Below are 288,358 nucleotides of genomic sequence, written 5' to 3'. Positions count from 1 at the left end.
CCATGGTATCTACCCACTCAGCCATAATGTTCCAGGTCATCTGCCCCACTCAGCCATAATGTTTCATGGTATCTACCTCACCCATAATGTTCCATGGCATGTCCCACTCAGCCATAATGTTCCAGGCCATCTGTCCCACTCAGCCATAATGTTACAGGGCATCTGCCCCACTCAGCCATAATGTTCCAGGTCATCTGCCCACAGCCATAATGTTCCAGGTAATCTGCCCCACTAGCCATAATGTTTCATGGTATCTACCTCACTCAGCCATAATGTTCCATGGCATCTGTCCCACTCAGCCATAATGTTCCAGGGCATCTGTCCCACTCAGCCATAATGTTCCAGGGCATCTGCCCCACTCAGCCATAATGTTCCAGGTCATCTGCCCCACTCAGCCATAATGTTCCATGGCATCTGCCCCACTCAGCCATAATGTTCCATGGTATCTACCTCCACTCAGCCATAATGTTCCAGGTCATCTGCCCCACTCAGCCATAATGTTCCATGGTATCTGCCCCACTCAGCCATAATGTTCCATGGCATCTGCCCCACTCAGCCATAATGTTCCAGGGCATCTGTCCCACTCAGCCATAATGTTCCAGGTCATCTGCCCACTCAGCCATAATGTTCCAGGTCATCTGCCCCACTCAGCCATAATGTTCCAGGTCATCTGCCCCACTCAGCCATAATGTTCCATGGTATCTGCCCCACTCAGCCATAATGTTCCAGGTCATCTGCCCCACTCAGCCATAATGTTCCATGGTATCTGCCCCACTCAGCCATAATGTTCCATGGCATCTGGCCCACTCAGCCATAATGTTCCAGGGCATCTGTCCCACTCAGCCATAATGTTCCAGGTATCTGCCCCACTCAGCCATAATGTTTCATGGTATCTACCTCACTCAGCCATAATGTTCAGGCCATAATGTTCCAGGTCATCTGCCCCACTCAGCCATAATGTTCCATGGTATCTACCTCACTCAGCCATAATGTTCCATGGCATCTGTCCCACTCAGCCATAATGTTCCAGGCCATCTGTCCCATCTGTTCCAGGGCATCTGCCCCACTCAGCCATAATGTTCATGGTATCTACCTCACTCAGCCATAATGTTCCATGGCATCTGTCCCACTCAGCCATAATGTTCCATGGCATCTGTCCCACTCAGCCATAATGTTCCAGGGCATCTGCCCCACTCAGCCATAATGTTCCAGGTCATCTGCCCCACTCAGCCATAATGTTCCAGGGCATCTGTCCCACTCAGCCATAATGTTCCAGGTCATCTGCCCCACTCAGCCATAATGTTCCAGGTCATCTGCCCCACTCAGCCATAATGTTCCATGGTATCTACCTCACTCAGCCATAATGTTCCAGGTCATCTGCCCCACTCAGCCATAATGTTTCATGGTATCTACCTCACTCAGCCATAATGTTCCATGGCATCTGTCCCACTCAGCCATAATGTTCCAGGCCATCTGTCCCACTCAGCCATAATGTTCCAGGGCATCTGCCCCACTCAGCCATAATGTTCCAGGTCATCTGCCCACTTCAGCCATAATGTTCCAGGTATCTGCCCCACTCAGCCATAATGTTCCATGGTATCTACCTCACTCAGCCATAATGTTCCATGGCATCTGTCCCACTCAGCCATAATGTTCCAGGTATCTGCCCCACTCAGCCATAATGTTCCATGGCATCTGCCCCACTCAGCCATAATGTTCCAGGTCATCTGCCCCACTCAGCCATAATGTTTCTGGTATCTACCTCACTCAGCCATAATGTTCCATGGCATCTGTCCCACTCAGCCATAATGTTCCAGGCATCTGTCCCACTCAGCCATAATGTTCCAGGTCATCTGCCCCACTCAGCCATAATGTTTCATGGTATCTACCTCACTCAGCCATAATGTTCCAGGTCATCTGCCCCACTCAGCCATAATGTTTCATGGTATCTACCTCACTCAGCCATAATGTTCCATGGCATCTGTCCCACTCAGCCATAATGTTCCAGGCCATTTGTCCCAATCAGCCACAATGTTCCAGGGCATCTGCCCCACTCAGCCATAATGTTTCATGGTATCTACCTCACTCAGCCATAATGTTCCATGGCATCTGTCCCACTCAGCCATAATGTTCCATGGCATCTGTCCCACTCAGCCATAATGTTCCAGGGCATCTGCCCCACTCAGCCATAATGTTCCAGGTCATCTGCCCCACTCAGCCATAATGTTCCAGGTCATCTGCCCCACTCAGCCATAATGTTCCAGGTCATCTGCCCCACTCAGCCATAATGTTCCAGGTATCTGCCCCACTCAGCCATAATGTTCCATGGTATCTACCTCACTCAGCCATAATGTTCCAGGTCATCTGCCCCACTCAGCCATAATGTTTCATGGTATCTACCTCACTCAGCCATTATGTTCCATGGCATCTGTCCCACTCAGCCATAATGTTCCAGGCCATCTGTCCCACTCAGCCATAATGTTACAGGGCATCTGCCCCACTCAGCCATAATGTTCCAGGTCATCTGCCTCACTTAGCCATAATGTTCCAGCTAATCTGCCCCACTCAGCCATAATGTCTCATGGTATCTACCTCACTCAGCCATAATGTTCCATGGCATCTGTCCCACTCAGCCATAATGTTCCAGGTAATCTGCCCCACTCAGCCATAATGTTCCATGGCATCTGCCCCACTCAGCCATAATGTTCCAGGTCATCTGCCCCACTCAGCCATAATGTTCCAGGTAATCAGCCCCACTCAGCCATAATGTTTCATGGTATCTACCTCACTCAGCCATAATGTTCCATGGCATCTGTCCCACTCAGCCATAATGTTCCAGGTCATCTGCCCCACTCAGCCATAATGTTCCATGGCATCTGCCCCACTCAGCCATAATGTTCCAGGTCATCTGCCCCACTCAGCCATAATGTTCCAGGTAATCTGCCCCACTCAGCCATAATGTTCCAGGTCATCTGCCCACTCAGCCATAATGTTCCAGGTCATCTGTCCCACTCAGCCATAATGTTCCAGGTCATCTGCCCCACTCAGCCATAATGTTCCAGGTCATCTGCCCCACTCAGCCATAATGTTCCAGGTCATCTGCCCCACTCAGCCATAATGTTCCAGGTCATCTGCCCCACTCAGCCATAATGTTTCATGGTATCTACCTCACTCAGCCATAATGTTCCATGGCATCTGTCCCACTCAGCCATAATGTTCCAGGGCATCTGCCCCACTCAGCCATAATGTTCCAGGGCATCTGCCCCACTCAGCCATAATGTTCCAGGTCATCTGCCCCACTCAGCCATAATGTTTCAGTATCTACCTCACTCAGCCATAATGTTCCAGGTCATCTGCCCCACTCAGCCAAAATGTTTCAATGCCATAATGTTTCATGGTATCTACCTCACTCAGCCATAATGTTCCAGGTCATCTGCCCCACTCAGCCATAATGTTTCATGGTATCTACCTCACTCAGCCATAATGTTCCATGGCATCTGTCCCACTCAGCCATAATGTTCCAGGTCATCTGCCACAACTCAGCCATACTGTTCCATGGCAACTGCCCCACTCAGCCATAATGTTCCAGGCCATCTGTCCCACTCAGCCATAATGTTACAGGGCATCTGCCCCACTCAGCCATAATGTTCCAGGTCATCTGCCTCACTTAGCCATAATGTTCCAGGTAATCTGCCCCACTCAGCCATAATGTTTCATGGTATCTACCTCACTCAGCCATAATGTTCCATGGCATCTGTCCCACTCAGCCATAATGTTCCAGGGCATCTGTCCCACTCAGCCATAATGTTCCATGGCATCTGCCCACTCAGCCATAATGTTCCAGGTCATCTGCCCCACTCAGCCATAATGTTCCAGGTCATCTGCCCCACTCAGCCATAATGTTCCATGGTATCTATCAGCCATAATGTTCCAGGTCATCTGCCCCACTCAGCCATAATGTTCCATGGTATCTGCCCCACTCAGCCATAATGTTCCATGGCATCTGTCCCACTCAGCCATAATGTTCCAGGGCATCTGTCCCCACTCAGCCATAATGTTCCAGGTCATCTGCCCCACTCAGCCATAATGTTTCATGGTATCTACCCACTCAGCCATAATGTTCCAGGTCATCTGCCCACTCAGCCATAATGTTCCAGGTCATCTGCCCCACTCAGCCATAATGTTCCAGGTCATCTGCCCCACTCAGCCATAATGTTCCAGGTCATCTGCCCACTCAGCCATAATGTTCCAGGTCATCTGCCCCACTCAGCCATAATGTTTCATGGTATCTACCTCACTCAGCCATAATGTTCCATGGCATCTACCTCACTCAGCCATAATGTTCCAGGTCATCTGCCCCACTCAGCCATAATGTTTCATGGTATCTGCCTCCACTCAGCCATAATGTTCCAGGTCATCTGTCCCACTCAGCCATAATGTTCCAGGGCATCTGTCCCACTCTAGCCATAATGTTCCAGGTCATCTGCCCCACTCAGCCATAATGTTCCATGGTATCTGCCCCACTCAGCCATAATGTTCCAGGTCATCTGCCCCACTCAGCCATAATGTTTCATGGTATCTACCTCACTCAGCCATAATGTTTCATGGTATCTCCTCAGCCATAATGTTCCAGGTCATCTGCCCCACTCAGCCATAATGTTTCATGGTATCTACCTCACTCAGCCATAATGTTCCAGGCATCTGTCCCACTCAGCCATAATGTTCCAGGTCATCTGCCCACTCAGCCATAATGTTCCAGGCAATCTGCCCCACTCAGCCATAATGTTCCAGGCATCTGCCCCACTCAGCCATAATGTTCCAGGTCATCTGCCCCACTCAGCCATAATGTTCCAGGTAATCTGCCCCACTCAGCCATAATGTTTCATGGTATCTACCCACTCAGCCATAATGTTCCATGGCATCTGTCCCACTCAGCCATAATGTTCCAGGGCATCTGTCCCACTCAGCCATAATGTTCCAGGTCATCTGTCCCACTCAGCCATAATGTTCCAGGTCATCTGGTCATCCCCACTCAGCCATAATGTTCCAGGTCATCTGCCCCACTCAGCCATAATGTTTCATGGTATCTACCTCACTCGGCCATAATGTTCCATGGCATCTGTCCCACTCAGCCATAATGTTCCAGGGCATCTGTCCCACTCAGCCATAATGTTCCAGGTCATCTGCCCCACTCAGCCATAATGTTTCATGGTATCTACCTCACTCAGCCATAATGTTCCAGGTCATCTGTCCCACTCAGCCATAATGTTCCAGGGCATCTGTCCCACTCAGCCATAATGTTCCAGGTCATCTGCCCCACTCAGCCATAATGTTCCAGGTCATCTGCCCCACTCAGCCATAATGTTCCATGGCATCTGCCCCACTCAGCCATAATGTTCCAGGTATCTACCCACTCAGCCATAATGTTCCAGGTCATCTGCCCCACTCAGCCATAATGTTTCATGGTATCTACCTCACTCAGCCATAATGTTTCATGGTATCTACCTCACTCAGCCATAATGTTCCAGGTCATCTGCCCCACTCAGCCATAATGTTTCATGGTATCTACCTCACTCAGCCATAATGTTCCATGGCATCTGTCCCACTCAGCCATAATGTTCCAGGTCATCTGCCACAACTCAGCCATACTGTTCCATGGCAACTGCCCCACTCAGCCATAATGTTCCAGGCCATCTGCCCCACTCAGCCATAATGTTTCATGGTATCTACCTCACTCAGCCATAATGTTCCATGGCATCTGTCCCACTCAGCCATAATGTTCCAGGGCATCTGCCCCACTCAGCCATAATGTTCCAGGTCATCTGCCCCACTCAGCCATAATGTTTCATGGTATCTACCTCACTCAGCCATAATGTTCCAGGCATCTGCCCCACTCAGCCATAATGTTCCAGGTCATCTGTCCCACTCAGCCATAATGTTCCAGGTCATCTGCCCCACTCAGCCATAATGTTTCAGGTATCTACCCCATAGCCATAATGTTCCAGGTCATCTGTCCCACTCAGCCATAATGTTCCAGGGCATCTGCCATAATGTTCCAGGTCATCTGTTCACTCAGCCATAATGTTCCAGGTCATCTGCCCCACTCAGCCATAATGTTCCAGGTCATCTGCCCCCTCAGCCATAATGTTCCATGGTATCTACCTCACTCAGCCATAATGTTCCAGGTCATCTGCCCCACTCAGCCAAAATGTTTCATGGTATCTACCTCACTCAGCCATAATGTTTCATGGTATCTACCTCACTCAGCCATAATGTTCCAGGTCATCTGCCCCACTCAGCCATAATGTTTCATGGTATCTACCTCACTCAGCCATAATGTTCCATGGCATCTGTCCCACTCAGCCATAATGTTCCAGGTCATCTGCCACACCTCAGCCATAATGTTCCAGGGGCATCTGCCCCACTCAGCCATAATGTTCCAGGTCATCTGCCCCACTCAGCCATAATGTTCCAGGTAATCTGCCCCACTCAGCCATAATGTTTCATGGTATCTACCTCACTCAGCCATAATGTTCCATGGCATCTGTCCCACTCAGCCATAATGTTCCAGGGCATCTGTCCATATAATGTTCCAGGCATCTGTCCCACTCAGCCATAATGTTCCAGGTCATCTGCCCCACTCATATAATGTTCCAGGTCATCTGCCCCACTCAGCCATAATGTTCCATGGTATCTACCTCACTCAGCCATAATGTTCCAGGTCATCTGCCCCACTCAGCCATAATGTTTCATGGTATCTACCTCACTCAGCCATAATGTTCCATGGTCTGTCCCACTCAGCCATAATGTTCCAGGGCATCTGTCCCACTCAGCCATAATGTTCCAGGTCATCTGCCCCACTCAGCCATAATGTTCCAGGTATCTACATCAGCCATAATGTTCCAGGTCATCTGCCCCACTCAGCCATAATGTTCCAGGGCATCTGTCCCACTCAGCCATAATGTTCCAGGTCATCTGCCCCACTCAGCCATAATGTTCCAGGTCATCTGCCCCACTCAGCCATAATGTTCCAGGGTCATCTGCCCCACTCAGCCATAATGTTCCAGGTCATCTGCCCCACTCAGCCATAATGTTCCATGGTATCTGCCCACTCAGCCATAATGTTTCATGGTATCTACCTCACTCAGCCATAATGTTCCAGGTCATCTGCCCCACTCAGCCATAATGTTTCATGGTATCTACCTCACTCAGCCATAATGTTCCATGGCATCTGTCCCACTCAGCCATAATGTTCCAGGTCATCTGCCATCTACTGTTCCATGGCACTCCCCAGCCATAATGTTCCAGGCCATCTGTCCCACTCAGCCATAATGTTCCAGGGCATCTGCCCCACTCAGCCATAATGTTCCAGGTCATCTGCCCACTCAGCCATAATGTTCCAGGTAATCTGCCCCACTCAGCCATAATGTTCCATGGTATCTACCTCACTCAGCCATAATGTTCCATGGCATCTGTCCCACTCAGCCATAATGTTCCAGGGCATCTGTCCCACTCAGCCATAATGTTCCAGGTATCTTCCATGGTCCCACTCAGCCATAATGTTCCAGGTCATCTGCCCCACTCAGCCATAATGTTTCATGGTATCTACCTCACTCAGCCATAATGTTCCATGGCATCTGTCCCACTCAGCCATAATGTTCCAGGGCATCTGCCCCACTCAGCCATAATGTTCCAGGTCATCTGCCACAACTCAGCCATACTGTTCCATGGCATCTGCCCCACTCAGCCATAATGTTCCAGGTCATCTGCCCCACCCAGCCATAATGTTCCAGGTCATCTGTCCCACTCAGCCATAATGTTCCAGGTCATCAGCCATAATGTTCCAGGTCATCTGTCCCACTCAGCCATAATGTTCCAGGTCATCTGGCCATAATGTTCCAGGTCATCTTTCCCACTCAGCCATAATGTTCCAGGTCATCTGCCACAACTCAGCCATACTGTTCCATGGCATCTGCCCCACTCAGCCATAATGTTCCGGGTCATCTGTCCCACTCAGCCATAATGTTACAGGGCATCTGTCCCACTCAGCCATACTGTTCCATGGCATCTGCCCCACTCAGCCATAATGTTTCATGGTATCTACCTCACTCAGCCATAATGTTCCATGGCATCTGTCCCACTCAGCCATAATGTTCCAGGCAATCTGTCCCACTCAGCCATAATGTTCCAGGTCATCTTTCCCACTCAGCCATAATGTTCCAGGTCATCTGCCCCACTCAGCCATAATGTTCCAGGCATCTGCCCCACTCAGCCATAATGTTCCATGGTATCTACCTCACTCAGCCATAATGTTCCAGGTCATCTGCCCCACTCAGCCATAATGTTCCAGGTCATCTGCCCCACTCAGCCATAATGTTCCAGGTCATCTGTCCCACTCAGCCATAATGTTCCAGGTCATCTGCCCCACTCAGCCATAATGTTCCAGGTCATCTGCCCCACTCAGCCATAATGTTCCGGGTCATCTGTCCCACTCAGCCATAATGTTACAGGGCATCTGCCCACTCAGCCATAATGTTCCATGGCATCTGCCCCACTCAGCCATAATGTTCCAGGGCATCTGCCCCACTCAGCCATAATGTTCCATGGTATCTACCTCACTCAGCCATAATGTTCCAGGTCATCTGCCCCACTCAGCCATAATGTTTCATGGTATCTACCTCACTCAGCCATAATGTTCCATGGCATCTGTCCCACTCAGCCATAATGTTCCAGGGCATCTGCCCCACTCAGCCATAATGTTCCAGGTCATCTGCCCCACTCAGCCATAATGTTCCAGGTCATCTGCCCCACTCAGCCATAATGTTCCATGGCATCTGCCCCACTCAGCCATAATGTTCCATGGTATCTACCTCACTCAGCCATAATGTTCCAGGTCATCTGCCCCACTCAGCCATAATGTTTCATGGTATCTACCTCACTCAGCCATAATGTTCCATGGCATCTGTCCCACTCAGCCATAATGTTCCAGGGCATCTGCCCCACTCAGCCATAATGTTCCAGGTCATCTGCCCCACTCAGCCATAATGTTCCAGGGCATCTGCCCCACTCAGCCATAATGTTCCAGGTCATCTGCCCCACTCAGCCATAATGTTCCAGGTCATCTGCCCCACTCAGCCATAATGTTCCATGGTATCTACCTCACTCAGCCATAATGTTCCAGGTCATCTGCCCCACTCAGCCATAATGTTTCATGGTATCTACCTCACTCAGCCATAATGTTCCATGGCATCTGTCCCACTCAGCCATAATGTTCCAGGCAATCTGTCCCACTCAGCCATAATGTTCCAGGTCATCTGCCTCACTTAGCCATAATGTTCCAGGTAATCTGCCCCACTCAGCCAAAATGTTTCATGGTATCTACCTCACTCAGCCATAATGTTTCATGGTATCTACCTCACTCAGCCATAATGTTCCAGGTCATCTGCCCCACTCAGCCATAATGTTCCATGGCATCTGCCCCACTCAGCCATAATGTTCCATGGTATCTACCTCACTCAGCCATAATGTTCCAGGTCATCTGCCCCACTCAGCCAAAATGTTTCATGGTATCTACCTCACTCAGCCATAATGTTTCATGGTATCTACCTCACTCAGCCATAATGTTCCAGGTCATCTGCCCCACTCAGCCATAATGTTTCATGGTATCTACCTCACTCAGCCATAATGTTCCATGGCATCTGTCCCACTCAGCCATAATGTTCCAGGGCATCTGTCCCACTCAGCCATAATGTTCCAGGTCATCTGCCCCACTCAGCCATAATGTTCCAGGTCATCTGCCCCACTCAGCCATAATGTTCCAGGTCATCTGCCCCACTCAGCCATAATGTTCCAGGTCATCTGCCCCACTCAGCCATAATGTTCCATGGTATCTACCTCACTCAGCCATAATGTTCCAGGTCATCTGCCCCACTCAGCCATAATGTTTCATGGCCATCTGTTCCACATCTCCTCACTCAGCCATAATGTTCCATGGTCATCTGTCCCACTCAGCCATAATGTTCCATGGCATCTGTCCCACTCAGCCATAATGTTCCAGGGCATCTGCCCCACTCAGCCATAATGTTCCAGGTCATCTGCCCCACTCAGCCATAATGTTCCAGGGTATCTACCTCACTCAGCCATAATGTTTCATGGTATCTACCTCACTCAGCCATAATGTTCCAGGTCATCTGCCCCACTCAGCCATAATGTTTCATGGTATCTACCTCACTCAGCCATAATGTTCCAGGGCATCTGCCCCACTCAGCCATAATGTTCCAGGTCATCTGCCCACTCAGCCATAATGTTCCAGTTCCAGGCATCTGCCCCACTCAGCCATAATGTTCCAGGTCATCTGCCTCACTCAGCCATAATGTTCCAGGTCATCTGCCCCACTCAGCCATAATGTTTCATGGTATCTGCCCACTCAGCCATAATGTTCCATGGCATCTGTCCCACTCAGCCATAATGTTCCAGGGCATCTGTCCCACTCAGCCATAATGTTCCAGGCATCTGTCCCACTCAGCCATAATGTTCCAGGTCATCTGCCCCACTCAGCCATAATGTTCCAGGTCATCTGCCCCACTCAGCCATAATGTTCCATGGTATCTACCTCACTCAGCCATAATGTTCCAGGTCATCTGCCCCACTCAGCCATAATGTTTCATGGTATCTACCTCACTCAGCCATAATGTTCCATGGCATCTGCCCACTCAGCCATAATGTTCCAGGGCATCTGCCCACTCAGCCATAATGTTCCAGGTCATCTGCCCCACTCAGCCATAATGTTTCATGGTATCTACCTCACTCAGCCATAATGTTCCAGGTCATCTGTCCCACTCAGCCATAATGTTCCAGGGCATCTGTCCCACTCAGCCATAATGTTCCAGGTCATCTGCCCCACTCAGCCATAATGTTCCAGGTCATCTGCCCCATAGCCATAATGTTCCAGGCATCTGCCCCACTCAGCCATAATGTTCCATGGTATCTACCTCACTCAGCCATAATGTTCCAGGTCATCTGCCCCACTCAGCCATAATGTTTCATGGTATCTACCTCACTCAGCCATAATGTTTCATGGTATCTACCTCACTCAGCCATAATGTTCCAGGTCATCTGCCCCACTCAGCCATAATGTTTCATGGTATCTACCTCACTCAGCCATAATGTTCCAGGGCATCTGCCCACTCAGCCATAATGTTCCAGGTCATCTGTTAATGTTCCAGGCATCTGCCCCACTCAGCCATAATGTTCCAGGTCATCTGCCCCACTCAGCCATAATGTTCATGGTATCTGCCCCACTCAGCCATAATGTTCCATGGCATCTGTCCCACTCAGCCATAATGTTCCAGGGCATCTGCCCCACTCAGCCATAATGTTCCAGGTCATCTGCCCCACTCAGCCATAATGTTTCATGGTATCTACCTCACTCAGCCATAATGTTCCAGGTCATCTGTCCCACTCAGCCATAATGTTCCAGGTCATCTGTCCCACTCAGCCATAATGTTCCAGGTCATCTGCCCCACTCAGCCATAATGTTCCAGGTCATCTGGCCATAATGTTTCTGGTATCTACCTCACTCAGCCATAATGTTCCAGGTCATCTGTCCCACTCAGCCATAATGTTCCAGGGCATCTGTCCCACTCAGCCATAATGTTCCAGGTCATCTGCCCCACTCAGCCATAATGTTCCAGGTCATCTGCCCCACTCAGCCATAATGTTCCATGGTCATCTAATGTTCCCTACACTCAGCCATAATGTTCCAGGTCATCTGCCCCACTCAGCCATAATGTTTCATGGTATCTACCTCACTCAGCCATAATGTTCCATGGTATCTACCTCACTCAGCCATAATGTTCCAGGTCATCTGCCCCACTCAGCCATAATGTTTCCAGGCCATAATGTTCCATGGCATCTGTCCCACTCAGCCATAATGTTCCAGGTCATCTGCCCATCAGCCATAATGTTCCATGGCATCTGCCCCAGCCATAATGTTCCAGGGCATCTGCCCCACTCAGCCATAATGTTCCAGGTCATCTGCCTCACTCAGCCATAATGTTCCAGGTATCTGCCCCACTCAGCCATAATGTTTCATGGTATCTACCTCACTCAGCCATAATGTTCCATGGCATCTGTCCCACTCAGCCATAATGTTCCAGGGCATCTGTCCCACTCAGCCATAATGTTCCATGGCATCTGTCCCACTCAGCCATAATGTTCCAGGTCATCTGCCCCACTCTGCCATAATGTTCCAGGTCATCTGCCCCACTCAGCCATAATGTTCCATGGTATCTACCTCACTCAGCCATAATGTTCCAGGTCATCTGCCCCACTCAGCCATAATGTTTCATGGTATCTACCTCACTCGGCCATAATGTTCCATGGCATCTGTCCCACTCAGCCATAATGTTCCAGGGCATCTGTCCCACTCAGCCATAATGTTCCAGGTCATCTGCCCCACTCAGCCATAATGTTCCATGGTCATCTGCCCCACTCAGCCATAATGTTCCAGGTCATCTGTCCCACTCAGCCATAATGTTCCAGGGCATCTGTCCCACTCAGCCATAATGTTCCAGGTCATCTGCCCCACTCAGCCATAATGTTCCAGGTCATCTGCCCCACTCAGCCATAATGTTCCAGGTCATCTGCCCCACTCAGCCATAATGTTCCATGGTATCTACCTCACTCAGCCATAATGTTCCAGGTCATCTGCCCCACTCAGCCATAATGTTTCATGGTATCTACCTCACTCAGCCATAATGTTTCATGGTATCTACCTCACTCAGCCATAATGTTCCAGGTCATCTGCCCCACTCAGCCATAATGTTTCATGGTATCTACCTCACTCAGCCATAATGTTCCATGGCATCTGTCCCACTCAGCCATAATGTTCCAGGTCATCTGCCACTCAGCCATAATGTTCCAGGCATCTGCCCCACTCAGCCATAATGTTCCAGGCCATCTGTCCCACTCAGCCATAATGTTCCAGGGCATCTGCCCCACTCAGCCATAATGTTCCAGGTCATCTGCCCCACTCAGCCATAATGTTCCAGGTAATCTGCCCCACTCAGCCATAATGTTTCATGGTATCTACCTCACTCAGCCATAATGTTCCATGGCATCTGTCCCACTCAGCCATAATGTTCCAGGGCATCTGTCCCACTCAGCCATAATGTTCCAGGTATCTATCTGCCATAATGTTCCAGGTCATCTGCCCCACTCAGCCATAATGTTCCAGGTATCTACCTCACTCAGCCATAATGTTCCATGGCATCTGTCCCACTCAGCCATAATGTTCCAGGGCATCATCCAGGTCATCTGCCCCACTCAGCCATAATGTTCCATGGCATCTGCCCCACTCAGCCATAATGTTCCAGGTCATCTGCCCCACTCAGCCATAATGTTCCAGGTCATCTGCCCCACTCAGCCATAATGTTCCAGGCCATCTGTCCCATCAGCCATAATGTTCCAGGTCATCTGTCCCAGCCATAATGTTCCAGGTCATCTGTCCCACTCAGCCATAATGTTCCAGGTCATCTGTCCCACTCAGCCATAATGTTCCAGGTCATCTGCCCCACTCAGCCATAATGTTCCATGGCATCTGCCCCACTCAGCCATAATGTTCATCTGTCCCACTCAGCCATAATGTTCCAGGGCATCTGTCCCACTCAGCCATAATGTTCCAGGTCATCTGCCCCACTCAGTTCCATAATGTTGTTCCATGGTATCTGCCCCACTCAGCCATAATGTTCCAGGTCATCTGCCCCACTCAGCCATAATGTTTCATGGTATCTGTCCCACTCAGCCATAATGTTCCAGGCATCTGTCCCACTCAGCCATAATGTTCCAGGGCATCTGTCCACTCAGCCATAATGTTCCAGGTCATCTGCCCCACTCAGCCATAATGTTCCAGGTCATCTGCCCCACTCAGCCATAATGTTCCATATCTGCCCCACTCAGCCATGTTCCAGGTCATCTGCCCCACTCCTGCCCCAGCCATAATGTTCCATGGTATCTACCTCACTCAGCCATAATGTTCCAGGTCATCTGCCCCACTCAGCCATAATGTTTCATGGTATCTACCTCACTCAGCCATAATGTTCCAGGCATCTGTCCCACTCAGCCATAATGTTCCAGGGCATCTGGCCATAATGTTCCAGGTCATCTGCCCCACTCAGCCATAATGTTCCAGGGCATCTGCCCACTCAGCCATAATGTTCCAGGTCATCTGCCCCACTCAGCCATAATGTTCCAGGTCATCTGCCCCACTCAGCCATAATGTTCCATGGTATCTACCTCACTCAGCCATAATGTTCCAGGTCATCTGCCCCACTCAGCCATAATGTTTCATGGTATCTACCTCACTCAGCCATAATGTTCCATGGCATCTGTCCCACTCAGCCATAATGTTCCAGGCAATCTGTCCCACTCAGCCATAATGTTACAGGGCATCTGCCCCACTCAGCCATAATGTTCCAGGTCATCTGCCTCACTTAGCCATAATGTTCCAGGTAATCTGCCCCACTCAGCCAAAATGTTTCATGGTATCTACCTCACTCAGCCATAATGTTTCATGGTATCTACCTCACTCAGCCATAATGTTCCAGGTCATCTGCCCCACTCAGCCATAATGTTCCATGGCATCTGCCCCACTCAGCCATAATGTTCCATGGTATCTACCCCACTCATATAATGTTCCAGGTCATCTGCCCCACTCAGCCATAATGTTTCATGGTATCTACCTCACTCAGCCATAATGTTTCCATGGTATCTACCTCACTCAGCCATAATGTTCCAGGTCATCTGCCCCACTCAGCCATAATGTTTCATGGTATCTACCTCACTCAGCCATAATGTTCCATGGCATCTGTCCCACTCAGCCATAATGTTCCAGGGCATCTGCCCACTCAGCCATAATGTTCCAGGTCATCTGCCCCACTCAGCCATAATGTTTCATGGTATCTGCCCCACTCAGCCATAATGTTCCAGGTCATCTGCCCCACTCAGCCATAATGTTCCATGGCATCTGCCCCACTCAGCCATAATGTTCCATGGTATCTACCTCACTCAGCCACAATGTTCCAGGTCATCTGCCCCACTCAGCCATAATGTTTCATGGTATCTACCTCACTCAGCCATAATGTTCCATGTCATCTGTCCCACTCAGCCATAATGTTCCATGGCATCTGTCCCACTCAGCCATAATGTTCCAGGGCATCTGCCCCACTCAGCCATAATGTTCCAGGTCATCTGCACCACTCAGCCATAATGTTCCAGGGTATCTACCTCACTCAGCCATAATGTTTCATGGTATCTACCTCACTCGGCCATAATGTTCCAGTGCATCTGTCCCACTCAGCCATAATGTTCCAGGTCATCTGCCCCACTCAGCCATAATGTTCCAGGTCATCTGCCCCACTCAGCCATAATGTTCCATGGCATCTGCCCCACTCAGCCATAATGTTCCATGGTATCTACCTCACTCAGCCATAATGTTCCAGGTCATCTGCCCCACTCAGCCAAAATGTTTCATGGTATCTACCTCACTCAGCCATAATGTTTCATGGTATCTACCTCACTCAGCCATAATGTTCCAGGTCATCTGCCCCACTCAGCCATAATGTTTCATGGTATCTACCTCACTCAGCCATAATGTTTCATGGTATCTACCTCACTCAGCCATAATGTTCCATGGCATCTGCCCCACTCAGCCATAATGTTCCAGTGCATCTGTCCCACTCAGCCATAATGTTCCAGGTCATCTGCCCCACTCAGCCATAATGTTCCAGGTCATCTGCCCCACTCAGCCATAATGTTCCATGGTATCTACCTCACTCAGCCATAATGTTCCATGGCATCTGCCCCACTCAGCCATAATGTTCCAGGGCATCTGCCCCACTCAGCCATAATGTTCCAGGTCATCTGCCCCACTCAGCCATAATGTTTCATGGTATCTACCTCACTCGGCCATAATGTTCCATGGCATCTGTCCCACTCAGCCATAATGTTCCAGGGCATCTGTCCCACTCAGCCATAATGTTCCAGGTCATCTGCCCCACTCAGCCATAATGTTTCATGGTATCTGCCCCACTCAGCCATAATGTTCCAGGTCATCTGCCCCACTCAGCCATAATGTTCCATGGCATCTGCCCCACTCAGCCATAATGTTCCATGGTATCTACCTCACTCAGCCACAATGTTCCAGGTCATCTGCCCCACTCAGCCATAATGTTTCATGGTATCTACCTCACTCAGCCATAATGTTCCATGGCATCTGTCCCACTCAGCCATAATGTTCCATGGCATCTGTCCCACTCAGCCATAATGTTCCAGGGCATCTGCCCCACTCAGCCATAATGTTCCAGGTCATCTGCCCCACTCAGCCATAATGTTCCAGGTCATCTGTCCCACTCAGCCATAATGTTCCAGGTCATCTGCCCCACCATAATGTTCCAGGTCCATAATGTTCCAGGTCATCTGCCCCACTCAGCCATAATGTTCCAGGTCATCTGCCCCACTCAGCCATAATGTTCCATGGTATCTACCTCACTCAGCCATAATGTTCCATGGCATCTGCCCCACTCAGCCATAATGTTCCATGGCATCTGCCCCACTCAGCCATAATGTTCCAGGGCATCTGCCCCACTCAGCCATAATGTTCCAGGTCATCTGTCCCACTCAGCCATAATGTTCCAGGTCATCTGTCCCACTCAGCCATAATGTTCCAGGTCATCTGTCCCACTCAGCCATAATGTTCCAGGTCATCTGCCCACTCAGCCATAATGTTCCAGGTCATCTGCCTCACTCAGCCATAATGTTCCAGGTCATCTGTCCCACTCAGCCATAATGTTCCAGGTCATCTGTCCCACTCAGCCATAATGTTCCAGGTCATCTGTCCCACTCAGCCATAATGTTCCAGGTCATCTGTCCCACTCAGCCATAATGTTCCAGGACATCTGTCCCACTCAGCCATAATGTTCCAGGTCATCTGTCCCACTCAGCCATAATGTTCCAGGGCATCTGTCCCACTCAGCCATAATGTTCCAGGTCATCTGTCCCACTCAGCCATAATGTTCCAGGTCATCTGTCCCACTCAGCCATAATGTTCCAGGTCATCTGTCCCACTCAGCCATAATGTTCCAGGTCATCTGTCCCACTCAGCCATAATGTTCCAGGTCATCTGCCTCACTCAGCCGTAATGTTCCAGGTCATCTGCCTCACTCAGCCGTAATGTTCCAGGTCATCTGTCCCACTCAGCCGTAATGTTACAGGGCATCTGTCCCACTCAGCCGTAATGTTACAGGTCATCTGCCTCACTCAGCCATAATGTTCCAGGTCATCTGCCTCACTCAGCCATAATGTTCCAGGTCATCTGTCCCACTCAGCCATAATGTTCCGGGTCATCTGTCCCACTCAGCCATAATGTTCCAGGTCATCTGTCCCACTCAGCCATAATGTTCCAGGTCATCTGTCCCACTCAGCCATAATGTTCCAGGTCATCTGCCTCACTCAGCCGTAATGTTCCAGGTCATCTGCCTCACTCAGCCGTAATGTTCCAGGGCATCTGTCCCACTCAGCCGTAATGTTACAGGGCATCTGTCCCACTCAGCCGTAATGTTACAGGGCATCTGTCCCACTCAGCCATAATGTTACAGGTCATCTGCCTCACTCAGCCATAATGTTACAGGTCATCCCACTCAGCCATAATGTTACAGGGCATCTGCCCCACTCAGCCATAATGTTCCAGGTCATCTGCCTCACTCAGCCATAATTTTCCAGGTCATCTGCCTCACTCAGCCATAATGTTCCAGGTCATCTGCCTCACTCAGCCATAATGTTCCAGGTCATCTGCCTCACTCAGCCATAATGTTCCAGGGTAGTTCATGTGGTTTTGAAGCAGGATGAAGAAGAGGGTGCTTATTGTGACAATATGATAATAGTTATGTGTGTGCCTCATGATGTCATATGCACTTATATGGTTTCATCTGGCATGGCTTCAGTCACATGACTGAATAAGCTCGTAGTGAGAAGACGTCTCTGAGTCGTGTGAGTCTTGTGAGTCTTGTGAGTCGTGTGAGTCTTGTGAGTTGTGTGAGTCTTGTGAGTCGTGTGAGTCTTGTGAGTTGTGTGAGTCTTGTGAGTCGTGTGAGTCTTGTGAGTTGTGTGTGTCGTGTGAGTCATGTGGCATGTGAGTCTTGTGAGTCATGTGTCGCTTGAGTCGTGTGAATCTTGTGTGAGTTTATCTGTGAAAGTTCAGTCCCATTCAAAATCCTATTTTCCCTAACCCCTAACCCCAACTCATACCCTAACCTTAACCCTAATTTTAACCCAAAAACCTAACCTTAAACCTAACCCTGAAACTAACCCTAGCTCCTTACCCTAACACTAAACCTAATTCTAACCCTAACACTAATTCTAACCTTAAACATAAACCCCCTAGAAATAGCATGTAACCTTGTGGGGACTAACAAAATGTCCTCAGTTGGTCAAATGTTTGTTGGTGTTCTACTCTTGTGTATACTCTCAAGTATAGTTAAACAGTCCACACACACACACACACACACACACACACACACACACACACACACACACACACACACACATATGCTTATTTCCCAAGCCCCTGCTCCTCGTGTATTTCATTATAAAGTCCAGGAAGACATCCTTCTCCCATAAACAACGGCCGACATTAACTCTTTAACTCTGGATACAGTTGACAGTTGAACTAGGAATAGATTGTCCACCATTCAGACAGAAAAGAGAAATAGGCAAAATGACATTTAGATTTAGAGCAATAAAGAAATGGAATCATTTATCTGAGTAAACCAGAAACCTTTCAATATAGAAATTAAAATAACACTTTAAAACCATTTAAATACAATACATAGGAAAGTTGTGCTGGACTCTGGTAGATGAAGAACCAATCTATCTTTTTAGACTGTTTTATCTGGTCAATATGTCAGTGTATTATGTCTGTTTGTAACAGTGTGTTATATGTAAAAATGTGATCGTATTATAAATTGTATTTTAATGTTTATGGACTCTTGGAAGATTAGTCCAAATGAGGACTAAAAGATATCCTAATAAAATAAAATAACTACACTGGGAAGGACATTATGCTCTCTCAGTTGGCACACTGGAAACTTAGATGTTAGAACAGGACTGAAATCTACTCTCTGTTCCACTATGAAGAGAGAGAGAGAGAGAGAGAGAGAGAGAGAGAGAGAGAGAGAGAGTTTCTGCCACATCCCTGTTATAGTGTAGTGTGTGGTGCCCTCTAGTGGTCATAATTATAACTTATGTATACTCTCTCTCTCTCTCTCTCTCTCTCACTTTCTCTCTCTCTCTCTTTCTCTCTCCCTCTCCACCTATGTTGTCAGTGATGATTTTGATGAGGAGGGATTCTGCCAACCGTACAGGGGAGTGGCCTGTTCTCGCTTCATAGGAAACCGCAGCATCTTCGTTGACTCTCTGCAGATGCAGGGTGAGATTGAGACCCAGATCACAGGTATGCTGCCTGCCAGTGTGTGTGTGTGTGTGTGTGTGTTTTGTGCTTCCCTTCAATCCCTGAGTTTTGATTTTAATCAGACATGGAGTACGGGGATAAGGGTCATGCTCCAGATTTGGTAGTCTGTGTAAATCTAACCAGACACTTTCAATCCAGACTTGTGTGTGTGCGCTAGGTCCCATCGACCCTGGTTGAGTCTGTAGCTTGTCATTACTGTCAGTGAGGATGATGAGAGGATATCTGGTAGAGGGATGAGAGGATATCTGGTAGAGGGATGAGAGGATATCTGGTAGAGGGATGAGAGGATATCTGGTAGAGGGATGAGAGGATATCTGGTAGAGGGATGAGAGGATATCTGGTAGAGGGATGAGAGGATATCTGGTAGAGTGGTGAGCGGGATTTCAGGATGATAAAGTCACAGTATGGAACACACAGTATGGAACACACAGTATGGAACACACAGTATGGAACACACAGTATGGAACACACATGACCAACACAGTATGGAACACACATGAACTACACAGTATGGAACACACATGATCTACACAGAATGGAACACACAGTATGGAACACACATGACCTACACAGTATGGAACACACAGTATGGAACACACAGTATGGAACACACATGATCTACACAGTATGGAACACACATGACCTACACAGTATGGAACACACATGATCTACACAGTATGGAACACACATGACCTACACAGTATGGAACACACATGACCTACACAGTATGGAACACACATGACTTACACAGTATGGAACACACATGACCTACACAGTATGGAACACATATGACCTACACAGTATGGAACACACATGACCTACACAGTATGGAACACACATGATCTACACAGTATGGAACACGCATGATCTACACAGTATGGAACACGCATGACCTACACAGTATGGAACACGCATGACCTACACAGTATGGAACACACACATGATCTACACAGTATGGAACACACATGATCTACACAGTATGGAACACACATGATCTGATACACATATATTCACATTCCCACTTTCCCCACCCAGCCGCCTTCACCATGATCGGAACATCCAACCACCTGTCGGACCGCTGCTCCCTGTTCGCCATCCCGTCTCTGTGCCACTTTGCCTTCCCTACATGTGACCGCAGCTCTGGGACAGACAAGCCCAGGGACCTGTGTAAGGTATGATGACATGCTTCACAACTACTACTATAACTACACCTACTAGTCTTGTAGCATTAAACACTGACTGTGGCTGAAATGGGACCCTATTCCTTATTGTTCCTGGTCAAAGTAGTGCACTATTTAGCGAATAGGGAGCCATTTCATACACAGCCCCTGACTGGTGACAGTTAAAGCTAGATCTGTTCAGGCTTGCTCATCAATCGATTTGGTGTGAAATGGCCCTAGCTAGTTTAATAGTAGTAGTCTCCTTCTGGGGTAGGCTAACGTGTTTTTTAGTTTTAGTTAAGTTTATTCATTCGACCATTTTTAAAAACAGCACACATAAAACTTGAAAAAGACACATGCACATGAGTAAAATCATGGAGGAGAACACACAATACAGTCTGGGACTTATTTCCATTGTTAAATCATGGAGGATAACACACAATACAGTCTGGGACTTATTTCCATTGTTAAATCATGGAGGATAACACACAATACAGTCTGGGACTTATTTCCATTGTTAAATCATGGAGGATAACACACAATACAGTCTGGGACTTATTTCCATTGTTAAATCATGGAGGAGAACACACAATACAGTCTGGGACTTATTTCCATTGTTAAATCATGGAGGATAACACACAATACAGTCTGGGACTTATTTCCATTGTTAAATCATGGAGAACAACACACAATAAAGTCTGGGAATGATTTCCATTGTTAATTCATGGAGGATAACACACAATTAAGTCTGGGAATGATTTCCATTGTTAAATCATGGTGTAGCACACAATAGAGTCTGGGACTTATTAGAATCATGGAGGATAACACACAATACAGTCTGGGACTTATTAGAATCATGGAGGATAACACACAATACAGTCTGGGACTTATTAGAATCGTGGAGGATAACACACAATACAGTCTGGGACTTATTAGAATCGTGGAGGATAACACACAATACAGTCTGGGACTTATTAGAATCATGGAGGATAACACACAATACAGTCTGGGATTTATTTCCATTGTTAAATCATGGAGGATGACACACAATACAGTCTGGGACTTATTTCCATTGTTAAATCATGGAGGATGACACACAATACAGTCTGGGACTTATTTCCATTGTTAAATCATGGAGGATGACACACAATACAGTCTGGGACTTATTTCCATTGTTAAATCATGGAGGATGACACACAATACAGTCTGGGACTTATTTCCATTGTTAAATCATGGAGGAGAACACACAATACAGTCTGGGACTTATTTCCATTGTTAAATCATGGAGGATAACACACAATACAGTCTGGGACTTATTTCCATTGTTAAATCATGGAGGATAACACACAATACAGTCTGGGACTTATTTCCATTGTTAAATCATGGAGGAGAACACACAATACAGTCTGGGACTTATTTCCATTGTTAAATCATGGAGGATAACACACAATACAGTCTGGGACTTATTTCCATTGTTAAATCATGGAGAACAACACACAATAAAGTCTGGGAATGATTTCCATTGTTAATTCATGGAGGATAACACACAATTAAGTCTGGGAATGATTTCCATTGTTAAATCATGGTGTAGCACACAATAGAGTCTGGGACTTATTAGAATCATGGAGGATAACACACAATACAGTCTGGGACTTATTAGAATCATGGAGGATAACACACAATACAGTCTGGGACTTATTAGAATCGTGGAGGATAACACACAATACAGTCTGGGACTTATTAGAATCGTGGAGGATAACACACAATACAGTCTGGGACTTATTAGAATCGTGGAGGATAACACAATACAGTCTGGGACTTATTAGAATCATGGAGGATAACACACAATACAGTCTGGGATTTATTTCCATTGTTAAATCATGGAGGATGACACACAATACAGTCTGGGACTTATTTCCATTGTTAAATCATGGAGGATGACACACAATACAGTCTGGGACTTATTTCCATTGTTAAATCATGGAGGATGACACACAATACAGTCTGGGACTTATTTCCATTGTTAAATCATGGAGGATGACACACAATACAGTCTGGGACTTATTTCCATTGTTAAATCATGGAGGATAACACACAATACAGTCTGGGACTTATTTCCATTGTTAAATCATGGAGAACAACACACAATAAAGTCTGGGACTTATTTCCATTGTTAAATCATGGAGAACAACACACAATAAAGTCTGGGAATGATTTCCATTGCTGTCCTCTTATTAAAATGTTATGTTGCTTTTATTATTTGTTTGACCCTCAAGTCTATCCTCTCCTCCTGTCCTCTCTGTGTAAGGACGAGTGTGAGATCCTAGAGAATGACCTGTGTAAGACCGAGTACATCATCGCCCGTTCCAACCCCATCATCCTGAAGAGACTGAAACTACCTAACTGTGAGGACCTGGCGGGACACACCAGCCCAGAGGCTGCCAACTGCATGAGGATAGGGATCCCCATGGTCGAGCCCTTCAACAAGAGTAAGAATTATATTTGAGTTTTATTAATTTATTTTGGTAGATCAGCTTTAATATTGCAGATAGACTTTGGGTTGGGCGGCAGGTGGTTAGAGCGTTGGGCCAGGAACCGAAAGGTTGCTGGATCGAATTTTGCTCCCAGCCGCTGAAGACGTGGATATGGATTAAGAAAACCCCCCCTGTACTTCTCTGATTCAGAGGGGTTGGGTTAAATGTGGAAGACACATTTCAGTTGAATACATTCAGTTTCTATCAAATTAATAGTTTGCATTATTCAGATGGATATGGAATGATATACTATATACACAGAAAGACTATTACACATCTTCATAGCACACACCATCAACTAGAGGAAGATACTTTTGACTTATTTGGACTGTCTACCTCAACGTTTTCTATTGGAGAGGTTCTGTCAGAACCCATAGGGTCCATTAACAAAAGCAGACCTGTATACTTTCATGTTAACATGGATCTGCATATCACAGTGAAGCCCATCAACAATAAAGTAAAAACGCTCTCATTTATACATTCCAATTGTCTAACAATGTTCTCATGTTCTTCTCCCTTTGACCAGACCACAGGTGTTTCAACAGCAGTGGTTCAGACTTCCGCGGTACGGTCAGTAAGACCAAGTCAGGTCGTCAGTGCCAGCCCTGGAACTCCCAGTACCCTCACAGTCACACCTACCTGGCGGTACAATACCCCGAGCTCAGCGGAGGACACTCCTACTGCCGTAACCCCGGCAACAAGCAGGAGGGACCATGGTGTTTCACGCTGGACGAGGGGGTCCGCTTGGAACTATGTGACATCCCTGTTTGTGGTGAGATATAGAGGGGGTTTAACTTGTTGCGTCGAGCCATCCCGGATCCGGGATCATGAATACAGCCTCAAGCTCATTACCATAACGCAACGTTAACTATTCATGAAAATCGCAAATGAAATGAAATTAATATGCTAGCTTTCAAGCTTAGCCTTTTGTTAACAACACTGTCATCTCAGATTTTCAAAATATGCATCTCAACCATAGCAAAACAAGCATTTGTGTAACAGCTAGCGCAGCTAGCGTAGCATTTAGCATTAGCATTAGCAGGCAACATTTTCACAAAAACCAGAAAATCATTCAAATAAAATCATTACCTTTTGAAGAACTTCAGATGTTTTCAATGAGGAGACTCTCAGTTAGATAGCAAATGCTCAGTTTTTCCTGAAAGATTATTTGTTTAGGAGAAATCGCTCCGTTTGGTGCGTCACGTTTAGCTACGAAAAAAACCTGTATCCAGGAGTGTAATTATCCCCGCAGCTCATTAGCATAACACAACGTTAACTATTCATGAAAATCGCAAATTAAATTAAATTAATATGCTAGCTCTCAAGCTTAGCCTTTTGTTAACAACACTGTCATCTCAGATTTTCAAAATATGCTTCTCAACCATTGCAAAATAAGCATTTGTGTAACAGCTAGCGCGGCTAGCGTAGCATTTAGCGTTAGCATCAGCAGACAACATTTTCACAAAAACCAGAAAATCATTCAAATAAAATCATTACCTTTGAAGAACTTCAGATGTTTTCAATGAGGAGACTCAGTTAGATAACAAATGCTCAGTTTTTCCTGAAAGATTATTTGTTTAGGAGAAATTGCTCCATTTGGTGCGTCCTGTTTGGCTACCAAAAAAAAACGAAAATTCAGTCTTCAAAACGCCAAACTTTTTTCCAAATTAACTCCATAATATCGACTGAAACATGGTAAACGTTGTTTAGAATCAATCCTCAAGGTGTTTTTCACATATCTCTTCATGATATATCGTTAGTTGAAAGCCTCCTCTCTCCTCTCAATCACTGGATGACTGCGTGCAGCTTGTAGATTACGCACCAATTTAGACAAAGGACACCGGGCGGACACCTGGTAAATAGTCTCTTATGGCCAATCTTCCAATGATATGCCTACAAATACGTCACAATGCTGCAGACACCTTGGAGAAACGATAGAAAGGGCAGGCTCATTCCCGGCGCATTCACAGCCATATAAGGAGACAATGGGAAACAGAGCTTCAAAAATTCTGCCCATTTCCTGGTTGAAGTTTCATCTTGGTTTCGCCTGTAGCATGAGTTCTGTGGTACTCACAGATAATATCTTTGCAGTTTTGGAAACCTTAGAGTGTTTTCTTTCCAAAGCTGCCAATTATATGCATAGTCGAGCATCTTTTCGTGACAAAATATTGCGCTTAAAACGGGCACGTTTTTTTATACATAAATTAAAAGAGCGCCCCCTATATCCAAGAAGTTAAGAGTTTATATAGCACTAATAGCACCCTATCTGTGGTGATATATAGAGGGGGTTTAAGAGTTTATATAGCACTAATAGCACCCTATCTGTGGTGATATAGAGGGGGTTTAAGAGTTTATATAGCACTAATAGCACCCTATCTGTGGTGAGATATAGAGGGGGTTTAATAGTTTATATAGCACTAATAACACCCTATCTGTGGTGAGATATAGAGGGGGTTTAATAGTTTATATAGCACTAATAACACCCTATCTGTGGTGAGATATAGAGGGGGTTTAAGAGTTTATATAGCACTAATGACACCCTATCTGTGGTGAGATATAGAGGGGGTTTAAGAGTTTATATAGCACTAATAACACCCTATATGTGGTGAGATATAGAGGGAGTTTAATGGTTTATATAGCACTAATGACACCCTATCTGTGGTGAGATATAGAGGGGGTTTAAGAGTTTATATAGAATTAATAACACCCTATCTGTGGTGAGATATATAGGGAGTTTAAGGGTTTATAAGCACTAATAACACCCTATCTGTGGTGAGATATAGAGGGGGTTTAAGAGTTTATATAGCACTAATGACACCCTATCTGTGGTGAGATATAGAGGGGGTTTAAGGGTTTATATAGCACTAATGACCCCACTTTCTATAGTGAGAGAGGGTGTTAGCAGTGTGCCAGGCTGGGTTATAAAGCTTCATAAACACTAAGTTATTATTGGGAGTCAGTGCTGCGACCTATCAAATAGACACAGTAGTTGTTATGCATTATGTTATGGTCTGTTTAACAATAAGTGACAGTACTACCTGAGTTCATTATGTTGGTAATTGACAGTGTATTTACAGTGTTTGGATTGCCTGTGTCCCATCCAGATTATAAGGAGAAGCGTGGGGGCAGTAACATGGAGATTCTGTACATCCTGGTCCCGAGCATAGCCATCCCTCTGTCCATCGCCCTCCTTTTCTTCTTCATCTGTTTGTGTCGTAACAACCAGAAGGCTTCTCGCCCCCCAGCCCCCAGACAGCCCAAACCTGTCAGGGGACAGAACGTTGAGATGTCCATGCTCACCAACTACAAACCCAAGGTATAAGCCCCCCCTCTGTAGCTAAGTCCCCTCTCTTTCACTCTCTCTCTTTTGTTCTATCTCTCTCTCTTTTGTTCTCTCTCTCTTTTGTTCTCTCTCTCTTTCTCTCACTCTCTCTCTCCCACTCTCTCTCTCTGTTTCTCTCTGTCTCCCTCTCTCTCTCTCTCTCTTTCTGTCTGTCTGTCTGTCTCTCTCTCTCACACACTTTCTCTCTCTTCCTTCTCTGTCTCATTGGAGCTCTTTGTAATGTGTGACAACAGTATGAGTATTTTGCCTATAAGTTCATTCATATTCTCCTGCAGATCGTATTACAGTCAACACTGCATTCTTATAATGTTATCTCTGATATATCTCTATCCACCCTGTTTAGAAGGTTATCCAGGCTGTTATGATGTGAGACAAAGGTCTACTCCCTGATGTTATAGCCAATCAAAGCTACAGCTGTAGGGGACTGGCTCTGTCAGACAGGCCAGTGTTGTGGTCCCCGGCAAAGTCCCTGCCATCTCTGATTTAGATTGACCTGTGGGAATCTAGAAGAGTGTATCCTTCTGTAAAAAAACTAAAACCACTAACAACAGTGTCTACTGTCTGAGTCTTTATGTCATCCCTAAATACATCTGCCCCACTACTCCTGTCCTCCTCAATGTCACCACTATCCACCGGGCCTTGCTCCAGGTCACCTAGGGTTTGTTGTTCATGACAGCATTGGCCCCGCCCAGCACAGCCTGGCCTGGTGTGCTGCGAGGCGAGGATGAGCCTGGTCTGACCCCGGGGAGGGAGAAACCCAAACCAAAAACATCTGTTGCCCTTTGATAACAGTCACATCCCCCACCACCATTCCATTGCTAACCACTCCCCCAAACAGTCCTCCCCTCCCATCCCCTAACCCCCCCCTTAACTGGCCTCTGTCAGGAATTTCATTTTTCATCTGGGAGTTCCTGAAATCTTTCATACCCCCTTGTTGGTTTGGTCGGTGTCAATCATTTTTGGTTTATTGTCCCAGCTCTATGAAGTCCTCTTTACTGTAGTGCATTTCACTAATGATTGAAAATGATAATTCCATTTAATGTCAAGTCAATTCAGCAAGTACACTGAAATTCCAATTCTCTTCAATGCTTTTCAGCCAGGAAAATTTGGAATTGGAATTTGGTTTACTTTCTGAATGAACTGGAATTGAAATGTAATTGACCACAACCCCGATTCCCAATGTGCGATGGCAGGCTTGCTCTACATGTACAAGGTGAGTCGTTTTGGAGTTCGCTCCATACTTTTTTGTTTGAGGGAGGTGGAATTGACAGTTTCCTGAATTCTAAGACAAACTGAAATTAAAGCCAGACTAAGTCAGTGGCAAAGAAGATACATATCTTTAAAATGCTAAGATTCGGTTGTGCTGACAACCAAACACAATTCAATATCCCAAAATATCATTCCATTTGAAATGAACCTCAGCTTGAAACCCAAGGCCTGTTGTATTGTCTATTATTTGTTGTGTTTCTGTGTTGAATTGAACAATAGCTGTTGATGACATTGAAAATGCTATATAGGCCTAAATAGTCTCATTGATGATACATGAGTGATAAAGTATGGTCACATTTCATCTGCTCTCTTAAACCTTCTCTTTGGAATGACTTCGATAGCAACAGTGAATCTATTTTGTCTTTAAGTGGCACTATCTCAACAATCATTCTCACTATAGCACATTGGTAATAGTCATTGATAAACATCATAGTTAAGCAGGCTGGGCTTTGTTAAAACCCTGGATGGGAGACTGAAGGGTAGCTGTAGCTAGATCAACTCTCTAGTAGGAGGTGCTGTAGCTAGATCAACTCTAGTAGGAGGTGCTGTAGCTAGATCAACTCTCTAGCAGGAGGTGCTGTAGCTAGATCAACTCTCTAGTAGGAGGTGATATAGCTAGATCAACTCTCTAGTAGGAGGTTCTGTAGCTAGATCAACTCTCTAGTAGGAGGTGCTGTAGCTAGATCAACTCTCTAGTAGGAGGTGCTATAGACAGATAAACTCTCTAGTAGGAGGTGCTGTAGCTAGATCAACTCTCTAATAGGAGGTGCTGTAGCAAGATCAACTCTCTAGTAGGAGGTGATATAGCTAGATCAACTCTCTAGTAGGAGGTGATATAGCTAGATCAACTCTCTAGTAGGAGGTGCTGTAGCTAGATCAACTCTCTAGTAGGAGGTGCTGTAGCTAGATCAACTCTAGTAGGAGGTGATATAGCTAGATCAACTCTCTAGTAGGAGGTGCTGTAGCTAGATCAACTCTCTAGTAGGAGGTGCTGTAGCTAGATCAACTCTCTAGTAGGAGGTGCTGTAGCTAGATCAACTCTCTAGTAGGAGGTGCTGTAGCTAGATCAACTCTCTAGTAGGAGGTGCTGTAGCTAGATCAACTCTCTAGCAGGAGGTGCTGTAGACAGATAAACTCTCTAGTAGGAGGTGCTGTAGCTAGATCAACTCTCTAGTAGGAAGTGATGTAGCTAGATCAACTCTCTAGTAGGAGGTGCTGTACCTAGATCAACTCTCCAGTAGGAGGTGATGTAGCTAGATCAACTCTCCAGTAGGAGGTGCTGTAGCTAGATCAACTCTCCAGGAGGTGCTGTAGCTAGATCAACTCTTCAGGAGGTGCTGTAGCTAGATCAACTCTCCAGTAGGAGGTGATGTAGCTAGATCAACTCTCCAGTAGGAGGTGCTGTAAACAGATCAACTCTCCAGTAGGACGTGCTGTAGACAGATCAACTCTCCAGTAGGAGGTGCTGTAGCTAGATCAACTCTCCAGTAGGAGGTGCTGTAGACAGATCAACTCTCCAGTAGGAGGTGCTGTAGACAGATCAACTCTCCAGTGGGAGGTGCTGTAGCTAGATCAACTCTCTAGTAGGACGTGCTGTAGACAGATCAACTCTCCAGTAGGAGGTTATGTAGCTAGATCAACTCTCTAGTAGGAGGTTATGTGGCTAGATCAACGCTCTAGTAGGAGGTTATGTAGCTAGATCAACTCTCCAGTAGGAGGTGATGTAGCTAGATCAACTCTCCAGTAGGAGGTGATGTAGCTAGATCAACTCTCCAGTAGGAGGTGCTGTAGACAGATCAACTCTCCAGTGGGAGGTGCTGTAGCTAGATCAACTCTCCAGTAGGAGGTGCTGTAGACAGATCAACTCTCCAGTAGGAGGTGATGTAGCTAGATCAACTCTCCAGTAGGAGGTGATGTAGCTAGATCAACTCTTCAGTAGGAGGTGCTGTAGACAGATCAACTCTCCAGTAGGAGGTGCTGTAGACAGATCAACTCTCCAGTAGGAGGTGCTGTAGACAGATCAACTCTCCAGTAGGAGGTGCTGTAGACAGATCAACTCTCCAGTAGGAGGTGATGTAGACAGATCAACTCTCCAGTAGGAGGTGCTGTGGACAGGTCAACTCTCCAGTAGGAGGTGCTTTAGACAGATCAACTCTCCAGTAGGAGGTGCTGTAGCTAGATCAACTCTCCAGTAGGAGGTGCTGTAGACAGATCAACTCTCCAGTAGGAGGTGCTGTAGACAGATCAACTCTCCAGTAGGAGGTGCTGTAGACAGATCAACTCTCCAGTAGGAGGTGCTGTAGACAGATCAACTCTCCAGTAGGAGGTGCTGTAGACAGATCAACTCTCCAGTAGGAGGTGCTGTAGCTAGATCAACTCTTCAGGAGGTTATGTAGCTAGATCAACTCTCCAGTAGGAGGTGATGTAGCTAGATCAACTCTCCAGTAGGAGGTGCTGTAAACAGATCAACTCTCCAGTAGGAGGTGCTGTAGACAGATCAACTCTCCAGTAGGAGGTGCTGTAGACAGATCAACTCTCCAGTAGGAGGTGCTGTAAACAGATCAACTCTCCAGTAGGAGGTGCTGTAGACAGATCAACTCTCCAGTAGGAGGTGCTGTAGACAGATCAACTCTCCAGTGGGAGGTGCTGTAGATAGATCAACTCTCTAGTAGGAGGTGCTGTAGCTAGATCAACTCACTAGTAGGAGGTGCTGTAGCTAGATCAACTCTCTAGTAGGAGGTGCTGTAGACAGATCAACTCTCCAGTAGGAGGTTATGTAGCTAGATCAACTCTCTAGTAGGAGGTTATGTGGCTAGATCAACGCTCTAGTAGGAGGTTATGTAGCTAGATCAACTCTCCAGTAGGAGGTGATGTAGCTAGATCAACTCTCCAGTAGGAGGTGATGTAGCTAGATCAACTCTCCAGTATGAGGTGCTGTAGACAGATCAACTCTCCAGTAGGAGGTGATGTAGCTAGATCAACTCTCCAGTAGGAGGTGATGTAGCTAGATCAACTCTCCAGTAGGAGGTGCTGTAGACAGATCAACTCTCCAGTGGGAGGTGCTGTAGCTAGATCAACTCTCCAGTAGGAGGTGCTGTAGACAGATCAACTCTCCAGTAGGAGGTGATGTGTAGCTAGATCAACTCTCCAGTAGGAGGTGATGTAGCTAGATCAACTCTTCAGTAGGAGGTGCTGTAGACAGATCAACTCTCCAGTAGGAGGTGCTGTAGCTAGATCAACTCTCCAGTGGGAGGTGCTGTAGCTAGATCAACTCTCTAGTAGGAGGTGCTGTAGCTAGATCAACTCACTAGTAGGAGGTACTGTAGCTAGATCAACTCTCTAGTAGGAGGTGCTGTAGCTAGATCAACTCTCTAGTAGGAGGTGATGTAGCTAGATCAACTCTCTAGGAGGAGGTGCTGTAGCTAGATCAACTCTACAGTAGGAGGTTATGTAGCTAGATCAACTCTCTAGTAGGAGGTTATGTAGCTAGATCAACTCTCTAGTAGGAGGTTATGTAGCTAGATCAACTCTCCAGTAGGAGGTGCTGTAGCTAGATCAACTCTTCAGGAGGTTATGTAGCTAGATCAACTCTCCAGTAGGAGGTGATGTAGCTAGATCAACTCTCCAGTAGGAGGTGCTGTAAACAGATCAACTCTCCAGTAGGAGGTGCTGTAGACAGATCAACTCTCCAGTAGGAGGTGCTGTAGACAGATCAACTCTCCAGTAGGAGGTGCTGTAAACAGATCAACTCTCCAGTAGGACATGCTGTAGACAGATCAACTCTCCAGTAGGAGGTGCTGTAGCTAGATCAACTCTCCAGTAGGAGGTGCTGTAGACAGATCAACTCTCCAGTAGGAGGTGCTGTAGACAGATCAACTCTCCAGTGGGAGGTGCTGTAGATAGATCAACTCTCTAGTAGGAGGTGATGTAGCTAGATCAACTCTCTAGGAGGAGGTGCTGTAGCTAGATCAACTCTACAGTAGGAGGTTATGTAGCTAGATCAACTCTCTAGTAGGAGGTTATGTAGCTAGATCAACTCTCCAGTAGGAGGTGCTGTAGCTAGATCAACTCTCCAGGAGGTGATGTAGCTAGATCAACTCTCCAGTAGGAGGTGCTGTAGCTAGATCAACTCTCCAGTAGGAGGTGATGTAGCTAGATCAACTCTCCAGTAGGAGGTGCTGTAGACAGATCAACTCTCCAGTAGGAGGTGCTGTAGACAGATCAACTCTCCAGTAGGAGGTGCTGTAGACAGATCAACTCTCCAGTAGGAGGTGCTGTAGACAGATCAACTCTCCAGTAGGAGGTGCTGTAGACAGATCAACTCTCCAGTGGGAGGTGCTGTAGCTAGATCAACTCTCCAGTAGGAGGTGCTGTAGACAGATCAACTCTCCAGTAGGAGGTGATGTAGCTAGATCAACTCTCCAGTAGGAGGTGATGTAGCTAGATCAACTCTTCAGTAGGAGGTGCTGTAGACAGATCAACTCTCCAGTAGGAGGTGCTGTAGCTAGATCAACTCTCCAGTGAGGAGGTGCTGTAGCTAGATCAACTCTCCAGTAGGAGGTGCTGTAGACAGGTCAACTCTCCAGTAGGAGGTGCTGTAGACAGATCAACTCTCCAGTAGGAGGTGCTGTAGACAGATCAACTCTCCAGTAGGAGGTGCTGTAGACAGATCAACTCTCCAGTAGGAGGTGCTGTAGCTAGATCAACTCTCCAGTAGGAGGTTATGTAGCTAGATCAACTCTCCAGTAGGAGGTGATGTAGCTAGATCAACTCTCCAGTAGGAGGTGCTGTAGACAGATCAACTCTCCAGTAGGAGGTGCTGTAGCTAGATCAACTCTAGTAGGAGGTTATGTAGCTAGATCAACTCTCCAGTGGGAGTTTATGTAAATAGATCAACTCTCCAGTAGGAGGTGCTGTAGACAGATCAACTCTCCAGTAGGAGGTGCTGTAGCTAGATCAACTCTCTAGTAGGAGGTGCTGTAGCTAGATCAACTCACTAGTAGGAGGTACTGTAGCTAGATCAACTCTCTAGTAGGAGGTGCTGTAGCTAGATCAACTCTCTAGTAGGAGGTGATGTAGCTAGATCAACTCTCTAGGAGGAGGTGCTGTAGCTAGATCAACTCTACAGTAGGAGGTTATGTAGCTAGATCAACTCTCTAGTAGGAGGTTATGTAGCTAGATCAACTCTCTAGTAGGAGGTTATGTAGCTAGATCAACTCTCCAGTAGGAGGTGCTGTAGCTAGATCAACTCTCCAGGAGGTGATGTAGCTAGATCAACTCTCCAGTAGGAGGTGCTGTAGCTAGATCAACTCTCCAGTAGGAGGTGATGTAGCTAGATCAACTCTCCAGTAGGAGGTGCTGTAGACAGATCAACTCTCCAGTAGGAGGTGCTGTAGACAGATCAACTCTCCAGTAGGAGGTGCTGTAGACAGATCAACTCTCCAGTAGCAGGTGCTGTAGACAGATCAACTCTCCAGTAGGAGGTGCTGTAGACAGATCAACTCTCCAGTAGGAGGTGCTGTAGACAGATCAACTCTCCAGTAGGAGGTGCTGTAGACAGATCAACTCTCCAGTAGGAGGTGCTGTAGACAGATCAACTCTCCAGTAGGAGGTGCTGTAGACAGATCAACTCTCCAGTAGGAGGTGCTGTAGACAGATCAACTCTCCAGTAGGAGGTGCTGTAGACAGATCAACTCTCCAGTAGGAGGTGCTGTAGCTAGATCAACTCTAGTAGGAGGTTATGTAGCTAGATCAACTCTCCAGTAGGAGGTGATGTAGCTAGATCAACGCTCCAGTAGTAGGTGCTGTAAACAGATCAACTCTCCAGTAGGAGGTGCTGTAAACAGATCAACTCTCCAGTAGGAGGTGCTGTAGACAGATCAACTCTCCAGTAGGAGGTGCTGTAGACAGATCAACTCTCCAGTGGGAGGTGCTGTAGCTAGATCAACTCTAGTAGGAGGTTATGTAGCTAGATCAACTCTCTAGTAGGAGTTTATGTAAATAGATCAACTCTCCAGTAGGAGGTGCTGTAGACTAGATCAACTCTCCAGTAGGAGGTGCTGTAGCAGATCAACTCTCCAGTAGGAGGTGCTGTAGCTAGATCAACTCTCCAGTAGGAGGTGCTGTCAACTCTCTGGTAGGAGGTGCTGTAGCAGATCAACTCTCCAGTAGGAGGTGCTGTAGACAGATCAACTCTCCAGTAGGAGGTGCTGTAGCTAGATCAACTCTCCAGTAGGAGGTGCTGTAGACAGATCAACTCTCCAGTAGGAGGTGCTGTAGACAGATCAACTCTCCAGTAGGAGGTGATGTAGCTAGATCAACTCTCCAGTAGGAGGTGATGTAGCTAGATCAACTCTCCAGTAGGAGGTGCTGTAGACAGATCAACTCTCCAGTGGGAGGTGCTGTAGCTAGATCAACTCTCCAGTAGGAGGTGCTGTAGACAGATCAACTCTCCAGTAGGAGGTGATGTAGCTAGATCAACTCTCCAGTAGGAGGTGATGTAGCTAGATCAACTCTTCAGTAGGAGGTGCTGTAGACAGATCAACTCTCCAGTAGGAGGTGCTGTAGCTAGATCAACTCTCCAGTGGGAGGTGCTGTAGCTAGATCAACTCTCTAGTAGGAGGTGCTGTAGCTAGATCAACTCACTAGTAGGAGGTACTGTAGCTAGATCAACTCTCTAGTAGGAGGTGCTGTAGCTAGATCAACTCTCTAGTAGGAGGTGATGTAGCTAGATCAACTCTCTAGGAGGAGGTGCTGTAGCTAGATCAACTCTACAGTAGGAGGTTATGTAGCTAGATCAACTCTCTAGTAGGAGGTTATGTAGTAGGAGGTTATGTAGCTAGATCAACTCTCCAGTAGGAGGTGCTGTAGCTAGATCAACTCTCCAGGAGGTGATGTAGCTAGATCAACTCTCCAGTAGGAGGTGCTGTAGCTAGATCAACTCTCTCCAGTAGGAGGTGCTGTAGCTAGATCAACTCTCCAGTAGGAGGTGCTGTAGACAGATCAACTCTCCAGTAGGAGGTGCTGTAGACAGATCAACTCTCCAGTAGCAGGTGCTGTAGACAGATCAACTCTCCAGTAGGAGGTGCTGTAGACAGATCAACTCTCCAGTGGGAGGTGCTGTAGCTAGATCAACTCTCCAGTAGGAGGTGCTGTAGACAGATCAACTCTCCAGTAGGAGGTGATGTAGCTAGATCAACTCTCCAGTAGGAGGTGATGTAGCTAGATCAACTCTTCAGTAGGAGGTGCTGTAGACAGATCAACTCTCCAGTAGGAGGTGCTGTAGCTAGATCAACTCTCCAGTGGGAGGTGCTGTAGCTAGATCAACTCTCCAGTAGGAGGTGCTGTAGACAGGTCAACTCTCCAGTAGGAGGTGCTGTAGACAGATCAACTCTCCAGTAGGAGGTGCTGTAGACAGATCAACTCTCCAGTAGGAGGTGCTGTAGACAGATCAACTCTCCAGTAGGAGGTGCTGTAGCTAGATCAACTCTAGTAGGAGGTTATGTAGCTAGATCAACTCTCCAGTAGGAGGTGATGTAGCTAGATCAACTCTCCAGTAGGAGGTGCTGTAGACAGATCAACTCTCCAGTAGGAGGTGCTGTAGCTAGATCAACTCTAGTAGGAGGTTATGTAGCTAGATCAACTCTCCAGTGGGAGGTAGCTAGTTTATGTAAATAGATCAACTCTCCAGTAGGAGGTGCTGTAGACAGATCAACTCTCCAGTAGGAGGTGCTGTAGCTAGATCAACTCTCTAGTAGGAGGTGCTGTAGCTAGATCAACTCACTAGTAGGAGGTACTGTAGCTAGATCAACTCTCTAGTAGGAGGTGCTGTAGCTAGATCAACTCTCTAGTAGGAGGTGATGTAGCTAGATCAACTCTCTAGGAGGAGGTGCTGTAGCTAGATCAACTCTACAGTAGGAGGTTATGTAGCTAGATCAACTCTCTAGTAGGAGGTTATGTAGCTAGATCAACTCTCTAGTAGGAGGTTATGTAGCTAGATCAACTCTCCAGTAGGAGGTGCTGTAGCTAGATCAACTCTCCAGGAGGTGATGTAGCTAGATCAACTCTCCAGTAGGAGGTGCTGTAGCTAGATCAACTCTCCAGTAGGAGGTGATGTAGCTAGATCAACTCTCCAGTAGGAGGTGCTGTAGACAGATCAACTCTCCAGTAGGAGGTGCTGTAGACAGATCAACTCTCCAGTAGGAGGTGCTGTAGACAGATCAACTCTCCAGTAGCAGGTGCTGTAGACAGATCAACTCTCCAGTAGGAGGTGCTGTAGACAGATCAACTCTCCAGTAGGAGGTGCTGTAGACAGATCAACTCTCCAGTAGGAGGTGCTGTAGACAGGTCAACTCTCCAGTAGGAGGTGCTGTAGACAGGTCAACTCTCCAGTAGGAGGTGCTGTAGACAGATCAACTCTCCAGTAGGAGGTGCTGTAGACAGATCAACTCTCCAGTAGGAGGTGCTGTAGACAGATCAACTCTCCAGTAGGAGGTGCTGTAGCTAGATCAACTCTAGTAGGAGGTTATGTAGCTAGATCAACTCTCCAGTAGGAGGTGATGTAGCTAGATCAACTCTCCAGTAGGAGGTGCTGTAAACAGATCAACTCTCCAGTAGGACGTGCTGTAGACAGATCAACTCTCCAGTAGGAGGTGCTGTAGACAGATCAACTCTCCAGTAGGAGGTGCTGTAGACAGATCAACTCTCCAGTGGGAGGTGCTGTAGCTAGATCAACTCTAGTAGGAGGTTATGTAGCTAGATCAACTCTCTAGTAGGAGTTTATGTAAATAGATCAACTCTCCAGTAGGAGGTGCTGTAGACAGATCAACTCTCCAGTAGGAGGTGCTGTAGCTAGATCAACTCTCCAGTAGGAGGTGCTGTAGACAGATCAACTCTCCAGTAGGAGGTGCTGTAGACAGATCAACTCTCCAGTAGGAGGTGCTGTAGCTAGATCAACTCTCCAGTAGGAGGTGCTGTAGACAGATCAACTCTCCAGTAGGAGGTGCTGTAGACAGATCAACTCTCCAGTAGGAGGTGCTGTAGCTAGATCAACTCTCCAGTAGGAGGTGCTGTAGCTAGATCAACTCTTCTGTAGGATGTGCTGTAGACAGATCAACTCTCCAGTAGGAGGTGCTGTAGCTAGATCAACTCTCCAGTAGGAGGTGCTGTAGACAGATCAACTCTCCAGTAGGAGGTGCTGTAGACAGATCAACTCTCCAGTAGGAGGTGCTGTAGACAGATCAACTCTCCAGTGGGAGGTGCTGTAGCTAGATCAACTCTCTAGTAGGAGGTGCTGTAGCTAGATCAACTCTAGTAGGAGGTTATGTAGCTAGATCAACTCTCTAGTAGAAGTTTATGTAGCTAGATCAACTCTCCAGTAGGAGGTGCTGTAGACAGATCAACTCTCCAGTAGGAGGTGCTGTAGACAGATCAACTCTCCAGTAGGAGGTGCTGTAGCTAGATCAACTCTCCAGTAGGAGGTGCTGTAGCTAGATCAACTCTCCAGTGGGAGGTGCTGTAGCTAGATCAACTCTCCAGTGGGAGGTGCTGTAAACAGATCAACTCTTCAGTAGGACGTGCTGTAGACAGATCAACTCTCCAGTAGGAGGTGCTGTAGACAGATCAACTCTCCAGTAGGAGGTGCTGTAGACAGATCAACTCTCCAGTAGGAGGTGCTGTAGACAGATCAACTCTCCAGTAGGAGGTGCTGTAGCTAGATCAACTCTCCAGTGGGAGGTGCTGTAGCTAGATCAACTCTCTAGTAGGAGGTGCTGTAGCTAGATCAACTCTAGTAGGAGGTTATGTAGCTAGATCAACTCTCTAGTAGAGGTTTATGTAGCTAGATCAACTCTCCAGTAGGAGGTGATGTAGCTAGATCAACTCTCCAGTAGGAGGTGCTGTAAACAGATCAACTCTCCAGTAGGACGTGCTGTAGACAGATCAACTCTCCAGTAGGAGGTGCTGTAGCTAGATCAACTCTCCAGTAGGAGGTGCTGTAGACAGATCAACTCTCCAGTAGGAGGTGCTGTAGACAGATCAACTCTCCAGTAGGAGGTGCTGTAGCTAGAACAACTCTCCAGTGGGAGGTGCTGTAGCTAGATCAACTCTCTAGTAGGAGGTGCTGTAGCTAGATCAACTCACTAGTAGGAGCTGCTGTAGCTAGATCAACTCTCTAGTAGGAGGTGCTGTAGACAGATCAACCCTCCAGTAGGAGGTTATGTAGCTAGATCAACTCTCCAGTAGGAGGTGCTGTAGACATATCAACTCTCCAGTAGGAGGTGATGTAGCTAGATCAACTCTCCAGTAGGATGTGATGTAGCTAGATCAACTCTCCAGTAGGAGGTGCTGTAGACAGATCAACTCTCCAGTGGGAGGTGCTGTAGCTATATCAACTCTCCAGGAGATGATATAGCTAGATCAACTCTCCAGTAGGACGTGCTGTAGACAGATCAACTCTCCAGTAGGAGGTGCTGTAGCTAGATCAACTCTCCAGTAGGAGGTGCTGTAGACAGATCAACTCTCCAGTAGGAGGTGATGTAGACAGATCAACTCTCCAGTAGGAGGTGCTGTAGACAGATCAACTCTCCAGTAGGAGGTGCTGTATACAGATCAACTTTCCAGTAGGTGGTGCTGTAGACAGATCAACTCTCCAGTAGGAGGTGCTGTAGACAGATCAACTCTCCAGTAGGAGGTGCTGTAGACAGGTCAACTCTCCAGTAGGAGGTGCTGTAGACAGGTCAACTCTCCAGTAGGAGGTGCTGTAGACAGATCAACTCACCAGTAGGAGGTGCTGTAGACAGATCAACTCTCCAGTAGGAGGTGCTGTAGACAGATCAACTTTCCAGTGGGAGGTGCTGTAGCTGGATCAACTCTCCAGGAGATGATGTAGCTAGATCAACTCTCTAGTAGGAGGTGATGTAGCTAGATCAACTCTCCAGTAGGAGGTGCTGTAGCTAGATCAACTCTCCAGTAGGAGGTGCTGTAGACAGATCAACTCTACAGTAGGAGGTGCTGTAGACAGATCAACTCTCCAGTAGGAGGTGCTGTAGACAGATCAACTCTCCAGTAGGAGGTGCTGTATACAGATCAACTCTCCAGTAGGAGGTGCTGTAGACAGATCAACTCTCCAGTAGGAGGTGCTGTAGCTAGATCAACTCTCCAGTGGGAGGTGCTGTAGCTAGATCAACTCTCCAGGAGATGATGTAGCTAGATCAACTCTCCAGTAGGAGGTGCTGTAGCTATATCAACTCTCCAGTGGGAGGTGCTGTATCTAGATCAACTCTCCAGGAGATGATGTAGCTAGATCAACTCTCCAGTAGGAGGTGCTGTAGCTATATCAACTCTCCAGTAGGAGGTGCTGTAGCTAGAACAACTCTTCAGTAGGAGGTGCTGTAGACAGATCAACTCTCCAGTAGGAGGTGCTGCCCAGACTATTGTATTTTTTCTGATAGTGGAAATTAGTTGAAGATCTGACATCGTTTTAAAGGTACAAATTCATCCAGTGGAGGCTGCTGAGGGAAGGATGGCTCATAATAATGGCTGGAACAGAGAAAATGGAATGGCATCAAACACATGGAAACCACTCATTCCGGCCCAGTCATTACCACAAGCCCGTTCTCCCAATTAAGGTGCCACCAACCTCCTGTGAATTAAACATCTTTTATGCTGAAATTTGTTTCCATGATGATATAATCCTGTGGTTGAAATTTCACCCTCAAAACAACTATCAAAACAACAGTTTACATTGATTCAAGTCCAATGCATTTTACACGTGGATTCCACGTCACAATACGTTGATAAATTACATTGAAACAATGTTGAGTTAACCAGTTTGTGCCCAATGGGTCTTGGCTCCACTCAAATCAAATCAAATCAAATGTATTCATATAGCCCTTCGTACATCAGCTGATATCTCAAAGTGCTGTACAGAAACCCAGCCTAAAACCCCAAACAGCAAGCAATGCAGGTGTAGAAGCACGGTGGCTAGGAAAAACTCCCTAGAAAGGCCAAAACCTAGGAAGAAACCTAAAGAGGAACCAGGCTATGTGGGGTGGCCAGTCCTCTTCTGGCTGTGCCGGGTGGAGATTATAACAGAACATGGCCAAGATGTTCAAATGTTCATAAGGCAGAACAGTTGAAACTGGAGCAGCAGCACGGTCAGATGGACTGGGGACAGCAAGGAGTCATCATGTCAGGTAGTCCTGGGGCATGGTCCTAGGGCTCAGGTCCTCCGAGAGAAAGAAAAAAGAGAGAATTAGAGAGAGCATATGTGGGGTGGCCAGTCCTCTTCTGGCTGTGCCAGGTGGAGATTATAACAGAACATGGCCAAGATGTTCAAATGTTCATAAATGATCAGCATGTTCGAATAATAATAAGGCAGAACAGTTGAAACTGGAGCAGCAGCACGGCCAGGTGGACTGGGGACAGCAAGGAGTCATCATGTCAGGTAATCCTGGGGCATGGTCCTAGGGCTCAGGTCCTCCGAGAGAGAGAAGGAGAGAATTAAAGAACGCACACTTAGATTCACACAGGACACCGAATAGGACAGGAGAAGTACTCTAGATATAACAAACTGACCCTAGCCCCCCGACACATAAACTACTGCAGCATAAATACTGGAGGCTGAGACAGGAGGGGTCAGGAGACACTGTGGACCCATCCGAGGACACCCCGGACAGGGCCAAACAGGAAGGATATAACCCCACCCACTTTGCCAAAGCACAGCCCCCACACCACTAGAGGGATATCTTCAACCACCAACTTACCATCCTGAGACAGGGCCGAGTATAGCCCACAAAGATCTCCGCCATGGCACAACCCAAGGGGGTGCCAACCCAGACAGGATGACCACATCAGTGAATCAACCCACTCAGGTGACGCACCCCTTCCAGGGACGGCATGAGAGAGCCCCAGTAAGCCAGTGACTCAGCCCCTGTAATAGGGTTAGAGGCAGAGAATCCCAGTGGAAAGAGGGGAACCGGCCAGGCAGAGACAGCAAGGGCGGTTCGTTGCTCCAGAGCCTTTCCGTTCACCTTCCCACTCCTGGGCCAGACTACACTCAATCATATGACCCACTGAAGAGATGAGTCTTCAGTAAAGACTTAAAGGTTGAGACCGAGTTTGCGTCTCTGACATGGGTAGGCAGACCGTTCCATAAAAATGGAGCTCTATAGGAGAAAGCCCTGCCTCCAGCTGTTTGCTTAGAAATTCTAGGGACAATTAGGAGGCCTGCGTCTTGTGACCGTAGCGTACGTGTAGGTATGTACGGCAGGACCAAATCAGAGAGATAGGTAGGAGCAAGCCCATGTAATGCTTTGTAGGTTAGCAGTAAAACCTTGAAATCAGCCCTTGCTTTGACAGGAAGCCAGTGTAGAGAGGCTAGCACTGGAGTAATATGATCAAATTTTTGGGTTCTAGTCAGGATTCTAGCAGCCGTATTTAGCACCAACTGAAGTTTATTTAGTGCTTTATCCGGGTAGCCGGAAAGTAGAGCATTGCAGTAGTCTAACCTAAAAGTGACAAAAGCATGGATTAATTTTTCTGCATCATTTTTGGACAGAAAGTTTCTGATTTTTGCAATGTAGTTTTGCACTCTAGTTCTCATGGTTCAGTCCCCGGCTGGGTTGATAATTACAGTCATCTGTCATCCCTCAAACCAAAGTTCACCTTCAGTTATTAATGGCTCTCATTTATACCACATTAATAATTACAGAGAAAATTGATTACCTGCAATTTCTGAACTATGCACTAACTTTTCAGTTTATTGTTGTTTGTGTTGGGGGCACATTGCCAGATTGTGTTGGGAGTGTGTTGCCAGAGTCTGGGCTGGCGTTGGTATATTTATGCATTTTCTGTCTGGAGCTGAAGTGATTTATTGAAGAGTTGAGCTGAGGAAAGGAGATAATGGATACAGTATGAGACTAATAGATAATTATGACATATCCAGGCAATATTGCTCACACGCACACACACACTGGTGTATTAGGCACTTTTCCTGCCTAAAATTATAACGAGCACCAATTGGTAGCTGTTAAATTTTAATGTCTGTCTACACACCAAGATAGTTATGAGTGTTGAATATGAATATAAAGCTGACTGGAAATTTCGGCATGTAACACCTTCTCCCCCTCTCTTTCTCTCTCCACCTCTATCTGCTTCTCCCCCTCTTTCTCTCTCTCCCCCTCTTTCTCTCCCCCTCTCTCTGCTTCTCCCCCTCTCTTTCTCTCTCCACCTCTATCTGCTTCTCCCCCTCTCTTTCTCTCTCCCCCTCTATCTGCTTCTCCCCCTCTCTTTCTCTCTCCCCTCTATCTGCTTCTCCCCCTCTCTTTCTCTCCCCCTCTATCTGCTTCTCCCCCTCTCTTTCTCTCTCCACCTCTATCTGCTTATCCCCCTCTCTTTCTCTCCCCCTCTCTTTCTCTCTCCCCCTCTATCTGCTTCTCCCCCTCTTTCTCTCTCCCCCTCTTTCCCCCTCTCTGCTTCTCCCCCTCTGTTTCTCTCTCCACCTCTATCTGCTTCTCCCCCTCTCTTTCTCTCCCCCCCTCTATCTGCTTCTCCCCCTCTCTTTCTCTCTCCCCCTCTATCTGCTTCTCCCCCTCTTTCTCCCCCCTCTCTCTGCTTCTCCCCCTCTCTTTCTCTCTCCACCTCTCTCTGCTTCTCCCCTCTCTTTCTCTCTCCCCCTCTATCTGCTTCTCCCCCTCTCTTTCTCTCTCCCCCTCTATCTGCTTCTCCCCCTCTCTTTCTCTCTCCCCTCTATCTGCTTCTCCCCCTCTTTCTCTCTCTCTCCCCCTCTTTCTCTCTCCCCCTCTATCTGATTCTTCCCCCTCTTTCTCTCCCCCTCTTTCTCTCTCCCCCTCTATCTGCTTCTCCTCCCCTCTTTCTCTCTCCCCCTCTATCTGCTCCCCCTCTCTTTCTCTCTCCCCCTCTATCTGCTTCTCCCCCTCTCTTTCTCTCTCCCCCTCTATCTGCTTCTCCCCCTCTCTTTCTCTCTCCCCCTCTATCTGCTTCTCCCCCTCTTTCTCCCCCCTCTCTCTGCTTCTCCCCCTCTCTTTCTCTCCCCCCTCTATCTGCTTCTCCCCCCTCTCTTTCTCTCTCCCCCTCTATCTGCTTCTCCCCCTCTCTTTCTCTCTCCCCTCTATCTGCTTCTCCCCCTCTTTCTCTCTCCCCCCCTCTTTCTCTCTCCCCCTCTATCTGATTCTTCCCCCTCTTTCTCTCCCCCTCTTTCTCTCTCCCCCTCTATCTGCTTCTCCTCCCCTCTTTCTCTCTCCCCCTCTATCTGCTCCCCCTCTCTTTCTCTCTCCCCCTCTATCTGCTTCTCCCCCTCTCTTTCTCTCCCCCCTCTATCTGCTTCTCCCCCTCTCTTTCTCTCTCCCCCTCTATCTGCTTCTCCCCTCTCTTTCTCTCTCCCCTCTATCTGCTTCTCACCCTCTCTTTCTCTCTCCCCCTCTCTTTCTCTCTCCCCCTCTATCTGCCTCTCCCCCTCTCTTTCTCTCCACCTCTATCTGCTTCTCCCCCTCTTTCTCTCTCCCCCTCTATCTGCTTCTCCCCCTCTTTCTCTCTCCCCCCTCTTTCTCTCTCCCCCTCTATCTGATTCTTCCCCCTCTTTCTCTCCCCCCTCTTTCTCTCTCCCCCTCTATCTGCTTCTCCTCCCCTCTTTCTCTCTCCCCCTCTATCTGCTCCCCCTCTCTTTCTCTCTCCCCCTCTATCTGCTTCTCCCCCTCTCTTTCTCTCTCCCCCTCTATCTGCTTCTCCCCCTCTCTTTCTCTCTCCCCCTCTATCTGCTTCTCCCCCTCTCTTTCTCTCTCCACCTCTATCTGCTTCTCCCCCTCTCTTTCTCTCTCCACCTCTATCTGCTTCTCTCCCTCTCTTTCTCTCTTTCTCTCTCCCCCTCTATCTGCTTCTCTCCCTCTCTTTCTCTCTCCACCTCTATCTGCTTCTCCCCCTCTCTTTCTCTCTCCCCCTCTATCTGCTTCTCCCCCTCTCTTTCTCTCTCCACCTCTCTCTGCTTCTCCCCCTCTCTTTCTCTCTTTCTCTCTCCCCCCTCTATCTGCTTCTCTCCCTCTCTTTCTCTCTCCACCTCTATCTGCTTCTCCCCCTCTCTTTCTCTCTCCCCCTCTATCTGCTTCTCCCCCTCTCTTTCTCTCTCCCCCCTCTATCTGCTTCTCCCCCTCTCTTTCTCTCTCCCCCTCTATCTGCTTCTCCCCCTCTCTTTCTCTCTCCCCCTCTCTCTGCTTCTCCCCCTCTCCTTCTCTCTCCTCTCTCTGCTTCTCTCCTTCTTTCTCTCTCCCCTCTCTCTGCTTCTTCCTCTCTCTTTCTCTCTCCCCTCTCTCTGCTTCTCCCCCTCTCTCTCCCCCCTCTCTCTGCTTCTCCCCCTCTCTTTCTCTCTCCCCCTCTCTCTGCTTCTCCCCCTCTCTTTCTCTCTCCCCCTCTCTCTGCTTCTTCTTCTCTCTTTCTCTCTCCCCTCTCTCTGCTTCTCCCCCTCTCTCTCTCCCCCTCTCTCTGCTTCTCCCCCTCTCTTTCTCTCTCCCCTCTCTCTGCTTCCCCACCTCTCCTTCTCTCTCCTCTCTCTGCTTCTCTCCTTCTTTCTCTCTACCCTCACTCTGCTTCTCTCCATCTTTCTCTCTCCCCCTCTCTCTGCTTCTCCCCTCTCCTTCTCTCTCCTCTCTCTGCTTCTCTCCATCTTTCTCTCTACCCTCGCTCTGCTTTTCCCCCTATATTTCTCTCTCCCCCTCTCGCTGCTTCTCTCCATCTTTCTCTCTCCCCTCTCTCTCTTCTTCTCTCTATCTTTCTCTATCCCTCTTCTTCTCTCCAGAGTAAGGCCAAGGAGCTCCCCCTATCCGCAGTGCGTTTCATGGAGGAGCTAGGTGAATGTACATTTGGTAAGATCTACAAGGGCCACCTGTACATGCCTGGTATGGAGCATGCCCAGCTGGTGGCCATCAAGACCCTGAAGGACTACTCCAGCCCTGGCCAGTGGGGGGACTTCCAACAGGCATGTTATTATTCATGTTACTGTGTTGTGATAGTAATTTATGCTGTCTATAATTGTTTCTTTTGATGCTCTCTGATGTTAGCTACTGTTATTGTGTTATGAAATTCATTGATGCTGTCTTTAATTGGTGCTTCTGATGCTATCTGATGTTCTCTGATGCTTTCTTATGCTTTCTTATGCTCTCTGATGCTCTCTGATGGTCTCTGATGCTCTCTGATGGTCTCTGATGCTCTCTGATGATCTCCGATGCTATCCGATGTTTTCTGATGCTTTCCTATGCTCTCTGATGCTTTCTGATGTTCTCTGATTTTCTCTGATGCTTTCTGATGCTATCTGATGGTCTCTGATGCTCTCTGATGCTATCTGATGGTCTCTGATGCTCTCTGATGGTCTCTGATGCTCTCTGATGGTCTCTGATGCTCTCTGATGGTCTCTGATGTTCTCTGATGCTTTCTGATGCTCTCTGATGCGTTCTGATGGTCTCTGATGCTATCTGATGCTCTCTGATTCTTTCTGATGCTATATTTTGGTGATCTTTAATGGTATTTATTGTTTTTGGTATTCTGTTTTTCATCTGATGTTACGTTTGACATTTGACATGACATTTCCCCTCAGATATTTTTAAAGTACCTATCTACTTATCTATCTATATCTAGGAGGCATCAGTCATGGCTGAGCTGCACCATCACAATGTGGTGTGTATTTTGGGGGTAGTGACCCAGGAACAGCCTGTCTGCATGCTGTTTGAGTTCCTGAACCAGGGGGACCTCCATGAGTTCCTCATCATGCGTTCTCCTCACTCTGACGTGGGCTGTAGTAGTGATGAGGACGGGACCATCAAGTCCATCCTGGACCACGGAGACTTCCTGCACCTGGCCATCCAGGTAGCTACCATAACTACTGTATGGGTTCAGATAGAAATAGAACATTAATGGACATTAAAGTATCTATTGTACTTTACTCTATTCCAGGTGGCTGCTGGTATGGAATACCTGGCCAGTCACAACTTCGTCCATAAGGACCTGGCAGCCCGTAACATCCTAGTGGGGGAACGGCTCCACGTCAAGATATCTGACCTGGGTCTGTCCCGAGAGATCTATGCCTCCGACTACTACAGGTACTGTACATGGCTCACTGTCTCTTTAGACCTGACCCTAACCCTAGACCTGACCCTAACCCTAGACCTGACCCTAACCCTAGACCTGACCCTAACCCTAGTTAGTGCATATTTCCATATTTAGTTGACTTGTTAGTTTGTCATTGCTGTAATGTTTAGTGTGATTTGATGTTAATGCTGATTTGTATTAATCTTGCTGATTTTAGTATATAAAGTACATTTGGGTGTTTTGAAAAATATGATTCCAGGGTCCAGCCCAAGGCTTTACTCCCGATCCGATGGATGCCTCCTGAGTCCATGGCCTATGGGAAGTTCACATCGGAGTCAGATATCTGGGCGTTTGGCGTGGTGCTGTGGGAGATCTTCAGCTACGGCCTGCAGCCCTACTACGGCTTCAGCAACCAGGAGGTCATGGAGATGGTGAGGAAACGCCAGCTGCTGCCCTGCCCAGAGGACTGCCCCCCCAGGGTTTTCAGCCTCATGACAGAGTGCTGGCAGGAGGGCCCAGCGAGGCGTCCGCGGTTTAAGGATATCCACTGTCGTCTCCGGGCCTGGGAGGGGCTGTCATCCCACGCCAGTTCTAGTACCCCATCAGGAGGCGGGGGCAACGCCACGACCCAGACCACCTCGTTGAGTGCTAGTCCTGTCAGTAACCTCAGCAACCCACGCTACGCCGCTGCAGGCTACCTCTACCCAGCCCAGGGGATACCCGCGCCAGGTCATCCGGGCCACCAGATGGCAGGCTGGACCCCAATGACCCATGGAGCACCCATGGCCCAGAACCAGCACCAACACCAATGCTTCATCCCTGTCAACGGCTACCCCATCCCCCCAGGCTATGCTGCCTTTCCTGCAGCCCACTTCCAGGCCCAGGGCCCCCCCAGGGGGGTGCAACACCTCCCCCCGCCCAAGAGCAGATCTCCCAGCAGTGCTAGCGGCTCCACCAGCACCGGTCATGTGGCCAGCTTGCCGTCCACGGGGTCTAATCACGATGCGAACACGCCACTGCTGTCACACTGCGTGGCGATATCTGCCCTGCCAGGGGGCGGGACCATGCAGGTGTACGGACACATGTCCCAGAAGGCTTTGCAACAGATGGACCCCTCACAGACGTCCGCACTGCTGGCCGACGCCAACAGACTTATGTACAGCGATTCAATCATCACCGCTGATGTGTAAATACACTACAGACCTGGACTTTATAAATCTCATCTGGTTGATTTCATGCTTTGTTTCCTTTTACCTGTTTTCTTTGTTTTTCGAATAAAATTATTATAATTATTGTTTCAACTTTTTACTCTACTTGTAAATACATGTACGTAAATCCCGAATGAATGAAATGCAAAGATTTATATTCAATTAACTTGTTTTAATAAGAGAGCTAGAAGTTGTGGCCTGCCTCCTATTCTGAAACTCAAACTGCCTGAAAAGACTCTTAATGAATCTACTCTACCTGCCTGGATAGACTCTTAATGAATCTACTCTACCTGCCTGGATAGACTCTTAATGAATCTACTCTACCTGCCTGGATAGACTCTTAATGAATCTACTCTACCTGCCTGGATAGACTCTTAATGAATCTACTCTACCTGCCTGGATAGACTCTTAATGAATCTACTCTACCTGCCTGGATAGACTCTTAATGAATCTACTCTACCTGCCTGGATAGACTCTTAATGAATCTACTCTACCTGCCTGGAATAGACTCTTAATGAATCTACTCTACCTGCCTGGATAGACTCTTAATGAATCTACTCTACCTGCCTGGATAGACTCTTAATGAATCTACTCTACCTGCCTGGATAGACTCTTAATGAATCTACTCTACCTGCCTGGATAGACTCTTAATGACTGGATAGACTCTTAATGAATCTACTCTACCTGCCTGGATAGACTCTTAATGAATCTACTCTACCTGCCTGGATAGACTCTTAATGAATCTACTCTACCTGCCTGGATAGACTCTTAATGAATCTACTCTACCTGCCTGGATAGACTCTTAATGAATCTACTCTACCTGCCTGGATAGACTCTTAATGAATCTACTCTACCTGCCTGGATAGACTCTTAATGAATCTACTCTACCTGCCTGGATAGACTCTTAATGAATCTACTCTACCTGCCTGGATAGACTCTTAATGAATCTACTCTACCTGCCTGGATAGACTCTTAATGAATCTACTCTACCTGCCTGGATAGACTCTTAATGAAGACTCTACTCTACCTGCCTGGATATAATCTTAATGAATCTACTCTACCTGCCTGGATAGAATCTTAATGAATCTACTGCCTGGATAGACTCTTAATGAATCTACTCTACCTGCCTGGATAGACTCTTAATGAATCTACTCTACCTGCCTGGAATGAATCTACTCTAGACTCTTAATGAATCTACTCTACCTGCCTGGATAGAATCTACTCTACCTGCCTGGATAGACTGAATCTACTCTACCTGCCTGGACAGACTCTTAATGAATCTACTCTGGACCTGCCTGGATAGACTCTTAATGAATCTACTCTACCTGCCTGGATAGACTCTTAATGAATCTACTCTACCTGCCTGGATAGACTCTTAATGAATCTACTCTACCTGCCTGGATAGACTCTTAATGAATCTACTCTACCTGCCTGGACAGACTCTTAGTAAACTCTGAATCAGACACTTCTTGATTTTCTGGAGCACTTTAGGGCTGTTCTGCAGTAGGGTGTGGTGTTGTTGGACTGGAGGGGCCATGTTCTGCACAGCGCTATGCAATAACATAGCACTTATACCCTCTGCATCACTCTCCATAGTTATGTGCCTCCACAGTTATGTGCCTCCACAGTCTCCACAGTTATGTGCCTCCACAGTTATGTGCCTCCACGGTCTCCACAGTTATGTGCCTCCACAGTTATGTGCCTCCACGGTCTCCACAGTTATGTGTGTCCACTAGCCTCTCTTCTCAATACAGGGTTCTCTTCATATTTCACTGATGTAGAGGTACGAGGACTGAATCAGACGATTGTTTAACCAGCCATACTTCTCTCTCCAATCTGTGAGCATGTCTCTTTTACCCTCTGTCACCCTCTTACAATAGATCAGTTATGCAATATGGCTCTTACATTGGCTCTGCAGTCTTTGATCTATCCATTTATTGTTGTTTTTATGATATGAAGAAATAGTACTGATACATGTATGTTCATCATAACTTCTTTCTCAAAGCAATCAATATAACAATAATGTCTGACAGTAGGGTGAAGGAATGATCAAATATAGGTATGAATCTGAAATCCAACCACATTTTACCAGACAGCTCACAAAATCAGCTACAATACAGTATATTTCACCTCACTTTAAAGTGTTTGTTGCTATGCAACTACTTAGTACAAATACTCATTGTTTGCCTGTACAGAAAGAGAACAAGCACTTGCCTTCCATACTTACTCTGGTATAATACACATCTCTTCCATACTTACTTTAGTATAATACACATCTCTTCCATACTTAATTTAGTATAATACACATCTCTTCCATACTTACTTTAGTATAATACACATCTCTTCCATGCTTACTCTGGTATAATACACATCTCTTCCATACTTACTTTAGTATAATACACATCTCTTCCATACTTACTTTAGTATAATACACATCTCTTCCATACTTACTTTAGTATAATACACATCTCTTCCATACTTACTTTAGTATAATACACATCTCTTCCATACTTACTTTAGTATAATACACATCTCTTCCATACTTACTTTAGTATAATACACATCTCTTCCATACTTACTTTGGTATAATACACATCTCTTCCATGCTTACTCTGGTATAATACACATCTCTTCCATGCTTACTTTAGTATAATACACATCTCTTCCATACTTACTTTAGTATAATACACATATATTCCATGCTTACTTTAGTATAATACACATCTCTTCCATGCTTACTTTAGTATAATACACATCTCTTCCATACTTACTTTGGTATAATACACATCTCTTCCATGCTTACTTTAGTATAATACACATCTCTTCCATACTTACTTTGGTATAATACACATCTCTTCCATGCTTACTTTAGTATAATACACATCTCTTCCATACTTACTTTAGTATAATACACATCTCTTCCATACTTACTTTAGTATAATACACATATCTTCCATACTTACTTTAGTATAATACACATCTCTTCCATACTTACTCTGGTATAATACACATCTCTTCCATACTTACTCTGGTATAATACACATCTCTGTCATGTTAAGCACATCGTTATTTTTGATCAGGGTAGAAAGTCAGTGAAGTATGATGACTGTGTTAATTTGGGTTCTACTATCCTGGACATTTCTAGGATGTGTCAGTTAGTGTCCAGAGGTACTGTCCCTTTAGGTTAAGTTCTTTTTTATATTCCACATATCTTTCTTTCTCTAAAGCAGTCTACCTACCTAGGTATCTGGAGTTTTATACAGGTATCCTCTGATGTTATATGAATTTAAGTGTGTGTATATATCAGTTCAAAACCACTTAAACACAAGACTGTGAACCTTGGGACTGGCTATTTTGTCTTGGGCAAAATATCATTCTTGTGCTGTTTTTATTTTGTTAGAAAGTTTTATGTTAGATCAGTTTCTTTTTCTTGGACAGTCTTTTTCAAACAGCATTTTTAGATTACAGTGTATTCATCAGAAAGGTTTACATGCATAATATTCGATTTACCAAGAGGCCTTGTCTTTGTATTTTCTGAAGATGTTTGCACAAATGTTTTGTATGGCAAAATCATTATTAAATAATTACATTGTTTGGTCATATTGGGGTTGTATCATTATTTCTGAGAAACCCATATATTAGTATCTAAGAATTGTGACATTTGTAGGGCCTGGATTGTATTTTGTGGGGTTGATAGATATTGTCTGATTGGACAATGTTGTGTTGACTATAAAGGTCCACAAGGGGGCACTTAATCTGTATCTCCAGCATTGGTAGCCATAATTCCCAAACTATATCTGCCTCAAAATCAGCTTTGACCACACAATGGTGCAATTCAGCTATTAGTCATAATATAATTTGTCCAGTACTGCTTTGTAAGTCTCAGCTCAAGACACTTGAAAGGCATTTGAGAAACAAGTTAAGTTTGATCATATCATATTTAGAATGCAATCTTCATATCATTCAACAAACTTTGATGTTGAGTTAAAAACAGTAAGAAAACGTATGAGGAAACCCTGTATTACACCTGCACCTTGTGGACCTGACAGGTGCTTTACAGGGTTTCCTCATACGGTTTCTTACTGTTTTTAACTCAACATCACAGTTTGATGAATGATATAAAGACCAAAACCCTCAGTATTGTCTAAACAAATGAACATTTGAACCTTTGTAGAAGCTGGAAGATGTTTTTCATGTCTCATAGACGAGACGTTACATAGTAAATGTAAATCTGGGACACTCAAATTACAGTTGTTGTTTTTATTGCTTTGCTACTGTTTTCACAAGTATGTGGTATAATCTCAGAACTCCTAATACTAAACTCAAAACAGATCACCAAGAAGGCTGTTTTTTAAAACTTTAAGCACATTTTCAATTGACTAAAATCACACTTTTTCACCAAACCTAATCCGTGTTTCATCTAGAAGTACTTTACCTTTTATATAAAGTAAGACTTTTTATATGATTCTCTTCTCATTTGTTTAAATCCATTTGACCATCACTTAACCCAACTGCGCTTAATGGTTAATCACTTAACGTTTGGTAAACCTATAGCTCTTAAACTGGTTTGTCTACCCTATATGGATTTTGAGAACTACAGAAATAAAATGTGTATTTGTATAGTATAAACATGTAGATGACATGTATGATACATTACAACCAGACATAATACATAATGACTACTGGTTATTGCTAATTGATTCACAGGGTGGTAACGACAATTGGTCACCATATAAAAGGGTGTGTGTGTGAACACTTGCAATTTATTTTAACATGGTGCAGATAGACAGCAAGGGAGAGGAATAAATCAAAGAGTTCGAGGACAAGGGGCCCTTCAGAGAGGTGGGCATGGATCCCATCAAAAGGTGGACATCAGAGATGGAGGCACACGGCAGGGAACTGTGTCTAATGAAATCCAGGCCATCGTCATTGACCATGTGGTAAACAGAGGCCTTACCATGGCAGAGGTTGCCAGATTAGTTGATCCCAACTGTCAATTCGATCATGAGAACATTTCACCCCCAAAAAATGTAAATCTCCAGGATATGCACTATGCTTTACCATTACATTTAAAGTCAATTACATATTGTAATGCATGTAAATTCACAACACATGTTATTGTTGTTACAGTATGATCTATTGACATTATACTCTGTTCTTATCATGACTCAGGATAAGACCCAAATGCAGACAGTTCGAATAAGACGTTTATTTATACAACAGGTCAGGCAAACAACAGGTCATGGGCAGGTAGGTAGAGGTCGGTAGTCCAGGGCAGAGTACGTAAGGTACAGAGCGGCAGACAGCCCCAGGGTCAGGGCAGGCAGAGGTCAGTAATCCAGGACAGTGTAAAAAGGTACAGAACAGCGGGCAGGCTCAGGACAGGCAGAATGATCCAAATCTGGATAACTAGAAAACGGGCTCAAGAAAACAGGAGTACGAAAAACAGGTAGGTAGGCTTGATGAGACAAGACGAACTGGCAACAGACAAACAGAGAACACAGGTATAAATGCACAGGAGATAATAGGGAAAGGGGGGTGGAGACAAGCACAAAGACATGTGAAACCGATTAGGGTGTGACAGTTCTACCCTCAGAATTCACAGAAGACCCAGTGGCCGTGTGCTGACCGACCAGCGGGAGTGGGCAGTGGTGGAAATGGTGTGTACCAGGAACGATACACGGCTGTCAGAAATAAAGCACGCCATTGAGGAGAACGATGACACCCTTGCCGATGTAGCATTCTGTCACGCTCGTCCAAATGATTGGACTAAGGCGCAGCGTGCGTAGAGTTCCACATATTTTAATTAATAGAAACTCAAACAAAAACAAACAAGCACAAACTAAATGTGACGCTACTTGTGTGCACACAGGCAACTATATGTAGACAAGATCCCACAAAGCACAATGAGGAAATGGCTGCCTAAATATGATCCCCAATCAGAGACAACGATAAACAGCTGTCTCTGATTGGGAACCATACCAGGCCAACATAAACCATTAATCACCTAGATGACCCATCCTAGTCACTATCATGCCTCAACCAACAGAGAATAAACAGCTCTCTATGGTCAGGGCGTGACACATCCATCAGCCTACCAACAATCACTGCCTTTTGAAGAGGCACCAGGTATCTATGAAACACATTTACCTGGTGCCTTTTGAGAGAAACAACGACCAGGTGAAACAACTGCAGACCAAGTATGTTCAGGTACAGAACTATATACTGTATTACTGTTCCTATTAATGCACATGATACTTCACAATATCATATTGGAACTATACTGTAAAAATAACTAACCAAACTATATTTTTAGAGGGTGATGGTGTTTGGTGATGCTGTGAACCATCACAAGTATGTCTTTGTTGATGAAGCAGACTTCAATCTGGTCAAAACTCGACGCCGTGGCCGGAACCTCATCAGCCAACGGGAGACCGTCCAAGTGCCTGGACAACATGGTGAAACATCTCCATGTGTGCAGCTATCTCTGAAAATGGTGTGGAGGACGTAAGTCATTACTTGGATCCTACAACACTGCACACCTCATTGTGTTTCTCAGATAAATTGAGCAGGCCTGTCAAGGTGAAGGGGTCACCTATGTCATTGTGTGGGACAGAGTCCAGTTCCACCATGCAGAGGTGGTTTAGGTTTCTGGCCCATCCTCGTTTCGTTACCCTATATCTGCCCACATACACTCCTTTCCTTTTGTTAGCATGGAGGTAAGTGTACGATCGCCATCCCCATGAGCATGCTACCCTCCTTCTGGCCATGGATGAGGCATGTAACGACATCAAGTCAGACCAATGTCAAGCTTGGATTCGCCATGCCAAAAGGTTTTCCCCACGGTGCATGAACAATGTGATTCACTGTGATGAATGTCCTCATAGCTATATCTGAAATATGAATGATTGTAGAGGATGTCTTCATTGATCACACATTTGATAACACATTGGATAGATTTGATGGAAATGGTACATTTTCTGTTCATTTTGTTGGGTAATGTAAGTATTGCCTACACTTTGAAACGTGTATCTTGCATGGTTTGCTATTGAATTAACTGGTAGTTAAAATTACGAAATTGAAAAGATATCATTATGTTGTGTTTTGGTGATGAAACAAATGTTCTCATTACATTTCACAAACGCATATTTTGAATCAATGGTTGTGTGGTGAGAGATTTACAATCCAAATGAATGCACAATGAAATGATTTGAATGAGACTGGCTGCATTTACAAGTGTGACCCATTTGGAGTTTTGCACTGAGCTGTGAAAATGTACCACATACTTGTGAAAATGGACCACATACTTGTGAAAACCAAAGCAATAAAACCGACAGTAGTATACAGTTGAAGTCGGAAGTTTACATACACTTAGGTTGAAGTCATTAAAACTCGTTTTTCAACCACTCCACAAATTTCTTGTTAACAAACTATAGTTTTGGCAAGTCGGTTAGGCGATATTCCCCAGCCTGTGCCCAGGGTCCCTCTCCGTTCAATATCTCCTCCCATGTCCAGGAGTCCTGTGATGCTGGCCGCTGTTGTTGCTGCTGCCGTCGCTGTCCTTTACCACGCCGCTTGGTCCTTGGTTGGTGGGTGATTCTGTCACGGTCTTCCTCCTCTTCATCTGAAGAGGAGAGGCGAGAAGGATCGAAGACCAAAACGCGGCGTGGTATGTGTTCATAATGAGTATTTAATAAAAGAAAGCACTGAATACAAACTATACAAAAACAATAAACCAATAACGACCGTGAAGCTATAAATGAGACCTGTGCTGAACACAAGCAACTAACATAGACAATCACCCACAAACAAACAGTGCAACCCAGGCTACCTAAGTATGATTCTCAATCAGAGACAACTAATGACACCTGCCTCTGATTGAGAACTATACTAGGCCCGAAATATACACATCCCCAAATCATAGAAAAACAAACATAGACTGCCCACCCAACTCACGCCCTGACCATACTAAATAATGACAAAACAAAGGAAATAAAGGTCAGAACGTGACAATACTAATTGAGTGTATGTAAACTTCTGACCCACTGGGAATGTGATGAAAGAAACCAAAGCTGAAATAAATGATTCTCTCTACTATTATTCTGACATTTCACATTATTAAAATAAGGTGGTGATCCTAACTGACCTAAAACAGGGAATTTTTACTGGGATTAAATGTCATTGTGAAAAACTAAGTTTAAATGTATTTGGCTAAGTTGTATGTAAACTTCCGACTTCAACTGTATGTTAGGTTTGGTATGATAAGACAGATGGTTACTTAAAGCAAAGTGGGGTGGTTGGTCGGGCATATAACGGGAACTTCTAGCAACCAAAAGGCTGCAAGTTTGAATCTCATCACGGACAACTTTAGCATTTTAGCAACTTTTCAACAACTTGCTACTTTGCACTTGCTTAGCATGTTAGCTAACCCTAACCTTAATCCTAACCCCTAGCCTAACTAATGTTAGCCACTTAGCTAGAACTTGTAACATATGATACGTTTTGCAAATTCGTAACACATATGAATTTGAATTTGTAACATATCATAAGAATTGGGTTATTGACATCCACAAATTATTATATACCATACAAAATATAACGTATCATACTAAATTGGATCTCTCGGGTTTACGTACAGAATCATACGAAATACTCTGAGACCAGGTTGGGGTAGTGGGTTGCTGTTCTGTTACTGTACCCTTCGCACTCTCCGTGTGTGAATTTGTGTGGTATCTGGGTGCGTGTGAGTGCACCTTCAATCCTGGAACCACTTTTTGCAGAGCCCTCAATAAACACAATCTATTAGAATGTTCCTTTGTATATGGAGGGATAATTAGATGAACATACTCCTGGCATGGACAGCTGGACCTCGTGAGAAGTGTGTGTGTGATTTGGGGAATGTTTTTGATCAGGTCTATGCCCAGCTTCCAATTCTCCCATTTGGAGAAATCCCAGAATTCTCTTTTTGGATTCTGGAATGTTTCAGGCTCTTGACAAGTTTCTATTTTCTACACCACTGTTCTCTGAAACGAGTTATTTTTCAACAGTACCGCAGAACACTTTGTCCACATTGATTGATGTCATTTTTTTGTTGTATTGTGTGGTTTTGAAGTAAAAATGTACTTGTTTTGTCTGTGATTTTCTGAGTCTCATTATCATCAATTCAAACATGCCATGTGTTCTCTCTAGTTTACAAATGTGTGTGTTAGTGGCACTCATTAAATTAAGACGACTTGAACTGCATTAATCCTGAAGTTGTTATCAGGGTTGGGGTTAACTCCACTAGTTCAATTCTAATTCAATTCACTCTCACTGTAAGTTCCATTTAATTCAATTCACATTCCAGGTCTGTCTTGAAGAGATAATTACATTTCTCTCAATTCCAATGTTAGGTAAATTCCAAGAATTCAATGCCCAATTCAATATTTTCCTCAACCTCAAATTAGACTTCAACTCCCACAGGCTTTCAGGCTGATCATGTCACTGTTCAGACAACCTAGCTATATTGGAAATATAGAAATACAAGTTGAAATTATTTAAAACAAATCCTGCAATCCGTTATTGACACTAAGTGTATTAATTAAATTAACAGTGAAATGCACAAATATTGAATTCCAATGAAATTCCAAAGATTACTTATTTTTTTTACAATTCCAATTCAATTCCAATTCATATAGTCAAAACAGTCTAATTCCATGGAAGTTTGTTGAAATTCAAATTGAATTCAACATAACTTCTCCACTTCATGAATGAATTCAATAAATTAATTGGAATTTCAACCCTGGTTGTTATAGCCCATCATGTCTGTAGCCTCTTTTCTCCAGCCCAGTCTCAGAGCAGGAGACAGGATCACACACTGGGTTTGCAGCAGGCCATCTAGCTGGGTCTGAATGGGGACAGACAGACACACTGACCTAACTACACACACAGACACACCTACGCATGCACACACGTGCACACATCACAAATTAAATATAGATGAGGCCTTAAATGTTTATGTCCCCCCAGTGCACGACATGTCAGTCCGTCTGCATTCCTCAACCCCTCTGAGTCTCCTCTCATACGCATCTGCTCTGCAGGAGAGAGGGAGATGGGGAGAGACAGAAAGCGGTAGAAACAGATAGAGAGGGATGGAGAGAAATGTAGAAAACAGAGGAGAGGGATAGAGACAGAAAGAAGTAGAAAACAGATAGAGAGGGATAGAGAGAAATGTCGAAAACAGAGGAGAGGGATAGAGACAGAAAGAGGTAGAAAACAGATAGAGGAGAGGGAAAGAGAGAAATGTCGAAAACAGAGGAGTGGGATAGAGACAGAAAGAGGTAGAAAACAGATAGAGGAGAGGGAAAGAGAGAAATGTAGAAAACAGAGGAGAGGGATAGAGACAGAAAGAGATAGAAAACAGATAGAGGAGAAGGAAGGAGACAAAGAGATAGAACACATATAGAGGGAAAGATACAGAAAGAGGTAGAACACAGATAGAGAAGAGGGAAAGATACAGAAAGAGAGAACACAGATAGAGAAGAGGGAAAGATACAGAAAGAGAGAACACAGATAGACAAGAGGGAAAGATACAGAAAGAGGTAGAACACAGATAGAGAAGAGGGAAAGATACAGAAAGAGGTTGAACACAGATTGAGGAGAGGGAAAGAGATGGATATAGGTAGAACACAGATAGAGAAGAGGGAAAGAGACAGAAAGAGGTAGAACACAGATAGAGAAGAGGGAAAGATACAGAAAGAGGTAGAACACAGATTGAGGAGAGGGAAAGAGATGGATATAGGTAGAACACAGATAGAGAGGGAAAGAGAGAAATGTAGAAAACAGAGGAGAGGGATAGAGACAGAAAGAGGTAGAAAACAGATTGAGGAGAGGGAAAGATACAGAAAGAGGTAGAAAACAGATAGAGGGAAAGAGAGAAATGTAGAAAACAGAGGAGAGGGATAGAGACAGAAAGAGGTAGAAAACAGATTGAGGAGAGGGAAAGATACAGAAAGAGGTAGAAAACAGATAGAGGGAAAGAGACAAATTTAGAAAACAGATTGAGGAGAGGGATAGATACAGAAAGAGGTTGAACAAAGATAGAGGGAAAGAGACAGAAAGAGGTTGAACAAAGATAGAGGGAAAGAGACAAATTTAGAAAACAGATTGAGGAGAGGGATAGATACAGAAAGAGGTTGAACAAAGATAGAGGGAAAGAGACAAATTTAGAAAACAGATTGAGGAGAGGGATAGATACAGAAAGAGGTTGAACAAAGATAGAGGGAAAGAGACAAATTTAGAAAACAGATTGAGGAGAGGGATAGATACAGAAAGAGGTTGAACAAAGATAGAGGGAAAGAGACAGAAAGAGGTTGAACAAAGATAGAGGGAAAGAGACAAATTTAGAAAACAGATTGAGGAGAGGGAAAGATACAGAAAGAGGTTGAACAAAGATAGAGGGAAAGAGACAAATTTAGAAAACAGATTGAGGAGAGGGATAGATACAGAAAGAGGTTGAACAAAGATAGAGGGAAAGAGACAGAAAGAGGTAGAAAACAGATTGAGGAGAGGGAAAGAGACAAAGAGATAGAACACAGATAGAGGAGAGGGAAGGAGACAAAGAGATAGAAAACAGAGAGGGAAAGAGAGACAAATTTAGAAAACAGAGGAGAGGGATGGAGACAGAAAGAGATTGAACACAGATAGAGGAGAGAGAAAGATACAGAAAGAGGTAGAACACATATTGAGGAGAGGGAAAGAGATGGATATAGGTAGAACACATATAGAGGAGAGGGAAAGATACAGAAAGAGGTAGAACACAGATTGAGGAGAGGGAAAGAGATGGATATAGGTAGAACACATATAGGGGAGAGGGAAAGATACAGAAAGAGGTAGAACACAGATTGAGGAGAGGGAAAGAGATGGATATAGGTAGAACACAGATAGAGGAGAGGGAAAGATACAGAAAGAGGTAGAACACAGATTGAGGAGAGGGAAAGAGATGGATATAGGTAGAACACAGATAGAGGAGAGGGAAAGATACAGAAAGAGGTAGAACACAGATAGAGGAGAGGGAAAGATACAGAAAGAGGTAGAACACAGATTGAGGAGAGGGAAAGAGATGGATATAGGTAGAACACATATAGAGGAAAGGGAAAGATACAGAAAGAGGTAGAACACAGATTGAGGAGAGGGAAAGAGATGGATATAGGTAGAACACATATAGAGGAGAGGGGTATAGCCCATCATAAGTAAATAAAGAGGAGAAAACAGAAAGAGAGGGGGAATGTAGACACAGGTAGCTATGATTTATACAGTCCTGCAGAGAGAGACAGATACCAGAGAAACATACAGAGAGATAGTGAATACAGTCCTGTAGAGAGAGACAGATACCAGAGAAACATACAGAGAGATAGTGAATACAGTCCTGCAGAGACAGATATCAGAGAAACATACATAGAGATAGTGAATACAGTCCTGCAGAGAGAGATACCAGGGAAACATACAGAGAGATAGTGAATACAGTCCTGCAGAGACAGATACCAGAGAAACATACAGAGAGATAGTGAATACAGTCCTTCAGAGAGAGACAGATACCAGAGAAATAGACAGAGAGATAGTGAATACAGTCCTTCAGAGAGAGACAGATACCAGAGAAACAGACAGAGATAGTGAAAACAGTCCTTCAGAGAGAGACAGATACCAGAGAAACAGACAGAGAGATAGTGAATACAGTCCTTCAGAGAGAGACAGATACCAGAGAAACAGACAGAGAGATAGTGAATACAGTCCTTCAGAGAGAGACAGATACCAGAGAAATAGACAGAGAGATAGTGAATACAGTCCTTCAGAGATAGACAGATACCAGAGAAACAGACAGAGAGATAGTGAATACAGTCCTGCAGAGAGAGACAGATACCAGAGAAACATACAGAGAGATAGTGAATACAGTCCTGCAGAGAGAGACGGATACCAGAGACACAGACAGAGAGATAGTGAACACAGTCCTGCAGAGAGAGAGACAGATACCAGGGAGCAAAGGAGAGGGAAGGAGAGGAGGGGGGATAGGGAGGGAGGGAGGTAGGCAGTAAGAGAGGAGGCAGAGGTGGAGGTGTTAAGGTACACTATAGATACAAAAGTATGTGGACACCCCTTCAAATGAGTGGATTCGGCTATTTCAGCCACAGCCATTCCTGACAGGTGTATAATATCGAGCACACCGCTATGCAATCTCCACAGACAAACATTGGCAGTAGAATGACCTTACTGAAGAGCTCAGTGACTTTCAACGTGACACCATCATAGGATGCCACCTTTCCAACAAGTCAGTTCGTCAAATTTCTGCCCTGCTTGAGCTGCCCAGTCAACTGTAAATGTTGTTACTGTGAAGTGGAAACGTCTGGGAGAAACAACGGCTCAGTCGCGAAGTGGATAGCCAACTTTGTGGCAACAGTTTGGGGAAGGCCCTTTCCTGTTTCAGCATGACAATGCCCCTGTCCACAAAGCGAGGCCCATACAGAAATTGTTTGTCGAGATCAGTGTGGAAGAACATGGCTGGCTTGCATAGAGCCCTGACCTCAACCCCATCAAACACCTTTGGGATGAATTGGTACGCCAACTGCGAGCCAGGCCTAATCGCCCAACAGTGTCCGACCTCACTAATGCTCTTGTGGCTGAATGGAAGCAAGACCCCGCAGCAAAGTTCCAACATCTAGTGGAAAGCCTTCCCGGAACAGTGGAAGGGGTTTTAGCAGCAAAGCGGTACCAACTCTATATTAATGCCAATATTTTTGGATTGAGATGTTCGACAAGCAGGTGTCCACATACGTTTGGTCATGTGGTGTAGTTCAAGGTGTTGGAGAATAGAGAAAGGAGGAGATGGGTTATACTACATGTAGCTAGTTACCAGGAGAGCGTAGACAGAGGAAGAAGGGCTAAGGATGTGTATGTTAGTTACAGGGATTTAGATGAGGGATCTGGCATGGTGCGAATCACCAGGGATTCAGCTAAAACAAACCAAGGATCTGATTTATAAAAAGCCTTCAATCAATTTGGCAGGGATTCAGCTGGATGGATCTGACATGTATAAAATCCATGAATCAAACAACAGGGATTCAGCTGAAATAGGGATCTGGCATGATTCGCATCACCAGGGATTCAGCTGAATCTGGCATGGTTTGCACCACCAGGGATTCAGTTGAATCTGGCATGGTGTCAGAATCACCATTCGGATTCAGCTGAGGGATCTGGCATGATTCGAATCACCAGGGATTCAGCTGAGGGATCTGGCATGGTGATTCGCACCAGGGATTCAGCTGAGGGATCCGACATGGTGCGAATCACCAGGGATTCAGCTGAGGGATCTGGCATGCTGAATCACCAGGGATTCAGCTGAGGGATCCGGCATGGTGCGAATCACCAGGGATTCAGCTGAGGGATCTGGCATGGTGCTGAATCACCAGGTGATTCAGCTGAGGGATCTGGCATGGTGAATCACCAGGGATCCCTCAGCTGAGGGATCTGACATGGATCCCTCAGCTGAATCACTGGGATTCAGCTGAGGGATCCCTCAGCATGGTGAATCACCAGGGATTCAGCTGAGGTGATCCGCACATGGTCCCTCAGCTGAATCACCAGGGATTCAGCTGAGGCCAGATCCAGCATGGTGATTCGAATGTCAGATCCCTCAGGGATTCAGCTGAGGGATCCGGCAATCCCTGGTGATTCACCATGGATTCAGCTGAATCTGGCATGGTGATTCACCAGGGATTCAGCTGAGGGATCTGGCATGGTGCTGAATCACCAGGGATTCAGCTGATGGATCTGGCATGGTGAATCACCAGGGATTCAGCTGATGGATCTGGCATGGATCCCTCAGCTGAATCACCAGGGATTCAGCTGAGGGATCTGGCATGGTGCGAATCACCAGGGATTCAGCTGATGGATCCGCACCATGGCATGGTGCGAATCACCAGAGGATCAAGAGGGGGGAGAGAGAGAGATTTACTCTGCACACCCTAATTGACAAACAAACCAAGTCATGCTTCGTTGATTTATAAAAAGCCTTCAACTCAATTTGGCATGGTCTGTAATACAAATGGATGGAAAGTGGTGTTGAGGGAAAACACACAACAGTATAAAATCCATGTAGACAAACAACAAGTGTGCGGTTAAAATAGGCAAAAAGCACACATCCCTCTGCTGAATCCCTGGTGATTCGCACCATGTCAGATCCCTCAGCTGAATCCCTGGTGATTTGCACCATGTCAGATCCCTCAGCTGAATCCCTGGTGATTCGCACCATGTCAGATCCCTCAGCTGAATCCCTGGTGATTCGCACCATGCCAGATCCCTCAGCTGAATCCCTGGTGATTCGCACCATGTCAGATCCATCAGCTGAATCCCTGGTGATTCGCACCATGCCAGATCCCTCAGCTGAATCCCTGGTGATTCGCATCATGCCAGATCCCTCAGCTGAATCCCTGGTGATTCGCATCATGCCAGATCCCTCAGCTGACCAACTAATAGGAAGTGGTTCCCAAACCGCTCATAACAAAGCCATCACCTACAGAGAGATGCACCTGAAGAAGAGTCCCATAAACAAGCTGGTCCTGGGGCTCTGTTCACAAACACAAACACACCCCACAGAGCCCCAGGACAGCAACACAATTAGACCCAACCAAATCATGAGAAAACAAAAAGATCATTACATAACACATTGAAAATAATTAACAAAATCTGATCAAACTAAAATGCTATTTGGCCCTAAACAGAGAGTACACAGTGGCAGAATACCTGACTATTGTGACTGACCCAAACTACGTACAGACTCAGTGAGCATAGCCCTGCTATTGAGAGAGGCCCCCATAGGCAGACATGGCTCTCAAGAGAAGACAGGCTATGTGCACACTGCCCTCAATGATGTGGAAACTGAGCTGCACTTCCTAACCTCCTGCCCAATGTATGACCATATTAGAGAGACATATTTCGCTTAGATTACACAGACCCACAAAGAATTAGAAAACAAAGTAATTTTTGATAAATTCCCATATCTATTGGGTGAAATACCATGGTGTGCCATCACAGCAGCAAGATTTGTGACCTGTTGCCACAAGAAAAGGGCAACCAGTGAAGAACAAACACCATTGTAAATACAACCCATATTTATGTTTATTTTCCCTTTCCTTTTCCGTTTTGTACTTTTAACTTTTGCACATTGTTACAACACTGTATATATACATAATATGACATTTGTAAAGTATTTATTCTGTTGGAACATATGTAAGTGTAATGTTTACTGTTCTTTTTATTGTTTATTTCACTTTTGTTTATTGTCTACTTCACTTGCTTCGGCAATGTTAACATATGTTTCCCATGCCAATAAAGCCCCTTGAATTGAGAGAGAGCTATATAATGGGAGAGAGGGGAAGAGGGAGAGGGAGAGAGCGGTGGAGAGGGAGAGAGACAGAGAGAATGGGAGAGAGGGGAGAGGAAGAGAGAGAGAGAGAGAGGGGGTGGAGGGAGAGGAGAGAGAGAGAATGGGAGAGGGGAAGAGGAAGAGGGAGAGAGGTGGAGAGGGAGAAGAGAGAGAGAGAGAGAGAGAATGGGAGAGCGGGGAAGAGGAAGAGAGAGAGAGAGGTGGAGAGGGAGAGAGTGAGAGAGAGACAGAGAGAGAGAATGGGAGAGAGGGGAAGAGGAAGTTAGAGATAGAGGATGAAAGGGTTAATGGAGGGTGATAGAGGCATACAGCAGTGTTGCAGAATTAGCTACAGTATAGATGACTGCTAGAATTAGCTACAGTATAGATGACTGCTAGAATTAGCTACAGTATAGATGACTGCTAGAATTAGCTACAGTATAGATGACTGCTAGAATTAGCTACAGTATAGATGACTGCTAGAATTAGCTACAGTATAGATGACTGCTAGAATTAGCTACAGTATAGATGACTGCTAGAATTAGCTACAGTATAGATGACTGCTAGAATTAGCTACAGTATATATGACTGCTAGAATTAGCTACAGTATAGATGACTGCTAGAATTAGCTACAGTATAGATGACTGCTAGAATTAGCTACAGTATAGATGACTGCTAGAATTAGCTACAGTATATATGACTGCTAGAATTAGCTACAGTATAGATGACTGCTAGAATTAGCTACAGTATAGATGACTGCTAGAATTAGCTACAGTATATATGACTGCTAGAATTAGCTACAGTATAGATGACTTCAGTGACATTGAGTATGGGAAGGAATAATTAGATAGAAATGGAATATGGAGGTTAGAAAAACCAGTGAGAAAAGAAGGGTGAGAGAGTGACGGATATATATTGTAGAGGGGCCCTGATTGAATGTAGAGTAATGTAACATACATAGGGTGAAAGACTTCCAAACAGTAAGAACTTTTTGATAAACTATATTTTCATTCTTTCCAATCATTTGTTCTGGAATCACGTGCAGACAGACAAAACGTTGAAAGATCTGAATGGAACTGTTGTTTTCACTCTCACTTTATTCAAAACTGGATACAATCCTACACTGGCGCTAACATCTGATCTGTTTGGAGAACAAGCCGTCCATTGACCCAGAAGCAAACAGACATACCGACCGACAGGTGGGATAAAGGTGCTCAGATTAGCACCCCTCCCCTGTATAGCTCCCCCTTCCCAAATCCCCTGTCAGTTTGTGACAGCTGATTTAGCTTTGTCCAGAGATCAAAGACAGGGAGGGAGGGAGGGAGGGAGCGAGGGAGGGAGCGAGGGAGCAAGAGAATAGAGAAGAGAGGGAGAAAAAGGGAGTTATAAAGTTTCACTCTCATCTCTCGGGGCCCTGTTCCTCCTCATCTCTCTGTGATGGCTGCAAGGCCTCACACAAGCCCCTGTTTGTCAGAGAACATTCCGTGTTATTGTTGAGGGCTGATAGGCAGTTGACCCCTAGTTAAAGGAGATTACAGTCCAGGCTGTAACCTGTTGACCTTGGACAGGGGAAGTGAACACTAGGCCCTTGAATGCTCTCAAGTGGCTCATCATTTTCAACTTAGCCTCCAAGGCTATTGGCTGTCCACTTCGTCTCCTTGGTTACTGGTACTCATGGAAATAGTTAATAACCTTTTTACTGCAGTAGCTTAAATACGGGTCACACAGAGTGTTTCTTGGTAGTCTTGAACAAATCTACTTTGAAACAAAAGTATACACCTGACACACATGGTTATGGCTTAAAAAAAGAAGACACCGGTATAGAGTTGAAATGTATTACATTTTGAGTTTGCATTCCAATATTACTCTTTATATACACTACCATTCCAACATTTGGGGTCACTTAGAAATGTCCTTGTTTTTGAAAACAATATAAATAAAATTGCCCATTAAAATAACATCATATTGATCAGAAATACAGTGTAGACATTGTTAATGTTGTAAATGACTATTGTAGCTGGAAATGGTAGATTATTTATGGAATATCTACATAGGCGTACAGAGTTCCATTATCAGCAACCATCACTCCTGTGTTCCAGTGGCACATTGTGTTAGCTAATCCAAGTTTATCATTTTCAAAGGCTAATTGATCATTAGAAAACCCTTTTGCAAACATGTTAGCACAGCTGAAAACTGTTGTTCTGATTAAAGAAGCAATACAACTGGCCTTCTTTAGAGGAGTTGAGTATCTGGAGCATCAGCATTTGTGGGTTCGACTACAGGCTCAAAATGGCCAGAAACAAAGCACTTTCTTCTGAAACTCGTCAGTCTATTCTTGTTCTGAGAAATGGTTATTCCATGCGACACCTTGTAGAGTCCATGCCCCGACGAATTGAGACTGTTCTGAGGGCAACAAAAGGGGGTGCAACTAAATATTAGGAAGGTGTTACTAATGTTTTGTACACTCAGTGTACATAACTATACTACTGCTGAGCAGAAAGAAGTGCCGGTTACGGTACATGTTGTTTTTGGAGAGAATTATTGTTCTGTGGGTCGTTAAAATAAAGCAGTAATAAGCTAAACGTGTGTGATATGGTTGCCTTGTCAGCTGGACCTACATTGTGCATACCAAGTTGGATCCATTCAGTGGTTTAAACATTCAACTCCCTATTCAGTGTTTCACTGATATTCAACTCACATGACCACAGTGAAAAAAGCAAGGAATGTGAACAATAGTGTTAGAGTGAATGGAAGGGAGGAGAGATCCACATTCCACTCCCCATTCAAGCTTCACAGGTCAGACTCAGATCACATGACCTAGACATGGGTTCTGCCTTGTGATGATGTCACATGCCATATCAGCTCAGCCAGACCCTGAGAGAGAAAGAGAGAGAGAGAGAGAGAGAGAGAGAGAGAGAGAGAGAGAGAGAGAGAGAGAGAGAGAGAGAGGAGAAATAACTTGACACTGAGATAATTACATGACACTAAGATAATAACTTGACACTGAGATAATTACATGACACTAAGATAATAACTTGACACTAAGATAATTACTTGACACTGAGATAATAACATGACACTAAGATAATTACATGACACTAAGATAATAACTTGACACTAAGATAATTACTTGACACTGAGATAATAACTTGACACTAAGATAATTACTTGACACTGAGATAATAACTTGACACTAAGATAATTACTTGACACTGAGATAATAACTTGACACTAAGATAATTACTTGACACTGAGATAATTACTTGACACTAAGATAATTACATGACACTAAGATAATAACATGACACTAAGATAATTACATGACACTAAGATAATAACTTGACACTAAGATAATTACTTGACACTGAGATAATAACTTGACACTAAGATAATTACTTGACACTAAGATAATTACTTGACACTAAGATAATTACTTGACACTAAGATAATTACTTGACACATTGGAAAGAATTAACAAAAAAACAGAGCAAACTAGAATGCTATTTCACCCTGAACAGAGAGTACACAGTGGCAGAATACCTGACCACTGTGAGTGACCCAAACTTAAGGAAAGCTTTGACTATGAACAGACTCAGTGAGCATAGCCTTGCTATTGAGAAAGGCAGGCAGCCCTGGCTCTCAAGAGAAGACAGGCTATGTGCATACAGCCCACAGATATTTCCTTTACGTAAATCAAATGCACTGCGATAAGTTGACAAAACATGGCATAGGCCAGACATAACATCAAACATACAAGTTCATGAAAAAACAAAACAGGAATGACAGCTTAAGGACTCTTGCTCTCCCTCATATACTCAACATTACACATCGCCTTGATGTCCAAGGGCCCTGAATGTTGCACATCAATGTTATTGCACAACAATATCATTTCAATGTCAATGATTCCATGATTATTTTACACATTTAGTGACATTTCCCTTTTCACTATTGCACATTCCCCAATGAGTGAATCTATCCCCATGCCTCTAATGTCCTCCTTATCTGTTCATAAGGGGTCAGTGCGTTGGGCACAAATTCGTTTTTGTACATGACCAGTTTACACCGGAGTGTCTATAGTGCTTCCTGGATGGCAGGAGCACAAACTCTGAGCTGAGCACATGGGAGTGGTCCTCTGCTATTTCGTTTGCCATCCTCAGCATGTTTGTGTTGTCAGTTTTGTTGGTGGGCTGGCCGATCATTTTTTAGGTAGTTTTGAGCAGACCTGTCATCCTGGTTTTGCCTGTACAGTGACATTATGGATAGTGGAGCAGGAGACTGGTTTTGCCTGTACAGTGACACTCTGGATAGTGGAGCAGGAGATTGGTTTTGCCTGTACAGTGACACTCTGGATAGTGGAGCAGGAGATTGGTTTTACCTGTACAGTGACATTCTGGATAGTGGAGCATGATATTGGTTTTGCCTGTACAGTGACATTCTGGATAGTGGAGCAGGAGACTGGTTTTGCCTGTACAGTGACATTCTGGATAGTGGAGCAGGAGATTGGTTTTGCCTGTACAGTGACATTCTGGATAGTGGAGCAGGAGATTGGTTTTGCCTGTACAGTGACATTCTGGATAGTGGAGCAGGAGATTGGTTTTGCCTGTACAGTGACACTCTGGTAGTGGAGCAGGAGATTGGTTTTGCCTGTACAGTGACATTCTGGATAGTGGAGCAGGAGACTGGTTTTGCCTGTACAGTGACACTCTGGATAGTGGAGCAGGAGATTGGTTTTGCCTGTACAGTGACACTCTGGATAGTGGAGCAGGAGATTGGTTTTACCTGTACAGTGACATTCTGGATAGTGGAGCATGATATTGGTTTTGCCTGTACAGTGACATTCTGGATAGTGGAGCAGGAGATTGCCCCAAAAGACCTCAGCCTGCAGAGAAAGTACATGCACTGTTGCACCTTAGCAGACAGCTCCCGAGTGGCGCAGCGGTCTAAGGCACTGCATCTCAGTTATATAGGCATCACAACAGACCCTGGTTCGATTAAAGGCTGTATCACATCCGGCCGTGATTGGGAGTCCCGTAGGGCGGCGCACAATTGGCCCAGCGTCGTCTGGGTTATGGTTTGGCCGGGGTAGGCCGTCATTGTAAATAATAATTTGTTCTTAATGAACTGACTTGCCTAGTTAAATAAAGGTTAAATAAAAATGTATTTAAAAAAACACATAGTCCACATGGACACTCCATGTCAGGGCACATAGTCCACATGGACACTCCATGTCAGGGCACATAGTCCACATGGACACCATGTCAGGGCACATAGTTCACATGAACACCATGTCAGGGCACATAGTCCACATGGACACCATGTCAGGGCACATAGTCCACATGGACACTCCATGTCAGGGCACATAGTCCACATGGACACCATGTCAGGGCACATAGTCCACATGGACACTCCATGTCAGGGCACATAGTCCACATGGACACCATGTCAGGGCACATAGTTCACATGGACACCATGTCAGGGCACATAGTCCACATGGACACTCCATGTCAGGGCACATAGTCCACATGGACACTCCATGTCAGGGCACATAGTCCACATGGACACCATGTCAGGGCACATAGTTCACATGAACACCATGTCAGGGCACATAGTCCACATAGACACCATGTCAGGGCACATAGTCCACATGGACACTCCATGTCAGGGCACATAGTCCACATGGACACCATGTCAGGGCACATAGTCCACATGGACACTCCATGTCAGGGCACATAGTCCACATGGACACCATGTCAGGGCACATAGTTCATGGACACCATGTCAGGGCACATAGTCCACATGGACACTCCATGTCAGGGCACATAGTCCACATGGACACCATGTCAGGGCACATAGTCCACATGGACACCATGTCAGGGCACATAGTCCACATGGAAACTCCATGTCAGGGCACATATTCCACATGGACACTCCATGTCAGGGCACATAGTCCACATGGACACCATGTCAGGGCACATAGTCCACATGGACACCATGTCAGGCACATAGTCCACATGGACACTCCATGTCAGGGCACATAGTCCATATGGACACCATGTCAGGCACATAGTCCACATGGACACCATGTCAGGGCACATAGTCCACATGGACACCATGTCAGGGCACATAGTTCACATGGACACTCCATGTCAGGGCACATAGTCCATATGGACACCATGTCAGGCACATAGTCCACATGGACACCATGTCAGGGCACATAGTCCACATGGACACCATGTCAGGGCACATAGTTCACATGGACACCATGTCAGGGCACATAGTTCACATGGACACCATGTCAGGGCACATAGTCCACATGGACACTCCATGCCAGGCACATAGTTCACATGGACACTCTATGTCAGGGCACATAGTCCACATGGACACTCCATGTCAGGGCACATAGTCCACATGGACACTCCATGTCAGGGCACATAGTCGACATGGACACCATGTCAGGGCACATAGTTCACATGGACACCAAGTCAGGGCACATAGTCCACATGGACACTCCATGTCAGGGCACATAGTCCACATGGACACCATGTCAGGGCACATAGTCCACATGGACACTCCATGTCAGGGCACATAGTCCACATGGACACCATGTCAGGGCACATAGTTCACATGGACACCATGTCAGGCACATAGTCCACATGGGTATGGTCAACATGTACTCCCAGGTATTTATAGGAGTCGCCCAGCTGGATGTGTTCACTGTGAATGATGACCTGGCTTCGGTCAGCCACTGATCTGGGGTCAAAGATAACGTGCTGTGTTTTTGTGACATTCAGGACCAGAGAGTTCGTGTCACACACTTTCACAAGGCTGTTTACATTGTCTATATCAGTGGCGGTCAGTGCCGTTTATGATGAGGGAGGACAATTTTCTTTAATGAGCATAACCTTATTTCTATTACAGCATTATTGGACGACTCTCATTCATATTCCATTCACCCAGCTCAATGTAACATTGATAGGTTTAGGCTACTGCACGATACTCAAATTTTCTCTATACCCATCATGAGGTTGCTACAACCTAGCCTATGAATGAAAGTTTACAACGTAGGTGCACACAGGTCGAGAGACAAATTTGAGGTGATAGACAGTGACATTCAATACCGACAGTTGAATACGAGAGTTTTCATTGGACAAATTCAGGTACGTTCCCGTTTTGTTCCGTTTAAGAAACGTTTTTCAACAGAAGCAGTGGAATGAATACACCCCTGATCATGTGTCAACAGAGTTCACTGTCATAACAGCCACGTTGTATTCCTTCTCTTCCCTTCGCTTGTGGACTTCACTGCACAACACATCAGCTGTATGTGACCAGGTGAAAAAACCTTTCCAAGCCAAACCTCTACACACAGTCTACATCGTTGTCACCATATTAACTAAAGTAACGTCATAGTCAGCATAGCTAATAGAACTAACGGGCTAGGGTTAGGTTTGAGTCAGGGTTAGGGTTAGGGTTGAGTCGGGGTTAGGGTTAGGGTTGAGCTGGGGTTAGGGTTAGGGTTTAGTCAGGGTTAGGGTTAGGGTTAGGGTTGAGCCGGGGTTAGGGTTAGGGATAGGTTTGAGTCGGGGTTAGGGTTAGGGTTGAGTCGGGGTTAGGGTTAGGGTTGAGCCGGGGTTAGGGATAGGGTTAGGTGTGAGTCGGTGTTAGGGTTAGGGTTGAGTCGGAGTTAGGGTTAGGGTTAGGGTTGAGTCGGGGTTAGGGTTAGGGTTGAGCCGGGGTTAGGGTTAGGGTTAGGGTTGAGCCGGGGTTAGGGTTAGGGTTGAGCCGGGGTTAGGGTTAGGGTTAGGTTTGAGCCGGGGTTAGGGTTAGGGTTGAGCTGGGGTGTAGACAAGCTAGGGTTAGGGTCTTTCTCTTTCTCCCTCCGCCGTTAACAGAGACGTACCTTGACATTGGGTATGCATATTAAGGGCACTATTCAATCTGTACAATTTAAACTTGAAAGATTACGCAATATACATTTCCTATTGAGCCGACATCAGCAGCGTTTACCGTGGATGCAGTCTCCACTAAAGCAGGAACATTGCCTTCCAATTTCAATCACGTTGTAAACCTGAATTTCCGCGATGCGTATAGAATAGAGCCCTAACTCTCAGAGCTCCAGTAGGGTTAGAGTTAGCGATTGAATAGGGCCCTAACTCTCAGAGCTCCAGTAGGGCTAGGGTTAGGGTTAGAATAGAGCCCTAAATCTCAGTGCTCCAGTAGGGTTAGGGTTAGAATAGAGCCCTAAGTCTCAGAGCTCCAGTAGGGTTAGGGTTAGAATAGAGCCCTAAGTCTCAGAGCTCCAGTAGGGTTAGGGTTAGAATAGAGCCCTAAATCTCAGAGCTCCAATAGGGTTAGGGTTAGAATAGAGCCCTAAGTCTCAGAGCTCCAGTAGGGTTAGGGTTAGAATAGAGCACTAAATCTCAGAGCTCCAGTAGGGTTAGGGTTAGAATAGAGCCCTAAATCTCAGTGCTCCAGTAGGGTTAGGGTTAGAATAGAGCCCTAAATCTCAGAGCTCCAATAGGGTTAGGGTTAGAATAGAGCCCTAAGTCTCAGAGCTCCAGTAGGGTTAGGGTTAGAATAGAGCACTAAATCTCAGAGCTCCAGTAGGGTTAGGGTTAGAATAGAGCCCTAAATCTCAGTGCTCCAGTAGGGTTAGGGTTAGAATAGAGCCCTAAATCTCAGTGCTCCAGTAGGGTTAGGGTTAGAATAGAGCCCTAAATCTCAGAGCTCCAGTAGGGTTAGGGTTAGAATAGAGCCCTAAGTCTCAGAGCTCCAGTAGGGTTAGGGTTAGAATAGAGCACTAAATCTCAGAGCTCCAGTAGGGTTAGGGTTAGAATAGAGCCCAAATCTCAGAGCTCCAGTAGGGTTAGGGTTAGAATAGAGCACTAAATCTCAGAGCTCCAGTAGGGTTAGGGTTAGAATAGAGCCCTAAATCTCAGAGCTCCAGTAGGGTTAGGGTTAGAATAGAGCCCTAAATCTCAGAGCTCCAGTAGGGTTAGGGTTAGAATAGAGCCCTAAATCTCAGTGCTCCAGTAGGGTTAGGGTTAGAATAGAGCCCTAAATCTCAGAGCTCCAGTAGGGTTAGGGTTAGAATAGAGCACTAAATCTCAGAGCTCCAGTAGGGTTAGGGTTAAAATAGAGCCCTAAATCTCAGTGCTCCAGTAGGGTTAGGGTTAGAATAGAGCCCTAAATCTCAGTGCTCCAGTAGGGTTAGGGTTAGAATAGAGCCCTAAATCTCAGAGCTCCAGTAGGGTTAGGGTTAGAATAGAGCCCTAAATCTCAGAGCTCCAGTAGGGTTAGGGTTAGAATAGAGCCCTAAATCTCAGAGCTCCACTAGGGTTAAGGTTAGAATAGAGCCCTAAATCTCAGAGCTCCAATAGGGTTAGGGTTAGAATAGAGCCCTAAGTCTCAGATCTCCAGTAGGGTTAGGGTTAGAATAGAGCACTAAATCTCAGAGCTCCAGTAGGGTTAGGGTTAGAATAGAGCCCTAAATCTCAGTGCTCCAGTAGGGTTAGGGTTAGAATAGAGCCCTAAATCTCAGTGCTCCAGTAGGGTTAGGGTTAGAATAGAGCCCTAAATCTCAGAGCTCCAGTAGGGTTAGGGTTAGAATAGAGCCCTAAGTCTCAGAGCTCCAGTAGGGTTAGGGTTAGAATAGAGCACTAAATCTCAGAGCTCCAGTAGGGTTAGGGTTAGAATAGAGCCCTAAATCTCAGAGCTCCATTAGGGTTAGGGTTAGAATAGAGCCCTAAATCTCAGAGCTCCAGTAGGGTTAGGGTTAGAATAGAGCACTAAATCTCAGAGCTCCAGTAGGGTTAGGGTTAGAATAGAGCCCTAAATCTCAGAGCTCCAGTAGGGTTAGGGTTAGAATAGAGCCCTAAATCTCAGAGCTCCAGTAGGGTTAGGGTTAGAATAGAGCCCTAAATCTTAGTGCTCCAGTAGGGTTAGGGTTAGAATAGAGCCCTAAATCTCAGAGCTCCAGTAGGGTTAGGGTTAGAATAGAGCACTAAATCTCAGAGCTCCAGTAGGGTTAGGGCTAGAATTGAGCCTAAATCTCAGAGCTCCAGTAGGGTTAGGGTTAGAATAGAGCCCTAAATCTCAGTGCTCCAGTAGGGTTAGGGTTAGAATAGAGCCCTAAGTCTCAGAGCTCCAGTAGGGTTAGGGTTAGAATAGAGCACTAAATCTCAGAGCTCCAGTAGGGTTAGGGTTAGAATAGAGCCCTAAATCTCAGTGCTCCAGTAGGGTTAGGGTTAGAATAGAGCCCTAAATCTCAGTGCTCCAGTAGGGTTAGGGTTAGAATAGAGCCCTAAATCTCAGAGCTCCAGTAGGGTTAGGGTTAGAATAGAGCCCTAAGTCTCAGAGCTCCAGTAGGGTTAGGGTTAGAATAGAGCACTAAATCTCAGAGCTCCAGTAGGGTTAGGGTTAGAATAGAGCCCTAAATCTCAGAGCTCCAGTAGGGTTAGGGTTAGAATAGAGCACTAAATCTCAGAGCTCCAGTAGGGTTAGGGTTAGAATAGAGCACTAAATCTCAGAGCTGCAGTAGGGTTAGGGTTAGAATAGAGCCCTAAATCTCAGAGCTCCAGTAGGGTTAGGGTTAGAATAGAGCCCTAAATCTCAGTGCTCCAGTAGGGTTAGGGTTAGAATAGAGCCCTAAATCTCAGAGCTCCAGTAGGGTTAGGGTTAGAATAGAGCACTAAATCTCAGAGCTCCAGTAGGGTTAGGGTTAAAATAGAGCCCTAAATCTCAGTGCTCCAGTAGGGTTAGGGTTAGAATAGAGCCCTAAATCTCAGTGCTCCAGTAGGGTTAGGGTTAGAATAGAGCCCTAAATCTCAGAGCTCCAGTAGGGTTAGGGTTAGAATAGAGCCCTAAATCTCAGAGCTCCAGTAGGGTTAGGGTTAGAATAGAGCCCTAAATCTCAGAGCTCCAGTAGGGTTAAGGTTAGAATAGAGCCCTAAATCTCAGAGCTCCAATAGGGTTAGGGTTAGAATAGAGCCCTAAGTCTCAGATCTCCAGTAGGGTTAGGGTTAGAATAGAGCACTAAATCTCAGAGCTCCAGTAGGGTTAGGGTTAGAATAGAGCCCTAAATCTCAGTGCTCCAGTAGGGTTAGGGTTAGAATAGAGCCCTAAATCTCAGTGCTCCAGTAGGGTTAGGGTTAGAATAGAGCCCAAATCTCAGAGCTCCAGTAGGGTTAGGGTTAGAATAGAGCCCTAAGTCTCAGAGCTCCAGTAGGGTTAGGGTTAGAATAGAGCACTAAATCTCAGAGCTCCAGTAGGGTTAGGGTTAGAATAGAGCCCTAAATCTCAGAGCTCCAGTAGGGTTAGGGTTAGAATAGAGCCCTAAATCTCAGAGCTCCAGTAGGGTTAGGGTTAGAATAGAGCCCTAAATCTCAGAGCTCCAGTAGGGTTAGGGTTAGAATAGAGCCCTAAATCTCAGAGCTCCAGTAGGGTTAGGGTTAGAATAGAGCCCTAAATCTCAGAGCTCCAGTAGGGTTAGGGTTAGAATAGAGCCCTAAATCTCAGAGCTCCAGTAGGGTTAGGGTTAGAATAGAGCCCTAAGTCTCAGAGCTCCAGTAGGGTTAGGGTTAGAATAGAGCACTAAATCTCAGAGCTCCAGTAGGGTTAGGGCTAGAATTGAGCCCTAAATCTCAGAGCTCCAGTAGGGTTAGGGTTAGAATAGAGCCCTAAATCTCAGAGCTCCAGTAGTAATCCATGATGATGCTATTGAACCAATGACGGCACAATTCAACAATTTAGCTTAATAGGATACAGGTCCCGGTGGCATGTGTGTGTGGAATGTTCCCTCTGTCTGGTTTTTAGGGACACAACGATGTGTCAGGAGAGTGAGGCGTAGGTGGACACACACAAACACTGTGGAGTTTGTTTACAGATGAGCAGGAAGGAGGACATTTAAGGAGAAATGTGGTCATTGATAGAGGATGGTAATCCACACCATGAGACTAGAGTTTGCTGGAGTTAGAGAGTACAAAGAACCCCTGCTGAGTGCCTGTCTGGTGTACTGTATGCACAGGAAGTTACTACTGCTCATGACTAAGACTATGGTGGCCTTTGTAATACTATCACCGTTATAAAACTGCATATTCAGCTTTGTAAAATGAGTGCCTAACTGTTATTCTGCACCTAAATGTAGATCAAAATGATTCCTTGATTGTCTCCTGCTCATGTAGCCTGTTAGTATCCATGCCAGATGATGGTGTGACTGATCTCTCTACATGAGATTGCAGGCTGGTGTCCCCCTTCCCCAGTCTCTGGTCTCCAATCTGCAGGGTCCAGCAGCTCCAACGGCTCTCATCCCTCCATCTCCGTGTTGGAATGGAGGCTGAGGCTTGGCTAATGTGTTCCATCTGGCTGTGCTGTGGGCTCCAGGGATGAGGCCGACCACTCCATTAGCTCTCCCTAGCTCGCACCCCAGCCCACACCCCCAAGTCTGGTTCCACTCAGCCCCAACATTCCTTCCCACATCGGGGCCCCTAGCCTGGGGCAGAAGGGAGGGCCGGGCCCCTGCGACATGGATCTATAGTACATGGGGCTAGGGCTGAGGCTGGGGCTGGGGCGGTATGGATTTTCAACGTTGTGTCTCTATGTAGGTATGTATCTCAGTAGGAGTGATATTGTCATATAAAAGGATGCATAGGAGAGGAATAAGTAGATTTGTGAATAGCCTTATGATGGGCAGGAAATGATACAGCTAGTTCACTTCACAAGCTAAAAGTGGTCAAGCATTTCATTCCTGTGCTTTGAAGTAGTTTTATTTTCTTTGTGCACCATCTGAATGACCTAACAGGAACACCGATGGAGTATGGTTTATGTACTGAAAGATGTATGGTACTTAGAGAGGAGCAGGGAGGTTTTTTGCAGTAATGAAATCGTGTCATGTTGGAGGAGACTACATAAAGACAACATCAGTCAGCCATTTTGTATGATAAAGTGGTAATATAGTGATGACAGGTGGATGGTATAAATGGGCTGAGAGATTTTTATTTAACTCGCAAGTCACTTAAGAACAAATTCTAATTTACATTGACGGCCTACCCCGGCCAAACCCTAACAACGCTGGGCCAATTGGGATTCCCAATTATGGCCGGTTGTGATACAGCCTGGAATCAAACTAGGGTCTGTAGTGACACCTCGAGCACTGAGATGCAGTTCCTTAGACCGCTGCGCCACTCTGAGATTACAGAACATCTCCTGCCAGTCTTCAATGTTATACTCTTTTGGTTGGGAAGAATCCTATCAGATGTTCTATTCATTTGTTCCTTAAAGAGGAGATGATAACACCAATGACACCTTGGGATCTTAATACTGCTATCGGCACAAACTATTCAGACATTAGGCATTATCAGCGCAAACCCAGCAGGCTAATCATCGGACTATTGTTTGTTGGCCTGCACGCATTAACACACTTACACACACACACACACACTTACACACACACACACACACACACACACACGAGTGCCCACACACACACACACACACGCTTTCAAGTCCTGATGTCAGAAAAAAACACACTGTTTCAAGCTAGAGCTTCATTCTTAAATACAGACAGAAATAGCAATGTCTTCGACTGGGGAATCGGCTTAGTCTTCAAAGGCTAATTCTGATGTAGGAAAAGAGAGGGGAAAATGAGGGGAACAGATCTGGTTATATTCGGCAGTAAAAAAAAACTCAAAGAATCGCATTGTCATGGCAACTGGGCCTGCTTTCCTTCATAGTTTTCCTCCCCCCAAAAATATATAAAAATGGAGTGTAATACCGAGGCGCAGATTTCTCCTAAAAAAACCTCTGACTGGGTCAGACACTTTCCCTTCCTTGTTTTTCCTCTCTTCCTCCACAGCAGCACTCTAACAATGTCTGATTCAACCCCAGATCATGTCCGTGTGTGCGTTATCTCTGGCTGGCCCGAGCGTTGCGGTTAACTCAAATGAAAAACCCATAGAGTAGCAGCTCCTCCAGTTTCCCCTTTGAGGTTAGCAGCACTGCAGAACTCTCTGATCCAGAGGTGGAAGGGTTGTTTCCCATATAGGCTTTTTATTATATCTGTCTCGTTAGATTCCCTCCTTCTAAAATCTGGGTTAAATCAAGGTTTGGACCAATCCCTCCCTAGCCGCAAATTATAATCCTGATATGTAATGGAGGGGTTCCAATGGAAGAACTAAAAACCCAACTGAAAACCCAACCAGTGATGAAGCACTGTATGCCAACCAATATGCAGGTTTTGATACTGTGGCTGTCACTCAGACATGTTGTTGTCGGGCATTATAAGGGGAACCTGTCTGAAAGAGAGGGGAGAGGTCATTGACTGGAATGCAGCTAGGGGTCAAGGGTTAGGGGTCAATAACCTAGTTAATTTTATGACTGCCATCTCTCTCTCTCTCTCTCTCATTCTAGGACCTGCTGTGAAGTGTGAAGTGACAGATGTTTTACTTTTGGCATTGACTTCTCCACATTAGCTGAATTGTGCCAATAAAGGTTTACTTTTTTAAATATAGATATCCGCCCAAACGCCTCATTCCCTGGCCAAGAGTCAGGAGAAGACCCTGTGCCTGTTAAGTTCTGGTGTCCTCTAAGGTTTCCTGTTTGCTGATGAATCACTGCGGTGGGACTCTGTCTGAAGTGTTTAGAATCTAATCCAAGACCAGCTAAGGAGGAGGAGGAGGACTAATGGCACAGAAGATACTGACTGACTCAAGGTCTATTTATTTTGTGTTTACTGTAGCTAACGAAATGTCATGTATGTATTCTACAAGGCAGTTTTGGCAAATCCTGTTTAAGTTGTGGGATAGCTTCCTTATATCCCCTTCATAACGAAGACATTTTTCCCGAAACATTATCATACTGGTAACTTTTTACCGCCTTTTGTTTATATCTGAAAGGTATTGTATCTGAAAGGTATTGTATCTGAAAGGTATTATATCTGAAAGGTATTGTATCTGAAAGGTATTGTATCTGAAAGGTATTGTATCTGAAAGGTATTGTATCTGAAAGGTATTATATCTGAAAGGTATTGTATCTGAAAGGTATTGTATCTGAAAGGTATTGTATCTGAAAGGTATTGTATCTGAAAGGTATTATATCTGAAAGGTATTGTATCTGAAAGGTATTGTATCTGAAAGGTATTATATCTGAAAGGTATTGTATCTGAAAGGTATTGTATCTGAAAGGTATTGTATCTGAAAGGTACTGTATCTGAAAGGTACTGTATCTGAAAGGTATTGTATCTGAAAGGTATTGTATCTGAAAGGTATTGTATCTGAAAGGTATTGTATCTGAAAGGTACTGTATCTGAAAGGTACTGTATCTGAAAGGTATTGTATCTGAAAGGTATTGTATCTGAAAGGTATTGTATCTGAAAGGTATTGTATCTGAAAGGTATTGTATCTGAAAGGTATTGTATCTGAAAGGTATTGTATCTGAAAGGTATTGTATCTGAAAGGTATTGTATCTGAAAGGTATTGAAAGGTATTGTATCTGAAAGGTATTGTATCTGAAAGGTATTGTATCTGAAAGGTATTGTATCTGAAAGGTATTGTATCTGAAAGGTATTGTATCTGAAAGGTATTGTATCTGAAAGGTATTGTATCTGAAAGGTATTGTATCTGAAAGGTATATCTGAAAGGTATTGTATCTGAAAGGTATTGTATTGTATCTGAAAGGTATTGTATCTGAAAGGTATTGTATCTGAAAGGTATTGTATCTGAAAGGTACTGTATCTGAAAGGTATTATATCTGAAAGGTATTGTATCTGAAAGGTATTATATCTGAAAGGTACTGTATCTGAAAGGTATTGTATCTGAAAGGTATTGTATCTGAAAGGTATTATATCTGAAAGGTATTGTATCTGAAAGGTATTGTATCTGAAAGGTATTATATCTGAAAGGTATTGTATCTGAAAGGTATTGTATCTGAAAGGTATTGTATCTGAAAGGTATTGTATCTGAAAGGTATTGTATCTGAAGGTATTGTATCTGAAAGGTATTGTATCTGAAAGGTATTGTATCTGAAAGGTATTATATCTGAAAGGTATTGTATCTGAAAGGTATTGTATCTGAAAGGTATTGTATCTGAAAGGTATTGTATCTGAAAGGTATTGTATCTGAAGGTATTGTATCTGAAAGGTATTGTATCTGAAAGGTATTGTATCTGAAAGGTATTATATCTGAAAGGTATTGTATCTGAAAGGTATTATATCTGAAAGGTATTGTATCTGAATCTGAAAGGTATTGTATCTGAAAGGTATTGTATCTGAAAGGTATTGTATCTGAAAGGTATTGTATCTGAAAGGTATTGTATCTGAAAGGTATTGTATCTGAAAGGTATTATATCTGAAAGGTATTGTATCTGAAAGGTATTGTATCTGAAAGGTATTGTATCTGAAAGGTATTGTATCTGAAAGGTATTGTATCTGAAAGGTATTGTATCTGAAAGGTATTGTATCTGAAAGGTATTGTATCTGAAAGGTATTGTATCTGAAAGGTATTGTATCTGAAAGGTATTGTATCTGAAAGGTATTGTATCTGAAAGGTATCTGTATCTGAAAGGTATTGTATCTGAAAGGTATTATATCTGTATCTGAAAGGTATTGTATCTGAAAGGTATTGTATCTGAAAGGTATTATATCTGAAAGGTATTGTATCTGAAATTGTATCTGAAAGGTATTGTATCTGAAAGGTATTGTATCTGAAAGGTATTGTATCTGAAAGGTATTGTATCTGAAAGGTATTGTATCTGAAAGGTATTGTATCTGAAAGGTATTGTATCTGAAAGGTATTATATCTGAAAGGTATTATATCTGAAAGGTATTGTATCTGAAAGGTATTGTATCTGAAAGGTATTATATCTGAAAGGTACTGTATCTGAAAGGTATTGTATCTGAAAGGTATTGCCTGTATCAAAGCCACCATTTAGCCACCCTTTGCCTTGATGACAGATTTGCACACTTTTTATTCCCAATAACAGGAAAATTAACACATTTCAAGGCAATTATTTGCAAATTATTTACAAGTACGGCGAGCTGCAAACTTACTGTTGTAAATGTGAAAAAATGATAGCAGTGCTGTCACTCGGATTATGATAACAATCACAACAACAGGGTCAAAGTTGAATGTCTATTGCTCCTTCCTGGCAAAAGCAGTGGGAATATAAAACTTGAATGCAGGTAAGAATGTGGAAAACATTTGGCAGTTTGAAAGGGGGCCTTACCCACTGGGCAGAGACGTCAGTTCAACATCGAGTTTTGATTTACATTTGGAGTTGTCAATCAGTTTTCCACATTCAACGTCCTCACGTGAAACAACGTTGATTCACCCAGATCTGGCCCAGTGGATATAAACACCGCCCAATTTTTTTTCAGGCAACATTTGCAAATCCTATGTGAATGATTTATTACTAGAGATGCCACTGGGCTTAGACTGATCAATTCGTAGGCCATGGTACGTTTTCAGACAGTACAGAGCCTCTATCTACTAACAATCACAACGTCTCTCTAAGGATTATCCTGGGAACCTCTGTCTACTAACAATCACAACATCTCTCTAAGGATTATCCTGGGAACCTCTGTCTACTAACAATCACAACGTCTCTCTAAGGATTATCCTGGGAACCTCTGTCTACTAACAATCACAACATCTCTCTAAGGATTATCCTGGGAACCTCTGTCTACTAACAATCACAACGTCTCTCTAAGGATTATCCTGGGAACCTCTGTCTACTAACAATCACAACATCTCTCTAAGGATTATCCTGGGAACCTCTGTCTACTAACAATCACAACGTCTCTCTAAGGATTATCCTGGGAACCTCTGTCTACTAACAATCACAACGTCTCTCTAAGGATTATCCTGGGAACCTCTGTCTACTAACAATGACAACGTCTCTCTAAGGATTATCCTGGGAACCTCTGTCTACTAACAATCATAACGTCTCTCTAAGGATTATCCTGGGAACCTCTGTCTACTAACAATCACAACGTCTCTCTAAGGATTATCCTGGGAACCTCTGTCTAGACTGGGGTGGTGTATTAGAGGCATATCCAGAACAGTCAATATAGTAATTGCACCACACTATAGCTTTATTCTATAGGTTTAATCTTTATTTAACTTGGCAAGTCAGTTAAGAACAAATTCATATTTACAATGACGGCCTACCAGAATACAAAAGGCCTCCTGCGAGGACGGGGGTTGGGATTTAAAAAATTAAATAACAAAATACATTTATAAAATATCTTGGTTGGTATATGCAACAGTGGAGCATTCATTAACAGCTCTATAATACAAAGTGTATAATATAAAGACTATCTGACCAACTGCTACTGTAAACTCCCCTTTGATTATCCAACTGTGGCCAGTGTTCAGTCTCTCTTAGGAGAGCCATGCTCCACTGCTCTTATCGTGTCTTAGCATTCCTGATGGGAGATGGGGAGAGAGAGAGAGAGAGAGAGAGAGAGAGAGAGAGAGAGAGAGAGAGAGAGAGAGAGAGAGAGAGAGAGAGAGAGAGAGAGAGAGAGAGAGAGAGAGAGAGAGAGAGAGAGAGAGAGAGAGAGAGAGAGAGAGAGAGAGAATTTTTTAAAATTGAGAAACAGAGAAACAACAGAGAGAGAGAGTTGAACAGAGCAGTTTTCCCTGCCATTCCCTGACTGTCTCTTTTCTTCTCCCTAGATCTGGGCTAACGTATTTTCAGCTCCAGGGTCCCGTGCTAATCAGCCTCACACTTTCCCTCCCTCACTTCTTTCTCTCTCTCTCCCTTCTATTCTCGTGCTCTCTCTCCATTTATCTTCCCCAACCAGGTGACGTCATAGCTGCGTGGTATAATAACAATTATGCAAATGAGAATCATATAAAACAAGTCCTTTTCCCTTAATGAGGCCCCCTCCCTGGCTTCCTGTGTAATGAAGTATTTCTCCCCAAATAAAAGACCCGTCAGTCGTCTGGGTAGATAGACTACCCACCAGGCAGCCAGAAATCCAGCCAGCCAGACAGTTGGTAGGAGTCGTATGGGTAGATAGACTACCCACCAGGCAGCCAGAAATCCAGCCAGCCAGACAGTTGGTAGGAGTCGTCTGGGTAGATAGACTACCCACCAGGCAGCCAGAAATCCAGCCAGCCAGCCAGTTGGTAGGAGTCGTCTGGGTAGATAGACTACCCACCAGGCAGCCAGAAATCCAGCCAGCCAGACAGAAATCCAGCCAGCCAGCCAGTTGGTAGGAGTCGTCTGTGTAGATAGGCTACCCACCAGGCAGCCAGAAATCCAGCCAGCCAGCCAGAAATCCAGCCAGCCAGCCAGTTGGTAGGAGTCGTCTGTGTAGATAGGCTACCCACCAGGCAGCCAGAAATCCAGCCAGCCAGAGAGTTGGTAGGAGTCGTCTGTGTAGATAGGCTACCCACCAGGCAGCCAGAAATCCAGCCAGCCAGACAGAAATCCAGCCAGCCAGCCAGTTGGTAGGAGTCGTCTGTGTAGATAGGCTACCCACCAGGCAGCCAGAAATCCAGCCAGCCAGACAGAAATCCAGCCAGCCAGCCAGTTGGTAGGAGTCGTCTGGGTAGATAGACTACCCACCAGGCAGCCAGAAATCCAGCCAGCCAGCCAGTTGGTAGGAGTCGTCTGTGTAGATAGGCTACCCACCAGGCAGCCAGAAATCCAGCCAGCCAGACAGAAATCCAGCCAGCCAGCCAGTTGGTAGGAGTCGTCTGTGTAGATAGGCTACCCACCAGGCAGCCAGAAATCCAGCCAGCCAGACAGTTGGTAGGAGTCGTCTGTGTAGATAGGCTACCCACCAGGCAGCCAGAAATCCAGCCAGCCAGCCAGTTGGTAGGAGTCGTCTGGGTAGATAGGCTACCCACCCAAGCCAGGCAGCCAGAAAAATCCAGCCAGCCAGCCAGTTGGTAGGAGTCGTCTGGGTAGATAGACTACCCACCAGGCAGCCAGAAATCCAGCCAGCCAGACAGAAATCCAGCCAGCCAGCCAGTTGGTAGGAGTCGTCTGGGTAGATAGGCTACCCACCAGGCAGCCAGGCCAGCCAGAAGTTGGTAGGACTCCAGATAGGCCCCACCAGGCAGCCAGAAATCCGGCCAGCCAGACAGAAATCCAGCCAGCCAGCCAGTTGGTAGGAGTCGTCTGGGTAGATAGGCTACCCACCAGGCAGCCAGAAATCCAGCCAGCCAGACAGAAATCCAGCCAGCCAGCCAGTTGGTAGGAGTCATCTGGGTAGATAGACTACCCACCAGGCAGCCAGAAATCCAGCCAGCCAGCCAGTTGGTAGCCAGTCAGTTGGTAGATAGGCTACTCGTCTGGGTAGATAGACACCCAGCCAGGCAGCCAGAAATCCAGCCAGCCAGCCAGAAATCCAGCCAGCCAGTTGGTAGGAGTCATCTGGGTAGATAGGCTACCCACCATCCAGCCAGGCAGCTAGAAATCCAGCCAGCCAGTTGGTAGGAGTCGTCTGGGTAGATAGACTACCCACCAGGCAGCCAGAAATCCAGCCAGCCAGACAGAAATCCAGCCAGCCAGCCAGTTGGTAGGAGTCGTCTGGGTAGATAGGCTACCCACCAGGCAGCCAGAAATCCAGCCAGGCAGCCAGAAATCCAGCCAGCCAGCCAGTTGGTAGGAGTCGTCTGGGTAGATAGACTACCCACCAGGCAGCCAGAAATCCAGCCAGCCAGACAGAAATCCAGCCAGCCAGCCAGTTGGTAGGAGTCGTCTGGGTAGATAGGCTACCCACCAGGCAGCCAGAAATCCAGCCAGGCAGCCAGAAATCCAGCCAGCCAGCCAGTTGGTAGGAGTCGTCTGGGTAGATAGACTACCCACCAGGCAGCCAGAAATCCAGCCAGCCAGCCAGAAATCCAGCCAGCCAGTTGGTAGGAGTCATCTGGGTAGATAGGCTACCCACCATCCAGCCAGGCAGCTAGAAATCCAGCCAGCCAGTTGGTAGGAGTCGTCTGGGTAGATAGGCTACCCACCAGGCAGTCAGTCAGCCATCCAGCCAGCCAGTTGGTAGGAGTCGTCTGGGTAGATAGGCTACCCACCAGGTAGTCAGTCAGCCATCCAGCCAGCCAGGCAGTAGATTTAGTGTTTCATACACTAATGAAACAAATCAAATTGATAAAAAGTCTGTAGCTAACAACTCCAATATATTAATGGGTAGTGAAGCTGGCTATTGGAATGGTCTGTCAAACATGGCTTGGTTGCTATTCATAGCATGTAGCTAGCTCACTGCCGCTCACTGTAGCAGCAGTTCAAAGGCAGGCTGGCATTTCTGTTTCATGTGTGTTCCAACTACCAATCAGTAGAGTGTAGCTAATGTAGGGGTTAGAAACGGGTCTTTCTGAAGGTAATGATTGTGAGCTCCAGCTTGTTAGTGTGTGTGTGCTTGTGTGTCTGTGTGTGCGTGTGCGTGTGTTTGTGCATGTGTGTGTGTCTGTGTGTGTGTGTGTTTGCTCATATCTCTTCTTTGGGAGAGCTTGGTGCTGAGAACATTACACAGAGACCTCAGCACACAGCAACAGAGGACAGATGAATCCCATTACTCCACAGTGCTGTCTGATGTGTGCATGTGTGTGTGTGTGTGTGTGTGTGTGTGTATCACTCTGTTTGATGTACCCCAGTCTTGGAGCGATAGTACTGGCTAATTAGGCAGGGGGGTTATAAACCCATACAGCTGATTTAATGAGGCCAGAGCAGACGGCAATTGCACCAGCATTTTGGCCTCACTACACCACACCACACCACACCCCACCACACCCCACCACACCCCCCCACCCCATCACACCCCACCCCACCAAACCCCCACCCCACACCACACCACACCCACACCACACCCCCACACCACACCCCACCACACCACACCACACCCCACCACACACAAAATGACAGATTCACTGGATTACATGTCGTTTAGAGGAGAGAGATGAGATGGTCACATGCTAAAGCATTTAGAAGGCTGCTGAGAGGTACTAATTGTATATCCACAATCAGGATGTGCATTGTGTGTGTGTGTGTGTGTGTTCTGTGCATCTGTCTCAATGTTCATGGGTGTGTTACCTCACACACAAAGGAAAGGAAGAAATGTATCTCACTTCCACAACCCATGCTATTTAAAGACTGAAGATTGGTCATCATACACCTAGCCCCTAGCAGTGTCGCTCCAAACACCCTTCTCCAGCAGGGACACCAGAGGCCTTTTCACAGTCCCCAAGTCCTACATAGAGCCCTGACTACATGGACCTGTCTTCCCCCTCAGGTAACTCAAGCTATCAGTAAAAATCTGATTTATAAAGAGATAAAACAATACCTCCCAGCACAAGGCAGACTGTGAAGAGACACACTCTACACTATTCTTAGTAATGTAATGTACTATTGTAATATTATAGTGTAATGATGGGTCAATGTAAATGTTTTGTACAATGGAAGGTTTTATCTCTGTTTGGACCCCAGGAAGAGTAGCTGATGCTCTGCTGATGAGTATATGTTTCTCCACTCATGCAGGAGTAATAAAGGCCCAGTTCACAAATGTAGGGATTTTAACATTCTAATTCTAATTCTTTCTACATGTTTTATCAGGGTGTGCTGAAGCACCCTCAACACCCTTACTTCCCTTGGCTATGACCCTTACTTCCCTTGGCTCTCTCTCTCTATCCCTCTATCTCCTACTCTTGTTAATCTCATTCATTCTTCCAGTACTACTGTTGTATGCAGTGAGTCAGTCTGCTGACGCATTGAGATTAATGAAGGCTCCTCTGCCGCTCATCTTTTACTGAGAAGCACCTTCAAATTCACATTCACATGACAGCACAACAATTACACTCAACTGGTTGTCCTGTGTCCCATAAGGGTGTGTGTGTGTGTGCGTGCGTGTGCGTGCGTGCGTGCATACACTCTGTCTGATGTGTAAAAACAGACATGTTTTGAACACTATAAATATGTGCATAACCTCCACAATAATGAATATCCTCTCTGACAAGCGGCCTGCTGCTGTGAAGTCCAAGCCTTGATCTTGGTCTGGTGCCTGGCCTGGTGAGAAACATCTGTATGTAAAAGGTGGCCAAATCCATCCACTGGAGCAATCCAATCCCTGATTCACTAGAATCCACAATGGAGCAGAGGCAGAGGTCCAAGACCTCTCTCTCTCTCTCTCTCACACCATATTCCTGCCAAGACCTCTCTCTCTCTCTCTCTCTCTCACCATATTCCTGCCAAGACCTCTCTCTCTCTCTCACACCATATTCCTGCCAAGACCTCTCTCTCTCTCTCTCTCTCTCTCACCATATTCCTGCCAAGACCTCTCTCTCTCTCTCACACCATATTCCTGCCAAGACCTCTCTCTCTCTCTCTCTCTCTCTCACCATATTCCTGCCAAGACCTCTCTCTCTCTCTCACCAAATTCCTGCCAAGACCTCTCTCTCTCTCCCTCTCTCACCATATTCCTGCCAAGACCTCGCTCTCTTCTCTCTCTCTCTCTACTCTCTCACCATATTCCTGCCAAGACCTCGCTCTCTTCTCTCTCTCTCTCTATCCCTCTCTCTCTCCTCTCTCACCATATTCCTGCCAAGACCTCACTCTCTTCTCTCTCTCTCTCTATCCCTCTCTCTTTCTCTCTCACCATATTCCTGCCAAGACCTCGCTCTCTTCTCTCTCTCTCTCTATCCCTCTCTCTCTCCTCTCTCACCATATTCCTGCCAAGACCTCGCTCTCTTCTCTCTCTCTCTCTATCCCTCTCTCTTTCTCTCTCACCATATTCCTGCCAAGACCTCGCTCTCTTCTCTCTCTCTCTCTATCCCTCTCTCTCTCTCTCTCACCATATTCCTGCCAAGACCTCGCTCTCTTCTCTCTCTCTCTCTATCCCTCTCTCTTTCTCTCGCACCATATTCCTGCCAAGACCTCGCTCTCTTCTCTCTCTCTCTCTATCCCTCTCTCTCTCCTCTCTCACCATATTCATGCCAAGACCTTGCTCTCTTCTCTCACTTCTCTCTCTCTCTCTCTCTCTCACCATATTCCTGCTAAGACCTCTCTCCCTTCTCTCTCTCTCCCTCCTCTCTCACCATATTCCTGCCAAGACCTCGCTCTCTTCTCTCACTTCTCTCTCTCTCTCTCACCATATTCCTGCCAAGACCTCTCTCTCTCCTCTCTCACCATATTCCTGCCAAGACCTCTCTCTCTTCTCTCTCTCTCACCATATTCCTGCCAAGACCTCGCTCTCTTCTCTCTCTCTCTCTCTCTCTCTCTCTCTCTCTCTCTCTCTCTCTCTCTCTCTCTCTCTCTCTCTCTCACCATATTCCTGCCAAGACCTCTCCCTCCTCTCTCACCATATTCCTGCCAAGATCTCTCTCTCTCTCTCTCTCTCTCTCTCTTTTCTCTCTCTCTCTCTCTCTATTTCTCTCTCACCATATTCCTGCCAAGACCTCTCTCTCTTCTCTCTCTCTCTCACCATATTCCTGCCAAGACCTCTCTCTCTTCTCTCTCTCTCCCTCCTCTCTCACCATATTCCTACCAAGACCTCTCTCTCTCTCTTCTCTCTCACCATATTCCTGCCAAGACCTCTCTCTCTCTCACCATATTCCTGCCAAGACCTCTCTCTCTTCTCTCTCTCCCTCCTCTCTCACCATATTCCTGCCAAGACCTCTCTCTCTCCTTTCTCCATCCTCTCTCACCATATTCCTGCCAAGACCTCTCTCTCTCTCTCACCATATTCCTACCAAGACCTCTCTCTCTTCTCTCTCTCCCTCCTCTCTCACCATATTCCTGCCAAGACCTCTCTCTCCTCTCTCCCTCCTCTCTCACCATATTCCTGCCAAGACCTCTCTCTCTCCTCTCTCCCTCCTCTCTCACCATATTCCTACCAAGTCCTCTCTCTCCCTCCTCTCTCACCATATTCCTGCCAAGACCTCTCTCTCTCCTCTCTCCCTCCTCTCTCACCATATTCCTGCCAAGACCTCTCTCTCTCTCACCATATTCCTACCAAGACCTCTCTCTCTTCTCTCTCTCCCTCCTCTCTCACCATATTCCTGCCAAGACCTCTCTCTCTCCTCTCTCCCTCCTCTCTCACCATATTCCTGCCAAGACCTCTCTCTCTCTCACCATATTCCTACCAAGACCACTCTCTCCTCTCTCCCTCCTCTCTCACCATATTCCTGCCAAGACCTCTCTCTCTCTCACCATATTCCTACCAAGACCTCTCTCTCTCCTCTCTCCCTCCTCTCTCACCATATTCCTGCCAAGTTAGACAGAAGGCTGCCATTAGACCACACACTTCCCGCGATACTTCCTACCTCGAAATCTCCCACTGTTTACACAGCAGGAACATGGTTTGGGCAAAAGTTGGATTCTGACGTATATTTGATGGTGAGGGACACATTTTGCTTTACATCTGGTAAGTTGAGTTTCCAGAGATTATACATACATATGCTTTTTGTTGACAGGAAACCTTTTTGGGTGAAGTCAGCTATATTGTGGTAGTGTTATTTTCAGTCGCCAACAACCAGAACGATGCACAAGTCAAGGAGTCCAACCAATACACACACTCCCGCTGTTGTTTCCCAAAGCTACTGACTGGCTGGGCAGTTTTTCCACATAAGATATGATCTGTTTCCACTGTTGTGTTGCCTTTGGGTGTGACAACCTGCCTGGCTCTTACTGACAAGGCTCATGCTCACACAGCTTGGGTGGCGTGACACTGCAGGAAATCTACAATGAGTGTTCAGCCGGCTCGCTCCCCTCCTTCACACACTCACACATAACACTGTAACCAGGACACAGATACACACACACACACAGTCGTGCCCATACGCACACACACACTCAAACACACACACACATTGAGAAGGCAGCTGTAGCTACTCTCTCCAGGTGTGAAGCAGAGAGCCGTCTGTTTCTCTGTTCTAATCCTCTCCAATCATCAGCATCTTTTCCTGACATTTGAGCTCAGATGAGGTCACCTCTGCCTCACTGTGGCCTTGACACACGTAGAGAGGAGAGGAGGGGAGGGGATGAGAGGAGATGCGTTTTCCTGTACTGGTTTGGTTCAAATTGACAGATATTTTGACATTGTTTGATTCACTGTGGAATGGAAATTGAAATGCCTGTTTACAACGCAATACAGTATGTGCTACTAAGCACGTTGCATATATTTGCCCCTTCTTCTGCAAACATCCTTCTGTTTGGAAGTGTCTGAAAGCATCTCACAACTCTGATCAAATCTGACAGGTTCTCAGGCCAAGTATACAAACCTATGTCCCATTCATGCTGAGGAATCATTTTAAATCTCTCCTTGTTCAAGGCTGTAATCCCAACATGTTTCAAGCTGACCACCATTATCCCTGTTCCCGAGAGCTCCACGGTAACCTGCCTAAATTACTATCGCCCTGTAGCACTCACATCTGTAATTATGAAGTGCATTGAAAGGCTGGTCATGACACACATCAACACCATCCTCCCAGACACCCTAGACCCACTCCAATTCACATACCGCCCCAACAGATACACAGATGACGCAATCTCAGTGCACTTCACACTGTCCTCTCCCAACTGGACAAGAGGGGAAATAACTATGTGAGAATACTGTTCATAGACGACAGCTCAACATTCAACACCATAGTTCCCTCCAAGCTCATCACCACACTATGTACCCTAGGACTGAACACCTCCCTCTGCAACTGGATCCTAGACTTCCTGGCGGGTCGGCATCAGGTGGTGAGGGTAGGCAACAACACCTCCGTCACGCTGAGCCTCAACACGGGGGCCCCTCAGGGGTGCTTAGTCCCCTCCTGTACTCCATGTTCACCCACGACTGAGTGGCCGCGCACGACTCCAACACCATCATCAAGTTTGCTGACGACATGATGGTGGTAGGTCTGCTCGCCGAAGTCAGTGAGCCACCTACAGGGAGGAGGTCAGAGACTAAGCAGTGTGGAGCCAGGACCAGAACCTCTCCCTCAACATCAGTAAGACCAAAGAGCTGATTGTGGACTATAGGAGAAAGAGGGGAGAGCATGCCCACATCACTGCCATCCAGGTCCTCTGTAATTGAGAATGGCCCGAAAAATTGCCAAAGACGGTTCACTCTGCTATCGTCCGGCAAACTGTACCAGAGTATCGGCTCTCGGACCAACAGGCCCCGAGACAGCTTCCACCCCAAGCCATAAGACTTCTGAATAGCCAGACTGCTAAATAGTCAATTAATGGTACCCAAACTATCTGTACTGACTCTATCTTGCACTGACCCTACGCACACTCACTAGACTATATACAGTTGAAGTCGGAAGTTTACATACACTTAGGTTGGAATCATTAAAACTAGTTTTTCAACTACTCCACAATTTTTTTTGTTAACAAACTATAGTTTTGGCAAGTCGGTTAGGTCATCTACTTTGTGCATGACACAAGTAATTTTCCAACAAATGTTTACAGACAGATTATTTCATTTATAATTCACTGTATCACAATTCCAGTGGGTCAGAAGTTTACATACACTAAGTTGACTGTGCCTTTAAACAGCTTGGAAAATTCCAGAAAATTATGTCTTGGCTTTAGAAGCTTCTGATAGGCTAATTGACATGATTTGAGTCAATTGGAGGTGTACCTGTGGATGTATTTCAGGGCCTACCTTCAAACTCAGTGCCTCTTTGCTTGACATCATGGGAAATCAAAAGAAATCAGCCAAGACCTCAGGAAAAAAATTGTAGACCTGTCTGGTTCATCCTTGGGAGCAATTTCCAAACGCCTGAAGGTACCACGTTCATCTGTACAAACAATAGTAGGCAAGTATAAACACCATGGGACCACGCAGCCGTCATACCGCTCAGGAAGGACACACGTTCTGTCTCCTAGAGATGAATGTACTTTAGTGCGAAAAGTGCAAATCAATCCCAGAACAACAGCAAAGGACCTTATGAAGATGCTGGAGGAAACAGGTAAAAAAGTATCTATATCCACAGTAAAACAAGTCCTATATCGCGGCGGCAGGGTAGCCTAGTGGTTAGAGCATTAGACTAGTAACCGGAAGGTTGCAAGTTCAAACCCCCGAGCTGATGCCGTCATTGAAAATAAGAATTTGTTCTTAACTGACTTGCCTGGTAAAAAATAAATGTCCTGTGGTCTGATGAAACAAAAATAGAACTGTTTGGCCATAATGACCATTGTTATGTTTGGAGGAAAAAGGGGAAGCGGAAGAACACAATCCCAACCGTGAAGCATGTTGTGGGGTGGCAGCAGCATGTTGTGGGGTGGCAGCAGCATGTTGTGGGGTGGCAGCAGCATGTTGTGGGGTGGCAGCAGCATGTTGTGGGGTGCTTTGCTGCAGGTGGGACTGGTGCCCTTCACAAAATAGATGGCATCATGAGGCAGGAAGATTATGTGGATATATTGAAGCAGCATCTCAAGACAATCGTCAGGAAGTTAAAGCTTGGTAGCAAATGGGTTTTCCAAATGGACATTGACCACAAGCATACTTCCAAAGTTGTGGCAAAATGGCTTATGGACAATAAAGTCAAGTTATTGGAGTGGCCATCACAAAGCACTGACCTCAATCCTATAAAAAATTTGTGGACAGAACTGAAGAAGCGTGTGCGAGCAAGGAGGCCTACAAATCTGACTCAGTTACACCAGCTCTGTCAGGAGGAATGGGGCAGAATTCATCCAAGTTATTGTGGGAAGCTTGTGGAAGGCTAACCGAAGCATTTGACCCAGGTTAAATAATTTAAAGGCAATTCTACCAAATACTAATTGAGTGTATGTAAACTTCTGACCCACTGGGAATGTGATGAAAGAAATAAAAGCTGAATTAAATAATTCTCTCTACTATTATTCTGACATTTCACATTATTAAAATAAAGTGGTGATCCTAATTGACCAAAGACAGGGAATTTTTACTAGGATTAAATGTTAGGAATTGTGAAAAACTGAGTTGAAATGTATTTGGCTAAGGTGTATGTAAACTTCTGAATTCAACTATATACACACTCACTAACACCCACTAACCCATCTGGACAAGAGGAATACCTATGTGAGAATGTTGTTCATCGACTACAGCTCGGCATTCAACACCATAGTACCCTCCAAGCTCGTCATCAAGCTCGAGACCCTGGGTCTCGACCCCGCCCTGTGCAACTGGGTACTGGACTTCCTGACGGGCCGCCCCCAGGTGGTGAGGGTAGGCAACAACATCTCCTCCCCGCTGATCCTCAACACTGGGGCCCCACAAGGGTGCGTTCTGAGCCCTCTCTTGTACTCCCTGTTCACCCACGACTGAGTGGCCACGCACGCCTCCAACTCAATCATCAAGTTTGCGGACGACACAACAGTGGTAGGCTTGATTACCAACAACGACGAGACGGCCTACAGGGAGGAGGTGAGGGCCCTCGGAGTGTGGTGTCAGGAAAATAACCTCACACTCAACGTCAACAAAACTAAGGAGATGATTGTGGACTTCAGGAAACAGCAGAGGGAACACCCCCCTATCCACATCGATGGAACAGTAGTGGAGAGGGTAGCAAGTTTTAAGTTCCTCGGCATACACATCACAGACAAACTGAATTGGTCCACTCACACAGACAGCATCGTGAAGAAGGCGCAGCAGCGCCTCTTCAACCTCAGGAGGCTGAAGAAATTCGGCTTGTCACCAAAAGCACTCACAAACTTCTACAGATGCACAATCGAGAGCATCCTGGCGGGCTGTATCACCGTCTGGTATGGCAACTGCTCCGCCCTCAACCGTAAGGCTCTCCAGAGGGTAGTGAGGTCTGCACAACGCATCACCGGGGGCAAACTACCTGCCCTCCAGGACACCTACACCACCCGATGTTACAGGAAGGCCATAAAGATCATCAAGGACATCAACCACCCGAGCCACTGCCTGTTCACCCCGCTATCATCCAGAAGGCGAGGTCAGTACAGGTGCATCAAAGCTGGGACCGAGACACTGAAAAACAGCTTCTATCTCAAGGCCATCAGACTGTTAAACAGCCACCACTAACATTGAGTGGCTGCTGCCAACACACTGACAATGACACTGACTCAACTCCAGCCACTTTAATAATGGGAATTGATGGGAAATGATGTAAATATATAAACAATGCTACCTTATATAATGTTACTTACCCTACATTATTCATCTCATATGCATACGTATATACTGTACTCTATATCATCGACTGCATCCTTATGTAATACATGTATCACTAGCCACTTTAACTATGCCACTTGGTTTACATACTTATCTCATATGTATATACTGTACTCGATATCAGCTACTGTATCTTGCCTATGCTGCTCTGTACCATCACTCATTCATATATCCTTATGTACATATTCTTTATCCCCTTACACTGTGTATAAGACAGTAGTTTTGGAATTGTTAGTTAGATTACTTGTTGGTTATTACTGCATTGTCGGAACTAGAAGCACAAGCATTTCGCTACACTCGCATTAACATCTGCTAACCATGTGTATGTGACAAATAAAATTTGATTTGATTTGATTTTACACTGTCACTCCCACACAAATCTTTCACACATTCAAACACTAGATACGCACACGCACAACACACACATGCATACTGACACAAACAAACAAACATACATACACACACACTTTTACACTCATCATTTGCTGTTGCTATACTGTTCTTTATTTGACTCTAATTGTTATCTATCCGGATGCCTAGTCACTTTACACTGCCATAATGTACATATCTACCTCAAGTACCTCATACCTCTGCACATTGATCTGGTACTGGTACTCCCTGTATATAGCTCCACATTGATCTGGTACTGGTACTCCCTGTATATAGATCCACATTGATCTGGTACTGGTACTCCCTGTATATAGATCCACATTGATCTGGTACTGGTACTCCCTGTATATAGCTCCACATTGATCTGGTACTGGTACTCCCTGTATATAGATCCACATTGATCTGGTACTGGTACTCCCTGTATATAGATCCACATTGATCTGGTACTCCCTGTATATAGCTCCACATTGATCTGGTACTGGTACTCCCTGTATATAGCTCCACATTGATCTGGTACTGGTACTCCCTGTATATAGCTCCACATTGATCTGGTACTGGTACTCCCTGTATATAGATCCACATTGATCTGGTACTGGTACTCCTGTATATAGCTCCACATTGATCTGGTACTGGTACTCCCTGTATATAGCCACATTGATCTGGTCCACATTGATCTGGTACTGGTACTCCCTGTATATAGATCCACATTGATCTGGTACAGGTACTCCCTGTATATAGATCCACATTGATCTGGTACTGGTACTCCCTGTATATAGATCCACATTGATCTGGTACTGGTACTCCCTGTATATAGCTCCACATTGATCTGGTACTGGTACTCCCTGTATATAGATCCACATTGATCTGGTACTGGTACTCCCTGTATATAGCTCCACATTGATCTGGTACTGGTACTCATTGTATATAGCTCCACATTGATCTGGTACTGGTACTCCCTGTATATAGCTCCACATTGATCTGGTACTGGTACTCCCTGTATATAGCTCCACATTGATCTGGTACTGGTACTCCCTGTATATAGATCCACATTGATCTGGTACTGGTACTCCCTGTATATAGATCCACATTGATCTGGTACTGGTACTCCCTGTATATAGCTCCACATTGATCTGGTACTGGTACTCCCTGTATATAGCTCCACATTGATCTGGTACTGGTACTCCCTGTATATAGATCCACATTGATCTGGTACTGGTACTCCCTGTATATAGCTCCACATTGATCTGGTACTGGTACTCCCTGTATATAGCTCCACATTGATCTGGTACTGGTACTCCCTGTATATAGCTCCACATTGATCTGGTACTGGTACTCCTGTATATAGCTCCACATTGATCTGGTACTGGTATTCCCTGTATATAGCTCCACATTGATCTGGTACTGGTACTCCCTGTATATAGCTCCACATTGATCTGGTACTGGTACTCCTGTATATAGCTCCACATTGATCTGGTACTGGTACTCCTGTATATAGATCCACATTGATCTGGTACTGGTACTCCCTGTATATAGCTCCACATTGATCTGGTACTGGTACTCCCTGTATATAGCTCCACATTGATCTGGTACTGGTACTCCCTGTATATAGCTCCACATTGATCTGGTACTTCCTGTATATAGCTCCACATTGATCTGGTACTCCCTGTATATAGCTCCATTCTTGTGCATTATATTTTATTCCTGTACTGTTAGTTACTATTTTATTTGTTATTAAAAAAAGTTTGGGAAAGTTGGTAAGCAAACATTTCACTGTAAAGTCTACACCAGTTGTATTTGGGACATGTGATAAATCAAATGTCTTTGATTTGATATATGGACTTGACTGTCTTTCTATTGGAGACTCTGGTCCTGGTTTTTATTGGTTAGTTTCCATTTCACAAGTGAGAAAATCCAATCAAATTACATTTGGTTACATATACAGATTTAAAGATTGTATCACAGGTGCAGCAAAATGCTGTGTTTCTAGCTCTAACAGTGCAGTAATACCCCTCTGATGTAAAAAACCACAGATCTTTTTTTATTTTAGTTCCATAACACTTGAGCATGCTGTTTCTGACCAACTCTCTCAGAATGATCTTCTTCACCCTAACCAGTCAGGCTTCAAGAAGGGTCACTCAACTGAGACTGCTCTTCTCTGTCACAGAGTATCTCCACACTGTCAAAGCTGACTCTCTCTCCTCTGTTCTCATCTTCCTAGATCTATCTGCTGTCTTCCACACAATGAACCATCAGATCCTCCTCTCCACCCTCTCAGGGCTGAGTGGCTCAGGCACGTCGCTCCTACCAGGTGATGTGGAGGATCTGTGTTTGTACCCTGTACTCTCACTACTGGTGTCCCCCGGGGCTCGGTTCTAGGCCCTCTCTTCTTCTGTCTATACACAAAGTCACTCAGCCCCGTCATATCCTCACATGGTCTATCCTATCATTGCTATGCAGATGACACTCAACTACTTTTCTCCTTCCCCCCCCTCTGACACCCAGGTGGCGACACGCATCTCTGCCTGCCTGGCAGATATCTCAGCTTGGATGTCTGCCCACCACTTCAAGCTCAACCTCAACAAGACGGAGCTGCTCTGCCTCCCGGGGAAGGCCTGTCTGCTTCTAGACCTCTCCATCACGGTTCCACAGTGTTCCCTTCCCAGTGTGCAAATAACCTTGGCATGACCCTGGACAACACCCTGCCATTCTCTGCAAACATCAAAGCAGTGACTCGCTCCTGCAGGTTCATGCTCTACAACATTTGTGGAGTACGACCTTTCTTCGCACAGGAAGTGGCGCAGGTCCTACACCTCTGGTCTCTATGCCCTCCTACCCATCTTCTCTGTCCTGGTACCCCCCTAAAGCTAGGACAGCAGAGTCCCTACCCATCTCCCGAAAACATCTGAAACCCTACCTCTTCAAAGAGTATCTTTAATAATGCAACATCACCCCCCCACCCCAAAAAAAGCCTTTTATGAACTAACACTCACTCTTATCTATTTTCCCCTTACTAGCTCTGACTTTGCTGATAGCTATTTTATTTATTGACGAAAAATATATTTACTATGGCAGTGATACGTGGTCATCCCACCTAGTTATCTTAAGATGAATGCACTAACTGTAAGTCGCACTGGATAAGAGCATCTGCTAAATTACTAAACTGTAAATGTAAAATGCATTAAGATAAATAAAAACAACACACACATAATTCTGAAAAATATAAAGACATTAAGAAATGTCGTAAGCGAGCAATGTCAGAGACGGGAATATAAATATATATATATATACATATTATGGTGTGTACAGACAGTATATGAATAGAAAAGGTGTGTACAGCAGTAGTTATATAGGATTAGCCATGACTAGAATATAGTATATACATATAAAGTGTGGAAAACAGTATGTATTATTAAAGTGGCCAGTGTTCAATGACTATGTACATAGGCCAGCAGTCTCTAAGGTGCAGGGTAGAGTACCAGGGGGTAGCCGGTTAGAACAGTGACTATGTACATAGGGCAGCAGTCTCTAAGGTACAGGGTAGAGTACCAGGGGGTAGCCGGTTAGAACAGTGACTATGTACATAGGGCAGCAGTCTCTAAGGTGCAGGGTAGAGTACCAGGGGGGTAGCCGGTTAGAACAGTGACTATGTACATAGGGCAGCAGTCTCTAAGGTGCAGGGTAGAGTACCAGGGGGTAGCCGGTTAGAACAGTGACTATGTACATAGGGCAGCAGTCTCTAAGGTGCAGGGTAGAGTACCGGGTGGTAGCCGGTTAGAACAGTGACTATGTACATAGGGCAGCAGTCTCTAAGGTGCAGGGTAGAGTACCAGGGGGTAGCCGGTTAGAACAGTGACTATGTACATAGGCCAGCAGTCTCTAAGGTGCAGGGTAGAGTACCAGGGGGTAGCCGGTTAGAACAGTGACTATGTACATAGGGCAGCAGTCTCTAAGGTGCAGGGTAGAGTACCAGGGGGTAGCCGGTTAGAACAGTGACTATGTACATAGGGCAGCAGTCTCTAAGGTGCAGGGTAGAGTACCGGGTGGTAGCCGGTTAGAACAGTGACTATGTACATAGGGCAGCAGTCTCTAAGGTGCAGGGTAGAGTACCAGGGGGTAGCCGGTTAGAACAGTGACTATGTACATAGGGCAGCAGTCTCTAAGGTGCAGGGTAGAGTACCAGGGGTAGCCGGTTAGAACAGTGACTATGTACATAGGGCAGCAGTCTCTAAGGTGCAGGGTAGAGTACCAGGGGGTAGCCGGTTAGAACAGTGACTATGTACATAGGGCAGCAGTCTCTAAGGTGCAGGGTAGAGTACCAGGGGGTAGCCGGTTAGAACAGTGACTATGTACATAGGGCAGCAGTCTCTAAGGTGCAGGGTAGAGTACCAGGGGGTAGCCGGTTAGAACAGTGACTATGTACATAGGGCAGCAGTCTCTAAGGTGCAGGGTAGAGTACCAGGGGGTAGAACAGTGACTATGTACAGGGCAGCAGTCTCTAGGTGCAGGGTAGAGTACCAGGGGTTTAGAACAGTGACTATGTACATAGGGCAGCAGTCTCTAAGGTGCAGGGTAGAGTACCAGGGGGTAGCCGGTTAGAACAGTGACTATGTACATAGGGCAGCAGTCTCTAAGGTGCAGGGTAGAGTACCAGGGGGTAGCCGGTTAGAACAGTGACTATGTACATAGGGCAGCAGTCTCTAAGGTGCAGGGTAGAGTACCAGGGGGTAGCCGGTTAGAACAGTGACTATGTACATAGGGCAGCAGTCTCTAAGGTGCAGGGTAGAGTACCAGGGGGTAGCCGGTTAGAACAGTGACTATGTACATAGGGCAGCAGTCTCTAAGGTGCAGGGTAGAGTACCGGGGGGTAGCCGGTTAGAACAGTGACTATGTACATAGGGCAGCAGTCTCTAAGGTGCAGGGTAGAGTACCAGGGGGTGGCGGGTTAGAACAGTGACTAAGGTTAGTGGTAACTGTTTAACAGTCTAATGGCCTGGAGATGGAAGCTGTTTCACAGTCTCTCGGTCCCAGATTTGACACACCTGTACTGTCTCCACCTGGGTGGTAATGGGATGAACAGGCCGTGGCTGAGGTTCTTAAATATTTTGAACCTTCCTGTGACACTGGTTGCTGTAGATGTCCTGGAGGGCAGGCAGTGTGCCCCTGGTGATGCGTTGGGCTGACCGCACCACCCTTACAAAAAAGATTGCAGTCAGAGGGCAGTATAACTGCAGTACACTGAAGTATAACTGCAATGAGATATTTACTGCAGTAATTTTGCAGTGTAACTGCAGTTATACTGTAATTACTGTGTCCAAAATACCACAGTCGACTGCAGTTTCAAAACGGCAATATTTTTTTGTAAGGGCGCCCTCTGGAGAGCCCTGCAGTTGTGGATGGTGCTGTTGTAGCATATGGCTAGGATAACCACTTGGCCTATGTTTTAAAGCAAAATGTGATTTTTCATTATCACCATTGTTGAAAGAAAGTGCTTTACATTATGTGATTTCTATTTGCTTGAGGAAAAGTGTAATAACTGCAATCCCCAGTGTTTGTTGACTATATAAAATACTAGGCATATGTTGCTTTAACTGATGTAGCCTATAGTAGCTATTTACAGAGCATCTGTTGAGCATATTGTTTTTCAGTAGCCTAGTTGTTATCAGTGGAGGCTGCTGAGGGGAGGACGGCTCATAATAATGGCTGGAATGAAGTCAATGGAATGGCATCAACCACATGGAAACCACTTGTTTGATACCATTCCATTGACTCCATTACAGGCATTATTATGATCCGTCCTACCCTCAGCAGCATCCACTTGTTGTTATGTAAGATTGTTCTCCAAATCAAATCCCAATCCATTCCCACCTCAAGCTCCATGCCGTGGTTTTTCTCCCGCTCCTCCTACTTTCACCCCCATTGTGATTCTCCGGCTCACACTTTGCTGGAGTTGGTGCGGGGTGAGCAGGATAAAAAAAACAGCTATAGGTGCTTTCACGGATTTTATTTTCCTGCCTCCAATGATTCCCGAATATGCATTGATGTCGCGGTTTAATATCGAGGGAGTTTGTCTTGAAAGGAGGTCCAGGTTTAGCGACGACGTTGCGAAGTTGTTCCCTTGAAGTTTTCCCCCAAGGGCTGCAAAGCGAATTCCCTGTTTACTATTCAACTACCCCAGCCACCATGGCGAGGCGGGTAGGGGGAGAAGGATCCGTGATTTTAACACACATTCCATACACGAATTGGAGTAAGCAGTCGAGACTCCACTGGTATGACTTCATGGCGGTTTCTTGGAGCTTTATGGCAGTCATGTCGCTTCTATGTTGTGGGGTTTGTGGTGCCGAAACGGAGTTCTCGATCTTGGAGGAGGCACAAGTTTTAGCCGTACAAATGAAAAAACTGTCCTCGCAGGAGCTTGGAGTCTTCAACATGCAGGTAACAAAACTGTTCAAATGTTCTTTTTCGATTTTAACATTCGAAACAATTATTATTTTTGACGTATTATCTACTTGCGCATTGACTTGTATCATGAATTGGTTCTGTTGCAATCTACAATCACTAGCTACAGCTACTAATTATGCCACATTGTTGCAGTTCTGTACTAGTGTAACTTTGTGGTCAGAAATGTAACAAATGTTATATTAAACTAGCTACATCAATTACAACAACCACGTTCTTTGTAGCTATTCACGTTATATATTTGCCATTCTTGAAAGGCGCTCTTTGAAGTCGTATGCGGATGACAAAATGTTGCAGTGTGACAAGGGAAACACAATTTTCAAGGCACTTCGATACCGAAGTTACTTTTTCGTAGCAGGTTAGAATATTTTAACAGCACCTTGAGATAGTTGGTGTGTTGTCACACTTTATCAGGAACTGCATCACCTAGAAGTCCTCGAGGAAGGATGTTAGAGGATAAATTATTCTGATGATAACACTTTACCTGCAGCATTTCAGCGTTATCTTCTCAGGACCTTTTATATAGGCTTTATGGTGTCACATTTATAACGTGTATAGTGTCAGATTTCTGTTATATTTATGAATTACCACAATTAGTGTGTGTGTGAATGGGGAGGGGAGAACTAAACGCACTTCATTCACATCCTCTCCTCTCACCACACCACTGCTCCTATTTTAGGTGAAATTATTTGCTGTTATTTTGACGAAAAAAGAATTCTGCCATGATTTTACAATTTGGCTTAGTGCGATGTGGATAGTACAAAATGATCTCGGTTGTTTCTAATAGCTGAACATTTTAAATGATTGATTACAGAATTAGTGCATTCCTTTTTCGGTGACATTTTGTTGTCTTTGTGGGTACATTGTAGAAAACCGCTAAATGCACACAATTATCAGATTTGAATTGTCCTGATTGATTTTCGGAACACTGTTTGTCGTGCTAGTTTAAAGGGGGGTCTGGCCATGGCCAACAAATGGCGAACAGTGCAGTGATGGTGGAAGGGGGTTGCTTCACACTTCAGAGGCAGGGCTCACAGTGATGATCAGTAGGGGGCCCAGTCCAAATGGTGTTTCATCTTCCCACTACCCTTCATCCTACCACTGTGACCTGGCTTTCAGGCCTGCTGTGATCCCTGGGGCCTTCTTTGTTTCCTTTCTCTTTTCATTTCCTGTGAAGAACATTGGGGTCTTTTTTTCCTGTGAATAACGTTGGGATCTTTTTCCCCCTGTGAAGGACATTGGGATCTTTTTTTTCCTGTGAAGGACATTGGGATCTTTTTTTTCCTGTGAAGAACATTGGGATCTTTTTTCTCCCTGTGAAGGACATTGGGATCTTTTTTTCTCCCTGTGAAGGACATTGGGATCTTTTTTTCTCCCTGTGAAGGACATTGGGATCTTTTTTTCTCCCTGTGAAGGACATTGGGATCTTTTTTCTCCCTGTGAAGTACATTGGGATCTTTTTTTCTCCCTGTGAAGGACATTGGGATCTTTTTTTCCCTGTGAAGGACATTGGGATCTTTTCTTTCCTGTGAAGGACATTGGGATCTTTTTTTCTCCCTGTGAAAGACATTGGGATCTTTTTTTTCCCTGTGAAGAACATTGGGATCTTTTTTTCTCCCTGTGAAGGACATTGGGATCTTTTGGGATCTTTTTTTTCCTGTGAAGAACATTGGGATCTTTTTTTCTCCCTGTGAAGGGCGTTGGGATCTTTTGGGATCTTTTTTTTTCTGTGAAGAACATTGGGTCTTTTCTTTCCTGTGAAGGGCGTTGCATTCCATGTCTGAAATGTGCGTTATAAATAAAGCTTGATTTGATTTCCCCCATCTTTGCTCTTTCTTGGTCTCTCTTTCACTTCCTTTCAGTTTCTCTCTCTCGGTGTTGACCTCATGATACTATTATCCACCTTATTTTGGCCATTGATTTCTTCAAGTATTCATGCCTTGGCTGGGGTGTACTCTGAGTGTAATTTAATGAATGCCCATATTTATCAGTCTTCTGGTTTGAGTCTGAGGTTTCGGTTGGTTTCTGATTAATCTTATAAAATCATTCATGGCAAAAAAAATAATTTTCAGCTTTTTCCTGTAAAACTGCAACATTCTAGGTTGATTGTCATGTTATTTTACAAGCTGTGGAAATGTAGCTGGGCTTTTAGCTGATTTAATTCAGGCATTGCATTGATATGAAGCTATATGTTTGGTCAGACCTCTTTGACCACAAAGTTAGGCGTACTGTATCCAGATTAAACAGTCACCTGCCCATGTAAATAAGTGTAGAGATGTGGCTATGGCAGCTGATCTCCCTGCCCGAACACTGGTATGTGTGCTAGGCAGGGCCTGTTGCTCCATGGAAGTAGCCTAGCGGTTGAGAGCATTGGGCCAGTAACCGAATGGTCACCTAGTCGGCCCTGGGATCCGAACCAGAAACCTATCTGTCTGTGCCCTTGAGCAAGGCACTTAACCCTAATTGTTCCTGTAAGTCACTCTGGATAAGAGTGTCTGCTAAATGACTACAACAATAATACTAATAATATGAAGACAAAAGAACTGTCTCTACTACTACAGCTAGACTAGGCTGGGAATGTGTCCATACTGGGATTATACTGAAGTCCTCTGACCCAATCCTGAGTACACAGTGAATTATACAGGAGGAAGTAATACACAATGAATTTAAAGAGACAGATACATTTGTCATAATTCCTGTTTGCATGATATCGTTTCTTGCCAGGATTACATTTTCATCCATTTTTGTTGGTCGTTCTATAATCAACCAAACCTCACATTGTCTGTCCTCTGCCCATGTAAATAAGTGTAAATCTGGTCTTATTTGTAATATGATGTGTGCCACTGCCCTGTCATGGTCTCTTGAGTCAGTGGGTTAAATTGATACAATCTGTCAGTGACTTATTCAATTATCAAGGGAGCCTGGTTACACAGACACACCCTATGTTCTCAATCACGTTTGTAACGTAATGCGTGGATAATCAAGTGCTTCTGTGGAGAGGAGATGAGCTTTGGTGCTGAGTGAGCAGGCCTACCGCTGCAGGCCTCTACGCTGACATTTCTTACATCTGCTCCTAAGTGGAAAAATGTAGGAGCACATGAAGATATTTCAAATATTCTAGGTATTAATGATAAGAATTGCCAGCAATTACAAAATATATATATATTTTTTTACAAGGGGGCATGGTGGTCCCGAATTAAAATTCCATTTAGCACAGTCAAATATTTAGGAGCATATGTGACCAATGGTAGCACTGTAGAGCTCTGCCCGGAAAGCATTTTTAGAACAACCTTCAAAGGTTGAAATTGTTCTAATTTTAGAGACATAATTTTTACCCTAATTTGCAGTGGAGTTAAACACTACTGGTCTTTATTGTATTTTCTCAACTGTTGAGACACAGCAACCCAGGCCTATGTAGCCTTTAACAGTTAGGCCTAGCCAAATAAGTGGAGCATAGGGACTGCGTTATAGACAGCATAGCCGCAGCTAAGAGAAATCAGATGCTCGTCACTCACTCTCTGTGGAAGTACAGTTTTCCCAGAGGGCATGTATTTGCCTTCTATTTCCCCTGATCAATATGTTGATTCTCCATCTGAAAGGTAGGACTACTTCCTATAATCACAGGAAGGGGAAGCAGGGGGTTGTGGTGCTTGTGGTTTGATTTGGCGTTGGCTCGTCCAGAATCCTGTCCACGCCTCCTAATGTAATAATTATGGTTAAAAAAAATGTGTGGGGGGTGCGGAACCTGTGAAGTATCCCCAGGAAAGAATCTTTAGGTCCTGATCTTTAGGGTTGGGTCCTGTCCAAGTCCAACAGTTGTTGAGAGGGTATGAGACTGTTTCCTTCTCCCTGGCTGCTCTTTCTTGTCGTGGTTTTACTTCTGACTAGACAAGCTCGGTTACACCTCTCTTCACACCTCTCCCTTTTCTTTTCACCTATCTTAGTGGTCAAAATGCAGCCTATAAGAGAAGATGATACAATCTGAATTCCTGATGTTCCTCTGCAGAGCAGCTTCAAAGTGCCTGTGCTGCATTGGCTATGGTGCTCTTGTAATACCCAGCAGACCCACAGCCAGTGCTAGATCTAGCTTACATGTGATGCCCTGGTGTTGTGCTAGTTCTTAGGACAACCTATCTCTGTGTGTACATGTTCTATTGAGGAAAAAAACACATTGCTTCCAATTATCACATATTTCTTTTAAAAATTGCAATGTAGTAGATGATGTAGAAAATTCCCCCCCAAAACGGCAGCTCACAACGGTAGCCTGGTCCTGTGGCGAATGTGTCTCCTTGGTTCTGGTCTCTTCACAGACAGTGTCTAGGTGGGACCCATCTCTCACGGTGAGGAGCCCTATTAAGAAAACCTCTATGAAATCAGCCAGACGGTTAACATCCCTAGACCTCCATCCATCACACTTAGCCTTGCTGGTGGGATGAGGCTGGGGAGAGGGGCTCTCTGGAGTGGCTGGGTCTCTGTGGTGGGCCTCTGAGCGAAGTTATCAAAAATCAACCCCCTCCTGGCCCCCCGGCTATAGGCCTACTCTCTCCCACCACTCACCAGCACATGTTTCTCTGACATGAGGAGCTGCTACTCTTTTGTTCTGAGGCCTGAACTCCCACTGACCTGGCCTCTTTAAAGTCGTGTTCTTTTTTTTCTGTTCCGGAATGGTTCTAGAACATTATGTGGTGTTCCAGAAGTCTAGGAGTAAAGATGTTGAGGTATTCTCAGAGTTAACCACACATGCATCCCATTACTCTGTGCTTTGTGTTCTGAACTCATGATCTGCCTCTTCAGATGATGTGCTCTCTGTCATTGTACAGAAGTTAGAATTTGATGGAAGACCATTTTGATTCATGTTTGAGTTGATGCACATGCCTATTAACATTTTTTAGGCAGTTTACTTTGCAATTCCACAAAGTTTCTTTAGATTTGTTTTATCTCTATTCGTAATGAAGTGAAATGACCCTGTCGGTTTTAGGACCAGGAAGCAGCCTCGTTTGCTTATTGGAACACTTTAAGATGTGTGTAAAAATGTTGGGCTTGTCCATAAAAATCTAGTGAAATAAATCAAATCACCGAATATATTACAGTGAAATGCTTACTTACAACCCCTTAACCATCAATACAGTTCAAGAAATAAAGTTAAGAAAATTAACTTCACGACATACATACTATGGAACTCTGTTTGGGTGTTTGTGTGTCAAAAAAGATACAGTAGCACTGTCAAAGCTGTACAAAAAGAAGTCTGCAAACACCTGCCACAAACGGTAATAAAGCATAATTTTTTTGACCGCAACTTCTGTGGTAGCTAGCTTTAGCTTGGTATCTTGCTAGCACTAATACAACCGGCCTGAAAACAATGACTAGTAGAAACTGCAGTCATTTTCGTTATTCTTTGCAATGATTTAGGAATCCTTGTAAGTATTAGCTAGGTTGCCACTTGTTGGTTGCCTATTGAAATTGAACTTCAGTTCATGAAAATAAATAGCTAGCCAGCTACTTAACCCTGTTTCCCAAAGCTAACCTTTATAAGCAGCCAGCTAGCTTCATCTGGCTAGTGAGGCTCGACCGGACCGGGTTATGTGTTGTGATGCTAGCCACAATAAGGATTAGGCACAATAGTGGAATTTGCAGTTTGCCTTCAAAATAAAAGTATGAGGCCTCCCGGGTGGCGCAGTGGTTAAGGGCGCTGTACTGCAGCGCCAGCTGTGCCATCAGAGACTCTGGGTTCGCGCCCAGGCTCTGTTGTAACCGGCCGCGACCGGGAGGTCCGTGGGGCGACGCACAATTGGCCTAGTGTCGTCCGGGTTAGGGAGGGTTTGGCCGGTAGGGATATCCTTGTCTCATCGCGCACCAGCGACTCCTGTGGCGGGCCGGGCGCAGTGCACACTAACCAAGGTTGCCAGGTGCACGGTGTTTCCTCCGACACATTGGTGCGGCTGGCTTCCGGGTTGGATGCGCGCTGTGTTAAGAAGCAGTGCGGCTTGGTTTGGTTGTGTATCGGAGGACGCATGACTTTCAACCTTCGTCTCTCCCGAGACGGTACGGGAGTTGTAGCAATGAGACAAGATAGTAGCTACTAAAACAATTGGATACCATGAAATTAAGGTGAAAAAGGGGTAAAAAATAAATTTCAATTAAATAAAAATAAAAGTATGACAGTCCACTATTGTGGCTAATCCTTATCGTGGCTAGCTGGATAGATGGATCCGACCACCATTTAATCAAATAAGAACTGTTTAATATAAATAAAGGTTATTTTAGATGATGACACCTTGACTATGTCGTTTTGCTATGTTTTTGAGGAAGATCATTGTTTGCATCCATAAGCTAGCGAGATTTTTTTTATGACCAGCGCTAGGTGCGTGAGACAACTTTACCAGCATCATAGCATACGTATCGATGAATTGTTGTGACATATGAAATACGAGTGATAGTGTAATCAATGTGTAATAACTACAAAAAAATTGTATGAACGCGTTAAATTATTATGTGATGTGCAGTCATATTCAGGTCTTGATTGGTCAACAAGCTTATTTGACATGTCAAATAGTGTTATTTGATGTGTATCTTTTTTGACACGCAAAGACCCAGACGGCGTTCCATAGAAATCCTGGTTGAGAAGGAAACGACTGAACAAATGAACAACGAAACAGCACAGCAAGTAAGTGAAAGAAATAGGTCTTACTGGTAATGGGGACATACGTCAATGCCAACTAAATACATTGTGTGTGTGTGTGTGTGTGTGTGTGTGTGTGACCTTAATTTAACTAGGCAAGACAGTTAATGTAGTGGTCTGGGTGTAGCTGGTGCAGAGGAGTCAGGCGCAGGACAGCAGAGATGAGTAACACAAGTAACTTTACTCAAAATTTCCAATAACATGTCGTAATACGAGCCCACAATAACGGACCAAACATACATAAAACAATCACAAACAAAAACCATGGGGAAAACAGAGGGTTAAATAATGAACATGTAATTGGGGAATTGAAACCAGGTGTCTAAAACAAAGACAAAACAAATGGAAAATGAAAAGTGGATCGGCGATGGCTCGAAGGCCGGTGACGTCGTCCGCCGAACGCCGCCCAAAATAGGAGAGGGACCGACTTTGGCGGAAGTCGTGACTGTTAAGAACAAATTCTTATTTACAATAATGTCCCTGACGATGCTGGGCCAATTGTGTGCCGCCCTATGGGACTCCCAATCACGGCCAGATGTGATACAGCCTGGATTCGAACCAGGGACTGTAATGACAACTCTTGCACTGAGATTCAGTGCCTTAGACTGCCGTGTGTGTTAACTATTTAACTGTACTAGAATGCTTAAAAGGCCTGTCAAATTTTATATAGCGGTTATCGGTATCGTTTTTTTTTTGGCAAGGAAAATATTGGGTATCTGCCAAAAATGTCATATCGGTGCATCACTTGTAAAAACAAAGGTGGGGGGTGTCAATGTAAATAGTCCGGGTGGCCATTTGATTAATTGTTCAGCAGTCTTATGGCTTGGGGGTAGGAGCCTTTTGGTCCTAGACTTGGTGTTCCAGTACCGCTTGCCGAGCTCAGCTCTGGAGCAGTATGTTCCCTCTCTTCCAATGCTGAAGGAATCTATCCACGGCCACATATCCATTAGATGTGGGCTGCTTGTGTGTTTTTGGCCTTGCTCCAGGCAATAATGTACTCAAGCCCTCTTGTTTTAGCCCCTTTTAGTGGCCTGCACCACCTCCCCCTGGCCTGCACCACCTCCCCCTGGCCTGCACCACCTCCCCCTGGCCTGCACCACACCCCACCACCTCCCCTGGCCTGCACCACACCCCACCACCTCCCCTGTTCTGCACCACACCCCACCACCACCTCCCCTCACTCCACCTCCCCTGGCCCGGCCAAGGCCAGGAATGAACGATATGGTGAACAGCATTGTGGAGGTCCAGTCTCTAGACTCCTGTTGTGTCCCAACTGGCACCCAATTCCCTTTAGAGGACACTACTTTGGATGATGTCAATAGGGTGCCATTTGGGACACAGATCTTGTCTCGCCTCTGGACAACAGTAGTGAGTTACTACCACAGAGATGATCTCCTTTCCTGGCCTGGTCCAGCTGTTGGTTTTCAAACAGTTTGTACACTACAGCGTGGTAGACGGAGATCATTTATCTATTCCCCTTCTGATGGTTTGCCTACGTACCCTTTTTGTTAAAGGCTTTGACCAAAGCTGCTTTCAATGTTTTTAAGCATGCTACCTCTCACTCACCCTCTGTTTCTCTTATACTCTTTCTTTAGGTTTTCTCTTCCACCCTCTTGTTATCTTGTTAGGGCCGCCCCTGGGTTAGGGCCGCCCCTGGGTTAGGGCCGCCCCTGGGTTAGGGCCGCCCCTGGGTTAGGGCCGCCCCTGGGTTAGGGCCGCCCCTGGGTTAGGGCCGCCCCTGGGTTAGGGCCGCCCCTGGGTTAGGGTTAGGGCCGCCCCTGGGTTAGGGCCACCCCTTGTATGCCATGCTGGAGTTAACAATCAGGAGGGAATGTTCCTCTGCAACTAGGCCTATCTCATCTAAATAGAAAAACACTGGGCTATATTTCCGTTTTTCCTTAGTCTTAGAAAAGGCTTTTTTCCTCCTCACTTCCTTGAAGTTCCCCCCTCTAATCAGTACCATCAAAGATGGTTATGTGTGGACTTCAGGTGACCAGTGTCTCCAGCAAGTTGTGTGACCAGTAGCAAGAGATGGTCAAACCCAGTTAGCTATTCACTGGTTAATTGAGTGTCTGAAGCCCCTGTTCCTCAATGAGAGACCAATGGCCCTTAGTTTCCTCTCAAATGGCTTTATTATTAAACAGGAGCCGTGATTAGCTGGCATTTATTTCATCAGTTCAACACATGCAGACACCTGAAGAAAAGGATCTGTGTGTGCCTGGGATCCCTGTGTGTTGATCCCTGCAGGGCTGATCCCTGATCTCTGCAGGGCTGCCCAGGACAGCAAGGCCTCTTCACTCAGCACAAAGGACTGAGCGAAGATGAACTCAACTCCCGGGGAAGAAAGAGGAAGGGGGAAGGGACATTGAGGAGAGGTAGAGGCAGACTGCTGAGGGAAGTAGGGAATCATTGGCTACCCTTCCCACTTCTCCAGCCCGGCACTTTATCTTCTGAGATCTCCCCATCCCCCTCTTCTCTCTCCTGCTTTGCATTCCCAATGAGGGGAGCCCCCTCTTCTCTTCTCTCTCTCCTGCTTTGCATTCCCAATGAGGGGAGCCCCCTCTTCTCCTCTCTCTCCTGCTTTGCATTCCCAATGAGGGGAGCCCCCTCTTCTCCTCTCTCTCCTGCTTTGCATTCCCAATGAGGGGAGCCCCCTCTTCTCCTCTCTCTCTCCTGCTTTGCATTCCCAATGAGGGGAGCCCCTCTTCTCTTCTCTCTCTCCTGCTTTGCATTCCCAATGAGGGGAGCCCCTCTTCTCTCTCTCCTGCTTTGCATTCCCAATGAGGGGAGCCCCCTCTTCTCTTCTCTCTCTCCTGCTTTGCATTCCCAATGAGGGGTTCCCCCTCTTCTCCTCTCTCTCTCCTGCTTTGCATTCCCAATGAGGGGAGCCCCCTCTTCTCTTCTCTCCCTCCTGCTTTGCATTCCCAATGAGGGGAGCCCCCTCTTCTCTTCTCTCTCTCCTGCTTTGCATTCCCAATGAGGGGTTCCCCCTCTTCTCCTCTCTCTCTCCTGCTTTGCATTCCCAATGAGGGGTCCCCCTCTTCTCTCTCTCCTGCTTTGCATTCCCAATGAGGGGAGCCCCCTCTTCTCTTCTCTCTCTCCTGCTTTGCATTCCCAATGAGGGGAGCCCCTCTTCTCTTCTCCTCTCTCTCTCCTGCTTTGCATTCCCAATGAGGGGAGCCCCCTCTTCTCTTCTCCTCTCTCTCTCCTGCTTTGCATTCCCAATGAGGGGAGCCCCCTCTTCTCTTCTCTCTCTCCTGCTTTGCATTCCCAATGAGGGGATGAATGAAGCTGGGTAAGGGACGGAGCAGTGGACTGGGCCGGGGTTTGCTCTGCTGGACTAACCAAAGCCCCCACACAACAATACCCAGTGTGGCACAGTGGTCAGTGTGCTGCCAGCCTCACTCTTTGACTGGGGATGAATAATAAGGCTTATCCTAAAAGAGTTCTCCTCATCAGTCCACCTCCCTCACATGGCCCTCTGTGCAGGGGTCATTAGAGGTCAGCTCAGTTAGTCTAACTCCTATCCTCAGAGCCATTCATAACAGCAGACACTCTAGAAGCTAACCCAGGTCACACAAAGACTTCTCATTGCACAGAAGAACAAAGTCCTCTGATAGACTAGCAATGTTGCATAGACTAGTGCTTTCATAAATGAACTATCTCACCTTTTTCATCAAGAAATTGTTCTTGACCTTTCTTTGAAGAGTAGTGCCAGCGGAATGTATAAAGGCCTGTTGGCTGTATTTATACAGGAACTTGTGTGGTTGAAGATGAATTGGTAGGACGTCAGCCTCCAGGGAATGGAACTTGTTCTCTGGTGTTGTACTTTCCATCTGAATGGAGGAGAGTTCTCTCCCTGGTAGTTATGACACAGGAGGTGGCTGAGCTATCCGTGAAGGTTGTGTGTGTGTGTGTGTGTGTGTGTGTGTGTGTGTTTTCAGTGTCAGGCCTAAGGAAAGGTGTTCACAGTGAAAGCCCATGATTCTTAGCCACAGGAAAATCACAAAATGAAGTGTGATTTCTCTCACTAGCAGAGAGACTAAGTGAGAGGAGGAAAAATAAAGATACTTTAAAATTTATTTATCAGTTATTTAACTAGGCAAGTCTGTTAAGAACAGTTTCTTATTTACAATGACGGCCTAAAAGAGAGAAACCCATTGTTAAAGTCCCAGTGCAGTCAAAATGTTGTTACTCAGAAAGGGTTTGATATTGATATATAAACTGCTGCACTGGTCTGATTTAATAGGAACTCGGGTTGTTTTTTTTAAATAAACAATAGATATTAAAATTTGCTTGCATGCTACAGGAGGGACAAAAGGAATCGTGACAAAATATATTTTGGAGCCAAATCTCTTTTAGTCACCTGTTCCTCTAAGTTGGAGCTGTGTCACAGAAGAGGTGTGTGTGCCGACGGTCAAGACCGCCTCATTGGCTGTGCGTCGTGTGGCTGATTGAAAGTCATGAAGAGCCCGGCTGCAGAGCACGAACTGGATAATTATTCAATAATTCACATTTTTTCCCAGTCTTGCAATGAACCTATGAACCTTCTATACATTGTAGGTGAACCAGAATCTGGGCTTACAGGAGACATTCTCCTTTAAACTCAGGAAGCAGCCATCCACCATGCCATCCACCATGCCATCCACCATGCCATCCACCATGCCATTCACCAGCTTTTCAAGCGTATCATTTCAAAATACTGTATTTTCAGTACATTCCAAAATAATGTGGTGTTGTTGAGTAACTATCATCATTACTGCCTTCCCAGCCCATATGTACCTCCAGACAATGAAGTCACATGCCCGTCTGTACAGAATCTAAATATTGTTTTTGAGCAAGTGCAGGTGTGCCAAATTCACCTCTTCTGCACCTCATTATTGCCACCAGAAATCTGTATATAATGAGGAGATGCTCATGCCTCTGCTGGGAGTCTTCGTCCCAAAGGCGGGCGACAAGCTTAGGTCTAATATAAGCCCATAGAAACGCATTGGGCTTATTTTGGACATATTTTGGCGAGAGTGAAACCTCTCGCTTCGCCTCTTCCTCTCGGCTGCCATACACACTAGCCTGCTGATCCAGCAACAGGAAAGGTCCCTGATCCCCCACCACAGTAAGGTCATATCAATCTGTTGTTTCCCCAGGCTACATGGAATGGAATATTTCATGTAAGTAGATTAAGTAGACAATATAAGATGTTCTGACAGTGGTTGTATATTTCTAGATAGGCTTTATTTAGTGTTTTAATTCCATTACTAATATTGCAGGAGAGGCAGAAGAGGTGGAATGGGCATATGCACACTAGCTCAAAAACAATATTTACATTCTTTCCAGACAAAGCATTGTTTCAGTTGCACCTAACTTTTTATTTGGCCCTTAGTAGGAAGTACATACGGCCAGGACGTTTTTAGGTAATTCAGAAAACACTTGTTTTATCGTGAACTAGCGTGGGAGAAAGCCAGGTAGCCTGGTGGTTAGAGGCAGGTAGCCTGGTGGTTAGAGGCAGGTAGCCTGGTGGTTAGAGGCAGGTAGCCTGGTGGTTAGAGGCAGGTAGCCTGGTGGTTAGAGGCAGGTAGCCTGGTGGTTAGAGGCAGGCAGCCTGGTAGTTAGAGGCAGGCAGCCTGGTGGTAGCCTGGTGGTTAGAGGCAGGTAGCCTGGTGGTAGCCTGGTGGTTAGAGGCAGGTAGCCTGGTGGTTAGAGCGTTGGACTAGTAACTGAAAGGTTGCAAGATCAAGTCCCCAAGATGACAAGGTAAAAATATGCCGTTCTGCCCCTGAACAAGGCAGTTAACCCATTGTTCCTAGGCTGTCATTGTAAATAAGAATTTGTTCTTAACTGACTTGCCTAGTTAAATAAAGGTTAAATAAATAAATAAATAAATATTTTATATATATACATATCAAATAGAGAGAAAATAAAGTGTGGCTAGTCAAATAAAATGAGTTTTGGCTGTATTGCCCAGATCATCTGATATTGAGACATTTTCTGACTGGACAATTTGTGCTGCTTTGGTGAAAATCTTATGAGCCGCTGTCTACATTGTTTTCTTGCATTCTGTAAATAGTTTCTAACATATTTTGTGAATTGGTTTATGCAGGTTACAACAAAGGAGTAGGCCACTAGGCATGGCTCTGCTGTGAGCTGCCCGGTCAGCTCTTTACTGCGTGGTCCCAGTCAAGTTGAATTGGTTTTACATCATCTTACATCACCGTCGATTACTGTCATTCATCTTCCATATCCGATACCATCATAATATGGCTCAACCCTAGTAGGAACAAGTCTTTCTGTGGCTATATTGTTTTCTCCTGCCTGAGGGCTTGTCTTCAGTTTCAGTTGGTCTCACAGGTCCAGGAGAGGTTCCTGACTGGGAGGGAACTGATACACTACCCCCCCTAACCTCTTCCTCTCTCTCGCTCTCCAACATCTTCCTCTCTCTCTCTCCCCAACATCTTCCTCTCTCTCTCTCCCCAACATCTTCCTCTCTCTCTCTCCCCAACATCTTCCTCTCTCTCTCTCCCCAACATCTTCCTCTCTCTCTCCCCAACATCTTCCTCTCTCTCTCTCCCCAACATCTTCCTCTCTCTCTCCCCCAACATCTTCCTCTCTCTCTCTCCCCAACATCTTCCTCTCTCTCTCTCCCCAACATCTTCCTCTCTCTCTCTCCCCAACATCTTCCTCTCTCTCTCCCCCAACATCTTCCTCTCTCTCTCTCCCCAACATCTTCCTCTCTCTCTCTCCCAACATCTTCCTCTCTCTCTCTCCCCAACATCTTCCTCTCTCTCTCTCCCCAACATCTTCCTCTCTCTCTCTCCCCAACATCTTCCTCTCTCTCTCTCCCCAACATCTTCCTCTCTCTCTCTCCCCCATCTGCATCTGCCCCTCTCTCTCTCCCCAACATCTGCCCCTCTCTCTCTCCCCAACATCTGCCTCTCTCTCTCTCCCCAACATCTGCCTCTCTCTCTCTCCCCCCCAACATCTGCCTCTCTCTCTCTCCCCCAACATCTGCCTCTCTCTCTCTCCCCAACATCTGCCCCTCTTCTCCCCCAACATCTGCCCCTCTCTCTCCCCCAACATCTGCCTCTCTCTCTCCCCCAACATCTGCCCCTCTCTCTCTCCCCCAACATCTGCCCCTCTCTCTCTCCCCCAACATCTGCCCCTCTCTCTCTCCCCAACATCTGCCCCTCTCTCTCCCCCAACATCTGCCTCTCTCTCTCTCTCCCCCAACATCTGCCCCTCTCTCTCTCTCCCCCAACATCTGCCCCTCTCTCTCTCTCCCCCCAACATCTGCCCCTCTCTCTCCCCCCCAACATCTGCCCCTCCCTCTCTCCCCAACATCTGCCCCTCTCTCTCCCCCCAACATCTGCCTCTCTCTCTCTCTCCCCCAACATCTGCCCCTCTCTCTCTCCCCCAACATCTGCCCCTCTCTCTCTCTCCCCCAACATCTGCCCCTCTCTCTCTCTCCCCCAACATCTGCCTCTCTCTCTCTCTCCCCCAACATCTGCCTCTCTCTCTCTCTCCCCCAACATCTGCCCTCTCCCAACATCTGCCTCTCTCTCTCTCCCCCCAACATCTGCCCCTCTCTCTCTCTCTCTCTCCCCCCAACATCTGCCCCTCTCTCTCTCTCTCCCCCCCCCAACATCTGCCCCTCTCTCTCTCTCCCCCCCACATCTGCCCCTCTCTCTCTCCCCCCAACATCTGCCCTCTCTCTCTCCCCCCAACATCTGCCCCTCTCTCTCTCCCCCCCAACATCTGCCCCTCTCTCTCTCTCCCCAACTGCCCCTCTGCCCTCTCCCCCCAACATCTGCCTCTCTCTCCCCCAACATCTGCTCTCCCCCCCCAACATCTGCCCTCTCTCTCTCCCCCCAACATCTGCCCCTCTCTCTCTCTCTCCCCCAACATCTGCCCCTCTCTCTCTCTCTCCCCCCTCTCTCTCATCTGCCCCTCTCTCTCTCTCTCCCCCCAACATCTGCCCCTCTCTCTCTCTCCCCCCCCAACATCTGCCCCTCTCTCTCTCTCCCCCCCAACATCTGCCTCTCTCTCTCTCTCCCCCCAACATCTGCCTCTCTCTCTCCCCCCTCTCTCTCTCTCTCTCCCCCTACATCTGCCCCTCTCTCTCTCTCTCCCCCCCAACATCTGCCCCTCTCTCTCTCTCCCCCCCCAACATCTGCCCCTCTCTCTCTCTCCCCCAACATCTGCCCCTCTCTCTCTCTCTCCCCCAACATCTGCCCTCTCTCTCTCTCTCTAACATCTCTCTCTCTCCCCCCCCAACATCTGCCCCTCTCTCTCTCTCTCCCCCTCTCAACATCTGCCCCTCTCTCTCTCTCTCCCCCAACATCTGCCCCTCTCTCTCTCTCTCCCCCAACATCTGCCCCTCTCTCTCTCTCCTCCCCCAACATCTGCCCCTCCCTCTCCCCCAACATCTGCCCCTCTCTCTCTCTCTCTCCCCAACATCTGCCCCTCTCTCTCTCTCCCCCCCAACATCTGCCCTCTCTCTCTCTCTCTCCCCCCAACATCTGCCCCTCTCTCTCTCTCTCCCCCAACATCTGCCCTCTCTCTCTCTCCCCCAACATCTGCCCCTCTCTCTCTCTCATCTGCCCCCTCTCATCTGCCTCTCTCTCCTCCTCTCTCCCCCAACATCTGCCTCTCTCTCTCTCTCTCCCCCAACATCTGCCCCTCTCTCCCCCCAACATCTGCTCTCTCTCTCTCCCCCAACATCTGCCTCTCTCTCTCTCTCCCCCAACATCTGCCTCTCTCTCTCCCCCAACATCTCTCTCCCCCCCCAACATCTGCCCCTCTCTCTCTCTCTCCCCCCAACATCTGCCCCTCTCTCTCTCTCTCTCCCCCAACATCTGCCCCTCTCTCTCTCTCCCCCCAACATCTGCCCCTCTCTCTCTCTCTCCCCCCAACATCTGCCCCTCTCTCTCTCTCTCCCCCAACATCTGCCCCCAACATCTGCTCTCTCTCTCTCTCTCCCCCCAACATCTGCCCCTCTCTCTCTCCCCCCCAACATCTGCCCCAACTCTCTCTCTCTCTCTCTCCCTCCCCCAACATCTGCCCCTCTCTCTCTCTCTCTCCCCCAACATCTGCCCCTCTCTCTCTCTCTCCCCCCCAACATCTGCCCCTCTCTCTCTCTCTCCCCCAACATCTGCCCCTCTCTCTCTCTCTCTCTCTCCCCCCTAACATCTGCCCCTCTCTCTCTCTCTCTCCCCCCAACATCTGCCCCTCTCTCTCTCTCTCCCCCCCAACATCTGCCCCTCTCTCTCTCTCTCTCCCCCCCAACATCTGCCCCTCTCTCTCTCTCTCTCCCAACATCTGCCCCTCTCTCTCTCTCCCCCCCAACATCTGCCCCTCTCTCTCTCTCCCCCCCAACATCTGCCCCTCTCTCTCTCTCTCCCCCCAACATCTGCCCCTCTCTCTCTCTCTCTCCCCAACATCTGCCCCTCTCTCTCTCTCTCCCTCTCCCCCAACATCTGCCTCTCTCTCTCTCTCCCCCAACATCTGCCCCTCTCTCTCTCTCTCTCTCTCTCTCTCCCCCAACATCTGCCCCTCTCTCTCTCTCTCTCCCCCCCCAACATCTGCCCCTCTCTCTCTCTCTCTCTCCCCCAACATCTGCCCCTCTCTCTCTCTCTCTCCCCCCCAACATCTGCCCCTCTCTTTCTCTCTTCCCCCAACATCTGCCCCTCTCTCTCTCTCTCCCCCAACATCTGCCCCTCTCTCTCTCTCCCCAACATCTGCCCCTCTCTCTCTCTCCCCCAACATCTGCCCCTCTCTCTCTCTCTCTCTCTCTCTCCCCCAACATCTGCCCCTCTCTCTCTCTCTCCCCCAACATCTGCCCCTCTCTCTCTCTCTCTCTCTCTCCCCCCAACATCTGCCCCTCTCTCTCTCTCTCTCTCCCCTCAACATCTGCTGCCTCTCTCTCTCTCTCCCCCAACATCTGCCCCTCTCTTTCTCTCTCTTTCCCCAACATCTGCCCCAACTCTCTCTGCTCTCTCTCTCTCCCCCAACATCTGCCCCTCTCTCTCTCTCCCCCCAACATCTGCCCCTCTCTCTCTCTCCCCCCCAACATCTGCCCCTCTCTCTTCTCTCTCCCCCCAACATCTGCCCCTCTCTCTCTCTCTCCCCCAACATCTGCCCTCTCTCTCTCTCTCTCTCCTCCCCCCCCCAACATCTGCCCCTCTCTCTCTCTCTCCCCCCAACATCTGCCCTCTCTCTCTCTCCCCCTCCCCCAACATCTGCCCCTCTCTCCTCTCTCCCCCCAACATCTGCCCCTCTCTCTCTCTCTCCCCCCCCCCAACATCTGCCCTCTCTCTCTCTCCCCAACATCTGCCCCTCTCTCTCTCTCCCCCAACATCTGCCCCTCTCTCTCTCTCTCTCCCCCAACATCTGCCCCTCTCTCCTCTCCCCCAACATCTGCCCCTCTCTCTCTCTCTCATCTGCCCCTCTCTCTCTCTCTCTCCCCCAACATCTGCCCCTCTCTCTCTCATCTCTCTCTCTCTCCCCCAACATCTGCCCCTCTCTTTCTCTCTTCCCCCAACATCTGCCCCTCTCTTTCTCTCTTCCCCCAACATCTGCCCCTCTCTCCCCCAACATCTGCCCCTCTCTCCTCTCTCCCCTCCCCCAACATCTGCCCCCTCTCTCTCTCTCCCTCTGCCCCTCTCTCTCTCTCTCTCTCCCCCAACATCTGCCCCTCTCTCTCTCTCTCTCTCTCATCTGCTCTCTCTCCCCCTCTCTGCCCCTCTCTCTCTCTCTCCCCCAACATCTGCCCCTCTCTCTCTCTCTCTCTCTCCCCCAACATCTGCCCCTCTCTCTCTCTCCCCCCCCCAACATCTGCCCTCTCTCTCTCTCTCTCCCCAACATCTGCCCCTCTCTCTCTCTCTCCCCCAACATCTGCCCCTCTCTCTCTCTCCCCCAACATCTGCCCCTCTCTCTCTCTTCTCCCCAACATCTGCCCCTCTCTCTCTCTCTCTTCCCCCAACATCTGCCCCTCTCTTTCTCTCTTCCCCCAACATCTGCCCCTCTCTCTCTCTCTCCCCCCCCAACATCTGCCCCTCTCTCTCTCTCTCCCCCAACATCTGCCCCTCTCTCTCTCTCTCCCCCAACATCTGCCCCTCTCTCTCTCTCTCTCCCCCAACATCTGCCCCCCTCTCTCTCTCTCTCCCCCAACATCTGCCCCTCTCTCTCTCTCCCCTCTCTCTCTCTCTCTCTCTCTCCCCCAACATCTGCCCCTCTCTCTCTCTCTCTCTCTCTCTCCCCCCAACATCTGCCCCTCTCTCTCTCTCTCTCTCTCTCTCCCCCAACATCTGCCCCTCTCTCTCTCTCTCTCCCCCAACATCTGCCCCTCTCTCTCTCTCTCCCCCAACATCTGCCCCTCTCTTTCTCTCTTCCCCCAACATCTGCCTCTCTCTCTCTCTCCCCCAACATCTGCCCCTCTCTCTCTCTCCCCCAACATCTGCCCCTCTCTCTCTCTCTCCCCCAACATCTGCCCCTCTCTCTCTATCTCCCAACATCTCTGCCCCTCTCTCTCTCCCCCAACATCTGCCCCTCTCTCTCTCTCTCTCCCCAACATCTGCCCCTCTCTCTCTCTTCCCCATCTCCCCCTCTCTCTCTCTCCCCCAACATCTGCCCCTCTCTCTCTCTCTCCCCCAACATCTGCCCCTCTCTTCTCTCTCCCCAACATCTGCCCCTCTCTCTCTCTCTCCCCCAACATCTGCCCCTCTCTCTCTCTCTCCCCCAACATCTGCCCCTCTCTCTCTCTCTCCCCCAACATCTGCCCCTCTCTCTCTCTCCCCCAACATCTGCCCCTCTCTCTCTCTCTCCCCCAACATCTGCCCCTCTCTCTCTCCCCCAACATCTGCCCCTCTCTCTCTCCTCTCCCCCAACATCTGCCCTCTCTCTCTCTCTCTCTCTGCCCCTCTCTCTCTCTCTCTCCCCCAACATCTGCCCCTCTCTCTCCCCCCCAACATCTGCCCCTCTCTCTCTCTCTCCCCCCAACATCTGCCCCTCTCTCTCTCTCCCCCAACATCTGCCCCTCTCTCTCTCCCCCCCCAACATCTGCCCCTCTCTCTCTCTCCCCAACATCTGCCTCTCTCTCTCTCCCCAACATCTGCCTACATCTGCCCCTCTCTCTCTCTCTCCCCCAACATCTGCCCCTCTCTCTCTCCCCCCCCAACATCTCTCCCTCTCTCTCTCCCCCAACATCTGCCCCTCTCTCTCTCTCTCTCTCTCTCCCCCAACATCTGCCCCTCTCTCTCTCTCCCCCAACATCTGCCCCTCTCTCTCTCTCCCCAACATCTGCCCCTCTCTCTCTCTCTCCCCCAACATCTGCCCCTCTCTCTCTCTCTCTCTCCCCCCCAACATCTGCCCCTCTCTCTCCTCATCTGCCTCTCTCCCCAACATCTGCCCCTCTCTCTCTCCCCCCAACATCTGCCCCTATCTATCTCCGTCCCCTATATCTGCCCCTCTCTATCCCCTAACATCTGACCCCTCCCCCCATCTCCCCTAACATCTCTCTATATATATACTCTGACATCTCTCTCTCTCTCTCCCCCACAACATCTGCCCCTCTCTCCCTCTCTCTCCCCCAACATCTGCCTCTCATCTGCCTCTCCTCTCCCCCAACATCTGCCCCTCTCTCTCTCTCCCCCCAACATCTGCCCCTCTCTCTCTCCCCCAACATCTGCCCCTCTCTCTCTCTCTCCCCCAACATCTGCCTCTCTCTCTCTCCCCCAACATCTGCCCCTCTCTCTCTCTCTCCCCCAACATCTGCCCTCTCTCTCTCTCTCCCCAACATCTGCCTCTCTCTCTCCCCAACATCTGCCCTCTCTCTCCCCCAACATCTGCCCCTCTCTCTCTCTCCCCCAACATCTGCCCCTCTCTCTCTCTCTCTCCCCTCTCTCTCCCCCAACATCTGCCCCTCTCTCTCTCATCTGCCTCTCCCCCAACATCTGCCTCCTCTCTCTCCCCCAATCTGCATCTATATATACCTCTCTCTCTCTCTCCCAACATCTGCCTCTCCTCTCTCCCCCAACATCTGCCCCTCTCTCTCTCTCTCTCCCCAACATCTGCCCCTCTCTCTCTCTCTCCCCCCAACATCTGCCTCTCTCTCTCTCTCTCTCCCCCAACATCTGCCCCTCTCTCTCTCTCCTCTCCCCCCAACATCTGCCCCTCTCTCTCTCTCTCCCCCAACATCTGCCCCTCTCTCTCTCCCAACATCTGCCCCTCTCTCTCCCCCAACATCTGCCCCTCTCTCTCTCCCCCAACAACATCTGCCCCTCTCTCTCTCCCCCCAACATCTGCCCCTCTCTCTCTCTCCCCCAACATCTGCCCTCTCTCTCTCTCCCCCCAACATCTGCCCCTCTCTCTCTCTCCCCCCCCAACATCTGCCTCTCTCTCTCTCTCCCCCAACATCTGCCCCTCCCCTCCCCCAACATCTGCCCCTCTCTCTCTCTCTCCCCCAACATCTGCCCCTCTCTCTCTATCTATCTCTCCCCCAACATCTGCCCCTCTCTCCCCATATATCTCTGCCCCTCTCTCTCTCCCCCAACATCTGCCCCTCTCTCTCTCCCCCTGACATCTGCCTCTCTCTCTCTCCCCCAACATCTGCCCCTCTCTCTCTCCCCCCAACATCTGCCTCTCTCTCTCCCCCAACATCTGCCTCTCTCTCTCTCTCCCCCAACATCTGCCTCTCTCTCTCTCTCCCCCCAACATCTGCCCCTCTCTCTCTCTCCCCCAACATCTGCCCCTCTCTCTCTCTCTCTCTCTCTCCCCCAACATCTGCCCCTATCTCTCTCTCTCCCCCAACATCTGCCCCTCTCTCTCTCTCTCTCTCTCTCCCCAACATCTGCCCCTCTCTCTCTCTCCCCCAACATCTGCCTCTCTCTCTCTCTCCCCCAACATCTGCCTCTCTCTCTCTCTCTCCCAACATCTGCCCCTCTCTCTCTCTCCCCCAACATCTGCCCCTCTCTCTCTCTCTCCCCCAACATCTGCCTCTCTCTCTCTCTCCCCCAACATCTGCCTCTCTCTCCCCCAACATCTGCCTCTCTCTCTCTCACAACATCTGCCCTAACATCTGCCTCTCTCCCCCAACATCTGCCTCTCTCTCCCCCCAACATCTGCCTCTCTCTCTCTCTCTCCCCAACATCTGCCCCTCTCTCTCTCCCCCAACATCTGCCCCTCTCTCTCTCTCTCCCCCAACATCTGCCCCTCTCTCTCTCCCCCCAACATCTGCCCCTCTCTCTCTCTCCCCCAACATCTGCCCCTCTCTCTCTCTCCCCCAACATCTGCCCCTCTCTCTCTCTCTCTCCCCAACATCTGCCCCTCAACATCTGCCCTCTCTCTCTCTCCCCCAACATCTGCCTCTCTCTCCCCCCCAACATCTGCCCCTCTCTCTCTCTCTCCCCCAACATCTGCCCCTCTCTCTCTCCCCCAACATCTGCCTCTCTCCTCCCCCCAACATCTGCCTCTCTCTCTCTCCCCCAACATCTGCCCCTCTCTCTCTCTCCCCCAACATCTGCCCCTCTCTCTCTCTCCCCCAACATCTGCCCCTCTCTCTCTCTCCCCCAACATCTGCCCCTCTCTCTCTCCCCCAACATCTGCCTCTCTCTCTCTCCCCCAACATCTGCCCCTCTCTCTCTCTCCCCCCAACATCTGCCCCTCTCTCTCTCTCTCCCCCAACATCTGCCTCTCTCTCTCTCCCCCCAACATCTGCCCTCTCTCTCTCTCCCCCAACATCTGCCCCTCTCTCTCTCCCCCAACATCTGCCCCTCTCTCTCTCTAACATCTGCCTCTCTCTCTCTCCCCAACATCTGCCCCTCTCTCTCCCCCCCAACATCTGCCCCTCTCTCTCTCTCTCCCCCAACATCTGCCCCTCTCTCTCTCTCTCTCCCCCCCCAACATCTGCCCCTCTCTCTCTCTCATCTGCCCCAACATCTGCCCCTCTCTCTCTCTCTCTTCCCCCCAACATCTGCCCCTCTCTCTCTCTCTCTTCCCCCAACATCTGCCCCTCTCTCTCTCTCCCCCAACATCTGCCCTCTCTCTCTCTCCCCCAACATCTGCCCCTCTCTCTCTCTCCCCCAACATCTGCCTCTCTCTCTCTCTCCCCCCCAACATCTGCCTCTCTCTCTCTCTCTCCCCCAACATCTGCCCCTCTCTCTCTCTCTCCCCCAACATCTGCCCCTCTCTCTCTCTCTCCCCCAACATCTGCCCCTCTCTCTCTCTCTCTTCCCCCAACATCTGCCCCTCTCTCTCTCTCTCCCCCAACATCTGCCCCTCTCTCTCTCCCCCAACATCTGCCCCTCTCTCTCTCTCCCCCCCTCTCTCTCTGCCCCTCTCTCTCTCTCTCTCCCCCAACATCTGCCCCTCTCTCTCTCTCTCCCCCAACATCTGCCCCCTCTCTCTCTCATCTGCCCTTCCCCCCAACATCTGCCCCTCTCTCTCTCTCTCCCCAACATCTGCCTCTCTCTCTCTCTCCCCCAACATCTGCCCCTCTCTCTCTCTCTTCCCCCAACATCTGCCCCTCTCTCTCTCTCTTCCCCCAACATCTGCCCCTCTCTCTCTCTCTCTTCCCCCAACATCTGCCCCTCTCTCTCTCTCCCCCCAACATCTGCCCCTCTCTCTCTCTCTCCCCAACATCTGCCCCTCTCTCTCTCTCTCCCCCAACATCTGCCCCTCTCTCTCTCTCCCCCCAACATCTGCCCCTCTCTCTCTCTCTCCCCCAACATCTGCCCCTCTCTCTCTCCCCCCAACATCTGCCCCTCTCTCTCTCTCCCCCCAACATCTGCCCCTCTCTCTCTCTCCCCAACATCTGCCCCTCTCTCTCTCTCTCCCCAACATCTGCCCCTCTCTCTCTCTCCCCCAACATCTGCCCCTCTCTCTCTCCCTAACATCTCCCCTCTCCCCAACATCTGCCCCTCTCTCTCTCTCCCCCCAACATCTGCCCCTCTCTCTCTCTCCCCCCAACATCTGCCCCTCTCTCTCTCTCTCCCCCAACATCTGCCCCTCTCTCTCTCTCCCCCCCAACATCTGCCCCTCTCTCTCTCTCTCCCCCCCAACATCTGCCCCTCTCTCTCTCTCTCCCCCCCAACATCTGCCCCTCTCTCTCTCTCTCTCCCCCAACATCTGCCCCTCTCTCTCTCTCTCCCCCCCAACATCTGCCCCTCTCTCTCTCTCTCCCCAACATCTGCCCTCTCTCTCTCTCCCCCAACATCTGCCCCTCTCTCTCTCTCTCCCCCAACATCTGCCCCTCTCTCTCTCTCTCCCCCAACATCTGCCCCTCTCTCTCTCTCCCCCAACATCTGCCCCTCTCTCTCTCTCTCCCCAACATCTGCCCTCTCTCTCTCCTCCCCCAACATCTGCCCTCTCTCTCTCCCCCCAACATCTGCCCCTCTCTCTCTCCCCCCAACATCTGCCCCTCTCTCTCTCTCTCCCCCAACATCTGCCCCTCTCTCTCTCTCCCCCAACATCTGCCCCTCTCTCTCTCTCTCCCCCCAACATCTGCCCCTCTCTCTCTCTCCCTCTCCAACATCTGCCCCTCTCTCTCATCTCTCCCCCAACATCTGCCCCTCTCTCTCTCTCTCTCCCCCAACATCTGCCCTCTCTCTCTCCCCCAACATCTGCCTCTCTCTCTCTCCTCCCCCAACATCTGCCCCTCTCTCTCTCTCTCTCCCCCAACATCTGCCCTCTCTCTCTCTCTCCCCCCCCCCCCAACATCTGCCCCTCTCTCTCTCTCTCTCTCCCCAACATCTGCCCCTCTCTCTCTCTCCTCCCCAACATCTGCCCCTCTCTCTCTCTCCCCCAACATCTGCCCCTCTCTCTCTCCCCAACATCTGCCCCTCTCTCTCTCTCTCCCCCAACATCTGCCCCTCTCTCTCTCTCTCCCCCAACATCTGCCCTCTCTCTCTCTCCCCCCAACATCTGCCCCTCTCTCTCTCTCCCCCAACATCTGCCCCTCTCTCTCTCTCCCCAACATCTGCCCCTCTCTCTCTCTCCCCCATCAACATCTGCCTCTCTCTCTCTCTCTCCCCCAACATCTGCCCCTCTCTCTCTCTCTCATCTGCCCAACATCTGCCCCCCAACATCTGCCCCTCTCTCTCTCTCCCCAACATCTGCCCTCTCTCTCTCTCTCTGCCCCTCTCTCTCTCCTCCCTCAACATCTGCCCCTCTCTCTCTCTCTCTGACCCTCTCTCTCTCTCTCCTCTCTCCCCAACATCTGCCTCTCTCTCTCTCCCCCCAACATCTGCCTCTCTCTCTCTCTCCCCCCAACATCTGCCCCTCTCTCTCTCTCTCCCCCAACATCTGCCCCTCTCTCTCTCTGCCTCCTCTCTCTCTCCCCCAACATCTGCCCCTCTCTCTCTCTCTGCCCCCCTCTCTCCCCCAACATCTGCCCCTCTCTCTCCCCCCCCAACATCTGCCCCTCTCTCTCTCTCCCCCCCAACATCTGCCCCTCTCTCTCTCTCTCCCCCCAACATCTGCCCCTCTCTCTCTCTCTCTCCCCCAACATCTGCCCCTCTCTCTCTCTCTCTCCCCCAACATCTGCCCCTCTCTCTCTCTCTCTCTCCCCAACATCTGCCCCTCTCTCTCTCTCCCCCAACATCTGCCCCTCTCTCTCTCTCCCCCAACATCTGCCCCTCTCTCTCTCTCTCTCTCTCCCCCAACATCTGCCCCTCTCTCTCTCTCTCTCTCTCTCTCTCTCTCTCTCTCTCCCCCCCAACATCTGCCCCTCTCTAACCCTTTGTATTACTCTCTCACTAATTGTGTGTGTGAGGCCCTGGACTGCATTTTCCGTCGGATCACTGGTTGTGGAGATGAATCAGGAAGTGACCATGGCTGATGTCTGAACTGACCCCTCGTCTCACTGCAGCACAAGGTTGTTGAGCAGATGAAAGGCGGGATGGTGCGCTTTTCTTTTTTTAGAAAGGAGAGTGAAAAAAGATCACACTAATTGGCAGACAGAGTAGTGTTGGGGCCTTGAGTGTGATCGGGAAGAGGACACACACACGCACACACACACAGCAGCTGTGTTTGGCTATCAGTGTCTCTAAGATCAGAGTGCTGTCTGCCAGGGACTGGGTCATGTTATCTGGATTGCTTGGTAATGCAACAGGAACATTAGCAGAGAGAGAGGGGAGCTGTGGGATTGCAGGTGGACTGAGAAGTGTGTGTGTTGTTAATGAGGTCTCTATCCTGCTGTTTTGGTTCATTGCAGTGTGAGGGACAGCAATATGGAATATTCATACATGAGACTAGATGTCATATGTTTCCTGCATGAACAGAATAGAAGCACAGGCTTGCTCTCTCTCTCCCTCACTCTGTTCCCTGTCTCTCTCTCCCTCACTCTGTTCCCTGTCTCTCTCTCCCTCACTCTGTTCCCTGTCTCTCTCTCCCTCACTCTGTTCCCTGTCTCTCTCCCTCACTCTGTTCCCTGTCTCTCTCTCCCTCACTCTGTTCTCTGTCTCTCTCTCCCTCACTCTGTTCCCTGTCTCTCTCTCCCTCACTCTGTTCCCTGTCTCTCTCTCCCTCACTCTGTTCCCTGTCTCTCTCTCTCTCCCTCACTCTGTTCCCTGTCTCTCTCTCTCTCCCTCACTCTGTTCCCTGTCTCTCTCTCTCTCCCTCACTCTGTTCCCTGTCTCTCTCTCTCTCTCTCTCTCCCTCACTCTGTTCCTGTCTCTCTCTCTCTCTCTCTCTCCCCCTCACTCTGTTCCCTGTCTCTCTCTCTCTCTCTCTCTCTCCCTCACTCTGTTCCCTGTCTCTCTCTCTCTCTCTCTCCCCTCACTCTGTTCCTGTCTCTCTCTCTCTCTCTCTCCCTCCTCTGTTCCTGTCTCTCTCTCTCTCTCTCTCTCTCTCTCCCCTCACTCTGTTCCCTGTCTCTCTCTCTCTCTCTCTCTCTCTCTCTCCCTCACTCTGTTCCCTGTCTCTCTCTCTCTCTCTCTCCTCCCCTCACTCTGTTCCCTGTCTCTCTCTCTCTCTCTCTCTCTCTCTCCCTCACTCTGTTCCCTGTCTCTCTCTCTCCCTCACTCTGTTCCTGTCTCTCTTCTCTCTCCCTCACTCTGTTCCTGTCTCTCTTCTCTCTCCCTGTCTCTCTCTCTCTCTCCCTCACTCTGTTCCCTGTCTCTCTCTCTCTCTCTCTCCCTCACTCTGTTCCCTGTCTCTCTCTCTCTCCCCTCCCTCACTCTGTTCCCTGTCTCTCTCTCTCTCCCCCTCCCTCACTCTGTTCCCTGTCTCTCTCTCTCTCCCTCCCTCACTCTGTTCCCTGTCTCTCTCTCTCTCTCTCCTCCCTCACTCTGTTCCCTGTCTCTCTCTCTCTCCCTCCCTCACTCTGTTCCGTCTCTCTCTCTCTCTCCCTCCCTCACTCTGTTCCCTGTCTCTCTCTCTCTCCCTCCCTCACTCTGTTCCCTGTCTCTCTCTCTCTCTCCTCTCCCTCACTCTGTTCCTCTCTCTCTCTCTCTCTCTCCCTCACTCTGTTCCTGTCTCTCTCTCTCTCCCTCACTCTGTTCCTGTCTCTCTCTCTCTCTCTCCCTCACTCTGTTCCTGTCTCTCTCTCTCTCCCCTCACTCTGTTCCTGTCTCTCTCTCTCTCTCCCTCACTCTGTTCCCTGTCTCTCTCTCTCTCTCCCTCACTCTGTTCCTGTCTCTCTCTCTCTCTCCCTCACTCTGTTCCCTGTCTCTCTTCTCTCTCCCTCACTCTGTTCCCTGTCTCTCTTCTCTCTCCCTCACTCTGTTCCTGTCTCTCTTCTCTCTCCCTCACTCTGTTCCTGTCTCTCTTCTCTCTCCCCCACTCTGTTCCCTGTCTCTCTTCTCTCTCCCACTCTGTTCCTGTCTCTCTTCTCTCTCCCACTCTGTTCCCTGTCTCTCTTCTCTCTCCCACTCTGTTCCTGTCTCTCTTCTCTCTCCCACTCTGTTCCCTGTCTCTCTTCTCTCTCCCACTCTGTTCCCTGTCTCTCTTCTCTCTCCCACTCTGTTCCATGTCTCTCTTCTCTCTCCCACTCTGTTCCCTGTCTCTCTTCTCTCTCCCCACTCTGTTCCCTGTCTCTCTCTCTCTCTCCCTCCCTCACTCTGTTCCCTGTCTCTCTCTCTCTCTCACTCTGTTCCCTGTCTCTCTCTCTCTCTCTCTCCCCTCACTCTGTTCCTGTCTCTCTCTCTCTCTCTCTCCTCACTCTGTTCCCTGTCTCTCTCTCTCTCTCTCCCTCACTCTGTTCCCTGTCTCTCTCTCTCTCTCTCTCCCTCACTCTGTTCCCTGTCTCTCTCTCTCTCTCTCCCTCACTCTGTTCCCTGTCTCTCTCTCTCTCTCTCCCTCACTCTGTTCCCTGTCTCTCTCTCTCTCCCTCCCTCACTCTGTTCCTGTCTCTCTCTCTCTCTCCCCTCCCTCACTCTGTTCCCTGTCTCTCTTCTCCCTCCCCCTCTGTTCCCTGTCTCTCTTCTCTCTCCCCTCTGTTCCCTGTCTCTCTTCTCTCTCCCTCACTCTGTTCCCTGTCTCTCTTCTCTCTCTCACTCTGTTCCCTGTCTCTCTTCTCTCTCTCACTCTGTTCCCTGTCTCTCTTCTCTCTCTCACTCTGTTCCCTGTCTCTCTTCTCTCTCCCCACTCTGTTCCCTGTCTCTCTTCTCTCTCCACTCTGTTCCCTGTCTCTCTTCTCTCTCCCACTCTGTTCCCTGTCTCTCTTCTCTCTCCCACTCTGTTCCCTGTCTCTCTTCTCTCTCCCACTCTGTTCCTGTCTCTCTTCTCTCTCCCACTCTGTTCCCTGTCTCTCTTCTCTCTCCACTCTGTTCCTGTCTCTCTTCTCTCTCCCACTCTGTTCCCTGTCTCTCTTCTCTCTCCCACTCTGTTCCCTGTCTCTCTTCTCTCTCCCACTCTGTTCCCTGTCTCTCTTCTCTCTCCCACTCTGTTCCCTGTCTCTCTTCTCTCTCCCACTCTGTTCCCTGTCTCTCTTCTCTCTCCCACTCTGTTCCTGTCTCTCTTCTCCCTCCCACTCTGTTCCTGTCTCTCTTCTCTCTCCCCCTCTGTTCCCTGTCTCTCTTCTCCCTCCCCCTCTGTTCCCTGTCTCTCTTCTCCCTCCCCCTCTGTTCCCTGTCTCTCTTCTCCCTCCCCTCTGTTCCCTGTCTCTCTTCTCCCTCCCCCTCTGTTCCCTGTCTCTCTTCTCTCTCCCCTCTGTTCCCTGTCTCTCTTCTCCCTCCCCTCTGTTCCCTGTCTCTCTTCTCCCTCTCTCCCCCTCTGTTCCCTGTCTCTCTTCTCCTCTCTCCCCCTCTGTTCCCTGTCTCTCTTCTCCCTCCCTCCCCCTCTGTTCCCTGTCTCTCTTCTCCCTCCCTCCCCCTCTGTTCCCTGTCTCTCTTCTCCTCCCTCCCCCTCTGTTCCCTGTCTCTCTTCTCCCTCCCTCCCCTCTGTTCCATGTCTCTCTTCTCCCCCTCTGTTCCTGTCTCTCTTCTCCCTCTCTCCCCCTCTGTTCCCTGTCTCTCTTCTCCCTCCCTCCCCTCTGTTCCATGTCTCTCTTCTCCCCCTCTGTTCCCTGTCTCTCTTCTCCCTCTCTCCCCCTCTGTTCCCTGTCTCTCTTCTCCCTCTCTCCCCCTCTGTTCCCTGTCTCTCTTCTCCCTCCCTCCCCCTCTGTTCCCTGTCTCTCTTCTCCCTCCCTCCCCCTCTGTTCCCTGTCTCTCTTCTCCCTCCCTCCCCCTCTGTTCCATGTCTCTCTTCTCCCCCTCTGTTCCCTGTCTCTCTTCTCCCTCTCTCCCCCTCTGTTCCCTGTCTCTCTTCTCCCCCTCTGTTCCCTGTCTCTCTTCTCCCTCTCTCCCCCTCTGTTCCCTGTCTCTCTTCTCCCTCTCTCCCCCTCTGTTCCCTGTCTCTCTTCTCCCCCTCTGTTCCCTGTCTCTCTTCTCCCCCTCTGTTCCTGTCTCTCTTCTCCCCCTCTGTTCCCTGTCTCTCTTCTCCCCCTCTGTTCCTGTCTCTCTTCTCCCCCTCTGTTCCCTGTCTCTCTTCTCCCTCTCTCTCTTCTCCCTCTCTCTCTTCTCCCTCTCTCTCTTCTCCCTCTCTCTCTTCTCCCTCTCTCTCTCTCACTCTGTTCCCTCTCTCTCTCCTTCCCTCTGTTCCCTGTCTGTCCGTCTGTCTGTGTCCTTCCTTCCTTCCTCTTGGTTTGGTGGAGACAGTTTACGGTCTCATTGGAAACATTAGGGGGATTGGACCGGCATCCACTCAACATCCCTCGATGACCGGAGGGTGACTGATGTAGACTGCCGTCGTCCCAGACACTCCTCTTGCTGGGGTCGGTTGATAGAGTACCTCTCTCCCATCTCTGCTCAACAATGGCAGGGTGGATGGAGGTTGAGCGTATGCGTTCGTTGAGTGTTTTATGTGTTTTTTGGCATTGTATTTTCATGAGGCATATGGGGGTCGAAGGCTCGCCACTCATAAAGCTTCTCTAAAGCTCTATTTCATGACTCTGCCAGTGTGTGTGTTTTGAGACTCTGTTTCACTGTGTATCAGTGTATCACCAACAGCAGTCACAGCCCAGTGACTGCATCATGAACAGGTCAGATGTCATAGAGTTGGAATTACCTGGGATGTTCTCATAGCAATGTCTAAGGTCTACAAGTCATGTGTGTGTGTGTGTGTGTGTGTGTGTGTTTCCTTTATTTGCCTAGACTGGGCTGATGTTTTCCTTCCTTGCTCACCACAGTCCCTCTCCTTTCCCCTTAGCACCCTCGCTAGCCAACACAAATCATGTCTTGACAGTGTGCTAGCTAGGCTGCACTAGGCTAAAATCCAACTAGGGCATCCAGCAGGGCCAGATCATGAAATGCTATGCTATCGTAGGCCAGGGAATGCTGTGCTAGGCTATCGTAGGCCAGGGAATACTATGTTAGGCTATCGTAGGCCTGGGAATGCTGTGCTATCGTAGGCCAGGGTATGCTATGCTAGGCTATCGTAGGCCAGAGAATGCTGTGCTTGGCTATCGTAGGCCAGAGAATGCTGTGCTTGGCTATCGTAGGCCAGGGAATGCTGTGCTAGGCTATCGTAGGCCAGGGAATGCTGTGCTAGGCTATCGTAGGCCAGGGAATGCTGTGCTAGGCTATCGTAGGCCAGGGAATGCTGTGCTAGGCTATTGTAGGCCAGGCAATGCTACAATATGCATGCTTGTACTAAGCAAGGCCAGAGAAAGTTATATACTATGCTAATCTATGGATGGGGAATGTCTTGCAGGCTCAGTCACAGTAGGTTTAGTGTTTGCAATGCAAGCACAAGTGTTACGAAGCAGCAATGCTCCTCTGTAGGGTGGATCAACTCTTCTCGTAATCATCTGTGGCCATAACTGGCCTCACAGTGCGTGAGGGAGTCCTAAAGCACAAAGGCCCTGAAACTAGTGCCAGACATGATCTCACACCATCCACTGACACTGGAGGAGTAGGACCACCCCGACACCACTACTCATCTCTCTCTCTCTCTGTCTCTCTCTCTGTCTCTGTCTTTCAATTCAATTCAAGGGCTTTATTGGCATGGGAAACATGTGCTAACATTGCCAAAGCAAGTGAGGTAGATAATATATAAAGTGAAATAAACAATAAAAATGAACAGTAAACATTACACATACAGAAGTTTCAAAACAATAAAGACATTACAAATGTCATATTATATACATATACAGTGTTTTAACAATGTACAAATGGTTAAAGGACACAAGATAAAATGAATTAGCATAAATATGGGTTGTATTTACAATGGTGTGTGTGTGTGTTTACTGGTTGCCCTTTTCTCGTGGCAACAGGTCACAAATCTTGCTGCTGTGATGGCACACTGGAATTTCACCCAGTAGATATGGGAGTTTTTCAAAATTGGATTTGTTTTTGAATTCTTTGTGGATCTGTGTAATCTGAGGGAAATATGTCTCTCTAATATGGTCATACATTGGGCAGGAGGTTAGGAAGTGCAGCTCAGTTAGTCTCTGTCTCTCTGTCTCTCTGTCTCTCTCTGTCTCTGTCTCTCTGTCTCTGTCTCTGTCTTTATGATTGAGTCTGTTGTGCTTCAGAAAGAGAGAGGACATTAGGCCAGAACGGTGCTAGCTTCTTCCGAAGTAGAAAGGCATATCTTTAGCGGTTGTTGATAGGGAAGGAGAGTTCTGTTAGCTTTGGCCTGTGATGTGGTTTGAGCCTGGCTGTTAACAAGCCTTCAGACACAGTGTGAGTGCTTTGTTACACTGCTTTCAAACACACTCTCTGGAAAAGTTACACACAGGCTGTATAGCAGGATTGACAGATGCCATTTCTGCTCTCTTTCGGCCTCTCATTCCTCCTCCGTCTCTTTCCCTCCATCCATCTTAAGCCACTTCTCATTCACCTCGAACACACATACTCTCTTTACAGTGAAGTATGAGGTTGGTGTGTTATCAGGGTGTGACTCTGGTTGGCACTGCCAGGTCCCCTAGCTGGCTGGCATTGGATCTAACTAGAGGCTGGACGAGGTCTTTTCTCTCCAGGAGTTGTGGGTGAGACACTGGGCGCAGGGCACCCTAGCCTGGCAGGCCCTAGTCATTTGTGGGCCAAAGCGGGTTGGAGAGGGCAGTGAGGGTATAGTTAAATCAGGACCATGAGGTCCTGAGGTCAGTGGTGTCATGACGTTGGCCTGGGGGTAGGTTTATGACAGTCATAAATACCTCTTCCCCCCTTTCCTCTCTCTCTACCCTACTGATGTTACATTTGCAAACCCCTTGGTTAACATAGAGATTCAGGGAACATCAGAGGGTGGGGGGAAATGAACTATATTCTGGTAATCCGACCAATTGAACATATGCGGTGGTATTTAATGAATATGATGTCAGTTCGGTTGTCATCTGAGACATTCTCTTCAATGTTAAGATGACAAACTCTACAGTGGAAAGTCTACACATCAGTTATCGGATTCACATGGAATTGTTGTTCAATTCAAATGTTTGAATATTAAATTATTTGTGATGGGATGAAATGTGATTTTAGCTTCTAAAATGTGAGAATTGGGTTTTCATGAGTGAATTAGGCCTGACTCAGTGGCCCGCCCACGTGAAGAGACATGGGTTGTAAATTATGAAACACGCCCTCCTCTCCCTTCCTATATAAAGCCTTGACGACAATATAACCTCCTGTTCCGTGGATGTGAGGACGATGGTCCGATGTCAGAATGGTTCAGATAATAACTACAGAACGAAGCCAACATCAGCGTGAGCTTTGGTTGCGAATGGTATGAACTTTGAACTCTTATTCACTACAGAAGTGATACCTCCTAGCCGTTGAGTTAGCAAAAATGGCAGCTGCAAACACAGGTTAGGAAGGAACAGACAGAGTATCCTGTCTACCACACAACGACATTACTACAACGTATCCAATTGACCACCAGAGACATTCTTCGGTTTGGCAACACGGCCTTCCATCTACCACCAACCTACTGAGGTGTGCTCGGAGTAAATATTTATTGCATTTTCCTTTTGTGGTCTGCCCGCTAGGGATGTTTTCCTTTATGACGTAATTTGTAATCAAGTTAGGATTAATTAGGTGTATGTGTGATTTAGTTAGGTTTTTAGTAAATAAATAATGAAACCCAATTTTGTATTGCTGATTCAACTTGTTAGCCAGGGTTTGTGCAGATAACCAAGAATTTACAACTTTCAGATTAGACTGAATTAAGGTGACGATTAATATTGACTGCTACACATATTACTAGGTCTTTAAGAGTTTATTCGGGAAAATAACAGCTCTATAAATATTATTTTGTGGTTCCCCTGACTCTCTCTAGTTAATTACATTTACATGATTAGCTCAATCAGGTAATATTAATTACGGAGAAATGATTTTATAGAATAGCATGTCATATCACTTAATCCGGCATAGCCAAAGACACGACACGAGTCGAGAGAGTGACCCATAATGTCAAACTCATGCATTTGGTCAGGCTTAGTTAGTGAGCGCACATGCTGAAACACATCTTATCCATCATAAAGACACCGTAAATGCTGCTCTGCAGAAAAGCATCATGTGAAATAGACACATTAGCATAGGAAGGCGCCTTAACTCTGTTTTACTGTCAGCAGACACGCCTTATTTAAAATTCGTGGTCTTCCAATGTCCTTCAAAATATTATACACCACTCCTCGTAAAAACTGCCACGCAATCTCATCATCTGTGCATTCCAAGATTGTTTCCTCCATCTCCATGAGGTGGGAGGTTACTTGGGTCTCTCAGTGATTGTATCAGCTTAATGGAAGAGCTCAGGTATTTGGCTTTGAACTTCTATTGGAACAGTTTCACCTCTGTTCCACTTGAATGTCATGTTTTTATTGCCATCCACTGCAAGTGAGCTTGGCACTGTTCTAAAGTCAGAGTTCAGCTGTTAAACTTATCAATGTGTAACGTTATCAAATAGTTTTACATTATTAGTTAGGCTATTCAGAAGTAGTTTGTAGAAGGTATTGTGTTCAATCCCTTATCCTGACATGAAAAGGATCTTTCTGAGCATGTTAACCCAAACGGCCCTAACGGCCCGTGGCCCTAACGGCCTGTAGGTTGCCTAGTAAAAGATCTCTTTAGCAGAGGATTTTATTTTTTAAACTAGGCAGTCCAGTTAAGAACAAATTCTTATTTTCAATGACTGCCTAGGAACAGTGAGTTAACTGCCTTGTTCAGGGGCAGAACGACAGATTTTTACCTTGTCAGCTCGGGGATTCGATCTTGCAACCTTTCGGTTACTAGTCCAACACTCTAACAGTTAGGCTACCTGCCGCCCTTCCTTTAACCCCTACCTCTAACCTCAGCAGCTGTATCATGTGTCCTCCTTGAGAGGACACACTGCCTCTCATTGCAGATCACTGACTGTATTATATACCAAACTTGAGACTTAATGGACTGTATATATGAGACTGTATGAAGCGAGGGAGCGGGGGCTTTGTGATCCATCCGGAGAGATGGATGAGCACGGGAATGTCAGAAGGAGATGTGAGCTCTCCCTCCTTTCTCTCTCTTTTTCCATTCTCCACTTGTCGTCCTGTTGCGAGCAGTACTTTTCTCTTTGAAGATCAAAGTTTTGCACTGGCGCGGAGGCAATGTTCACCTTGCAGTTTCTAACACCTTCAGAAGGAAGAGATCAGACACAGGCGCCACTGCTTTCACTCTCCCATCAGCCACTGCAGCAAAGCAGCCTGACGACAACCCACAATGTGCTATTTTTGGACAGGAATCAGAGAAGTGCCTGGTTCATCTCAGTGTGTGTGTGTGTGTGTGTGTGGCCTTATAGGATGTCCAAAAGGACTTTTTAAGGGAATTTGAACCCCAGAGGGATGAACACTGAGCTAGTCAAATCACATTTTATTTGTCACATGTTTCGTAAACAACAGGTGTGGACTAACCGTGAAATGCTTACTTACGGGCCCTTCCCAACAATGTAGAGAAATAAAATCGAGAGATAATAGAAAAATAAAACGCGTAACAATAATAATAATAATAATATATACACAATGAGTAATAACTTGGTTATATACAAGGAGGTACCAGTACCGAGTCAATGTGCAGGGGTTATTGAGGTAGATGTGTACATACTAGAGGTCGACCGATTAATCGGAATGGCCTATTAATTAGGGCCGATTTCAAGTTAGGAAATCTGTATTTTTGGAGACTGATTTGGCCAATTTTTGTATATATATATATATATATATATATATATATATATATATATATATATTTTTATTAATTATTTAACTAGGCAAGTCAGTTAAGACCACATTCTTATTTTCAATGACGGCCTAGGAATGGTGGGTTAACATCTTGAAGCTAGGGGGCACTATTTTTATGTTTGGAAAAATAACGTTCCCAAAGTAAAGGGCCTATTTCTCAGGACCAGATGCTAGAATATGCATATAATTGACAGATTAGGATAGAAAACACTCTAAAGTTTCCAAAACAGTCACAAAATTGTCTGTGAGTATAACAGAACTCATGTTGCAGGTGAAACCCTGAGAAAAATCAAACCAGGAAGTGGCTTCTATTTTGAAAACTCCATGTTCCATAGCCTCCCATTGCTCCATTTTTAAAGGGATATCAACCAGATTCCTTTTCCTATCGCTTCCTCAAGGTGTCAACAGTCTTCAGACATAGTTTCAGACTTTTATTTTGAAAAATTACTAATTGAGTGTATGTAAACTTCTGACCCACTGGGAATGTGATGAAAGAAATAAAAGCTGAAATAAATAATTCTCTCTACTATTATTCTGACATTTCACATTCTTAAAATAAAGTGGTGATGCTAACTGACCTGAGACAGGGAATTTTTACTATGATTAGGAATTGTGAACAACTGAGTTTAAATGTATTTGGCCAAGGCGTATGTAACCTTCAGACTTCAACTGTATAACTCTGAATAAAGTGACACATAGTTAACAGTAGCAGCAGTGCATGTGATGAATCAAAAAAAAGTTAGTCCAGGTAGCTATTTGGTTAACTATTTGCCAGTCTTATGGCTTGGGGGCAGAAGCTGTTCATGGTCCTTTTGGTTCCAATCGGTACTGCTTGCCATGCTGTAGCAGAGAGAACATTTCTGGTATAGATGTCCTGAATGGCAGGGCACTCGGTCCCAGTGCAGTACCTTGCGGTCGGATGCCAAGAAGTTGCCATACCAAATGGTGATGCAGCCAGTCAAGATGCGCTCAATGTTGCAGCTGTAGAACTTTTTGAATATCTGAGGGCCCTTGCCAAAACTTTTCAGCCTTGCGAAGAGGGCACAACAAGGGCACAACTGTGTTGGTGTGTTTGGACCATGATGGATCCTTAATGATGTGGAAACAGAGGAACTTGAAGCTCTACCCGCTCCACATCAGCCCGTGAATGTGGGTGTGCTCGGCCCTCCGCTTCCTATAGCCCACGATCCGCTCCTTTGTCATGCTGGCGTTTAGGGAGAGGTCATTGTCCTGGCACCACACTGCAAGGTCTCTGACCTCCTCCCTATAGGCTGTCTCATTGACGTTGGTGTTCAGGCCTACCACTGTTGTTGTCGGCAATCTTAATGATGGTATTGAAGTCGTGTGCGGCCACATAGTCATGGGTGAACAGGGAGTACAGGAGGGGAATAAGCACGCACCCCTGAGGTCCCCTGTATTTATGGTTGACGTGGTGGGTGTGTTGTTACCTACCCTCATCGCCTGGGGGCGGTTGCAGAGGGAGGTGTTCAATCGCAGTGTCCTTAGCTTCTTAGTAAGCTTGGAGGGCTCTATGGTGTGGCGGCAGTGTAGCCTAGTGGTTAGAGTGTTGGACAGGTTGCAAGTTCAAATCCCTGAGCTGACAAGGTACACATCTGTCGCTCTGCCCCTGAACAAGGCAGTTAACCCAGTGTTCCTAGACCGTCATTGAAAATAAGAATTTGTTCTTAACTGACTTGCCTAGTTAAATAAAGGTACAACTTAAAAAAAAAAAAAAATGCTGTGCTGTGGTCAGCATTCTCACATAGGTGTTCCTTTTGTCCAAGTAGGAAAGGGCAGTGTGGAATGCAATAGAGATTGCTTCATCTGTCGATCTGTTGGGGCAGTGTGCGAATTGGGATGATGGTGTTGATGTGAGCCATGATCAGCCTTTCAAAGGTTTTCATGGCTACAGATGTGAGTGCTACGGGGTGGTAATCATTCAGACAGGTTACCGTGTCATTCTTGGACACAGGGACTATGGTGGTCTGCTTGAAACATGTAGGTATTACAGACTGGGTCAGGTAGAGGTTGAAATGTCAGTGAAGATGCATGCCAGCTGGTCAGTGCATGCTTTGAGTACGTGTGATCACACGGGCATCTGGAAGAGCTGGTGCTCTCACGCCTGGTTCAGTGTTGCTTGCCTCGAAGCGAGCATATAAGGCATTTAGCTCATTTGGCCAGCTCAGCTGCTGGGTTTCCCTTTGTAATCTGTGATACAGTAGTTTGCAAGCCCTTCCACATCCAACGAGCATCAGAGCCTGTGTAGTAGGTTTCGATCATAGTCCTGTATTGACCCTTTGCTTTGTATGATGGTTCGTCGGAGGGTGTAGCTGGATTTCTTATAAGCGCCCGGGTTAGTGTCCCGCTCCTTGAAAGAGGCAGCTCTAGCCTTTTAACTCAGTGTGGATGTTGCCTGTAATCCGTAGCTTTTGGTTGGGATATGTACGTACGGTCCCTGTGGGGACGACGTCATCAATGCACATATTAATGAAGCCGCTGACTGATGTGGTAAACTCCTCAATGCCATCAAATCAGTCCCAGAACATATTCCAGTCTGTGCAACAAAACATTCCTGTTACTTAGCATCCACTTCATTGGACCACTTCTGTATTGAGCGCATTACTGGTACTTCCTTTTTGGAGTTTTTGCCTGTAAAGATCGGGAGGATAGAGTTATAAACAGATTTGCCAAATGGAGGGAGAGGGAAAAGCTTTGTATGCGTCTCTGTGCGTAAAGGTGATCTAGAGTTTTTCACCTGTAGTTACATGGGTGACATGCTGGTAGAAATTAGGTAAAACAGATTTCAGTTTTCCTGCATTAGTCACGGGCCTCTAGGAGCACCGCTTCTGGATGAGCATTTTCTTGTTTGCTTATGGCCTCATACAGCTTGTTGAGTGCGGTTTTAGTGTGTTCTTAGTGCCAGCATCGGTTAGTGGTTGTAAATAGACAGTTACGAATAATTATAGATAAGCTGTAGACCATACTAAGAGAGTTTATCATTAGGTATCCTACTTCTATTCCGGTGAGCAGAACCTCAAGACTTCCTTAATATTAGAGATGGCGCACAAGCTGTTAACAAAGAGACACACCACCCCCCTTGAGTTTACCCAACGCTGCCTTGTCTGGGGTGAGCAGTATGTCTTGACTCATTGAAGTAGAAATCTTCATGCAAGTATGTAATAAAGGCAGGGTTGCAAAGGGTCGGAAACATTCCGGGAAATTTCCTGACTCTGCTTGCACTGCCCTGCCCACTGACCAATGCAGGGGTTGAAATATTGATAGCCACCCGGGCCAATTTGAGGCTTTTTGAGCCTGGCAACGAGCCATCCTCAACAAGGTTGGAAAGTGACAGTGAAGATGAGGCCTCAGAGTCTGATGTTCAAGAGGTGGACATTGAGGAGGTCCATGGAGAAGACATGGAAGCCTGAGAGGAAGACAACCAAAGCTTTAGTTTCTAGACTATCATTTTACAGATGTATGTTGAAAACGTTTTTGGGAGATGTGATGGATCATTGGGGATCATTCAATATTCCCTTTTGTTGTTCAGTGAAATCATCCCATGTGAAGAGTCAACTCATTTAATTAAAGTTCACTTTGTAAATATGTATTTTTTTCTATTGGAAGGATTTCATAATTTGCAATTATGTCTTATGATAAGGTAAAAGGTTTGTTTTTGTTTCCATATGATATGGTAAATATATTCAATGCAAAAACATCTACATTTTAAATGGTATTAACATTACTTTGCATATATTTTTGTTAATTCCCATATATTGCCATTTTGGGGAATATTAAGAGTTTCCACCTCCTGAATGCAACCCTCTGTAAAGGGTTACGGAAGTATTCCATTGATTTATATACCGTCTTATCCAATCGCCGTAACTCCAGTACGGACTAGGGAGAGTCGAAGGTCGAGAGATGTGTGTCCTCTGAGACACGACCCTGCCAAGGCGCACTGCTTCTTGACACTGCTCGCTTAACCCCGAAGCCAGCCGCACCAATTTGTCGGAGGAAACACCGTACACCTGGCGACCGTGTCAGTGTGCATGCGCCCGGCCTGCCACAGGAGTCACTAGAGCGCGATGGGACAAGGACATCCTGACTGGCCTAACCCGGACGATGCTGGGCCAATTCTACTCCACCTCATGGGTCTCCCGGTCTCGGGCCGGCTGCAACACAGACCGGAATCGAACCCGGATCTGTAGTGACACACCTCTAGACTGTTGCGCCACTCAGGAGGCAGGATTCCAGTTGTTAAGCAATTCAGTTTTTCTCCATTCCTAAAGACTTAGATGTTATTCGCCTCATTAGAACAATCCCCATATCTTGAAAGAACTTGGGGATCTGAATTTACATGAACTGAATTTCAACTGAAAATGATCTCTAAATCAAAGATACTAGTACAGTTTTGCCTTGAGGATACATTTCTCTTGTTGATTGAATCCTTGTTTCTGGTTTAAATGATTTTTCCTTGTAGACATTATTTCTCAGTTGGACACTTTACCATAAGCATGTGTAGCTGCAGAGAGATGTGGAGAGAGAGTTTGTAATAAAACACCGGCCTCCACTGTTGTCATTGTTCTCACCCATCCTCTCTCTCTCCATCCATCCCCCTCTCTCCCTCACATGTGGAAAGCATTATATCCTGTCTACAGGAGCATAGCAGTGAGGGTAGTAGCAAACTGTCAATCTGGGAGGCTGGGACAGGTCTGGGATCAGTGTAGGGGATCTCCTCTGTGCTGGGTGACCCAGCCTCTCTAGGGCCTGGCCCCTGTTTGCACAAAAGGGGGTTTGTTATTACAGAACCGCACACTCCGACAGGCCGTTCTCCCTTGACAGGGGGAAGAGGGGGAAGGGTTAGTCTAGGCTACACGCCTGTTATTTTAGCGTTTGATGCCTGAGCCCTCTTGTTTTGTTTTTTTGGGTACCTTGCATTTGCTATCCTCGTCTTCTCTTGCTCTCTCTCTCTAGGGGAAGAGCTAACCTCCAGTCCACCACAATTTGCCCTGCATGGGTATGATGTAGCTTGGTTATGTTTTTGCTGTTATTGTATTTTAAGGAGACATTATTGTTTTGGGAGTGCCTGCCTTGGATTGCTACTCAATGCATTCTCCATTCTACCGCTCTTCCTGTTGTGGATTTAACACAGTGGTTTATAAGGCTAGCTCCATGTTGAGAAGCCATCATTTGTCGAGTCAGAGTGGAGTGAGTGGATCTTTGTGTCTGAGGCCTTGGTATGGTGTGGTACGTTTTATGGGGCTTCAATGTTTAGGCCATGCCACCAACGAGTTACCGTAGCAACGGACTTGAATCATTACCCTAGCAGATCTCAGTGTTTCTGTACATAACTCTGTTTTAAAGAACCTAAATGGAGCTTTAGATTTGAATGTTCCAATAAACAGATCGTCTCCTCTTGTGGTTGAGTCAGAATACCATGACAACCTGAGGCATAGTTTCATCAGTACAGAAACAAATGTGGAGCTAATTGCATGTGTATTTTCACACTCTCTGCACACAGACACACGGGTGTACACAAACACACACTAAACTGCACACACACTGTCCCGAGAGCCTCTCAATGAAGGGAGAGGAGGTGTAGATTTACCGATGTAGCCTGAGGGTTCGGTTCGTTAGTAAGATGAACCAAATGAAATTCCCTCTGTGTCTGGTTCTAAATACAGCAGCCATTGGCAGACAGGCAGGGATCCCAAGCCATTTAATTAGACAACCGTCTCTGTCTGTGTTGCTGAATTGAAATGGAGAAGTATTAATTAGCATTTGTTTCTCTGAGGTTATTTAATGTGTCATTGTGGATCGAGGTATTAATATGGATTGTTTCTTCCTCAAGCTCGCATTACTCCCAAGATATCTGCAAATCAAATGTTCTTTGTCACATGAGCGAGAGTTTAGACGAGTTCTAAACAAGAGTTTAGATTTCAAGTCTGGTTGTTGGTGTGTTGCTGAGGGAAAGGCTTCTCTTTTAGTCTGTTTTTGGGGAGATGCGATTTCTATTTGTTGCTAAAAACAGAGTCGTGTTCCCCCAGGCGCATGGCTCAAACCTACATTATAGCCGTCAGAAAAATTGAAGAAGGGATGGGGATGGGGGGGGGGTGACGAAAAAAACTCACATCAGAAGCAGAGCTAGGATGCCTCACTCTTGGCTCCAGCCCTTTGTAGTCCAATGAGCGGAGCAGCTCTGAGAGTGGTGAGGGGAGGGAGGGAAGGAGGGGAGAGCCACAGTGTACCTGCAGCAGGCTGCAGCACCTCCCTCCACCCACCCATCTCAGCTTCCTAAAGCCTGTCTGTCCTTTCATCTGCTGCTGTTTGTACCCTGCTTGGCTCCTGTCTCTCCTGCCAGCCCCTGGGCTCCCACGCACTCCAACCCCTCCCCCACTCCGCAGAGCACATGTGAAAAATATACTCATATATATATATATATATATACACACACACACACACACACACACACACACACACACACACACACACACACACACACACACGTACATGTGCGATATGGAGGGAGATGGTGCACCACACCTAAGCAATGCGCCCATCTTCCCGTCACCCTTTTCAGGTGCCAGACAGTGGGTCTGAATATCCACACTAGCATACTAAATGGTATGCAAAATAATAACATTTTATACTATGTGACATTTTGCAAAATAGTACTGCAAATGCGCCATATAATGCACACTTGAGTTGATCCCCGGCATTCATTCATTTTGGAACAGTGTGTCTGATTATCAGCTATTGTCAAACACACAAATTCTACTAGATCAAACGGCAAAATGATGATGCAGTTTTATGTATGTAGTACGCTAGTATGATATTCGGACTCGACCAGGGAGTGGTGCAGTTAGCCCAACGCAGCACAAGGGCACGCTTCAGGACATCCACAGCACTCGGTGTCACCTCAGCCTCCCGAGCCACGGCCTGTTCATCCTGCTACCATCTAGAAGGCGTAGACCGTACAGGTGGATCAAAGCTGAGACTGTTAAACAGCTTCTATCTCCAGGCGTCAGACTGTTAAACTGTCATCACTGGCCGGCTACCACCCAGTGTCTCCAGTATCTCAGAAACGGCTGCCCTCCTGGGCTTTTCACGCACAATAGTGTCTAGGGTTTACAGACAATGGTGCGGCAGACAAAAGACCTTCAGTCAGCGGCAGTCCTGTGGGTGAAAACAGCTCGTTGATGAGAGAGGCCGAAGGAAAAGTGGGCTCTAGTGGGCACATGATCACCAACACTGGACAATCAAGGAGTGGAAAAACTCTGCCTGGTCCGACAAATCCCGGTTCCTGTTGCGTCAGGCTGACGGCAGAGTCAGGATTTGGTGTAATCAGCATGAGTCCATGGACCCATCCTGACTGGTGTCAACGGTACAGGCTGGTGAGACACTAAGGGAAGACCAGGCTGGAGAGACACGAAGAGAAGACCAGGCTGGAGAGACGCTAAGGGAAGACCAGGCTAGAGAGACGCTACGGGAAGGCCAGGCTAGAGAGACGCTAAGGGAAGGCCAGGCTGGAGAGACGCTAAGGGAAGGCCAGGCTGGAGAGACGCTAAGGGAAGGCCAGGCTGGAGAGACGCTAAGAGAAGACCAGGCTGGAGAGACACGAAGGGAAGGCCAGGCTGGAGAGACGCTAAGGGAAGACCAGGCTAGAGAGACGCTAAGGGAAGACCAGGCTGGAGAGACACTAAGAGAAGACCAGGCTGGAGAGACACGAAGGGAAGGCCAGGCTGGAGAGACGCTAAGGGAAGACCAGGCTGGAGAGACACTAAGAGAAGACCAGGCTGGAGAGACACGAAGGGAAGGCCAGGCTGGAGAGACGCTAAGGGAAGACCAGGCTGGTGAGACGCTAAGGGAAGACCAGGCTGGAGAGACGCTAAGGGAAGACCAGGCTAGAGAGACGCTAAGGGAAGACCAGGCTAGAGAGACGCTAAGAGAAGACCAGGCTAGAGAGACGCTAAGGGAAGACCAGGCTGGAGAGACGCTAAGGGAAGACCAGGCTAGAGAGACGCTAAGGGAAGACCAGGCTAGAGAGACGCTAAGAGAAGACCAGGCTGGAGAGACGCTAAGGGAAGACCAGGCTAGAGAGACGCTAAGGGAAGACCAGGCTAGAGAGACGCTAAGAGAAGACCAGGCTGGAGAGACGCTAAGGGAAGACCAGGCTGGAGAGACGCTAAGAGACAACGTAGTTATTTGTTGTCCGTGTGATTTATGATTGTCAAGTGTGTTTTGGTGAATGAGGCCTTTGTTCATTCAAGAGCCCACCCTAAGCTTTGATTAGTTAAGACGAAAATAATAAAATAGCTACCAGAATACAACTTTGTTCCATTAATTTGTTTATACTTCAACAAGCTTCAAGTATGAAACCATACCCTGGTAGGATCCTGAAGTGTGGGTGTGCCTGTAGTCTGTCTCCCAATGGACTCTCTGGGTCAGGGGCATTCCTCCCTGCCCAGGTCTTCGCTGTGAAAGCCAAAAACAAACAGCCTGCACTAATACATGCTATACCATCTCTAGGTTGGCTTTACGTTTTCCAAATAACACTGTGGGTAAAATGTGCAGCATGTTGGCTGTGTGTGTCTGTGTTTGTTTCCCATGTTTAACTAACACATACCTGTCAGAGTGGACCTGAGCCGACCTCTTTAACTTCAGTAGAGAATTAAACTTCTTTACCTGATCCCCCTGCCAGATAGCTTTCCAGGGGTTCCTTCTCTGTTTAGGAACCAAGGTCAGTGTGACAAGTCTCCTCTTGATTGTGGGAGGTCCCATGATTCACGCAATAAAATGAAGTGAACTCCGGGTTAGTCAGGCAGGCGGAGTGAGGCATGCTGGGTAGTTGGTGCCCATCTGCTCTGGAATGTGTCCTACAATAAGTGTGGACAGGTGTGAGTATGTATGTGGAACATGGCAGAAGAGAAGCTTAAACACCTGACACATAAGTCAACATTTATTTAGCTTTTTAATGAATTTATTTTTTTACCTGGAACGTGTGTGTGTGTGTGTGTGTGTGTGTGTGTGTGTGTGTGTGTGTGTGTGTGTGTGTGTAAAGCATACCAGTGCAAGTGTTAAAAGTTTTCTTGAAGGCTTGTGTATTTTGTGTTAGTGTTAAGGTCATACAAGGACCTCTGTTATTCTCCCTGCCATGTTTGTAGTTTAATGCTGTAGAATATGGGTGTGAACGACACCTTTACAGCCACTCCTCTTGGCCACAAAGACAAACATGTTTTTTTAATGCTAATTTCTTACAATTCTACACATTTTGACATGGGTGGAGAGAAACATGGACACTTGTAAAGCTAGTTCCTGCAATTCTACATGTTTTGACATGGGTGGAGAGAAACATGGACACTTGTAAAGCTAGTTCCTGCAATTCTACATGTTTTGACATGGGTGGAGAGAAACATGGACACTTGTAAAGCTGGTTCCTGCAATTCTACATGTTTTGACATGGGTGGAGAGAAACATGGACACTTGTAAAGCTGGTTCCTGCAATTCTACATGTTTTGACATGGGTGGAGAGAAACATGGACACTTGTAAAGCTAGTTCCTGCAATTCTACACATTTTGACATGGGTGGAGAGAAACATGGACACTTGTAAAGCTAGTTCCTGCAATTCTACATGTTTTGACATGGGTGGAGAGAAACATGGACACTTGTAAAGCTGGTTCCTGCAATTCCACATGTTTTGACATGGGTGGAGAGAAACATGGACACTTGTAAAGCTGGTTCCTGCAATTCAATGGACAATCAATGGACAATCAATGGATTGTCAATGGACAGGAGCAGGCAGGTTCGGTTTCTGAAGGCATAACACAGTCTTATTACTGTAGTTGACTTCACTTAGAAGCAATAGTATAATTCCAGGAAATGGTCCCTTTTAACAGTGAAATAACTCCACCAATGGCCTTTGCTTTGGAGGGGACCTAGGAGGGCATGGAGCTACTCTCTCATTCTTTCCATTTAAATGTAAAGGGAATGGCCTTTACTAGGGAGGGGACCTAGGAGGGCATGGAGCTACTCTCTCATTCTTTCCATTTAAATGTAAAGGGAATGGCCTTTACTAGGGAGGGGACCTAGGAGGGCATGGAGCTATTCTCTCATTCTTTCCATTTAAATGTAAAGGGAATGGCCTTTACTAGGGAGGGGACCTAGGAGGGCATGGAGCTACTCTCTCATTCTTTCCATTTAAATGTAAAGGGAATGGCCTTTACTAGGGAGGGGACCTAGGAGGGCATGGAGCTATTCTCTCATTCTTTCCATTTAAATGTAAAGGGAATGGCCTTTACTAGGGAGGGGACCTAGGAGGGCATGGAGCTATTCTCTCATTCTTTCCATTTAAATGTAAAGGCAGAGAAGCGTTGAAGGATGTAGTAAAGTAAATAACACAACCTAACAAGACCTTGTCAACAAATGACTGGTAATGAAGCGAGACATTCACGTCACAGCAAAAGAGATCCTCTGAAATGAAGCAATCAGAATAAATCCATGTGTATTTGCATCGGTATGAAGAGTTTGGGCCTGATGTGATTTAGTTTTAAGTCTTTCTACAGCGTACTAACCCTGTTTCTCTCCTCTCTCTCCCTGCAGAGAATCTTCAACTCATTTGTGTACACAGAAAAGACCTCAAACAGAGAGACCGAGGTACAGCAGGTGAGTCACTGGGTGCTCCTTCCTGTGTGTGTGTGCACCTGTGCGTGTGTGTGCATAGTATGTGTGTTCGTGATTGTCTGTGCTGCAGTAAACACACAACAATCATCAGAGGGAAAGAGGGCTTATTCAAATTCTACAGCTGCCGCCTCATCGGCTTTAAGTTCTCTTTCTGTTTTCCTCTCCTCCTCTAACCCCTCTCCTCTAACCCCTCTCCTCTATCCCCCTCTCCTCTATCCCCTCCCTCTATCCCCTCTCCTCTATCCCCTCTCCTCTATCCCCTCTCCTCCCCTCTCCTCTATCCCCTCTCCTCTATCCCCTCTCCTCTATCCCTCTCCTCTATATCCCCTCTCCTCTATCCCCTCTCCTCTAACCCCTCTCCTCTATCCCCTCTCCTCTAACCCCTCTCCTCTATCCCCTCTCCTCTATCTCCCCTCTCCTCTATCTCCCCTCTCCTCTATCTCCCCTCTCCTCTATATCCCCTCTCCTCTATATCCTCTCCTCTATATCCTCTCCTCTATCCCCTCTCCTCTATATCCTCTCCTCTATCCCCTCTCCTCTATCCCCTCTCCTCTATCCTCTATCCCCTGTCCTCTATCCCCTCCTCTAACCCCTCTCCTCTATCCCCTCTCCTCTATCCCCTCTCCTCTATCCCCTGTCCTCTATCCCCTGTCCTCTATCCCCTCTCCTCTAACCCCTCTCCTCTAACCCCTCTCCTCTATCCCCTGTCCTCTATCCCCTCCTCTCCTGCACTACACAGTGTCTGTGCAGTAAGGCTTCCCTCTGACAAGGTGATGCTGAAATCGGTTCTCTCTCTACCTGAACTGTAAAGCAGTATTAAAGAGTGAATACATGTCATTTCATCTCCACTCTCCCATGGTTGGTAATAAAGAGGCCACATTAGACTCCTGGCTAGATCTGTTAAAACAAGTGAATGTAATTCAACTTTATTTATCCCTTCAAGAGCTATTAAGAAAGGTGAAGCCCACTGCCCAGCCAGCTCAGTGTGTTAGCAGTAATATGTCAGTGTGTTACTCTGGCCCGAGCACTGTGGGCAGAGCTAATGAGCTGGCACTGTGTAGAGTAGTAGTAACCACAGCAGTCTGCTTACTGCCCATGCCCATTCCTGCGCTGCAGTGGTCTGTGATGTTTTCACTGTTTAGTTTGAAAGACTGGCAGTTTCCATTTCTACTGGCTCAGCATAATACAGTACAGTAGCTGGCCCTGGATCAGTTTAATCAATAAGTCATTTTATCTTTTTTCTTCTCTTTCTCCCCCACAGCTACTGCTCTCATTCATCTGATCTATGGTCATTAGTTTAGTACCTGGTAATGCCCATAGGCTGTATCGGTACTACCACTCCTTCTGTGTGGACATAGAAAAATGTAGGCTTTGAAGCCCACATTTGGCTCCAGTATGTTGTTATTTAAAAGGTTCCAGACACCATGGTAACGCGGCCTGCCAGTAGATGCGTTACCTCGGTTGATAATAGTTTCTCTCCTGTCCGTTTGGAGGTCGACAGGATACACCAGGATATGTTCTGTCTCTCCTCTGAGGAGATGTGATGGAGTCTGCTGTTTACTCCTCTGGGGTGATGGAGTCTGCTGTTTACTCCTCTGGGGAGATGTGATGGAGTCTGCTGTTTGCTCCTCTGGGGTGATGGAGTCTGCTGTTTGCTCCTCTGGGGAGATGTGATGGAGTCTGCTGTTTACTCCTCTGAGGAGATGTGATGGAGTCTGCTGTTTACTCCTCTGAGGAGATGTGATGGAGTCTGCTGTTTGCTCCTCTGGGGTGATGGAGTCTGCTGTTTCCTCCTCTGGGGAGATGTGATGGAGTCTGCTGTTTGCTCCTCTGGGGAGATGAGCTGGAGTCTGCTGTTTGCTCCTCTGGGGAGATGTGATGGAGTCTGCTGTTTGCTCCTCTGGGGAGATGTGATGGAGTCTGCTGTTTGCTCCTCTGGGGAGATGTGATGGAGTCTGCTGTTTACTCCTCTGGGGAGATGTGATGGAGTCTGCTGTTTACTCCTCTGGGGAGATGTGATGGAGTCTGCTGTTTGCTCCTCTGGGGAGATGAGATGGAGTCTGCTGTTTGCTCCTCTGGGGAGATGTGATGGGGGAGTTTGCTCCTCTGGGGAGATGTGATGGAGTCTGCTGTTTACTCCTCTGGGGAGATGTGATGGAGTCTGCTGTTTGCTCCTCTGGGGAGATGTGATGGAGTCTGCTGTTTGCTCCTCTGGGGAGATGTGATGGAGTCTGCTGTTTACTCTGGGGAGATGTGATGGAGTCTGCTGTTTACTCTTCTGAGGAGATGAGATGGAGTCTGCTGTTTGCTCCTCTGGGGTGATGGAGTCTGCTGTTTGCTCCTCTGGGGTGATGGAGTCTGCTGTTTGCTCCTCTGGGGAGATGAGATGGAGTCTGCTGTTTACTCCTCTGGGGAGATGAGATGGAGTCTGCTGTTTACTTCTCTGGGGAGATGTGATGGAGTCTGCTGTTTGCTCCTCTGGGGAGATGAGATGGAGTCTGCTGTTTACTCCTCTGGGGAAATAGAATCAGCAGAGAGAGACAACGGCAGACAATGAGCAGCTAGTCTATGGTCAAAAGCTGCCTATAGATGGATGTACAGTTCTTTCTGTCTGTCTCTCGGTCTGTCTCTCGGTCTGTCTCTCGGTCTGTCTCTCTGTCTCTCGGTCTGTCTCTCGGCCTGTCTCTCGGCCTGTCTCTCGGCCTGTCTCTCGGCCTGTCTCTCGGCCTGTCTCTCGGCCTGTCTCTCGGCCTGTCTCTCGGCCTGTCTCTCGGCCTGTCTCTCGGCCTGTCTCTCGGCCTGTCTCTCGGCCTGTCTCTCGGCCTGTCTCTCGGTCTGTCTCTCGGTCTGTCTCTCGGTCTGTCTGTCTGTCCCTTTGATTGTCTGTCCCTTTGACTGTCTGTCTGTCTGTGTCTGTCTGTCTGTCCCTTTGACTCTGTCTGTCTGTCTGTGTCTGTCTGTCTGTCCCTTTGACACTGTCTGTCTCTGTCTGTCTGTCTGTCTGTCTGTCTGTCTGTCTGTCTGTCTGTCTGTCTGTCTGTCTGTCTGTCTGTCTGTCTGTCTGTCTGTGTGGTCTGTCTGTGTGGTCTGTCTGTGTGGTCTGTCTGTGTGGTCTGTCTGTGTGGTCTGTCTGTGTGGTCTGTCTGTGTGGTCTGTCTGTGTGGTCTGTCTCGGTCTGTCTGTGTGGTCTGTCTCGGTCTGTCTGTGTGGTCTGTCTCGGTCTGTCTGTGTGGTCTCTCGGTCTGTCTCTGTCTGTGTGGCTCTCGGTCTGTCTCTGTCTGTGTGGCTCTCGGTCTGTCTCTGTCTGTCTGTGTGGTCTCTGGGGTCTCTCGGCGGGTCTCTGGGGTCTCTCGGCGTGTCTCTGGGGTCTCTCGGCGTGTCTCTGGGGTCTCTCGGCGTGTCTCTGGGGTCTCTCGGCGTGTCTCTGGGGTCTCTCGGCGTGTCTCTGGGGTGTCTCTGGGGTCTCTCGGCGTGTCTCTGGGGTCTCTCGGCGTGTCTCTGGGGTCTCTCGGTGTGTCTCTGGGGTCTCTCGGTAGGTCTCGGGGGTCTCTCGGTGGGTCTCTGGGGTCTCGGTGTGTCTCTGGGGTCTCTGTGTCTCTGGGGTCTCTGTGTGTCTCTGGGGTCTCTCGGTGTGTCTCTGGGGTCTCTCGGTGGGTCTCGGGGTCTCTCGGTGGGTCTCGGGGTCTCTCGGTGGGTCTCTCGGTGGGTCTCTGGCGTCTCTGTCTCTGGGGTCTCTGTGTGTGTCTGGGGTCTCTCGGTGTGTCCCTGGGGTCTCTCGGTGGGTCTCGGGGTCTCTCGGTGTGTCTCTGGGGTCTCTCGGTGTGTCTCTGGGGTCTCTCGGTGTGTCTCTGGGGTCTCTCGGTGTGTCTCGGGGTCTCTGTCTCGGGGTCTCTGTCTCGGGGGTCTCTGTCTCGGGGGTCTCTGTCTCGGGGTCTCTGTGTGTCTCGGGGTCTCTGTGTGTCTCGGGGTCTCTCGGTGTGTCTCTGGGGTCTCTCGGTGTGTCTCTGGGGTCTCTCGGTGTGTCTCTGGGGTCTCTCGGTGTGTCTCTGGGGTCTCTCGGTGTGTCTCTGGGGTCTCTCGGTGTGTCTCTGGGGTCTCTCGGTGGGTCTCTGGGGTCTCTGGGTGGGTCTCTGGGGTCTCTGGGTGTGTCTCTGGGTGTGTCTCTGGGTGTGTCTCTGGGTGTGTCTCTGGGTGTGTCTCTGGGTGTGTCTCTGGGGTCTCTGGGTGTGTCTCTGGGGTCTCTCGGTGTGTCTCTGGGGTCTCTCGGTGTGTCTCTGGGGTCTCTCGGTGTGTCTCTGGGGTCTCTGGTGGGTCTCTGGGGTCTCTCGGTGGGTCTCTGGGGTCTCTCGGTGTGTCTCTGGGGTCTCTCGGTGTGTCTCTGGGGTCTCTCGGTGTGTCTCTGGGGTCTCTCGGTGTGTCTCTGGGGTCTCTCGGTGTGTCTCTGGGGTCTCTCGGTGTGTCTCTGGGGTCTCTCGGTGTGTCTCTCTCGGTGGGTCTCTCGGTGTGTCTCTGGGGTCTCTCGGTGTGTCTCTGGGGTCTCTCGGTGTGTCTCTGGGGTCTCTCGGTGTGTCTCTGGGGTCTCTCGGTGTGTCTCTGGGGTCTCTCGGTGGGTCTCTGGGGTCTCTCGGTGGGTCTCTGGGGTCTCTCGGTGTGTCTCTGGGGTCTCTCGGTGTGTCTCTGGGGTCTCTCGGTGTGTCTCTGGGGTCTCTCGGTGTGTCTCTGGGGTCTCTCGGTGTGTCTCTGGGGTCTCTCGGTGTGTCTCTGGGGTCTCTCGGTGTGTCTCTCTCGGTGTGTCTCTCGGTGTGTCTCTGGGGTCTCTCGGTGTGTCTCTGGGGTCTCTCGGTGTGTCTCTGGGGTCTCTCGGTGTGTCTCTGGGGTCTCTCGGTGTGTCTCTGGGGTCTCTCGGTGTGTCTCTGGGGTCTCTCTGTGTGTCTCTGGGGTCTCTCTGTGTGTCTCTGGGGTCTCTGTCTCTGGGGTCTCTCGGTGTGTCTCTGGGGTCTCTCGGTGTGTCTCTGGGGTCTCTCGGTGTGTCTCTGGGGTCTCTGCCTCTGGGGTCTCTTGGTGTGTCTCTGGTCTGTCTCAGACCACTGAGAGCCACCACCTAACAGTGACATTTAAAGTAAAGGCCAGCTAGAGCTAATGTAAGGGTTTCTCTGTTTCTGTTCAGCTGTATGGAATGACCTTGATGGGCTAGTTATTTAGTAACATTCACCCAGTCTGGTACTGATCCGGGTCACAGCTCTCCTCCCTAACCCAGGCGTATTCTAGGCCTAACCACACTGAACCAGAACTGCATGGTCTGAGACCAGCTGGCAAGAGCTACAGCAACCACAGAGCCCAATATGTGTTATAGTGAAGGGGATAGGGGTCAGGGGAGTGAGCGGTGAGGCCTGGTAGGAGGGTGGGTGGCTGGGATTTGTGGGTAAAGAGAGGGTGGGAGGTCAGGGAGGGGAGGGTGGTTTTGGCTATGGAAAATAGTCAGACCCTAAACCTGTGCTTTGCAGTTCTTTGGTTTCTAGTTTCTCATTAATGGGTATTTCTCTATTTTACCCCGTTGTGGTACACACACAGAGACATAATACTGCTGTGGTACACACACACACACACACACACACACACACACACACACACACACACACACACACACACAGACATATTACAGTCCACATTGGGGCTAATTGCTGTGTGAGTGTGCTGGTCCAGCCCAGTCTGAAGGGGTTTACAGTATGGATGAGTCCCAGATGGCACCATCATCAGGCTACATAGTGCATTACTGTTGACCTCAGCCTTATGGCCTGTAGTCAGAAGTAGTGCACTATATAGGGTTCCATTTGGGACTGATCCTATGTATAGTGTGGCTGTGACGCCACTGGGCCTGTATAAAGCCCTACTGGGAGCAGCGGCTGTCTGATTTAATAGGAATAGCAGCTGCCTGATTAAGGGAATCGCGGTCAATGGGTCGGAGCACATTTCTCTGTTCCTGGCCTGGACCAGGGCTGTGTTGGCAGGCATGGCTCATTATGCGATGTGGACAGACATGGCGACTGGTTGCCGTAGTAATGGTTCTGTCCTGTTTTTTTCCAGGCAGTAATTGAATGTAGTATCTTTAAAAAAAACGCAATTTTAGTAATTTAGCAGACTTTGGTATCCAGAGCAACTTACAGTAGCAATTAGGGTTAAGTGCCTTGCTCAAGGGCACATCGGCACATTTTTAAACTAGTCAGCTCAGGGATTCAAACCAGCGACCTTTCGGTTACAGGCCCAACATTCTTAATCGCTAGGCTACCTGCCACCCCAGTCATGTTTCTGTGTAGGCCTAAAGCTTGCTGTCTGTTATGAGTTTGTAGTGCTTGTTTGTGTTCATTTCTAATCTGTGTTATTGTATGCAGGCTATGTCGCCTACGTGTTTCAATGCATGTGGGTGAGAGTTGCCACGGTCCTGTAGGTTCTAACTAGGTTCCCGGTGGGGGCTTTTCATTAGCTCCAGAGTAGGAACAGGTACCTGTTGTGAAGAGCTGCTGGTGCGCTGGTTATTAGTGTCCCCCAGAGGGGACCCTTTTTGCATGAGGCTCAGAGATGTGTGCACTCAGCCATGACTCTCCCTCTGAGAGCTGTAATGTATACCTAGCTTTAGCTAACACACTTACACAGGGCAGAGAGTAATGTTGATCAAAAATGAACTGAAATCTTAGATTATTTTTAGTTTTTTAAACAACCAATTGACTGACCGGTTTGAATTCAATTTTTTTTCCTGTGACTTTTCAGTAGAGAGTTGTAGTTTCCATCAAGCCAATATTCTACATAGTTCAGCGCCAAAAAGTGGTAATTAACTGCAATAACCATAATCCACTTGTCCGTTCTGTGTTTCTTTAACGCCTGCTACATTAGGTTAGTGTGGGGAAGCCACAGAAGAACGCGCGATGGAGAGAGATAGAGAGCTGTTGCTTCAAGGTACAGTGGAGCAAAAAAGTATTTAGTCAGCCACCAATTGTGCAACTTCTCCCACTTAAAAAGATGAGAGAGGCCTGTAATTTTCATCATAGGTACACTTCAACTATGACAGACAAAATGAGGGGAAAAATCCAGAAAATCACATTGTAGGATTTTTAATTGATTTATTTGCAAATTATGGTGGAAAATAAGTATTTGGGCACCTACAAACAAGCAAGATTTCTGTCTCGCACAGACCTGTAACTTCTTCTTTAAGAGGCTCCTCTGTCCTCCACTCGTTACCTGTATTATTGGCACCTATTTGAACTTGTTATCAGTATAAAATACTGTCACACACCAAACTCCACTATGGCCAAGACCAAAGAGCTGTAAAAGGACACCAGAAACAAAATTGTAGACCTGCACCAGGCTAGGAAGACTGAATCTGCAATAGGTAAGCAGCTTGGTTTGAAGAAATCAACTGTGGGAGCAATTATTAAGAAATGGAAGACATACAAGACCACTGATAATCTCCCTCGATCTGGTGCTCCACGCAAGATCTCTCCCCGTGGGGTCAAAATTATCACAAGAACGGTGAGCAAAAATCCCAGAACCACACAGGGGACCTAGTGAATGACCTGCACAGAGCTGGGACCAAAGTAACAAAGCCTACCATCAGTAACACACTACGCCGCCAGGGACTCAAATCCTGCAGTGCCAGACGTGTCCCCCTGCTTAAGCCAGTACATGTCCAGGCCCGTCTGAAGTTTGCTAGAGAGCATTTGGATGATCCAGAAAAAGATTGGGAGAATGTCATATGGTCAGATGAACCGAAATATAACTTTTTGGTAAAAACTCAACTCGTCGTGTTTGGAGGACAAAGAATGCTGAGTTGCATCCAAAGAACACCATACCTACTGTGAAGCATGGGGGTGAAAACATCATGCTTTGGGGCTGTTTTTCTGCAAAGGGACCAGGACAACTGATCCTTGTAAAGGAAAGAATGAATGGGGCCATGTATCGTGAGATTTTGAGTGAAAACCTCCTTCCATCAGCAATGGCATTGAAGGTGAAACGTGGTTGGGTCTTTCAGCATGACAATGATCCCAAACACACCGCTCGGGCAACGAAGGAGTGGCTTCGTAAGAAGCATTTCAAGGTCCTGGAGTGGCCTAGCCAGTCTCCAGATCTCAACCCCATAGAAAATCTTAAGAGGGAGTTGAAAGTCCGTGTTGCCCAGCAACAGCCCCAAAACATCACTGCTCTAGAGGAGATCTGCATGGGCCAAAATACCAGCAACAGTGTGTGAAAACCTTGAAGACTTACAGAAAACGTTTGACCTCTCATTGCCAACAAAGGGTATAACAAAGTATTGAGAAACTTTTGTTATTGACCGAATACCTATTTTCCACCATAATTTGCTAATAAATTCATAAAAAATCCTACAATGTGATTTTCTGGATTTGTATTTCTCATTTTGTCTGTCATAGTTGAAGTGTACCTATGATGAAAATTACAGGCCTCTCATCTTTTTAAGTTGCAGAACTTGCACAATTGGTAAATACTTTTTTGGCCCACTGTATCTCTACCTGAAAATACATGATCTAAGTGATTGATAGTTGGTATTCAGCAGTCATAACAGTATGCCTTATTTACTCTGAAGAACTACTAAAATAGTGATTTTGTCAGACAGCATAGACAACCGCTCTATAGAGATGAGATGAGGACTTGGAATGAAATGAAGTCACCAAATGTAATCTATACAACAACTAAAATATTTCATTAAAGTAATGTGAATAAATGATGGTTATTAAGTAGTCTTGAGTCACTACCATCATGGACTTTTATTAATAGTTTTATTCTGTGTTACAGCATTCAATGCATTGCATTGTGCATTTAATAATCAAATTTAAAAAATCACAGACCATTATTTTTTGATAATCAAATCGAACCAACCTCAAAGCACAAATCGCTCCACACCAACACAGGGGACTCGTCAGGCTTAACACTAACCAGCAGGATTAAATTATCCGCCCTTTGTTTCGGAGGGACTAGATTTTCCTTTTTCCTTCTTGGTTTCCATGCTTTGAGCTCGTAACACAGTTTTATTCCTCACTAGCCCTCCACCACCCATCATGACTTTTCCTCAACATTGACAGCTTTCACACAGAGTCTGGTTTTGAGGTCTGAGCGGCTTTGATGCTGTTCACAGCTCTTTCCCTTGGTAATTCAGCCAGTATGTTTGAGGACCTTGTGTGTGTGTGTGTTATACGTGCCTTGTTCAAACTGTGATTAATACAGAACGTAGTCTCTGACCAATAGAATGGGAGGGTACTCATACATGAATAGGTGCTCAACTAAGGTACTTCATCTTCTGACTGAGCGTGTGCTGTAATTCTACCATGATGATGACGAGGACCTTGTGTACCATGTCATACAGAATATATCTAACGGTGTGTGTGTGTGTGTGTGTGTGTGTGTGTAGCTTGCGAAGAAGATCCGTGAGAAGTTTAACCGCTACCTGGATGTGGTGAACAGGAACAAGCAGGTAGTGGAGGCGTCATACACAGCCCACCTGACCTCTCCTCTGAACGCCATCCAGGACTGCTGCACCATCCCCCCCTCCATGGTTGAGTGAGTATTAACCTAAACCTGATCCACACACCCCTTATCCCCCTTCTTGTGTTTAAATGTGTTTTGATCCTTTCTAGGAACACTTATCTCCATGTGTGCAGTGGTGGTGGTAGCGAGCAACAGTGGTGGTGGTAGTGAGCTCCATTAGTAGTAGTGGTGGTGATGAGCAGCATTAGTAGTAGTAGTAGTAGTGGTGGTGATGAGCAGCATTAGTAGTAGTAGTGGTGGTGGTGGTGGTGATGAGCAGCATTAGTAGTAGTAGTGGTGGTGGTGATGAGCAGCATTAGTAGTAGTAGTGGTGGTGGTGGTGATGAGCAGCATTAGTAGTAGTAGTGGTGGTGGTGGTGATGAGCAGCATTAGTAGTAGTAGTGGTGGTGGTGGTGATGAGCAGCATTAGTAGTAGTAGTAGTGGTGGTGGTGGTGATGAGCAGCATTAGTAGTAGTAGTAGTGGTGGTGATGAGCAGCATTAGTAGTAGTAGTGGTGGTGGTGTAGTAGTAGTAGTAGTGGTGGTGAGTAGTAGTAGTAGTGGTGGTGAGTAGTAGTAGTAGTGGTGGTGAGTAGTAGTAGTAGTGGTGGTGGTGATGAGTAGTAGTAGTGGTGGTGGTGATGAGTAGTAGTAGTAGTGGTGGTGTTGAGTAGTAGTAGTGGTGGTGGTGATGAGTAGTAGTGGTGGTGATGAGTAGTAGTGGTGGTGATGAGTAGTAGTGGTGGTGGTGATGAGTAGTAGTAGTAGAAGTGGTGGTGATGAGTAGTAGAAGTGGTGGTGATGAGTAGTAGTAGTAGAAGTGGTGGTGATGAGTAGTAGTAGTAGAAGTGGTGGTGATGAGTAGTAGTAGTAGAAGTGGTGGTGATGAGTAGTAGTAGTAGAAGTGGTGGTGATGAGTAGTAGTAGTAGAAGTGGTGGTGATGAGTAGTAGTAGTAGAAGTGGTGGTGATGAGTAGTAGTAGTAGAAGTGGTGGTGATGAGCAGTAGTAGTAGTAGTAGTGGTGGTGATGAGTAGTAGTGGTGGTGATGAGCAGTGGTGGTGGTGATGAGCAGTAGTAGTGGTGGTGGTGATGAGCAGTAGTAGTGGTGGTGGTGATGAGCAGTAGTAGTGGTGGTGGTGATGAGCAGTAGTAGTAGTGGTGGTGATGAGCAGTAGTAGTAGTGGTGGTGATGAGCAGTAGTAGTAGTAGTAGTGGTGGTGTTGAGCAGTAGTAGTAGTAGTAGTGGTGGTGTTGAGCAGTAGAAGTGGTGGTGATGAGCAGCAGTAGTAGTAGTAGGAGTGGTGGTGATGAGTAGTAGTGGTGGTGATGAGCAGTGGTGGTGGTGATGAGCAGTGGTGGTGGTGATGAGCAGTGGTGGTGGTGATGAGCAGTGGTGGTGGTGATGAGCAGTGGTGGTGGTGATGAGCAGTGGTGGTGGTGATGAGCAGTGGTGGTGGTGATGAGCAGTGGTGGTGGTGATGAGCAGTGGTGGTGGTGATGAGCAGTGGTGGTGGTGATGAGCAGTGGTGGTGGTGATGAGCAGTGGTGGTGGTGATGAGCAGTGGTGGTGGTGATGAGCAGTGGTGGTGGTGATGAGCAGTGGTGGTGGTGATGAGCAGTGGTGGTGGTGATGAGCAGTGGTAGTGGTGATGAGCAGTGGTGGTGGTGATGAGCAGTGGTAGTGGTGGTGGTGATGAGCAGTAGTAGTGGTGGTGGTGATGAGCAGTAGTAGTGGTGGTGGTGATGAGCAGTAGTAGTGGTGGTGGTGATGAGCAGTAGTAGTGGTGGTGGTGGTGTTGAGCAGTAGTAGAAGTGGTGGTGATGAGTAGTAGAAGTGGTGGTGATGAGTAGTAGTAGGAGTGGTGGTGATGAGCAGTGGTGGTGGTGATGAGCAGTGGTGGTGGTGATGAGCAGTGGTGGTGGTGATGAGCAGTAGTATTGGTGGTGGTGGTGTTGAGCAGTAGTAGAAGTGGTGGTGATGAGTAGTAGAAGTGGTGGTGGTGATGAGCAGCAGTAGAAGTGGTGGTGGTGATGAGCAGCAGTAGAAGTGGTGGTGATGAGCAGCAGTAGTAGTAGTGGTGGTGATGAGCAGTGGTGGTGGTGATGAGCAGTGGTGGTGGTGATGAGCAGTGGTGGTGGTGATGAGCAGTGGTGGTGGTGATGAGCAGTGGTAGTGGTGGTGGTGATGAGCAGTAGTAGTGGTGGTGGTGATGAGCAGTAGTAGTGGTGGTGATGAGCAGTAGTAGTGGTGGTGGTGGTGTTGAGCAGTAGTAGAAGTGGTGGTGATGAGTAGTAGAAGTGGTGGTGATGAGTAGTAGTAGTAGAAGTGGTGGTGATGAGCAGCAGTAGAAGTGGTGGTGATGAGCAGCAGTAGTAGTAGTAGTGGTGGTGATGAGCAGTGGTGGTGGTGATGAGCAGTGGTGGTGGTGATGAGCCGTAGTAGTGGTGGTGGTGATGAGCCGTAGTAGTGGTGGTGGTGATGAGCAGTAGTAGTGGTGGTGGTGATGAGCAGCATTAGTAGTAGTAGTAGTGGTGGTGGTGATGAGCAGCATTAGTAGTAGTAGTAGTGGTGGTGGTGGTGATGAGCAGCATTAGTAGTAGTAGTAGTGGTGGTGATGAGCAGCATTAGTAGTAGTAGTGGTGGTGGTGGTGAGTAGTAGTAGTAGTGGTGGTGAGTAGTAGTAGTAGTGGTGGTGGTGATGAGTAGTAGTGGTGGTGATGAGTAGTAGTAGTAGTGGTGGTGTTGAGTAGTAGTAGTGGTGGTGGTGATGAGTAGTAGTAGTAGTAGTGGTGGTGAGTAGTAGTAGTGGTGGTGATGAGTAGTAGTGGTGGTGGTGATGAGTAGTAGTGGTGGTGATGAGTGGTAGTGGTGGTGATGAGTAGTAGTGGTAGTGGTGGTGGTGATGAGTAGTAGTAGTAGAGGTGGTGGTGATGAGTAGTAGTAGTAGAAGTGGTGGTGATGAGTAGTAGTAGTAGAAGTGGTGGTGATGAGTAGTAGTAGTAGAAGTGGTGGTGATGAGTAGTAGTAGTAGTAGTAGAAGTGGTGGTGATGAGTAGTAGTAGTAGAAGTGGTGGTGATGAGTAGTAGTAGTAGTAGTAGAAGTGGTGGTGATGAGTAGTAGTAGTAGAAGTGGTGGTGATGAGCAGCAGTAGAAGTGGTGGTGATGAGCAGTAGTAGTAGTAGTAGTGGTGGTGATGAGTAGTAGTGGTGGTGATGAGTAGTAGTGGTGGTGATGAGTAGTAGTGGTGGTGATGAGCAGTGGTGGTGGTGATGAGCAGTGGTGGTGGTGATGAGCAGTGGTGGTGGTGATGAGCAGTAGTAGTAGTGGTGGTGGTGATGAGCAGTAGTGGTGGTGGTGATGAGCAGTAGTAGTAGTGGTGGTGATGAGCAGTAGTAGTAGTAGTAGTGGTGGTGTTGAGCAGTAGTAGTAGTAGTAGTGGTGGTGTTGAGCAGTAGAAGTGGTGGTGATGAGCAGCAGTAGTAGTAGTAGGAGTGGTGGTGATGAGCAGTGGTGGTGGTGATGAGCAGTGGTGGTGGTGATGAGCAGTGGTGGTGGTGATGAGCAGTGGTGGTGGTGATGAGCAGTGGTGGTGGTGATGAGCAGTGGTGGTGGTGATGAGCAGTGGTGGTGGTGATGAGCAGTGGTGGTGGTGATGAGCAGTGGTGGTGGTGATGAGCAGTGGTGGTGGTGATGAGCAGTGGTGGTGGTGATGAGCAGTGGTGGTGGTGGTGGTGATGAGCAGTGGTGGTGGTGGTGGTGGTGATGAGCAGTGGTAGTGGTGGTGGTGATGAGCAGTGGTAGTGGTGGTGGTGATGAGCAGTAGTAGTGGTGGTGGTGGTGTTGAGCAGTAGTAGAAGTGGTGGTGATGAGTAGTAGAAGTGGTGGTGATGAGTAGTAGTAGGAGTGGTGGTGATGAGTAGTAGTGGTGGTGATGAGCAGTGGTGGTGGTGATGAGCGGTGGTGGTGATGAGCAGTGGTGGTGGTGATGAGCGGTGGTGGTGGTGATGAGCGGTGGTGGTGGTGATGAGCAGTGGTGGTGGTGATGAGCAGTGGTGGTGGTGGTGGTGATGAGCAGTAGTAGGGGTGGTGGTGATGAGCAGTAGTAGTGGTGGTGGTGGTGGTGTTGAGCAGTAGTAGAGGTGGTGGTGATGAGTAGTAGTAGTAGAAGTGGTGGTGATGAGTAGTAGTAGTAGAAGTGGTGGTGATGAGCAGCAGTAGTAGTAGTGGTGGTGATGAGCAGTGGTGGTGGTGATGAGCAGTGGTGGTGGTGATGAGCAGTGGTAGTGGTGGTGGTGATGAGCAGTAGTAGTGGTGGTGGTGATGAGCAGTAGTAGTGGTGGTGGTGGTGTTGAGCAGTAGTAGAAGTGGTGATGAGTAGTAGAAGTGGTGGTGATGAGTAGTAGAAGTGGTGGTGATGAGCAGCAGTAGAAGTGGTGGTGATGAGCAGCAGTAGTAGTAGTAGTGGTGGTGATGAGCAGTGGTGGTGGTGATGAGCAGTGGTAGTGGTGGTGGTGATGAGCCGTAGTAGTGGTGGTGGTGATGAGCCGTAGTAGTGGTGGTGGTGATGAGCAGTAGTAGTGGTGGTGGTGATGAGCAGTAGTAGTGGTGGTGGTGATGAGCAGTAGTAGTGGTGGTGGTGATGAGCAGTAGTAGTGGTGGTGGTGATGAGCAGCAGTAGTAGTAGTAGTGGTGGTGATGAGCAGCAGTAGTAGTAGTAGTGGTGGTGATGAGCAGCAGTAGTAGTAGGAGCGGTAGTTGTAGTAGGAGTGGTGGTGATGAGCGGTAGTTGTAGTAGGAGTGGTGGTGATGAGCAGCAGTAGTAGTAGTGGTGGTGATGAGCAGCAGTAGTAGTAGTAGTGGTGGTGATGAGCAGTAGTGGTGGTGATGATGAGCAGCATTAGTATTAGTAGTGGTGGTGATGAGCAGCATTAGTATTAGTAGTGGTGGTTATGAGTAGTAGTAGTAGTAGTGGTGGTGAGTGGTGGTGAGTAGTGGTGGTGATGAGTAGTAGTAGTGGTGGTGATGAGCAGCAGTAGTGGTGGTGATGAGCAGCAGTAGTGGTGGTGATGAGCAGCAGTAGTGGTGGTGATGAGCAGCAGTAGTGGTGGTGATGAGCAGTAGTAGTGGTGGTGGTGATGAGCGCAGCAGTAGTGGTGGTGGTGATGAGTAGTAGCGGTGGTGGTGAGTAGTGGTGGTGGTGAGTAGTGAGCGGCGCTAGTAGTAGTGGTGGTGGGGATGAGCGGCGCTAGTAGTAGTGGTGGTGGGGATGAGCGGCGCTAGTAGTAGTGGTGGTGGGGATGAGCGGCGGTAGTGGTGGTGGTGGTGATGAGCGGCGGTGGTGGTGGTGGTGGTGATGAGCAGTAGTGGCGGTGGTGGTGATGAGCAGTTGTGGCGGTGGTGGTGATGAGCAGTAGTGGTGGTGATGAGCAGTAGTGGTGGTGGTGGTGATGAGCAGTAGTAGTAGTGGTGGTGGTGATGAGCAGTAGTAGTGGTGGTGGTGATGAGCAGCAGTAGTAGTAGTGGTGGTGATTAGTAGTAGTGGTAGTAGTAGTAGTGGTGGTGGTGATTAGTAGTAGTAGTAGTGGTGGTGGTGGTGGTGATGAGTGGTGGTGGTGGTGATGAGCGGTGGTGGTGGTGGTGGTGGTGATGAGCAGTGATGAGTGGTGGTGGTGATGAGTAGTAGTAGCAGTAGTGGTGGTGGAGATGAGCAGTAGTAGTGGTGGTGGGGATGAGCAGTAGTAGTAGTAGTAGTAGTGGTGGTGGGGATGAGCAGCGGTTGTAGTGGTGGTGGGGATGAGCAGCGGTTGTAGTGGTGGTGGGGATGAGCAGTAGTAGTAGTAGTCGTGGTGGTGGTGGGGATGAGCAGCAGCAGTGGTGGTGGTGGGATGAGCAGCAGCAGTTGTGGTGGTGGTGGTGGGGATGAGCAGCAGCAGTTGTAGTGGTGGTGGTGGGGATGAGCAGCAGCAGTTGTAGTGGTGGTGGTGGGGATGATGAGCAGCAGTTGTTGTAGTGGTGGTGGGGATGAGCAGTAGTCGTGGTGGTGGGGATGAGCAGTAGTAGTAGTAGTGGTGGTGGGGATGAGCAGCAGTTGTAGTGGTGGTGGTTATGAGTAGTAGTGGTAGTAGTAGTTGTGATGGTGATGAGCAGTAGTAGTAGTAGTGGTGGGGATGAGCAGCAGCAGTTGTAGTGGTGGTGGTGGGGATGATGAGAAGCAGTTGTTGTAGTGGTGGTGGGGATGAGCAGTAGTCGTGGTGGTGGGGATGAGCAGTAGTAGTAGTAGTAGTGGTGGTGGGGATGAGCAGCAGTTGTAGTGGTGGTGGTTATGAGTAGTAGTGGTAGTAGTAGTTGTGATGGTGATGAGCAGTAGTAGTAGTGGTGGTGGTGGAGATGAGCAGCAGCAGTAGTAGTGGTGGTGGGGATGAGCAGCGGTAGTAGTGGTGGTGGGGATGAGCAGCGGTAGTAGTGGTGGTGGTGGGGATGAGCAGCGGTAGTAGTGGTGGTGGTGGGGATGAGCAGCGGTAGTAGTAGTGGTGGTGGGGATGAGCAGCGGTAGTAGTGGTGGTGGTGGGGATGAGCAGCGGTAGTAGTAGTGGTGGTGGTGGGGATGAGCAGCGGTAGTAGTAGTAGTGGTGGTGGTGGTGGGGATGAGCAGCGGTTGTAGTGGTGGTGGGGATGAGCAGCTGTTGTAGTGGTGGTGGGGATGAGCAGCAGTTGTAGTGGTGGTGGTGGGGATGAGCAGCAGTTGTAGTGCTGGTGGTGGGGATGAGCAGTAGTAGTAGTGGTGGTGGGGATGAGCAGCGGTTGTAGTGGTGGTGGGGATGAGCAGCTGTTGTAGTGGTGGTGGGGATGAGCAGCAGTTGTAGTGGTGGTGGTGGGGATGAGCAGCAGTTGTAGTGCTGGTGGTGGGGATGAGCAGCAGCAGTTGTAGTGCTGGTGGTGGGGATGAGCAGTAGTAGTAGTGGTGGTGGGGATGAGCAGTAGTAGTAGTGGTGGGGATGAGCAGTAGTAGTAGTAGTAGTGGTGGTGGGGATGAGCAGTACTAGTGGTGGTGGGGATGACTAGTAGTTGTAGTGGGTTGGGGATGAGCAGTAGTAGTGGGTTGGGGATGAGCAGTAGTAGTGGTGGTGGGGATGATCAGTAGTGGTGGTGGGGATGAGCAGCAGTAGTAGTAGTGGTGGTGGTGGGGATGAGCAGTAGTAGTAGTAGTAGTAGTGGTGGTGGGGATGAGCAGCGGTAGTAGTGGTGGTGGTGGGGATGAGCAGCGGTTGTAGTGGTGGTGGGGATGAGCAGCGGTAGTAGTGGTGGTGGGGATGAGCAGCAGTTGTAGTGGTGGTGGTGGGGATGAGCAGCAGCAGTTGTAGTGGTGGTGGTGGGGATGAGCAGCAGCAGTTGTAGTGGTGGTGGTGGGGATGAGCAGCAGCAGTTGTAGTGGTGGTGGTGGGGATGAGCAGCAGCAGTTGTAGTGGTGGTGGTGGGGATGAGCAGCAGCAGTTGTAGTGGTGGTGGTGGGGATGAGCAGCAGCAGTTGTAGTGGTGGTGGTGGGGATGAGCAGTAGTAGTAGTAGTAGTGGTGGTGGGGATGAGCAGTAGTAGTAGTGGTGGTGGGGATGAGCAGTAGTAGTAGTAGTGGTGGTGGGGATGAGCAGCAGTAGTAGTGGTGGTGGGGATGAGTAGTTGTAGTGGGTTGGGGATGAGCAGTAGTAGTGGGTTGGGGATGAGCAGTAGTAGTGGTGGTGGGGATGAGCAGTAGTAGTGGTGGTGGGGATGAGCAGTAGTAGTGGTGGTGGGGATGAGCAGTAGTAGTGGTGGTGGGGATGAGCAGTAGTAGTGGTGGTGGGGATGAGCAGTAGTAGTGGTGGTGGGGATGAGCAGTAGTAGTGGTGGTGGGGATGAGCAGTAGTAGTGGTGGTGGGGATGAGCAGTAGTAGTGGTGGTGGGGATGAGCAGTAGTAGTAGTGGTGGTGGGGATGAGCAGTAGTAGTAGTGGTGGTGGGGATGAGCAGTAGTAGTAGTGGTGGTGGGGATGAGCAGTAGTAGTGGTGGTGGGGATGAGCAGTAGTAGTGGTGGTGGGGATGAGCAGTAGTAGTGGTGGTGGGGATGAGCAGTAGTAGTGGTGGTGGGGATGAGCAGTAGTAGTGGTGGTGGGGATGAGCAGTAGTAGTGGTGGTGGGGATGAGCAGTAGTAGTGGTGGTGGTGGTGGGGATGAGCAGCGGTTGTAGTGGTGGTGGGGATGAGCAGCGGTTGTAGTGGTGGTGGTGGTGGGGATGAGCAGCGGTTGTAGTGGTGGTGGTGGTGGGGATGAGCAGCGGTTGTAGTGGTGGTGGGGATGAGCAGCGGTTGTAGTGGTGGTGGGGATGAGCAGCGGTAGTAGTGGTGGTGGTGGGGATGAGCAGCGGTAGTAGTGGTGGTGGGGATGAGCAGCGGTTGTAGTGGTGGTGGTGGGGATGAGCAGTAGTAGTAGTGGTGGTGGTGGGGATGAGCAGTAGTAGTAGTAGTAGTAGTGGTGGTGGGGATGAGCAGTAGTAGTGGTGGTGGGGATGAGCAGTAGTAGTAGTAGTGGTGGTGGGGATGAGCAGTAGTGGTGGTGGGGATGAGCAGTAGTGGTGGTGGTGGGGATGAGCAGCAGTAGTAGTAGTGGTGGTGGTGGGGATGAGCAGTAGTAGTAGTAGTGGTGGTGGGGATGAGCAGCGGTAGTAGTGGTGGTGGTGGTGGTGGGGATGAGCAGCGGTTGTAGTGGTGGTGGGGATGAGCAGCGGTTGTAGTGGTGGTGGGGATGAGCAGCGGTTGTAGTGGTGGTGGGGATGAGCAGCGGTTGTAGTGGTGGTGGGGATGAGCAGCGGTTGTAGTGGTGGTGGAGATGAGCAGCAGTTGTAGTGGTGGTGGTGGGGATGAGCAGCAGCAGTTGTAGTGGTGGTGGTGGGGATGAGCAGCAGCAGTTGTAGTGGTGGTGGTGGGGATGAGCAGCAGCAGTTGTAGTGCTGGTGGTGGGGATGAGCAGCAGCAGTTGTAGTGCTGGTGGTGGGGATGAGCAGCAGCAGTTGTAGTGCTGGTGGTGGGGATGAGCAATAGCAGTTGTAGTGCTGGTGGTGGGGATGAGCAGTAGTAGTAGTAGTGGTGGTGGGGATGAGCAATAGTAGTGGTGGTGGGGATGAGTAGTAGTAGTAGTGGTGGTGGGGATGAGCAGTAGTAGTAGTAGTGGTGGTGGGGATGAGCAATAGTAGTGGTGGTGGGGATGAGTAGTAGTAGTAGTGGTGGTGTGGATGAGCAGTAGTAGTAGTAGTGGTGGTGGGGATGAGCAGTAGTAGTGGTGGTGGGGATGAGCAGTAGTGGTGGTGGGGATGAGCAGTAGTGGTGGTGGGGATGAGCAGCAGTAGTAGTAGTGGTGGTGGTGGGGATGAGCAGTAGTAGTAGTAGTGGTGGTGGGGATGAGCAGCGGTAGTAGTGGTGGTGGTGGGGATGAGCAGCGGTAGTAGTGGTGGTGGTGGGGATGAGCAGCGGTTGTAGTGGTGGTGGGGATGAGCAGCGGTTGTAGTGGTGGTGGGGATGAGCAGCGGTTGTAGTGGTGGTGGGGATGAGCAGCAGTAGTAGTGGTGGTGGGGATGAGCAGCAGTTGTAGTGGCGGTGGTGGGGATGAGCAGCAGTTGTAGTGCTGGTGGTGGGGATGAGCAGCAGCAGTTGTAGTGCTGGTGGTGGGGATGAGCAGCAGCAGTAGTAGTGGTGGTGGGGATGAGCAGTAGTAGTAGTGGTGGGGATGAGCAGTAGTAGTAGTGGTGGTGGGGATGAGCAGTACTAGTGGTGGTGGGGATGACTAGTAGTAGTAGTGGGTTGGGGATGAGTAGTTGTAGTGGGTTGGGGATGAGCAGTAGTAGTGGGTTGGGGATGAGCAGTAGTAGTGGTGGTGGGGATGATCAGTAGTGGTGGTGGGGATGAGCAGCAGTAGTAGTAGTGGTGGTGGTGGGGATGAGCAGTCGTAGTAGTAGTAGTAGTGGTGGTGGGGATGAGCAGCGGTAGTAGTGGTGGTGGTGGGGATGAGCAGCGGTTGTAGTGGTGGTGGGGATGAGCAGCGGTAGTAGTGGTGGTGGTGGTGGTGGGGATGAGCAGCGGTTGTAGTGGTGGTGGGGATGAGCAGCGGTAGTAGTGGTGGTGGGGATGAGCAGCAGTTGTAGTGGTGGTGGTGGGGATGAGCAGCAGCAGTTGTAGTGGTGGTGGTGGGGATGAGCAGCAGCAGTTGTAGTGGTGGTGGTGGGGATGAGCAGCAGCAGTTGTAGTGGTGGTGGTGGGGATGAGCAGCAGCAGTTGTAGTGGTGGTGGTGGGGATGAGCAGCAGCAGTTGTAGTAGTGGTGGTGGGGATGTGGTGGTGGTGGGGATGAGCAGTAGTAGTAGTAGTGGTGGTGGGGATGAGCAGTAGTAGTGGTGGTGGGGATGAGCAGTAGTAGTGGTGGTGGGGATGAGCAGCAGTAGTAGTGGTGGTGGGGATGAGTAGTTGTAGTGGGTTGGGGATGAGCAGTAGTAGTGGGTTGGGGATGAGCAGTAGTAGTGGTGGTGGGGATGAGCAGTAGTAGTGGTGGTGGGGATGAGCAGTAGTAGTGGTGGTGGGGATGAGCAGTAGTAGTGGTGGTGGGGATGAGCAGTAGTAGTGGTGGTGGGGATGAGCAGTGGTGGTGGGGATGAGCAGTGGTGGTGGGGATGAGCAGTGGTGGTGGGGATGAGCAGTGGTGGTGGGGATGAGCAGTGGTGGTGGGGATGAGCAGTGGTGGTGGGGATGAGCAGTGGTGGTGGGGATGAGCAGTAGTAGTGGTGGTGGGGATGAGCAGTAGTAGTGGTGGTGGGGATGAGCAGTAGTAGTGGTGGTGGGGATGAGCAGTAGTAGTGGTGGTGGTGGTGGTGGGGATGAGCAGCGGTTGTAGTGGTGGTGGTGGTGGGGATGAGCAGCGGTTGTAGTGGTGGTGGTGGTGGGGATGAGCAGCGGTTGTAGTGGTGGTGGGGATGAGCAGCGGTTGTAGTGGTGGTGGGGATGAGCAGCGGTTGTAGTGGTGGTGGGGATGAGCAGCGGTTGTAGTGGTGGTGGGGATGAGCAGCGGTTGTAGTGGTGGTGGGGATGAGCAGCGGTAGTAGTGGTGGTGGTGGGGATGAGTAGTGGTGGTGGTGGGGATGAGCAGCGGTAGTAGTGGTGGTGGGGATGAGCAGCGGTAGTAGTAGTGGTGGTGATTAGTAGTAGTGGTAGTAGTAGTAGTGGTGGTGGTGATTAGTAGTAGTAGTGGTGGTGGTGGTGGTGATGAGTGGTGGTGGTGGTGATGAGCGGTGGTGGTGGTGGTGGTGGTGATGAGCAGTGATGAGTGGTGGTGGTGATGAGCAGTAGTAGTAGTAGCAGTAGTGGTGGTGGAGATGAGCAGTAGTAGTGGTGGTGGGGATGAGCAGTAGTAGTAGTAGTAGTAGTAGTAGTGGTGGGGATGAGCAGCGGTTGTAGTGGTGGTGGGGATGAGCAGTAGTAGTAGTAGTCGTGGTGGTGGTGGGGATGAGCAGCAGCAGTGGTGGTGGTGGGGATGAGCAGCAGCAGTTGTGGTGGTGGTGGTGGGGATGAGCAGCAGCAGTTGTAGTGGTGGTGGTGGGGATGAGCAGCAGCAGTTGTAGTGGTGGTGGTGGGGATGATGAGCAGCAGTTGTTGTAGTGGTGGTGGGGATGAGCAGTAGTCGTGGTGGTGGGGATGAGCAGTAGTAGTAGTAGTGGTGGTGGGGATGAGCAGCAGTTGTAGTGGTGGTGGTTATGAGTAGTAGTGGTAGTAGTAGTTGTGATGGTGATGAGCAGTAGTAGTAGTAGTGGTGGGGATGAGCAGCAGCAGTTGTAGTGGTGGTGGTGGGGATGATGAGAAGCAGTTGTTGTAGTGGTGGTGGGGATGAGCAGTAGTCGTGGTGGTGGGGATGAGCAGTAGTAGTAGTAGTGGTGGTGGGGATGAGCAGCAGTTGTAGTGGTGGTGGTTATGAGTAGTAGTGGTAGTAGTAGTTGTGATGGTGATGAGCAGTAGTAGTAGTGGTGGTGGTGGAGATGAGCAGCAGCAGTAGTAGTGGTGGTGGGGATGAGCAGCGGTAGTAGTGGTGGTGGGGATGAGCAGCGGTAGTAGTGGTGGTGGTGGGGATGAGCAGCGGTAGTAGTGGTGGTGGTGGGGATGAGCAGCGGTAGTAGTAGTGGTGGTGGGGATGAGCAGCGGTAGTAGTTGTGGTGGTGGGGATGAGCAGCGGTAGTAGTGGTGGTGGTGGGGATGAGCAGCGGTAGTAGTGGTGGTGGTGGGGATGAGCAGCGGTAGTAGTAGTGGTGGTGGTGGGGATGAGCAGCGGTAGTAGTAGTAGTGGTGGTGGTGGTGGGGATGAGCAGCGGTTGTAGTGGTGGTGGGGATGAGCAGCTGTTGTAGTGGTGGTGGGGATGAGCAGCAGTTGTAGTGGTGGTGGTGGGGATGAGCAGCAGTTGTAGTGCTGGTGGTGGGGATGAGCAGCAGCAGTTGTAGTGCTGGTGGTGGGGATGAGCAGTAGTAGTAGTAGTGGTGGTGGGGATGAGCAGTAGTAGTAGTGGTGGGGATGAGCAGTAGTAGTAGAAGTAGTGGTGGTGGGGATGAGCAGTACTAGTGGTGGTGGGGATGACTAGTAGTAGTAGTGGGTTGGGGATGAGTAGTTGTAGTGGGTTGGAGATGAGCAGTAGTAGTGGGTTGGGGATGAGCAGTAGTGGTGGTGGGGATGATCAGTAGTGGTGGTGGGGATGAGCAGCAGTAGTAGTAGTGGTGGTGGTGGGGATGAGCAGTAGTAGTAGTAGTAGTGGTGGTGGGGATGAGCAGCGGTAGTAGTGGTGGTGGTGGGGATGAGCAGCGGTTGTAGTGGTGGGGATGAGCAGCAGTTGTAGTGGTGGTGGTGGGGATGAGCAGCAGCAGTTGTAGTGGTGGTGGTGGTGGGGATGAGCAGCAGCAGTTGTAGTGGTGGTAGTGGGGATGAGCAGCAGCAGTTGTAGTGGTGGTGGTGGGGATGAGCAGCAGCAGTTGTAGTGGTGGTGGTGGGGATGAGCAGTAGTAGTAGTAGTGGTGGTGGGGATGAGCAGTAGTAGTAGTAGTAGTGGTGGTGGGGATGAGCAGTAGTAGTAGTAGTAGTAGTGGTGGTGGGGATGAGCAGTAGTAGTAGTAGTAGTGGTGGTGGGGATGAGCAGTAGTAGTAGTAGTAGTGGTGGTGGGGATGAGCAGTAGTAGTAGTAGTGGTGGTGGGGATGAGCAGCAGTAGTAGTGGTGGTGGGGATGAGTAGTTGTAGTGGGTTGGGGATGAGCAGTAGTAGTGGGTTGGGGATGAGCAGTAGTAGTGGTGGTGGGGATGAGCAGTAGTAGTGGTGGTGGGGATGAGCAGTAGTAGTGGTGGTGGGGATGAGCAGTAGTAGTGGTGGTGGGGATGAGCAGTAGTAGTGGTGGTGGGGATGAGCAGTAGTAGTGGTGGTGGGGATGAGCAGTAGTAGTGGTGGTGGGGATGAGCAGTAGTAGTGGTGGTGGTGGGGATGAGCAGTAGTAGTGGTGGTGGTGGGGATGAGCAGTAGTAGTGGTGGTGGGGATGAGCAGTAGTAGTGGTGGTGGGGATGAGCAGTAGTAGTGGTGGTGGGGATGAGCAGTAGTAGTGGTGGTGGGGATGAGCAGTAGTAGTGGTGGTGGGGATGAGCAGTAGTAGTGGTGGTGGTGGTGGTGGGGATGAGCAGCGGTTGTAGTGGTGGTGGTGGTGGGGATGAGCAGCGGTTGTAGTGGTGGTGGTGGGGATGAGCAGCGGTTGTAGTGGTGGTGGTGGGGATGAGCAGCGGTTGTAGTGGTGGTGGTGTGGATGAGCAGCGGTAGTAGTGGTGGTGGGGATGAGCAGCGGTAGTAGTGGTGGTGGGGATGAGCAGCGGTAGTAGTGGTGGTGGTGGGGATGAGCAGCGGTAGTAGTGGTGGTGGGGATGAGCAGCGGTTGTAGTGGTGGTGGTGGGGATGAGCAGTAGTAGTAGTGGTGGTGGTGGGGATGAGCAGTAGTAGTAGTAGTGGTGGTGGGGATGAGCAGTAGTGGTGGTGGGGATGAGCAGTAGTGGTGGTGGTGGGGATGAGCAGCAGTAGTAGTAGTGGTGGTGGTGGGGATGAGCAGCAGTAGTAGTAGTGGTGGTGGGGATGAGCAGTAGTAGTAGTAGTGGTGGTGGGGATGAGCAGCGGTAGTAGTGGTGGTGGTGGTGGTGGGGATGAGCAGCGGTTGTAGTGGTGGTGGGGATGAGCAGCGGTAGTAGTGGTGGTGGGGATGAGCAGCAGTTGTAGTGGTGGTGGTGGGATGAGCAGCAGCAGTTGTAGTGGTGGTGGTGGGGATGAGCAGCAGCAGTTGTAGTGCTGGTGGTGGGGATGAGCAGCAGCAGTTGTAGTGCTGGTGGTGGGGATGAGCAGCAGCAGTTGTAGTGCTGGTGGTGGGGATGAGCAGCAGCAGTTGTAGTGCTGGTGGTGGGGATGAGCAGCAGCAGTTGTAGTGCTGGTGGTGGGGATGAGCAGCAGCAGTTGTAGTGCTGGTGGTGGGGATGAGCAATAGCAGTTGTAGTGCTGGTGGTGGGGATGAGCAGTAGTAGTAGTAGTGGTGGTGGGGATGAGCAATAGTAGTGGTGGTGGGGATGAGTAGTAGTAGTGGTGGTGTGGATGAGCAGTAGTAGTAGTAGTGGTGGTGGGGATGAGCAGTAGTAGTGGTGGTGGGGATGAGCAGTAGTGGTGGTGGGGATGAGCAGTAGTGGTGGTGGGGATGAGCAGCAGTAGTAGTAGTGGTGGTGGTGGGGATGAGCAGTAGTAGTAGTAGTGGTGGTGGGGATGAGCAGCGGTAGTAGTGGTGGTGGTGGGGATGAGCAGCGGTAGTAGTGGTGGTGGTGGGGATGAGCAGCGGTTGTAGTGGTGGTGGGGATGAGCAGCGGTTGTAGTGGTGGTGGGGATGAGCAGCAGTAGTGGTGGTGGGGATGAGCAGCAGTAGTAGTGGTGGTGGGGATGAGCAGCAGTAGTAGTGGTGGTGGGGATGAGCAGCAGTTGTAGTGGCGGTGGTGGGGATGAGCAGCAGTTGTAGTGCTGGTGGTGGGGATGAGCAGCAGCAGTTGTAGTGCTGGTGGTGGGGATGAGCAGCAGCAGTAGTAGTGGTGGTGGGGATGAGCAGTAGTAGTAGTGGTGGGGATGAGCAGTAGTAGTAGTGGTGGTGGGGATGAGCAGTACTAGTGGTGGTGGGGATGACTAGTAGTAGTAGTGGGGTGGGGATGACTAGTAGTAGTAGTGGGTTGGGGATGAGTAGTTGTAGTGGGTTGGGGATGAGCAGTAGTAGTGGGTTGGGGATGAGCAGTAGTAGTGGTGGTGGTGGGGATGATCAGTAGTGGTGGTGGGGATGAGCAGCAGTAGTAGTAGTGGTGGTGGTGGGGATGAGCAGTCGTAGTAGTAGTAGTAGTGGTGGTGGGGATGAGCAGCGGTAGTAGTGGTGGTGGTGGGGATGAGCAGCGGTTGTAGTGGTGGTGGGGATGAGCAGCGGTTGTAGTGGTGGTGGGGATGAGCAGCGGTAGTAGTGGTGGTGGGGATGAGCAGCAGTTGTAGTGGTGGTGGTGGGGATGAGCAGCAGCAGTTGTAGTGGTGGTGGTGGGGATGAGCAGCAGCAGTTGTAGTGGTGGTGGTGGGGATGAGCAGTAGTAGTAGTAGTAGTGGTGGTGGGGATGAGCAGTAGTAGTGGTGGTGGGGATGAGCAGTAGTAGTAGTAGTGGTGGTGGGGATGAGCAGTAGTAGTAGTAGTGGTGGTGGGGATGAGCAGCAGTAGTAGTGGTGGTGGGGATGAGTAGTTGTAGTGGGTTGGGGATGAGCAGTAGTAGTGGGTTGGGGATGAGCAGTAGTAGTGGTGGTGGGGATGAGCAGTAGTAGTGGTGGTGGGGATGAGCAGTAGTAGTGGTGGTGGGGATGAGCAGTAGTAGTGGTGGTGGGGATGAGCAGTAGTAGTGGTGGTGGGGATGAGCAGTAGTAGTGGTGGTGGTGGGGATGAGTAGTAGTGGTGGTGGTGGGGATGAGCAGTAGTAGTGGTGGTGGTGGGGATGAGCAGTAGTAGTGGTGGTGGTGGGGATGAGCAGTAGTAGTGGTGGTGGGGATGAGCAGTAGTAGTGGTGGTGGGGATGAGCAGTAGTAGTGGTGGTGGTGGGGATGAGCAGCGGTTGTAGTGGTGGTGGGGATGAGCAGCGGTTGTAGTGGTGGTGGGGATGAGCAGCGGTTGTAGTGGTGGTGGTGGGGATGAGCAGTAGTAGTAGTAGTGGTGGTGGTGGGGATGAGCAGTAGTAGTAGTAGTGGTGGTGGTGGGGATGAGCAGTAGTAGTAGTAGTAGTAGTAGTAGTGGTGGTGGGGATGAGCAGCGGTTGTAGTGGTGGTGGGGATGAGCAGCGGTAGTAGTGGTGGTGGGGATGAGCAGCAGCAGTTGTAGTGGTGGTGGTGGGGATGAGCAGCAGCAGTTGTAGTGGTGGTGGTGGGGATGAGCAGCAGCAGTTGTAGTGGTGGTGGTGGGGATGAGCAGTAGTAGTAGTAGTGGTGGTGGGGATGAGCAGTAGTGGTGGTGGGGATGAGCAGCAGGAGTAGTAGTAGTGGGGATGAGCAGCAGGAGTAGTAGTGGTGGTGGTGGGGATGAGCAGCAGGAGTAGTAGTGGTGGTGGTGGGGATGAGCAGCAGTAGTAGTAGTGGTGGTGGTGGGGATGAGTAGTAGTAGTGGTGGTGGGGATGAGCAGCAGTAGTAGTAGTGGTGGTGGTGGGGATGAGTAGTAGTAGTGGTGGTGGTGGGGATGAGCAGCAGTAGTAGTAGTGGTGGTGGTGGGGATGAGCAGCAGGAGTAGTAGTAGTGGGGATGAGCAGCAGGAGTAGTAGTGGTGGTGGTGGGGATGAGCAGCAGGAGTAGTAGTGGTGGTGGTGGGGATGAGCAGCAGTAGTAGTAGTGGTGGTGGTGGGGATGAGCAGCAGGAGTAGTAGTGGGGATGAGCAGCAGTAGTAGTAGTGGTGGTGGTGGGGATGAGCAGCAGGAGTAGTAGTGGTGGTGGTGGGGATGAGCAGCAGTAGTAGTAGTGGTGGTGGTGGGGATGAGCAGTAGTAGTAGTAGTAGTGGGGATGAGCAGTAGTAGTAGTAGTAGTAGTGGGGATGAGCAGTAGTAGTAGTAGTGGTGGTGGTGGGGATGAGCAGTAGTAGTAGTAGTAGTGGGGATGAGCAGCAGTAGTAGTAGTGGTGGTGGTGGGGATGAGCAGCAGTAGTAGTAGTGATGGTGGTGGGGATGAGCAGTAGTAGTAGTAGTGGTGGTGGGGATGAGCAGCAGTAGTAGTAGTGGTGGTGGTGGGGATGAGTAGTAGTAGTGGTGGTGGTGGGGATGAGTAGTAGTAGTGGTGGTGGTGGGGATGAGCAGCAGTAGTAGTAGTAGTGGTGGTGGGGATGAGCAGCAGTAGTGGTGGTGGGGATGAGCAGTAGTAGTAGTAGTGGTGGTGGGGATGAGCAGTAGTAGTAGTAGTAGTGGTGGTGGGGATGAGCAGCAGTTGTAGTAGTAGTAGTAGTGATGGTGGTGAGCACCACTGGTCTGCTCTGCCTTCATTTTAATCTCCCAGACAGATGTGGGGGATTATGGGTAATGAATTTTTTTTGATGGCCTCGTTGTGTGGTTTGTAGGCTCAGAGTGGTGTCAGGGAGGAACTTTGTCTGAAGTCCATGCACTTTCCACCAATCTCTCACTACAGCAGGAGAAATCACACCTCAAACGACAGAGAGATAGAGTGGAGAGAGCGCTGCTTTCAACCCTAATCTCTACTGCACCAGCTGTCTACATCTCCCACTGAGCACGGTTACATGCACACAATAACACGATGGTGGATCGTCAGATTAATATATTAGTTTGTTTAAAACGTTTACATGCTTTGCAAGAATGATTTCCCAAATTATCTTGGACACATCTGAAATCAAGCTACTTCAGTGGTTCCCAAACTTGTTATAGTCCCGTACCCCTGCAAACATTCAACCTCCAGCTGCATACCCCCTCTAGCACCAGGGTCAGTGTCTCAAATGTTGTTTTTTGCCATCATTGTAAGCCTGCACTATACATTTATTTTTCATAAGAATGAGTGTGTTTTTGCCACAACCCAACTCGTGGGAAGTGACAAAGAGCTCTTATTGGACCAGGGCACGAGTAATAATTATTAAGAATTTTGCTCTTTATTTTAACCATCTTACATATAAAACCTTCTTTGTTCATTGGAAATTGTGAATATCTCACCACAGGTTAATGAGAAGGGTGTGCTTGAAGGGATGCGCATAACTCTACAATGTTGGGTTGTATGAGCTCCAACTTCTTAATCATAGCCTCAATTTTGTCCCGCACATTGAATATAGTTGCGGAGAGTCCCTGTAATCCTAGATACAGATTATTCAGGCGAGAAAGAACATCACCCAGATAGACCAGTTGTGTGAGAAACTCGTCATCATGCAAGCGGTTAGACAAGTGAAAATTATGGTCAGTAAAGAAAACTTTAAGCTCATCTCTCAATTTAAAAAAATGTGTCAATACTTTGCCACTTGATAACTAGTGCCCTTCTTTATGTAGTAAAAGCGTTACATGGTCCCTGCCCATATCATTGCATAGTGCAGAAAATACATGAGAGTTCAAGGCCCTTGCTTTAACAAAGTTAACCATTTTCAATTTAGTGGCCAAACATCTTTCAGGCCGTCAGGCATTCCCTTGGCAGCAAGAGCCTCTCGGTGGATGCTGCAGTGTGTGGATGCTGCAGTGTGTGGATGCTGCAGTGTGTGGATGCTGCAGTGTGTGGATGCTGCAGTGTGTGGATGCTGCAGTGTGTGGATGCTGCAGTGTGTGGATGCTGCAGTGTGTGGATGCTGCAGTGTGTGGATGCTGCAGTGTGTGGATGCTGCAGTGTGTGGATGCTGCAGTGTGTGGATGCTGCAGTGTGTGGATGCTGCAGTGTGTGGATGCTGCAGTGTGTGGATGCTGCAGTGTGTGGATGCTGCAGTGTACCCAAGAGCCTCTCGGTGGATGCTGCAGTGTACCCTAGAGCCTCTGGGTGGATGCTGCAGTGTACCCTAGAGCCTCTGGGTGGATGCTGCAGTGTACCCTAGAGCCTCTGGGTGGATGCTGCAGTGTACCCAAGAGCCTCTCGGTGGATGCTGCAGTGTACCCTAGAGCCTCTGGGTGGATGCTGCAGTGTACCCTAGAGCCTCTGGGTGGATGCTGCAGTGTACCCAAGAGCCTCTCGGTGGATGCTGCAGTGTACCCAAGAGCCTCTGGGTGGATGCTGCAGTGTACCCAAGAGCCTCTGGGTGGATGCTGCAGTGTGTGGATGCTGCAGTGTACCCTAGAGCCTCTCGGTGGATGCTGCAGTGTACCCAAAGCCTCTCGGTGGATGCTGCAGTGTACCCTAGAGCCTCTGGGTGGATGCTGCAGTGTACCCTAGAGCCTCTCGGTGGATGCTGCAGTGTACCCTAGAGCCTCTCGGTGGATGCTGCAGTGTACCCAAGAGCCTCTGGGTGGATGCTGCAGTGTACCCTAGAGCCTCTGGGTGGATGCTGCAGTGTACCCAAGAGCCTCTGGGTGGATGCTGCAGTGTACCCTAGAGCCTCTGGGTGGATGCTGCAGTGTACCCAAGAGCCTCTGGGTGGATGCTGCAGTGTGTGGATGCTGCAGTGTACCCTAGAGCCTCTCGGTGGATGCTGCAGTGTACCCAAAGCCTCTCGGTGGATGCTGCAGTGTACCCTAGAGCCTCTGGGTGGATGCTGCAGTGTACCCTAGAGCCTCTCGGTGGATGCTGCAGTGTACCCTAGAGCCTCTCGGTGGATGCTGCAGTGTACCCAAGAGCCTCTGGGTGGATGCTGCAGTGTACCCTAGAGCCTCTGGGTGGATGCTGCAGTGTACCCAAGAGCCTCTGGGTGGATGCTGCAGTGTACCCTAGAGCCTCTCGGTGGATGCTGCAGTGTACCCTAGAGCCTCTCGGTGGATGCTGCAGTGTGTGGATGCTGCAGTGTACCCTAGAGCCTCTCGGTGGATGCTGCAGTGTACCCAAAGCCTCTCGGTGGATGCTGCAGTGTACCCTAGAGCCTCTGGGTGGATGATGCAGTGTACCCTAGAGCCTCTCGGTGGATGCTGCAGTGTACCCTAGAGCCTCTCGGTGGATGCTGCAGTGTACCCAAGAGCCTCTGGGTGGATGCTGCAGTGTACCCTAGAGCCTCTCGGTGGATGCTGCAGTGTACCCTAGAGCCTCTCGGTGGATGCTGCAGTGTACCCTAGAGCCTCTCGGTGGATGCTGCAGTGTACCCTAGAGCCTCTCGGTGGATGCTGCAGTGTACCCAAGAGCCTCTGGGTGGATGCTGCAGTGTACCCTAGAGCCTCTCGGTGGATGCTGCAGTGTACCCAAGTGGCATCAGGAGCAACTGCTTGCATCGGGAGCAACGTTACCACTCCACTATGTCTCCCTGTCATGGCTTTTGCACCATCAGTACACATACCAACACATCTTGACCACCAAAGTCCATTTGATGTCACAAAGCGGTCCATTACTTAAAAAATATCCTCTCCTGTTGTCCTGGTTTGCAGAAGAGGATGTCTTCCTTAATTGACCCCCCATAAACGTAACAGACATATACCAGGAGCTGTGCCAGACCCGCCACGTCTGTTGACTCATCCAGCTGTAACGCATAGAATTCACTGGCTTGTATGTGAAGCAGTAATTGTTTCAAAACATCTCCTGCCATGTCACTGATGGGTCGTGAAAAAGTGTTGTTTGATGAAGGCATTGTCTGGATAGTTTGTTGGCCTTCTTCCCCAGCATTGTCCCAGCCATATAAGACGCTTCTAGAGCTTGGTAGCTCACCATATAAGACGCTTCTAGCCCCTTCTTGTTAATGGTATCTGTTGTTTTTATACATGTCTTATTACTCAAAAGTTGTCTTAATTCTCACTCAAAAAATTGTCTCTCTGAAGTTTCTCCACTGCCTTATCTTGAGTTCCAGGGTCTCTGCTTCTCCCACAGTCAGCCCTGCTCCAGTCCAGTATAATACTTACAGAATTTAATCACAATGTAGTCGGCCAGGCCTCACTCACTTTATGTAGAGAAAGGGATAGCTGGGGTGGATATTCTCACTGAGTAGAAGGTTATAGAAGATGTTGGGAACGTGGTGGGAGGCGAGGAGGGTTAAACCAAATTCAGGCTCACTTCTGAAGGCTGCCTGTCGGTCTAATAGCAGGGCATCGCCACAACTTGAAAGGATCCCCCTGGGGAAAAGCTGACAGCTCCTTCTTTGAGAAAGTTCATTTAGGAGCGTGACCGTTTGGGGGTGTGTGGAATAACTTTTTCTCTCCCCAGGGTCACACAGTCCCAGCCAGGAAAATTAAAGATCCTACCATCTGATCTGTGCCAGTGCAATGCCACAGCAGGACTTCGAACGAGGCCTGTTCTCGAACTCTAACTCAGTACTGTGCTGGATCCTCCAGAGAGGCTGGTGGCGAGCCCATGCATCCCCAGGTCAGGGAGTCTTTCAATGGGCTTCAAGTCAGCTGCTGCTGCCTGCTCCTGAGTGAAACGGCCGGCCATAGCCTGGAGTGTCAGGTGGTTAACAGGATGTCCAGGGTTGAAAGTACATTTCATTTATTACTGGTATGGGACACCCAAGTGTGCACATGCATATTTTTTTTAATATACTGCAAAAATGACAGGGTAGCCTACTCTAGTGCCGCAAACAGATGAATAAAAACAATGTTGTCTGATCCATATAATGGGCCTACGAAAAGGGGAGACATACAATATGACGCCCATTTAACCTGGAGGAGGAAATTATTGTCCAAAAACAAGAAGTGGCACTGACCCAGCAATGAAGACAGTGAATATGCAGACTCACCGGGGATGTGGCTGATGTTCTCTGCTGCTGCCAATGAGAGAGGCTACTGTTCGCTCAATTAAGTTAATATGACTAAAAGACAGACTGGAGTCTTTTCATTGTCGTCTCTTTACCACAATAGCCATTTGCTTTCCAAATAGTTTTTCCTCAATTGTATTTTTAAATACTGTGATATGCCTGGCTGGGTCTCTGCTTTTTACTGACAGTCACAACTCAACATTAGTCTATTTGGTATGTGCAGTGTCATGCACAAATTGTGGGACCTTCTGACTGTATGCTATGTGATTTAACACAATCCTCAGCTTTTAAATATATTTTTTAGCTAATGACCAAATCATGCTTTCTGGTTTAGGTGTCGATTTTGAATGATTTGATTTATTTCAAATCTAATTTAATTTTTCACATGGGCTGAATACAACAGGTGTAGACCTTACAATGAAATGCTTACTTTCAAGCCCTTAACCAACAATGCAGGTTTAAGAAAATACGTAAAAATTAAAGTAAGAGATAAGGAAAACAAATAATTAAAGATCAGCAGTAAATAACAATAGCGGGGCTATATACAGGAGGCACCGATTCAGAGTCAGTGCGGGGGGAACCGGTGTTGAGGTAATTATGTCAATTATTTCTGTATAGACGGGAGTACGCTAATTAGGCTATATAATTCTCTTTACTTTCGGGAAAGCTTAGCTTCCCCTAGCCTTATGGACACACCGCCTAGGCCTTTTAATGTGGCCTAAACACAACCAGTCATGATGATTTCATCGGATTGTCAAACAATCACTAAACAAAAGCTCTCCTGTAGGCGACCCACGCACATTCGTTCACTCACAAAATACCCAACAGTGCACCTTTAATCTGATGAATGGAAAGAGACAGCTGTTAAAAAACACCTGTGTGTATTGTCATGACATTCTGTGATTATCATTAGGCCTACACTTGTAGCCTGGAATGTCTCAAACTCATTTCCGCTTTGACAAAATGTTGTCTATGTGTTGGACTGCTTTCATCAATGGTTGGTCTGATGGCCGGGTTTCAGGTCTAGTCAACATATTGGTATGTTGGTACCAGCTAGGTCAGTTTCTTATTTTCTGTTGCAGATGACTATATCAATTGCCACATGTCTAATAATGTATCATAAAGCCATTCATTTAGATGTAGAGTGCGGGGATTTACAGACACTGCTCATTTGCCCGCCTCCTGTGTAAGCTAGTAGAATGTAGTATAGAAAGCTGCCATAACTGTCACTTCTACTGCAGCTCTGCTCCCAGTGCCAGACAGAACACAGACACCCCCTTCACAGACCGACGGAAGGCTCTAGCTACAGTATTAAATTGAACACATTATCTGTTTCTCTCTGACTACAGCTACCTCAGGAAGACCAGCCAGCCAGGTAGGCAGGAAGAGATGAGAGAAGGTGTTTAGCTGGATAGCTGTGTGTTTAGATAATGACGGGTTAATATACAGGGTTTTATTGTTGTAATGGTTATTCCCAGGCTGTCATTTATTAGATGGAGGCTGGAGGAGAACCTGTATTGTGTTCCACCCAATCACTTCTGATGTTTTTGTCTGGCTACACTCTCCAGTGTGGTGGTATTGTAGTGTTGCTCTGTGGATAATATGATAAGGACAAACAGTGTAATCGGACAGTATTCAGACACCTTGACTTTTTCCACATTTTGTTACATTACAGCCTTATTCTAAAATGGATACAATTATTTTTCCCTCATTAACCTGCCCCAAAATGACAAAGCGGAAACCGGTGTTTACAATTTTTTCACACATATAAAAAACATACGTTTACATAAGTATTCAGACCCTTTGCTATGGGACTCAATTGAGCTCAGGTGCATCCTGTTTCCATTGCTCACCCTTGAGATGTTTCTACAACTTGATTGGAGTCCAACTGTGGTAAATTCAATTGACTGGACATGATTTGGAAAGGCACACACTTGTCTATATAAAGTCCCACAGTTCACAGTGCATGTCAGAGCAGAAACCAAGCCATGAGGTTGAATACATTGTCCGTAGAGCTCCGAGACGACAGGATTGCTGCAGCATTCAAGGTATCCAAGAACACCGTGGCCTCCATCCTTCTTAAATGGAACTAGGTTCTTGGGCTCTGGTCTGAGCTGGGATCAGGAATGGCTGTTTTTCTGTTTGCTCAGTGTGTGAGCTAATGAAGCCTCTGTTTGAACATGAGATAGAGAGGGATGGATGAGGAAAGAGAGGGGCTTAACTGACCTAAAAAGCTTGAAAATGGGCCGATGGTACCTCACACTGACTGACTGACGGACACTTTCTGTCACACCACATGCTTCTGTCCATATCAGGAGATCTCAGGAGGCCTCGTCATAAGCTAGCTAAAGCTTCAAGTAATGGAAAAACGGTATGCGATTCTGGTATAAGGAAATGCTCCCTCTTAATGCAGCTTCAGGGGTTGTTTCATATACAGTATTAGTCAAACGTTTGGACACACCTACTCATTCAAGGGCTTTTCTGCATTTTGACTATTTTCTACATTGTGTAACATTGTTGTTGTCTGTTCACACTGCTATGCTTTATCTTGGCCAGGTCGCAGTTGTAAATGAGAACTTGTTCTCAACTAGCCTACCTGGTGAAATAAAATAAAACAATTGTAGAATAATAGTGAAGACATCAAATGTATGAAATGACATATGGAATCATGTAGTAAACAAAAGTTATAAACAAATGAAAATATTTGATAATTTAGGTTCTTCAAAGTATCCACCCTTTGCACACTCTTGGCATTCTCTCAACCAGCTGCATGAGGTAGTCACCTGGAATGCATTTCAATTAACAGGTGTGCCTTGTTGAACGTGAAATTGTGGAATTTCTTTCCGCAATGCGTTTGAGATGGTCAGTTGTGTTGTGACAAGGTAGGGGTGGTATACAGAAGATAGCCCTATTTAGTAAAAGACCAAGTCCATATTATGACAGTCTATTACTTTAAGACATGAAGGTCAGTCAACCTGAAATGTCAAGAACTTTTAAAGTTTCTTCAAGTGCAGTCGCAAAAACGATCTAGCGCTATGATGAAACTGACTCTCATGAGGACCGCCACAGGAAAAGAAGACCCATAGTTACCTTTGCTGCCGAGGATACGTTCATTAGAGTTAACTGCACCTCAGATTGCAGCCAAAATAAATGCTTCACAGAGTTCAAGTAACATGCACATCTCAACATCAACTGTTCAAAGGCCTTCATGGTCGCATTGCTGCAAATAAACCGCTATTAAAGGACACCAATAAGACAGAGACTTCCTTTGGCCAAGAAACACGAGAAATGGACATTAGACCGGTGGACATCTGTCCTTTGGTCTAATGAGTCCAAATTTGAGATTTTTGGGTCCAATACCGTGTCTTTGTGATACGAAGTGTTGGTGAACATATGATCTCCGCATGTGTGGTTCCCACGTGAAGCATGGAGTTGTGGGGGTGCTTTGCTGGTGACGCTGTCAGTGATTTATTTAGAATTCAAGGCACATTTAACCAGCATGGCTACCACGGCATTCCGCAGCGATATGCCATCCCATCTGGTTTGCGCTTAGTGGGACTATCATTTGTTTTTCAACAGAACAATGACCCAACACACCTCCAGGCAGTGTAAGGGCTATTTGACCAAGAAGGAGAGTGATGGAGTGCTGCATCAGATGACCTGGCCTCCACAATCACACACCTCAAACCAATTGAGATGGTTAGGGATAAGTTGGACTGCAGAGTGAAGGAAAAGCAGCCAACAAGTGCTCAGCATATGTGGGAACTCCTTCAAGACGGTTGGAAAAGCATTCGTCATGAAGCTGTTTGAGAGAATGCCAAGAGTGTGCAAAGATGTCATCAAGGATCTGAAGAATCTCACATTTAAAATATATTGTGATTTAACACTTTTGGTTGCTTCATGATTCCATATGTGTTATTTCATAGTTTGATGTCTTCACTATTATTCTCCAATGTAGAAAATAGTAAAAATAAAGAAACCCCGTACCGTATATTGATTTATTTTCTACCCCTTTTAAAACCTGAGATGTTTTTCAAAACCCTCATTTACACGCTGCAAGGTTTTTCTCTTTCTCCTCCCTCTCTCTCCTCCTTCTCTCTTCTTTCTCTCTCCTCCATCTCTCTCCCTCACTCCTGCACCACTCTCATTCTCCTGGTTTTGATGTTGAATTCAAAGCACTTGCAAATGTATATTTTCTCTGGAACATTTTCTTAGCCTGCTCATGTAAAGTGTGTTGGAGGGGAATAATAATGACTGTAACCCGATGGGAATTAAATGTCTGAAGTTCAAAGCATCTTGTACATCAGAGCAGCTGTCAATCAAACACACTCTCTCAAGCTCCGGATGGGGTGGCGAGAGAGAGGATGACATGCGTGTGTGCGTGCGTGCGACAGGGAATAACAGGTTACTGGTGGTTGGTTGTGTTGGTGTATGGGGGGTGGTGTTGGATCAAAGTGACCTGGCCATGGTGCAGGGTGGAGCAGCCTGCTCCCCAGACACGCCTCCCTCCTCTCCTCTCCCCTCCCTATCCCTCTATCAGCTTTTCTTTGTGGCTGAGGCAACCTGAAAACAATGCTGGGATGGATAAGACTAGCTGCTATGACGGCACGGAGTGGCCAGGGGGCTGCCAACCCTATGTGATAGGGAATCTACTGGGCTTAGAGCAACCATACACCCACCACCCCCGCCCCAGACAACCACCACACACTACTTGTACCCCACCTATGCATGTGGTGCATCACTGGGAGGATGAGAAGCATATATTCCACACAGCATGGGCGTCAGTGAGATGGTTGTTGCAGTTTGCATCAGCACACTATGCATTTCAGATTCAGTCCAGATTCAGTTTCTCTTTCTATCTTTTTATTATCGTCCTCCTGCCTTCTCTTTCTGAGAGATGTTACTTCTATGGTGGATAAGTGAAATATACGTCCAATTGGTTCTGTTGTAAACATGTCTTTTCTTTATTCAGGTTTGATGGGAACTTCAACACCAACGTGTCCAAGACCATCTGCTGTGACAGGCTCTCCCCCACTGTCAACAGTCGAGCCTTCAACCCTGGACGGGACCTCAACTCAGGTGGGTCACCTTCTACCACTATCACTCCTTACCCCCTCACTTACCCCTTACACCTTCACTACACCCTTACCCATACCACTCCTTACCCTCCTCATTACCCCCTTACCCCTATCACTCCTTACCCCCTTACCCCTATCACTCCTTACCCCTTACTTACCACTTACCCCTACCACTCCTTACCCCCCTCACTACCCCTTACCCCTGCCACTCCTTACCCCCTCACCCCCTTACCCCTACCACTCCTTACCCTCCTCATTACCCCCTTAACCCTACCACTCCTTACCCCCTCACTACCCCCTTACCCCTACCACTCCTTACCCCCTCACTACCCCTTACCCCCTTACTACCCCCATACCCCACCACTCCTTACCCCCTCACTACCCCTTACACCCTCACTACCCCCTTACCCCTACCACTCCTTACCCTCCTCATTACCCCCTTACCCCTACCACTCCTTACCCTCCTCATTACCCCCTTACCCCTACCACTCCTTACCCCCCACTTACCCCTTACACCCTCACTACACCCTCACCCCTACCACTCCTTACCCTCCTCATTACCCCCTTACCCCTACCACTCCTTACCCCCTCACTTACCCCTTACACCTTCACTACCCCCTTACCCCTACCACTCCTTACCCCCTCACTTACCCCTACCACTCCTTACCCTCCTCATTACCCCCTTACCCCTCACTACCCCTTACCCCCTTACCCTTACCACCCTTTACGGCAACCCATATTTCTAAGAAATTCATATTCCTCACCATATGGTTACATCTTAAAAGGAAAAGGGCGTTGAACCCAGATGGAAATAATGAACTGTGCCTGTTCCACGCATTATTCGACCACTTTGTATTCTGTTTACTCCCCCCTCACTACCCCTTACCCCTACCACTCCTTACCCCCTCACTACCCCTTACCCCTACCACTCCTTACCCTCATCATTACCCCCTTACCCCTACCACTCCTTACCCTCATCATTACCCCCTTACCCCTACCACTCCTTACCCTCCTCATTACCCCCTTACCCCTACCACTCCTTACCCTCCTCACTACCCCTTACCCCTACCACTCCTTACCCTCCTCATTACCCCCTTACCCCTACCACTCCTTACCCTCCTCATTACCCCCTTACCCCTACCACTCCTTACCCCCTCACTACCCCTTACCCCTACCACTCCTTACCCTCCTCATTACCCCCTTACCCCTACCACTCCTTACCCCCTCACTACCCCCTTACCCCTACCACTCCTTACCCTCCTCATTACCCCCTTACCCCTACCACTCCTTACCCCCCACTACCCCCTTACCCCTACCACTCCTTACCCTCCTCATTACCCCCTTACCCCTATCACTCCTTACCCCCTTACTTACCCCTACCACTCCTTACCCCCTCACTACCCCTTACCCCTACCACTCCTTACCCCCTCACTACCCCTTACCCCTACCACTCCTTACCCTCATCATTACCCCCTTACCCCTACCACTCCTTACACTCCTCATTACCCCCTTACCCCTACCACTCCTTACCCTCCTCACTACCCCTTACCCCTACCACTCCTTACCCTCCTCATTACCCCCTTACCCCTACCACTCCTTACCCCCTCACTACCCCTTACCCCTACCACTCCTTACCCTCATCATTACCCCCTTACCCCTACCACTCCTTACACTCCTCATTACCCCCTTACCCCTACCACTCCTTACCCTCCTCACTACCCCTTACCCCTACCACTCCTTACCCTCCTCATTACCCCCTTACCCCTACCACTCCTTACCCTCCTCATTACCCCCTTACCCCTACCACTCCTTACCCTCCTCATTACCCCCTTACCCCTACCACTCCTTACCCCCTCACTACCCCTTACCCCCTTACTACCCCCGTACCCCACCACTCCTTACCCCCTCACTACCCCCCGTACCCCACCACTCCTTACCCCCTCACTACCCCTTACACCCTCACTACCCCCTTACCCCTACCACTCCTTACCCCCCACTTACCCCTTACACCCTCACTACCCCCTTACCCCTACCACTCCTTACCCTCCTCATTACCCCCTTACCCCTACCACTCCTTACCCCCCACTTACCCCTTACACCCTCACTACACCCTCACCCCTACCACTCCTTACCCCCTCACTTACCCCTTACACCTCTCACTACCCCCTTACCCCTACCACTCCTTACCCCCTCACTTACCCCTACCACTCCTTACCCTCCTCATTACCCCCTTACCCCTCACTACCCCTTACCCCCTTACCCTTACCACCCTTTACGGCAACCCATATTTCTAAGAAATTCATATTCCTCACCATATGGTTACATCTTAAAAGGAAAAGGGCTTTGAACCCAGATGGAAATAATGAACTGTGCCTGTTCCACGCATTATTCGACCACTTTGTATTCTGTTTACTCCCCTCCTCTCTGCCCCTTCTATTTTCCTACTCTCTCTCGCTCTCTCGCTCTCTCGCTCTCTTTTTCTCTGAGATCAAAGGAAGTATTTTGGTCTGCTTCTCCATTCAGGAACTGGATGTTTTTCTCATTCTACATTATACGGCTTTGTCGGGTCTTCTGAACTGCTGTTAGCCAATCATAATCAGATATGATGAAGTCATCATTTAACTTCTGCATCAGAACACTCCCAGTCAAAGTTCAGACAATCCACAATTCAGACAATCCCTCATCACCCTACCCCAATCCCTCTCTCCCTGACTCCACTTATCATGGCAGAATATCACTAACCCATGCCCTGACTGTACTGAAGCAGCTTGTTCCCCTACCCGTCTCTATGTCTCTCACACCCTCTCCGTCCAAATTCCAGGCCGCTCCGCCTTCGAAGCAGATTAGGGCGATACATCTTCATTCTTATTTTTCCAAAGCAGTCATCAGGAGTTCATGTTACCGCCAAGCCTCCATTCCTCAGCCCGTCTTGACCTTCAGCCTCTGCTAGCATTTATCGTCCCCAGTTTGTCTGGACCCAGTCTGAACAACCAAAGAGAAAGGAGGAGGGACAGAGAGAAGGAAGATTATCCAGAGGAGGAGAGAGTGAGAAATGACTTGGGGAGGAAGAGAAGTGAGTGAGTGAAGAAAAGGGTAGAGCGAGACGTGTCAGGTGATCTGTTTTTCCTGGACTCGTCCTTCTGGTTATTGTTTTCCTCATCTCCTTTCTGGTATCTCCTTTCTGGTATCTCCTTTCTGGTATCTCCTTTCTGGTATCTCCTTTCTGTTTTCTTTCCTCTTTTCTCTACTTTTTTGCTCTATTTTTGCTTTAATAATATATAGCATTTAGCAGATGTTTTTATCCAAAGAGAATTAGTCATGCGTGCATACATTTTACGTATGGGTGTTCCCGGGAATCGAATCCACAATCCTGTCATTACAAGCCCCATGCTCTACCAACTGAGCCAGACAACACCACCCTGTCTCTTGTCAGTCATTGTTTCATAGCCATTCCTCTTTCCACTTCCTTCTCTATGACACAACAGCTCTTTTCTCAATCTGAATTAGTTCTCACAGTGCTTCAGCCACTGGTTTGATGTGAGTGTCGTTAGTTTTCCAGCCTTGCCCAGTGGACACATTAACCCTTCTGCACATAGCCAAAGTGTTACTGAGCTTGGAATGGGGGGGGTGTGTGTGTGTGTGTGTGTGTGTGTGATTGAGTAGTGAGTACGGATGGAGGGGGTTGGGGTTAAGGCGTCAGCATGCTTTAGTTCAATCGGCGCCTAACGAGTGTGCTCACATACTCCCTTATTAAAAGGCCTTCGCTTGAAAAACAAGAAAAAAGCAGAAATAGTATTTATTGTCCATTTTGAGACGCCATAGACAGTATACACTTCCAAAAAATAGTCCGAATTAATCTAAGATAATTCAAGAAATCTGTCATTAATTTAGACGTTTTTGCTGAGGAGATCTTAGTCGTGCAAATTTACATCCTAACTAAGATGGTATGTGCAATGTTTATTAATAATGTGCATGAAAACTAGTAGTCTCTCGTTGAATGACAACAGACTTTATTGAAGAATCCTTACTGTTGACCAATCACGGACGAAGGGGCGTAGACTTGGGCTACTGACTTGGGCTTGCCTCTTCTCAAAAAATGTGTGCCCAAACAGCTGGAAATCCTTCACCGAAATCCAAAATGAACAAAAACATCACAAAACTCTTCCGAAGTGTTTCGGCTGTGAAACATGCGGATGCCTTTAGAGTAAGCAGTGGCACTTCAGCCAGTCATCTATATGGTTCTAGTGTTTTCTATACATTAGTGGCAGGATTAAGGGCTGAAACCTAGTAGATATATACAGACTCTGTTAGCCTGTTTACATGTCCAGAGATTCCCTTTTAATACTAGATGGATGGACTGGCCGAGAGTGCTTATTATGTATGGCAAGCTAGTGTGCCTCAACTCAATATGAAATACAAACGTGCCACTAAGTAGCCCATATCCCCACCAGTGTTGGTTTATAAGGGTACTGTGTTCATGTTGTTGTGGTGTTGGTCTATATAGGGTACTGTGTTCATGTTGTTGTAGTGTTGGTCTATATAGGGTACTGTGTTCATGTTGTAGTGTTGGTCTATATAGGGTACTGTGTTCATGTTGTTGTAGTGTTGGTCTATATAGGGTACTGTGTTCATGTTGTAGTGTTGGTCTATATAGGGTACTGTGTTCATGTTGTTGTAGTGTTGGTCTATATAGGGTACTGTGTTCATGTTGTTGTAGTGTTGGTCTATATAGGGTACTGTGTTCATGTTGTTGTAGTGTTGGTCTATATAGGGTACTGTGTTCATGTTGTTGTAGTGTTGGTCTATATAGGGTACTGTGTTCATGTTGTAGTGTTGGTCTATATAGGGTACTGTGTTCATGTTGTTGTAGTGTTGGTCTATATAGGGTACTGTGTTCATGTTGTAGTGTTGGTCTATATAGGGTACTGTGTTCATGTTGTGGTGTTGGTTTATATAGGGTACTGTGTTCATGTTGTATTGTTGGTCTATATAGGGTACTGTGTTCGTGTTGTAGTGTTGGTCTGTATAGGGTACTGTGTTCATTTTGTAGTGTTGGTCTATATAGGGTACTGTGTTCTTGTTGTAGTGTTGGTCTATATAGGGTACTGTGTTCATGTTGTAGTGTTGGTCTGTATAGGGTACTGTGTTCATGTTGTATTGTTGATCTATATAGGGTACTGTGTTCATGTTGTAGTGTTGGTCTGTATAGGGTACTGTGTTCATGTTGTATTGTTGATCTATATAGGGTACTGTGTTCATGTTGTAGTGTTGGTCTATATAGGGTACTGTGTTCGTGTTGTAGTGTTGGTCTATATAGGGTACTGTGTTCGTGTTGTAGTGTTGGTCTGTATAGGGTACTGTGTTCATTTTGTAGTGTTGGTCTATATAGGGTACTGTGTTCTTGTTGTAGTGTTGGTCTATATAGGGTACTGTGTTCATGTTGTAGTGTTGGTCTGTATAGGGTACTGTGTTCATGTTGTATTGTTGATCTATATAGGGTACTGTGTTCATGTTGTAGTGTTGGTCTGTATAGGGTACTGTGTTCATGTTGTATTGTTGATCTATATAGGGTACTGTGTTCATGTTGTAGTGTTGGTCTGTATAGGGTACTGTGTTCATGTTGTATTGTTGATCTATATAGGGTACTGTGTTCATGTTGTAGTGTTGGTCTATATAGGGTACTGTGTTCATGTTGTTGTAGTGTTGGTCTATATAGGGTACTGTGTTCATGTTGTAGTGTTGATCAATATAGGGTACTGTGTTCATGTTGTGGTGTTGGTCTATATAGGGTACTGTGTTCATGTTGTTGTAGTGTTGGTCTATATAGGGTACTGTGTTCTAGAGGGCTGCTGGTTTGTTGGGTATTGTGTTAGGAAATAGTGAGTAGATTGGGTCAGCATGTGGGCAGTGGGGTAATAAAGTGTAGTATAAATACAGTAGAGTACACAGACTGACGGGTAAACAAATACTTTTTGAGCAAAGTGTTTTTTTTTTTAGACAAACTTCAAGGAATAGGTCATTCTAGGAGTTTGTCTGATGGGAATCTGTGATGTCATCAGACTCCCCCTTGCTTGAGGACCAATACAGGAGCAACGGAGAACAAACTAGGAAAGTCCCCCCCCCACTTGTGCTCTGTCATGACCTACCTGGACCACTTATTGAGATGTGCCATTTTTTCAGGAAATCGGGTGTTAAATGAGGTGAAAAGAGACTGGAGTGGCATTTTAAATGCTGTCATCATGTGTGCTGTTATCCATCTTCAGGGCCCTACTTTGTTATCGAGGAGCAAGACACACACATACCAAGACATCGTAACACTTTTTGGCACTGGTTGAGGAATCTGGTGTCCCTCCCCCTCTCTTTTGTCTGTTTCATGTGAATGCCTGTTTGTGTTCCTCTGTTGTTGTGCTCTGCCAGACAGGAAGCTGCAGGGTTTGTGATCTGATCTCTCTGAAGATTCTCTTGACTTCTCTGACCCAATAAAAGTCTGTTTGTTTAGGCAGCTAATTTGATCCTGTTCCCTGGCAGATGCTGCTGCTTGATCAGCCTGCAATGCAGTAATATAACAAACCAGTAAACAAGATACTTCTCTTGAAAGTCACATTTTTGTTGATACTCTGAGAAAGTTTGGCTTAAGTTGAGACTTATTAAAATACACGATTTATACGAAAGTATGTGTACACCCCTTCAAATGAGTGGATGTGGCTATTTCAGCCACACCTGTGTCTGACAGGTATAAAACGAATTGAGCACACAGACAGGCAATCTCCATAGATAAAACAGGAGCTTCATGAAATGGGTTTCCATGGCTGAGAAGCCGCACACAAGCCTAAGATCATGCGCAATGCCAAGCGTTGACTGGAGTGGTGTAAAGCTTGCCGCCATTGGACGGAGTGGAAACATGTTCTCTGGAGTGATGAATCACACTTCACCATCTGGCAGTTTGACGGACTAATTTTGGTTTAGCGGATGCCCAGAGAACGCTACCTGCCCCAATGCATAGTACCGACTGTAAAGGTTGGTGGAGAAGGAATAATTGTCTTGGACTGTTTTTCATGGTTCAGGCCCCTTAGTTCCAGTGAAGGAAAATCTTAACACTACAGTATACAATGACATTCTAGACGATTCTGTGCTTCCAACTTTGTGGCAACAGTTTGGGGAAAGCCCTTTCCTGTTTCAGTCTGACAATGCCCCCGTGCACAAAGCGAGGTGCATACAGAAATTGTTTGTCAATCGGCCTACATCAGTACCCGACCTCACTAATTGAAGCAAGTCCCCGCAGCAATGTTCCAACATCTAGTGGAAAGCCTTCCCAGAAGAATGGAGGCTGTTAAATCAGCAAAGTAGGGACCAACTCCATGTTAATGCATATGATTCTGGAATGAGATGTTTGACAAGCAGGTGTCCACATATTTTTGGTCATGTAGTGTAGATGTACAGTGTGCCGTTGACAACATTAGGCCAACTAAGAGCCCACAGTTACACTTAAGTGAAACGATTAGAACCATGTTAGTAATACAGCAGAATGAACAGTTTAATCTGACATCCAGTCTGACACAGTCATATAGGTAATGGGATTTTATGCCAGGCCTTACATTAGTATTAGTAGTATTATTCTCATGTAAGCTAACTCTCACTCTTCACACACAGACTAGAGGAGACTAGGTTAACCCTTTTAAAGTCTCGCTCTGACAGGCGTCTGACCAGTGTCTGACAGGTGTCTGAGAGCACAGAACACTCTCTGTGTTTCATAATACTTCATCACCCAGAATCCATCAGAATTTAAACGGTATCAACCCTACCTCTCTCGCTCTTTGTCTCTCTCGCTCTGTTGCTCTTGCTTACTCGCCCTCTCTCTCTAATATTAATCCTACCTACGGTTTGTAATACTGACATGTCTCATCCTCTCCTCTGTAGTGTTGGCAGATAACCTGAAGTCCAACCCGGGCATCAAGTGGCAGTACTTCAGCTCAGAGGAGGGCATCTTCACTGTGTTCCCCGCCCACAAGTTCCACTGCAAGGGCAACTACGAGCACCGCAGCAGGTACAGTACTAAATTACTAAAATGTTACACTTCCAGACCAGCAATACAATCACACACCATCACCTAAATTAACAGTACAATCAACTAGCCCTAAACGCATGGGCAAGAATGGAGAAATTATTGTTACATAAATCATCAACCAATCAAATGTATTTATAAAGCCGTTCTTACATCAGCTGATGTCAAAAAGTGCTGTACAGAAACCCAGCCTAAAACCGCAAACAGCAAGCAATGCAGGTGTAGAAGCACGGTTGCTAGGAAAAACTCCCTAGAAAGGCCAAAACCTAAGAAGAAACCTAGAGAGGAACCAGGCTATTATAACAGAACATGGCCAAGATGTTCAAATGTTCATAGATGACAGCAGGGTCAAATAATAATAATCACAGTGGTTGTTGAGGGTACAGGTCAGCACCTCAGGATTAAATGCTGTCACTGGAGAGTTGAAAACAGCAGGTCTGGGACAGGTAGCATGGCCGGGGAACAGGTTAGGATTCCATAGCCGCAGGCAGAACAGTTGAAACTGGAGCAGCAGCACGGCCACTTGCACAATTGGTGGCTGACTAAATACTTTTTTGCCCCACTGTATATATATATATAGTTAAATGTATCACTTTCTTTTTATATATATACAGTGGGGCAAAAAAGTATTTAGTCAGCCACCAATTGTGCAAGTTCTCCCACTTAAAAGGATGAGAGAGGCCTGTAATTTTCATCATAGGTACACTTCAACTAGTTGAAGTGTACCTATGATGAAAATTACATGCCTCATCTTTTTAAGTGGGAGAACTTGCACAATTGGTGGCTGACTAAATACTTTTTTGCCCCACTGAATGCCCTACTAGCATCACTACTCTGGACAGTTCTGACTTAGAATGTGACTATAAATACCTAGGTGTCTGGTTAGACTGTAAACTCTCTTTCCAGACTCACATTAAGCATCTCCAATCCAAAATTAAATCTAGAATCCTACCGATACTCGTCTTCGGCGATGTAATTTACAAAATAGCCTCCAACACTCTACTCAGACTACATCCAATTTGCTATCACAGTGCCATCCATTTTGTCACCAAAGCCCCATATACAACCCTCCACTGCGACCTGTATGCTCTCGTTGGCTGGCCTTCACTATATATTCGCCAAACCCACTGGCTCCAGGTCATCTAAGTCTTTGTTAGGTAAAGCCCCACCTTTTCAGCTCACTGGTCACCGTAGCACGTGCTCCAGCAGGTATATTTCACTGGTGATACCCAAAGCCAACCTTTGGCCGCCTTTCCTTCCAGATCTCTGCTGCCAATGACTGGAACGAATTGCAAAAATTGCTTAAGCTGGAGACTTATCTATATTATCTACCTTCTCCGCTGTGCAATCCGGTTTCCAAGCCGGACATGGGTGCACCTCAGCCACGCTCAAGGTAATAAACAATATCATAACCGCCATTGATAAAAGACAGTACTGTGCAGCCGTCTTCATCGACCTGGCCAAGGCTTTCGACTTTGTTAAGCACCATATTCTTATCGGCAGACTCAGTAGCCTCGGTTTTTCTAATGACTGCCTTGCCTGGTTCACCAACTACGTTGCAGATCGAGTTCAGTGTGTCAAATCGGAGGGCATGTTGTCCGGTCCTCTGGCAGTCTCTATGGGGGTACCACATGGTTCAATTCTCGGGCCGACTCTTTTCTCAGTATATATCAATGATGTTGCTCTTGCTGCGGGCGATTCCCTGATCCACCTCTACGCAGACGACACCATTCTGGATACTTCTGGCCCTTCCTTGGACACTGCGCTATCTGACCTCCAAACGAGCTTCAATGCCATACAACATTCCTCCCGTGGCCTCCAACTGCTCTTAAATGCTAGTAAAACCAAATGCATGCTTTTCAACCGTTCGCTGCCCGCACCCACCCACCCGACTAGCATCACCACCCTGGACGGTTCCGACTTAGAATATGTGGACATCTATAAATACCTTGGTGTCTGGCTAGACTGTAAACTCTCCTTCCAGACTCATATTAAACATCTCCAATCCGATATCAAATCTAGAATCGGCTTTCTATTCCGCAACAAAGCCTCCTTCAATCACGCCGCCAAACTGCCCTAGTGAAACTCACTATCCTACCGATCCTCGACTTCGGCGATGTCATCTACAAAATAGCTTCCAATACTCAGCAAACTAGATGCAGTTTATCATAGTGCCATCCATTTTGTTACTAAAACACCTTATACCACCCACCACTGCGACCTGTATGCTCTAGTCGGCTGGCCCTTGCTACATATTCGTCGCCAGACCCACTGGCTCCAGGTCTTCTATAAGTCCATGCTAGGTAAAACTCTGCCTTATCTCAGTTCACTGGTCACGATAACAACACCCACCCGTAGCACGCGCTCCAGCAGGTATATCTCACTGATTATCCCCAAAGCCAACACGTCATTCGGCCGCATGTCCTTCCAGTTCTCTGCTGCCTGTGACTGGAACGAATTGCAAAAATCGCTGAAGTTGGAGACTTTTATTTCCCTCGCCAACTTTAAACATCTGCTATCTGAGCAGTTAACCGATCGCTGCAGCTGTACATAGCCCATCTGTAAATAGCCCACCTTATCCCCATAATGTTATTTTTTGGTAGCTTTTTTGCACCCCAGTATCTCTACTTGCACAACTATCACTCCAGTGTTAATGTGAAATTTTAATTTTTTCGCCTCTATGGTCTATTTATTACCTTAACTCCCTAATCTTACTACATTTACACACACTGTACATAGACCTTTTCTATTGTGTTATTGACTGTACATTTGTTTATCCCATGTGCAACCCTGTGCTGTTGTTTTTGTCGCTTTGCTTTATCTTGGCCAGGTCGCAGTTGTAAATGAGAACTTGTTCTCAACTGGCCTACCTGGGTAAATAAAGGGTAAATAAAAATACAACCTGCGCTTATAACTTCAAATTATTTTTCAAAAAGATGAGGATGTTTCCTTGGAGGTCAGGCAATGTAATTATGTCCATGAGAACAAAACATCACATCTGTAATTTTAGTCCCGTCCGAATCTGCCATGCAGTGGTGATTTTAGCATGTAAATCTCTTTGGGGCAAACCCCAAATTATTTTTAGTTGCATGCCAGCAAAGCCACCACACAACACTAAACAATACATGAATTCGATTATAACAGTAACAAATGGTGCCCACAAAATGTTCGGGCCTTCATAAAGCTGTCACAACAGCAGAGTCCCAACAGAAGTCCCAAACCTCACCACTGCTCCACCGGGCTATTCAGCCTCATTTACTGCCTTAAAAAACATAGCTGATATGGATGACTTGCTTAAACAAATGTGTTTTCTACGGTCAATTGAGAACTATGGCATAACGGGACGACGAGCTTATGAGGCAATCTGTCATTTTTTGATTAAGACAGTAATGAGCGAGCTAGGACACGTAGTCGATATAACTATTTGTTTAGCACTTTTGAAATGTACAGAGACTTAATTCAGAACATGGACCGTTTTTACAGTATTCTCCCTGTACACCAAGTCAGAACTGTAGGATAAATGAAGGGGGCATATAAGCAGAAAATGAAAGCTCTTACAATATTCAATGATTACATTTTTCTAAAACAGTCTATAGGCTAGAATTGCACCACCAAGTCAGAACAGTTGGCTAAATTATGAGGGGGGAAAGGGACCAAATGTATCCGGGTGAGGCAGCTTACTACACAACATACACCTAGTATTACTTTCTTAGCTACTGTGTACATAAACTTATCAAAAAATAACGTCCTCACACTGTCAACTGCGTTTATTTTCAGCAAACTTAACATGTGTAAATATTTGTATGAACATAACAAGATTCAACAACTGAGACATAAACTGAACAAGTTCCACAGACATGTGACTATCAGAAATTGAATAATGTGTCCCTGAACAAAGGGGAGGTCAAAATCGAAAGTAATAGTCAGTATCTGGTGTGGCCACCAGCTGCATTAAGTGCTGCAGTGCATCTGCTCCTCATGGACTGCACCAGATTTGCCAGTTCTTGCTGTGAGATGTTCCCCTGGAGTTCCTGGACATTTCTGGGGGGAATGGCCCTAGCCCTCACCCTCTAATCCAACAGGTACCCAGACGTGCTCAATGGGATTGAGATCCGGGCTCTTTGCTGGCCATTGCAGGACACTGACATTCCTGTCTTGCAGGATATCACGCACAGAACGAGCAGTATGGCTGGTGGCATTGTCATGCTGGAGGGTCATGTCAGGATGAGCCTGCAGGAAGGGTACCACACGAGGGAGGGGTCCGTCATGGTCTGTCGACGATAAACGCGAGTCTGACCGTCACCCCTGGTGAGACAAAACCACGACTCATCACAGAAGAGCACTTTTTGCCAGTCCTGTCTGGTCCAGCGGCGGTGGGTTTGTGCCCATATGCGACGTGATGTCTGATGAGGACCTGCCTTGAAACACGCCCTCAGTGTCTGTCCGCAATAGGCTGAGAGAGGCTGAACTGAGGGCGTGTTGTAATGGAGGGATTGTGCGTTCCTGGTGTAACTCTGGCAGTTGTCGTCCTGTACCTGTCCCGCAGGTGTGATGTTCGGATGTACCGATCCTGTGCAGTTATTGTTACACATGGTCTGCCACTGCGAGGACAATCAGCTGTCCGTCCTGTCTCCATGTGGCGCTGTCTTAGGTGTCTCACAGTACGGACATTGAATTTTTTTGCCCTGGCCACATCTGCAGTCCTCATGCCTCCTTGCAACATGCCTAAGGCACGTTCACGCAGATGAGCAGGGACCCTGGGCATCTTTCTTTTGGTATTTTTCAGAGTCAGTAGAAAGGCCTCTCTTGTGTCCTAAGTTATAACTGTGACCTTATTTGCCTACCGTTTGTAAGCTGTTAGTGTCTTAACGACCGTTCCACAGGTGCATGTTCATTAATTGTTTATGGTTCATTGAACAAGCATGGGAAACAGTGTTTAAACCCTTTACAATGAAGATCTGTGAAGTTATTTGGATTTTTACGAATTGACGTTTATTTTGTTGCTGAGTTTATCTACCTGGCATATTACATCAATTATACAACAGCATATAAGACATTTTTGTAATCACCTTGTTGTGCTGTGCTCACTTGAACAGGAAGGTGGCGCGGCGGTCCTTCATGGGCAAAGTTTGTTATCAAAGTCTGGCATTCTCTAGATTTATGGTGCTTTCAAGACAACTGGGAACTCTGAAAAAAACAAGGACAAATCATGATGACATCAGTGATCTTCAGGTCGGAGCTCTAGAAAGAGGCCCGAGTTCCCGACTTGGAATTCCGAGTTGGATAACCGTTAAAAACACATTTTTCCAGTCGTTGCTTGTTTTCTCCCCCCCCCCAAGTTCCCAGTTGTATTGAACTGAAGCCCGAGATTTCCGATACGTTTTATCTATAATTTCTCTTCATTTGACAAGGATTGAAAAGGATTTGCCAGTTGATTGTCGACTTGATTCATGATGATGATGACTGCTAGCTAAGATTTTGAAAGTATAATATTGACATGATCAGTCCAATCAAAGCTGCTGTAGATATAACGTGATTTGATGTCATTTTGTCTGTGGCCAATGCCCTTGAGTCTTCTTGGAAGGGCACTTCTATTGTAACTCTATGGCAGCACACAAGGGGCTAGAATTTTCGAGCTCTACCTGTAGATTTTGTGGTGATGTAGTGTCCCCATGAGTGACAGAACACTGAGCCTATCACGGCGCAACTAGAGAACATTACCAACCCCTACACTCCGTATTTTCCACTGGGTGCCTCACCACCACAGAAAGCACTGAGCTAGGCTGAAACAACTGCATTTTGGAGCTGCCTTACTCAAGAAAGCAAAAAAGAGACCATGTTTGAATGCAGCTTTATTAACTTGTTTTCTTTGTCGTTTTATTTATACATTGTTTGTAAACTGATATGTGACATGTATTAATGCTAAAATAACATGCAAAACAGGCAAAACAATTATAAAATATATAGTTTTAGCTGAGCTGGTGGTCTGCCCCACCTACCCTGAATGGCGGGTCGCCACTGCTGCCTTGTCAGTAATTTTTACATGGCAGGAGAACAACAATTCCAGACAGAATAACCCACTGTCCTCTGATAATACTAGTCCCGTGCGAATTGACATCCCTGTGTTTTGAGAGAAATAGGTGTTGCTCGCGGTTTGCGCAAGAAAACAATAACTGATTGGATACATTTGAAATTTGAAGTGCATAAGCTATATATGAATGGCCTACATGTAGCCCATCAACTTCCACAGTGAATGCTTTTGTTTATATATTTTGTACTTATTAATTGAATATTGCCAAATGCATCAGTAAAACATATTGAGCCGATTTAATGCAACCCTTGCTGTTAATAGATCGCAAAGCAGCATACAACTGACCTACATGTTTGGAAATAATAAGTATGTTTTCTCATCTATAGCCTTAAATGCATCTCAAGTGTAATTGCGCTGTTTAGCTCACATCTGAATGCTGGGGAGCATTTAGGACGTACTGCGGGTCACTACAACATCCTAATGAATATGATCACACTTCCTCAATTCAAATATTATGGTCACACTATACCAAAGATGTTTTGGTCTAGTGTCGCCATGATACATGTTGAAATACTGTATCTTCACGCCTAGAATAAAAACCTCCAGGTTTCTGTCGTAACTGCCAAAGAATTACAGGGGGCAGTTTGGAAAAAACTAATCCCGACCGAATCGTCCTCTGGATTAACGGACATAGAGTTATAATTAACTAATCAACGTTCTCTAGTAATACTAGTCCCGTGCGAATAGGTCTTTGGTCTCATGCATGCGGTGCATACGTGCCACGTTAATAGAGCAAGGGTTAAGGGTTGAGGGAATGTTTTTCCTAAACAGGTGAGGGATTTTGGAAACAGAACTTTTCAGTCAGAAATGGCTGTGATTATGTTGCAGCTTCAGCAACATGGACAGACAGATAAACACTGATGTTCTGTGGTGGTTGCTACAGTAGGGAGGAGAGAGAGACAACGGGTGCTTGTCACACACTCACTGTCTTTCTGTTTTTACACAGCGCAGCAAGTCTGAGCACGGCCCGGCACAATCAAATCAATTGCTGGTCGTATTCCCTCTAATAATTTGTGTGTCTTAATTATTTAATCAAATAGTGTGCTTAAAGCATCAGACAAGCTCAGTAAAAATAGTTGATTTGATTAAAACACATAGGATCTGTCAATATATGGATAAATACACATTTAACATTTTTTTCAATCAATTGGTTGTAAGAACAGACGACTCTTGGTCGACCAAGATGTTTTTTAGTCTGGGACAGCCTTTGTGTACTCATCACATGTCTGCGTGTGGGTCCTCGCAGGCCAGTGTACGTGACGGCAGTGCGGCCCCAGTCCAAACACATCGTGGTGATAATCGACCACGGAGTGACCATTACAGAAACACAGCTCCAGATTGCCAGAGATGCTGCCCTCGTCGTCCTCAACTCTATAGATGAACACGACAAGGTGAGGAGCTCTGCTCTGATTACCCAGCCCTTACTCCCCTCCCTGTAGCCCAATTCCCCAGCCTTTCTGAAACTGATGACCTCTGACACCATCCATGTTCTAGATATAACCACCCGTTCTCTCCCTCTGAAGCTAAAACAGATTGTGCATATGCCCCGTGATTACAATCCCAAAGTGGTTGTTTATGTTGTGTTTGTATGTAATGCGCACTTGTGTCTGTGCATGTCCTCTTCACCAGGTCTCGATCCTGTCCTCAGCGGAGGCTGTGCGCTCCTGTTCTCTGGACCAGTGCTATAAGAGCTTCCTGTCTCCTGCCACCAGCGAGACCAAGAGGAAGATGAGCGCCTTCATCACCAACCTCAAGGCCTCTGACAGCCCTACCCAGCATGCACTGGGCTTCCAGAAGGCCTTCCAGCTCCTCAGGAACACCAGCAACGCCACCCGGAAACTCACCAGTAAGAACAGGAAACTATGGGAAATGCAGTCCTTACGGGCCACTGATGCTACAGGCTTGTTCTATAGCAGAGGTATTCAACTCTTACCCTACGAGGTCCGGAGCCTGCTGGTTACTGTTCTACCTGATAATTAATTGCATCCACCTGGAGTCCCAGGTCTAAATCAGTCCCTGATTAGAGGGGAATCACCCACCTGGAGTCCCAGGTCTAAATCAGTCCCTGATTAGAGGGGAAGAATGTATTAAAGCAGTGGAGCTGACTTCCAGGTCCAGCTTTGCGTTTGAGGGTTCCATAGGGAATGCCGATTTGTCAGTTATGTGGCAATGAATGTGACTCAAGAGGTGGAGGACTTGTGAGATGAAGGATTTATGACCAAGGATTTGTTTCTGATCTCTCTGTGCTTGTGTGTTCCTGTCAGACACAGACATGGTGATCGTCTACCTGTCGTCTGGCATCACGTCCCGAGACGCATCGGAGCATGAGAAGAGAGACACCCTCCGTGTGGTCAAAGAGGAGAACCGCCACCTCAACAACTCCGTCATGATCCTCACCTACGCCCTCATGAATGGTAGGAACCACCCACCACACACAGTTTGTTTATGATCGTAATCACCCTCCACCACACACATTGTTCAGAAATCACATTGAGTCACTCCATCACGAGAAAAGGAAATGCCTTGGTGGTGGCTGGTAGTGGCATTAGTATGTTTATAATGTCAATACAAATCCAATATGTTTTGTAATGTGATTGATGGTGTATCGATCCTGATTAGTAGTGGAATGTGTGTGTTATGGGTACTGCTGCTGGACCTACCCAGCCACCGGGATGAGGGAGGGGTGGGTGAATGGGGCCAGTGCAGACTGGAGAGGTGCTCAGGAACATCAAAGGCTTTTTGTTTTCTCCTGTGTGTCTGTTATGTCTCCACCTCCCCCTCTCTATTGGCCCTCTTCACCTGTCTCCCCTCCCTCCTCCCCTTCTCCTCATCCTTCGCTCCATGTCCTACACAGAGACCCCTTCACAGTACATGCCTTAGCCTGGAATTAGCACAAATCATGTTCATTAGGAGATTAAAATGAGGGACAACTGAGAGCGCCTTAGTCTAAAGACATCAAAGGGTAGTGCGTGACAAAGACAGCCGGGGGCCGCTTGTTTAAAAGGGGCCATGATGAAAAGGATTCAGAAATATGTAATCATCTTGAGTTGATTAGCATAGCACCCAGAAAGCTTTTGTTGTGTAACACATTGTGAGAAATGCATAGAGCTGTGTGTGTGTGCCAGGTGTAAGCTGATGATTGTTAAAGGTGACCAGTGATCTTTTCTCTCACATCAACTCTGATGTTTGAACTAAGCATGTTTGTCTGTGTCTGTTTTTTGATGAAATGCTAGAACTAGAAGGGCCAAATGGTTGGAGAGTGAAATCTTCAGCTATGGACTGTATTTCCAAACCATCTAGACTTCCCCCTGGTCTGTGACTGTCTAATACTTCCCAGTCCCACCTGCCTGATTTGTGAACCACGAACAAACTCAATCCATCTAAAATACCTTATCAGACATAAAAAACAGGAGATTGATTTAAAGATATACTTTAACAGTAACCTGTAAATCCCCCACAGAATAATTGATTTGACAGAGAATATCATTGGCCAAATGTTCATCTATGGCCATTCCAACTATGACCTCTGCTGTCCAGTTTGAGCAGAGCTGTATCCACACGTACCAGGCTGTATGGACTTCTTTCACCTCCTGTTGACTCACTCCTGTCAATAGTGCAACATTCTCATGTGTGCAGCATCCTATTATTATCAGACAAGGCCCTAAGTATTAAGGCTTGACTTGATCCCCATTAATCCATTAAGCCCTGTCTTAATGCCAAATGTGCCCAGTGACAGCTGTCTGGGCAGCCATGTTGGAGAGATCATTCTAGGGTGTCCTCTGTTATAAAGTCAATGAATATTACAGAGGACATTTTCTTACATTGATATCAGTACATCGAAGGACCTCAAATCTATGTGTCTGTTCTATGCTGCTCTGCTCTCTTTATGTCGCTCTGCTCTACGACGGTACTTTATGTCGCTCTGCTCTGCCCTGCTTTGTGCCGCTCTGCTCTGCCCTGCTTTGTGCCGCTCTGCACTGTGCTGCTCTGCCCTGCTTTGTGCCGCTCTGCACTGTGCTGCTCTGCCCTGCTTTGTGCTGCTCTGCACTGTGCCGCTCTGCCCTGCTTTGTGCTGCTCTGCACTGTGCTGCTCTGCACTGTGCTGCTCTGCCCTGCTTTGTGCCGCTCTGCACTGTACTGCTCTGCCCTGCTTTGTGCCACTGTGCCGCTCTGCCCTGCTTTGTGCCGCTCTGCCCTGCTTTGTGCCACTGTGCCGCTCTGCCCTGCTTTGTGCCGCTCTGCCCTGCTTTGTGCCGCTCTGCCCTGCTTTGTGCCGCTCTGCCCTGCCCTGTGCCGCTCTGCCCTGCCCTGTGCCGCTCTGCCCTGCCCTGTGCCGCTCTGCCCTGCCCTGTGCCGCTCTGCCCTGCCCTGTGCCGCTCTGCCCTGCCCTGTGCCGCTCTGCCCTGCCCTGTGCCGCTCTGCCCTGCCCTGTGCCGCTCTGCCCTGCCCTGTGCCGCTCTGCCCTGCCCTGTGCCGCTCTGCCCTGCCCTGTGCCGCTCTGCCCTGCCCTGTGCCGCTCTGCCCTGCCCTGTGCCGCTCTGCCCTGCCCTGTGCCGCCCTGCCCCGCCCTGTGCCGCCCTGCCCCGCCCTGTGCCGCTCTGCCCCGCCCTGTGCCGCTCTGCCCCGCCCTGTGCCGCTCTGCCCCGCCCTGTGCCGCTCTGCCCCGCCCTGTGCCGCTCTGCCCCGCTTTGTGCCGTTCTGCTTTGTGCCGCTCTGCTCTGTGCCGCTCTGCTCTACGCTGCTCTGCGGTTCTCAAGGCTGCTCTATGCGGTTCTCAAGGCTGCTCTATGCAGCTCTGCTCTGCTCTATGCAGCTCTGCGGTTCTCAAGGCTGCTCTATGCAGCTCTGCTCTATGCAGCTCTGCGGTTCTCAACGCTGCTCTATGCGGTTCTCAAGGCTGCTCTATGCTGCTCTACTCTACGCTGCTCTGCGGTTCTCTACGCTGCTCGACGATGCTTGACATTGCTCTATGCAGCTCTGCGGTTCTCAAGGCTGCTCTATGCTGCTCTGCTCTATGCAGCTCTGCGGTTCTCAACGCTGCTCTATGCAGCTCTGCGGTTCTCAACGCTGCTCTATGCAGCTCTGCGGTTCTCAACACTGCTCTATGCAGCTCTGCGGTTCTCTACGCTGCTCTATGCAGCTCTGCGGTTCTCAACGCTGCTCTATGCAGCTCTGCGGTTCTCAACGCTGCTCTATGCAGCTCTGCGGTTCTCAACGCTGCTCTATGCAGCTCTGCGGTTCTCAACGCTGCTCTATGCAGCTCTGCGGTTCTCTACGCTGCTCTATGCAGCTCTGCGGTTCTCTACGCTGCTCGACGATGCTTGACATTGTTCTATGCTGCTCTACGCTGCTCTGCGGTTCTCTACGCTGCTCGACGATGCTTGACATTGCTCTATGCTCCTCTGCGGTTCTCTACGCTGCGCGACGATGCTTGACATTGTTCTATGCTGCTCTACGCTGCTCTGCAGGTCTCTACGCGACGATGCTTGACATGGCTCTATGCTGCTCTGCGGTTCTCTACGCGACGATGCTTGACATTGCTCTATGCTGCTCTACTCTACGCTGCTCTGCGGTTCTCTATGCGACGATGCTTGACATTGCTCTATGCAGCTCTGCGGTTCTCTACGCTGCGCGACGATGCTTGACATTGCTCTATGCAGCTCTGCGGTTCTCTACGCTGCGCGACGATGCTTGACATTGCTCTATGCTGCTCTGCGGTTCTCTACGCTGCGCGACGATGCTTGACATTGCTCTATGCTGCTCTGCGGTTCTCTACGCTGCGCGACGATGCTTGACATTGCTCTATGCTGCTCTGCGGTTCTCTACGCTGCGCGACGATGCTTGACATTGTTCTATGCAGCTCTGCGGTTCTCTACGCTGCGCGACGATGCTTGACATTGCTCTATGCAGCTCTGCGGTTCTCAGCGCTGCTCGACGATGATTGACTTTGCTCTATGCAGCGCTACTCTACGCTTCTCGGTGCACCGGTCACCACGATGGGGAGTGTCATTACCTTTATATTGTCTTGTGTTGTGTCAATATACAACAAACCTACATGATGCGGTCAAATATATTATCACTCTTGCACTACTAATGGTGCAGCATGTTCTGGTTACTCTTTTAAAAACTGTCTCAATTGCTATTTTTCTATAGGCACCTGCAACTTACCACAGGTGGCATATATTACACTTGCCGAGAATCACTTGCTTCCAACTAGGGCTGTGGCGGTCACAAAATGTTGCCAGCCGGTGATTGTCAAACAAATAACTGTTGGTCTCACGGTAATTTACCATTACATGGTCAGGTCTATAGAAGCATGATATGAAGAAAATGTAGTCTATTTCAGAAGAACAGAATAGCATACTCTGAGTTGTCCTTTTCTTAGTTCCTGATCTGTCTATGCCAAATGGCTGTGGGCTACACTAGTTCAATTCAGCAGACAAGATTTGCTTAAAATTCCGTGGCTTTATTTTATAGTATGAAGAATACAATTGAACAAAGCTGAATAAAATAGAAAGGATATTTTCTCCAAACATGGGGCTATTCTGTGCTGAGCGGTAGGCAGTCCTAAATGTTTTTAATTGAGTTATTATTGTAACTTTAGTTCTAAAAACATTGCGCTAAATGTTTAGATTTTTTTATACATTGTAAGGCTGCATGATGCTTTGTTTTTTTGCGCAGTCTGTAAACACTTCATCAGTCTCTCATTCACAATTTGACAAGCACTTGATAATGCCTAGAATTTCACAACGGCATCCCCTTTGTGTGGCTGTAATGCACCCTAAAAAAATCTAGGCCGTTTGCGGTGCTGAACACTCCATGTGATCGGGTCTTTCTTACAGGCTATAAGTGAAGACAGACACATCGGGGACACAACTGTGCGTCCTTATCCAATTCCGAGGTGCATATTGAAGATATTTGAAGAACTGTCCATTTACTTTTCTTAAGCCAACAAGATGAGTAGGGCTAACGATCAGCAAAAGCACTATGTCAATCTACTATACCCCATAGTACAAAGGTCGACATATTCTATTCTGTGTGAGAAATACATTTTCCAAACATAGTCTGGGACAGTTGTGGAATGCGATAGATCCCAAATTAATACAAGCACTAGCGAATTTTTTTTAACGCAATGTGGCTGATGCAACAAATCAGAACATTTGGCTTAAAATGTTGATAAACTATTAGGCTATTTCTTCACATTATAAACGCAGCAATGCGCACATGGTAGTAGGCAATAAGCGTGAATGTTCCATTAGCTGGAAAACACCATTATCAAAAGTTACCGCAAATGTGATTATGCATGTGATGCTTTTATTATAAAGTTGCATTTTTATGCTGAAAATGACCTTCCCCACACACACACTTCCCCACACAAACTCAAGCGCAGCTTATGTATGCCAGTTAGGCTCTACACCCTGTGTAAAGCGGATTAATGTGCATCATTTTAAGAAGTTATTTGGCCACTTTAGTGGCAATACAGACCTTATTAAAGCATAGGCCTATGGTCTAGGCTACATCAGGAGTGCAATTATGATTCACAAAAAGTCACACAAAAAACTATTTGTTTCATATGCTGGGCATCATTCAGTGATAGGCTAATATTGTCACCCATCAGACTATTCTTAAATTTGATCTTGTCTTTACATATACTAAATAATATATGTGTGACATTTACTTTGATTTAGAAACGACCATTATCATGCACCTGTATTGAGACGGGCAGGGGGAAATACATGTCATCTATGCACTTAAATAGCGAATGGAGTATGCTATTCCCCGTGGTTTATTTTCATGCCAGCCAGGTAGGCTATGTAAATATAAGCAATGTGCTTAATATTAGGAAAGTTGAGAAATAAATATAGTATGCCTACCCTATAGAAAGCTGATCCTCCTCTTTTTAGTAGAGGCCATCACTCTGTCCTCTCGCGCAATTGCATAGTGTATTGAAATATTGCGCAACATGAGCTCATGGGCTTTCATGAAGTGTTTGATTAGATACCTTTTGCATTGATGTCAGAGGGATTAGAGGGAAATAGAGTGCTGAATACCAGGCATTTAGCAAGTTTGGTAGGCTACTAATGACCAGCAGCAGCATCAACTTGGAGAAGCCTAATTACTGTGACTAAACGTGAACCTAGGTTACGTTGAATTTGACTGCCTTCATGACTCGTGACCACTGGTGCGGTGGTAATACGGTCACCACAACAGCCCTACTTCCATCCAAATCAAATTACATTTAGATTAATTTAACCAGGCCATTTTTCCACTTTGAAGTGAAAAATCTCAATGTGTACGTTTTTATTTTGTATTTTTGGGTGTCCTGTGTCCTGTGCATCAAACAAATACATGTGTGAACACAGTTTTTGAAATTGTCAACTTATTTTACAAGAAATAGTGAATCGTTCAATGGTTCCAATATATTTGAACGCATCTGCAAAACATCTGTAAAACATCTGTTGCTCTCTTCTTCCTCAACAGAGGGCGTGACGGGTCTGAAGGAGCTAGCGTTCCTGCGTGACCTAGCGGAGCAGAACTCTTTGAAGTACGGCGTCCCGGACCGCTCGGCACTCCCCGTGGTGAAGGGGAGCATGATGGTCCTGAATCAGCTCAGTAACCTGGAGACCACCGTGGGACGCTTCTACATCAACCTGCCCAACCGCATGATAGACCTGTCCTGCTTCAGCCTGCCCTACCAGGACCCCATGGGAGACGGTGGGTTTAGACACAGATCTAGGACCAGTTGGTCTGTTCTAGTCATTATGGTTAAGGCTAGAGCTGAGGTACAGTGATCTGATCCTAAATCAGTGGTAACGAATAGATGATAGAGCTTCAACATGCCCTACCAGGACCACAGGACCAGTTCCTAACAATTGGTCCTGGGGTCATGGCTGTTAAAATTTGGGGGGGATTATAGTTGGGACCTAACAACTGGTCTGGGACCAGTTCTGCTCTTATGTCCACATCACGTTTAAGGTTAGTACTAATGTACACTAAGCCGCTAAACCTAAAGTGGTAAAAAAAATATTATAAACTGGATCTGATTGATTTGGGCTCTTGGTGATCAATCAGAGTCATGTAAAACTATCTGTCCTCTCCCTGCAGGTTTCATCATGACGGTGAGCCGGCCCTGTTACTTTGGCAACCTGTTGCTGGGTGTGGTTGGGGTGGACGTGAACCTAGCCTACATTCTAGAGGACGTCACCTACTACCAGGATTCCTTGGCCTCCTACACCTTCCTCATAGACAACAAAGGTACACCTTATACTAACCCTAAAACCCTACACACTAACCCTAATGCTGGCCTCCTACACCTTCCTCATAGACAACAAAGGTGTGTCCAACACCTCCACACTTACCCTAACCCTGCACTCTCCTTGAGGACAACAACTCCTATGCGAAAGTCTTGTCTCAGCCTTTTAGTTCTTCTGTTATTAGTGCTCTCCTCTCCAGTCCAGGCACATTAGTGCTCTCCAGTCCAGGCACATTCGTGCTCTCCTCTCCAGTCCAGGCACATTCGTGCTCTCCTCTCCAGTCCAGGCACATTCGTGCTCTCCTCTCCAGTCCAGGCACATTAGTGCTCTCCTCTCCAGTCCAGGCACATTAGTGCTTTCCTCTCCAGGCCACAGTATTGTATGACAGAGTAGGCCTCTCTGGGGCATCCCAGGGAAGATAACATTAGTTCTCTACACTCCAGGCTACAGTAGTACTGCTACTATTGGACCCAGTGTCTGGCATAGTGGAGCCAGAGTTAGCTCTGACTCGGAGGGGGAGTGCCAGTCTGACTGAGTCCGGTCATTAGGCATGCATAAGACCAGTTTGCACCCCATTAGCGGATGCAGGGTGTGTTTGGCCTGATTTAGATATGCTTCTTTGTAATTTACTACCCTTTTGTGGGCTCTTTGTTAGTCAACTGGTCTATAAATAGATACATGCCGCTTCTCTCCTGTCATTATATGTTGCCCTAGAATACTAAATAAACCCCTGCTCACCAGAATAATGTCATAGATCAATAGAATGCTTCAGTTTTGTTGACATCGGTAAAGTTTTTATCTGTGTCATTTTCTTTCGTGAAGCAAAGACGTTTAGGGACTGAGAAGAAAATGCAATCATGCAAAAAATATATATATTTTCTGTGCAAAATGTCCAAATTTACATCAGTTGGACCAGTTGTAAGGAAATAGAAAGCTGTGAAAACGACCCAACTATCTCAAGATGCAGAAAGAAAGCATATTTCTCCACTCCTGTTCCCAAGTCCAAATTTAGCCTACATTTGGTGCATAATTTCACTGCAAGAAATGTTTAATTCTGCAGGAGTTAATAGTAAGGCTATGTGAGAGGTTATAGACCTACAGTCAGTGTCCAGATTTCACTTTCCATTTAACCCATCTGAACAGGCTACAGTTCCATTGACTGTTCCCCAGAATTATTTGGTGATTGGCGTGTACGTTATTTGGTGCACATAATTATACAGGGGCCCACCGAGAGGCAGGGACTGGGCCAGGGGCGCACCGAGATGCAGGGACTGGGCAAGAGCTAGGGTTTGTCTCAGCGCTTCACTGCCACTAATTTGAGGTTTTCCTTTAGTATTAACACAGGCTAGCTATATTTAAGAGCTAGGGTGGTTTACTAGGGTGGTTTGGAAAGGCCATGCTCAGACGTGTATTGACTGGGTTATTATGAAACTGGGTCAGCCTAGTAGGGATTTTGGTAAACAATCCGAATGGTTGGTGATATGGTCAGAGATACCTTGTCGTTAGAGAAAAGGGATTCTCCTCGCTCTTGCTCGCTCGGTCTCCCTAGCTCTCTCGCTTTGCCCTACTTAAAATACACCCCCCCCCCGCCTCTCTCCATCCTTCCCTCCCTCGTAAGGGCTTTCAATCTCCCATAGCTTACTATTAGTGCTGCTCTGGTGCCTGCCTGGATACAGGACCACAGTACTAGGGGTGATCTGGCCTCACCCTGCCCAAGGAGCAGTAGCCCGTCCCTGGGGTGAGGTGGGGTCAAGGTGCTGGGGGCTGCATGAAGGGCTGCTCCTGTGAAGAGCCCCTGATGGCATTGATTGATGATGCTTTTTCAGTTCTGATGATGTAGTTGTTTTTGGTTTCCCAGGTTACACCCTGATGCACCCTTCCCTCACGCGGCCCTACCTGATGACAGAGCCTCCCCTCCACACTGACATCATCCACTATGAAAACATCCCTGGGTTCCCCGTAGTACGGGACAACATTCTCCGGTGAGTTAGGGTCAAGGGTCAGGGGGCAATGAGAGGTGGGGTTTCACCAGTATGTATAGATTCTGGAAACTCAAGGCAGACTAGTAATGTAGTAAGATGTTTTCATCCACTCTCTTTGTCAGAGTGTCGTGTCTTTTAAATCATAAAATCTGAAGACTTATTTATCAAATAACTCTCTGTAATTATTATTATTATTATTATGCGATTAAACTGATTTATCATGAACTGTATTTAACTAGGAAGTCGGGGCACCAAGGAAAATATTCAGATTATAATGTTAGAATTTTCTTAATATAACTTTCAGATATTTTAATATCTGATCAATTAGACTTCGAATGAATGAATTCCGGGGCGGCAGGGTAGCCTATTGGTTAGAGCGTTGGACTAGTAACCGAAAGGTTGCAAGTTCTAATCCCCGAGCTGACAAGGTACAAATCTGTCATTCTGCCCTTGAACAGGCAGTTAACCCACTGTTTCTAGGCCGTCATTGAAAATAAGAATTTGTTCTTAACTGACTTGCCTAGTAAAATAAAGGTAAAATAAAATTATTATTTACCTCACGTTAGTCTCATTCCAAACGTCAAATTGTTGGTCATCTGCACAAACCCAGTCTTCACTATGAGGCATCCATACATCAATTGTTTTAAAATCATTTATTTACTAACTAAGTAATTCACAGAAATACATAACAAACAGTAGATATGGTCACAAGGAAATGATAGGAGAATGTGCCCTAGTGGGCTAAACCGGCATGGCGGCTTGTTAGACAAAAGGGGAGTGGGGGGTCAGCTGAGGAGACACTACAGAGTTGAATATTATAACAATTGAAATGCTAATCCTTTGCAAATGAACGCTCACTCATTCGGGAACAATTGCAATCAATATATACACACTGCTCAAAAAAATAAAGGGAACACTAAAATAACACATCCTAGATCTGAATGAATGAAATATTCTTATTAGATACTTTTTTCTTTACATAGTTGAATGTGCTGACAACAAAATCACACAAAAATGATCAATGGAAATCAAATGTATCAACCCATGGAGGTCTGGATTTGGAGTCACACTCAAAATTAAAGTGGAAAACCACACTACAGGCTGATCCAACTTTGAGGTAATGTCCTTAAAACAAGTCAAAATGAGGCTCAGTAGTGTGTGTGGCCTCCACGTGCCTGTATGACCTCCCTACAACGCCTGGGCATGCTCCTGATGAGGTGGTGGATGGTCTCCTGAGGGATCTCCTCCCAGACTTGGACTAAAGCATCCGCCAACTCCTGGACAGTCTGTGGTGCAACGTGGCGTTGGTGGATGGAGCGAGACATGATGTCCCAGATGTGTTCAATTGGATTCAGGTCTGGGGAACGGGCGGGCCAGTCCATAGCATCAATGCCTTCCTCTTGCAGGAACTGCTGACACACTCCAGCCACATGAGGTCTAGCATTGTCTTGCATTAGGAGGAACCCAGGGCCAACCGCACCAGCATATTGTCTCACAAGGGGTCTGAGGATCTCATCTCGGTACCTAATATGGCAGTCAGGCTACCTCTGGCGAGCACATGGAGGGCTGTGTCTCCAGACTCTGTCACGTCTGTGACATGTGCTCAGTGTGAACCTGCTTTCATCTGTGAAGAGCACAGGGCGCCAGTGGCAAATTTGCCAATCTTGGTGTTCTCTGGCAAATGCCAAACGTCCTGCACGGTGTTGGGCTGTAAGCACAACCCCCACCTGTGGACGTCGGGCCCTCATACCACCCTCATGGAGTCTGTTTCTGACCGTTTGAGCAGACACATGCACATTTGTGGCCTGCTGGAGGTCATTTTGCAGGGCTCTGGCAGTGCTCCTCCTGCTCCTCCTTGCACAAAGGCGGCGGTAGCGGTCCTGCTGCTGGGTTGTTGCCCTCCTACGGCCTCCTCCACGTCTCCTGATGTACTGGCCTGTCTCCTGGTAGCGCCTCCATGCTCTGGACACTACGCTGACAGACACAGCAAACCTCCTTGCCACAGCTCGCATTGATGTGCCATCCTGGATAAGCTGCACTACCTGAGCCACTTGTGTGGTTTGTAGACTCCGTCTCATGCTACCACTAGAGTGAAAGCACCGCCAGCATTCAAAAGTGACCAAAACATCAGCCAGGAAGCATAGGAACTGAGAAGTGGTTTGTGGTCCCCACCTGCAGAACCACTCCTTTATTGGGGGTGTCTTGCTAGTTGCCTATAATTTCCACCTGTTGTCTATTCCATTTGCACAACAGCATGTGAAATTTATTGTCAATTAGTGTTGCTTCCTAAGTGGACAGTTTGATTTCACAGAAGTGTGATTGACTTGGAATTACATTGTGTTGTTTAAGTGTTCCCTTAATTTTTTTTGAGCAGTGTATTTACGCTCAGTGTGTCGTCGGGATCTCTGTTGAAAAGTTAGTTTCTGTTGGAGAGTCTGTCCGCCCTCTTTCTCTCTCTCTTGTGGTTAGAATGAATAGTTCAGAGTGAAATTCATTCATGTCGTTATAGAATAGGTGTTTCGGCAGTTGTCGGTCTTCACGTTCAATGATACCGAATTCCTAGCTGCAGACTAGTAATTAATATCAAGTACTTGTTCTTATTCAGTCGGTATCGATAGTCTGAGTTTAACCACGTGGTATGGTTAAAAGATTCAACTATCTACTCAAATCTTAGCTTATACTCAGGTTTATGGTCTCTACTCAAAGCTTGGCCCTCTCATGGTAAGCTGGTCTGCAACCTTTAGCCATCTCGTAATTGAGGTAAGCTCTGTCTCCTCTCAAACCTTGGCCCTCTCGTTATCGAGGTAAGCTGGTCTGGTGATAGAAAACCGGGTGGGGGTTTTATTTGGAAGAGCAGAAAGGGGCCTGTCCCATGACTCCAGACTGTGCTCATGGGCGGTCCTCTGATTTAGTTAAACTCCAAAGGGAATTGGAGTTTCCTTCATTAAACAGTCCAAAATCACATTACACAATTTCACAAACAGTATCATCCCTCACTCATTCATCTTATACAACAATTAGATGTTATCCTCATAACTGAGGCTATTGTATAAACAGCATTATGGTAATGTGGCCGTATTGTCTCCCATGAGTTTCACAAAATTGTACCAAACGGACCAGTTCGTAGCTGGATTCTTCACCGATCTTTTATACTTTCTCCAGAACATGAATGTCATTTGGTTCTCCAGTTCTGTGAGGTGGAAGAAATTCCTTTGTTCTCTCTGAAACTCACTCTCTCTCTATACTGTGGCCATGAGGAGATAGTCTCCTCCAGGAATTTACGACCTCTCTGACCACAGCAGCCTGGTTGTAGGAGACAGAGAGAGATGGTGCAGAGGTAAGGGGATGGTGCTCGCGGTGTCCAAAGAGGGCAACGTCATGACACTAGCAATCTTTGTTTATATACTGTAGTCTGAGGTGTTTTGGTGATCGGACTGCATTGCACAATCTTGTGTTGCTAATATTAACCCTCCTACTTCCTGTTCCTCTCTCCAGTCTGCCCCTGGGAAGTCAGGTGATAGCTGTGCCCACCAACTCCTCTCTGTCCTGGCACACCAACCGCCTCCGAGACCCCAGCAAGGATGCATACAACGTCAGCTACACATGGAAACTGGTACGATGCACTGCTGATTGCCTGTCTGTCACACACTGATTGTCTGTCTGTGTCTGTCTTGTCTTTCTCCTCTCTAGATCTATATCCCTTTTTTCCCTCCCTTCCTTCCCCTCTGTCCCTCCCTTCCTTCCCCTCTGTCCCTCTCTCCCTTCCCCTCTGTCCCTCCCTCCCTTCCCCTCTGTCCCTCCCTCCCTTCCCCTCTGTCCCTCCCTCCATTCCCCTCTGTCCCTCCCTCCATTCCCCTCTGTCCCTCCCTCCCTTCCCCTCTGTCCCTCCCTTCCCCTCTGTCCCTCCCTTCCCCTCTGTCCCTCCCTTCCCCTCTGTCCCTCCCTTCCCCTCTGTCCCTCCCTTCCTTTCCCTCTGTCCCTCCCTTCCTTTCCCTCTGTCCCTCCCTTCCTTTCCCTCTGTCCCTCCCTTCCTTTCCCTCTGTCCCTCCCTTCCTTTCCCTCTGTCCCTCCCTTCCTTTCCCTCTGTCCCTCCCTTTCTTTCCCTCTGTCCCTCCCTTCCTTTCCCTCTGTCCCTCCCTTCCTTTCCCTCTGTCCCTCCCTTCCTTTCCCTCTGTCCCTCCCTTCCTTTCCCTCTGTCCCTCCCTTCCTTTCCCTCTGTCCCTCCCTTCCTTTCCCTCTGTCCCTCCCTTCCTTCCCCTCTGTCCCTCCCTTCCTTTCCCTCGGTCCCTCCCTCCTTTCCCTTTCCCTTTGTCTGTCCCTCCCTCCTTTCCTTTCCCTTTGTCTGTCCCTCCCTCCTTTCCTTTCCCTCTGTCTGTCCCTCCCTCCTTTCCTTTCCCTCTGTCTGTCCCTCCCTCCTTTCCTTTCCCTCTGTCTTTCCTTTCCCTCTGTCTGTCCCTCCCTCCTTTCCTTTCCCTCTGTCTGTCCCTCCCTCCTTTCCTTTCCCTCTGTCTGTCCCTCCCTCCTTTCCTTTCCCTCTGTCTGTCCCTCCCTCCTTTCCTTTCCCTCTGTCTGTCCCTCCCTCCTTTCCTTTCCCTCTGTCTGTCCCTCCCTCCTTTCCTTTCCCTCTGTCTGTCCCTCCCTCCTTTCCTTTCCCTCTGTCTGTCCCTCCCTCCTTTCCTTTCCCTCTGTCTGTCCCTCCCTCCTTTCCTTTCCCTCTGTCTGTCCCTCCCTCCTTTCCTTTCCCTCTGTCCGTCCCTCCCTCCTTTCCTTTCCCTCTGTCCGTCCCTCCCTCCTTTCCTTTCCCTCTGTCCGTCCCTCCCTCCTTTCCTTTCCCTCTGTCCGTCCCTCCCTCCTTTCCTTTCCCTCTGTCCGTCCCTCCCTCCCTTCCTTTCCCTCTGTCCCTCTCTCTCACTTCTTCTTCTCACTCCGTCTTCCTCAGTCATCTCCAATCTGTCACCTTTAGAAAAACCCAGTGCTCCCACCCCCACCCCCACACCCAAAACACTTTCTCTTTCAGAGGTAGTTCCAGAGGTAGTTCCAGAGGTAGTTCCAGAGGTAGTTCCAGAGGTAGTTCCAGAGGTAGTTCCAGAGGTAGTTCCAGAGGTAGTTCCAGAGGTAGTTCCAGAGGTAGTTCCAGAGGTAGTTCCAGAGGTAGTTCCAGAGGTAGTTCCAGAGGTAGTTCCAGAGGTAGTTCCAGAGGTAGTTCCAGAGGTAGTTCCAGAGGTAGTTCCAGAGGTAGTTCCAGAGGTAGTTCCAGAGGTAGTTCCAGAGGTAGTTCCAGAGGTAGTTCCAGAGGTAGTTCCAGAGGTAGTTCCAGAGGTAGTTCCAGAGGTAGTTCCAGAGGTAGTTCCAGAGGTAGTTCCAGAGGTAGTTCCAGAGGTAGTTCCAGAGGTAGTTCCAGAGGTAGCCCTAAACCTCAACTCCCCTTACAAGTTAGGATCAGTCATGACTTATCAATGGATTGTGGAAAAACTAGTCAAATGTCTCTAGCTGTGTCTCTGCTCTGTATCACTCTATTCTAAGTAGAAGCTCCGACACAAAAACATCCATTATCTTCTCCCTCAATCCCTCCCCAGGTCCAGGACAAGTCGTTCATCCTGTGCATAGTGAACGTCCAGCCAGAGATCCCTGTGAAACACCTGAAGAACCTGAACACCGCTCCAAGCTCCAAGCTGCTCTATCACCGCCTGGACCTGCTGGGTCAGCCCAGCTCCTGTCTGCACTTCAAACAGCTGGCCACTGTCGGTAAGACCGGAGGCCACGTAGGCAATGACTGTGAGAGAGGAACTAGGCTTGAGGCAGAGATTTTAGAGCTTTACATTTAGTCTCTATTTTCCTCTCTCTCTCTGTCAGAGAGTCCTACAGTGATGCTGTCTGCAGGGAGTTTCTCCTCGCCCTACGAACACCTCAGCCAACCAGAGACCAAACGCATGGTGGAACACTACACTGCCTACCTCAGTGATAACACACGACTCATAGCCAACCCTGGACTCAAGGTACTCACACACAGTTGGCAATCATTAACACAGAGAAGCCAAACCAATATCAAACACGTATCTTCTGGAAAGACTTGTGAGCCAAACCACACTAGCTAACACCACCAAAAGAAAGACAACAAACTGCCCCTCAAGTCTCTTAGCTCCACTGCCTTCTTTGTCTTTTAGGTGAAGCTAGAGAAAAGCTCCATGTTTGTAGCAGCTTGTGTGCACAGCATTTTTAGCCCCTCTCTGTATGTAGTGAGAGAGTGGTGGAGAGACTGAGATACAGAGAGTGGTGGAGAGACTGAGATACAGAGAGTGGTGGAGAGACTGAGATACAGAGAGTGGTGGAGAGACTGAGATACAGAGAGTGGTGGAGAGACTGAGATACAGAGAGTGGTGGAGAGACTGAGATACAGAGAGTGGTGGAGAGACTGAGATACAGAGAGTGGTGGAGAGACTGAGATACAGAGAGTGGTGGAGAGACTGAGATACAGAGAGTGGTGGAGAGACTGAGATACAGAGAGTGGTGGAGAGACTGAGAGACAGAGAGTGGTGGAGAGACTGAGAGACAGAGAGTATGTGGTGGAGAGACTGAGATACAGAGAGTATGTGGTGGAGAGACTGAGATACAGAGAGTATGTGGTGGAGAGACTGAGATACAGAGAGTATGTGGTGGAGAGACTGAGATACAGAGAGTATGTGGTGGAGAGACTGAGATACTCTGTATGTGGTGGAGGGGCTGAGACTCTCTGTATGTAGTGAGAGAGTGGTGGAGAGACTGAGATACAGAGAGTGGTGGAGAGACTGAGATACAGAGAGTATGTGGTGGAGAGACTGAGAGACAGAGAGTATGTGGTGGAGAGACTGAGAGACAGAGAGTATGTGGTGGAGAGACTGAGATACAGAGAGTGGTGGAGATACAGAGAGTATGTGGTGGAGAGACTGAGATACAGAGAGTATGTGGTGGAGAGACTGAGATACTCTCTGTATGTGGTGGAGAGACTGAGATACAGAGAGTGGTGGAGAGACTGAGAGACAGAGAGTATGTGGTGGAGAGACTGAGATACAGAGAGTATGTGGTGGAGAGACTGAGATACAGAGAGTATGTGGTGGAGAGACTGAGATACTCTCTGTATGTGGTGGAGGGGCTGAGACTCTCTGTATGTAGTGAGAGAGTGGTGGAGAGACTGAGATACAGAGAGTGGTGGAGAGACTGAGATACAGAGAGTATGTGGTGGAGAGACTGAGATACAGAGCGTATGTGGTGGAGAGACTGAGATACAGAGAGTATGTGGTGGAGAGACTGAGATACTCTCTGTATGTGGTGGAGGGGCTGAGACTCTCTGTATGTAGTGAGAGAGTGGTGGAGAGACTGAGATACTCTCTGTATGTGGTGGAGGGACTGAGACTCTCTGTATGTAGTGAGAGAGTGGTGGAGAGACAGATACTCTCTGTATGTGGTGGGAGAGTGGTAGAGAGACTGAGATACTCTCTGTATGTGGTGGAGGGACTGAGACTCTCTGTATGTGGTGGAGGGACTGAGACTCTCTGTATGTAGTGAGAGAGTGGTGGAGAGACAGATACTCTCTGTATGTGGTGGGAGAGTGGTAGAGAGACTGAGATACTCTCTGTATGTGGTGGAGGGACTGAGACTCTCTGTATGTGGTGAGAGAGTGGTGGAGAGACTGAGATACTCTCTGTATATGGTGGAGGGGCTGAGAGACTCTGTGGTGGGGGAGAGACGGAGAGACTCTATGTGGTGAGAGAGTCTGGGAGAGACTGAGAGACTCTGTATGTGGTGAGAGAGTGGTGGAGAGACTGAGAGACTCTCTGTATGTGGTGAGAGAGTGGGGGAGAGACTGAGAGACTCTCTGTATGTGGTGGAGGGGCTGAGACTCTGTATGTGGTGAGAGAGTGGTGGAGAGACTGAGAGACTATGTGGTGGGGGAGAGACTCTACGTGGTGAGAGAGTCGGGGAGAGACTGAGACTCTCTGTATGTGCTGAGAGAGTGGTGGAGAGACTGAGAGACTCTCTGTATGTGGTGAGAGAGTGGTGGAGAGACTGAGAGACTCTCTGTATGTGGTGAGAGAGTGGTGGAGAGACTGAGACTCTCTATGTGGTGAGAGAGTGGTGGAGAGACTGAGATACAGTCTCAGCCCCTCCACCACATACAGAGGGTATCTCAGTCTCTCCACCACTCTCTCACCACATAGAGAGTCTCAGTCTCTCCACCACTCTCTCACCACATACAGAGAGTCTCTCAGTCTCTCCACCACTCTCTCAGCACATACAGAGAGTCTCAATCTCTCCCCGACTCTCTCACCACGTAGAGTCTCTCCCCCACCACATAGTCTGTCTCTCCACCACTCTCTCACCACATACAGAGTCTCAGCCCCTCCACCACATACAGAGTCTCTCAGTCTCTCCCCCACTCTCTCACCACATACAGAGAGTCTCTCAGTCTCTCCACCACTCTCACCACATACAGAGAGTCTCAGTCCCTCCACCACATACAGAGAGTATCTCAGTCTCTCCACCACTCTCTCACCACATACAGTCTCAGCCCCTCCACCACATACAGAGGGTATGTGGTGAGAGAGTGGTGGAGAGACTGAGATACTCTCTGTATGTGGTGGAGGGACTGAGACTCTCTGTATGTGGTGAGAGAGTGGTGGAGAGACTGAGAGACTCTCTGTATGTGGTGAGAGAGTGGTAGAGAGACCGAGAAACTCTCTGTATGTGGTGAGAGAGTGGTGGAGAGACTGACTCTCTATGTGGTGAGAGAGTGATAGAGAGACTGAGATACTCTCTATGTGGTGGAGAGACTGAGATACTCTCTGTATGTGGTGGAGGGGCTGAGACTCTGTATGTGGTGAGAGAGTGGTGGAGAGACTGAGAGACTCTGTATGTGGTGAGAGAGTGGTGGAGAGACTGAGAGACTCTGTATGTGGTGAGAGAGTGGTGGAGAGACTGAGAGACTCTGTATGTGGTGAGAGAGTGGTGGAGAGACTGAGATACTCTCTGTATGTGGTGGAGGGACTGATACTCTCTGTATGTGGTGGAGGGACTGATACTCTCTGTATGTGGTGGAGGGACTGATACTCTCTGTATGTGGTGGAGGGACTGATACTCTCTGTATGTGGTGGAGGGACTGAGACTCTCTATGTGGTGGAGGGACTGAGACTCTCTGTATGTGGTGGAGGGACTGAGACTCTCTGTATGTGGTGGAGGGACTGAGACTCTCTGTATGTGGTGGAGGGACTGAGACTCTGTATGTGGTGGAGAGACTGAGCGACTCTCTGTATGTGGTGAGAGAGTGGTAGAGAGATTGAGATACTATCTGTATGTGGTGAGAGAGTGGTAGAGAGATTGAGATTCTCACCACATACAGAGAGTGAGTGGTAGAGAGATTGAGATACTATCTGTATGTGGTGAGAGAGTGGTAGAGAGATTGAGATACTCTCTGTATGTGGTGAGAGAGTGGTAGAGAGACTGAGCGACTCTCTGTATGTGGTGAGAGAGTGGTAGAGAGATTGAGATACTCTCTGTATGTGGTGAGAGAGTGGTAGAGAGACTGAGATACTCTCTGTATGTGGTGGAGGGGCTGAGAGACTATGTATGTGGTGAGAGAGTGGTGGAGAGACTGAGAGACTCTGTATGTGGTGAGAGAGTGGTGGAGAGACTGAGATACTCTCTATGTGGTGGAGAGACTGAGATACTCTCTGTATGTGGTGGAGGGGCTGAGACTCTCTGTATGTGGTGAGAGAGTGGTGGAGAGACTGAGATACTCTCTGTATGTGGTGGAGGGGCTGAGAGACTCTATGTGGTGGGGGAGAGACGGAGAGACTCTATGTGGTGAGAGAGTCGGGGAGAGACTGAGAGACTCTGTATGTGGTGAGAGAGTGGTGGAGAGACTGAGAGACTCTCTGTATGTGGTGAGAGAGTGGGGGAGAGACTGAGAGACTCTCTGTATGTGGTGGAGGGGCTGAGACTCTCTGTATGTGGTGAGAGAGTGGTGGAGAGACTGAGATACTCTCTGTATGTGGTGGAGGGACTGATACTCTCTGTATGTGGTGGAGGGACTGATACTCTCTGTATGTGGTGGAGGGACTGACACTCTCTGTATGTGGTGGAGGGACTGAGACTCTGTATGTGGTGAGAGAGTGGTGGAGAGACTGAGAGACTCTGTATGTGGTGAGAGAGTGGGGGAGAGACTGAGAGACTCTCTGTATGTGGTGAGAGAGTGGGGGAGAGACTGAGAGACTGTACGTGATGAGAGAGTGGGGGAGTCTCTACTCTCTGTACGTGGTGAGAGAGTGGGGGAGAGACTGAAAGACTCTGTACGTGTTGAGAGAGTGGGGGAGAGTCTCTACTCTCTGTACGTGTTGAGAGAGTGGGGGAGAGACTGAGAGACTCTCTGTATGTGGTGAGAGATCCTGATCTGGGCCTACCTGACATTAAAGCGAGAGCTCAGCTCCTCTGTCTATATCGTTCTCTCCCTCTAGTCGTCGGTCAGGAACGAGGTGATGGCGACCAGTCACGTCACAGATGAATGGATGACACTCATGGAGATGAGTAGCCTCAACTGCTACATTGTGCGCCGTTACATAGCAACGCCCAATGGAGTGCTTCGGATTTACCCCGGGTCACTCATGGACAAAGCCTTCGATCCGTCCCGGAGACAATGGTGAGGTTTATTTAAGAGTTGTGGGGGGGGTAGAGTCCTAGAGAGGGATGGGAAGTTGAGTCCTGCTCCACAGTGTTCTGGCCCGGTTCTCATAGCTTTCTGTTTACGGCTGGAATTATTCACTTTCTCAGTTCTACTGAATCCTTTATCACACTTTTCATTTTGAACCACAGTCTGGAGTAGTCAGATATATTTTAGTGTCAATGTCTGTTAGTAGACAGTATCCACGTGTATTGATGTGGAATTAGCATGTTGTCTCAAGGTGTTTGTTTTTGTTTCCTATCACACTGACCATGATCTTTAACCTCTAACCCCTGACCCAAACAGGTACCAACATGCAGTGGCGAACCCTGGCCTCATCACCTTCACCGGGCCTTACCTGGATGTGGGCGGGGCCGGATACGTGGTCACCATCAGCCACACCATCCACACCTCCAGGTAGGAGGACAAACACACCATCTTCCTCACCATCCACACCTCCAGGTACTGTAGGAGGACAAACACACCATCTTCCTCACCATCCACACCTCCAGGTACTGTAGGAGGACAAACACACCATCTTCCTCACCATCCACACCTCCAGGTACTGTAGGAGGACAAACACACCATCTTCCTCACCATCCACACCTCCAGGTACTGTAGGAGGACAAACACACCATCTTCCTCACTGTCCACACCTCCAGGTAGGAGGGGTCAAGGGTCAACCACAGTCCCAGGCTCTGATTGGAAGAAACCCAGTTGGACTGGACTGTATCTATGTCACTCAGAGTGATGGTGTTACACCAGTCTAGTTACCAGGGCAACCTGATAAACACTTAGAGATTTTCATTTGGGACTGTTGATGAATTTGGAACGTTCTGTTTCTTTAGTATTTTTAATGATATGATACTCTGCTCTTCTATTTTTTTCATAACTGTCCGTTTAGCAGACACTTTTATCCAAAACGACTTGGTGCAGACATTCATCCTATGGGTGTCCGCAGCAGGAATCAAACCCGACCCTGAGCCACATTATACCATTTTCTCAAGCAATACATAGAGCAAAACAGGAAGAAGTAGTGGGAAATAGACAGACTAATGTTCTTGTTTAGTCTGTGATCTGAATGTGTCATGGCCCTGTCAGTCTGCTGTTTGTGCCTGCTGACTACAGTTACAACATTACTGGTTCATCTCAGAGGAGGCTGTAGACGGGAGGCAATCACCAACAACTGGAACACACAGGCTGTGGATTAAGATATAATACACACACACACACACAAACACACATATATATATATATATATCACACATATACACACACACACACACACACACACACACACACACACACACACACACAGCTCTGATAAGGCAGGCTCAGTCTGTTGATGTTGGTTCTGCCCCGGTGAGCATGTCATGTGGCGTCTGTAGTATACCGAGACTCTGCTCTCAAATAAAGCTCCCAAGAGCTGCAAGCACATGGTTTTCGGAATAGGTTTGCATGCACAAGCAGGGAAGGTAGCTAGAGAATATAAGATGTGTACTGTTGAATAATGTTCTCTCCTCTCTCTGTGTAGTTCTCAGATGGCCTCAGGGTATGCAGTAGCAGTAATGGGGATAGACTTCACACTGCGTTACTTCTACAAGGTTCTGCTGGACCTGCTACCCGTCTGCAATCAGGACAAGGGCAACAAGATTCGGTACGTCTTTCATTGAGGCTCCTTCTCTCTTGATACAGACCTTTTGACGGTTCCTCATAGGGATCCTGAGGGATGACCCAATGAGGTTTTTAAGACTCTCTGAACCTAATTTGAATGGCACATTCACCTGGTCCTCCAACATCCCAGCATGCCCTCTGCTAAGTGGGAGAAAACTTCCCTGAGTCTCTCTCTTTGGTATCTGTTATGGGCCACAAATGACCTTTATGCTGGTTACAAAGAGGGTGAGAGAGGGAGAAGCTTGGTTATAATTACATTCCAGAAACACCCTGTTATGCTAGATTCTACTGCTACATTCTCTCTCTCTTTTCTGTCTGCCTTTCCACCCCTACTCTTCCCTCCCTCTAGTTTCTCTCTCTCTCCCCCTGCCTCCCTCTCTCTCCCCCTTCTCTCTCCAGTCCTCTACCCCTTTCTTTCTCTCACTCTTTACCCTGTCTCCCTCTCTATCTCTGTCCGAGAGTCTTCAGTGTTCAGTGGTTCATGTTTAACAGGAGGAAGGGGATGGAGGTGGGTTGGGGTTGAATGCTTTTCTATCCTGCAGTTTGGGGTAATATGGGGCTCTGGTGTGACAATACACAGAGCTGATCTGGGGCCTGGCCCATGTGGTGTTCTTAACACTCAGAATTTGCTCTCTGTAACACCACCCCGTGTCTCTCCTGACTTAACACTGACTTAACACTGCTCTCTTTGCCCTCCACGTCCACTGTAATCGTTCTGGCTCTCTCCCTCTCCCCTTTCCACAGCAAGTCTGAAGTTCGGGTTCTATTGTGTTTAAATCTGATGGATTTCAGTGGACGTGTGTATTTGATATAAGTGTATTAAGTTAAAGTGATTGTACTGTTCCATAAAATGAATAATATGTCAACTGTATTTTCTCTCTCTCTCTCTTCCTTTCTCTCTGTCGCTCTCCCTGTCTCTCTCTCCGTCGCTATCTCCTTCGCTTTCTATTTCGCTCTCTCTCTCTAGGTGTTTTATCATGGAGGACAGGGGTTATTTGGTGGCCCACCCCACCCTCATCGATCCTAAAGGTCACGCTCCAGCCGAGCGGCAGCACATCACACACAAGGAACCTCTGGTGGCCAACGACATCCTGAACCATCCTAACTTTGTCAAGAAGAATTTGTGCAACAGCTTCAGCGACCGCACAGTCCAACGTTTCTACAAGTTCAACACCAGCATCATTGTGAGTAGGGGCTCAGACAAAATACAAACTCCATCTAGACACCGTTGCCCTTGAGCACTCACAAAAACGATACATACCTCGGCCTAAACATCAGCACCACAGGTAACTTCCACAAAGCTGTGAACGATCTCAGACTGGCCTTCTATGCCATCAAAAGGAACATAAGATTCGACATCCTTTAAAAAAAAATGTATTTCACCTTTATTTCACCAGGTAGGCTAGTTGAGAACACCTTTATTTCACCAGGTAGGTTAGTTGAGAACACCTTTATTTCACCAGGTAGGCTAGTTGAGAACACCTTTATTTCACCAGGTAGGTTAGTTGAGAACACCTTTATTTAACCAGGTAGGTTAGTTGAGAACACCTTTATTTCACCAGGTAGGCTGGTTGAGAACACCTTTATTTCACCAGGTAGGCTGGTTGAGAACACCTTTATTTCACCAGGTAGGTTAGTTGAGAACACCTTTATTTCACCAGGTAGGCTAGTTGAGAACACCTTTATTTCACCAGGTAGGCTGGTTGAGAACACCTTTATTTCACCAGGTAGGTTAGTTGAGAACACCTTTATTTCACCAGGTAGGCTAGTTGAGAACACCTTTATTTCACCAGGTAGGCTGGTTGAGAACACCTTTATTTCACCAGGTAGGTTAGTTGAGAACACCTTTATTTCACCAGGTAGGCTAGTTGAGAACACCTTTATTTCACCAGGTAGGCTAGTTGAGAACACCTTTATTTCACCAGGTAGGCTAGTTGAGAACACCTTTATTTCACCAGGTAGGCTAGTTGAGAACACCTTTATTTCACCAGGTAGGCTAGTTGAGAACACCTTTATTTAACCAGGTAGGCTAGTTGAGAACACCTTTATTTCACCAGGTAGGCTAGTTGAGAACACCTTTATTTCACCAGGTAGGCTAGTTGAGAACACCTTTATTTCACCAGGTAGGCTAGTTGAGAACACCTTTATTTCACCAGGTAGGCTAGTTGAGAACACCTTTATTTCACCAGGTAGGCTAGTTGAGAACACCTTTATTTCACCAGGTAGGCTAGTTGAGAACACCTTTATTTCACCAGGTAGGCTAGTTGAGAACACCTTTATTTCACCAGGTAGGCTAGTTGAGAACACCTTTATTTCACCAGGTAGGCTAGTTGAGAACACCTTTATTTCACCAGGTAGGCTAGTTGAGAACACCTTTATTTCACCAGGTAGGCTAGTTGAGAACACCTTTATTTCACCAGGTAGGCTAGTTGAGAACACCTTTATTTCACCAGGTAGGCTAGTTGAGAACACCTTTATTTCACCAGGTAGGCTAGTTGAGAACACCTTTATTTCACCAGGTAGGCTAGTTGAGAACACCTTTATTTCACCAGGTAGGCTAGTTGAGAACACCTTTATTTCACCAGGTAGGCTAGTTGAGAACACCTTTATTTCACCAGGTAGGCTAGTTGAGAACACCTTTATTTCACCAGGTAGGCTAGTTGAGAACACCTTTATTTCACCAGGTAGGCTAGTTGAGAACACCTTTATTTCACCAGGTAGGCTAGTTGAGAACACCTTTATTTCACCAGGTAGGCTAGTTGAGAACACCTTTATTTCACCAGGTAGGCTAGTTGAGAACACCTTTATTTCACCAGGTAGGCTAGTTGAGAACACCTTTATTTCACCAGGTAGGCTAGTTGAGAACACCTTTATTTCACCAGGTAGGCTAGTTGAGAACACCTTTATTTCACCAGGTAGGCTAGTTGAGAACACCTTTATTTCACCAGGTAGGCTAGTTGAGAACACCTTTATTTCACCAGGTAGGCTAGTTGAGAACACCTTTATTTCACCAGGTAGGCTAGTTGAGAACACCTTTATTTCACCAGGTAGGCTAGTTGAGAACAAGTTCTCATTTACAACTGCTACCTGGCCAAGATAAAGCATAGCAGTGTGAACAGACAACACAGAGTTACACATGGAGTAAACAATTAACAAGTCAATAACACATTAGAAAAAAAGAGAGTCTATATACATTGTGTGCAAAAGGCATGAGGAGGTAGGCGAATAATTACAATTTTGCAGATTAACACTGGAGTGATAAATGATCAGATGGTCATGTACAGGTAGAGATACTGGTGTGAAAAAGAGCAGAAAAGTAAATCAATATAAACAGTATGGGGATGAGGTAGGTAAAATTGGGTGGGCTATTTACCGATAGACTATGTACAGCTGCAGCGATCGGTTAGCTGCTCAGATAGCAGATAACTTCAGCAATTTTTGCAATTCGTTCCAGTCACAGGCAGCAGAGAACTGGAACGAAAGGCGGCCAAATGAGGTGTTGGCTTTAGGGATGATCAGTGAGATACACCTGCTGGAGCGCGTGCTACGGGTGGGTGTTGCCATCGTGACCAGTGAACTGGGATAAGGCGGAGCTTTACCTAGCATGGACTTGTAGATGACCTGGAGCCAGTGGGTCTGGCAACGAATATGTAGCGAGGGCCAGCCGACTAGAGCATACAGGTCGCAGTGGTGGGTGGTATAATGTGCTGTAGTAACAAAATGGATGGCACTGTGATAAACTGCATCCAGTTTGCTGAGTAGAGTATTGGAAGCTATTTTGTAGAAGACATCGCCGAAGTCGAGGATCGGGAGAATAGTCAGTTTTACTAGGGTAAGTTTGGCGGCGTGAGTGAAGGAGGCTTTGTTGCGGAATAGAAAGCCGACTCTAGATTTGATTTTAGATTGGAGATGTTTGATATGAGTCTGGAAGGAGAGTTTACAGTCTAGCCAGACACCTAGGTACTTATAGATGTCCATATATTCTAAGTCGGAACCGTCCAGGGTGCTGATGCTAGTCGGGCGTGCTGGTGCAGGCAGCGAACGGTTGAAAAGCATGCAGTTGGAGGCCACGGAAGGAGTGTTTTATGGCATTGAAGCTCGTTTGGAGGTTAGATAGCACAGTGTCCAAGGAAGGGCTGGAAGTATACAGAATGGTGTCGTCTGCGTAGAGGTGGATCAGGGAATCGCCCCCAGCAAGAGCAACATCATTGATATATACAGAGAAAAGAGTCGGCCCAAGAATTTAACCCTGTGGCACCCCCATAGAGACTGCCAGAGGACCGGACAACATGCCCTCCGATTTGACACACTGAACTCTGTCTGCAATGTAGTTGGTGAACCAGGCAAGGCAGTCATTAGAAAAACTGAGCCTACTGAGTCTGCCGATAAGAATATGGTGATTGGCAGAGTCGAAAGCCTTGGCCAGGTCGATGAAGACGGCTGCACAGTACTGTCTTTTATCGACATCCTAATTAGGATCTGGCTAAAAATACTTGAATCAGTTATAGAACCCATTGCCCTTCATGGTTGTGAGTTCTGGGGTCCGCTCACCGACCGAGAATTCACAAAATGGGACGAACACCAAATTGAGACTACATGTAGAATTCTGCAAAAATATCCTCTGTGTACAATGTAAAACACCAAGTAATGAGCAGAATTAGGCTGATACCCTGCTAATGATCAAAATCTAGAAAAGAGATGTTCAATTCTTCAACCACCTAAAAGGAAGCGATTCCCAACCCTTCCATAACAAAGCCATCACCCACAGAGAGATGAACCTGGAGAAGAGTCCCCTAAGCAAGCTGGTCCTGGGGCTCTGTTCACAAACATAAAAACACACCCCACAGAGCCCCAGGACAGCAACACAATTAGACCCAACCAAATCATGAGAAAACAAAAAGATAATTACTTGACACATTTGGAATAATTAACAAAAAAACAGAGCAAACTAGAATGCTATTTGGCTCTAAACAGAGAGTACACAGTGGCAGAATACCTGACCACTGTGACTGACCCAAAATTAAGGAAAGTTTTGACTATGTACAGACTCAGTGAGCATAGTCTTGCTATTGAGAAAGGCCGCCGTAGGCAGACATGGCTCTCAAGAGAAGACAGGCTATGTGCTCACTGCCCACAAAAGGAGGTGGCAACTAAGCTGCACTTCCTAACCTCCTGCCAAATGTATGACCATATTAGAGACATATTTCCCTCAGATTACACAGATCCACAAATTATAAATTATAATTAGAAAACCCCAACTCCCATATTTATTGGGTGAAATCCCACAGTGTGCATCACAGCAGCAAGATTTGTGACCTGTTGCCCCAAGAAAAGGGCAACCAGTGAAGAAAACACCATTGTAAATACAACCCATATTTATGTGTATTTATTTTCCCTTTTGTACTAACTCTTTGTACATCATTGCAACACTGTATATAGACATAATGACATTTGAAATGTCTTTATTCTTTTGCAACTTTTGTGAGTGTAGTGTTTCCTGTTCATTTTTTATTGTTTATTTCACTTTTTGTTTATCTAATTCACTTGCTTTGGCAATGTAAACATTTGTTTCACATGCCAATAAAGCACCCTTAAATTTAATTGATAAGACATTTGCTCTGTCTCTCGCTCTGTCTTTCTGTCTCTCGCTCTGTCTCTGTCTCTCGCTCTGTCTCTCTCTCTCTTGCTCTGTCTCTCGCTCTGTCTCTCTCTCTCGCTCTGTCTCTCTCTCGTTCTGTCTCTCTCTCTCTTGCTCTCTCTCTCTCTTGCTCTGTCTCGCTTGCTCTGTCTCGCTCTGTCGCTCTGTCTCGGCCCCAATATGGCCCTGCGTTCCGAAGTCTGACCGCCCCTGTGTCACAAGATCTGCCATTTTGGATTGTTTGAAACTAACTGAGTAAAGTGTGAGGCAAGTTGACAGGTAGTGTCCTCTCCCTGTTTTGGTCTCAGAAAAACATTTTCCCAGGACAGATTTTATTTTTATCCAGCAGCATTATAACCCCACCACATGGTGAGAAATTGTATAGCATCCTCAATGAGTTTTACTCAAATGACCCAAGTGCTTCCTTTCTTTGTAGAGCCATTGATATACCATAGTCTAGTTAGTACCATTTTTTCAAATACATAGTGTATAGCCTTTTTAAAACAAACTCAGACGCTTGACAACACTCCTCCTATCTCTCCTGACTAACCTGGTCCACAGTGGCTCCATGTACTGTCTGATAAACCTAATGATTTATATAAACCCTGGATTGCTGATGCTATGTATTGGCCAATGAGAGGCTTTGAAGCCAGCGGTCGGCCATATTGGCACTCCTCAGAAATACAGACCTCCATAGGAATTAATGGAATTCTACAGTATTTCATTTAAATGTTTCCAGGACAAAATTACACACACTTTTTTTATTTTTAGTACTATTTCTTTCATTTTTTAAAATGTTTATCTTACGTATTCTAAATTAAAAGTATGCACTAAGTTGTCTGTAATAGAATAAACATGGCACAACAAATGTAAACATTAATAAATGCATTTCTTTTGCTTCCAAAACATTTTCTACAATGGTGTAGGAGTACCAAGATGGAGGCACAGTGGCTTCAAAACAGCGCCCCCTGTTTGTCATCTAAATCCTTGTCTAGTACCATATTTCACTATGTTCCCCCTCTCCCTCTCGCTCTTCCTTCACAGGGTGACTTGACTAACCTGGTCCACGGGAGCCACTGCTCCAAGTACCGTCTGACCCGTATCCCTGGCACCAACGCTTTCGCTGGCATTGTCAACGAGACTTGTGATTCGCTGGCTTTCTGTGCCTGTAGCACCGTGGACCGCCTCTGTCTCAACTGTCACAGGTCAGATATACAGTCACAGGAGTTACAGAGGAAATAACATGGTGTTTTCACATTTCTATTCATGAAACCAATGAATTCTATGAGGTATCTGTTTAACTTGCTGTATTAAAAGGGGTGAATATTTGCATCACAAAGTTAATTCATTGCAATTTTGTTGGTTTTCAGTCATACCTTTCATGGATCTATATTCTTAGAACATGGCTGAAACTGTTGTCCCTGTGTTGTACAGGATGGAGCAGAACGAGTGTGAGTGTCCATGTGAGTGCCCCCTGGAGGTCAACGAGTGTACTGGCAACCTCACCTACACTGAGAACAGGTGAGTCGAGAATCACAAGAACCGTCCTGCATGTTAAAAAAGCCCACATTTCTGTTGTGTTTGTATGTTTAGATGTGTATTGCTCTACTGTAATGTAGATGTATGTGTGTTTGAATGTGTGTACTCGTGTCTGTACTGAATGAGGCCTTTTCTATCATGCCCACATGTAGTGATTGACTCTGTCACTGTGTCATCATGCTGTCTGTCATGATAACCAGATGGCTGTGATCATTCCTCAGAAACACCTGTGTCCTCAGTTAGCCATTAAACTGTGACTAGCATTGACAACAACTGTCTGTCTGGCTAAGGCTCTTTGTGAGAGGATAGAGGATGCTAGAGAAAAGATCGTCCACAAAGCTGCTGTCAGACTGCAGTCATGCATTCATGTCGTGTTCCCTCTGTTGTGGTTGATTGAGGTCTTTTCACGAAATGCTAATTACTGCCTAATTTGAAACTGTGACATTATCATTGGTTAGTCATTATCTCCTTGATTCAGTTTGGTGCCAGTTCTCTCATTTGAACTGTGTTTGTCATTGTTGTAGTCTGACTGTGTGGTCATGTGTATTGGGGTTTGACTGTGTGGTCATGTGTATTGGGGTCTGACCGTGTGGTCATGTGTATTGGGGTTTGACCGTGTGGGCATGTGTATTGGGGTTTGACCGTGTGGGCATGTGTATTGGGGTCTGACCGTGTGGTCATGTGTATTGGGGTTTGACCGTGTGGTCATGTGTATTGGGGTCTGACCGTGTGGTCATGTGTATTGGGGTCTGACCGTGTGGTCATGTGTATTGGGGTCTGACCGTGTGGTCATGTGTATTGGGGTTTGACCGTGTGGTCATGTGTATTGGGGTCTGACCGTGTGGGCATGTGTATTGGGGTCTGACCGTGTGGGCATGTGTATTAGGGTTTTGACTGTGTGGGCATGTGTATTGGGTTTTGACCGTGTGGGCATGTGTATTAGGGTTTTGACTGTGTGGGCATGTGTATTGGGTTTTGACCGTGTGGGCATGTGTATTGGGTTTTGACCGTGTGGGCATGTGTATTGAGGTTTGACCGTGTGGGCATGTGTATTGGGGTTTGACCGTATGGGCATGTGTATTGGGGTTTGACCGTGTGGGCATGTGTATTGGGGTTTGACCGTGTGGGCATGTGTATTGGGGTTTGACTGTGTGGTCATGTGTATTGGGGTTTGACCGTGTGGTCATGTTCATCACTATGGTCTGACCGTGTGGTTCAACAGGAACCCCAGCTGTGAGGTGCACCAGGAGCCCCTGTCTCTGACGGTGATTGACTCCAGTCTGCAGGACACCCTGCCCCAGTGTATCAACACCCGCTGCAGCCAACGCTTCACTAGCAGGTTGAGTACAGCCCACAACCATCGCCCACAACCATCGCCCACTGCTACAGCCCACAACCATTGCCCACAGCTACAGCCCACAACCATTGCCCACAGCTACAGCCCACAACCATTGCCCACAGCTACAGCCCACAACCATTGCCCACAGCTACAGCCCACAGGCTACCGTTACAGCCCACAGGCTACCGCTACAGCCCACAGGCTACCGCTACAGCCCACAGGCTAGCCAGTGGGATTTTTGCCCATTCTTCAAGGCAAAACTGCTCAAGCTCCTTCAAGTTAGATGGGTTCCGCTGGTACACAGCAATATTTAAGCCATACCACAGATTTTCAATTGGATTGAGGTCTGGGCTTTGACTAGGCCATTCCAAGACATTAAAATGTTTTCCCTTAAACCACTCGAGTGTTGCTTTAGCAGTATGCTTACGGTCATTGTCCTGCTGGAAGGTGAACCTCCATACCAGTCTCAAATCTCTGTATTTCGCGCATCCATCATTCCTTAAATTCTGACCAGCTTCCCATTCCATGCCGATGAAAAACATCCCCACAGCATGATGCTGCCACCACCATGCTTCACTGTGGGGATGGTGTTCTTGGGGTGATGAGAAGTGTTGGGATTGTGCCAGACAGCGTTTTCCTTCCAATTTTTTTCTTTAAGCAATGGCTTTTTTCTGGCCACTCTTCTGTAAAGCCCAGCTCTGTGGAGTGTATGGCTTAAAGTGGTCCTATGGACAGATACTGCAATCTCCGCTGTGGAGCTTTGCAGCTCCTTCAGGGTTATCTTTGGTCTCTTTGTTGCCTCTCTGATTAATGCCCTCCTTGCCTGGTCTGTGAATTTTTGTGGGCGGCCCTCTCTTGGCAGGCTTGTTGTGGTGCCATATTCTTTCAATTCTTTAACAATCGATTTAGCGGTGGTCCGTGGGATGTTCAAAGTTCCGGCTATTTTTTCATAACCCAACCCTGATCTGTACTTCTCCACAACCTTGTCCCTGACCTGTTTGGAGAACTCCTTGGTCTTGGTGGTGCCCCTTGCTTAGTGGTGTTGGGGCCCTGGGGCCTTTCAGAACAGGTGTATATATATACTGAAATCATGTGACACAGATTGCACACAGGTGGACTTTATTTAAGGTAATTGGTTGCACCAGATCTTATTTAGTGGCTTCATAGCAAAGGGGGTGAATGCATATGCACGCATCACTTTTCAGTTTTTTTATACTTTTTTGATACAAGTAATTTTTTTCACTTCACCAATTTAGACTATTCTGTGTATGTTCATTCGTGAAAATATGGCAAGGGGGATGAATAATTTTGCAAGGCACTGTACTGATTTTAATTAAAGCATGTGGTGATGTGTATATACTGACTTAGAAGAGCAAAACAAGTTTCAGATCACAACACATTTCCAAAATACATTTGCTGAGATTTAATGTGAAGAAAATCCATTACGTTGTATGAGACTTGACCATGACTTTACCTCATACCTTTACTCTGTGATCTCCAGTGACTGTTTTGGCGTGTTGGACTGTGAATGGTGTATGGTGGACAATGATGGGAAGACCCACCTGGACAAACCTTACTGTGCCCTGCAGAAGGAATGCTTCGGGGGTATCCTCGGGGCCAAGAGCCCTTACATGGACGGCATGGGAATGTTGGGTGAGTCTACTCATTCCATACTGTCACGAGGTCATGCAAACATAATGGGCTAGTGGGCTTGATTTCCCCGCAGTATGTCCAGAGCAATTTATTTAACGAGTTGGGACCAGAGCAATTTATTTAACGAGTTAGGACCAGAACAATTTATTTAACGAGTTAGGACCAGAGCAATTTATTTAACGAGTTAGGACTAGAGCAATTTATTTAACGAGTTAGTACCAGAACAATTTATTTAGGGTGTAGGACCGTAGCAATTTATTTAGGGAGTAGGACCTGAGCAACTTATTTAATCTCTCTGGGGTAGGCTGGCCAATGGCCAGGGAAAATGCAGAGCGCCAAATTCAAATACATTTTTATAAAAATCAAACTTTCATTAAATTACACATGCAAGATAGCAAATTAAAGCTACACTCGTTGTGAATCGAGCCAACATGTCAGATTTCAAAAAGGCTTTTCGGCGAAAGCATAAGATGCTATTATCTGATGATAGCACAACAGTAAACAATGAGAGAGTAGCATATTTAAACTCTGCAGGCACGACACAAAATGCAGAAATAAAATATAAATCATGCCTTACCTTTGACGAGCTTCTTTTGTTGGCACTCCTATATGTCCCATAAACATCACAAATGGTCCTTTTGTTCGATTAATTCCGTCGATATATATCCAAAATGTCCATTTATTTGGTGTGTTTGATCCAGAAAAACACCGCTTCCAACTTACGCAACGTCACTACAAAATATCTCAAACGTTACATGTAAACTTTGCCAAAACATTTCAAACTACTTTTGTAATACAACTTTAGGTATTTCTAAATGTATATAATCGATCAAATTGAAGACGGAATGATCTGTGTTCAATACAGGAGCAAAACAAACTGATGCTACTTTTCTGGTTACGCGCCTCTATCAAAAGGTACACATAAAGTGACTCTCATTCTGCGCTATGGTACTTCTTCATTACACAAAGGAACAACTTCAACCAATTTATACAAACTGGTGACATCCAGTGGAAGCGGTAGGAACTGCAGGAAAGTTGATTAGAATTCTGATTAGAATTCTATTGAAAAAACAGTGACCTAAAAAAAAAAAAATCTGAATGGTTTGTCCTCGGGGTTTTGCCTGCTAAATAAGTTATGTTATACTCACAGACATGATTCAAACAGTTTTAGAAACTTCAGAGTGTTTTCCATCCAATACTAATAATATTATGCATATAGTAGGATCTGGGACAGAGTAGGAGGCAGTTCAGTTTGGGCACGCTATTTATCCAAAAGTGAAAATGCTGCCCCCTACCCCAAACAGGTTAACGAGTTAGGACCTGAGCAATTTATTGAACAAGTTAGGACCTGAGCAATTTATTGAACGAGTTAGGACCTGAACAATTTATTGAACGAGTTAGGACCTGAGCAATTTATTGAACGAGTTAGGACCTGAGCAATTTATTGAACGAGTTAGGACCTGAGCAATTTATTTAGATTCCAACTTGTAGAATGTGTAATATTGTTCTAGTTCTAGACATTCAGTCACACAGCTTTGTATAAATATCCTCCCGTAATGTTAACGGTGAGCTAACATGGCTGCCATAGAATGTAGAAGTGTTATGTAAATAATGCAGAAATCTTATTTTTCCCAACTCTCTAAATACATGGCTCTGGTTAGGACCATTGACATCCTGTTAAATGACTTGCGTATTCCAATTCCTAATTCTATGTTTGGGTCATTGAGGTTTCTGCATTATGATGCATTTACTTGACACTCCAACATTCTATGGCAGCTATGTCATAGCTCACCACTAACATTACATGGGGATATTTATACAGTGGTGTATAACTGATTGTTTAAAATTAGAACTATATTAAATATCTACAAGTTGTCCGATCTCTCTAAATACATAGCTCTGGCTATGTCATAGTCCTCCTAGAAGAATTTGGTTAGCATAATAGATCTAATGTGTTTAACCCTTCCTCCACTCTCTCCCTTCCCTCCTTCCAGATGAGGAGGTAGCGTCTCTGAACATGATTCGGAGTGCACCGGTAGGGCCGGTTGCCGGGGGGATTATGGGCTGTATCATGGTGCTGGTGTTGGCTGTATACGCCTACAGACACCAGCTCCACCGGCGCTCACATCAACACATGTCCCCTCTGGCCGCGCAGGGTAAGACACTTCGACATACTGGAGATGAATGTTACCTAGAACAACTGACTGGAAATACAGCTCGTTAGTGAATGCAAGTGGAAACACAGGTAGCGGTGACATAGGTAGCCTCTGATTTAGGTTGACCTCAGAGAAATCTCAGTGCTATGAATAGGACATTTTATTTATTTTAAAACCACTTTGTTATTGTCTTAGTCTGTTATGAAAGTATTCAAATTCAGACAGTAATTGCCCCTAAAATTGCCTCTGTTGTCTGAGCATCACCTCTTAGTTTTGATAATGAAAGCTGCTGCTAGAGCTGTGGGTATGATTGAATGAACTAATGCCCTGAACTCAACGGCTGACCTGCACTACAGACAGTACTATTGTCTTTCCCTAATAAGACCATAAGCACTTGTTATTGACTCTGACTAAAGATATGCATGAAAGTAATCTCTTACTTTCTTTCCCTTTCTTTCCCTTTCTCCTTTCTGCAGAGATGTCAGTGCGGATGTCTAACCTGGATAATGAGCGAGATGAGGACAGTCATGAAGACAGGGGAATCAGTAAGTACTGCAGGAGGATTAGTATTAGTGTACTGTAAGGCCTTGACTTGACCTTGTCTTTATTCCTTGTATTAAACCTAGATGTTTTCCTGTCCCGTCCTGCAGTCAGCAACACACGGTTTATTGCTGCGGTGATTGAGAGACACACCCACAGCCCCGAGCGCAGGAGGAGGTACTGGGGACGCTCAGGGACAGAGAGTGACCACGGTAAGACAGTATGACCCCCAGAGGAAACAGGCCACTACTGTTCTGCTCTTAAAACCACACATTTTCTGGTTGAGGAGGAGAGTAGTATAACTCTCTGTAAAACCACATAACAGATAGGACACCCTGCCCTTGTGTTCCCTTTCTTCTGCCCGGTGATAAGTCTCTCTAGCTAACACTGGTTGTGTAGCTACTGATCAGAGAGGAAGGAGCGGAGGAAATGGATGCAGTGGAGAAATACAGAGAGAGTGGAAGAAAGTGGGCGGAAGAGATTCAGGCCAAACAGCAAAGCGTTAAAAACACATTGGCTCTGTTTCTCAGCTCAGTCAGTGATGTTTTCCCACAGTCCACTCACTCACACAGCTGCTGAAGGGTCTCTGTACTCTCTAGCTACAAAGTCACTGAGTCCAGGATGTTGTCTAACAGCCTGCAGGCTAGCAGACATCCAGTTATAGACTTTATTAATACAACCTTTCTCTGTATTATTACAGAGTCCTGACCTTTCACACCCCCTGTTTCAGGCCCCGCCTGTCTCCACGGTTGTTCATTACTTTTCTCACCCCTTTTGCTACTCCGAAAACTGATGACAAATGGCGGTAGCACTGTTTGAAATGATTTTTCATCAATAGATGGAAGGAGTTGAGCAGAGGATAGGAGTGCGGAGCTATGCACTCAGTGCTTCTGAAGTTGGCATCTTTCCTCTCCTCCGGATCTCGTTGAAGTCGTCCTCATAGTTCTCTCTGACAGAATTAAGAGAACATGTCAAAAGCCTAAGTGACCTTCAGAAGCTCTACTAGCCAGGTTATATCAGTACCTCTTTTTTTCGCTTAGATATATACCAATAGATGCCCATTCCTTCTCCCATCTTCCACTCATACCTACCTTCCATCACACTCAGCACAGCAGTGACATTTCTCCTCTTTCCACAGTTGGACTGTTTTATAAAAGTTGATGCTTCATCTTCTAGAACTAAAGCCTGAGGGATGCTAAATGTTGGGATGTGGCAGATATGTATGATGCTTTAATGTCAGTGATCTGCGGGGAGTCGGTGGAGGAGGGAGGTTGGAGAGGTATTGGAGATGGAGTTATTGATTCAAATTGGCAATCCCCCTCTGATTGCTATCACTCTCTTTCTCTCCACTGCAGGGGCACAAACCTTCCTTAACTCGTCCCTTCATACCAGCTCACATGCAACGTACACACACACCACTCACTGCACAGACAGCTCTCCTTCTCCAGACGTTTCTACAATGATTGAGATTTCACATACGTAATTAATGGCTTAGAATGTTATTCCCTAAACTGTAATTATAGATCGATGGACGTAAAGTCTTGCTGATTCTCTTCTGAAGTCTCTATTGGTCTATCACAGTGCTTGTATACTCATCTCCTTTTATGAATGCCTGTGTTTTTTTACATAGATGTGGATTGAATGTGTATTAACGTCTGTGTTCCTGTGTGTCGCAACAGGTTACAGCACCATGAGTCCTCAGGAGGACAGCGAAAACCCTCCCTGCAACAACGACCCCTTGTCGGCCGGCGTGGACGTGGGGAACCACGATGACGACCTGGATCTGGACACGCCCCCTCAGACGGCGGCGCTGCTCAGCCACAAGTTCCACCCGTACCGCCACCCGCCCCACCACCAGCTCCACACACACCACCTGCAGGCAGCAGTCACCGTGCACAGTGTGGACGCAGAGTGCTGATCCTCTGTACCCGATCCCTACACAGGCCTCAGCTCTCCTCCAACCCCCCCCCAAGCCTGGCTACATCACTACTAGCTATTCATCCAACACTACCACTACCAACTCCAGACTCCACCACCCATGTGTGCTCCCACTGTGCCAAGCCAGGGTGAGAGGAGTTGGGCTGGGGAGAACAGAGCAGTCCCCCTCCTGGAGGACTCCTTAAAGTTCACACACTCCACCTCTGTTGAGGAACACTAGCTTCTGTAGCCCAGTATAGCCCTGCTCAGAAACACGGGGGGTGTGGTGGAGGCCTCTTTTATTCAAAAGGGGTCTGAACTTGTTTAAAAGTGTAAACAAAGCATCTCAGATTTTTAAGAAGAAGATAACAAATAAGAAATAAAGGATTATTTTTCTACTATTTATTGAACTGGATTTGAGAGTGATCAGATGAGCACCTGACATGGACCACAGAGTGTCCCTGCTGCACATGCCCCTCACTTCCTGTTAAGGACACATCATGGAGAGGAAGTGGTTATTCAACACATATCTGACACAGGTTATCCTTTGGATTATTTTCAGGAGAGAATCAGAAAATCATTGTTATTGTTTTGAAGGTGATATTTGTTGAATTCTTTGTCCTGACTGAACAAGCTGAATACAATACATTGTATCCACTAATCCACCCTACCAGGCAACCACCAGTCTAGGGCTGGTTTGTGTCAACAGGATGCTGTATGACTGAATATGGAAGGGGCATGCCAGGACCCTGACAGAATGACTCAGACACACAGGAAGAGCCATTCCCACACGTTGGTGGCCTGTTATCTGCCTGAACATTAAGGCATAGAGCTGGTGAGAGGGCTTGGTTGGTCTGTCTTATCTGACCCCCTCACACTAACATCTGGACCTGGTGGGCCAAGCTATGCCTGAGTGGGACCTATCACTGTTGAAGAGAGGTGTGTGTGTGTGTGTGTACACAGCTTGTGCAACTGTAATGGGGTGTGTGTGTTTGGTCTGATTGTATGGAAGTGGTCAGATCATCTCAATTGAAAGCATTATTACATGGTTTAATTGTTTTGAAAGTGTAATTAGTGAATAGAGATCAAATTATTTTTGTTTCAGCAGTCCGCCTGATTATCTGACGAGTAATTTACCCGTTATGATTTTTTTTTTTTCATGTGATTCATGGATGAACTTCTCCAAATCAAGTCATTATTGTATTCATTTAGTTAGGGTGAAGAATGTCTTGTGTGTTTTTTTACCCCCAATCTATACAGTATGAAGTGTACATAACTTAAGTCACAAATAGCTATTCATGTGTTGCACTCCATATTTTTATGTTGGAAAAGAAATATTGTGTACTCAAAATGATCAGATATTCAGATATTTGGGTTTATTGTAATATTTTTCAGTTCATGGTATGCAACACCTTGGATGTTATTAGGGTCTACCTTAAGGTCCATATTGGATGGAAGACAGACTGACATAGTTGTATTTTAGACACTTAAAGCTGAAGATCTTAGTCTTTAAAAATCTCATTTTTGTTTAACCACGTAGGGTCAAAATGTCACAAAAGACAACATCAATTGTCAAGAAGAAATTTTATTTTAGACTGCAGTGGAACTTTCTCCTTGTTCGTTGAGTTGGATTCGTTCTAGAAAGGATATAGATCAATTTCATTTCAATTCTTAGAAATTTAATATCGTGTTACTTCCTGAATTGAAATATAATTGACCCCAACTTTAGTTCTAGAATACCTTTTCATTGAATAATAATGCCATGTCACCTAACCCTATAGCTCATATTATGGGATATTGTGGTACTCTACTCTCACTGTAGGTAGTTAAAAGCAGTAATTCGTTTTAGTCACATTTATCTCCTACTCTCCTGTTCATAACCACCAGCACTGAAATTATAGCACTGGACATTACTCATAACACTACACAGCTCTGGGAATATACACCCCGATTTTGTCACTTCGGTTGTTGCATATTTCCAACGGTACGGCACCAAAACATACAGTACCAGTCAAAAGATTGGACACACCTACTCATTCAAAGGTTTTACTTTTTTTTAAAACTATTTTCTACATTGTAGAATAATAGTGAAGACATCAAAATTATGAAATAACACATATGGAATCATGTAGTAACCAAAAAAGTGTTAAACAAACCAAAATATATTTGCGATTTTAGATTCTTCAAAGTAGCCACCATTTGCCTCGATGACAGCTTTGCACACTTGGCATTCTCTCAACCAGCTTCACCTGGAATGCTTTACCAACAGTCTTGAAGGACTTTCTATGTATATGCTGAGCACTTGTTGGCTACTTTCCCTTCACTCTGCAGTCCAACTTATCCCAAACCATCTCAATTGGGTTGAGGTTGGTGATTGTGGAGGCCAGGTCATCTGATGCAGCATTCCATCACTCTCCTTGGTCAAATAGCCCTTACACAGCCTGGAGGTGTGTTGGGTCATTGTCCTGTTGTAAAACAAATGATAGTCCCACTAAGCGCAAACCAGATGGGATGGCATATCACTGCAGAATGCTGTGGTAGCCATGCTGTTTGGGTGTGCATTGAATTCTAAATAAATCACTGACAGTGTCACAAGCAAAGCACCTCCATCCCAACACACCACCACCTCCATGCTTCACGTGGGAACCACACATGCAGAGATCATATGTTCACCTACTCTACGTCTCACAAAAACACAGCAGTTGGAACCAAAAACATAAAAAATCTGACCGAAGTACAGATTTCCACCAGTCTAATGTCCATTGCTTGTGTTTCTTGGCCCAAGCAAGTCTCTTCTTCTTATTGGTGTTCTTTAGTAGTGGTTTCTCTGCATCAACGAGACCATGAAGTCCTGATTCACGCAGTCTCCTCTGAACAGTTGATGCTGAGATGTCTGTTACTTGAACTCTGTGAAGCATTTATTTGGCTGAAATTTCTGAGTCTGGTAACTCTAATGAACTTTTCCCCTGCAATAGATGTAACTCTGGGTCTTCCTTTCCTGTGGCGATCCTCATGAGAGCCAGTTTCATCATAACGCTTGATGGTTTTTGTGATGAACTGTCATTTCTCTTTACTTATTTGAGCTGTCCTTGCCATAATATGGACTTGGTCTTTTACCAAATAGGGCTATCTTCTGTATACCACCCCTACCTTGTCACAACACAACTGATTGGCCCAAATTTATTAACTTGTGGAATTTCTTTCCTTATTAACATTTAACAAGGTACCTGAAGTGCATCCAGGTGACTACCTCGTGAAGCTGGTTGAGAGAATGCCAACAGTGTGCAAAGCTGTGATCAAGGCAAAGGTTGGCTACTGTGAAGAATCTCAAATATATTTTGATATGTTTAACACATTTTTTGGTCACTACTTGGTTCCATATATGTTATTTCATAGTTTTGATGTCTCAATATGGGAATGTAGTATGTGGAAAATAGTAAAAGTAAAGAAACTCTTGAATGGGTAGGTTTAAACTTTTGACTTGTACTGTCAGTGGGTCTGATGTTTAGATTTTTTGTTTGAATCTGAAAAACAAGTGCTACATTTACTGAGACTATATTGTAATTACGTTTTTGACACAAGAGAGCATGAACAGTATTTACCAGCTGTTGTAAGAAAGTATAATCTTGTGTATTCCGAACACTATGAATTTAATTAATGTACTGAAAGAACTTCCAGTGTAACATATACAGTTATAACATGTGAATGTGATAAAAATAAATCCATGTTACACTTAAAACCACTTGCCTTTGTATGTACAGTGGGGCAAAAAAAGTATTTAGTCAGCCACCAATTGTGCAAGTTCTCCCACTTAAAAAGATGAGAGAAGCCTGTAATTTTCATCATAGGTACACTTCAACTATGACGGACAAAATGAGAAAAAATAATCCAGAAAATCACATTGTATGTTTTTTAATGAATTTATTTGAAAATGATGGTGGAAAATAAGTATTTGGTCAATAACAAAAGTGTATCTCAATACTTTGTTATATACCCTTTGTTGGCAATGACAGAGGTCAAACGTTTTCTGTAAGTCTTCACAAGGTTTTCACACACTGTTGCTGGTTTTTTGGCCCATTCCTCCATGTAGATCACCTCTAGAGCAGTGATGTTTTGGGGCTGTTGCTGGGCAACACAGACTTTCAACTCCCTCCAAAGATTTTCTATGGGGTTGAGTTCTGGAGACTGGCTAGGCCACTCCAGGACCACTGCCTCTTACGAAGCCACTCCTTCGTTGCCCGGGCGGTGTGTTTGGGATCATTGTCATGCTGAAAGACCCAGCCACGTTTCATCTTCAATGCCCTTGCTGATGGAAGGAGGTTTTCACTCAAAATCTCACGATACATGGCCCCATTCATTCTTTCCTTTACACGGATCAGTCGTCCTGGTCCCTTTGCAGAAAAACAGCCCCAAAGCATGATGTTTCCACCCCCATGCTTCACAGTAGGTATGGTGTTCTTTGGATGCAACTCAGCATTCTTTGTCCTCCAAACATGACGAGTTGAGTTTTTACCAAAAAGTTCTATTTTGGTTTCATCTGACCATATGACATACTCCCAATCTTCTTCTGGATCATCCAAATGCTCTCTAGCAAACTTCAGATGGGCCTGGACATGTACTGACTTAAGCAGGGGGACACGTCTGGCACGGCAGGATTTGAGTCCCTGGCGGCGTAGTATGTTACTGATGGTATGCTTTGTTACTTTGGTCCCAGCTCTCTGCAGGTCATTCACTAGATTCCCCCGTGTGTTTCATTTTGACCCCACGGGGTCAGCTCTTGCGTGGAGCCCCAGATCGAGGGAGAGTATCAGTGGTCTTGTATATCTTCCATTTCCTAATAATTGCTCCTACAGTTGATTTCTTCAAACCAAGCTGCTTACCTATTGCAGATTCAGTCTTCCTAGCCTGGTGCAGGTCTACAATTTTGTTTCTGGTGTCCTTTGACAGCTCTTTGGTCTTGGCCATAGTGGAGTTTGGAGTGTGACTGTTTGAGGTTGTGGACAGGTGTCTTTTATACTGATAAGTTCAAACAGGTGCCATTTAATACAGGTAATGAGTGGAGGACAGAGGAGCCTCTTAAAGAAGAAGTTACAGGTCTGTGAGAGCCAGAAATCTTGCTTGTTTGTAGGTGACCAAATACTTATCTATCCCCATAATTTGCAAATAAATTCATTAAAAATCCTAAAATGTGATTTTTCTGGATTTTTTTTCCTAATTTTGTTTGTCATAGTTGAAGTGTACCTATCATGAAAATTACAGGCCTCTCTCATCTTTTTAAGTGGGAGAACTTGCACAATTGGTGGCTGACTAAATACTTTTTTGCCCCACTGTATTTCCCATTTACTGTGTTACAGTTCAATGTGTACCATGTACTGTACTGCCTCAATATTTCATTCACGGTGTACCATCATGTACCCTTTAGACATCATTAATCACATCTTAGTTCAGCAATAACATGTCACCTTAAGTACCACCCATGGTAGACACAATCACAATGCAACAACTTAGTAGGCATTCAACTCCTACAATGATCATTTCATAATCTGATGTTCCTAGGTCAGTCTGTAGGGTACCATGTCCCACCTGCCAGTACAGATACAGTAGGATAAACTGATAGGGAGGGATTACCTGATCCTTTATCTTGCCTCCGTGTCAGGCCCATATTCCTGTTAGCCACCAACCCATATTTATTGTTGGATTAGACTGGGGTGGAAAGGTAATTTAGAGCAACTGAACAGTACTAGACAATGGCCTTTCAATCCCACAGGCTAACTGCCCTCTGTTTTCAGTGTTCCAGCTACTGTAGCGGTAGTTAATTGTGGGGAATGTAGGGGAAGAGCTATGCTTTATATAGTGCTTCTACATCTGCATTGCTTGCTGTTTGAGGTTTTAGGCTGGGTTTCTGTATATACACTTTGACATCTGCTTATGTAAAAAGGGCTTTATAAATACATTTGATTTATTGATAAGCCTTTCTGTACATCTTAATTGGCATATAGAGTTTTGTACCAAACAATTTAGATTCTATGAGTTTCCTTGTAGTCACATTCACCACCTCTAAAAGAGACTAGGCTCCTCTCACTCGTTCTCCCTCTCTCTGCCATGGATCTGCTCTGAATTAGAGCACTCACTTTCCTCAGGCCATTCAGGGTGTACCCAAGGCATTCTCTGACAACTGAGGAGTAAGCATACACATGAACTAACAGGCTAGCTTATTCTGAAGTAGGCATGTACTTATTTGCATCTCCTCCTCGTCATTTATGCATCTCAGGAGGACCACTGGTTGAGGCTGATGTACCATTAACATCAGGGACCATGGGGACGGTTATGTTGAAGGGAAATTGGGTAGGTGAGAGAGGGTAGGGGTCCTGCTCATGCTTAATCCATTCTGTCATTTTCTGTTCTTCAATCCCATTTAAATATGTACCTGAATGGTGAGGACAGCAATCCAGTGTCCTGGATTAAAGCATGGAATGACAATGTAAATGGGTGAAATAGATAGATCTACAATGAAGATGATTTTATCACTATCCCTGAATTGATCATTTTTACTCCTACACACACAGAGCACCTCACTCACAGCCATTCAGGGTTCAAGGTTCAGTCCGCCTACATAACATTAACATGTGTCCCAGGTTCCTGCGTTGCCCCATTCAGCCACTTGCTGACACCCACTCACAAGTCCCTACGATCGAGCGCTGATGTTTCCTTGTTTCTTCTCATACTCCCACTCGGTGGAGCTGTCAATCATTCTCACAGAAGTGCAGACCAACACACCATCCCCGTTGGTATCTGGTTGGATAGCCTGCCTTTCCTTTTACATGTGAAAGACTTCTCTGATTTGCATGGATGAAAAATGTGACAAACTTTGATGAGGAATTTTTATGGCATGAGGGGAATACAATGGTGTGTGTATGAGAGAGATTGTACTCTTGAGGAGTGCTTCTGTTTATCTCTGGGATAAATCGTCTCTTCAACATCTTGTTACTGACCAGCATCACTGACCATCATTTCAGAGAAAACACAGTTGATTGATTCGTCTTCCAATCTGTACGGATATTGAGACATTTTGCTAGTAGGCTCACATACAGTACGGTTTTGAGAACACTCTCATTCAAGCCCATCTTGTTATAGCCTATATCCATTGAATAACTATTTTATTCAACCTCCCGTCAGACATGAAGTGGGTTAGTTTAATTGCTGTAATCACGCATAAGCGAGGTATAGTTCTGCTTTAGTCTGAAGACTGTAATTTCATTTGCCAGTTGAGAGCAGGATGTTTCCATCCCTTCGTTGTGATAGTGTAGCACTATTTGTAGGGCTGCCAAAAATCTCACTAGGTAAACGGAGCATCATATCTATTTTGCATGATGATTGGTTCATTTTCTCCCCTTTTTATAAACATGGTTGTGCAGAAAATATTTCCTAAGTGGGTTGCAATTTATACATTCAGGTCAGACACGCACGCACATGGCCATTGTGGGGGACCTGGAGGTAAGCTGCCATTTACAGCTCAGTCAGACTGACTGGCACCCTCCAGCCACTGGAAAAGGATTGACTGGCTGGCTGGCACCCTCCAGCCACTGGAAAAGGGTTGACTGGCTGGCTGGCACCCTCCAGCCACTGGAAAAGGATTGACTGGCTGGCTGGCACCCTCCAGCCACTGGAAAAGGATTGACTGGCTGACTGGCACCCTCCAGCCACTGGAAAAGGATTGACTGGCTGACTGGCACCCTCCAGCCACTGGAAAATGATTGACTGGCTGACTGGCACCCTCCAGCCACTGGAAAAGGGTTGACTGGCTGGCTGGCACCCTCCAGCCACTGGAAAAGGATTGACTGACTGGCTGGCACCCTCCAGCCACTGGAAAAGGATTGACTGACTGGGTGGCACCCTCCAGCCACTGGAAAAGGATTGACTGACTGGCTGGCACCCTCCAGCCACTGGAAAAGGATTGACTGACTGGCTGGCACCCTCCAGCCACTGGAAAAGGATTGACTGACTGGCTGGCACCCTCCAGCCACTGGAAAAGGCTTGACTGACTGGGTGGCACCCTCCAGCCACTGGAAAAGGATTGACTAACTGGGTGGCACCCTCCAGCCACTGGAAAAGGATTGACTGACTGGCTGGCACCCTCCAGCCACTGGAAAAGGATTGACTGACTGGCTGGCACCCTCCAGCCACTGGAAAAGGGTTGACTGACTGGGTGGCACCCTCCAGCCACTGGAAAAGGATTGACTGACTGGGTGGCACCCTCCAGCCACTGGAAAAGGATGGACTGGCTGGCACCCTCCAGCCCCTGGAAAAGGATTGACTGACTGGCTGGTACCTTCCAGCCACTGGAAAAGGATTGACTGGCTGGCTGGCATCCTCCAGCCACTGGAAAAGGATTGACTGACTGTCTGGCACCCTCCAGCCACTGGAAAAGGATTGACTGACTGGCTGGCACCCTCCAGCCACTGGAAAAGGATTGACTGACTGGCTGGCACCCTCCAGCCACTGGAAAAGGATTGACTGACTGGCTGGCACCCTCCAGCCACTGGAAAAGGGTTGACTGACTGGCTGGCACCCTCCAGCCACTGGAAAAGGATGGACTGACTGGCTGGCACCCTCCAGCCACTGGAAAAGGATTGACTGACTGGCTGGCACCCTCCAGCCACTGGAAAAGGATTGACTGACTGGCTGGCACCCTCCAGCCACTGGAAAAGGATTGACTGACTGGCTGGCACCCTCCAGCCACTGGAAAAGGATGGACTGACTGGCTGGCACCCTCCAGCCACTGGAAAAGGATTGACTGACTGGGTGGCCGAGAAGACCTGACCATTCAGGTTTATAATCTGCACACATTAGCTTTAAAACAGAAAATGTCTTTCCATAATTGTCTAGATGCTGAAGCCGTTAAAATTTCCCTTCACTGGAACTAAGGGGCCTAGCCCGAACCATGAAAAACAGTCCCAGACCATTATTCTTCCTCCACAAACTGTACAGTTGGCACTATGCATTGGAACTGGTAGCGTTCCCCTGGCATCCGCCAAACCCAGATTCTTCCGTCAGACTGCCAGATGGTGAAGCGTGATTCATCACTCCAGAGAAAGTGTTTCCACTGCTCCAGAGTCCAATGGTGGCAAGCTTTATACCACTCCAGCCGACGCTTGGCATTGCGTATGGTGATCTTAGGCTTGTATGCAGCTGTTCGGCCATAGAAACCCATTTCATGAAGCTCCTGATGAACCGTTCTTGTGCTGATGTTGCTTCCAGAGGCAGTTTGGAACTCTGTAGTGAGTGTTGCAACCAAGGACAGACTACTCGCTTCAGCACCTGATGGCCCTGTTTTGTGAGCTTGTGTGGCCTACCACTTAGACAATAACAGCACTTACAGTTGGCCAGGGCAGCTCTCGTAGGGCAGAAATTTGATGAACTGACTTGTTGGAAAGGTGGCATCCTATGACAGTGCCACGTTGAACGTCTCTGAGCTCTTCAGTAAGGCCATTCTACTGCCAATGTTTGTCTATGGAGATTGCATGGCTTTCGTACTCTATTGTATACACCTGTCAGCAACAGATGTGGGGGAAATAGCTAAATCCAGTCATGTGAATGGTTTGTCCACATACTGTTGGAGAGCAATGTTTCTTTGAAAAAAGTATGTATGCATTATGCTTTATCATAAAACGAATTATGCAACCTGTAGGCTAGTTGATTGTCCTCTTCTCAGTATTGGATATAGCCTTTCTATAACGTGCTTATTGACAGGTAGCATTAGTTCATTAGCCATGGGGTATAGTCTACCACAGGATGGCGATACAATACTCGTTATTGTTTCATAGTGGCCACTTATACATTTTGTAAACGGTGGGGGTCGCCAATCGTCCGGGGGAACCTACAGTAGCGCGCCGGTGCCTGGTTTCATGTGCGTACCTTTCCCGTCTGCTCTCTCTCACTCAGATGGGAGCGACAAAAACACAGACGCCCACCTATCGCTGCCTCCATTCACTTTCTATCACAGCAACTCAAGATGGCGGCAGCTTCCTCCATCCAGCCGCCGACCGTTCACTCTTTGAACCAGGAAAGTGAACATTTCCCTGATTCTGACAGCCCGGAGAGCCGGCAGGATGAGGACGCAGCATCCGAGGGGACCAGTCTCAGAGACTTACCCGATTTGGAACAGGAGGAAATTGAGAAGAGGCTAGAGAAAACTCGCCGCGAGCTGAGCAACAGGAGGAAAATCCTCATTAAAAACCTTCCACAAGATACAACCAACCAGGTAGCCTACACTTTTCTGTATTCTGACAGATGGAGTGAAAGTTGTTTTGTTGCGCTACTCTTGCGGCTCTCTGGGAGTTTAACATAATTTCAGGGGTGCTAATATGCAATACTTTGCTATACTTATGTGTAGTTAAATTTGGACCAAAATGAATATTGGGCCTAATTAACTTAAACGGTTTGAGAAATCCATTAATTTTGCTGCGAGTATTGTCGAGACTCTGCGCCCTGCCACTCTCATTCGATATCCATATTAGTAGAAGTTTGTAATGCATCAGTCTAATTCCTACAAAGACAGTTATACAATGTAAATGCTGAAAGGCATTTAACTATGGACGCGCACCGGGCTTGTTATATTTTGTTGTTACAATGTAGCGAGGAAAGATATCAGACAGTGGCCTCGAGTTTGTTAATCATTTCTACAATGTGACCAATGCACACAAATATTTGCCAGTAGCTTACAATTGAGCAAATAGAAGCGAAGCCAAGAACAATGTTATGCCTTTATTTATATGCGTAGATATCCACTTCACATTCAACTTTTTAGTTTGTCTGATATGGGCTATTTGGTTTTAATTTTATGACATGACAACCAAATCGAGCATTACAATATGTTATTCCTGATTACGCAGTACGACCATATCGTAATAATACAACTATCCAATATACAGTATATTAAGTTATAAGGGAATGTCGTTGCACATCAAACCATTGATTTTAAAACACACACAGTCTGCACCACAGTTCCCATGTGAGTAAGTCGGTTTTCCCAGAATCCACACACACAGGAGAGAGCAACATATTTAAACAGATCCACTCTGCTGTATCCACCATAAGGAGGCTGCAAGGTTGATAGAAATTGAAAACCATCTCTGGCTTATGTAACCTGTCTGCTATCCCCCATCATCCCCCATCCTCTCCATATCAGCTCCTCAACCCCAGCCCATTTCCAGCCCCCCAGTATAGTAGGAGCCTGACTAGCCCCATTTTAATGGTGTCCTTGTCCAGGTTGGATGGTGTCAGATCTGTAGCCCTGCTGATACCCCTCAGATGAACGGGAAGGGGATGGAGAGAGGTAGGGAGAGAAGATATAGCAGAAAAGCAGGTTGCGAGAGAGCAGTTGGAGGTTGAGCGGTTGATGGACGATACAGTGCATTCGCAAAGTATTCAGACCCCTTGACTTTTTCCACATTTTGTTATGTTACAGCTGTGTTCTAAAATGTATTACATTGTTTTTTTTTACCTAATCAGTCTACACACAATAACCCATAATGACAAAGCAAATACTTTTTATTTTGCAAATGTATTACAAATTTTAAAAAATTGAAATATCACATTTACGTAAGTATTCAGACACTTTACTCAGTACTATGTTGAAGCACCGTTGGCAGTGATTACAGCCTGGAGTCTTCGTAGGGTGTAAAGCTACAAGCTTGGCACACCTGTATTTGGGGAGTTTCTCTCAGTCTTCTCTGCAGATCCTCTCAAACTCTGTCAGATTGGATGGGGAGCGTTGCTGCACAGCTATTTTCAGGTCTCTCCAGAGATGTTCGATTGGGTTCAAGTCCGGGCTCTGGCTGGGCCACTCAACAACCTTCAGAGACTTGTCCCGAAGCCACTCCTGTGTTGTCTTGGCTGTGTGCTTAGGGTCATTGTCCTGTTGGAAGGTGAACCTTCGCCCCAGTCTGAGGTCCTGAGCGCTATTGAGCAGGTTTTCACCAAGGATCTTTCTGTACTTTGCTCCATTAATCTTTCCCTCAATCCTGACTAGTCTCCCAGTCCCTGCCACAGAAAAACATCTCCACAACATGATGGTGCCACCACCATGCTTCATTGTAGGGGTGGTGCCAGGATTCCTCCAGACCTGAAGCTTGGCAATTCAGGCCAAAGTGTTCAATTTTGGTTTCATCAGATCAGAGAATCTTGTTTCTCATGGTCTGAGAGTCCTTTAGGTGCCTTTTGGCAAACTCCAAGCGGGCTGTTATGTGCCTTTTACTGAGGAGTGGCTTCCGTCTAGCCACTCTACCATAAAGGCCTGATTGGTGGAGTGCTGCAGAGATGGTTGTTCTTCTAGAAGTTTCTCCCATACCCACAGAGGAACTCTGGAGCTCTGTCAGTGACCATCGGGTTCTTGGTCACCTCTCTGACCAAGGCCCTTCTCAGCCAATTGCTCAGTTTGGCCGGTTGGCCAGCTTTAGGAAGAGTCTTGGTGGTTCCAAACTTCTTACATTTAAGAATGGTGGTCACTGTGTTCTTGGAGACCTTCAATGTTGCAGACATTTTTTAGTACCCTTCCCCAGATCTGTGCCTCGACACAATCCTGTCTCGGAGCTCTACGGACAATTCCCCTTCAACCTCATGACTTGGTTTTTACTCTGACATGTACTGTGAGACCTTAAATAAATAGACAGGTGTGTGCCTTTCCAAATCATGTCCAATCAATTGAATTTACCACAGGTGGACTCCAATCAAGTTGTAGAAACATCTCAAGGATGATCAATGGAAACATATTATATGGGGTATTATGTGCAGATTGATGAGGAAATGATTTTATTAAATCATTTCTAGAATAAGGTTGTAATGTAACAAAATGTGGAAAAAGGGAAGGGGTCTGAATACTTTCCGAATGCACTGTATAGATGGTTTCTGTTCCATCAACCAGTCCTCTCTTACAAAAGAGATTTCATCTCCGTGAGACTAACCTGGATAAATAAAGGTTAAGTAGAAACAAATGAGAGTGGGGCAGAATACAGGGTGGGGGTGGGGAGGTTAAGGGGTGAGGTGGAAGGGATGGGGAGAATGAGGCATCAAACTACCCACTCACCTCCTGTCAGCTAAGCTGTTCAAATATTTAGAGCTTCTGGAACAGGTGAGACTCATGCAGGTGGTGTGTATGTCACCTTCTTTACCCAGCCCTCTCCTGGGTAGCACTGCTGCATGTGTCAATAGCAGATGTTGTCAAATTTGCCCCTCAAAGAACAAGACACACTCTTCATCACCACCTTGCACACACAACACACACTCAATATCACATGCACAAACATACACAAAACCCCACGCACAAACAAACACAAACGCAAGCCTGCATACAAATCCATTATTTTGAAGAGGTCATTATTGTATTGATATAATGGGTATCCTACTCCCTGAGTAGCTCCCTAAGAGGACTGAAATAGCTGACAGGGAGCTGAGTGGTGCAGCATGCCTGACTCTGAGCCTGGGTGTAGAAGTCTGTTGTAGAGCTGACTGACTGTTGTAGAGCTAGCTGCCTGGCTGACTGTTGTAGAGCTAGCTGCCTGGCTGACTGTTGTAGAGCTAGCTGCCTGGTTGACTGTTGTAGAGCTAGCTGCCTGGCTGACTGTTGTAGAGCTAGCTGCCTGGCTGACTGTTGTAGAGCTCGCTGACTGTTGTAGAGCTATCTGCCTGATTGACTGTTGTAGAGCTAGCTGCCGGCTGTTGTAGAGCTAGCTGCCTGGTTGGCTGTTGTGGAGATAGCTGCCTGGCTGGCTGTTGTAGAGATAGCTGCCTGGCTGGCTGTTGTAGAGATAGCTGCCTGGCTGGCTGTTGTAGAGATAGCTGCCTGGCTGGCTGTTGTAGAGATAGCTGCCTGGCTGGCTGTTGTAGAGATAGCTGCCTGGCTGGCTGTTGTAGAGATAGCTGCCTGGCTGGCTGTTGTAGAGATAGCTGCCTGGCTGGCTGTTGTAGAGATAGCTGCCTGGCTGGCTGTTGTAGAGATGGCTGGCTGTTGTAGAGCTAGCTGCCTGGCTGGCTGTTGTAGAGATGGCTGGCTGTTGTAGAGATAGCTGGCTCTTGTAGAGATAGCTGGCTCTTGTAGAGATAGCTGGCTCTTGTAGAGATAGCTGGCTGTTGTAGAGATAGCTGCCTAGCTGGCTGTTGTAGAGATAGCTGCCTAGCTGGCTGTTGTAGAGATAGCTGCCTAGCTAGCTGGCTGTTGTAGAGATAGCTGCCTGGCTAGCTGGCTGTTGTAGAGATAGCTGCCTGGCTAGCTGGCTGTTGTAGAGATAGCTGCCTGGCTAGCTGGCTGTTGTAGAGATAGCTGCCTGGCTAGCTGGCTGTTGTAGAGATAGCTGCCTGGCTAGCTGGCTGTTGTAGAGATAGCTGCCTGGCTAGCTGGCTGTTGTAGAGATAGCTGCCTGGCTAGCTGGCTGTTGTAGAGATAGCTGCCTGGCTAGCTGGCTGTTGTAGAGATAGCTGCCTGGCTAGCTGGCTGTTGTAGAGATAGCTGCCTGGCTAGCTGGCTGTTGTAGAGATAGCTGCCTGGCTAGCTGGCTGTTGTAGAGATAGCTGCCTGGCTAGCTGGCTGTTGTAGAGATAGCTGCCTGGCTAGCTGGCTGTTGTAGAGAGAGCTGCCTGGCTAGCTGGCTGTTGTAGAGAGAGCTGCCTGGCTAGCTGGCTGTTGTAGAGAGAGCTGCCTGGCTAGCTGGCTGTTGTAGAGAGAGCTGCCTCCTGCTGAGGGGTGGTCTTTTGAGCAGCATGATGCCACACACTGTGGTAGAGCACAGTCTCTATTCACACAGTTACATTCACTTTAACCACACGCCTGTGTGGCTCAGTTGGTAGAGCATAGTGCTACAGAGCATGGTGCTACAGAGCATAGTGCTACAGAGCATGGTGCTACAGAGCATGGTGCTACAGAGCATGGTGCTACAGAGCATGGTGCTACAGAGCATGGTGCTACAGAGCATGGTGCTACAGAGCATAGTGCTACAGAGCATGGTGCTACAGAGCATGGTGCTACAGAGCATGGTGCTACAGAGCATGGTGCTACAGAGCATGGTGCTACAGAGCATGGTGCTACAGAGCACGGTGCTACAGAGCACGGTGCTACAGAGCACGGTGCTACAGAGCACGGTGCTACAGAGCACGGTGCTACAGAGCACGGTGCTACAGAGCACGGTGCTACAGAGCACGGTGCTACAGAGCACGGTGCTTCAGGGCACTGTGCTTCAGGGCACTGTGCTACAGAGCACGGTGCTACAGAGCACGGTGCTACAGAGCACGGTGCTACAGAGCACGGTGCTACAGAGCACGGTGCTACAGAGCACGGTGCTACAGAGCACGGTGCTACAGAGCACGGTGCTACAGAGCACGGTGCTACAGAGCACGGTGCTACAGAGCACGGTGCTACAGAGCACGGTGCTACAGAGCACGGTGCTACAGAGCACGGTGCTACAGAGCACGGTGCTACAGAGCACGGTGCTACAGAGCACGGTGACAGAGCATAGTGCTACAGAGCATGGTGCTACAGAGCATGGTGCTACAGAGCATGGTGCTACAGAGCATGGTGCTACAGAGCATGGTGCTACAGAGCATAGTGCTACAGAGCATAGTGCTTCAGGGCATAGTGCTACAGGGCATGGTGCTACAGAGCATGGTGCTACAGAGCATGGTGCTACAGAGCATGGTGCTACAGAGCATGGTGCTACAGAGCATGGTGCTACAGAGCATAGTGGAGACAGAGTGGAGGGAGACAGAGAGAGACAGAGTGGAGGGAGACAGAGAGAGACAGAGTGGAGGGAGACAGAGAGAGACACAGAGTGGAGGGAGACAGAGAGAGACACAGAGTGGAGGGAGACAGAGAGAGACACAGAGTGGAGGGAGACAGAGTCACAGTTTGGAGGGAGACAGAGAGAGACACAGAGTGGTGGGAGTGAGAGAGAGGGGAGACAGAGATAGTAGGGTAAGAGAGAGTGAAAGGAAGGAGGGGGGAGGAAAGAGCGAGAGAGAGAGGGAGAGAGAAAGAGAGAGAGAGAGAGAAAGGATGGAGGAGTGGGGGAAGAGAGCGAGAGGAGTGGAGGGAGACAGAGAGAGACACAGAGTGGTGAGAGAGAGGGGAGACAGAGATAGTAGGGTAAGAGAGAGTGAAAGGAAGGAGGGGGGAGGAAAGAGCGAGAGAGAGAGGGAGAGAGAAAGAGAGAGAGAGAGAAAGGATGGAGGAGTGGGGGAAGAGAGCGAGAGGAGTGGAGGGAGACAGAGAGAGAGACAGAATGGAGGGAGACCGAGAGAGAGACAGAGTGGAGGGAGTGAGAGAGAGGCGAGACAGAGATAGTAGGGTGAGAGAAAGGAAGGAGGGGGAGAGAAGGTGGAGTGGAGGGAGACAGAGAGAGAGAGCGAACGAGTGGAGGGAGTGAGAGAGGGGAGACAGACATAGTAGGGTGAGAGAAAGAGAGATAGAGGAAGGAGGGAGTAGAGAGAGGGGAGACAGACATAGTAGGGTGAGAGAAAGAGAGATGGAGGGAGTCGACAGACCGAGAGAAAGGAGGGAGTAGAGAGAGGGGAGACAGACATAGTAGGGTAAGATAGATAGAGGAAGGAGGGAGTCGACAGACAGAGAAAGGAGGGAGTAGAGAGAGGGGAGACAGACATAGTAGGGTGAGAGAAAGAGAGATAGAGGAAGGAGGGAGTCGACAGACAGAGAGAAAGGAGGGAGTAGAGAGAGGGGAGACAGACATAGTAGGGTGAGAGAAAGAGAGAGAGAGGAAGGAGGGAGTCGACAGACAGAGAGAAAGGAGGGAGTAGAGAGAGGGGAGACAGACATAGTAGGGTGAGAGAAAGAGAGAGAGAGGAAGGAGGGAGTCGACAGACCGAGAGAAAGGAGGGAGTAGAGAGAGGGAGACAGACATAGTAGGGTGAGAGAAAGAGAGATGGAGGGAGTCGACAGACCGAGAGAAAGGAGGGAGTAGAGAGAGGGGAGACAGACATAGTAGGGTAAGATAGATAGAGGAAGGAGGGAGTCGACAGACAGAGAAAGGAGGGAGTAGAGAGAGGGGAGACAGACATAGTAGGGTGAGAGAAAGAGAGAGAGAGGAAGGAGGGAGTCGACAGACAGAGAAAGGAGGGAGTAGAGAGAGGGGAGACAGACATAGTAGGGTGAGAGAAAGAGAGATAGAGGAAGGAGGGAGTAGAGAGAGGGGAGACAGACATAGTAGGGTGAGAGAAAGAGAGATAGAGGAAGGAGGGAGTTGACAGACAGAGAGAAAGGAGGGAGTAGAGAGAGGGGAGACAGACATAGTAGGGTGAGAGAAAGAGAGAGAGAGGAAGGAGGGAGTTGACAGACAGAGAGAAAGGAGGGAGTAGAGAGAGGGAGACAGACATAGTAGGGTGAGAGAAAGAGAGATAGAGGAAGGAGGGAGTTGACAGACAGAGAGAAAGGAGGGAGTAGAGAGAGGGGAGACAGACATAGTAGGGTGAGAGAAAGAGAGATAGAGGAAGGAGGGAGTTGACAGACAGAGAGAAAGGAGGGAGTAGAGAGAGGGGAGACAGACATAGTAGGGTGAGAGAGATAGAGGAAGGAGGGAGTTGACAGACAGAGAGAAAGGAGGGAGTAGAGAGAGGGGAGACAGACATAGTAGGGTGAGAGAAAGAGAGATAGAGGAAGGAGGGAGTTGACAGACAGAGAGAAAGGAGGGAGTAGAGAGAGGGAGACAGACATAGTAGGGTGAGAGGAAGGAGGGAGTTGACAGACAGAGAGAAAGGAGGGAGTAGAGAGAGGGGAGACAGACATAGTAGGGTGAGAGAGATAGAGGAAGGAGGGAGTCGACAGACAGAGAAAGGAGGGAGTAGAGAGAGGGGAGACAGACATAGTAGGGTGAGAGAAAGAGAGATAGAGGAAGGAGGGAGTCGACAGACAGAGAAAGGAGGGAGTAGAGAGAGGGGAGACAGACATAGTAGGGTGAGAGAAAGAGAGAGAGAGGAAGGAGGGAGTAGAGAGAGGGAGACAGACATAGTAGGGTGAGAGAAAGAGAGATAGAGGAAGGAGGGAGTTGACAGACAGAGAGAAAGGAGGGAGTAGAGAGAGGGGAGACAGACATAGTAGGGTGAGAGAAAGAGAGATAGAGGAAGGAGGGAGTTGACAGACAGAGAGAAAGGAGGGAGTAGAGAGAGGGGAGACAGACATAGTAGGGTGAGAGAAAGGAGGGAGTAGAGAGAGGGGAGACAGACATAGTAGGGTAAGAGAGATAGAGGAAGGAGGGAGTCGACAGACAGAGAGAAAGGAGGGAGTAGAGAGAGGGGAGACAGACATAGTAGGGAAAGAGAGATAGAGGAAGGAGGGAGTCGACAGACAGAGAAAGGAGGGAGTAGAGAGAGGGGAGACAGACATAGTAGGGTGAGAGAAAGAGAGATAGAGGAAGGAGGGAGTTGACAGACAGAGAGAAAGGAGGGAGTAGAGAGAGGGGAGACAGACATAGTAGGGTGAGAGAAAGAGAGAGAGAGGAAGGAGGGAGTTGACAGACAGAGAGAAAGGAGGGAGTAGAGAGAGGGACAGAAGTCTGCTGCTGAGTTTTTTTCTGGATCAAAATGGGGTTTAGGTGGTGTGAAACCCCAGCTTTTATTTTGGTGATTGTTAGTTTTCAAAGATGATCTTATTAAAAACAATTATTGGTCCATTATCTTTCCGCCCAAGACTTTTCAATGCAGAATTTTTTTTGAGTTGCCTACTGCTGCCTACTGATCTGTAGCAGCCTGGCCTGTGGAGTGGAGGGAGAGAGAGTGGAAAGCGAGGCAGGAGTTTGCTGCCTGCTGCTGGCCTGCTGTTATCCGGTGCCTGTCTGTCTCTGGCACTGGCTCAGAAGCTGCTATTGAGACTCCCTCCCTGGTGGGATCAGTAGTTCTTTATATCATTGTAGTCCGATGCTGTGTTCATCCTCTTTTACAATTGTATATTTCGGAAGCTGGGACTGACCGTTGATATCAGTATAGGTCATGTACATTCTGACTGAAACACATGGGGTACACATGACATATTGTGACCCATCTTCCCACAGATATCCTTAGACTTTGTAAAGATCAGAACTGTAATTCCAATCATTCACAGAGCAGTTGAGGAATGGAATGACATGGTACTAAAGCTGCACATTTGAAAAGTATTTTTAGTTATGTAACACAAACCCTTTCATTCTGTATCTAATATCAGTGTACATTTGAAGTGGCTGTAATGAGTTGTAGAGTAAATGCACTTAGAAAGAATTGCAAGGTTCTAACATGTAGATAGCTTTGCCTTTGAAAGCCCATTGTAACCTCTGTGGCTGTAAAAGGGTTTTGCTTGTGGCAGATCTCTGTATAGCTCAGTCAATGTGGTGGTTTCAGCTGGTGCCATGATATGTGAGGAGCCTCTGCCTTGCTGCTTGTGTGGTGTGCTGCTGAGGCGGCAGTGTGCCGCTGTGCCCACCTGAGCCCTGAGCTCCAGGGACAAACAGAGATGGGGAAAGATCAGACGAATTGACCGGAAAACGAGACCTGTCCTTGGGCATGCCACCTGCCGCTGATGCTTCTCCTCTCACAGGACCATGACTGGAGAGAGAGGAGAGAGCTAGAGAGAGAGAGGAGAGAGCTAGAGAGAGAGAGGAGAGAGCTTGCGAGAGAGAGGAGAGAGCTAGAGAGAGAGAGGAGAGAGCTTGCGAGAGAGAGGAGAGAGCTTGCGAGAGAGAAGAGAGCTTGCGAGAGAGAGGAGAGAGCTTGCGAGAGAGAGGAGAGAGCTTGCGAGAGAGAGAGGAGAGAGCTTGCGAGAGAGAGGAGAGAGCTTGCGAGAGAGAGGAGAGAGCTTGCGAGAGAGAGGAGAGAGCTAGCGAGAGAGAGGAGAGAGCTAGCGAGAGAGCTAGCGAGAGAGAGGAGAGAGCTAGCGAGAGAGAGGAGAGAGCTTGCGAGAGAAAGGAGAGAGCTAGCGAGAGAGAGAGCTAGCAGGAGAGAGCTAGCGAGAGAGAGGAGAGAGCTAGCGAGAGAGAGAGAGAGAGCTAGCGAGAGAGCTAGCGAGAGAGAGGAGAGAGCTAGCAAGGGAGAGGAGAGAGCTAGCGAGAGAAAGGAGAGAGCTAGCTAGAGAGAGAGGAGAGAGCTAGCGAGAGAGGAGAGAGAGAGAGAGAGAGAGAGAGGAGAGAGCTAGAGAGAGAGAGAGAGCTAGAGAGAGAGAGAGAGCTAGAGAGAGAGAGAGAGAGAGAGAGAGAGAGAGAGAGAGAGAGAGAGAGAGAGAGAGAGAGAGAGAGAGAGAGAGAGAGAGAGAGAGAGAGAGAGAGAGAGAGAGAGAGAGAGAGAGAGAGAGAGAGAGAGAGAGAGAGAGAGAGAGAGAGAGAGAGAGAGAGAGAGAGAGAGAGAGAGAGAGAGAGAGAGAGAGAGAGAGAGAGAGAGAGAGAGAGAGAGAGAGAGAGAGAGAGAGAGAGAGAGAGAGAGAGAGAGAGAGAGAGCTAGTGGTTAGACCTTTGAGAGACTAAAGTCAAGGACAGAGAAACAAAGAGATGCAACTGTGAAAAAGGGGGTCAGAGAGAGAGAGAGAGAGGGAGGGATTGTATGTACATGAGCATGTTCTTGTTCTCTCTGGGTAATAGAACACTGCATGAACATTTCATTAGACAGACTAGTAGCAGAGCAGAGGGGCATGAGGAGAGGAGACAGAGTTGTTAAACACTCATTGATGCCACAGTAGAAAAGCCTTTGACCCCGACCTTTCTGTGAGTTGTCCTATGAAGTGAGACTATTTAGCCTTGTGTGTGATCTGTGCCATGCTCTAATGAGCCACCTGTCTTGCAGTCTGTTGAGGGAGTCATCTGTCTTACACTCTGTTGAGGAAGTCCCCTGTCTTACACTCTGTTGAGGAAGTCCCCTGTCTTACACTCTGTTGAGGAAGTCCCCTGTCTTACACTCTGTTGAGGAAGTCACCTGTCTTACACTGTTGAGGAAGTCACCTGTCTTACACTCTGTTGAGGAAGTCACCTGTCTTACATTCTGTTGAGGAAGTCACCTGTCTTACACTCTGAGGAGGTCCCCTGTCTTACACTCTGTTGAGGAAGTCACCTGTCTTACACTGTTGATGAAGTCCGCTGTCTTACACTCTGTTGAGGAAGTCCCCTGTCTTACTCTGTTGAGGAAGTCACCTGTCTTACACTCTGAGGAGGTCCCCTGTCTTACACTCTGTTGAGGAAGTCACCTGTCTTACACTGTTGAGGAAGTCCCCTGTCTTACACTCTGTTGAGGAAGTCATCTGTCTTACACTGTTGAGGAAGTCACCTGTCTTACATTCTGTTGAGGAGGTCACCTGTATTACACTCTGAGGAGGTCCCCTGTCTTACACTCTGTTGAGGAAGTCACCTGTCTTACACTGTTGATGAAGTCCGCTGTCTTACACTCTGTTGAGGAAGTCCCCTGTCTTACACTGTTGAGGAAGTCCCCTGTCTTACACTGTTGAGGAAGTCCCCTGTCTTACACTCTGTTGAGGAAGTCCCCTGTCTTACACTCTGTTGAGGAAGTCCCCTGTCTTACACTCTGTTGAGGAAGTCACCTGTCTTACGCTCTGTTGAGGAAGTCCCCTGTCTTACACTGTTGAGGAAGTCACCTGTCTTACACTCTGTTGAGGAAGTCCCCTGTCTTACACTCTGTTGAGGAAGTCCCCTGTCTTACACTCTGTTGAGGAAGTCCCCTGTCTTACACTCTGTTGAGGAAGTCACCTGTCTTACGCTCTGTTGAGGAAGTCCCCTGTCTTACACTCTGAGGAAGTCCCCTGTCTTACACTCTGCTGAGGAAGTCCCCTGTCTTACACTCTGCTGAGGAAGTCCCCTGTCTTACACTCTGCTGAGGAAGTCCCCTGTCTTACACTCTGTTGAGGAAGTCACCTGTCTTACACTCTGTTGAGGAAGTCCCCTGTCTTACACTCTGTTGAGGAAGTCCCCTGTCTTACACTCTGTTGAGGAAGTCCCTGTCTTACACTCTGTTGAGGAAGTCCCCTGTCTTACACTCTGCTGAGGAAGTCCCCTGTCTTACACTCTGCTGAGGAAGTCCCCTGTCTTACACTCTGCTGAGGAAGTCCCCTGTCTTACACTCTGCTGAGGAAGTCCCCTGTCTTACACTGTTGAGGAAGTCACCTGTCTTACACTCTGTTGAGGAAGTCCCCTGTCTTACACTCTGTTGAGGAAGTCCCCTGTCTTACACTCTGCTGAGGAAGTCCCCTGTCTTACACTGTTGAGGAAGTCACCTGTCTTACGCTCTGTTGAGGAAGTCCCCTGTCTTACACTCTGAGGAAGTCCCCTGTCTTACACTCTGCTGAGGAAGTCCCCTGTCTTACACTCTGCTGAGGAAGTCCCCTGTCTTACACTCTGCTGAGGAAGTCCCCTGTCTTACACTCTGTTGAGGAAGTCACCTGTCTTACACTCTGTTGAGGAAGTCCCCTGTCTTACACTCTGTTGAGGAAGTCCCCTGTCTTACACTCTGTTGAGGAAGTCCCCTGTCTTACACTCTGTTGAGGAAGTCCCCTGTCTTACACTCTGCTGAGGAAGTCCCCTGTCTTACACTCTGCTGAGGAAGTCCCCTGTCTTACACTCTGCTGAGGAAGTCCCCTGTCTTACACTGTTGAGGAAGTCCCCTGTCTTACACTGTTGAGGAAGTCCCCTGTCTTACACTCTGTTGAGGAAGTCACCTGTCTTACACTCTGTTGAGGAAGTGACCTGTCTTACACTGTTGAGGAAGTGACCTGTCTTACACTGTTGAGGAAGTCCCCTGTCTTACACTCTGTTGAGGAAGTCACCTGTCTTACGCTCTGTTGAGGAAGTCCCCTGTCTTACACTGTTGAGGAAGTCCCCTGTCTTACACCTTGTTGAGGAAGTCAACTGTCTTACACTCTGTTGAGGAAGTCACCTGTCTTCCACTGTTGAGGAAGTCACCTGTCTTATGCTCTGTTGAGGAAGTCAACTGTCTTACACTCTGTTGAGGAAGTCACCTGTCTTACACTCTGTTGAGGAAGTCAACTGTCTTACACTCTGTTGAGGAAGTCAACTGTCTTACACTCTGTTGAGGAAGTCAACTGTCTTACACTCTGTTGAGGAAGTCAACTGTCTTACACTCTGTTGAGGAAGTCACCTGTCTTACACTCTGTTGAGGAAGTCCCCTGTCTTACACTCTGTTGAGGAAGTCCCCTGTCTTACACTCTGTTGAGGAAGTCAACTGTCTTACACTCTGTTGAGGAAGTCAACTGTCTTACACTCTGTTGAGGAAATCACCTGTCTTACACTCTGTTGAGGAAGTTTCCCAGCGGCGTTTCCCTAAACTCGGTCCTTGGGACCCCAAGGGGGGCACGTTTTGGTTTTTGGCCCAGCGCTACACAAGGGATTCAAATATTCAACTAATCATCAAGCTTTAATTATTTGAATCAGCTGTGTAGAGCTAGGGAAAAAACCTTAACTGGCACCCCTTGTGGTACTAAGGACTGAGTTTGGGAAACGCTGCTGTACAGTGCCCTACACTGGCTTGTGTATTTCTACTCTACCCAGAGCTGAAACTCACAGACTGGCTGGTTGGAGGTGTGCTGGAGAGACCCTCTCTCACCCAGTCACCTACCACACACCTACTTTGAATCCCTCAGTCACTCCGTCTCTTTGACTCACATGGTCACTCTCCCTCTGACAGCGTAGACTTTTACTCCAAATCCCCTTAAACCACTGTCCTTTGTGTGTGTGTGCTTGTAAACCATTATATTAAGCCTCTGTGAGTGAAGGGGGCAGAAGGTGTGTGTGTGTGTGTGTGTGTGTGTGTGTGTGTGTGTTTCGGCTACAATAGAGAACAAGTTAAGAGCTGAAGTGTAAATGTATGAGCATCTCTTCCTGTGTAATCCATTAGCCTTAGCTCATCATCTCTCTGTATCCTGCCCAGTTCTGCTCTACTTTGCTCTGGCCTGGTCACCTCGCCTGGCTGGCTGCCTGCCTGTGCTGTGTGTGCTCCTGCCTGGCTGGCTGGCTGCCTGCCTGTGCTGTGTGTGCTCCTGCCTGCCTGGCTGGCTGCCTGCCTGTGCTGTGTGTGCTCCAAATGGCACCTTATTCCCTATATGGTGCACTACCTTTGACCCGAGACCTATGGGCACTGATGAAAAGTAGTGCGCTATAGAGGGAATTGGGTTCCATTTGGGACACAGCCTGCCCAGATGTTTTTTCAAGGCCGATCAAATGTTTATGACTAGGATTGTGTGAGGAGAGACAAGAAATCGTGACGTATGTCTTAATTGATATCTCTGGTTATTGTGTGGGAAGGGCTTTCTCCTCATTTAAGACCCATTATCGTCTGTGGACCGAGATGCATTAAGAGGAGAGGGAGAAGGAGAGAAGGAGAGAGAGAGGTAGAAAGAGAAAGAGAGGGAGAGAAGGAGAGAGAGAGGTAGAAAGAGAAAGAGAGGGATAGATAGAAAGAAAGACAGGAAAAAAAAAACAATGTCGAGTGTATCTCTCTCTGAGCGGAGATGAGTTTAGATGGCTGCTCTCCATCAATTTGTCCCGAATGGCATCTTATTCCCTATGAAGTGCACTACTTTTGACCAGGGCTCATATACTGTATAGTAGGGCTCTGGTTAAAACAAGAAGTGCACTTTGTAGGGAATAGGGTGCCATTTGGAATTGTGCCAGAGAGTGTTTTCTCTCAGTAAGAGGAACAGACAGAATAGAAGTATACCCACTCTGTTTACTGCTAACTAAGTTAAGACTGTAGCTCTCAGGACTGTGCTGTTTAATGTCAAACTCCTGCCGACACAGCAGGACACAGATAGGAGTCACTCACAACCAAGCAGAGACACACACTGTGGGGACTGTAGCTCTCAGGGCAGGACTGTGTTGTTTAATGTCAGACCCTGCCGACACAGCAGGACACAGATAGGAGTCACTCACAACCAAGCAGAGACACACACTGTGGGGACTGTAGCTCTCAGGGCAGGACTGTGTTGTTTAATGTCAGACCCCTGCCGACACAGCAGGACACAGATAGGAGTCACTCACAACCAAGCAGAGACACACACTGTGGGGACTGTAGCTCTCAGGGCAGGACTGTGTTGTTTAATGTCAGACCCCTGCCGACACAGCAGGACACAGATAGGAGTCACTCACAACCAAGCAGAGACACACACTGTGGGGACTGTAGCTCTCAGGGCAGGACTGTGTTGTTTAATGTCAGACCCCTGCCGACACAGCAGGACACAGATAGGAGTCACTCACAACCAAGCAGAGACACACACTGTGGGGACTGTAGCTCTCAGGGCAGGACTGTGTTGTTTAATGTCAGACCCCTGCCGACACAGCAGGACACAGATAGGAGTCACTCACAACCAAGCAGAGACACACACTGCGGGGACTGGAGCTGGTGGGCTGATGCTTTGGGACCACTGTCTTTCCTCAAAATGTGACGACGGAGCAGTGTAGAAATAGCACAGCACGCGACGGCTCAGCACAGCATGACTTGGTCTGACACAGCACGCATCTTTAAAGTGTTTCATGCGGTCTAAACTGTCTCAGGCAGCGATGTGTTTTACAGGATGTGGACAAGGGGCTTCAGAGTGGCTTAATGGAGGTTTGTCCGCAGCCTAGTTCTGCTGCAGGAGGGACCCTCTCTGCCTTTACCCTCCCTCCACCCATCACCCATCTAAGAGCACAGAGACTAACAAGTTTGAGTAAATACAACAACACTGTTTAATCTCACTCCAGACAGACAGGGAAGCATACCACTGTGCATGGCCTTAAAAGGAGAGTGCGAGTAAGAGAGAGAGGAAAGGAGGAGGAGGAGAGAGAAGAGGAAGGGGATTCTGTGCTGGATGTACAGCTCTACCCTCCCCATCTCTCGCTCTGTCTCTCTCTCTCTCTCTCTCTCTCTCTCTCTCTCTCTCTCTCTCTCTCTCTCTCTCTCTCTATTTCTCTCGCTTGAAGTGCTTTGATTTCCTCTAACATCCCATAAAAGCTGCTCTGTTTTTAGCTACCAGTGACCCAGCGTGGGTGTGTGTGGCCTGCTGCTGAGGTGAAACAACGCATGCCTCTCTCTGCCTCTCTCTGTTAAATACAGTCCATGCATCTTCTGTCAGGCAGCAGTTCCCAAGAGACCAGCCATACATTTTCTGTCAGGCAGCAGTTCCCCAGAGACCAGCCATACATCTTCTGTCAGGCAGCAGTTCCCCAGAGACCAGCCATACATCTTCTGTCAGGCAGCAGTTCCCCAGAGACCAGCCATACATCTTCTGTCAGGCAGCAGTTCCCCAGAGACCAGCCATACATCTTCTGTCAGGCAGCAGTTCCCCAGAGACCAGCCATACATCTTCTGTCAGGCAGCAGTTCCCCAGAGACCAGCCATACATCTTCTGTCAGGCAGCAGTTCCCCAGAGACCAGCCATACATCTTCTGTCAGGCAGCAGTTCCCCAGAGACCAGCCATACATCTTCTGTCAGGCAGCAGTTCCCCAGAGACCAGCCATACATCTTCTGTCAGGCAGCAGTTCCCCAGAGAGCAGCCATACATCTTCTGTCAGGCAGCAGTTCCCCAGAGACCAGCCATACATCTTCTGTCAGGCAGCAGTTCCCCAGAGACCAGCCACACATCTTCCCCCAGGCAGCAGGCAGGCACCACTACCTCCACGGTTCAAATGGAGGTATACTATAAGCTATATAGTCTTGCCCTTCAATGAACACAGAGGGTACAGTATGCATGTCGGTCTCTCTTGGCTCAAAGTAGAGAGATTGACTGCACTAATTCTTGTTTTTGTGAGAAATATTAATGTGTTGAAAATTCCAAATTTTCTGTATAATCAACTTACATATAGCTCTGACAGTACTTACTTACCCCACCAAACATGCCACCAGGGGTCTCCAGGTCAAGAACAAATTCAAGAAAATATACAGTTGTGACCAAAAGTTTTGAGAATGACACAAATATACATTTTCACAAAGTCTGCTGTATGATGGCAATTTGCATATACTCCAGAATGTTATGAAGAGTGATCAGAGTGATCCACTTCATTTCAGCCCTGCCACAAAAGGACCAGTTTACATCACGTCAGTGATTCTCTCGTTAACCTGTCTAGGACTGGGGTTCCCTCGCCAACAGCCAATGAAATTGCAGGGCGCCAAATACAAATCAACAGAAATCTCATAAATCTAATTTCTCAAACATACAATATTAGGCACCATGTTAAAGATAAAATTCCTGTTAATCCAGCCACAGTGTCTGATTTCAAAAATGCTTTACAGGGAAAGCTCCACAAACGATTATGTTAGGTCACCACCAAGCCACAGAAAAACCCAGCCATTTTTCCAGCCAAAGAGAGGAGTTACAAAAAGCACAAATAGAGATCAAATTAATCACTAACCTCTGATGATCGTCATCAGATGACACTCATAGGACTTCATGATAACCAATACATGTATGTTTTGTTCGATAAAGTGCATATTTATATCAAATAATCTCATTTTACATTGGCGCGTTATGTTCAGTAGTTCTAAAACATGCGGTGATTGTGCAGAGAGCCACATGAATTGACAGAAATACTCATTATAAATGTTGATGAAAATTCAAGTGTTATGCATGGAACTTTAGATACACTTCTCCTTAATGCAACCGCTGTGTCAGATTTAAAAAGTACTTTACGGAAAAAGCATAATCTGAGTACTGCATTCAGTGCCCAAACCAGCCAAAAGATATATCTGCCATGTGGCGCAGTCAACATTCGTCAAAAATAGCATTATAAATATTCACTTACCATTGATGATCTCCATCAGAATGCACTCCCAAGAATCGCAGTTCCACAATAAATGTTTGTTTTGTTCGATAATGTCCATCATTTATGTCCAAATAGCTTCTTTTGTTAGGGCGTTTGGTAAACAAATCCAAACGCGCGTTCAGGTCCAGTCGGACAAAAAGTTCAAAAAGTTATATTACAGGTCGAAGAAACTTGCCAAACTAAGTATAGAATCAATCTTTAGGATGTTTTTATCATAAATGTTCAATAATGTTCCAACTGGAGAATTCCATTGTCTGTAGAAAAGCAATGGAACGAGAGATACCTCTCGTGTAAACCCGTGCTACGGTGCGGTCGTCAGTTAGGCAGGTTACCTTCGCTTTCTTGGGCACAGGGAGTATGCTGGTCTGCTTGAAACATGTAGGTGTTACAGACTCGGTCAGGGAGAGTTTGAAAATGTCAGTGAAAGGACCTCCCGAGTGGCGCAGTGGTCTAAGGCTAGAGGCATCACTACTCCGGCCGTGACCAGGAGACCGTTGAGGCAGTGTACAATTGGCCCAGCGTCGCCTGGGTTAGGGGAGGACTTCCCAGGATGTCCTTGTCCCATCGCGCACTAGCGATTCCTTTTGGTGGGCCGGGCGCATGTCCTCTGATACATTGGTGAGGCTGGCTTCCGGGTTAAGCGAGCAGTGTGTCAAGAAGCAGGGTTGTGTTTCGGAGGATGCATGGATCTCGACCTTCGCCTCTCCCGAGTCTGTACGGGAGTTGCAGTGATGGGACAAGACTGTAACTACCAATTGGATATCATGAAATTGGGGAGAAAATAAAATGTCAGTGAAGACACTTACCAGTTGGTCCGTGCATGCTCTGAGTACACGTCTTGGTAATCCGTCTGGCCCCGCGCGCGGCCTTGTGAATATTGACCTGTTCCAAGGTCTTGCTCACATCGGCTAAGGAAAGCGTGATCACACAGTCGTCCGGAACAGCTGATGCTCTCATGCATGCTTCAGTGTTGCTTGCCTCGTAGTGAGCACAAAAAGCATTTAGCCCATCTGGTAGGATGTCTCAAGTTTTAAGGGAGAGTGCAATTGGCATGCTGACTGCAGGAATATTCACCAGAGCTGTTTCTAGAAATGTTAATTTCTCTACCATAAGCCGCCTCCAACATCATTTTAGACAATACGGCAGTACATCCAACCGGCATCACAACCGCAGACCACGTGTAACCACGCCAGCCCAGGACCTCCACATCCGGCTTCATCACCTGCGGGATCGTTTGAAACCAGTCACCCAGACAGCTGATGAAACTGATGGTTTGCACAACTGAAGAATTTCTGCACGAACTGTCAGAAATCCATCACTCTTCTCAACAAATTGGATGCAGTCTATCACAATGCCATCTGTTTTGTCACCAAAGCCCCATATACTACCCACATGACCTGTACGCCCTCATTGGCTGGCCCTCGCTTCATACTCGTCGCCAAACCCACTGGCTCCAGGTCATCTACAAGTCTCTGCTAGGTAAAGCCCCGCCTTATCTCAGCTCACAGGTCACTATAGCAGCACCCACTCGTAGCACTCGCTCCAGCAGGTATATATCACTGGTCACCCCCAAAACCAATTCCTCCTTTGGCCGCCTTTCTTTCCATTTCTCTGCTGCCAATGACTGGAACAAACTGCAAACATCACTGAAGCTGGAGACTCATATCTCCCTCACTAGTTTTAAGCACCAGCTGTCAAAGCAGCTCACAGATCACTGTACCTGTACATAGCCCATCTGTAAACAGCCCACCCAACTACCTCATCCCCATACTGTATTTATTTATTTATATTGCTCCTTTGCACCCCAGTATCTCGACTTGCACATTCATCTTCTGCACATCTACCATTCCAGTGTTTAATTGCTATATTGTAATTACTTCGCCACCATGGCCTATTTATTGCCTTAACTCCCTTATTTTACCTAATTTGCACTCACTGTATATAGACTTTTTGTTTTCTTTTTTTCTACTGTATGTGTGTGTAACTCCATGTTGTTGTATGTGTCAAACTGCTCTGCTTTATCTTGGCCAGGTCGCAGTTGCAAATGAGAACTTGTTCTCAACTAGCCTTTTTTATTTTATTTGACCTTTATTTAGCCTACCTGGTTAAATAAAGGTGAAATTAAAAAATTTAAAAAATAAAAATTGGATGTGTACCTGTGGATGTATTTCAAGGCCTACCTTCAAACTCAGTGCCTGACATCATGGGAAAATCAAAAGAAATCAGCCAAGACCTCAGAATAAAAATTGTAGACCTCCACAAGTCTGGTTCATCCTTGGGAGCAATTTCCAAATGCCTGAAGGTACCAAGTTCATCTGTACAAACAATAGTACGCAAGTATGAGCACCATGGGACCACACAGCAGTCATACCACTCAGGAAGGAGACGCGGTCTGTCTCCTAGAGATGAACGTACTTTGGTGCGAAAAGTGCAAATCAATCCCAGAACAACAGCAAAGGACCTTGTGAAGATTCTGGAGGAAACAGGTACAAAAGTCCTGTATCGACATAACCTGAAAGGCCGCTCAGCACGGAAGAAGCCACTGATCCAAAACCGCCATAAAAAAGTCAGACTACAGTTCTCTCTACTATTATTCTGACATTTCACATTCTTAAAATAAAGTGGTGATCCTAACTGACCCAAGACAGGTAATTTTTTACTAGGATTAAATGTCAGGAATTGTGAAAACTGAGTTTAAATGTATTTGGCTAAGGTGTATGTAATCTTCCGACTTCAACTGTATTTCAGCATAATAATGCACAGCCCTATGTGGAAAGAATCTGTACACAATTTCTGTAAGCTGAAAACTCTCTCAGTTCATCCATGGCCTGCTAACTCACCAGACATGTCACCCATTGAGCATGTTTGGGATGCTCTGGATCGACATGTACAACAGCGATTTCCAGTTCCAATATCCAGTAACTTCACTCAGCCATTGAAGAGGAGTGGGACAACATTCTATTGCCACAATCAACAGCCTGATCAACTCTATGAGAAGGAGATGTGTTGCTCTGCATGAGGTAGGGTAATTGGTGGTCACACCAGATACTGACTGGTTTTCTGAAGCACACCCATAATTATTTTTTAAGGTATCGGTGACCAGAAGATGGATATCTGTATTCCCAGTCATGTGTCTATAGATTAGGGCCTAATGTATTTATTTAAATTGACTGATTTCATTATATGAACTGTAACTCAGTAAAATCTTTGAAGTTGTAGCATGTTGCATTTATATTTTTGTTCAGTGTATATAAAAAAAACTACAACTAAAGACAGATGAATTTACAGACACAAAAAACAATGTAACTAAAGAATATTAATGTGTGTGTGTGTTAGTGTGTGTGTGTGCATCTATCAGTTACACATACATGTCAGTACATACACACAACAAGTAAGTCACGTCAGTTCATACACACAACCAGTAAGTCACATGTCAGTACATACACACAACCAGTAAGTCACATGTCAGTACATACACACAACCAGTAAGTCACATGTCAGTACATACACACAACCAGTAAGTCACATGTCAGTACATACACACAACCAGTATGTCACATGTCAGTACATACACACAACAAGTAGGTCACATGTCAGTACATACACACAACAAGTAGGTCACATGTCAGTACATACACACAACAAGTAGGTCACATGTCAGTACATACACACAACAAGTAGGTCACATGTCAGTACATACACACAACAAGTAGGTCACATGTCAGTACATACACACAACAAGTAGGTCACATGTCAGTACATACACACAACAAGTAGGTCACATGTCAGTACATACACACAACAAGTAGGTCACATGTCAGTACATACACACAACAAGTAGGTCACATGTCAGTACATACACACAACAAGTAGGTCACATGTCAGTACATACACACAACAAGTAGGTCACATGTCAGTACATACACACAACAAGTAGGTCACATGTCAGTACATACACACAACAAGTAGGTCACATGTCAGTACATACACACAACCAGTAGGTCACATGTCAGTACATACACACAACCAGTAGGTCACATGTCAGTACATACACACAACCAGTAGGTCACATGTCAGTTCATACACACAACCAGTAAGTCACATGTCAGTACATACACACAACCAGTAAGTCACATGTCAGTACATACACACAACCAGTAGGTCACATGTCAGTTCATACACACAACCAGTATGTCACATGTCAGTTCATACACACAACCAGTAAGTCACATGTCAGTACATACACACAACAAGTAGGTCACATGTCAGTACATACACACAACAAGTAAGCCAAAATATCGATGTTTTGTTCCCCGAGCCACTTAGTTATCACTTTTGCCTTATGGCAAGGTGATCCATCATGCTGGAGAAGTCATTGTTCGTCACCAAACTGTTCCTGGATGGTTGGGAGAAGCTGCTCTCGCAGGATGTGTTGGTACCATTCTTTATTCATGGCTGTGTTCTTAGGCAAAATTGTGAGTGAGCCCACTCCCTTGGCTGAGAAGCAACCCCAAACATGAATGGTCTCAGGATGCTTTACTGTTGGCATGACACAGGACTGATGGTAGCGCCCACCTTGTCTTCTCCGGACAAGATTTTTTCCAGATGCCCCAAACAATCAGAAAGGGGATTCATCAGTGAAAATGACTTCACCCCAGTCCTCAGCAGTCCAATCCCTGTACCTTTTGCAGAATATCAGTCTGTCCCTGATGTTTTTCCTGGAGAGAAGTGGCTTCTTTGCTGCCCTTCTTGACACCAGGCCATCCTCCAAAAGTCTTTGCCTCACTGTGCGTGCAGTCCCAGTTATCAGGTTTGCATCTAAGTGTTGTATAAAATAAATGATTAAGTATAACAATACTTTTGTGAGGATAGAAATGTGATTTTAGCCTTCTAAACGGGATAATGGCTTTTCATATAATCCTGGGCCCAGTCAGTAACCACGCCCACGTGAGCACAAACATGTCAACAGGATGGAACGCCCCCCAAGGCCAGAGTGCTGAAAAGGACTCCCTGAGAATTTAAACACAGACCAGGGAACGTGAGGACGTGGTCCACACGTTGAAATGGTTAAAACCACAAGATACGAAAATGGTAAGACCCTCTGAAACTCTCGACCAGTGAAGAAGGTGAAAACTAGACCAAAACATGCCATGTCTGCAGCTCTGCGTGTAAAGTAGTCTCGGACAATTGACCAAAGACGGGAGGGAAGGATAGATCCCTCTCACCACCAGGTGGTACACCTCTGATGTATCCATTCTAACGAGCACTCTAAGACAAAGAAGCATACAACTAAGAAGGACATTGTAACTCCTGGTGGACAGCCAGAGACTTACATTGAACTACTCGCCATAGACGGATCGAGTGGTTTCAACAGAGAGATGACAGAGAAAGACATCTACGTGTAAATATATGTTGCATATCTAATCCGAATGAGAGGTTGTTAGGGTGCTAAATATATTATATTCATGTTTATGGTGAGCGTAGTTTCCAAATGTATGTAGGATAAGTCCACTCACTTTCTTACCTGCTCTTTATCCTTCCCCATCCTTTTTCCATTGTGTAACAAGCCATCATATCGGGTTAGTCCTCTAGGGACTGTTTTCATTGCGTTTATGTCAGTAATCAATAACCTATACCGTTTGTGTGTGTGTGTGCGTGTGTTTATGTATTTCTGTGAAGTATTTATTTTCTAACTAAATAATTAAACCAATTTGTGTATCGCTGATTCATCACTTAGATTCGGGATCGTGCAGATTTACGAAGTAAACGACGTTCAGAATGAGACTGATGAGGTAATAATTAATAATTGACTGTTACTGATGTAAGAGATACAGTATTCATAATATCTTTAGAGTTTAAGTTGGGAGATAGTAACTCGTTCAAGAACTATACCCGTGGTGCCCCAAATTCCTAATGAGTTAATTGTTACATGATTAATTTAATCGAGTAATAATTAAACGTGGTAGGTAATTATTTGATAAATAGCTGTCATCACATTAATGATAGTCACTTCACGACAGTTTATTTAGTATATTTTTCTCAACTCTTGAACTGCATTGTGGGTTAAGGGCTTGTAAGTAAGCATTTCATGGTAAGGTCTACAGCTGTTGTATTCAGCGCAAGTGACAAATAACATTTGATTTGGATCTGTGGCATTGTGTTGTGTGACAAAACTGCACATTTTAGTGTGGCCTTTTATTGTCCCCAGGACAAGGTTCACCTGTGTAATGGTCATGCTGTTTAATCAGCTTATTGATATGCTACAACTGTCAGGTGGATAAATTATCTTGGCAAAGGAGAAATGCTCACTAAGAGGGATGTAAACAAATTTGTGCACAAAATTTGAGAGAAATAAGCTTTTTGTTCGTGTGGGACATTTCTGGTATCTTTTATTTCAGCTCATGAAACATGGGACCAACACTTTACATGTTGCGTTTATATTTTTGTTTTGTATACAGTACCAGTCAAAAGTTTGGGTTGAGGTCGGGTGATTGTGGAGGCCAGGTCATCGGATGCAGCACGCCATCACTCTCCTTCTTGGTCAAATAGCCCTTACATAGCCTGGAGGTGTGTTGGGTCAATGTCCTGTTGAAAAACAGATGATAGTCTCACAAAGTGCAAACCAGATGGGATGGCGTATCGCTGCAGAATGCTGTGGTAGCCATGCTGGTTAAGTGTGCCTTGAATTCTAAATAAATCACTGACAGTGTCACCAGCAAAGAACCATCTCACCTCCTCCTCCATGCTTCACTGTGGGAACCACACATGCAGATATCATCCGTTCACCTACTCTGCATCTCACAAAGACACAGCGGTTGGAACCAAAAATCTCAAATTTGAACTAATCAAGATTAAAGGACAGATTTCCACCGGTCTAATGTCCACTGCTTGTGTTTCTTGGCTCATGCAAGTCTCTTATTATTATTGGTGTCCTTTAGTAATGGTTTCTTTGCAGCAATTCAACCACGAAGGCCTGATTCACTCAGTCTCCTCTGAACAGTTGATGTTGAGATGTTTCTGTTACGTGAACCCTGTGAAGCATTTATTTGGGCTGCAGTCTGAGGCTGGTAACTCTAATGAACTTATCCTCTGCAGCAGAGGTAACTCTGGGTCTTCCATTCCTGTGGCGGTCCTCATGAGAGCCAGTTTCATCATAGCGCTTGACGGTTTTTGCGACTGCACTTGAAGAAACTTTCAAAGTTCTTGACATTTTCTGTATTGACTGACCTCTTCTTAAAGTAATGATGGACTGTTGTTTCTCTTTGTTTATTTGATCTGTTCTTGCCATAATATGGACTTGGTCTTTTACCAAATAGAGCTGTCTTCTGTTCACAAGTATTCCCACACATAATAGGAAGACGTGATCATATAGAAATGTAAGCAGGGTTTGAAAGGATGATGTTTTAGTCAAATATATCTGTTTTGGCTTCAGTCTAAACATCCTTTTAAATTATTTTCCGGCCCCTCGACAACGCGCTGAAAAAAAAAATTGTCCCGCGGCTGAATCTAGCGGATGATCCATGTTGTATGGGCTGTTGGGTTGGTTGGTAGTATGCACTAACTGTAAGTCACTTTGGATAAGAGCCTCTGCTAAATGACTAAATAGTCAAATTAAATTAAATGTGTGGATGAATCAGAGGGCCGGGTGACATTTGGCTGTAAAAAGAAAAAGTCTTTAGTATCTTAATATTTTTATGAATATGTTTTGGGGATGTATCTCCCCTGTGAGTGTTAACTACATGTGTCTGTTTTCTCAATAAAGAGCCCAAAAAGCTATTCAGCTCTTCAACAGGATATGCTTGATCTAATGTCCCAATCATTCAAAAATTACAATAGGGAGACCTTCCATCAAAGACTTCTGAAAGTATATCTGGAGAAGAAAATAAATGTAAAAGAATGAAAGATTTAGCTCATTGGACAACAGTGACGTTAGTGTGTTCTGTGTTTCAAAGATTCCTGCTGTCTAAACACTCTCTCTCTCTCCTTCTCTCCCCCCTCTCTCTCTCCCCCTTCACTCTGTCCATCTCTCTCTCTCTCTCTCTCTCTCTCGCTCCCCTTCACTCTCTCCATCTCTCTCCCTCTCTCTCTCTCGCTCTCACTCACTCCCTCCCTTCCTTCTCACTCTTTCTCCCCCTCTCTCTCTCTTTCACTCACTCCCTCCCTTCCTTCTCACTCTTTCCCCCTCCCTCTCTCTCTCACTCACTCCCTCCCTTCCTTCTCACTCTTTACCTCTCCCTCTCTCTCTCTCTCTCTCTCTCTCTCTACTCACTCTCTCTCTCTCTCTCCTCACTCTCTCTCTCTCTCTCCTCACTCACTCTCTCTCTCTCTCTCCTCACTCACTCTCTCTCTCTCTCTCCCTCTCTCTCTCTTTCTCTCTTACTCCCTCCCTTCCTTGTCACTCTTTCCCCCTCCCTTCCTTGTCACTCTTTCCCCCTCCCTCTCTCTCTCTCTCTGCAGGAGGTCCATGAGATTCTGAGAGAATACGAGCTCAAGTACTGCTTTGTGGACCGCACCAAAGGGACAGGTAAACCAAACCACCCCCCACTTCTCCAAACCATCACCATTCTCTTCAGTTCACAGCACAACCCCACCATGTCTGTCCAGTCCTTTTCTCTTTTCCTGGTTAGATGGAATGGCTGTATTTAGAGTAGAGCGAGAGGGAGAGCCGAACTCGAAAACCTTTTGAAACACAGATCTGCAAACAGCTGAGATGTTGTGGCTGAGGCGGGGGGCACTAAAGGTTAATGCTGTTTAATTGCTGATGAGAGCTTAATGAGAAACGGCCTGATCCACGGTGTATGTGATGAGAAACGGCCTTATCCACAGCTCATGTCACACTATTAATTAGTCCAACAGACCGTTGTGTCAAGGTAGGATGGGTTCTGACATACCAGTAAAAGTATATAAAGAATGTCGGAGACTCTATACAGTTTTTTTTTAAACTGTATTTAATTGTCTTAATACGGATCCCTTGGTGATATTTTGAGAGCTCCGCTTCTCTCTCTCTCTCTGTCTCTCTCTCTCCTCTCATCAATAGAGGTACATGCTTTGAATAGCCTAGCTCTTTTAGAGAAGGTAGCTAGTTGCAGAACTTAATGCGTCAGTGGAATTGTTATGATCGCCGTTTTGAATTAAAAGACGGAGTAAGAACTATTTTGAATCAAATCTCATTTAAATTGGGGGAGCTTCAAAGAGATTGCCCGTGAGAGGAGGGAAGAGAGAGAGAGAGAGAGAGAGAGAGAGAGTGGGTTTTCTATCAAATACCATACCACAGCAGCACAGTAGCATATCTATTATCTGGTGTCGTCTCTGAGGCCAGGACCAGTATTGTCAAGATCAGTAATCTTTGACTTCAGACACAGCGAGTCGATCACAGAGAAGATCTGACAGCATTTTAACTCTGTTATTAATCTTTTAGATATTTTCCCCCCTCTTACACACATGCAGGCTGTCTAGCGCACACACATGCTCATGTTTGTACCACACACACTTTTGTCTATCACAGAAGTCAGGATGATTGTGTGTGTTCTAAGTATCCCAGGCTAGCTGACTGAGCAGTAGGCACACCACAGGGCATGTGAGAGGGAGGTGTGTTACTCCAAGCCTGATTAGCAGGTGTTACACTGTAATCTTTCCCCCTGTCAATCACCGTCTCCCCAACCACCACCACACAGCAAACCTGCCACTGACTTCAGCTGCCACTATGCTCTGAATTACCGATAATCAATTATTATTTTACGAGTGGTCCCAACGATTGTCTGTCACCTCAGATCATGGATGGAGAGATGAGAGCATCTTCAACGAGGAGCCAGGAAGGTATGTTAAGCTAGCTAGCTAAATAAGGACACAATGCATTAGGTATGTTAAGATAGCTAGCTCTAATGAACTTATCCTCTGCAGCAGAGGTCACTCTGGGTCTTCTTTTCCTGTGGCAGTCCTCATGAGAGCCAGTTTGATCATAGCGCTTGATGGTTTTTGCGACTGCGCTTGAAGAAACTTTCAAACTTTCAAATTTTCCGGATTGACTGACCTTCTGATCTTAAAGCAATGATTAACTGTTGTTTCTCTTTGCTTATTTGATCTGTTCTTGCCATAACATGGACTTGGTCTTTTACCAAATAGAGCTATCTTCTGTATACCACCCCTACCTCACAACAATTCCACAAATTAACTTTTAATTGAAATGCATTCCATTCCTCATGAACCTGGTTGAGAGAATGCCAAGAGTGTGCAAAGCTGTCATCAAGGCAAAGGGTGGCTGCTTTGAAGAATCTTAAATATAAAAAAATGTAACACTTCTTTGGTTACCACGATTCCATGTGTTATTTCATAGTCGTGATGTCTTCTCTATTATTCTACAATTTAGAAAATAGTAAAAATAAAGAAAAACCCTTGAATGAGTAGGTGTGTCCAAACTTTTGACTGGTACTGTATATTATTGTACAGTATAATAATTCATTTTAATAATGATTATTTAATGCAAACAATCCCAGCAGTTTCTTTAAAAATATATATAGTGACAATCTCTTCTGAAACATTGAAGGCAAATTAGCAATCTGTCTGCTAGCTCAGTGGTTCTCAAATGACCCGGTCCCCAAAAAGCAGTGGTTCAAAGCTCGTGAAAGCTCAGCAAGGAAGAAGCCACTGCTCAAAAATTGAGTTCCTCGGCGTACACATCAAGGACAAACTGAAATGGTCCACCCACACAGACAGTGTGGTGAAGAAGGCACAACAGCGCCTCTTCAACCTCAGGAGGCTGAAGAAATTTGGCTTGTCACATAAAACTCTCACAAACTTGTACAGAACAAGCTTGTACGGATGCACAATTGAGAGCATCCTGTCGGGCTGCATCACCGCCTGGTACGGGAAACTGCACAACAATCACTGGGGGAAAAATTACCTGCCCTCCAGGACACCTACAGCACCTAATGTCACAGGAAGGCCAAAAAGATCATCAAGGACAACAACCACCTGAGCCACTGCCTGTTCACCCCGCTATCATCCAGAAGGCAAAGTCAGTACAGGTGCATCAAACCTGGGACCGAGAGACTGAAAAACAGCTTCTATCTCAAGGCCATCAGACTGTTAAACAGCCATCACTAACACAGAGAGGCTGCTGCCTACATACACACTTGAAATCATTGGCCACTTTAATAAATTGATCACTAGTCACTTTAATAATGCCACTTCAATAATGTTTACATATCTTGCAGTACTCAACTCATTTGTACAGTTGAAGTTGGAAGTTTACATACACTTAGGTTGGAGTCATTAAAACTTGTTTTTCAACCACTCCACAAATGTCTTGTTAAACAAACTATAGTTTCGGCAAGTTGGTTAGGACATCTACATTGTACAAGTCATTTTCCCCCCCAAAATTTACAGACAGATGATTTCACTTATAATTCACTGTATCACAATTTGAGTGGTCAGAAGTTTACATACAAGTTGACTGTGACTTTAAACAGCTTGGACAATTCCAGAAAATTATGTCATGACTTTAGAAGCTTCTGATAGGCTAATTGACATCATTTGAGTCAATTGGAGGTGTACCTGTGGATGTATTTCAAGGTCTACCTTCAAACTCAGTGCCTCTTTGCTTGACATCATGGGAAAGTCAAAAGAAATCAGCCATTGTAGACCTCCACATTTCTGGGTCATACTTGGGAGCAATTTCCAAATGCCTGAAGGTACCACGTTCATCTATACAAACAATAGTATGCTAATATAAACACCATGGGACCACGCAGCCGTCATACCGCTCAGGAAGGAGACGTATTCTGTCTCCTAGAGATGAATGTACTTTGGTGCGAAAAGTGCAAATCAATCCCAGAACAACAGCAAAGGACCTTGTGAAGATGCTGGATGAAACAGGTACAAAAGTATCTATATCCACAGTAAAACGAGTCCTTTATCGACATAACCTGAAAGGCAACTCAGCAAGGAAGAAGCCACTGCTCCAAAACCGCCATAAAAAAGCCAGACTACGGTTTGCAACTGCACATGGGGACAAAGATCAAACTTTTTGGAGAAATGTTCTCTGGTCTGATGAAACAAAAATTGAACTGTTTGGCCATAATGACCATTGTTATGTTTTGATTTAAAAGGTGGAGGCAAGCCGAAGAACACCATCCCAACCGTGAAGCACGGGAGTGGCAGCATCATGTTGTGGGGGTGCTTTGCCGCAGGAGAGACTGGTCCATTTCACAAAATAGATGGCATCATTAGGAGGGATATTATGTGGATATATTGAAGCAACATCTCAAGACATCAAGTTAAAGCTTGGTCGCAAATGGGTCTTCCAAATGGACACTGACCCCAAGCATACTTCCAAAGTTGTGGCAAAATGGCATAAGGTCAACAAAGTCAAGGTATTGGACTGGCCTTCACAAAGCCCTGACCTCAATCCCATAAAAGAATTGTGGGCAGAACTGAAAAAGCATGTGCGAGCAAGGAGGCCTACAAACCTGACTCACTTACACCAGCTCTGGCAGGAGGAATGGGCCAAACTTCACCCAAATTATTGTGGGAAGCTTGTGGAAGGCTACCCAAAATGTTTGACCCAAGTTAAACAATTTAAAGGCAATACTACCAAATACTAATTGAGTGTATGTAAACTTCTGACCCACTGGGAATGTGATGAAAGAAATAAAAGCTGCAATAAATCATTCTCTCTACTATTATTCTGACATTTCACATTCTTAAAATAAAGTGGTGATCCAAATTGACCGTGAATTTTTACAGGGAATTTTTACTAGGATTAAATGTCAGGAATGAAATGTATTTGGCTAAAGTGTATGTAAACTTCCGACTTCAACTGTATATACTGTATTTTATACCATCTATTGCATCTTGTCTATGCCGCTCTGTTATTGCTCATCCGTATATTTATATGTACATATTCTTATTCCATCCCTTTACTTTCATTTGTGTGTACAAGGTAGTTGCTGTGAAATTGTTAGATTACATGTTAGATATTACTGCACTGTCAGAACTAGAAGCACAAGCATTTCGCTACACTAATAATAACATCTGCTAACCATGTGTATGTGACCAATACTTTTTGATTTGATGTTTTGCACATTTGTTACAAAACATAGGCAGATCATTTCGAGTCCAAGTCAAGTCTCAAGTTATTTGATTTTCTATCAAGTCGAGTCTCAAGTTATCAAATTTGTTACTTGAGTCAGACTCGAGTCCAAGTCATGTGACTCAAGTCCACACCTCTGCATGTATATACAGTATGTGTACAGTCTGCCCGCTTAATGCTGAATTAGCTCAACACCATGTTTCATTTGGATGTAGTATCTATTGTATGGGATGTAAATTTCATCACCCTCTTGGGGGAATTTAGATACAGATTTTTAAGGTGATTTTATTGGGCTGTGTTTTTAATTCATGGGAAAGAAACACTATAATATATTGTGTGCTGACTGTATCTCACAGACGGATTGGTTTGCCCTACGTGTCAAATAAGTGGGGCGTTTCTGAGAATTCCTGGGAATGAGAATTGGCTGGTGAATTGTGATGATTCCTATGAAAAAAACAACAGAGTAAATCCAAAGGAACTCCAGGTTTTCAACCTGTCTCTTGCCTGGAGGAGGCTAGCTACAGTAGAGAGAGAGGACTGCTGGTGTGTTTTATCAAACATCAATGTAAGCATGTGTATGTCGGTTATTAGGTTCCTAATAACACTAATTGACATGTATGGCCGCTCCATCTCTGACATCAGATCTGCAACCATATAGAAACTTGAAGTGATTTAGGGCATATTAGTGTGTGCGTGCGTGCCTGCATTCATGCATGTGTGTGGGTGTAGCTCTCTGTAAGAGTGTTCGACTGTCTGCCCGGAGTGTGTCTCTGAAAATGTGTTTGGCAATGATTCTCTGCATGCGTGTGTGTGTGTGTGTCACTCTCTCTCTCTCTGTAAGGATTTCTGTTTCTCAGTAGTTTCTTTAGGGAATGAGCGTATTTCTCCCTCTTTATCCCCTATGTTAACTTTACTCTGCTCTCGCTTCAGTGCAAATTAGAGCCAGGCATCTTTTGCAGCTCAAGTGGACTACAAAACCCACAATGCAATGCGCTCTCTCTGGCTACACTACATGACCAAAAGTATGTGTACACCTGCTCGTGGAACATCTCATTCCAAAATGATGGGCATGAATATGGAGTTGGTGATAGTGTGTTGTCCTCTAGCTCCAGTGACGAGAACTATGTAGCTATGAAGCATTACTACACGATTTCCTGATTTCAAAGATGAACCACTTAAGTTAAATCATGGGGATCATTTAAATTTTACCCTCTGATAGAACATAGACTTTCATCAAATTGCTAGGAGTTTCATGATTTTTATTTCTAGGGGTGGATTATCCCTATAAGACCACCTCCTTACGGAGTGTTTCTGTGTTAATTTAACAGTTACCATCTATCATTACCAATATATTATATATGCACTAGACGACTGACAGGGGGTGCGGTTTAGAAGCCACCGTACCTCCTCCTCCATCTTTGAACTCCTCCACTGTTGTAAAATATATTTTGGAAGCTATAGAAATGTATTCTATTACAGAAGCCTCAATGCATACTTTAACATTTTAATATGTGAGTTAAACATATATTTTTAGAACGTACTAATGTTACTGCCTCCACAACAATAAAAATACTTAAAATACATGTAATTTTGTCCTTAAAACAGCAACCGAGGGTTTATATACATCATTGGTCATTACCTGGCCTCCCATCCCACTGGCATTGGACAAAACCTCAGCCAGGCCAGCCATAGAGCTTCCATAGAGTGCTCCGGAGTGGAATTCGGAATTCCGAAGGTATGTGAGGCGTTCCGGAACTGTCCGCTGAGATGACAATGGAAGAGGTCAGCAGGGGAATCCTGGCCACACAATGGGCCTTTTGTGTGAGCCGTACTGTCCATATAAGGAAGACACTGAGTAATAGAGGTGCCCTGCGCGGTTCAAAGCTAACTGGCCCAGAGCTTTGTACTTGACACCAAATGGACTTCAGCCCACACAGTCCCATCAGCGACTTCATGAATGTTTGTCTCTGATGTACACTAAGCCTCTGTGGTGCATATGACGTATGTGCTGTGCAGTCATTTTCTTTTGAAATCTGGGGTTGAACCATCATTATACCTTAGCTACACTGGCCTTCCATCCACGTGCGCCATCGCGCACATGTTGATTTTGTCTATCCCCACCAGATGTGGTCTTGAAATGCAAGTTGAAATACCAAAACCAACTGTGAACCAACTTAATTAATTTGGGGACAGGTGGAAACACACAAACATTCATGGTCATTTAGCTAGATTGCTTTTGCTAACTAGTTCTTCCTGGGAGATAAACATTGGGTTGTTATTTTACCTGAAATGCATACCGTGCTTTTTTTTTTATAGATATTTGTAGAATTTTGACCTGGAGTCATACAAAATGTAGTGTTTCTCTACTCTGACGATTAATCCACAGATGAAAAGGGAATGCGAGTTAGTTTGTAGTTGGCTATCTTTGATTAGTCTCTCCTTGTTCGTCTTTCAAACATCTACGTGGGTTTGTATGTTTGTGAAAACCAATGAGTATATGGGAGAGGCAGGACTTTAAGCAAGTCAAGCTTCTTGAATTGAACCAAGTTTTATTTTAGCCTTCGGGCAAAGCAGACACCCGTTGACGCACGCGAGCGGTGAGGAAGAAATGATTGAATAACATGTACGCGTACATTTATTTTGCAACGCTCGTACATACAACATGGCCGGTCTGGTTCCCTGTTAGGATGCTCTTTATGTTTTGTTCTGGTGAGTTGTTGTCTAAGGATTCCCTAGGGGGGAGTCTTTCTACCTTCATCCTGTGTTTTCAAAGATTCACAGATTTCATTATTTGACTATTTCAGTATTTCTCTACTGTTCAATAGGTTCCTTTAAATTGCAAGCTGATTCTGATCACTCTATTCGTATAGGATGTTTAGGAGTCATGTTCAGCTGTAAAGAGACAGGAAGAGGAACTGTAAAGAGACAGGAAGAGGAACTGTAAAGAGACAGGAAGAGGCACTGTAAAGAGACAGGAAGAGGCACTGTAAAGAGACAGGAAGGGGAACTGTAAAGAGACAGGAAGAGGAACTGTAAAGAGACAGGAAGAGGAACTGTAAAGAGACAGGAAGGGGAACTGTAAAGAGACAGGAAGAGGAACTGTAAAGAGACAGGAAGGCGAACTGTAAAGAGACAGGAAGGGGAACTGTAAAGAGACAGGAAGGGGAACTGTAAAGAGACAGGAAGAGGAACCGTAAAGAGACAGGAAGAGGAACCGTAAAGAGACAGGAAGGGGAACCGTAAAGAGACAGGAAGAGGAACTGTAAAGAGACAGGAAGAGGAACTGTAAAGAGACAGGAAGAGGAACTGTAAAGAGACAGGAAGAGGAACTGTAAAGAGACAGGAAGAGGAACTGTAAAGAGACAGGAAGAGGAACTGTAAAGAGACAGGAAGAGGAACTGTAAAGAGACAGGAAGAGGAACTGTAAAGAGACAGGAAGAGGAACTGTAAAGAGACAGGAAGGGGAACTGTAAAGAGACAGGAAGAGGAACTGTATAGAGACAGGAAGAGGCACTGTAAAGAGACAGGAAGAGGCACTGTAAAGAGACAGGAAGAGGCACTGTAAAGAGACAGGAAGAGGCACTGTAAAGAGACAGGAAGGGGAACTGTAAAGAGACAGGAAGAGGAACTGTAAAGAGACAGGAAGAGGAACTGTAAAGAGACAGGAAGAGGAACTGTAAAGAGACAGGAAGAGGCACTGTAAAGAGACAGGAAGAGGCACTGTAAAGAGACAGGAAGAGGCACTGTAAAGAGACAGGAAGAGGCACTGTAAAGAGACAGGAAGAGGCACTGTAAAGAGACAGGAAGAGGCACTGTAAAGAGACAGGAAGAGGCACTGTAAAGAGACAGGAAGATGAACTGTAAAGAGACAGGAAGGGGAACTGTAAAGAGACAGGAAGAGGAACTGTACAGAGACAGGAAGGGGAACTGTAAAGAGACAGGAAGGGGAACTGTAAAGAGACAGGAAGGGGAACTGTAAAGAGACAGGAAGAGGAACTGTAAAGAGACAGGAAGAGGAACTGTAAAGAGACAGGAAGAGGAACTGTAAAGAGACAGGAAGAGGAACTGTAAAGAGACAGGAAGAGGAACTGTAAAGAGACAGGAAGAGAAACTGTAAAGAGACAGGAAGAGACACTGTCAAGAGACAGGAAGAGGCACTGTAAAGAGACAGGAAGGGGAACTGTAAAGAGACAGGAAGGGGAACTGTAAAGAGACAGGAAGGGGAACTGTAAAGAGACAGGAAGAGGAACTGTAAAGAGACAGGAAGAGGCACTGTCAAGAGATTTGAAGAGGCACTGTAAAGAGACCGGAAGAGGCACTGTCAAGAGATTTGAAGAGGCACTGTCAAGAGATTTGAAGAGGCACTGTAAAGAGACAGGAAGAGGCACTGTAAAGAGACAGGAAGAGGCACTGTAAAGATATGAGAAGAGGAACTGTAAAGAGAAAGGAAGAGGCACTTTAAAGAGACAGGAAGAGACACTGTCAAGAGACAGGAAGAGGAACTGTAAAGAGACAGGAAGAGGCACTGTAAACAGACAGGAAGATGAACTGTAAAGAGACAGGAAGAGACACTGTCAAGAGACAGGAAGAGGCACGGTAAAGAGACAGGAAGAGGCACGGTAAAGAGACAGGAAGAGGCACTGTAAAGAGACAGGAAGAGGCACTGTAAAGAGACAGGAAGAGGCACTGTAAAGAGACAGGAAGAGGCACTGTAAAGAGACAGGAAGAGGAACTGTAAAGATACAGGAAGAGACACTGTAAACAGACAGGAAGAGGCACTGTAATGAAACAGGAAGAGGCACTGTCAAGAGACAGGAAGAGGAACTGTAAAGAAACAGGAAAAGGCACTGTAAAGAGACAGGAAGAGGAACTGTAAAGAAACAGGAAGAAGCACTGTCAAGAGACAGGAAGAGGAACTGTAAAGAAACAGGAAAAGGCACTGTAAAGAGACAGGAAGAGGAACTGTAAAGAAACAGGAAGAGGCACTGTCAAGAGACAGGAAGAGGAACTGTAAAGAGACAGGAAGAGACAGGAAGATGAACGGTGTGCTATGAAAGTCAAGTACATTGCTTGAAGAAGGAGAGCTTGTATCCTATCTGGCCAGGGCCGGTCTTTGCCATTCAAGCAAAATATTTTGCGCCCCTGCTTTTGACAAAGTGGGCACTGCTTATCGAAGGACAGCATCAGCGCTCACCTAAAAAGCCCCTATGCCACTGGTTAAGAGAAATTGTTTTTGTTTTAGGGCAGAACAATGTGAGTTTTGCTCAGAAATTGCCACCCTCGACAATCTACCACCTTAAGCGGCTGCATAATGAGCGGGCCGGCCATGTATCTGGCAGCCTGCAACATCCCATTATATAACCCAATGTACTGAAGCTCCACATCCATGCGGTTTCTACTAGCCAATGACTTAAAGATGCTACATGTTTATAGAACCACATCTGTTTCTGAGAGGGCAATGTTCTGACTAGCCCTTTCCCCTGTTATTGTATAATATCAACAAAGACGCTTTATCTAAATGTGTTAAAGCCTTTAGATGTAAATTGTCGTCTCTTTTGACTCCTGGAAATTTGCCACAAACTAAAGGCACCGGTAGGATTGTCAAGCGTCTGCCGGCCTCGAGTACTTAGCAAACTGATTCGACATGTATCAAATCAAGTTGTATTAGTCACATACACATATTTAGCAGATGTTATTGTGGGTGTTGTGAAATGTTTGTGTTTCTAGCTCCAACAGTGCAGTAATATCTAACAATTCACAACACAAATCTAAAAGTATGTAATGTAGAAATAGAAGAAACGGGTGGGTGGTCCCGCTAGCACACAGCACCGAAAGCAAGTCAACGAACAGCCAACGAATGGCCCGTAATGTGCACACTGACAATCGGTCTGGTAAGTTTTCTCCTTAACAGATAGAGCCCTTATGGGTCTACTTGTCTATAACTCAGCTCTTAGTGACAATACCACTTGAGACCTCTCAGCCCTGTAATTGCCCCGGAGGACAACTGCAGGCAGATCTCTCCCTCTTTCTCTCGCTTTCTCCTCATCTCTGCCTCTTGTTATTTCTGTCTCTCTTTCCCTCTCTCTCTGTCTCCATCGTCATCTGTCCATCTGTTCTGTGTGAGTCAGTAGCTGTAATTGAGAGCAGCAGTGCCCATGCCAGGCCGTGCCCATGCCAGGCCGTGCCCATGCCAGGCCGTGCCCATGCCAGGCCGTGCCCATGCCAGGCCGTGCCCATGCCAGGCCGTGTGTGCTATGTGATAGATATGTTCTGTTTGGATTGATCCCATTCAGTAGCCAACTCATAGTTTGCCAGGTGTTCCCTGTTAAGTCCCTATTATCTCAACCTGGACAAAACAATGTGATTTGTGTTTTACTCCGTGTGTCACACTCCGCTGTCTAATTGATTTGCTTCTCCATGACACTGCTCCTAGTTTGATGGAGCTCTGTTTGGACCCAGGAAATCAAACCTGAGAGTTCTCCTGTAGGGCTCTGTCTTCCTCTATTGTTTCATCTTCCTGAGACAGTCCCATTTAAATAGGTAACAATAGCCTCAGTGCTGTGCCGGTCGTTAATTAATTTATTCGACCTCTTCACAACACCTCTCCTTGACAAACTAAAGAGCCCGTCTGTGTTTTAATTGAAAGTTTAGAAGGTCATGATGATGATGATGAAGGCAGTATTGGTAATGATGATTATGAGGAGAAAGGCAGTATTGGTAATGTGATGATGAAAATGAAGGCCGTATTGGTAATGATGATGATGAAGAAGGCAGTATTGATAATGATGATGATGATTATGAAGACAGTATCGATGATGATGATGATGAAGACAGTAATGGTAATGATGATGATTAGAATGAAGGTAGTATTGATAATGATGATGATGAAGATTAAGGCAGTATTGGTAATGATGATGCTGTAAATCAAGGCAGTATTGGTAATGATGAAGATGAAGACAGTATTGGTAATGATGATGATGAGAATGAAAGTAGTATTGATAATGATGATGATGATGATGAAGGCAGTATTGATAATGATGATGATGAATATGAAGGCAGTATTGATAATGATGATGATGAATATGAAGGCAGTATTGATGATGATGATTATGAAGGCAGTTTCGATGATGATAATGATGAGGAGGGTGATGAAGACAGTATCGGTAATGATGATGATGATGATGATGATGATGATGATGAAGGCAGTATTGGTAATGATGATGAGGATGCTGATGATGATGAGGATGATGTAGACAGTATCTGTAATGATGATGAAGATGATGATGATGAAGCCAGGATCGGTAATGATGATGACGATGAAGCCAGTATTGGTAATGATGATGATGATGAAGGCAGTATTAGTAATGATGATGAGGATGCTGATGATGATGAGGATGATGAAGAGAGAATCGGTAATGATGATGACGATGGTGATGAAGCCAGTTTTGGTAATGATAGTGACAAAACAACAGTTGTCACAGGAACACTTGGCAGTCTCACACCCAGCCCTATCATCCTCTCTGGTGTTATCTCTACAAACAGCAGGTGTGTGTGTGTTGAGTCTGACTTGCACCACTGAGTCACACACAACCTCCCCATCTATCCAGCCACACACTGTGCTGACCGTTTGCAGTGGGTTATCAGAGTCAACAGGTCTGAAGCGCACAAAGACCCCTGAGACCAAATTATTATGTTGCTAACCTGCCATACAGGCAATATCTGATCCTTGAAGGCAGCTGTACTGTGCGTGGGATCTCTTTAGTTCATATGACCCATCATTATATCAGACCCACTTCTGAATCCTGGTGCTTACATTACTAGCAGAGGGAATACTTAATTTTCACTTCATAAATAACACTTCCAGAGAGATTCTCCCTTCAGGACTCTGCCCGTACACTACCAGGTTTATCATAGCCCAGGGGTCCTGAACAGAGAGATTCTCCCTTCAGGACTCTGCCCGTACACTACCAGGTTTATCATAGCCCAGGGGTCCTGAACAGAGAGATTCTCCCTTCAGGACTCTGCCCGTACACTACCAGGTTTATCATAACCCAGGGGTCCTGAACAGAGAGATTCTCCCTTCAGGACTCTGCCCGTACACTACCAGGTTTATCATAGCCCAGGGGTCCTGAACAGAGAGATTCTCCCTTCAGGACTCTGCCCGTACACTACCAGGTTTATCATAGCCCAGGGGTCCTGAACAGAGAGATTCTCCCTTCAGGACTCTGCCCGTACACTACCAGGTTTATCATAGCCCAGGGGTCCTGAACAGACTACATTTTCACTCAGTCTCTTACCATGTCTCTGCTGTAGCATCAACAGTTTACTGTCCCCCTGACCTGAGCTATGGGTTTCCCATCAATGGCCTTAACACTGTTGACAGTCTAAATTAGAGAGCAGGTGGCATATGTGTCCTCTCTACTTATCTAGAGTGTTATTGTGGTTAACAGATCATATAGACAGGCTAGTTTCAGTCTCTACACGAAGGGGAAGGAAGCCGTCTCTGGTGTGATGGGGGAGTGATATTTTCAGGTTGTGGTGGCATGGGCGTTAGATTCTATGATACGGTTCAGAGGGCTATTCAGGGACTTTTTAAACTCTAATGACATCAGACTAGCATAGACGAGGAGGGAAGAGAGAGAGGAGGAGAAGGATTGAGTTAGTGTTACATGCAGGGAGAGAAAGTGAGTGATGGAAATTATGTGGCAGGGAGTTAGGGAAGCTGTGGTACGAGCTGTGGAATGAGTACGCCACTTTCTGGCCACTCATGAATGGGGGCTGAAGGAGCTGAGAGAGACTGAGGGCTAGAAGGCCTGGAGCTGAGGGGATGAAAGGCTGAGAGAGACTGAGGGCTAGAAGGCCTGGAGCTGGGGGGGAGGAGAGGCTGCGAGAGACTGAGGGCTAGAAGGCCTGGAGCTGGGGGCTGAAGGAGCTGAGAGAGACTGAGGGCTAGAAGGCCTGGAGCTGGGGGATGAAAGGCTGAGAGAGGCTGAGGGCTAGAAGGCCTGGAGCTGGGGGAGGAGAGGCTGAGAGAGACTGAGGGCTAGAAGGCCTGGAGCTGGGGGGCTGAAGGAGCTGAGAGAGACTGAGGGCTAGAAGGCCTGGAGCTGGGGGCTGAAGGAGCTGAGAGAGACTGAGGGCTAGAAGGCCTGGAGCTGGGGGGGATGAAAGGCTGAGAGAGGCTGAGGGCTAGAAGGCCTGGAGCTGGGGGAGGAGAGGCTGAGAGAGACTGAGGGCTAGAAGGCCTGGAGCTGGGGGCTGAAGGAGCTGAGAGAGACTGAGGGCTAGAAGGCCTGGAGCTGGGGGGATGAAAGGCTGAGAGAGGTTGAGGGCTAGAGGGCCTGGAGCTGGGGGAGGAAAGGCTGAGAGAGGCTGAGGGCTAGAAGGCCTGGAGCTGGGGGATGAAAGGCTGAGAGAGACTGAGGGCTAGAAGGCCTGGAGCTGGGGGATGAAAGGCTGAGAGAGACTGAGGGCTAGAAGGCCTGGAGCTGGGGTGGATGAAAGGCTGAGAGAGACTGAGGGCTAGAAGGCCTGGAGCTGGGGGAGGAGAGGCTGAGAGAGGATGGGGCTAGAGGTGCTGGAGCTGGGGTGGAGGAGAGGCTGAGAGAGGATGGGGGCTAGAGGGGCTGGAGCTGGGGGGAGGAGTGGCTGAGAGAGGATGGGGGCTAGAGGGGCTGGAGCTGGGGAGGGGGCTGAGAGAGGCTGAGGGCAAGAGGGCCTGGAACTGGGGGTCAGCAGTAAGTGATGGGGCTGAGTGAAGAGTGTGAGTGTGAGTGGCTGGTTCCTATGCAGAACACATTACTTTAGACCAGGGTCGCTGAGGAGAGATGCAAATTAAAGTGCTGCTCTGATGAACAGTTTGTGATAACAGTGAAACGTGTTCACTCGCTCTCTCAATTCAATTACATTTCTCTCTCTCTCTGAGCTTTATGTTAGCTGTCAGGGAGGAAGAGAAAGAGACGCCAGGTCTACGTTTGTGGAGAGAAAACATTCATTCTTGCTGTGAAAGAGTTCGACTCGAGTTGACCTTGTTCTGTTGACACGTGTCTGTTGCGTCTCTGTGTGTTTATATCCAGATTGTGTGTGTTTGCAGAGAGAGACAAGAACCATGGCTTTGCCCTATAGTGGATGTTCCTTTAACTGACGTGCTGTAAATCAGCAGGCGGGGCCTAATTTGAGCTTCCAATGGCAACAAAAGCGATGAGGAAAAACAAATCATCTGTGTGTGTTACAGCCATGGTCTGAACTCTGGGACTGTCCTTCTAGCTGGGCCTTGCCTGTTTGTTAGTCATATGTACAGGGTACACATGGTATATACTGGCCAACAAAATGCTTACTTGCTGGTTCCTTCTCCACAATGCAACAACAATAAGAAATAACACAAGATAAGAATACCAACATAAAGTAAATGCCTCAATAGAATATCATAAACATTGTATTATGTATTATATATAATAAACACTGTATTATACATAAGTATAATACAGGAAGGCACAATTTATAGTCAAAATCAAATCAAATGTTTATTGGTCACATACACATGGTTAGTAGATGTTAATGCGAGTGTAGCGAAGTGCTTGTGCTTCTAGTTCGGGCCGTGCAGTAATATCTAACAAGTAATCTAACAATTTCACAACAACTACCTTATACACACAAGTGTAAATGAATGAATTAGAATATGTACATATAAATATATGGATGAGCGATGGCTGAACGGCATAGGCAAGATGCAGTAGATGGTATAGAGTACAGTATATACATATGAGATGAGTAATGTAGGGTATGTAAACATTATATAAAGTGGCATTGTTTAAAGTGACTAGTGATACATTTATTACATCCAATTTTTAATTATTAAAGTAGCTAGAGATTTGAGTCAGTATGTTGGCAGCAGTCACTCAATGTTAGTAATGGCTGTTTAACAGTCTGATGGCTTTGAGATAGAAGCTGTTTTTCAGACTCTCGGTCCCTGCTTTGATGCGCCTGTACTGACCTCGCCTTCTGGATGATAGCGGGGTGAACAGGCAGTGGCTCGGGTGGTTGTTGTCCTTGATGATCTTTTTGGCCTTCCTGTGACATTGGGTGGTGTAGGTGTCCTGGAGGGCAGGTAGTTTGCCCCCGGTGATGCGTTGTGCAGACCTCACTACCCTCTGGAGAGCCTTACGGTTGTGGGCGGAGCAGTTGCCGTACCAGGCGGTGATACAGCCCGACAGGATGCTCTCGATTGTGCATTGGTAGAAGTTTGTGAGTGTTTTTGATGACACATTTCTTCAGCCTTCTGAGGTTGAAGAGGCACTGTTGTACCTTCTTCACCATGCTGTCTATGTGTGTGGACCATTTCAGTTTGTCCTTGATGTGTACCCCGAGGAACTTAAAACTTTCCACCTTCTCCACTGCTGTCCATCGATGTGGATAGTGGGGTGCTCCCTCTGCTGTTTCCTGATGTCCACAATCATCTCCTTTGTTTTGTTGACGATGAGTGAGAGGTTGTTTTCCTGACACCACACTCCGAGGGCCCTCACCTCCTCCCTGTAGGTCATTTCATCGTTGTTGGTAATCAAGACTACCACTGTAGTGTCGTCTGCAAACTTGATGATTGAGTTGGAGGCATGCATGGCCACGCAGTCGTGGGTGAACAGGGAGTACAGGAGAGGGCTCAGAACGCACGGTTGTGGGGTGCCCAGTGTTGAGGATCAGCGGGGTGGAGATGTTGTTACCTACCCTCACCACCTGGGGGCGGCCCATCAGAATGTCCAGGACCTAGTTGCACAGGGTGGGGTCGAGACCCAGGGTGTTAAAGCATTTAACTATGGTGTTAAATGCTGAGCTGTAGTCGATGAACAGCATTCTTACATAGGTATTCCTTTTGTCCAGATGGGTTAGGGCAGTATGCAGTGTGATTGCGATTGCATCGTCTGTGGACCTATTGGGGTGGTAAGCAAATTGGAGTGGGTCTAGGGTGTTGGGTAGGGTGGAGGTGATATGATCCTTCACTGGTCTCTCAAAGCGCTTCATGATGACGGAAGTGAGTGCTACGGGGCGATAATCGTTTAGCTCAGTTACCTTTGCTTTCTTGGGTACAGGAACAATGGTGGCCATCTTGAAGCATGTGGGGACAGCAGAGTGGGATAAGGATTGATTGAATATGTCTGTAAACACACCAGCCAGCTGGTTTGTGCATGCTCTGAGGACGCGGCTAGGGATGCCCGTTTGGGCCGGCAGCCTTGCGAGGGTTAACACGTTTAAATGTTTTAGTCCAATATTTACATGTGTTTTGGGGAATGGACGGGGCGTGGGGAGGCAAGTATATAAATGTAGCAGTATAATAGGAGTCTAGTAGCAGCAGTTGTGATGTAGAGAATCAGAGCAGGAGGTCAGGCCAGTTCAAGTGTTCAGCAGTCTGATGGCTTGTAGATAGAAACTCTCTCTGAGCCTGTTGGTATCAGACCCCATGCTCCGATATCGTCTGCCCGACGGTATGGGAGAGAACTGGAGTGTGGCTGGGGTGTGTGGGGTCCTTGATGATGCTCCATGCCTTCCTCAGGCATCATTTCATGCAGATGTCCTGGATGGGTGGAAGAACTGGGCCATCTTCACCATCCGCTGGAGGGCCTTGTGGTCGCGGATGGAGCAATTTCCGTACCAGGCCGTGATGTAACCGGTCAGGACACTCGATGGTGCAGCGGTAGTATTTGGAGAGGACTCGGGGTGGCATACCGAATTTCTTCAGACACGTTAGGAAGTAAAGACGCTGTTGCGCCCTCTTGACACGAGTGGTGGTGTTGGTCCATGAGAAGTTCTCAGTGATGTGGAGGAATGTTAATGTGGGTTGGGGCATGTTCCCATCCTGTGATACCATCTGTTGGGTACATGGAGTACAGACATGGCCATAGTGAAGAAACA

General features: G+C 47.0%; 4 protein-coding genes across 6 annotated transcripts in view; all 4 read left to right on the top strand.

Moving 5' to 3' along the window:
• The window catches only part of LOC112241993 (inactive tyrosine-protein kinase transmembrane receptor ROR1-like), a 284,717-nt gene extending 239,832 nt beyond the window's left edge, over positions 1–44,885 (top strand). Inside the window, exons 5-10 of the mRNA XM_042322372.1 lie at positions 19,380–19,507; positions 20,561–20,697; positions 22,994–23,174; positions 23,746–23,991; positions 26,324–26,535; positions 44,639–44,885. Coding sequence (XP_042178306.1) covers positions 19,380–19,507; positions 20,561–20,697; positions 22,994–23,174; positions 23,746–23,991; positions 26,324–26,535; positions 44,639–44,884 — 1,150 coding nt within the window. The 3' untranslated portion in view covers position 44,885. The remainder of the gene's footprint in view (positions 1–19,379; positions 19,508–20,560; positions 20,698–22,993; positions 23,175–23,745; positions 23,992–26,323; positions 26,536–44,638) is intronic.
• A 593-nt stretch (positions 44,886–45,478) lies between these two features.
• LOC112251322 (inactive tyrosine-protein kinase transmembrane receptor ROR1) lies at positions 45,479–47,221 on the top strand. Its single transcript, XM_024422249.2, has 3 exons — positions 45,479–45,702; positions 45,790–45,935; positions 46,184–47,221. Exons 1-3 carry the CDS (start codon positions 45,487–45,489, stop codon positions 47,112–47,114), a joined length of 1,293 nt encoding a protein of 430 aa, XP_024278017.2. The 5' UTR covers positions 45,479–45,486; the 3' UTR covers positions 47,115–47,221.
• Positions 47,222–99,965: 52,744 nt separating this feature from the next.
• On the top strand, positions 99,966–236,691 carry cachd1 (cache domain containing 1). Of its 2 annotated transcripts, none has more exons than XM_042322371.1 (26): positions 99,966–100,471; positions 145,439–145,501; positions 154,935–155,083; positions 181,948–182,054; positions 189,971–190,097; positions 197,453–197,597; positions 197,836–198,052; positions 198,471–198,620; positions 204,688–204,921; positions 205,312–205,461; positions 207,319–207,442; positions 210,938–211,055; positions 213,019–213,187; positions 213,296–213,438; positions 217,930–218,111; positions 218,439–218,549; positions 219,667–219,789; positions 220,774–220,990; positions 226,489–226,649; positions 226,879–226,965; positions 228,206–228,322; positions 229,824–229,975; positions 231,970–232,131; positions 232,608–232,676; positions 232,782–232,883; positions 234,351–236,691. In XM_042322371.1, exons 1-26 carry the CDS (start codon positions 100,220–100,222, stop codon positions 234,587–234,589), a joined length of 3,870 nt encoding a protein of 1,289 aa, XP_042178305.1. In that variant the 5' UTR covers positions 99,966–100,219; the 3' UTR covers positions 234,590–236,691. The 2 variants fall into 2 exon arrangements, with proteins under 2 accessions (XP_042178305.1, XP_042178304.1); XM_042322370.1 differs by having other exon boundaries at positions 232,758–232,883.
• Positions 236,692–244,544: 7,853 nt separating this feature from the next.
• raver2 (ribonucleoprotein, PTB-binding 2) overlaps positions 244,545–288,358 on the top strand; it is a 158,496-nt gene continuing 114,682 nt past the window's right edge. For both annotated transcript variants that reach the window (XM_042322369.1, XM_042322368.1), the window contains exons 1-2: positions 244,545–244,849; positions 270,823–270,889. In XM_042322369.1, coding sequence (XP_042178303.1) covers positions 244,601–244,849; positions 270,823–270,889 — 316 coding nt within the window. In that variant the 5' untranslated portion in view covers positions 244,545–244,600. The remainder of the gene's footprint in view (positions 244,850–270,822; positions 270,890–288,358) is intronic.

The sequence above is a fragment of the Oncorhynchus tshawytscha genome, linkage group LG05 (genome assembly GCF_018296145.1).
Source record: "Oncorhynchus tshawytscha isolate Ot180627B linkage group LG05, Otsh_v2.0, whole genome shotgun sequence".
Lineage (NCBI taxonomy): Eukaryota > Metazoa > Chordata > Actinopteri > Salmoniformes > Salmonidae > Oncorhynchus > Oncorhynchus tshawytscha.
This window is presented reverse-complemented; position numbering and strand designations above follow the sequence as displayed.

Bases quoted from the DNA above. Each gene is read 5' to 3' on its own strand.
- LOC112251322 (XM_024422249.2), top strand. From the start codon at position 45,487: ATGGCTGAGCTGCACCATCACAATGTGGTGTGTATTTTGGGGGTAGTG. The intron at 45,703-45,789 runs GTAGCTACCATA...ACTCTATTCCAG, and splicing joins TCCTGCACCTGGCCATCCAG to GTGGCTGCTGGTATGGAATA. The intron at 45,936-46,183 runs GTACTGTACATG...ATATGATTCCAG, and splicing joins TATGCCTCCGACTACTACAG to GGTCCAGCCCAAGGCTTTAC.
- cachd1 (XM_042322370.1), top strand. From the start codon at position 100,220: ATGGCGAGGCGGGTAGGGGGAGAAGGATCCGTGATTTTAACACACATT. The intron at 197,598-197,835 runs GTGAGGAGCTCT...CCTCTTCACCAG, and splicing joins CTATAGATGAACACGACAAG to GTCTCGATCCTGTCCTCAGC. The intron at 213,188-213,295 runs GTAAGACCGGAG...TCTCTCTGTCAG, and splicing joins CAAACAGCTGGCCACTGTCG to AGAGTCCTACAGTGATGCTG.